General features: G+C 32.9%; 24 protein-coding genes, 3 long non-coding RNA genes, 1 other non-coding gene and 5 pseudogenes across 40 annotated transcripts; 15 read left to right on the forward strand and 18 right to left on the reverse strand.

Annotated features, from left to right (window-relative positions):
• Window positions 1–6,255: 6,255 nt before the first annotated feature.
• On the forward strand, window positions 6,256–7,882 carry LOC146945204 (ferritin-like catalase Nec2). The gene is made up of 3 exons (XM_085743549.1): window positions 6,256–6,610; window positions 6,758–6,983; window positions 7,310–7,882. Exons 1-3 carry the CDS (start codon window positions 6,285–6,287, stop codon window positions 7,649–7,651), a joined length of 894 nt encoding a protein of 297 aa, XP_085599675.1. The 5' UTR covers window positions 6,256–6,284; the 3' UTR covers window positions 7,652–7,882.
• Window positions 7,883–15,930: 8,048 nt separating this feature from the next.
• Window positions 15,931–17,755, forward strand: LOC146945205 (ferritin-like catalase Nec2). Its single transcript, XM_085743557.1, has 3 exons — window positions 15,931–16,296; window positions 16,487–16,712; window positions 17,249–17,755. The coding sequence occupies exons 1-3, from the start codon at window positions 15,974–15,976 to the stop codon at window positions 17,606–17,608; spliced, it is 909 nt and encodes a 302-aa protein (XP_085599683.1). The 5' UTR covers window positions 15,931–15,973; the 3' UTR covers window positions 17,609–17,755.
• Window positions 17,756–18,459: 704 nt separating this feature from the next.
• Window positions 18,460–25,628, forward strand: LOC146945206 (uncharacterized). The gene is made up of 5 exons (XM_085743558.1): window positions 18,460–18,566; window positions 20,850–20,991; window positions 21,827–22,022; window positions 24,950–24,969; window positions 25,312–25,628. The coding sequence occupies exons 2-5, from the start codon at window positions 20,876–20,878 to the stop codon at window positions 25,340–25,342; spliced, it is 363 nt and encodes a 120-aa protein (XP_085599684.1). The 5' UTR covers window positions 18,460–18,566; window positions 20,850–20,875; the 3' UTR covers window positions 25,343–25,628.
• Window positions 25,629–29,537: 3,909 nt separating this feature from the next.
• TRNAW-CCA (transfer RNA tryptophan (anticodon CCA)) lies at window positions 29,538–29,609 on the forward strand. The gene has a single exon. It is a non-coding gene; the product is annotated as a tRNA-Trp (tRNA).
• A 425-nt stretch (window positions 29,610–30,034) lies between these two features.
• Window positions 30,035–32,553, reverse strand: LOC146945208 (uncharacterized). The gene is made up of 2 exons (XR_015026270.1): window positions 30,917–32,553; window positions 30,035–30,693 (listed from the first exon to the last, which is right to left on the reverse strand). It is a non-coding gene; the product is annotated as an uncharacterized LOC146945208 (long non-coding RNA).
• Window positions 32,554–41,117: 8,564 nt separating this feature from the next.
• Window positions 41,118–41,915, forward strand: LOC146945209 (cell wall / vacuolar inhibitor of fructosidase 1-like). Its single transcript, XM_085743550.1, has one exon. It carries the CDS (start codon window positions 41,210–41,212, stop codon window positions 41,744–41,746), a length of 537 nt encoding a protein of 178 aa, XP_085599676.1. The 5' UTR covers window positions 41,118–41,209; the 3' UTR covers window positions 41,747–41,915.
• A 5,178-nt stretch (window positions 41,916–47,093) lies between these two features.
• On the reverse strand, window positions 47,094–50,519 carry LOC146945210 (uncharacterized). The gene is made up of 4 exons (XM_085743551.1): window positions 50,167–50,519; window positions 48,500–49,185; window positions 47,726–47,870; window positions 47,094–47,527 (listed from the first exon to the last, which is right to left on the reverse strand). Exons 2-4 carry the CDS (start codon window positions 48,972–48,974, stop codon window positions 47,473–47,475), a joined length of 675 nt encoding a protein of 224 aa, XP_085599677.1. The 5' UTR covers window positions 48,975–49,185; window positions 50,167–50,519; the 3' UTR covers window positions 47,094–47,472.
• A 15,117-nt stretch (window positions 50,520–65,636) lies between these two features.
• LOC146945211 (uncharacterized) lies at window positions 65,637–67,808 on the reverse strand (annotated as a pseudogene). The gene is made up of 3 exons (XR_015028040.1): window positions 67,028–67,808; window positions 66,702–66,890; window positions 65,637–66,347 (listed from the first exon to the last, which is right to left on the reverse strand). The product of XR_015028040.1 is annotated as an uncharacterized LOC146945211 (transcript).
• A 523-nt stretch (window positions 67,809–68,331) lies between these two features.
• On the reverse strand, window positions 68,332–68,945 carry LOC146945212 (cell wall / vacuolar inhibitor of fructosidase 1-like). The gene has a single exon (XM_085748042.1). It carries the CDS (start codon window positions 68,920–68,922, stop codon window positions 68,332–68,334), a length of 591 nt encoding a protein of 196 aa, XP_085604168.1. The 5' UTR covers window positions 68,923–68,945.
• Window positions 68,946–73,645: 4,700 nt separating this feature from the next.
• On the reverse strand, window positions 73,646–75,023 carry LOC146945213 (uncharacterized). Its single transcript, XM_085743559.1, has one exon. The coding sequence runs from the start codon at window positions 74,970–74,972 to the stop codon at window positions 74,382–74,384; it is 591 nt and encodes a 196-aa protein (XP_085599685.1). The 5' UTR covers window positions 74,973–75,023; the 3' UTR covers window positions 73,646–74,381.
• A 9,456-nt stretch (window positions 75,024–84,479) lies between these two features.
• On the reverse strand, window positions 84,480–84,983 carry LOC146945214 (protein SRC2-like). Its single transcript, XM_085748043.1, has one exon. It carries the CDS (start codon window positions 84,981–84,983, stop codon window positions 84,480–84,482), a length of 504 nt encoding a protein of 167 aa, XP_085604169.1.
• A 3,918-nt stretch (window positions 84,984–88,901) lies between these two features.
• LOC146945215 (uncharacterized) lies at window positions 88,902–92,624 on the forward strand. 3 transcript variants are annotated; one of them, XM_085743554.1, is made up of 9 exons: window positions 88,902–89,107; window positions 89,224–89,294; window positions 89,469–89,523; window positions 89,618–89,846; window positions 89,921–90,076; window positions 90,179–90,319; window positions 90,758–90,849; window positions 91,611–91,767; window positions 92,146–92,326. In XM_085743554.1, the coding sequence occupies exons 6-9, from the start codon at window positions 90,286–90,288 to the stop codon at window positions 92,202–92,204; spliced, it is 342 nt and encodes a 113-aa protein (XP_085599680.1). In that variant the 5' UTR covers window positions 88,902–89,107; window positions 89,224–89,294; window positions 89,469–89,523; window positions 89,618–89,846; window positions 89,921–90,076; window positions 90,179–90,285; the 3' UTR covers window positions 92,205–92,326. The 3 variants fall into 3 exon arrangements, with proteins under 3 accessions (XP_085599680.1, XP_085599678.1, XP_085599679.1); XM_085743552.1 differs by having other exon boundaries at window positions 91,611–92,624; XM_085743553.1 differs by lacking the exons at window positions 88,902–89,107; window positions 89,224–89,294; window positions 89,469–89,523; window positions 89,618–89,846; window positions 92,146–92,326 and having other exon boundaries at window positions 89,941–90,076; window positions 90,184–90,319; window positions 91,611–91,960.
• A 4,457-nt stretch (window positions 92,625–97,081) lies between these two features.
• Window positions 97,082–97,765, reverse strand: LOC146945216 (cell wall / vacuolar inhibitor of fructosidase 1-like). Its single transcript, XM_085743560.1, has one exon. The coding sequence runs from the start codon at window positions 97,699–97,701 to the stop codon at window positions 97,111–97,113; it is 591 nt and encodes a 196-aa protein (XP_085599686.1). The 5' UTR covers window positions 97,702–97,765; the 3' UTR covers window positions 97,082–97,110.
• A 2,834-nt stretch (window positions 97,766–100,599) lies between these two features.
• LOC146945217 (uncharacterized) lies at window positions 100,600–105,259 on the forward strand. The gene is made up of 10 exons (XM_085743561.1): window positions 100,600–101,032; window positions 101,214–101,286; window positions 101,932–101,979; window positions 102,362–102,435; window positions 102,538–102,665; window positions 103,062–103,151; window positions 103,239–103,345; window positions 104,025–104,084; window positions 104,202–104,258; window positions 104,824–105,259. The coding sequence occupies exons 1-8, from the start codon at window positions 100,909–100,911 to the stop codon at window positions 104,032–104,034; spliced, it is 654 nt and encodes a 217-aa protein (XP_085599687.1). The 5' UTR covers window positions 100,600–100,908; the 3' UTR covers window positions 104,035–104,084; window positions 104,202–104,258; window positions 104,824–105,259.
• Window positions 105,260–111,045: 5,786 nt separating this feature from the next.
• LOC146945218 (cell wall / vacuolar inhibitor of fructosidase 1-like) lies at window positions 111,046–112,083 on the reverse strand. Its single transcript, XM_085743562.1, has one exon. It carries the CDS (start codon window positions 112,026–112,028, stop codon window positions 111,441–111,443), a length of 588 nt encoding a protein of 195 aa, XP_085599688.1. The 5' UTR covers window positions 112,029–112,083; the 3' UTR covers window positions 111,046–111,440.
• Window positions 112,084–115,903: 3,820 nt separating this feature from the next.
• On the reverse strand, window positions 115,904–116,964 carry LOC146945219 (uncharacterized). The gene has a single exon (XM_085748828.1). The coding sequence runs from the start codon at window positions 116,861–116,863 to the stop codon at window positions 116,183–116,185; it is 681 nt and encodes a 226-aa protein (XP_085604954.1). The 5' UTR covers window positions 116,864–116,964; the 3' UTR covers window positions 115,904–116,182.
• Window positions 116,965–120,467: 3,503 nt separating this feature from the next.
• LOC146945220 (uncharacterized) lies at window positions 120,468–121,477 on the forward strand. Its single transcript, XM_085743563.1, has one exon. It carries the CDS (start codon window positions 120,608–120,610, stop codon window positions 121,265–121,267), a length of 660 nt encoding a protein of 219 aa, XP_085599689.1. The 5' UTR covers window positions 120,468–120,607; the 3' UTR covers window positions 121,268–121,477.
• A 3,930-nt stretch (window positions 121,478–125,407) lies between these two features.
• LOC146945221 (uncharacterized) lies at window positions 125,408–126,406 on the reverse strand. The gene has a single exon (XM_085743564.1). It carries the CDS (start codon window positions 126,269–126,271, stop codon window positions 125,624–125,626), a length of 648 nt encoding a protein of 215 aa, XP_085599690.1. The 5' UTR covers window positions 126,272–126,406; the 3' UTR covers window positions 125,408–125,623.
• Window positions 126,407–132,280: 5,874 nt separating this feature from the next.
• On the reverse strand, window positions 132,281–136,529 carry LOC146945222 (uncharacterized). Its single transcript, XM_085743567.1, has 2 exons — window positions 135,583–136,529; window positions 132,281–132,326 (listed from the first exon to the last, which is right to left on the reverse strand). Exon 1 carries the CDS (start codon window positions 136,376–136,378, stop codon window positions 135,734–135,736), a length of 645 nt encoding a protein of 214 aa, XP_085599693.1. The 5' UTR covers window positions 136,379–136,529; the 3' UTR covers window positions 132,281–132,326; window positions 135,583–135,733.
• Window positions 132,635–133,951, reverse strand: LOC146945223 (uncharacterized). The gene is made up of 2 exons (XM_085743565.1): window positions 133,884–133,951; window positions 132,635–133,801 (listed from the first exon to the last, which is right to left on the reverse strand). The coding sequence occupies exons 1-2, from the start codon at window positions 133,896–133,898 to the stop codon at window positions 132,719–132,721; spliced, it is 1,098 nt and encodes a 365-aa protein (XP_085599691.1). The 5' UTR covers window positions 133,899–133,951; the 3' UTR covers window positions 132,635–132,718.
• LOC146945224 (uncharacterized) lies at window positions 133,960–135,335 on the forward strand. The gene is made up of 2 exons (XM_085743566.1): window positions 133,960–134,301; window positions 134,443–135,335. The coding sequence occupies exons 1-2, from the start codon at window positions 134,253–134,255 to the stop codon at window positions 135,258–135,260; spliced, it is 867 nt and encodes a 288-aa protein (XP_085599692.1). The 5' UTR covers window positions 133,960–134,252; the 3' UTR covers window positions 135,261–135,335.
• A 1,746-nt stretch (window positions 136,530–138,275) lies between the features above and the next one.
• On the reverse strand, window positions 138,276–140,935 carry LOC146945225 (uncharacterized; annotated as a pseudogene).
• LOC146945226 (uncharacterized) lies at window positions 140,023–141,125 on the forward strand. The gene is made up of 2 exons (XR_015026273.1): window positions 140,023–140,154; window positions 140,931–141,125. It is a non-coding gene; the product is annotated as an uncharacterized LOC146945226 (long non-coding RNA).
• Window positions 141,126–142,591: 1,466 nt separating this feature from the next.
• On the reverse strand, window positions 142,592–146,277 carry LOC146945227 (uncharacterized). 4 transcript variants are annotated; one of them, XM_085743570.1, is made up of 3 exons: window positions 145,153–146,277; window positions 144,209–145,044; window positions 142,592–143,793 (listed from the first exon to the last, which is right to left on the reverse strand). In XM_085743570.1, the coding sequence occupies exons 1-3, from the start codon at window positions 146,069–146,071 to the stop codon at window positions 143,791–143,793; spliced, it is 1,758 nt and encodes a 585-aa protein (XP_085599696.1). In that variant the 5' UTR covers window positions 146,072–146,277; the 3' UTR covers window positions 142,592–143,790. The 4 variants fall into 4 exon arrangements, 3 of the variants coding, with proteins under 3 accessions (XP_085599696.1, XP_085599695.1, XP_085599694.1); XR_015026271.1 differs by having other exon boundaries at window positions 142,597–143,793; window positions 143,923–145,044; window positions 145,153–146,276; XM_085743569.1 differs by lacking the exon at window positions 142,592–143,793 and having other exon boundaries at window positions 143,856–145,041; window positions 145,153–146,276.
• A 1,455-nt stretch (window positions 146,278–147,732) lies between these two features.
• Window positions 147,733–149,500, reverse strand: LOC146945228 (putative pectinesterase 67; annotated as a pseudogene). Its single transcript, XR_015026272.1, has 4 exons — window positions 148,921–149,500; window positions 148,605–148,767; window positions 148,072–148,278; window positions 147,733–147,984 (listed from the first exon to the last, which is right to left on the reverse strand). The product of XR_015026272.1 is annotated as a putative pectinesterase 67 (transcript).
• Window positions 149,501–151,916: 2,416 nt separating this feature from the next.
• On the reverse strand, window positions 151,917–154,787 carry LOC146945229 (serine hydroxymethyltransferase 3, chloroplastic-like; annotated as a pseudogene). Its single transcript, XR_015028041.1, has 8 exons — window positions 154,593–154,787; window positions 154,394–154,490; window positions 154,184–154,293; window positions 153,962–154,070; window positions 153,758–153,865; window positions 153,554–153,637; window positions 153,338–153,464; window positions 151,917–152,200 (listed from the first exon to the last, which is right to left on the reverse strand). The product of XR_015028041.1 is annotated as a serine hydroxymethyltransferase 3, chloroplastic-like (transcript).
• Window positions 154,788–157,541: 2,754 nt separating this feature from the next.
• LOC146945230 (uncharacterized) lies at window positions 157,542–158,487 on the forward strand. Its single transcript, XM_085748829.1, has one exon. It carries the CDS (start codon window positions 157,613–157,615, stop codon window positions 158,270–158,272), a length of 660 nt encoding a protein of 219 aa, XP_085604955.1. The 5' UTR covers window positions 157,542–157,612; the 3' UTR covers window positions 158,273–158,487.
• Window positions 158,488–161,704: 3,217 nt separating this feature from the next.
• LOC146945231 (uncharacterized) lies at window positions 161,705–162,534 on the forward strand. Its single transcript, XM_085748830.1, has one exon. It carries the CDS (start codon window positions 161,768–161,770, stop codon window positions 162,371–162,373), a length of 606 nt encoding a protein of 201 aa, XP_085604956.1. The 5' UTR covers window positions 161,705–161,767; the 3' UTR covers window positions 162,374–162,534.
• A 6,306-nt stretch (window positions 162,535–168,840) lies between these two features.
• LOC146945232 (uncharacterized) lies at window positions 168,841–170,977 on the forward strand. The gene is made up of 4 exons (XR_015026275.1): window positions 168,841–169,060; window positions 169,221–169,262; window positions 169,411–169,472; window positions 170,862–170,977. It is a non-coding gene; the product is annotated as an uncharacterized LOC146945232 (long non-coding RNA).
• Window positions 170,978–177,116: 6,139 nt separating this feature from the next.
• On the forward strand, window positions 177,117–180,165 carry LOC146945233 (uncharacterized; annotated as a pseudogene). Its single transcript, XR_015026274.1, has 5 exons — window positions 177,117–177,689; window positions 177,776–177,911; window positions 178,682–178,946; window positions 179,032–179,138; window positions 179,604–180,165. The product of XR_015026274.1 is annotated as an uncharacterized LOC146945233 (transcript).
• A 1,233-nt stretch (window positions 180,166–181,398) lies between these two features.
• LOC146945234 (serine/arginine-rich splicing factor SC35-like) lies at window positions 181,399–183,753 on the forward strand. 4 transcript variants are annotated; one of them, XR_015026276.1, is made up of 6 exons: window positions 181,399–181,895; window positions 181,997–182,033; window positions 182,165–182,244; window positions 182,585–182,696; window positions 183,172–183,215; window positions 183,295–183,427. XR_015026276.1 is itself a non-coding variant. In XM_085743572.1 (6 exons), exons 1-5 carry the CDS (start codon window positions 181,820–181,822, stop codon window positions 183,211–183,213), a joined length of 342 nt encoding a protein of 113 aa, XP_085599698.1. In that variant the 5' UTR covers window positions 181,399–181,819; the 3' UTR covers window positions 183,214–183,215; window positions 183,295–183,753. The 4 variants fall into 4 exon arrangements, 2 of the variants coding, with proteins under 2 accessions (XP_085599698.1, XP_085599697.1); XM_085743572.1 differs by having other exon boundaries at window positions 182,590–182,696; window positions 183,295–183,753; XM_085743571.1 differs by having other exon boundaries at window positions 182,590–182,696; window positions 183,016–183,215; window positions 183,295–183,482.
• A 3,477-nt stretch (window positions 183,754–187,230) lies between these two features.
• Window positions 187,231–189,547, reverse strand: LOC146945235 (uncharacterized). The gene is made up of 3 exons (XM_085743573.1): window positions 188,811–189,547; window positions 188,215–188,358; window positions 187,231–188,032 (listed from the first exon to the last, which is right to left on the reverse strand). The coding sequence occupies exons 1-3, from the start codon at window positions 189,320–189,322 to the stop codon at window positions 187,558–187,560; spliced, it is 1,131 nt and encodes a 376-aa protein (XP_085599699.1). The 5' UTR covers window positions 189,323–189,547; the 3' UTR covers window positions 187,231–187,557.
• Window positions 189,548–218,026: 28,479 nt separating this feature from the next.
• PFD3 (prefoldin 3) lies at window positions 218,027–223,751 on the reverse strand. Its single transcript, XM_085743575.1, has 6 exons — window positions 223,594–223,751; window positions 222,614–222,671; window positions 221,627–221,698; window positions 218,990–219,109; window positions 218,799–218,900; window positions 218,027–218,444 (listed from the first exon to the last, which is right to left on the reverse strand). The coding sequence occupies exons 1-6, from the start codon at window positions 223,731–223,733 to the stop codon at window positions 218,358–218,360; spliced, it is 579 nt and encodes a 192-aa protein (XP_085599701.1). The 5' UTR covers window positions 223,734–223,751; the 3' UTR covers window positions 218,027–218,357.
• Between the last annotated feature and the right edge of the window lie 14,658 nt (window positions 223,752–238,409).

A 238,409-nucleotide genomic window follows, 5' to 3' on the forward strand; every position in this document is an offset into this window, starting at 1 on the left:
GTGTCCGGTCAGGCAATTAATTTCCAAAAGTCAGAAATCATTTTCAGCGGTAATACATCTGATGCGGATAGGCAAGGAGTGAAAAACATTTTTTAAGTCACAGAGAGTATGGGAAATGGAAAGTATCTTGGCATGCCGTCTATGGTTGGGCGAAATAAGAAGGCAATCTTTGGATATTTGAGAGATAGGGTATGGAGGAGAATTCAACAATGGTCTGGAAAGCATTTATATAAAGCGGGACGTGAAGTGTTGATTAAATCAGTGGCACAATCCATCCCTACATATTGTATGAGTACCTTTTTATTGCCAACTACTTTAGGGGAAGAGATCCAAAGAATGATAAATTCATTTTGGTGGGGCTCGAATAGAAGTCAAGGAAAAGGTATCAATTGGCTCAGCTGGGACAAGTTGACTATGAGGAAGGAATATGGAGGTATGGGTTTTCGACACTTTTTTGGCTTTAATTTGGCTATGCTAGGGAAGCAAGGGTGGAAACTTTTAACAAACCCAGATACTATTGTTACACGCATTTACAAAGCTAGATATTTTCCAAGGACTAATTTTTTGGGGGCCCGTCTAGGCCATAACCCAAGTTTTATTTGGCCTAGTATCTTTGCTTCACAGGTATTAGTTAGAGGTGGCCAAAGGTGGAGGATTGGAAACGGGGATAGTATCGCAGTTTGGGACGATCCTTGGTTGCGGAGTCATGAGAATTCGTTTATTTCTAGTGAGAGGGCTGCTGGAATGGACCACTTAAAGGTGGCAGATCTGCTGGAGCCGAATTCATATGGCTGGAAGTGGGAATTTATAAATGCTCTTTTCAATGAAAGGGATAAAGTGGAGATTGGTAAGCTTTCTATAATTGAACCGGAAGAGGAAGATAGCCTCATTTGGAAATTTAACAACAAAGGGAATTACACTGTAAAGTCGGCTTATAGATATGTCATGGAAACCTTAATTGACAACGAAGAATATCGAATTCCAGGAGAGTGGACGAGTTTGTGGAAGCTTAAGGTGCCGCAACGAGTTAAAGTATTCCTATGGAGAGCGTTAAGGCGTGTCTTACCAACACGGATGAGACTCCAAGATAGAGGAGTGCAATGTACAGATAGTTGTCCTCACTGCGAGAATAATTATGAGAATGATTGGCACGTATTTATTGGGTGTGAGGCGACAAAACAGATTTGGCGAACAGCTGGTCTGTGGAATACAATTAGTGATGTTGCTGCCTCTGTCACAAACTTTGCAGAGTGTATTTTCTTTTTACTGTGCAGGTCACCAGAAAATATATGTCAAGACATTGCCATGATGCTTTGGTGTTTATGGCGTCGTCGGAATGATAAGGTGTTGGACGGAGAAATGAAAGATGAGAGACTTGCGGTGCAGCTAGCACGTGAATTGCTATCCCAATGGTGTACAGCTCGAGACAAAAATGAACAGCAGCAGCAACCTGTAGCAGGCATACAGCAGGGGTGGCAGCCGCCGGAACCGGATTATGTCAAATGCAATGTTGATGCAGCACTGTTTCGTGAAGAGAGAGCTTTTGGTATTGGTATGTGCCTTCGTAATTCTCAAGGACATTTTATTAAAGCTTTAACCAAGTGGTATGACGGTATTCCTCCGGCGCAAGAAGCTGAAGCAACAGGATTAAGGGATGCCATTTTGTGGCTTGGTTATTTAGGTCTATCAAAAGTGCATATTGAACTAGATTGTAAACTAGTTGTCGACGACATTGTTGATAGCTCTAATAACCAATCTGAATTTGGTAATATCATGGCTAATTGTAGAGCTTTGTTACAACATTTTCCAAACTTTAAGATAAGTTTTGTAAGGAGACAAGCAAATTATGTCGCCCATAGTTTAGCACGGGAGTCAAAATTTCATGCTCGTCACCAAGTCTTCGATTTGATTGCATCTTGTATTACTACTATTTTGATGAATGAAATAAGATAAGCTTTTGTGGATCGAAAAAAAAAATATTCGTATCTGGATGCAGCTGTACTGATGACAATAAAATCACTTGCTAATAATAGTCATATCATATCTGATCTGGTGATGTGGCTATGGCATCACAATCAATTGAAGGAAGGGGGAAAAGCCAAGCTATGATAATGCCATTGAGTATCAATGGTTTGACTTTGACACCTAATTCCAATCCTTTAATTTTAATTTAACACAATAGTTTGTATGGAACTCTTTTATTCACGCTTCATTATTTTGCAATATACAATGCTGTATCTTAATGAATTTTAATGTTAATAAATTGATTTCTTAGCTGCATAGAGTAAATACGAAGCACGTGTGGGTAAAAACAAAAATGAAATATTCAACTTAAAAATAATGAAATAAAAACTTTCACATCCCGAAGATTTTCATTGAAATATGATGACACCACAATTTGAATGGAGATTGCGTACATGCACAGACCAATTCATGTACGGGAACATATGTATAAATCAAGGTTAGGTGATAGGTCATTGTTTCAATTCCCTTCTAAATAAACTAGGGATTATATAATGATTGTAACAATTTAGAATGCAACAATTTGAGCACAGACCAATTCATGTACGGGAACATATATATAAATCAAGGTTAGGTGATAGGTCATTGTTTCAATTCCCTTCTAAATATGGCTGGAAATGAGCCGAGTCGAACCGAACTCGTCTGAGCTCGACTCGATTCGATAAGATTTGGTTCAGCCCAAAATTCGACTCGAGTTCGATACGAACTTTATATCTAACTCGAGTTCGGCTCGGTTAAAGCTCACGAACAACTCAGTTCGACTCGTTAGGTTCAGTTCGCCAGCTCAAATCACACAATTAAAATGTCAATTTCTTCTAAAAGAAAAACATTTTTTTTAGGTATTTTAACCTTTAAACTTTTCATAGGGCGGCGCACACGTTAAATTAAAAGCTATTACCAAGAATTCCTAACCATTGATTCACACAAATTCTTGGAAACTTGGGCTCTAAATGAATACTAACTACTCTCTCCGTCCCGGAATAACTGACCCATTTTCTAAAAAAAAGTGTCCCAAAATAACTGACCCATTTCAATTTTCAATACAACTTTCATCATTCCCAATACAATATAACACTAAATAATACAACTTTTATCATTCCCAATACAATATATTCAATTTTCCCCTTTATTTATACATTTTTCTTAATATGTGTGAAAAACAAAATTGTGTCAATTAAATTGGGACGGAGGTAGTAGACTATTGACCCATGCGACGCACGGTCTTCTCGACTATAATAGAGACCAATAAATATTCTTTAATCCGTAAGATCATGGGTCGATCAATAAACGCAAATTAGATTATTAGAGATACAATATTACAATAATCAAATGATAATAAAAAAAATTATAAAGAAAAAAGATAAAAAGAATACAAAATTATATTGTTGCACGGGTCAATTTTATTTATTACTTTTATAGTTAAACATCAAAAATTAATGCAGTTCATGGTTCTTAACAAATTATTTAGGGTAGCCGAATTTGCATGAAAATTAAGGTATTCTGTTTGTAGACGTATTAAATAAGTGTACAACAACTTGTCAAATAAAAAAAAAAAGTCTACAGAAACAATAGGTTAAGTTGCTGCATACCTAATAAAATTAATAAATAATATGGATAAGGATTAAAATATCTATTAAATTTTTGCTTTAAAAAATATTCGCGGTTATTAGAGAGAGAAATGAAAAACATATATGATGCAAATTTAGAGCCAAAATTTTAGGATAGAGTTGTTGCAAACCTAATAAGAGATTAGTAGAGGGAAAAAATTAGTTTAAGTTGCTGCAGACTTAACAAAATTAATAAATAATGATAATTTGACCCAACGCTTTAAATTAAAGTAGCGCACTAATTAGGAATCGTTGGATCCCCAATACACTTAAAGTCCTAATACATACTTCCTTTTTATATAAGTTAATCTCCTCTCTATTGTTTTAAACCCACCGATGTGGGACAATTTCGTTTTCTCTAAAAGCTTAGACTTGAGAAAACTCTATATATTGTTAACTTTTTAGTGTGGAATTTTTTCCAACATTTATTTTTGTAAATGAGACTACTCTTATTTTATTTTTTTGATTTACTACTCTTATATTATCGAGTTAACTCATGAACCAACCGAGTCGAACTACATATAGCTCAAGTTCAGCTCATTTATTTAACGGACGGTTCATGAACCAAGTTCAACGAGCAAATTGTCGAGTCGAGTTCCGAACTATATTCGAGTTGATTCGGTTCATTGCCAGCCCTACTTCTAAATAAACTAGGGATTATATAATGATTGTAACAATTTAGAATGCAACAATTTGAAAAATTAGGGAAGCTCGAAATGGGTTATTTTTTCTTCCCAAACTTAGGAGATGGAGGAGATTGTAGAAGCAATCAATCTTAAAGATGATTTATTGTTAGGAAATTAGAGGATCTTTGTTTATATTTCAAATGGTTCTCGAACCTTCTACTTTGTCTTAGTTCTTAATGTAAAGTGTTTAAGTACTATGAGTACTCTCATTATTTAATAAATTTTGATGCTAAAGAAAATGTTTGAAATGCATGGTCAGTTAATTATTGACCATCGGATTGGATATATATGCCACAGGTTGTAAAGTACTGTTACGTACTCCACCCATTGTAAATACTACTTTTAATCATAGATAATATATATTTCTTATACAAATACATAAGCTAAACTTTCATAAAATAAATATATAATGATTTAAAAAAATGTAATAATAAATATCATGGTTTTGTTTAGTTTTCGAGTGATTGCTTTGAGTGACTTAAAAACCAATATATAAAGTAATAGATGTCCAATTTAATTGGTTTATACCAGAACTTAAAAAAAAAAAAATACGGACTATTTAACTAATTTTATATTGATGTTTCAAGTTTATCTAGGGGTGGCAAAAAAATCCGTGCCCGCGGGTATCCGCGGATAAAATCCGTCATGGTCACGGGGCGGGTAGCTAAATGGGTACCCGCGGGTATAATAAACAGGTATTTAATTACCCGTTACTTTATGGACACGGACACGGATTTGATGATACCCGTACCCGCGGGTATCCGTACCTGTTAATAAATTAAGTAAATTACTAATATATCCATGTGTATATATAAAATAGCTTGGAATGCATATGAATTTTCGGATGTTTATTTTAATTTTAGTCTTTTCTAGCTTTTATTTGGAGGTTTTTATCCTTTATGGATGTTGGATGTTTTTATCGTTTTATTTTACTTCAAGAATTTGTATGGATTATATAAGAATCATATGCATTATGGTATGATGAATTTGCTTGGGATTATGTAATAATCATGATTTTTGTTAGATTATGATATGAATTATGAAATTTGAATGGAATATGTTAGGTATGGATCGTTAAAAGTTGAAGTTTGTCTATTAAAAAAAAAGTTGAAGTTTGTAGGAAATTAAAAAAGTATTTTTCTTTGTACAAAAAAAAAAAATCAAATATCCATGGGTACCCGCGAATATTCGTGGGGATCTAAATACCCGTGGATTACCCGTATAGATATACCCGCACGGGTACGGGGATGGGCACGGGTACCATAATTATCCAACGGGGCGGGGACGGATATCATACTACCCGTATCCATGGATACCCATTGACATCCCTAAGTTTATCGGATCATTGTTTTACAACCCGACCAAATATCGTGAAACACTCTTTAAATGAAGAAACAATCACCTTTACATTTCCAAGAAGTCCCCCACCAAATAAGGTTAAACAAAAACACATTTTTTATTACAACAAATCTATTTCATGACCTTTCAACGTGGCATATTTTTTTTTCCTGCGATTTATTATACTGAAATAGGAAGGGTGTGTCTATTTATATTTGGATTTTTAAATTATAATTCAGTTAATTAATACTTTAAGGTTTTTTTTTTCCATAGTGAAGGACTGTCCCTAAATAATAAATGTGATCTCTACAATTTTCATTTTGAGTCGAGACAATGTTTTAAGTTTATTTTTTTGAAGGGACAATGTTTTAAGATATGCAATATAATAACCTTTATCATAATAATTTCTGAATTAGCTAAAAATATTAATAGTACTACTTAGAAAGTATTTAAAAAATAAAAATAAAATGTATCTTAATTTAGAAAGAGACTTAAATTTAGGAGAAAAATTATCCGAAGAGGGTTTATATATTTTAATGTAAGGAAGGTAGGTATGAACCAGTTTTTTCATATATATAACTGCATTCATCAATATAGTTTGCAACCATATCATAAGCAAGAGCCTAAAAACATGGCACCGAATTACGTCAAGAGAGTCAAAACTTCCATTGTTGTTTTGCTTGCCTTTCTCACCTTGATCCCAAAATCATGTTCTTATTCATGCTGCACTCCACCAGAAACATTTTCAGATGATGATCTTCTTGAATTTCCTCTTAATTTAGAATATTTGGAAGCTGAATTCTTTTTATTTGGATCATTAGGTCATGGATTGGATGTAGTTGCTTCGGATTTAGCAGAGGGTGGACCCCCACCTATTGGTGCCAAAATAGCCAAACTGGGTAAATTTATTAAGGATATTATCTTGCAATTTGGTTTGCAAGAAGTTGGACATTTGAGGTACTCTCTAGTACTTTTTTTTTTTTAATCATCTCTTTAGTACTTTTTGAATCTTATAATTTGACATATATAGTGTTTTATTATGTCAATATATCTTGAGAGTCAAGTTTCTTGTTTAAAGTGAAGTTGTATGAATCTTTATTTTAGGGCTATAAAGAGCACAGTGAAGGGGTTCCCTAGGCCATGTATGGATCTAAGCTCATCATCATTTGCCAAGGTGATGGATAGTGCCTTTGGAAAACCTCTACACCCACCTTTTGATCCATATGCAAATGATGTCAACTTTCTGCTTGCATCTTATGTGATTCCTTATGTCGGTCTTACCGGCTATGTTGGCACCAATCCACTCCTACAAAATGCTACTTCGAGGAAGGTATATCATCATACTCATCATATTAAAACTTTTCAAAACTATAGAAAAATCGATCAAGCATGTACTTGTTAGTAATAAAAGAATGGCACAATTCTATTTAAAAAATACCCGATTGACGCGTGTTATTCACTTGCGATTTTATTTAGGAAAATTTCAAGTTTTACTCGAAAATAAATAAGGCTGAAAATAGTTTATTAATAGATCGCCTTTTAAGTTAGTTTTGTAAACATTAGTTAGACTCGATATAAAAAACTTCGTAATTTTTTTTTACCATGATTTCATCGCGACCTACTAAAATAATTTTAATGTTGTGTGAATTTTAACAGCTAGTTGCAGGCCTTCTAGGAGTGGAATCAGGCCAAGATGCAGTTATACGATCATTGTTATACGAACGACGTGCATGGAAGGTGTATCCTTATGGAGTAACTGTGGCAGAGTTCACTAATCGCATCTCAGCGCTTAGGAATGAATTAGGAAACGATGGTATAAAAGATGAACCCATCTCAGGAAATATCCTTGCTGGTGATGAAAATTCACTATCATATTCAAGAACTCCAATTGAAATATTGAGAATTGTATATGGAAGTGGTGATGAACATGTCCCAGGTGGCTTCTACCCTAGAGGAGGAGATGGTGTTATAGCAAAATCTTACTTAGTACTTAATTAGAGTTATTGAGAGTTAATGTACTTAATTAAAAGAGGAGCTATTGTCTCTACAATATAGACCAAGATCCTGGAGAGTCAATATATATAATAAGCATTCTATATGGTTCAATTAGTATATGTTTGAAAGCTCTTTTTAAGGTTTATTGCGACTTAGGCATGTGGATACGATATGAATGGACTTAAATCACTTGTATTCACGCAATCAATGAATTACTTTGAATAATTAGATCAATATTGAACGACTCGTGTTTCATAATTATAATTTAGACTCGATTTACAAAGTTTGAAATATGGATCGTCGGATCTTTAGAATATGTGATTACATCAACCGAACGTAATTTGTTGATTGTAGAAAATATAGTTTTAGCCAGTAATCTTAATTACTAATCAAGGAAATATGTTACATCAACCGGGTAATTCCTTGAAGCTTAAAGGCCAAACCCTTACCACAGTGTTTAATTTGTTAAACATAATTCAGTGAAAAATATGTTACAAAAACAATTAGCCTCTCCTCTATTTCAAGAATAAGTTCAATGGGTGTATCTAAGGAAAAAAAATAGAAGATAAATATGAAAAATAAATTGAGTGTTGAGTGTTGCTTAGGGAAAAAAAAAATAGAAGATAAATATGAAAAATAAATTGAGTTTTGGGTGTTGCCTCCTTAAATGTCAAGAGTAATAATACATGGTACAAATCAGAATACTATAGTATAAATTCAAACTAGCCTTTAGCAAGTTTTGCCTTGTCATCAAAGTTAGATCAGTTCAAGCCATTGATAAGTCAAAATAATTCCCCATGGGTTTTGTGAAAGTGTTTTGCAGCTTCAGCTAAGTATATATGTTTTAAATATTATTCATGACCCCTATCATACATTACAAGTGTCATACACAAAAAAATTAGTTCAAGCCTCATGTAATAACTTTCAAGACTTGACATTTTTTTTTTGTGATGAAATTGTGATGTATGCGTCAATGACACATAAACTTCTACAAGCATCGATTGCCATAATATTCAAGACATAATATTCTAGTAACAAATCAAACAATTACAAGGATGGTCAAAGCAACACATGTTGCTTAAGCTAACTCTTAAAGAATTGAACTTAAGCAATATTAATGGTTGATATACACCTTATGTGTACTTCTTGACTTAGATAAGATTCTACACAATCTGAATTACTAAAGTAGATGATATTGTCAATACTCATTTCGAATGAAGGGAAGAAAATAGTGGATGGTTGATGTAATAATCTTCAAAGAATTGATCTATAAGAAAAAAAATGTTATGGACAAATAAAACATTCGACAATATCAACCTTTGAATTTATGTCCGAGAAATGATATTTGTATAATTATTGTGACAATTTTTGAACAACTTTCTCTCTCATATTCACATGATGTTGTTATCTCCACAATGAAATTGATAAATTTTTAGATTAACGATTGAAAAAAGGTAACAAACATTGAAATAATTTCAAAAAACAATCTAATGGTTAGCCTATTGTATTGCTCAATTACTAAGAGCAGAGAAAACAAATTAAGGAATGAAAGAGAAAATCTCATATGCAAGTCGAGATCAGCTTGAACAATATAATCATATTTCTGGTTTTCCAAAAGATATTAACCCTTTCATTTTCTGATAAGTATGTGATGATTGATTTGAAAATAAGCATAAAATAATAAAATTAATTTTTCCCGTGTTTATGGCTGCCAATTTGCGTCCATAGCAATTTTGCGCCCAGGCGCATAACTTTGGGTTTGCTGCTGCCAATTTGCGCCCAGACACAGCGGGACAACAATATATATAAAAATCTGATTGTTCTGTTTTCAGCAAGGGAAAAAACAAGGGTTTTTGCTACCGAAACTAAAAATAGGGTTAAGAGAGATTTCTTAGGCTTTTCTCTTGGTAAGAGCCCTAGGGTTGGGAGAATCATCATTGGATTCACCTTCAAGATACTAAATCATCGAGTTTCAAGCAGAGATTCGAGAAAATGGTAGAATTAAGTTTGAAGACCAGTTCTTGTAATTCTTTTTGGATTCCCTCTAGAAAGTTACTCTCTTGATTAGTAGAATGGGGTGAGTTGCTATCTCCCCCATAATAGGTCATTATTAGACCCATTTGGTAAACAAATATTGTGTATCTTTCTTCTTCTCCTTCCTCCTTCATATTGTTGTTTACTTTAGTTCAAGATTATTATTGCATAGAATTCACAACAAAGTATATTTTCGAAGTCATGTTTTTTTTTTTTTTTGAAATGGCACTGTAGCATAGTGGACTTTTAACAAACTACTATTTTATGTGACATGTAATTGACAACATTGTTACTCTCTAATATTTATGCTCACTTCCTCGCAGTTTAGTATGACATCTACTGCTACCCTACCATTCTTCACATGATGTTAGAGAATTTTAGAATTTGAAGTTTAAATACGATTCAGTTATCACCCCACCTCATTTTTATTTGAACAATGTAAAAGAATGAAGGAGATTTGAGGTGACCAATTAATATAGTATTTATGTTCTAGGTCGTCAACTCAACATAGTCTTTCTTGCTTTGTAGATTATCCATGATCCCCATATTTTCTTTGTACTTACGAAGCAACTACAATACGATCGACATCTGGTTGTTGATTTTTCTTTGTAATCAATTCATACCTCATAAATGAATTTGTAATTGCGTTAGTAGTGTTGTGACCTATCATTTATTCAACAAATATTACCACATAATCTTGTATTTCTCTTATCTCTATCAAGCATATGGTGTAAAAGGGGTGTTAGTGACATTTTTTTTCAACACTCACTCTGATATATGGTCTTTTATTGAGTGAAATCTACCAGGATCTTACGCTTTAGGAATAGGTCTCATATAACCTAAATAGATTTTATTCAATAAAAGAGTAGATGTTGAAGTAAATATTGAAAGCAGAGTGTAATTGGCACTTTTCAACGGTATAACCTACTTAGTTCACTTTCAGGGGCGTAGCCCTTCATGTGGGAGGGGTAGCCTTGGCTACCCCAAAAAAAATATTATTCTTGAATTAGTCGGTGTGTATTTATATCCGGCTATCCCAAATAATAAACATTGAGCTACCCCAAATAAGTTTAGTTGCAAAAATTAGCATAAATAATAAAGTAAAAAAAATTACTACAAGATTGATAGATTTATTTGTATTAGTTTGATACTTTCGGTCTCAATAACAACAATAGAGAAACAAAAAATTATCAAGACAATAGTCATAGACAAATTAAATGGACAATGAGTTTCTTGTAAATAACCTATGTATTTACATTAGAAAAGACATTATAAATCCATTATTGAAAAGACAATTATTGATTTTTTTGACAAGAAAAAGAATTATTGATGAAATTGAGTTCTTCAAATGCATTTTGCCCAACATTTTAAAATAGCGATTTTTATGTTAAGTTGTAAGATTTGTTAATTTTAGTCCTTAATTTTTTGTTAGAGATTAAATTCAAGACTAAAAACACTTTTTTTTTTTTGTAAAATTTTAAAAAACTGAGACAAAAATTGAATTTTTTTTTAAGGATTAAATCTCATAAATGATAATTTATGAGACTAAAAATATATTTTATCCTTAAATTTAATATGTTTGTTTTCAAAAAAAAATTCTTCTTTATAGTTGGCCCCTGCATAAATTTTATGCGAGCTTCGCCGCTGTTCACTTTTGTTATTACTAGCTTATAAGAGATTTTATGACATTGCTATAGAGAATGCAGTGCTTCTTTTCCTTGTGATAATCTGTTCATACTTCGTGAGTCGGGTATTGTCCATCGTAAACCCTTTAGCATTTATCATACTATTAGTTTTTCCCACTTTTATCATATTATTGGCATCCCTTAAAATATACCGACTTATATTTCTAGTTTGAGTGTTATGTACGGTGGTTGGTGGAAATATTTTTCCCATTCTATCTCCCTTAGTAATATGTTTATTAATTGTTCAGATAAAGGTTAATGAGGGCTTTATGTCATTGAAATTTAAATGTAAGCTTGTAGAGTTTTTAAAATTGAAAAATGTTAATGATTGTTCCAAGGGCAAAAGTTAAAAAAAAATATAATCAATATGTAGTCATATAAATTGTATTCATTCTTCTACAAATTCTACAATGGAACCGGGAAGAGGGGAAATCTTGGAAAGGTTTATGGGGAAGTTATCCTCTTTAAATGTTTGAAGAATCTCCTTGTGTTTGGTGTGCGCGCTAGAGAGTCGGAAACACATTTGTTTGTTGAATGTCAAATTGCAAGGGCCATTTGGTATGAGATCTTCAAGTGGGTTAATGGGTGTTGTTTTGGTATTACCTAGAAACTTTTTTGTGTTGTTTGAAAGTTTTTGCTTCTATACTAGAAAAGGGAAAGATATGCCCAAATGGTTGTTGATTTGGCACATGGTACTATGGGAAATATGAAAGAAAAGGAATTATTATATTTTCCGCTCTAGAGAGTCTCAAAAGTAGAAGTAATGATTTTAAGGATTAAACATCTATCTTGGGTTTTTGGAGAAAAACTTTCGTTTTCTGAATGGTTTGTAAATCCCCTAGAATGAATTGGTAAGTAATCTATGTAATGATTTTGGTGTTTCGAGTATTAGTTGTATTTCATCTAGAAAGGTGGATTTTGTAACACTTATACTTATATTCAAATCTAAAAAAAAAAATCTAAAAACAGCTTCAAATGAGAAGCTGTTAAGAGCAGCTTCTCAAAAAATAGATTTTTTTTAGAGGAGAGAGAAAATATAATTTAAAAGATTGAACTAACTTTGTAACAAAAAATACCTTTTATATAGTTGAACCCAAACTAACTAAAAATCTCTAAATTAAAATCTCTAAATAATTTTATGTCAAAATCATTTTTATTTTAATCCGTAGCAAACGGGCTTATATATTTTCCGCTCTAAAGTCTCAAAAGTAGAAGTAAGTGATTTTAAGGATTAAACATCTATCTTGGAAGTGGTTTTTGGAGAAAAACTTTCGTTATCCATATTCGTTTTGTGAATGATTTGTAAATCCTCTAGAATGAATTGGTAAGTAATCTATATAATGGTTTTGGTGTTTCAAGTACTGGTTGTATTTTATCTAGAAGGATGGATTTAGTACCACTTATACCAATGACACATGCTAAGGAATTTAAAATAGAAATAATTGTCTATGAAAAACTTTTAATTTTGGATTCCTTAACTTGTGCCCTAAAGACACAAGATAGCAAGACCTATATTTTATTTTAAAAGTGGCTATTCAATTTTTTAAAAGTTTAAATATTGTTATTTTCAATTAAAAAAAACTTGTAGTGTTTAAAATTATTTTTTAGGGCATTGGTTATCATTGCCTTTAAAATAAGAGGTATATGTAATTGTCTTGCTGATCTTATCTGATCCGTTCATCCTTACACAAATTTAGATCATAGAAATATCTATGTTAGGGTTTTGTATCATCTCCCTATATATTTCACTCTTGAATGTGCATGTTGTTAGGAGTCTCACATCGAATAGATTAAATTGCTTGATGTGAAATTTTAATTGTTCTAGGCCAGTCCTGTAGTGTAAATTAATTAAGATTGAACACCTAAATATAATTAAGGCAAGATTACATTAGGGGTCCTTTATCTTATTTATTTGTAATACTTTGGTCCTTTATCTTTATTTTTTTCCCGTTTAGGTCATTTATCTCTGTTAAAAGCAAATATACAACTTTTTCTCTTTTTTTTTTATTAAAAAATACATAATTTCATTTTTAGAAATATATTTTTATTAAAAATTAAAGAAATCCAGAAATATGATGAAGATGTTCATCATCTTCATCTTCTTCCTTTGAATCTTCATCATCTTTAAATCAAAAAAAATTCTACATCAAAAAAAATTCTACTAAAATATATCTCCAAATATCGTGAAGGCTTAATAGCAGTTTTCGCCCCCTAACTTTCACGAAGTTGCGATTTTGGCCCCCCAAGAAAAAAAACTACAAAAACGCCCCATAAGTTTTGCAACTGTAGCAGTTTTGGTCCCCCAAGGCAAAAAAAAAATAAAAAAAATAACATGTGTCACCTCACTTAGGGTGTCACGTCAGCGTAGACCGAGTCAAAATTGGCCTTGGGGGCTAAAACTGCCACAGGAGATGTGGGTTGGACTCCCTATTGGACTAGTCTTTTGGGTTGGACTCTCCTTATGGGCATAAGTCGTAAGAGATGTGTTCAACAATCAACATTATACTATCTATTTAAAGTACACACGTTGAAAAAGTATGAAGAAAATAGTAATCAATTACTAAATGATTGAGTGCTTCATTTATTTACGCTTAATTTTTTTTTGAGAAATAACAAAATGGTGTCTCTTAGTCAATCTTAAATTGTTAGGAAATTGATTTCTTAGCAGCATAGCGTAAATGTGATAATCATAAAAATTTAATATTCAACACAAACATTGAGATAAGAATTTCTTTTCCGTAAAATTGAAATATGATGACCATACAACTTGAATGGAAATTACGTGCACAAATCATGCATGGAACATATATATATATAAATCAAAGTTAGGTGATAGGTCATTCTTTTTTCTAAATTGGGTATTGTTGTTGAGGTAATTAAAAGGCAGGTAGAATATGGCCAATGAATTATAACCACCAAATTAGATATGCCGCTGGTTATATATGACTTTTTTTTGGGTAGAAACAGACAGGTCATAAAGTACTGTTTTCCTATTGTTTGTATTTGTTGCATACACAAAACACTGTATTTTTTAAATAAATCAGTTTTTTTTTAACAATTCGCATACTTGCAAATGTTATTATAACATAAAAAAGTGATAACAATATACTTTTTTTTTTTTGGTTAAAATTTATACGTTCCCATCAAACTTATGTGGGATCCATAAAATTTAGTAGGTTTTTAAAAAACATCAACATGGAATATATTAAACTTGCAAGGTGTAAAAACCAGCATAAGACGTGCTTGAAAACGACACTAAAGTACCAAAGTAAAACAATATGATAGTAAAAGAGAAAACAAAAAATAAAAACAATTCACGACTATGTAACCAAAACCCATACAAGGAATTAGGCTGTACCGCTATGCCACAATAGTTGAAGATCAAAAGACAAAATTGGGATTTTCGCTTTCAACTATGAAAAGGTTAATAGCTTTACTTTATCGACAAGCTGCTGTGTTGAAACCTATTTAAGTTGGAAAATTTGAAAGTTTTTCTCCTTCAAAATAATTCACATTGTAACTGGCCAGATTAGATATAAAGTAGACTGAAATTTCTTCAAAAACCTTGTTAAGTTACCAAATTGAATAACATGCTCGATAATAATATAAGGACAAACATAATGGATCCCTAACCATTGAAGTACCAAATGCCAAAGACCGGACAACTAAGAAATAGATGATTAACGGTTTCTTCCACGCCACACCCATCCGAACAAAGACCATTATTTTGCGCTAACAATCGTTGCTACATTAAGTTATCTCTAGTAAGAATCTTGTTTTGTAATATCCACCAACCAAACAACGTCATCTTTAAAAGAGTTGCCTTTTATCATAAAATGTTTGTGAATTTAGACCGAGAAGACTCATCAACATTTGTCAACATATCATCCACTCCCTCCTAAAAAAAAATATTATACCACAACATATTCACAACACTCACGATCACCCCCTCCTCCAACAAATAGATCAAAAAGACAACCAATTTTAATCACACAACAAACCTATTTCCATTAAGATCTTCACCACACATAACAAACCGTGTAAAAGTCAATGTTGCATGATCTTGCTTGCTACATGGCATCTAGTTTTCATCTTTCAGTATTGGTATTATTACCTTCGTCCCTTTCTTCTTCTCTTTACCTCTTAAAAAGAGTATCGATTCTTTTTTGTCGGTATAGGATTGGGGTTCGAACCCCGATCACGGCGTCCGACCTCACAATTTTGCTATTTTTGTCTATTCAACTAGGACTTGTAGACAATAATGTCTATTTTATTCTCTCAAAAATAAAAATAAAATGTGTCTATTTAATCTGCAATTTTTTTAATTGTACTTTAATTAAGGTTTTAAGCTATACAATAGTAATATTAATTTTGTAAAAAATAGTAGTTATAATAAATTCTGGAAATGAAAAAGAAAAAAAATAGTGCTAATTAGAGATCAATTTTAAAATATAATAATAAAATATATCTTAATTTAAAAAGTAACATATATTTTAAAAAAGTTATCCAAAGTTTGTTTTTTAGGTAGGTAAAATGAACCAATTTGTTTATATATATATAGTTGCATATCATAATAACATAGTCCTCATAAGAAAGGGACTAAAACATGGCACCTAATTATGTTAATAGAGTCACAGCTTCCATTGTTGTTTTGCATGCCTTACTCATCTTGACCCCAATATCTTGTTCTTTTGTGCTCACTCCCTCACAAAATTTTTCAGATGTTGATCTTCTTGAATTTCCTCTTAATTTAGAGTACTTGGAGGCTGAATTCTTTTTATTTGGATCATTAGGTCATGGATTGGATGTAGTTGCTCCAGAGTTAGCAGAGGGTGGCCCCCCTCCTATTGGGGCCAAAGTGGCCAGACTTGGTGACCTTGTTAGGGATGTTATATTACAGTTTGGTACGCAAGAAATTGGACACATAAGGTTCTCCCTATAACACTTTTTAAATCTAATAACTTATCATATATATGATTTTATTATATGTATATCTTGAGTTGAGTTTCTTGTTAATTTTGTTATTGTGTTGAATAATTCAATTTTAAAAAAATACATTCCCTTTGAGTTGAATCATTGTATGTGTGTGTAAATAAAGTTGTATGAATCTTTATTGTAGGGCCATAAAGAGCACAGTGAGAGGATTTCCTAGACCTTTATTAGATCTAAGCAAATCATCATTTGCCAAGGTGATGGATAGTGCCTTTGGACATCCTCTTCACCCACCTTTTGATCCATATGCAAATGATATCAACTTTCTGATTGCATCATATGTGATTCCTTATGTTGGTCTTACCGGCTATGTTGGAGCCAATCCACTCTTGCGAAATGCTACTTCCAAGAAGGTGTAACCTCAAACTCAACATATTAAAACTTTTCAAACTATCGAAGAAAACAAAAAACTATCATGCATCTACTTACTAATAATAAAAGAATAAGAAGAACCAATTGACTCATGCTTATGATTTGTTTAAGAAAAGTTCAAGTACCACATTGAAAAAATAAATTAATTCGACATAGAAATAATTTATAGAGTGAGACTAACTCAATTTTAAAGTAAATTTTGTAAAGCTTAGTTATGCTTGATAATAGAGGGGTAACATTTGCGCAACTAGTACAGTTGTTGTCATGTGACTGAAAGGTCACAAGTTCAAGTCCTGGAAAAAACCTCTTGTGTAAAAAACAGGGTAAGGATGCGTACAATACACCAAATGGTGGGACCCCTTCCTGAACCCTGCGTATGCGGAAGCTTTAGTGCACCGGGTTGCTCTTTTTTAGTTATGCTTGATAATAAAAAATAAAAAAAAAACTTAATAATTTTTCATGTTTTTACTATGATTTCACCACTAGATGTATAATAATGTTGCATGTGTTTTAACAGCTAGTTGCAGGCCTTTTAGGAGTAGAAGCAGGCCAAGATGCAGTTATAAGAACATTGTTATATGAACGTCGTGCATGGAAGGTGTATCCTTATGGAGTAACTGTGGCAGAGTTCACTAATCGTATCTCAACGCTTAGGAATAAATTAGGAAATGAGGGTGTGAAAGATGAGGGTCTTGGGTTCATCTTGCCTTTCTCAGGAAACATCCTTTCTGCTGATAATAATTCACTATCATATCCAAGGACTCCACAAGAAATATTGAGGATTATATATGGAAGTGGTAATGAGAGTGTCCCCGGTGGCTTCTACCCTAAGGGAGCAGATGGTCGTATAGCAAGATATTACTTACACAGTGCTTAATTAGAGGTATTTAGAACTAATTCTATAGGTATTATCTCTACTTTGTAGATTAAGACCATGGAAAGTAAATATAAGAAAAATTATGCAAGGACATTCATACACATTGTGTACATCTTGAGAGAAATAAATAAAAATAATGATGATATATATGTTGGTGATGTAATAGAAAAGAAAAGAAAATGAGTGTTGAATGAGTGTAGAAAATAAAACGTGTCTGAATATCTTTGTTGAGAATTATGTATTGTATAATTAGTGATGTTTGAAAACATTTTTTCCTATAGTGATATTATACAACAAACCAAAAGCAACATCATATAGCTTCAACTCGAAAAAAGATTGGCAAACACATCATCCACCCAACCCACATATCTTCTTTCTCTTGGGTTGATAATAGGCTGATAATTTACACCCACCTAAAAATCATTAAGGGGTAAGTTAACAATCTACATCTACTTAATTATTTATACTCTTTTTTTTTTTTTTTGACGTTTACTTAATTATTTATACTCACTTTATAAGTTTTAACAAATTATTTACACTCACCTTACTAATTTACACTCACTTTCATTTTAAGTTTTATCAAAACATGTCCGTACCCATTGAAAATTATCTTCCAATTAGATCGGTACCTATATTTTGATTGCACCGATAGTTTGTTTAACACAAGGGCATTTTGGCAATTTGTGGGGGCTGTAAGCAATTCAAGGGATCCAAAGAGCAATTTTCCATTTTTGGTTATTATAGTAGTGATTTTATGGCCCATATGCCCAGAGCTTACTAATCGAAAAGGTCAAAAAAAAGATTATAAAACTTATAATTAAATTAAATTAAATTAAACTTCAGAAATCTCCGTCTCGCCTCAGTCTCCTTCGTACTGTGAGATTCATCGCAGCAACAACATCACCATCGTTACTTTCATCGCGATCGATCATTGTTCCAGATTCACCTCAATTGTTAGGTATTTAATCCACTTAATTATTTATGATAGTTGTGGTGACAGTGATTAATTTGATTTCGTGTGATTTCCAAATTGAGCATCAAGTGTTTGATTATTTGTCTAACCCAAAGTTTCCTCAAATAAGTTTTGTTGTTTTGTTTGATTGATCGAGATTTGAAACCCCTTTTTTAGAATTTCAACTCTAAGTCCTAGTTAGTTTGTTTTAGCTTAAGTGGTGGGTTTGTTAGGGAATAGTGTTAAGACAATGTTTAATTAAGTGCTTATAGCATTAGGGCTTATCATGTAAGTGTTTTTGTATAAACTGTTTCTATAACAAAAGATTAAGGGCCCGTTTGGATTGGCTTATTTTTGAGCTCGTGCAAAATGGCTTATGCAAATAAATAAGCTTTTATGTATTATTCATAAGCTTGTCAAGGTAGTTTGTGAAAAAAACAACTTATGAAGATACAATTTTCGTTATTGAGAACTTATGAATTAACACAAAGGCTTATTTATTTTCATAAGCTATTTTTCATAAGATAAAAAATAAGCCAATCTAAACGGGTCCTAAATAAAGTCAAAATACTTTCTTATAAACTGAAGTGGTTATGCCATGAGCTTCTTCCATGAGTTCTCTCAACCAAACTCACAAGTGCTTATGCCAGTAGATTAGATCAAATAAGTCAATCCAAATAGGCCCTTGGTTTGTTTTCCTATAAATATTGCTCATTTATACTTCATTTACATCTTTTAACCAATCCAAACAGGCCCGTAGCTTGTTTTCCTATAAATACTGCTCTTGTATCCGTGATTTACATCTTTTAATCAAAATTTTACCCTTTCATACTTATGCTCACTTCCTTGCAATTAAGTATGACATCTACCCATCACACCCTAAAATACTTCACGTGTTGTCAGAGCATTTTTTAGAATTTGAACTTAAGCATGACTCATTTATCACATTAGAACAAATTAACAAATTGAAGATTCAGGGTGACCCCAGTAGTATATATGTTCTAGGTCATCCCCTCAACAAGTATTTCCTGCTATGTAGACGATCCCCATATTTTCTTAGCACTTTTGAAGTAGCTAAGAGCGTCTGCGTGTTGAGTCTGATCAGGAGTGATTGCAACAGTATATTGATTTTTCTTTAATAGCATACCTAATGTACTTCCAGTTTCTGTTGAAAGCAACATAATTTCTCATAAATGGGTTTGTAATTGCGTTATTATATAGTATTAGTAGTGTTGTGATGTAGTGTGTTTTGATGAAATAAAGAGACTTGTATTAGTTATATCTACTGTAGAATATGAAAGAAAATGTGTCTGGAATTATTTCCTATAACGATTGTGAATACTCTCTCATGAATACATTGGACTAAAACTTGATCTCATCTTCCTAAAATACAATATATCTACTACACCAGAAAGATCAGAAGAGTTTAGGATATATTTGAGGTCATCTAGTTTTAAAGTTTTAAGTGTGTTGGAAATATGGATCATGTTACACCATGTGTATCGGTGATTTCGAATAAAGTTACCTCAACGTACACAGTATATTGGCATTAATCCCCAAGACAGTTTTTTTTTTTTTTTCAAGAAATGGTTGTAAACTTTAGGGACAAGATGTGGACACAAATGTGAAAACAATCAGCCTTATGGGAACTAGCCCACCAATCATGAGAGGACTTTGCAAACAATAGGAATAGCCAAATAGCAGCAATTTATCTTATATCTCCCACATAGTTTCTTCAATTTATTTGGGGGATAGTATTCAACTAGCATATATCGGTAGAGTTAGTGCTTAACATGAATATATCAAACATCAAAATGTCTAATTTGAAGTCTTTTAGTTGGGTATACCGTATACATATTGAATATATAGTAGAAAAATTGTGTATGTGTTGAAGTGTTGTGGACATTATATTATATGGTCTGCTTATTTAAAAGGCAATTTCAAAACATACAACATGATTATTGAAACTGAAATTTAGATAAGTACTGATAACATAGATCTAATGAAACAGAAAAGTGAATTAAATTTAAACAAAGAATATAATAAAAGTATAAAACACAAACATATATATACAACAAAGCGTAAGCAGACAGACACATTAGTGTTTTTCTTTACGCTGGGAGTTATATGCAGGAGGTCCAGGGTTCAATCCCTGCTACTAACATTTTCCCCCTCCCCCTAACAAAATAACTACTACATTTGCCTATAAGAAAAATTAAGAATTCAACACTGATATTTATTATTTATTTTCTTTCAGCAAAAGTCATTCAATTATCTTTCTGTTTACAGGAACATATCAAATTCGACAGAATATTATGGCTGGACATTCTGGGTCAGGTTCATCAGAGAAGAAATCAAGCAACGGAGTGAATGAGTTGCTGACTTTCAACGCTGAGAATATGCAAAGCAACATGAAAACTATCTATTACAGGTTTGGTTTGACTGCACATTCTTAATACTATGTTGACATGAACACACACACACAGACAGAAGGAAAAAAAAGGGGGGATTCTAACTTCAGAGATCAATTTGAATTCGAACAAACCTACTTATGATGCTAAAAATTAGTATTACAAAAAACCACACACACACACACACACACACACAGCTGGAAATGTTATATGTGTGTGGGGTGAACCATACAGCGGAAATAGAAGTTTTGTTCTTTACAAGATTATCAAACATTGTATTCTTCACAAGATTATCGAACATTGTTGGAGGCAAAGTTGTTTGGGGTGGTAGTTTTAGTATTATGGAATTGTATGATTCTATTTCCTTGTATATGAAACAGTCACACAAATACTTGAATTGTGAATATATAACACTCTTACAGAAAGGGGAAACAGGGATGTGTATGTTAGTGGGTTGGGGAGATGAAAAGTTGGGTTGGGAGGATTAAAAGAAAATCTGTTCAATCTTGTTGATAAAGATATAGAAATTCATAGTATCAATTATCCCAATTAAGAAGGGATGGATCTCCTAAGAAAGGGAGAAAGACTTAGAATTTGTTATTGCATGATGCTTGAACATTCTTTCACGGTTTACAACCTTAAATATAATAGACCAATAACTACCTTCTAATAACTTATGATGTGTGAAGACAGTTTCTCAACACCCTTGTTAACATAAAAAAACTACTAACTTCCTAAAAATACATATATAATAATTTATTTGATAAATTAGTAACAACCTATTATATATTTACTAATTGATAGAATATCAGTTGTCTAAGGTTTACAATTAGATTTCCTTTGTTTATTTTGCAGCCGGACATTTTTATCTATAATTGGCGGAGTTGTTGCCGGTATTTTGGGATTTACAGGCTTGAAAGGATTTGTCTTTTACTTACTTCTCATGTCATTTACTTCAGTTGGGCTCATAGCCAAAGCAAAATTTTCAATCCACACATACTTTGATTCCTGGAACCGTGTGCTAATTGATGGCTTTCTCGGTGGTCTAATGGTAGGTTGTTTATGTTCACTTCATCTTTCTTTAGTCATGATTTGGTATTAGAAACTTTACTTTTCATGAATGAAGAAATCAGTTTGGATAAGATAGGTAGGCACACATACAACTCTTTGCTTATTAACTACCGGAATCCCCTGAACAACACAAATGAGGTAACTGTATATTCTTTATGCCATAAAAGATGCAGTGGCAAAGATTTGTCTATAAAACTTTTGTCAAGAAAGTTGACACACTAAATCCCGATAATGATTACTTATCTGTATGTAGATAAGAGCCTAAGATGATTAAAGGATTCCCATGCTTAGTCGCTTGGCAAAACTATACTTGTTGACACATTTATTCAGCAATTACGTATGACTTTCATGCAATTGCGCGACCTCTTTCAGAACATGTATTTCTGTGCTCTCTATCTTAGCAAGTGTACAGTGTGATCACTTTTGCTATTATTGGCCAAAATGAGATTTTCTAATGTTCACTGTAATGCTTTGTTTCATTGCGATGATTTGTGTATTTTTCATGAGTCGGGTATTGTACATTCAACATTATCAAATACATAGTTTTTTCCAGTTTAGGAAATAAAAAGAATCAACTTGTTATTCATATTTGTTAGAGTCCCACATTGGACGAGAGATGGCCTGAATAAGTGTTTATAAGTAGGGGCAGTCCTCACCTCACTAGCCGGTTTTGTGGGGTTGTGTTAGGCCAACCACGAATTCTAAGAATATAATTGGCATCTCTTAAAATATATGGACTTCTGATATTTCTAGTTTAAGTGTTATGTGTTTGGTGAAGATATTTTCCCCATTCTCTCCTATCTTATTCTTAAATATCTTATAAACAAAAAACCTCTCTCTAAAACTTTTTCTGACCTCTCTCTAAATTTAACCGCTGTTGCTTCCTCCCTTCTTCCAAATCGGCCGCCCAGATGTAGACACAGGCGGCGGTGGTGCGACCAGATAGAGTCTGCGCGCCACCTCTTCTGCCCTTGGGGTTGCTCTCGGTCCGCTTTTGTTCTCAGAGTTTCCGGCACAGTTACGTTTTTGCTGAGTTCCTGTTCTTTTTCGGATCTGTCTTCAACGTTTGGATGGGGTACCGATCTGCTTCGACCGCCGTTTTGACCCTTCAGCTTGTTCACTTTCCTCCTTCTCCTGGTTTCCGATCTGCCGCTTTTCTGGTGGCCAACTGTGTGTTTGTTAGTGGTGCTGAGATGGTGGTGTTAAGGGGTGGTGTTTTGGTGGTTGTGAGGAGGTTTTTGTGGTGGTGATGGGGTTTTGTGAGGCTTGGTGTGGTGGTGGATCTGTCACGAGATCTATTTGGAGGTTTGTTGCGAGGTGGAGGTGGTTTATGTGGTGGAGGGTCAATGGTGGTCTTGCAGTGGCGGTGGTTGGTGGTGTAGGCAGCTGTTAGGTGTCGGTGCCTGTGTGGTGGCGACAAGGGTGGGAGGTCGTTTTTGGTGGTGGTGTGATGAGGTGCAGCCCTCCGTATCACCTCATTGCTAGCTCTCCGACAGCCGTTCTGCTGGTGACCTTTTGGAGGTTGAAGCATTTGTTCAAGGTGGTGTCTCTCGGTGGTTCTCTGTTGTGGTCTTATAGGTGACCTGTCCTTTTAGCGGTGGCTTTGGCTTTCTACCACCGTGGATGTAGTTTCTGACTGTTACTTTGCTCATGGTGTCGCTTCTTTCCGGTGGTCGTCGACACACTTTCTCCTTGTCAACGGTGGCAACATTGTTACTATATGGGTCGTGTTCCCGCTTCAAACCGGCGTCGCTGCCCGTGTTTTTGTTGTTGGTTTCGTCTTCTCTAGATTTGTGTTTGTGTTGCTGTTGTTTTCTTGATGAGGTGGGTTGGCGGTGTAGTTTTTGTCCCTATCGCTAGTTTGCGGGTATGTGGTTGGTGTTTTAAGGGAGGAGGTGGGCGCTTGTTGGGGTGATTTCCTTTAGAAGCAATCTCTGTTCCACGTGTCCTTGTTCGTCGTTACTAGCTCTTGTATGTAATTTTTCGGTGGTTTAGGTGTTTTCAGAGTTTGGAGGGTGTGTGTCATGTTGAGTTGAGGCTTTTCCTTTTGTTTTGTTTGTTGTCTAAACTTCGTATGCCATGTCTTTCATCTTACTTTTTGTGCGCTGGTTTTCGGTGGGCCGGTTCATTTGGCTTCGAGATCGGGAGTCGGGGTCTAGCTGCACTCTTTGTTTGACTCGATTTGGTTTTCTCTGGTGCACCGGGGGACGAGGGGTGCCCTGCTAATTTGTTTCTATAGTCTGGTGGGCCGATCACTTTTGATTCGAGATCGGGAGTCATGACTCAAGTTGGTTTTCGGGCTTTGTGTTGTGCTCTTTCGGTGGATCGGAGGTCGCGAGGTTTGTGATAGCTGCTTGATTCTTCGGTTAGGTGCTCTTCGATATGTGACTCAGCTTGTGTACTGGGGTTTGAGAGTTTTATTTTAAGGGTGTTCTTTGTGGGTGAGTAGTGACGATGGACGGTGGTGGATACAGTGTTTTCAGTGCTTGTTTTTTGGAGGTTGTTTTTAGGTGATGACGTGTTTTGGTGGGTTTATCTTCAGGGGTGTTTTTAGGTGGTTATGGTGTACCGTCTATATGCGGCACCATTTGTATCTTGTTTCGTCCATACCTTGCATCTTGCGAGGATGACGTTTATTAATATTTGCCGATTCAAAAAAAAAAGGAAAGGGAGGTTTATCCAATGCAAAATTTATTTTAGTATATCTGATAAGGCCTTTATATCATATTGAAATTTTAAATGTAAAGTCTGTAAAAAAAGATGTATTGTAATTGTCTTGCTGATCTTATCTGACCAGTTCAACACTATATTTAGATCCATATACACAACTCTTGCTCCCTATATATTTCACTCTTGAATGTGCATGCGATCAACATAATAACTTTTCCTTTTTTTGATCTCATGCAGTCGTTCGTGCTGTTCTGGACGTATCCTTCTCTTTGTTAACAATACTTGGAGTATGATTGCATATTCAATTTTAATGAACATTATCAAATATTTTAGAAATGGAGTTAGTTTTTTCATAATTGCTCCATAACTGAATTCATGGGTAAGATAAATTCATGTTTTAGTAATAACTTTGAAAATGCCATGAATACACTAGTGGAAGTTCCAGATGTTCTTGAGCAGCCATTGCCATGCTCATTCAACTTAGCAATAGTTACTCCAGAGCATCCTACTAAACAAAACCTAAAACAACTAATATTCCTGCATATATATCTTCTACTTAAATTCTTGCTACTATGTTGTGCTTCCTTGACAAAATACAGATTTGCTTATGACATTGCTCATATATTTTGACCGCTGGAATGTGCAAATGTTTCTAGAGAAGGGAGTTATTTCTCCATCGTTGCGGCTATTTAGAATAAAGTTACAACTTACACCCTTCACTTATTAGATAGCTTCCATGATGTTCCCGTTTTTAAACTATGTAAACTTTACTTCAATTATCTTATATGTTCATGTATAATTTAATATAGAACTACAAGTGGGAAGGACTCAATGTCAAAGGATGTGGTGGCTATTGAATTGTTCTCTAGGATATTTTTCTTGAAATTTACTGTGATATAGAATGCAATTTGGCTAATTTTATTCCATTATTCTGATTAGCTTTACTTTAGTATGAAGCAATATCAATGACTAACCATCTTTCTAGTTCTAGGATTAGAGTTTTGGTTGACATTGTCATGTTTAAGCTTGAAATAAATTGAACTTGTTTACTATTATAATTCTTATGGTCCTCTCCTGCGTTGTGCAAGAAGGGAAAGATGCCATTGATAGTTTGGAAGTGTTCCTATTTAAATACACAGGAACATATTTAGCCAGAACATAAGAACCAAGTATTTTAATTGTAGCCCATAAATTAATCTAGATGATTTAGGTACATCTCTAATTAAAAATCCCCTATGATCTTTATATTCTCCTCCCTCACCTACACCTGCCCCGTTTGTATGGAAAGTTGCAATTGAAGTTGTTTGTGATATTCATGTTTTATTTAGATGAATTTTCACAATACATTGCTTAAACGACATTGTTTATCTTGTTTGAGATTGTTACTTACATGCAATTAAAACGAAAATATTAGGCACTTCAAGCACTTGTGTGTAGGTACTCAAATTCCATTAGAGCTCTCCATATATGCACTAATGTCAAATTTAAGTTCTTGCCCATATATTCCTTCAAAAAAAAAAAAAAAGTTCTTGCCCATATAGATACTAATAATACTCCCTCCATTCCTTTTCTTTTGATGTTTTAGCTCTTGACACAAGTTTTAAGGAGTAATTAAAGTATATAAATATTTGTGTGTTTTTTACTTAAATGTCTTTATTTATCATTAAATTCACATGTGATAAATCAAAGGTCATAACTATTTTAATAGTTTATTGTGTTTTCCAACAAGGGTAAACTTGAAAAAACAATAATAAATTCACTAAAACATCAAAAGTTTTGGAATATAGTTGAAGTTCTAAAACATCAAAAGAAAAGGAATGGATGGAGTAATAGACAAATTTCTGGTGATCAAGTAATATCGATACTTCCTTTCAAAAAAAGAAAAGTAATATAGATACTTCCAATTCTATACTGAGCATCAAACGGAAAGAGAATCGAGATGATGCATAATTTTAGGGGTATAAAGTCCAACAAGAAATAAAATTAATTCTACATACATATATCAAAACTAAGCATATTATCTCTCTTTATATATAATCAATGCATGTTATTTTCAAATATTAAGTTCATCTATTTTGATATAACAGGTGAGTTCATTTTTGGGCGAACATGTGTTGTTTCAATTTATTTTGATATACCCCACTTCATTCCATCCACTTGTCTCATTTATCATTCGGAGACTATACTACTACTCTTTATTATTTATTTATAAAAAAAAATATACTCTCAAAAATTTATTTCTATTTATCCTTTGTAATTTTTTTTGTTTAAATATCAGTCTTTAATTTAATTTTTTTTTTAGGAGTCAGTGTTTAATTTAATATTATTAAAATTACCTTTTAGTAATTTATAATTTTTTTTATATTTTCAGTAAAAAGAGTGGTTTAATAGTGTTAAAAGAGAAATAGAAATATCTTTTGGTGTGTCAAACAAGAAAAAGAAAAAAAAAAGATTTAAAAATAATATAAATAGGATCGGAATATTAGCTAGATACTATTACCCACTTCAATAATTAAAAAGGAAATTCCATTCCATTCGAAAATTCAAAGAGTTTGAAGAAAGAACGGCACATCATGGGCACTAGATGGTTAAGGGGCATGTCAATCTTCCGGTGGCCGGAGTTAGATCTGTCGTTTCCGTGGTCAGTATTCCGGTGGCCGGCGTTGAACCTTTCGTATTGGAACGGTGGGCGGAGCTTTCAAGAGACTCTGTTGCGGTGGAACTTTTGGTTGATTGATGACGTGTTGTGGGAACTGGTCAGGTGTATCGAGTCTTTAGCTTTGTTATCTTTGCTCTGTTATTATCTCCTCTGTTTTGGTTGTACTCTCTGATTCCTTTTTTTAATATATTTCATGATATTTAATTTGTCTGTATAGTTTGTTTTTTTAGAGTTTGTGTGTATAATTAAAACCTAGAAAATATTAAAGTTGTGACAGAATTGTATATACTATTTGTGATGTGCGCTGTGTATCTGTGTTATCTTGAAATCGGAGATTAGCTTTGAGAATCAAGTTACTCTCAATCTCAAATTTGTGGAGTTCAGTTAGTTACACAAACAAACTATTAAGTACTCCCTCCGTTTCAAAATACATGTCGAAGTCAGCCACTTCACATATGCCAATGCACAATTTTGACCGTTAATATCTTTAATTATCTAAAGTAAAAAATTATAAAAATTTAATATTTTGAAAATATTTGTCGAGACAAATCAAACAACATCTTACATGCTAATATTTGTATTTATACATTAGTAAAAAAGTATGGTCAAAGTAAGTCAAGTGAATAGTGCACATTACAAAAATTGGACATGTATTTTGAAACGGATGGAGTATTAATTTAACATAAATGTTAACAAATACTTTAAAAAGAAGTCCAATGAGGATTTTGTTTTTACGTTCTTCAAGTCTAAAGAGAATTGGAAATAGTGTATTCAATAAAAAAAAACTGTCCCGTAAGTGTAGCTCAGTTGGTAGCTACCAAGGATAATGTTTGCAGAGGTTGGGGTTCGAACCCGGATTCCTCACTTCTCCACACTTTAAAACTGTGTGCTCTAGCCACTAGGCTATTGAACCAAAAAATAAAAAAATGGTAAAAAACAATTTTTTATCCATAAAAGTTATCGATCATTTTTGTTAGCATAAAGTTTATTAATCATTTGAGCTTAATTACCTGAAGTTTATTAATCATTTGAGTTTAATTACCTGATTAACATATAAAACGTGGTTGAACTTAGATGTTTGGATCAAAAGTGCAATTCAAGTTCTTTTTCAAAATAAAAAATGCAATTCGAATTCAATCAGACTCAAAACGTATCACGCAAAAAAGAGTATTTAGCACAACAATTTTGTTTATACTAAACCCAAGAAAAAAATGCGTGTAACACTTTCATGTGCTTGAACTAACAATTAAGTAGGTGGTTAGTTACACTTTCATGTTTTGGGAGGCTTTACAATAAAGTTAAGACAGTTTATGTTTTCATTCAATTCTGTATATGTGGGTGATGGGTTCATCAGTTGTAATCACAATAGGTCAGATTTTCAATTCTCAAAGTTTTGTGAAGCTTACTAATATGGTCTCATGGTGTTGATACTACTGTAAAGGATTTCTAGAGCAATGTAATGAAGAATTGAAGATCATATTCTCTTTTATCTACAAATGAGGGAGAGTTGATGAAGATTATTAACAATGACCACAGAAGGTTGGGAAGATGGAGTTGTTCATCCTCTTGGCCAGTTGGCATCATGTACAATTTCCCGTAAAAAAAATTGACATCAAAAGTTAGACATAATTTAGAATCAAGTAGACGGGTGATTATTAGCTCGAACTTGAAAGAAGTCACTAGATAATGATCAACATCAGAGTCGATCATTATTACCAGAAACAATTGTGTCGATCATTATCTTCAACTTGAACCATATTTGATTTCAAGGTTCCGATGGCTCAAACTTCAGTCTGTAATGATGAAATGTGGTTTGATCATAAAAATTACTTTAACTAAATTTAAATTTTACAAAATCAATCATGCTGAAATCAGTTTTTGTTATGCAAAATGAAACACGTGAACTATGACACGTCCAAATAAAATTCCTCAAAATTCTATTTTGACAGGCATATGAAATACATTCTTGTATGATTAACAGATTGAGTGAAAACCATCACGAATTTTTTACACAATATACTGTGTTTGAGCCAATAGTAGTTTGAAAATGCAATCAACAATACCATCGTATTGAGAACTGTCCACGTATTTGGATTGAATGAATAACCATAGTCATGATATACTGTATGTATATATAATATAACAAAGCAAATGAATATCATCGGTGGATCTGTGGCGCAATGGTAGCGCGTCTGACTCCAGATCAGAAGGTTGCGTGTTCGATTCACGTCAGGTTCACTCTCCATCTTTTTGTTTGTTCTTTTTTTGACAGAAAAATGCTATTACAAAACAGGGGCCATCCTCCTTTGATGACATTTTCTTTCTCTATTTTCATTATTTTCCTTCCTACGATCCCTTTTTTTATATTCTCCACCCATTTTTGTTATAATTATGAAAATATATATTTATTTTTGCATCTTAGAGAGATTATGGTCTGTAACTCTATCATTCTCCTATAACTTAATGTGTCACTTGCACAAGCTTCTAATGCTATTAACCAAAACCGTTTTGGCTGGCTTTACTAGTTATTGCACTTTCTAATGCTGTTAAGGAAGTTAATTCCTGTAACAGGAAAGCATATTATTGTAGAACTCTTGGTCATATGGTGTGAATGTGGATTAGCAGTATGGGAATTTCAAAAACAATTATAAAGGTGCTGGAGTGATATGCCATTCACTTATTTCAGTCCTGGCCAGTTTTTTTATTAATCAGCAAATATTATTAGAGTCGAGCCCTTCTAAGAAACACGAAAAACTCGCGGCACAGAAAAACAACCCATACAAAGAGTCCGTATGTATGTGGAACCTTTCACACCATATAAAGTCTATCTATGTCACCTAAACACGCACATTGAGGAAAAACCTCACAGCAAAAACACCAAGCCTGCAGCCAAAAAAGGACCGACGATAAAATGAAAAACAACACCACAGAATCCAGCAGCCTACTGAATAACACAACAGCTCTGAAACAAAATCACCCATCCGAACCTTATCTCATAAGACACTTATTTGGATTCCAACACCACTCATAATACAAGCAAGCTACTACATTCAAATAATTCAAGCTCCATCGCCACGACAAGACTTTAACATCATCCTCTATGTCCTCCACTCCACCCCTTTTATAGAATCGTTAAAAATTCTATCATTCCTAGCTTTCCAAATTGACCAAATCACTGCATGCCAAATTAGCCCAAAACCTTTTCACATCTTATTTCTCGTCTCCCCACTCCAACACTCCCAATGAATCCTCAAACTCGGTAGCATTATAAAATTGAAGCCAAGCCACTCCAATAGTCCTGGCCAGTTTAACTACCACTGTGCTGATAACATGTACTTACCACATCAAATTCCGAAAGAATGTGTTGATAACAGGCACTTACTACATCAAACACTCTAACACTATGCTTATTTATAACTAGTGGTTACCACATCCATAGTCGAAAGACTGTTGAAGACAAGTGGTTACCACATCAAATTGAACTACTGATGACAGATAATTACCAAATCAAACGTTGAGAGACTATGTTGATAACAAGTGCTTACCAAATCAAACGTCGGAACCAACTATTCCTTCTGTAGCCCAAGCTCAATGTCCACAGCCAAATACTGTACCAGTGAAATTTGTGATGTTAAGTTTCCTCACAAGAATTTTTAAGAAAATAATAATGAAAGGAGACATCGAACATTGTTAGAACTTCATGAGCAATTAATGAAATGTAAAAATTCAAATGGACAAGAGTGTAGATACAACAAATTCCCTAATGTCCATTAGTTCAAAACAGTAGTGCAAAGGATCGTGGTTTCAAGGCTTGAGCTACAAATAACATGAATTAACGCCATAACATGAAATCATCAAAACTTGAGGTCAATGCTTTGTGAAGTTCATAAAATCTATAATCCAAATACATGAACTAACGCCACCATCAAGGCGTGTGGATTCTCCTATAAAGACAACAATCCATGTAGAAGAATCTAGTTTTGAGCTGCAATTTCAACATGTTTCAGCCTCATTGACTCAACAGACCAAAGGCAAAAAACATCATGAGTTTCAAAATACTACCATGGAAATAAATTATCAGACACAATCAACCCCGGTACACAATATATGATAAGGTGATTTTGCAGCAATAGCAATACCACAAAGTCCCATGACTTTAGCAGTGGGATCAAGTTTTGAATCCGAACAACATCATGAGCTCGATAATCACTTGAACTCACACCACCACATGTAGTGAGGTCAAGTTTGAATCCCCAACTGAACATGTTTTTCACATTGATATAGAAGTATAGAACGCCAAATATTGGAAGCTATAGAGTATCATGAAAGTCAACATGTTTCATATTAAGTGCCTGTTTGGATAAATAGCTTATTTGCAGCTTATAGCATAAGTGCTTATCATGATAAACACTTTTTCATAAGCTATTTTGATAGAAAAGGATTAAGTAAATTTTAATTGTTTTTGTATATGCTATAAGCTGTTTTTTAAGCTATATTGGAGAGCTTATGCAAATAAGCCTAAAAAAGCTTATGAAAGTTGTTTTCATACGTTCTCCCAAACAGTCTCCCAAAACTTACATCCGTAGATAAACTTAAATAAGTCGATCCAAATAGACCCCAAGACTGACGGTAGCGGCTGGATATCTATTTCCTTAGTAGTATTGTTTGCCCAACATCCTACCAAAGAGATAAGAAATCCAACTGCTACCATGAGTCAGAAGTACTGTAACCCAGATTGCAGATGGAATTGGAAGCTCTCAAGCTGAACTGGAGATGAATGATCATAGCACAAAGAACATAAAACAACAATTAGGATAGCATGTTTTTCAATAACTCAATAACCAATACTCACTTCAGTTCAGCTTATTAAAAATCTAAAATTTAATCAATATGTAAAGATCTAAAATTTCATCAACATCTATAGAGATTTTAGATATTACACAATAGGCTTAAATGCACTTTTGGCCCCCTATGTTTCAAATAGTTGCGATTTTGACCCCCTAAGAAAAAAAATGGATATTTTGGCCCCCTATGTTTTGTTTCTCTTTTGATTTGCTGAAAAGTCAATAAAAAAATCGAAAAAATCAATTTTTAAATAAAATAAATGAAAAAAATAATAAAAAAGTATTAAAAAATTCTGGAAAAATGAAAAATAATAAAAAAATATTAAAAAATTCTGGAAAAATGAAAAATAATAAAAAAATAAAAAAAAATATAATTTTCCAGATTTTAAATTTAATAAATGAAAAAAATCCAAAAAATCAATTTTTAAATTAAATAAATGAAAAAAAGAATAATAAAAAAATACAAAATAATGAAAAAATTCGAAAAAAATAATGTCAAATTTTTCAGATTTTTTAAAAAATTCAAAAAAAATACGGAATTTTTTTTAAAAAATCTGGAAAATTTGACATTATTTTTTTCGAATTTTTTCAGAATTTTTTTCGAAAATTTTTTTTCAAATTTTTTCCAGAATTTTCTAATGTTGAAAATTTGACATTCTAAAGGCGCAAGGAAACGAAAAAAGTATACACAAAAACACCAACGAGAATACAACTTGGCCACAAATTTGGTACATATTTCTTCTTTAGGGAAATGAATGTTGTCCATGAATTTTTGTCAAAAATTTTTCGTTTTTTTAATCATTTTTATTAATATTTTTATTTTTCAAGAATTTATTTCATTTTTTTGTAATATTTTTTCGTTTTTTAAATTTTTTTTATTTTTTCATTTTTCCAGAATTTATTTCATTTTTTAAAAAATCTGGAAAATTTGACATTATTTTTTTCGAATTTTTTCATTATTTTTAAATTTTTTATTATTCTTTTTTTCATTTATTTAATTTAAAAATTGATTTTCTGGATTTTTTTTCATTTATTTAATTTAAAATCTGGAAAATTTTTATTTTTTTATTATTTTTCATTTTTCCAGAATTTTTTAATATTTTTTTATTATTTTTCATTTTTCCAGAATTTTTTAATATTTTTTTATTATTTTTTTCATTTATTTTATTTAAAAATTGATTTTTTTGATTTTTTTATTGACTTTTCAGCAAATTAAAAGAGAAACAAAACATAGGGGGCCAAAATATCCATTTTTTTTCTTAGGGGGCCAAAATCGCAACTATTTGAAACATAGGGGGCCAAAAGTGCATTTAAGCCTACACAATAATAACAAGAGAAACAAACCAAAATATCTAAACCAAACAAGAAAGCTTTACCACTTAAAACCCCTTAATTTCAAACTCCTTAATCATTCATGCATTATTTACAGAAATAATTCATTCATATCTAACCATCCCTTTTTTTTAAAAAAAAAAAAAAAAAAAAACTTCTTTTTAACAAAATTCACTCCAAATATGAGTAGAAAAAATCAAAATCAAAATCAAAATAGAAGAAAACACGACAATAATGTGGTGGTGGCGGCAGCTATGTATGTTTGCAAATTTAAGAAGACAATAAGTAAAGTGAACTAGACTCTAACCCGTACGATGTACGGGTTTTGTAGAGTTTCTTATATAAACATCAAAGTGACTATATTATTAATTTTAGAGTTACATTCAAAGTAATAGAAACAATGAAACTAAGTGATGTTTGAGAGTGATCGACATGCAAAATCTCAAAAAAGAAAATTATAACATTAGTTTGCATCAACAAAAATGAACATGGAATAAAAGTCATAAATTAAATTATGTGAAATTAATCAAACATGAAAATAAACACAATAAAAATGAGTGTTAGTGGCTTAAAAAAAAGGCCTTTAAGATTACATATCCATTTTAGAAGCAACTATATTTCAATAAAAATGTTAGTGGTCTAGTGGTAAAAGCTCTAAGGTGTTGTTATGGGTAGTTGGTTAAATTCCTTGCAAAACAATTTTTTTAAAAAAATATATTTAGACCAGCCAAAAAGGGCGGTATTAGGGTTAATTAAGGTTGATTGGAGAATATCTAACTTATATATATATATATATATATATATATATATATATATATATATATATATATATATAAAGATATTCGTTCCTTTATAAAAATGAAAAAGATTCGTTAGGATTTTTATAGAATTTTTCAAGCATGTGATAGTTTTTTTTTTTTTTTTTAAGGAATGTGATAGTTTTTTGTTTCTTTTATTTTTAGGGAGGGATGTGATAGTTTTATTTTCACGGGATATACCACGTAATAATTTGATTTATTTTTAATTTAGAAAAATATTGATTTACATTATGTCAATGTGTGGAAAGACGGGCATTCACATAGTCGTCTTTTCGTTTTTTTTATTACGCTAACACATATATAGATTATGAACGATATTTTATTTAAAAAAGTTTATATAGATTAAAATTATAAGCATAAATATTTATGAATTTCAAATGTAACAAACAAAATTGTTTAAGGTATAGTTTGAATAACAAAAGTCAGCCTAAAATCCTCTATTGTTTATAAATATAGTACAAATATATCACTAATAATTGTAACAAAAAAAAAATATCATTAATAAGTGTACAACAACTTGTCAAAAAAAATTCTACAGAAACAATAGATATATACAAACGATGACACAACATGATATGAACAAAAAGCTTATCAGCGAGGAGAAATATTAGGGATTGCTGCATTTTAGAAGGAATTTGTTAGTTTAAATTGGTGCGCTGCATTTTAGATGGAATTTGTTAGGTTAAATTGCTGCTAATCTAATGCAGAATTTTAGAGGGAAGTTATTAGGTTAAGTTGCTGCAAACCTAATAAAATTAATAAATAAGGATAAATAAGGATAAAAAAGGCATGAAATTGGTGCGATGCATTTTTTTAGATGAAATTTATTATGTTAAATAATTGCAAACCTAAAAGTGTAGAAAATATTTGATTCAAAAAAAAAGGAGGATAGGAATGAAATTTGTTAGGTTAAAAAATAAGGATTCGGCTGACCAAAATTATAGCAAACTTGATAAAAAAATTCGGCTGGCATTAAGTAAGATGATCAATGACTAAAATTGAATGGCGCCTAAATGTGCAAGATCCAATGGCTCAGAAAAGTGGAGGGAAAAATGGGGGGAAAATATTAGGGCAACAATAGCTTGAGGGGTTTAGCTTTAGTAAGTTAGGGTAGAAAATATTTGCTTCATAAAAAAAAAGGCAAGAGGATAGGAATAAAATTGGTGCGATGCATTTTTTTAGATGGAATTTGTTATTTTAAATAATTGCAAACCTAAAAGTGTAGAAAATATTTGATTAAAAAAAAAGGAGGATAGGAATGAAATTTGTTAGGTTAAAAAATAAGGATTCGGCTGACCAAAATTATAGCAAACTTGATAACAAAATTCGGCTGGCATTAAGTAAGATGATCAATGGCTAAAATTGAATGGCGCCTAAATGTGCAAGATCCAATGGCTCAGAAAAGTGGAGGGAAAAATGTGGGGAAAATATTAGGGCAACAATAGCTTGAGGGGTTAAGCTTTAGTAAGTTAGGGTAGAAAATATTTGCTTCATAAAAAAAAAGGCAAGAGGATAGGAATAAAATTGGTGTGATGCATTTTTTTAGATGGAATTTGTTATGTTAAATAATTGCAAACCTAAAAGTGTAGAAAATATTTGATTCAAAAAAAAAAAGGAGGATATGAATGAAATTTGTTAGGTTAAAAAATAAGGATTCGGCTGGCCAAAATTATAGCAAACTTGATAACAAAATTCGGCTGGCATTAAGTACGATGATCAATGGCTAAAATTGAATGGCGCCTAAATGTGCAAGATCCAATGGCTCAGAAAAGTGGAGGGAAAAATGGGGGGAAAATATTAGGGCAACAATAGCTTGAAGGGTTAAGCTTTAGTAAATAAGATGTTTCCTCAATAAGCTGTACGACTAACATGGTTGTCCCGGTTTGACTTTAAGTTTAGCATTTGTATTGGATTAATTCTTTTAGTTTTAAATTGGTGATTTATGTTAGTAAAATTAAGGCCAAATACCTTCCGGAGTTTTAAGTTTCATGTTTGTACTGGATTAGTTTTAAGTTTTTAAAGTTTCAGATTGATTTTAAGTTATTAAAAGCTTACGCCGTGACTCTTTCAATCAACCTCCGTTACAAAAAACGTTGAGATGTTTGTTAAGTGACTGATGTGGCATAAGACACCGCATTTTGGCTATTCCATCGTGTTTCAATTCGAAGAATTTGGACGATTTGAAACCATGTTTTTCTTCAAAAAGTTTCAAATTGGTTGTTAATGAGGTTAGGGTTTTCAATTCGGGGAAGAATGGGTGAAGATTGAGGAGGAATGATGAGGAATATGATGGGGCAGAATTGGAACACGCTGGAGAGGCCAGAACACGCGTTTTATTCCACATCACGTACTTAACGTGAAGGTGAGAAAAACACAAGAAGGGGGGTTGAATTGTGTTTTGAAAAATTCTTCGTTTCTCCTAAAAACTGAACACACTGATCAGAAGCTAGGTGAGACAGCTTCTGAAGTGATAATCAGAATCTAAATGCAGCGGAATAAAACAGAGAGAGAGAAGAAGAACGACACAAAGCAATTATACTGGTTCCTTCCACAATCCGGAAGTAGTCCAGTCCCCCTTGCACTTCCAAGGAGATTTCACTATGAGTAATATCTGATTACAAATGCTCAAGCACACAAGCAAGAGACTTCCTTTGCTCAAGCACACAAGCTAGAGACTTCCTTTGCTCAAGAACACAATCAAGAGACTTCCTGCTTAAGCACAACTGCAAGAGACTTCCTAACTAAACAAAATTACACAGAAAATTGTTTAAGGTTGAACACTTGATATACAATCAGAGGTGCTCACAATACAAATCAGATACAGACTCAATGAACTTAAGAATTTCTAAGATATGACTTTGAGACACAGAAATTCTAAGTGAATGCAGAACAATTTCAGCAGAGGTTTGGTACTTGTGAAAATCTTGTGAGTCTTTCGTTTAGCGTTCTTGCATTGCCAAAACTCTAGGTCTTCACTCCTTTATATAGAGGTGTGAAAGAGACGTTGTGAAATTGCCAGCACACCAAAGAGTCGTTATTGAAGCTTGATCTTTCACCAATGATCTTTTGCCTGATTTGGTTGTTGTCCTATGAAGAACCAATTTGAAATCCATTCCTTATCCAAAGGAACATATATGCAGGCGAGACCGTATTCTGGAGCTGTTTTCTTGTCTTGAAGCGTGGACACAAAACAGAGTAGTGGAGAACGTGGTTGTACAATTCGTACAAAGTACAATGTCAACGCTTTCGTCCAAAATGCAAGCACAAGCCTTCAAACACCTTTGAAATGACCGTTGCAAAATTCCACTAATCCTTTGTTTGTGTTTTCGAATCCAATGGACAGCTTTTGCATTGATAATTCTTCAATTCTTGAATCTTTTGCAAATCCAGTTGAGATTCAGCTTCTGGTGAAATAGCTTCTGATGAGGCAGCTTCTGATGATGCAGCTTCTGATGATATGACTTCTGCAGCTTCTGATGACGCAGCTTCTGATGATGTGGCTTCTGGACCTCTTGTCTTCAGAAGCACTATTCTTCAGGAGTGGCTTACTTCAGGAGCGCTATTTCTTCAGGAGCAGCTTGACTTCAGGAGCACTTTGCCTTCAGAATCATCTAAGCTTCATTTTCTTTTGCTCTTTATTTGCTCATTCAGAACCAATGATGATGTGACTTTATAATTATGGTCATGTACACTTGAACAAATATTAGTTAGTCCAATTTACAATTTTTAATACCTTGTTATCATCAAAACTCTTTAAGGTTCATTGTTAAACACATTTTGTTCCAACATAACGGACAACTCAGCTTTATTGTAACGGGGGTTGACTGAAAGGGTAACGACATAAGCTTTTAATAACTTAAAAGGACAAATTTAAAACTTTAAAAACTTAAAGGACTGATCCGGTACAAACGTGAAACTTAAAGGACCCCATGATGTATTTTACCTAAAATTAATCAAGTTATTTCTTTAATTACTTTTTTTTAATAAATTGAACCTTTTTTATACAACTTTGTTAAAAAATCCTTTCATGACCATTTAACATTGAGGTAGAAAGTTAAAAAGTGATCATGGATAATTCTCTCCAAAAAAAAAATCATAGATAATAATTAGGGTTAAATATGTTTTTGCTCCCAATAAATATACTAACTTTTCGTTTTAGTCCCTCTAAAATTTTCCTTCAACTTTTAGTCCCTATAAAATTTTCAATCACTACTTTTGTCCCTATTTTTAATTTAATTTTTGCATTTTTTTTAATGAAATTATGTTGAAATGTGTAAAACATTCTAAAAAAATTATTTATCAAAACACAAATTAAATATGAATTTTTAACCTTAAAACATATAAAAATTAATATTAAAATCATGTTTTGTTAAAGAGTTCTAACTCTTTTTGGGAGAGATTCTTATTATGTTATGAATTTTTCTGCAAAAGTTTATTCAAAAATATGAATTCTACATATGAGTTTACTTTAAAGGAATGACTAAAAGTGAAGATGAAAAAAAATTTAAGTACTAAAAGTTGAAGAAATTTTTTAGAGGACTAAAACAAAAAATTGACATATTTATAGGAACAAAAAACATATTTAACCCTAATAAATATCATCTACATTTGAACACAATTTAAATTATTGATGGATATCCGGCATAGCAATTGTGGAATTCCTACCTTAAATCCAAAGCAAGTGGAAAATCTAATCATATTTCATATATGTCAAGTGGAATTGGTCTAAACCAACACCACAATATTGAACTCATACATTTTAAGTGTAAAAAATAAGGAACCATGAGTTCAAATTAAACCACAATCTCTTAAGTATTATTGTCCTTAAAATTACTAATTAAGTTTACTTAGAAGACCCAACACCATAGTAAATTGGAAACTACAGGGTGAGGCACGTTTTCCACCAATATCTGTATGAGAGGTATTCTTCCATGGTCACAAAACTAAATCAATAGTGTTTGGACACACACACATAAAAATATGGTCCTTAAAATATTAAATCATTTTTTTTTATCAATTTCCTCTTTACTATTAAAAAAATATTTCTTTATGTATGTGTGACCAAACACTTTTTATTTGGTCATGTAACCATCTTATAATTTCTCCCTGTAATATAGGTTTCTAGTAACAACTACTAATCTGCTGGACAGCTGGAGTATTCTTAATTCTTATATTTGTCAACTAACTGTGATCGATCTTGAAAATGTATTCATACACTGAAGAATAAATAATGTGCTTGTTCAAAAAAATAAAAATAATGTGGTCAATGTTAGCTAATGTGGTCAATGTTAGCAAGGTCCAAAATCCTTATATACAATTAATTTACAACACCTAATTGTTAGCTAGCATCTGTTTTTAGTGCAGTTGTTGATGATTCTACCTTGATCCTTGACAAATAAAATATCATGTATTGCATGTAATCAATCAAGGGGGGTTTTGTTTTGTTTCAATGAACGAAATCTTAGTAGCAAATCTGTGGTCCTGTCTTTCTTAATTCTATGAGATTAGTTTTTGATTAATGAAGAGAGCAAATGTCTAGAAAGTTCTCAAATTTGGCATCTTACATGGAAGAAGGGAACGAACAATAAAGTATGTGTGGTTTTGGCAGAACATGTCAAGTGAGTAAAGACACCCGTGACTCATGACACGAGGCCAAACCAAACCTTAAACAATGTGTTGATGTAAGTGTGGTTTATTGATAATGATAATAATTTTGTAAAAAGGGTCTTGTTAACCAGTGCCCCCGGGGCACTGGTTAAGGAAACTAAAAGAGGAAATTTCAAAGTAAAAATAACACTTTTTAAGCTTTTGATGAGTTGACAACACAAGTTTCAATGCTAGATTTTCTACATTTGATTCCTTAACCAGTGCCCCGGGGGCACTGGTTAACATTTCCCTTGTAAAAATAATTTAGTTAATTAAGTTTGGTTTGAACTTTGAAGTGATTCATTTATATTTGAATGCCAATAATGTTCCATGCTTCCCTCAAAAAATAATGTACTATGCTAAAATCAAATTTAATATTAATTCTCAACCTAACGCAAAAGCTACCTTTTGATACATATAAAAATAGATTAAGAAAAACATACCCACTTCAAGGTTTGTAGGAAAAATTAATTTTATTTGACAATAGGTAAAATATTTGTTTTCACTAAACTATGGTTAATAAGAGAAACAATCAAACTCTAATACAATCGGAGTGAAATCAAACCCACTAAAATTAATAGCCCATTGTTAAGTTAAAAAACAAACAAGAAACCTATGTAATTACTTTTTTTCTATTCGCAATGTAAATTTTTTAACATCAGAAGACCACAGAATAGACACACATAGAATTTCAAGAAAAAAAACACCGACAATGATGTTTAGAGATCCAACTATTTCCCTTTTTAAAAATGGATAACAAACATATTTATACTTTTTTTTTAAATTGAATATTCTCGCACACAATCATAAAGATTAATCTTATAAATCGAACAGTATCTCTCGGTACAAAACAAAGATCGATTTCCCAACTTTTAACACCCCTACATTTTGAAAGTTGAACTCGAACAAAAAATTCAATTTTTTTTTAAATTGTAGAGCGTAATGCCTACATTTTAATGGTGAAATTATCCACTTAACACTCAAAGATTTTTCACATCAAGAAGATTTAAATCTTATTATATTAAAATGAAAGAAAACAAAACTATGTCCAACAATTTGTTAACTCACTCAACCACTAAAACTAACCTTAAATAGAAGCAAAAGAAATCACCTTCTCATTCTCATTCTCATTTCCCATTTCTCACTTCTCATTTCTCAAATTCCTCTCCATACCCTTCACTTCCACTCCCCAAAAAAAATGAGAAAAACCATAACCATTGTTTCATCATTTACAATTCACATTATTCTCCTTGCTTCCATACCTTTCACATCAACTCAATCCAACGATTTAATAGATCAAATATGCAAAAAAACACCCTTCTACGACCTATGTAGCTCCATCCTAAACTCAAACCCACTTGCTCCAAAAACCGATCTCAAAGGTGTAACCCTAGTAATGGTAAACAACATTCTCTCAAATGCAACTGACACATTGAACTACATTGAAAGCTTGATCAAGAAAACTACAGATCGTGAAATGGAAAAAGCATTGGCATTTTGTGCTGAATCATATGTACCAATTGTGAAGTACACTCTTCCACAAGCTGCTGATGCTATAAATCAAAACCGGTTTGGATTTGCTAGTTATTGTATTTCTGATGCTGTTAAAGAAGTTAATTCTTGTAATAAGAAATTTTCTGGGGTTGTTATGTCACCTTTAGGGGATAGAAATGGTATTGTTCAGAAGCTTGTTGATGTTGCTTCTGCTATTATTAAACAACTATTGAAGGGTTGATTTGTTATTTATTAAACTTTACTCCTTTTTCTTTAGTGTAGTAGTGGACGTAATAAATAATAGTTAAATAGGATACTTGTACTCTCTTTATTTAATAATAATTTTTGAGGCTAATGTACTCTTATTTATTATTACTGGATAATAAAATAATAATTACTTTTCTGGTTTATTTGTGTATTCATATATTTATTAAACTCAAACAAAACATAAAAGTGTGCTTATAGAAAAACAAAGAAATTGTAAAAAATTGTTTGACCAGATGTGTGTTCTCACACGCCACAGACGCACAGTGATTACTGATTAGTACTCCCTCCGTCCCAATTTATCTGACCTCTTGGCTCATTTCACACAGATTAAGAAAAATGTATAAATAAAGGGGAAAGTGGAATATATTGTATTGGGAATGATAAAAGTAGTATTATTTAGTGTTATATTGTATTGGGAATGATGAAAGTTGTATTGAAAATTGAAATAGGTCAGTTATTTTGGGACACTTTTTTTTAGAAAATGGGTCAGTTATTCCGGGACGGAGGGAGTACTATTTATTTTTTTAGCAATAGTTGTTAGTACTTGAAATACAAATATTATGTTTTTTTTAAAGAAAAATGATATTTGTATAACCACTTTTTTTCCAATTTTTTGTGACAACTTATATTTATATTATGTTTTTATTTTCTTTTTTATTATTTTGATTTTTATACCAATACCTCTTTTTCAATCAAATAGTTGTGGTTTTTGTTCAAAAGTTGTCAATCAAATAGTTGTTCAAATAACACAATTCTTTTTTTTAAAGAATACAAATATTATAACAGTTAAAACATTGGTAATGGCATAGGCTCATCGTCCTGTGAGCATAGCTCAATTGGTATGACAATGCATTATTATATGCAGGGGTCGGGGTTCGAACCTTGGACACCCTACTTATTCACCTTATAAGGTGAATTCGAGCCACTAGGCTACCTGGAGAAAAAAAATGGCATAGGCTCATCTAAAACATTAAGGTGTAAGTTGACAAATTTACTTTCACCTCTTTTTGATAAAAAAAAATCAATATACATTAAGGAGACATGATATAATACACTTATTTTATCATGTCCTTCAAATGGACACTAAAATGCTTACAACAACACATCATTTTATCCACCTACAAAATTTTCATATCAATAGCAAGATTAAAACTCGCATACTTGTGAGATATATGTATTGAATCATTAAGAACTAGACTAATTAATTTTGTTTGCAGATTATTATAACCAGACCAATCTATGTTGGAAAAGTCTTTTTGTGTGAAGTCAACATGAAAGGTAGGGAGGGAGTTTTCCGTATTCACCAATTAAGAAGTATTCGATCTTACATTCTTGTAAGATATGATTTAAATCTTAATGAAAGAGATATTTTGATAGGCATATGCTTAAAAAAAATTAAACATGGTTTGTTAAAAAAAAAAATTGTTTGCATATAAAAAACAAACATTCAAAACAATGTTTTAATATAATAATATTCATTATATATTATTTATATATGAAGTGATACAAAAGGTATATAACCTTCATGTAAATAATATTTCCGTTGTGGTTTATATTTTTTCATTGATTTGGGTGGTGTTTTGCTACGACAACGCTATATTGGATTGCAACCTCTTGAATCTGGAGGAGAAGGAGGCTTTATGCAACCATTGGGAAATCATGGGCTACATGGAACCAGAAGGTTCGGTTTCAATGATGGATAGCCGATTACACATTGGTATCAACATCTTGAGAAAGAGTTGACCATATCAACAGAACACTAAGGAACACACTAACGACTGCTTTTGACAATGTCATCAATGTTTTATACTTTAAAGTTTAATCAATAACTACTCTAATACGAAATTAAGGTCACTTGAGGTACAGTATATATAGATTTTAGAATCTATTGATCAAAAAAATTTCCTCTAAAAATAATAAAAATTATTTGAAAGGAATGTCTAGATCTAGTGGCAAAATTCCTGAATTGTTAAATGGTACTCATTTAAGTGATGAGTTTGTGGAGGTGATTACAACCCAGCTAAGTTGCACCAGATTCAGATGTGGGTTAAGACGCTATACGGTCTTAGGATAGTCAATCCTAGAGTGGTTCCACACGCATGTGGAACCACTCTAGGACCGCTTGGTTCTAAATGCGTGTGGAAATTGTGAGAATTATTCATTTAAATGACTATCATGATAGTCAATCCTAGAATAGGACAATTATTCATTTAGTCCTCCCGTGAAGCTCCTAGCGCTTGCTTTCCTCTTGAACCGCTTGGTTCTAAATGAATAATTGTGAATGAGAGAAGTTGTATTTATAGGCGGAATTCCAAGTGGGTTTGGGCTGAAAAATTGTGTTTTTTCCACCAACTCGAATGAAAAAATAGCAAAAAGTTGTTATTTTCCCGGCCTCGCACGCACGTGGATTGGCACCCGGGGGTGTGCCAATGCAATTTTTCACACCTGTGGTGCGTCTCCTCAGCTTAGCAGTGCGTTTTTGCATTTTCGTCGTCTTTTTGAGTTTTTTTTTTTTCTTCATGACACTTGTATTGGGGCTGAAATAAAATTTCTCCTCTTTGTAATGGCATTAGAGGCCTTTTAAATTTTCATTCATTGTCTTCCCAAATTCTCTTAAGATGCTTTGCTTTGCCGATTTGCATGATTTTGTTTTGAATTACATCATAAACATCTAAGAAACGTTTGGTTTCGAGAAAACTAGAATTACATGACTTGAAATGAAAATATACCAAATGTTCCAAAAACTATACACAATTATTCTAAAACTCATCTATCTTAAATGGCACCCAAAACCTAAATAAAAGTACCGAAAAATAGAGTATGGAAGATGACCTATGATCAACATGTATGTGGTGCTGAAAGGTTGGTGACATTTTCATATCTAGGTCAAAGATCTCAATGACACATGTTGATGAGCATGCACCGCTGAGTTTACATCTGACAACATCAAGAGCCACATCTGTCATGCGCCTTTTTGTTATTGCCTTATTGGTACTTTTTTCTGGAAAAAAAAAAAAACTATTGAATTCAATTTTGTTCTTAGCCGAAAAAAATTGTGAGAATTGTAGAATCTTTTTGTAACTGAATAAATTGAAACTTTTAGGTCTATTCATTAGTCTGACTCATTTTTACAAATAAAATTTTATATAATTGATAGAGTCTACTAAAAAAACCAATTGGATTTGTTTGACAATGTAGGTTTGAAACCTTGAAGTGTGGTTAGTCAATGTCTCAAGTTCAATGCTTCTGGTCATATTTTTTGGACTTTTTTGGTTTCATAAAAAAAAGTCGTCCACTATTGAGTTACTGATTATGCTCTAGATATTCAATCATAGATGTGAAAGGTGTCATATGAGAATTCTACATTGAATGGAATATGGTTTTTTTTTTTTTTGACAAGTAATGGAATATGGTTTGAAGGTGTCAAATGTGTTTATAAGTACGAGACATTTATCACTTTTACAAGTTAATTTTGTAACTAAACTAAAAATTTAATCGAAATACAAAGTCATAAGTTCAATTATTTTTAACTTCAATTTCAAAGAATTCTTCCTAAACAAGTTGTCATGGCTCTTCAATGCTGAAAGCCTCAAAATAAAAAACAAAAACAATGCAATTGGTTGAAGATTTGATAAGAGTAAAGGTCAGTTTGGCAGAATCACGGTGTATGCCAGGGCTACCGTGATTCAATAAAAAATTACATTAAAGTTTCAATAAAAGCACATTGCCATTGTGATTTCATCAAACTTACTATCTATCCAAACATGCACAAAAACAAACAAGATTGCATAGAGTATTTTAATCCAATCTTGAATGCAACAAAACTTCATAACAAAAATAAAAGGTTCATATTCATTTATTCTTATTAATATCATGAGAAGTTGAGAATTTCTAGCTAAACCATAGAAGGCAAGAACACCATCTTGAGAATGTATTCTTAAAACATAGATAAAAAGAAACTAAACTACAGGGAACAATCTTGTATACATTCGACCATTCGCCACAATCTTAAAAATACCAAGGAAAAAAGGGTAACAATTAACAATTTGACAAACCATGATGAAAACTTATGATTTCTCGTGTAGTCACCATTCACCAACATAACAATTTAGTATTAGTATCAAAGTTTGAAATGGCCTAACTGAGGAAATGGAATTAGATTGGCATAGGTAGAAATGAAAATGTAGGATTCAAAGGTCACAAAACAAGGTAAGCAAAGGTTCTAACTTGAGCGTTACCAAGATTCTTGTCATCATATTTTTTTCTATAGCTCAAATTCAAAGCTAAATACCTGGATGTTGTAGTGCAAAACATAGGTTATCGCAATGAAGAAGATAAAGTGAAAACTATGGCCAAAATGCTACTGCTATTGGACGATGACGATGATTTAGCAGTTTTCATTTTCTTCAACGCTTTCATACGCTCTATCCTCACACGCTTTAGCATCTCAAGTTCAGATATGATCCGCTGCACGTAATGACGAAACTTGTGGAGGTCTTCAAGGTTTGGTAGCCTACTTATTCGACGCCTTTTTACATTTCTCCTTTGTCAGAGTCTTGTTTATCACTTTCATCACATCCGCAAAAACTTCGCTTGAATTTGATTCATTAATGTACGAACTTTGCACATCTTCACCACCAACAAGTCTTTGGCTAATACGCTTTTCCTTGTTTTGCAGTGCTTGGATAGAGATCCTCCTTGAATCATCTTTAATTAGTGGAAATCCATTTCTATGACTGTAGTTTTTAAATTCTCCCACCTTCTTAATACTTCACCACAAATCCAATCCAAATTGTAGTTTTTAAATCAAGTAAAAAACCAATTCAATTCTATTTTATCCAAAGCGTGTTTTGTTTTCAAATTTAACTTTTACTACAACGGCCCCTTGGATTTTTACATTTCATTTTTACAAAATAAATCTGAATTATTTAATTATATAGTTCATTTAAAATTCTGCGATGACTTCGGCCACCCACCATCAGGTCACCTAGGTTACGCTCCAAATATCCATTTTTAAACGTGATTGGTAAACTGAGTTTCAGACTAAATGAAATATGGTTTGAAAACATCAAATGTGTTTATAAGTGTTAGACATCTCTCCCCTTATAAGCTAGTATTATAGGCTTGAGCTAAACACAACTCAAAATATGAAGTCCTAAATATATTTCCTTTTAACTTAGGTTTAACATGATTTTTGAACTCTTCCTAAACAAATTGCCAAGACACTTCGATGCTAGGAACTAGGGTGTCTCAAAACAAAAAGCAATGCAATTTGAATCAAGATTTAAATCTTCAATAAAAGTAACACAACACTCAAACACTATAAAATAATTGTCTTAATTTAAGCAAATATAATCAGAACCATTGTTTTTTAGCTTCAAAAGAAAAGTATCCATCTCAATGTCAACGACCATGAGCAACAAAAAGTTGCTGAGAAGGTAAAAAGTAACAGGGCCTATCTGGCAAGCCAGTGAGAAAAACAAGAGTGGTAATTCTGCTATGGTAATTTAACTCACCCCCCAATATTGGTTAATATACATAAAAAGGGATAAATTACCAATCACATTAAGAAACATTAAAGAAATATTGCAAGACAAAAAGAAAAGTTTGTATGAGAACAACAATAAAACTAAGCCATCTCATATTTTAATACACAAGTGATGGATGACATTCTTTTTGTCATTAAAGATTGCAGTAACCTCAACCTGTCCTCAGTTTTTCTTGCGAATCTGAACCTGACACCCGCTGTACAAAACTGCAACCATCAAGCGGAAAATTTCACATTAGAACGTGTCACATTTAACATTAGAAAATTGATCCTCTTTATCCCCTCGCGAAATTTCAACCATTAGATTAATTAAATGGCGAAGTGTTATCTCGTAGTGGGATTCAAAGGATCAATATCACAACACTAAGGGAGAAGTTTAATGAGAAGCTTGTGTTTTCAACTTACTTGATGGACTCCGACCCTGGCGCATTTGAATCACTTGATGGATTGAGTTGGTACTGAACCGAAATCAAACCCTCTTCTGTTCCTCCTGCTGATACAGGAGATCCTTGGAAACTTGACACTGAGCTTTTTCCAGTTGACGACATGCCTGCAAAAGGAACTTCTAATTAAGAAAAGAAAATGCTGAAGTGTTATCTTGCCAACCAAATTTTTTGTATGTTTGGAATGGCGGTGAGTTTGGCAGAATCACTATGCATGCCATCGTGATTCCATCATAAGCTACACTTTGGAGTTTGAACAAAAGCACAGTGCCACCGTGATATCTCTAAAATCTCCGTCAATCCAAACATTGCACAAAAACAAACAATACCGCAGGGAGTAGTTTAATCCAATCATGAATGCAACAAAACTTCACACCAGAAAGAAATGCCAAAGAAACAATTGGACAAACCATGATGAAATTTGATAGTAATTCTCACTGATTTATAAATACTAACATCTAGAATTCTATTCAAAGTGTATGTATGTCTTACCAAACCAAACCCATGATTTCTCGTGTACTCACTATTCACAAACATAGTAATTATTAATTAAGTATAAATATGAAAATTTTATATGGCCTAATAGAGGAAACAGATTAGATATGCAATGGTCACAAAACAAGGTAAAACAATGATATCTAAAACTCTTGTCGTCATTCTTTTATGTGAAGAAGATTATAAATAAATGTCATGTACATCAGTACATGATAACATTTAATTGTACCACAAATTTTACCTTGGCAGATTATCACAATGAAGAAGATAACAGTGAAAATCATAGCCACAATGCTGCTGCTATTAGATGACGGCGATGACGATTTCGCAGTTCTCATTTTCTTCAATGCTTTCATACGCTCTATCCTTGCACGCTTCAACATCGCAAGTTCAGACATCTCCTTTATTAGTTTATGATCTGCTGCGTCCAAGGACGGGCCTTGTGGAGGTCGCGGAGGTTTGGCAGCCTTTTTACCCGACGCCTTTTTCCGTTTTTCTTTTGCTGGAGCCTTATTCACCACTTTCATCATATTCACAGAAACTTCACTTAAATTTGATTCATTCAAATAAGAACTTGGCCTGGCTTCGCCATTAACAGAACCTCCAAGAAATCCACCAGAAATCATAGAGATTCTCCTTGAGTTATCTTCGATAAGTGGCAATCCACTTTCAATATCAACTTCAATATCTTTCTCCCTTCCATTTCTTTGATCCATCCCAAACACCAGAAATCCAATCCAAATTCTCCCACCTTGTTAGTACTCTACAAAAACACAATTCTTCTAAACTTCTACGACACTCAATCTTTGAATTCAACCCATCATATAAAAAAACCTCCTCAATTAATACGATGTACTAACTCCTTAATCGATCATAAACCATCAAATGACTGCTTGCAACACAACAACTCAATCCCGATTCAGATACCTTCAATCATAAACCATCCACGTTAGACAGATACAGACAGTAATAAAGTAAATTATTAACCTCCAAAACTACTTCTCTTCCTCTCTAAAACTCTATTTACTACTACCTCCATTAGTTCTCTAAAAACAAATTACTAAAAAAAAATGGATAATCCTTTGAAAGGACTAAACCTGCATCACAAAAAGTGACGAACGTAATTATCAATCTTATGATAATTTTCCCTTTAATGGGTTTTATCTTTGGAGGTTGCAGAATGAACAAGTAATCCAAATGACATAACTTTAAGCTTACCCAAAAGCCCCAATTTTCAAATAGTGACAAAAAAACAAAAACAAAAAGTCCTTGAGAAGAAAGGAACAAAGACAGAAAAAGCTTTATAGAGAATAATCAAAGCAATGCAGACATAAATGGCAACATCAAAGAAAAGAAAAAATTATTCTTAATTAATAAATCTTAACAAACACACATAAAAAAATAAACCCAGAAAAAACAAATAATAAAAATGTAAACCCTAAAGTCAATACCCCCAAATTTTGATAATGGGCACCCATGAAAATGAAAAAAGACAACATTTTTAAACAGATTAAACTCATTTCAACAACGATATTTTAATCATTTAACAAAGAAAAAATGATACTTAAATCTAAAATCATAAGAAACACACATAGAAATTCAACCACAGAGAGAAAAAAAATTAATAAAAATTTAAAACCTATAACCCTCAAAGTCAATACCCCAAATGAAGATAATGGGCACCCATGAAAATGGAAAAAGGCAACATTTTTATACTAATTAAAGTCATTTCAACAACAATTTTTAGTATCTTCTTTGTTTCAAATAATTCATGAAAAAATAATTATTCAACCCCAGAAGAAGGAAAAAAATTAATAAAAATGCAAAACCTCTAACCCTCAAATGATGATAATGGGCAACCATGAAAATGAAAAAAGACAAAAACTTTAAACTAATTGAAGTAATTACCTTTTTAGAGAAGGGAAAGGAACCCTAAAGATTGATCCAATGAGGGTTGAAGAATATGCAGAGAGAGAGAGAGGTAAAGGGAAAAGAAGAAGGGTACGAGATTATACTAAAGATAGAAAAAATGAGTTTAAGATTTGTTCAAAAGGAAGATCCTTATGAATATTTCAAGATTCGAAATTATGGAATGCGTTGTTGTCTTGATTAACGGCAGATTTGATTGAGAAAAGATAGGAAAGAGGTGTGACGGTGATGTGTATCTATGACATTACAGTTGGCAATTACATGGTCCCATAACCGTGTGTTCAAATTCAATTCAATTCAACTTATACGTTTCTGTTGTTTTTCTTCATTTCAACATTTTCATTTTTATGTTTTTCTTTTATTTGAATTATTATCTTTTGCGTCCAATTACATGGATTAATTATTAGGTAATAATCACTTTGATCCCTGAATGTGTAACGAGTAATTACAATAGTTACTTACTTATTATCATTTCAGTCTCTATATGAAAAGAGTTATTGTGAGGATTTAAATATTATTTTAGCATCATAGACTATGCTGACTATCAGAGTGCACAATCAGAAACTATTCTATAATTTTGATACATTGTATGACTATTGTGACTAATCATTATATACTCTTGAACCAAAGTGACTATTACCTCCAACATTGTTTGAGCAAAGTAGAATTGTACATGGTCATAAAACTCTACTTCTAATCACACCAATCATTATAAGTATTTACTCTTATATTAGTCTTATATGAAAAGAATTAATGTTAACGTTGAGTGACTATTTTAACGTCAGATATTAATTTGACAAAGAAACTGCATAATAGTATTTTAAAATTTCAATATATTGAAAGACTATTGTTGCGGATTCGTTGTGAAAACCACACCAATAATAAAACTGATGCGTGGAGCAAATTAATACCAAGCAATCAAATGAAGCGGATGACAAAATAATTCAAACAAAAATAAACAGCAAGAGATAAAGGAAGAAGGAGAAGAACACAAGAATCTGTTTACCCAGTTCGGTCTAATGATGACCTACTCTGGGGGAGAGAGCAGCTCTCCGTTCCACTATAATGATATGAGTTTCTTTACAAAGAGATATTGAAGGTTACAAGAATTAGTCTTCAAACCTAACTCTACCCTCAGTTCCAGCCTCTTCCCGTGACCAAGAGACTCAATCCTAATAGTGCTTTGTTCAAGGTGAATCAAAACAATCCCAACCCTAGTGTTGTTGCCAAGAGAAATTCTCTATAAACCCTAGTTTGTTTGTTGGCTTCTAAACCCTGTTTTTCTACACCACATAATCATCTGATACAAGGTTTATATTTATAGTGGAAAGCATCCCTCAAAAATTGGAACAAAACAGGCCCACAAGCTGTTTTATTTTTCTCCTCCTGCGCGAAATCGGCCACCGAGCTCTCAAAATCGGCCACCGATTTTTCCCGAAACAAAAGTCTCCAAAAACAGGTCAAAATCGGCCACCGTGTGGTACAAATCGGCCACCGATTTTGACAGACAGAATGCACATTTTTGAGTCACTTTTCAACAATTCTCCACCTTGACTCTAAAATGGTGATGATGCCAATTTAACCATCAATCACCTTGCTGCTCTCTCCAACCTTCATCTATTCTTCAATGAAGTTAATCAAGTCCAAGCAATGCTTGAACCTTGATCTCGGTAATGATTTGGTGAACATGTCTGCTGGATTTTCTTCCGATGCCACTTTCTCAACCATGATCTCCTTTGTCTCAATCATGTCTCTAACAAAGTGCAAACGAATGTCAATGTGCTTTGTTCTTTCATGATACACCTGATGATTTGCCAAATGAATGGCACTTTGGCTATCACAATATATCTTCACACACCCTTGACTAATCCCCATTTCTCCAATCATACCTTTCAACCATATGGCTTCCTTGACCCCTTCAACAAGGGCTATGTACTCTGCTTGAGTTGTTGAAAGAGCTACAACAGATTGTTGATTTGCCTTCCAAGTTACCGCTGTACCGAACAATGTAAACACAAATCCAGACAAAGATTTTCTAGTGTCTACATTACCTGCATAGTCCGCATCCACATATCCTTCCAAAGCATCCCTTCCTGGTTGTGACCTCGTATACTTCAGACCACCTGTCAAAGTCCCATTCAAATATCTCAGAACCCACTTCAAAGCTTGCCAGTGCACTTGACCCGGATTTGCCATAAACCGACTTATCACACTTATTGCATAGGATAAGTCCGGTCTACTACAAACCATACCATACATGATGCTTCCAACTCCACTTGCATAGGGAGTACCCTCCATCTTGCTTTTCTCTTCATCGGATTGAGGACACTGCTTTATTGACAACTTTGTGTGATGACCAAGAGGAGTGCCAACGACCTTAGAATCTTTCATTCTGAACCGCTCCACCACTTTCCTCAAGTAACCTTGCTGAGATAAGAACAACTCACCTTTGTTTCGGTCCCTTATGATATCCATACCAAGTATCCTCTTTGCATTACCAAGATCCTTCATCTCAAATTCATCATTCAATCTTTCCTTGAGCTTCTGAATCTCTTGCATGTCAGAACTTGCCATAAGAATATCATCTACATAAAGGAGAAGGTAGAGAATGACTTTCTCATTCCTTCTCATCATGTACACACAACTATCATAGTTGCTTCTCACAAAACCAGCCTTTATAAGAAACTCATCAAACCGACGATACCACTGCCTTGGACTTTGCTTCAACCCATACAAAGATTTCTTCAACAAACACACTTTTGTATTATCTTCCACGAAACCTTCTGGTTGTTGCATATAGATAGTTTCTTCCAACTCTCCATGTAGAAATGCGGTCTTCACATCCATTTGTTCTAACTCAAGATCATACATGTTAACAATCGCCATAAGTACCCTTATAGAACAATGTTTTACCACCGGTGAAAAGATTTCATTGTAATCAATCCCTTCCACCTGAGTAAAACCCTTTGCTACAAGTCTTGCCTTATACCTTGGTGCTTCGACCCCTGGTATACCTTCTTTCTTCTTGAACACCCACTTGCTTCCCACTACCCTTTGATTCTTAGGTAATGAAACAAGTTTCCAAGTCTGGTTCTTTTCCAATGAAAGTATTTCCTCATTCATTGCCTTCAGCCAGTCCTTGCTTTCATTGCTTTCTAATGCTTCCCTGAAGTTCTTTGGTTCCGAGTCTTGCAATTCTTCAGCTGCATTCAAAGCATAACATATGAGGTCAGCATAACCGTATCTATTAGGTGGATTAATTTTTCTCCTTTGCCTATCTCTTGCTAGCTGATAGTCAGGATCAATTGTTTCTTGGCCTTCACTCTCATCAGGTACTGGAGTCTGATCCTCCCCTTCCCTTTCATCAGTGGTAGGCTCCACCTCAAACTGAATTTTCTCTATCCCCGTTTCTGAGCTTGTATCCAGGTCTTTGCACTTCATCCCCATGCGGGTCTCATCAAAAGTAACATCCCTGCTTATAATAAATTTTGATCCTCCAGGTTCCATCTTCCACAGTTTGTAACCTTTCACACCTTCAGGATAACCCATGAAAATACACTTCACAGCTCTAGCATCAAGTTTGTCCTGTCTGACATGAGCAAATGCTAAAGCTCCAAAAACTTTCAAATTAGAGTAGTCTGCCGGTCTCCCACTCCAAACCTCCATAGGTGTCTTGAGATCTATCCCTGTTGATGGACATCTGTTAATCAAGTATGCTGCAGTACTAACAGCTTCTCCCCAGAAACTCTTGGACAATCCAGCTCCCAACAACATACACCTCACACGCTCCAACAAGGTCCTGTTCATTCTTTCAGCAAGACCATTCTGTTGAGGTGTGTATGCCACGGTTCTATGCCTCTTTATACCTCGTTTCCTGCAAAACTCATTAAACTGCTCTGAAACAAACTCCAGGCCATTGTCAGTTCTCAACACTTTCAGTTTAGTTCCAATCTGATTTTCTACAAGTGTATGCCATTCTTTAAATTTTTCAAAAGCGTCACTTTTATTCTTCAGAATGTAAACCCATACCCTTCTAGAATAATCATCGATAATAGACATGAAATATGAACCTCCCCCATGAGTTTTAACTGATGCTGGACCCCAAAGATCCGAATGAACATACTCAAAAGGCCTACTAGATTTATGCACACCCACCCCAAACTTCACCTTGTGTTGTTTGCCTAATGTGCAATTATCACAGAAATCTAGTTTGTTCAATTTTTCATTCCCTAGCAAACCTTGTTTAGCTAGCTCAACTAAACCCCTCTCACTGACATGACCTAACCTCAAATGCCACAATTTAGTTATGTCCAGAGTGTCTACACTAGCAACCGATGCATGACCTATAACAGTGGAACCATCTAAAATATATAAACCATGTATTTTAGACCCTTTAGCTATAACTAATGCACCATGAGAAATTCTCATCATACCACGTTCAATTCTAGTACAATAACCTAGACCATCAAACATGCTTATAGATATTAAATTTCTCTTAAGTTCAGGAATATACCTCACATCCTTCAAAAGGAAATCACGGTCATCAAACATTTTGAGACGGATAGTACCCATACCTTGAATTTTGCAAGCCTTATTATTACCAAGGCGAACAACTCCACCTTCTTTCAGCTCCAAAGTTTCAAAGTACTCCTTTCTCGGACAGATGTGATAAGAGCATCCAGAGTCCAAGACCCAGCCCTTTTCAGGTTCCCAACTTGTCACAGTTAGTGCTCCAGCACTCTCATAACCTTCCTCTTCACTTGCAATCTGAACGGATGGATTACCACTTCCATTGCCCTTTCTCTCCGGACAATCCTTCTTGAAGTGACCATAGTTGTGACAAAGAAAACATTTGTACTTTGTTTTATTGTCACCACCCTTTGACCTAGACTTTGACCTGGAATTCTTGCCTTTCCCCTTTCCTCTGTTTTCACTTCTTCCCCTTGAGACATTCAAGCCTTCTCCACTATCATCAACCTTCAACTCTTTGAACTTGGTTAACTCTTTGGTTCTCAAAGCTGCTTGAACTTCCTCCAAAGTGATAGTGCCCTCTTTGCCATAAAGCATAGTATCCTTGAAATTCTCAAAAGACTTAGGTAAAGCACACAGTAGGTGTAAGGCTTTATCCTCATCATCCAGGTTTACATCTATGTTCGCCAAATCATCAATAATCTTATTGAACTCCGTCAGTTGCTCCATTATAGGTTTTGACTCCACCATTCGGTAAAAGTAGAGTTGTTGTTTCAGACATTGTCTATGTGCCAAGGACTTGGTCATGTACAATGAATCAAGTTTATTCCACATAGACACAGCAGTAGTCTCCCTTAATACCTCTCTCAACACCTTATCCCCAAGACACAGAATGATAGCACTGACCGCTTTATCATTCATCTCCGCCTTCTCAACAGGTGTCAGATGCGCAGGCATCTGTGCTTCTCCCTTCAATGCTTCAACACACTTTTGTTGAATTAGAATTGCCCTCATCTTTACCTTCCACAACCCGAAGTCGTTACTACCGGTAAACTTTTCAATGTCCCACTTCGAACCCATGATACCTGGTTATTGATTTGACCTTTGCCCCACGGTGGGCGCCAATTGTTGCGGATTCGTTGTGAAAACCACACCAATAATAAAACTGATGCGTGGAGCAAATTAATACCAAGCAATCAAATGAAGCGGATGACAAAATAATTCAAACAAAAATAAACAGCAAGAGATAAAGGAAGAAGGAGAAGAACACAAGAATCTGTTTACCCAGTTCGGTCTAATGATGACCTACTCTGGGGGAGAGAGCAGCTCTCCGTTCCACTATAATGATATGAGTTTCTTTACAAAGAGATATTGAAGGTTACAAGAATTAGTCTTCAAACCTAACTCTACCCTCAGTTCCAGCCTCTTCCCGTGACCAAGAGACTCAATCCTAATAGTGCTTTGTTCAAGGTGAATCAAAACAATCCCAACCCTAGTGTTGTTGCCAAGAGAAATTCTCTATAAACCCTAGTTTGTTTGTTGGCTTCTAAACCCTGTTTTTCTACACCACATAATCATCTGATACAAGGTTTATATTTATAGTGGAAAGCATCCCTCAAAAATTGGAACAAAACAGGCCCACAAGCTGTTTTATTTTTCTCCTCCTGCGCGAAATCGGCCACCGAGCTCTCAAAATCGGCCACCGATTTTTCCCGAAACAAAAGTCTCCAAAAACAGGTCAAAATCGGCCACCGTGTGGTACAAATCGGCCACCGATTTTGACAGACAGAATGCACATTTTTTAGTCACTTTTCAACAACTATAGTGTTGGATTAATTATTTAATTAATCAATTATGAATCGACAATAATCAATTATTATAAGTTAATATTATATTATAAATTACATGGTCTATTGTGTTAAACACTAATTAGTTGATGAATATGTGTGATTGAGCTATTCTTTCTAAATGGACCGTGATGGGTTGGACCATTTAGTTAAGCCTAATGAGAGGTCTCTGCCCTCAGCCGTTTAGCTATTTAAACGTCATCCCATCAGACAGTTAAACATTCTGACCAACATGGTATAAACCTAAACGGAATGAGGGTAGTCATCCCTCCCATGCTTACTGGCGGTTGTTCTTCGTAAAACCCTGAATCTAAGGTACACAATTCTTATTCCTTCTTTTGTTATTGATGATATGTTATAATTTGTATCTAGTGATTTATGGCTAAACACTAAAACTTCTATCATATAGTAGTTATAATTTACACATTCAAAGACCAAAATAACTATTTTTTCTTTGCATTATTTATGGCATGCTCTTGTGTTGTGTTTTTTTATTCCATTTTGGTTTTATATCCATGTTTCTAAATTCTATTACACCAAAATTTTGCCTAGTGTGTCACCATGTATGACTTGTATCTGTATGTCATGAGAAATGTTTGATTATAAAATTAAACAAATTTTTAACCGTGTATGTGTATGTCATGAGAAATGGTTGTTTGGTAGAAATGTTGTTATCAAATAATGTTTTTTATATAAAAAAATAATATAAGTGATTTGTGTCAATGTGATCAACTGATATCCTAACTATGTTTTTTTAAAAGGAAAATAATATATTTTAACTATATTTTTTTTTTGAGGAAATATATTTTAACTATATTGTCAGTCCAATGTACCACCAACAATATTTGTAAACATATTTATTATTCATAATGAAAAATAAAATAAGAGTGGAGGCATAAACGAAATACACAGTCAAGAGTTGGGCCTCTCAAAAAACTAATCGCTTGAAGTGTTTTTAAAAAAAATTATTATACATACCAAGGTTGCAATCTTATGTTTTTTTGGTTTTCTATATATTATCTTAACTAAAGATTATCAAATCTTATTTGAGGCGTATTAGATTCTGAATGTCGATATCTCTTTTACTAAGTAAAATGAGTATTAAAACGAGTTAGTTATAAATGGATTAAGTATTTAAACAAAAACGAAAACTTTTTTTTGGTTAAATAGAATCGTGGTTCGCAATTCATCCCATAAGTGAATGGGTGAGAAATTCAGAGGTAAAACCTCAATTCCTGCATATCTTATGCAATGTCTCTACCAACCAAGTTATATTCACGAAAAGGAAAAAAGAGTTAGTCAAAAGTAATATAATGATCTACTCAAAATAATTTAATTAATTCCATTTATTGAAAATTTCAAATTACAACCTTGTTACCAGCATATCATCAAGAAGATTGCTTTTCCCTCTTTTAAAATTACTTATTCTTTAACTCAGCGGAAGTTAACTCCTGCTCGACATTTTAAAGCGTGAGCTTACTCACACTGTCACTTTTAAGATCAGTTGAATTGATTTAAAAAATGATTGAACCGATTTTAAAAGTAACCGTGTAAGTTAACTCACGTTGAAAAATGATTTCGCTAAGTTAAGAAAATGAATAATTTTAAAAGAGATAAGAGAAATTTTCTATCATCAATTCATGACCAAAGAAAAACTAGTCCCCTCAAAACAAAAACAAAAAAAGTAAGCAAGACACTATCATTGACTATTTTCTTTTGTTGGATTGATATCCACTCATTATTAGGTAATAAATAAGGTATTTTGCACGATCATGTGCTGTTTTCTTTTTTCCCGTCAAAGCCACATGTCCAACTACTAAGTCACATGCTAACAAAGCACGTGGATTCTAAAATCAATAAATCCGCAAGGCCCAGGCAATCAAACACTTTATCTGTTTGTTTTGTCCACATTAGTGCATAGAAATTTAATATTTCTTGCAAAATAAATACTGTAGTGGTACTAAATTAATTTTCTAAAAGTTGGATGTTAACATTAGTAAAATATACTTATCTGTTTGTTTGGATAAGGGAAAGAGGGGTGGCACTTTGGTGACATTAATGTCACCATGCCATTGCATCTGGACCACACAACACATCTAATGTCACCCAATGTGTGGCCCAGATTTAATGTCACCGTGACATTAATGTCACACAAGTATTTTCCGAGAAAGAGGGTATGGTATGGGAGTTAAGAGGAATATGAAATTTAACACGGCTGTATTGAGAAAATGATGTTGGAGGATGCATGTGGAGTAGATGAGCATTTGGTTTAAAGTTTTAGTAGCTTGTTTTAGGGAGGAATGTGGTCGTGTGAAGAAGGGAGGAGCACATGTTCTTAGATGGTGGAAAGAAGAGTGGGTATTTTGTAATGCAACAATTTTAGAGGCAAGGGACGATCTAGGATTTTTTTTTTTTTTGATATGCCTAAAACAATAGTGTAAAAACAATTTGCTCAATGAAATTAAAAATTGTATTATTTTATGTAAAATAACAATTTTAGTAGTTTTATTTAGGCTAGTTTTATTCGTCCAAGTCTATTTATAATTATAACACTAACAATTGCTAGTAGGACAAAATAAGTAGTCAACTTCCTTTAACATTCATTCTTACAGACAACCTTCATATGTAAAAAAAATGTAAAAATTGGTGTGGCTATAGCCACTCGAAACCATATGTTGCATCCACCCATGTTTAGGGGTGGAGCGTTGGTTCGACAACGATTTTGTGCAGTGGTGGGTGATGAGGAGAAAATGTTATTTTTTGCTAGATTAGTGGTTGGAGGGTGGTCTCTAACGAGATAGGTTTAGATGTTTGTTTAATATATCAGAGAATTGTCTGGTGTGAGTGGTTGAAATGTGTTCCTTAGGATGGGGTGTTGGGAAGAAGGTTGGACGTGGCAGAGAATGTTATTCGCTTGAGAGAAAGAGCAAATGGGGGCTTTGTTCTATAAATATTGCCAAAATCTGCAAACAAAATCACAACGTCCAAGTTAATAACATAAAATAACAAAATGTTTATAGAAATGTGACAAAATCAAAGTGACATGAATAATCATGCCTCCAAGGCTCCAACATTAACGCCTTGTCAAATCAAATATATAATTGATCGAAATATATTCAACAATCTGAGGCAAACAAGCACTTGAATAAGATGAGAAAAATAAAACAATGTCACACTAAAACGACGAACGAAACAACTCACGATTCAGACAACAAAATTACAGAAAATACAAATGAAAGAGTAAATCTACATGGAAACTACTTATTTAGATAAAAGAATACATATGGGTGATTCAAAGAAAAAATGGCCCCAAACCACCTCAAGTGATGAGGATGAATGAACAAAAATTTCAAGAGAGAGACGGTGAAAATCCAACAATTAGATGGGGAAAAGAAGCCTAGTTAGCACTTTTTTTTTTTTTTACTAGTTACAAACCCGTGCTTCGCACGGGTTGAATTGCCTTTTTTCGAAAATTATTAGCTAAGCATATTCTACCAAAATATGTAGTATTGTATTTGAAACTAATGTCAATATAATCTCTTACCAGAAATTCTGAGTTGAAGTATATAACTTGATGTGAATTACCAGCTATACTCTTATGTTTATACACATCAACTTAGTTGTAAATAGAATACTACTAATACAGTAGTAACATTATAATAACATACCAAATTTAATATGTGTCCACCATGATGGTTAATTTAGAGTACAAAATATGGTTGGAAACTAAACCAAAATATTCAGATTTTGTGATCAAAACACAAGCTCTACAACACAGATTTTAAAGTACTCATGCATTACGGATTACGAAATTACATTTCCAAAACTACCTGATCATATTCAATTCCAAAAGTAACCACTCCCTCCTGTTGTTTACTGGATGCGGACATGCTTGACATACATTTTGGTCGGTGGATCCTCCAAATCAAAGATCAATAAGTCATTCTCCTGTAAGTCGCGCTCTATGACGAAGTCAAACCATTCACCACCCAAATTTTTCTCAACATTCCTTCTGTCAGCAGTCTTAACCTTGCAATTATATGTCTTATGTGTCTCCACATCTTCCAAAGTCATCCTTAGATATTTTCTCTTCAAGACCCTTTTGGATATTTAATTAGGAAAATGCTACATAAAATCATAAATCAAACTGTTAACTTAGATAGAATGCTTCAGCACAATTTTTTGGAGGAAATATTTATCTTTGTGTTATTTGTTACTCTTAACAGATGGAAATATTTATTTGATAATTGAAGATGATATTAGATTTATAAAAAGTAGATTTTTGCATACCAAAGCTTGGGGCCTTTCAACGGAAGCCAAAGCTATTGTGACATTCTTCTCAAAGTGATGATGATCCACGCCGCCAGCTTCTTCCACGTTGTTGACAACACCTGCATTCGCTTTAATTTCATTTCCAGCTCCTACTTCATCCTCATTGTTTATTTGTTCAATCTCAGTTTCATCGTCCGAGATAATCTCAATAGGTTCCTACTTAACTTGCATGGGGAAAACACTTGGAATGTGAATTGCTCCTAGTTGTGTCAACTTATATATATTCTTCACGCCCTCGTAGTCGAGCCTAATCTTTGTTGGAACTAAAAACCCAAACTCCTTAGCAATTCTGATTCCACTACCCATATAGATCCCCATTTCATCCCTGCCAAAATGTGTGACATAATCTATCCCTTCATCAGAAAGAAGCAATCCAGGAGCATTGATCTTGATCTCTCTGCGATGTTCGTTGTAGTATTGGTTTCGAATACGGACCCTACCCTACATTGACATAAAAAATATATTGTTCAGCATAATTTAAATAATTTATGCAATCTTGTACTTTTATTACTTCAATGTGGATGTTACCTGGTTTGGCCAAACAATAGTTTCAGGAATTTCTCCTCTTACAGCTTGTTTAGAGAACCATCTATATTGTAACAAAAAATTATAAATAATTTGGTTGATTCTTACAACAAAAAAAAAATTGTCATAAACATATAGGAATGTAATTTATAACATTGGTATTCTAAAAGTTGTACTAAAAAAGATAGAATATATTTAGTAATCTAATTTATTTCAAGCTAACTTTATATAAATTATCACGGGTTCAATAACGTATTCGATAAAAAAATTCTTCGAAAGAAAAGATGTTAAAACGACGGAACATTGTGATTCATCATAAAATATGTATGGGCTGATTAAGAGATCATATAATCAGTTTATGAGATCTTATCACCTACCTCTAACATATGTTCTCGGCAAAAGTTAAACCATTGACCGCCTAAGTATTTTTCTTAACTTGCTCTCTTTGTCGTTATCAAGCGACACTTATACCTCTTTTGAGTTTGTTTGTCGATGAGTGTGATTTTTTTTCCCTGCTCCTTTTAGAAATGTCATTGATATCTCATTTGGGAAGTGCTAGGTACAAAACAAATTGCAGTGTTAATTAGATGTTATATATATAAGTACATTTCTAAAACATTTACCAAAGCATTATAAAGATTTGCTGTAGGAAAAGAACATGTTCTATTTTGTTCAAGAGATTAGGAAAACAACAGTATAATTAACATGATACTAACTGGAACCAATGAAGGAACAAACAATGTGCAGATTAACGTTACATAATAGTTAGGTTTATAAAAAAGACTGCAAGTGTCATAGACTAAACAAAAAGGGATTTTTGCCAATATTTAAATCAGACAAAATGAAAAGAACAAATGACATCCCAAAGTCAAGATAGTTTACGATTACAGTCCAAAGTAGAAGTTCAAATAGTTCAGCAGCAAAGATCTACTTTGGAACAACTCGAACATGCAAGTTCTTCGGTGACTTTTCGAGATCAAAGATGAGCTTACCACCTTCTTCCATCACACGTTCTCTGCATAAATTGAACCACTGCCCACCCAAGTATTTTTCATAGCTTTCTCTTTCGACGGTAATGAGGCGGCACTTATATTTTCTCTGTGTCTGGTCATCAATGAGAGTGATTGTTTTGCGCTTTCCTTTTAGAATTTTTCTTGACACCTCGTTTGGAAAATGCTAAACAGGGAAATAACAACAATATTAGTCTAATGCATATTAACATGGATAAGACGTATGCGAATATAGTTACATATAATTTATAAAATAAAGGTAGCATAACTGATTTTAAGCTAAAGAAAATGTATCATGACTTCTAATTTATCTTCCTATTATCTTCCTAAAAAGGCTAGATAAATGCATTCATGAGCATTATATGAACCCCGTTGACCAATTAACATTGTTGAAACAAATGGAAATTAAGCATTACTACCGCATGTGCATCTATAGCTAACACCATTTGACATTGATGTCTTCGAACATTTGGTGCAACTTTCATAATATCATCCAAACTGGTTAGGATTGAATTGAGTTGCTTTCCAAATAGTGATGCAATATGTTTCCTAAAACAAATTATGCACATGAAATAAAGAATTGTGCAATATGTATTTTTAATTTGTGCGTAAAAAAATTCAAAGCATGTTTGTGCATAAAAAAGCAGACCTTGAATAAGTTTATAAATTCAACAATTGGCCTAACCTGATACAGATTGGAAAAATCGTTGTACGAAGTACATTGAGAAGAAGCCGAACTCTGACTTAAGTTCTGACTGATGCTTTGACTCTGAGCTTGAGAAGTGTTAAGGTCACGACAACAATTCAAGAAGCATGGTCAAAAAACAATCAAATCAGATTGTGAAATAATAAGTTACTCTAACACTGTATTGTGAAATCATAATGCAAACTTACTAAGTCTTAAACTTCTCATCAACCAGATAATGTAGGTTGATGAGCAGCCTCGAACCTGACCAATTGTTACATATATTTGGGTTGCCATTGACTACAAAATGGAAGCAAAGAACTCAAGGTAAATAGATGGTAAATGATAAAGCTACGGAATATTTTTCCGATAGTGTTACATCAACTATATTCTCACTGCATAAGGAAAGACATTTTTCAGGTCATTATCAAACTTATACAAAATCATATCATCTGATGCTGACAAATTAGAAAATAATACCTTTTATCTTTCAACACAATGTTCGTACACAATTTCTTTCTAGTCCCAATTGGCATTGTCTTGACAATCTCATGAAGAAGCCCGATGGTTTCTTAAAAAAAATTACTATTATAAATGTTGGAATTTAATTAATGCCATATTTTTGTATAAGAATACCATATTTTTGGTGTCTTTCAAAAAGATAAGGATTTATATTATATGATATTATATTTGTTACATTGTTGGTGTCATGGAAACATATATGTTTAGTTTTTTTGAATAAGAAAAAGATATGCATAGTTTGTTACATTATAAAGGTGCAATACATTTCAAATGAGAGGAGTGGTTATTATGAGAGATGAGAGGACTTAATAATAACCATTGGATCTAAACTAATCATGTTACTTCATCAATAGTTATGCAGTCAATTAAAACAAAAAACAAGCTCTTCGTCTTTCCTCTGCACACGCTTCTCAATGCAACTTGTATAGAACCTGTTAGCTGGCGATGGCGATGCGATGCTTACTGCTTTTGTTAGAAGATTTCTATGGCCACCTAAATCATACATACCCCAATTGAATGTTTTTTTTTCTTTCTCTTTTCCATTTTTGTGACCCGTTTTTTCTATAGCACTCAACCAAGCAACACTAAAAAAATTATATGCATTAACGTAACAAAAACACAGACAGACGGACATAAAATATTACTCTAAACGTTAATGTGTGTATATATTCGCGAGGTTGAAGAAAGGAGATAAAAATATTTGGGATCATTAAATGACATAGTGAATAAAAATATTTGTGAGATTGTGATGATTAAACGATATTGAAATTAAATATATAAGTGATAAAAAGATAATAAAATTTCTTTGAAAAAAGATAAAATTGAATGGAATCTCCTTAAAAAATTAAATGGAACGGTTAAAAAAATAAAGTTAAATGGAAGAAAAAAAACATATTGAAATATAATATTAAAAAATAAAGAAAAGGTTCCCAGCGTGAGTTGAAAAGAGGTGCTTGTGAAATAAATTGTCGAGAAGAAGTTTTTTAAAGTAACATTCAACAGCTTCTGGTCAAAGCTCATTCCATTCAATTTTATGCGTTCAAAAAAAGTACTTTTTTTAGTAAGTACTTAATTGATATTGTGTTTGGCCTAACTTTTCCTTAAAAATTTAGAGAAGTTTGAAAAAAGTCGGGTCAAACGATACCTTAATCTCCCACAACGGCAATGTAGAAACAACTGAATTTGGGAGAAAAAATTGAAAAATAGTTAAAAATATAAAAATTGGAAAATAATTAAAAGTTATTAAAAATATAAAAATTAGAAAATAATTAAAAAAAATTGGTTAGGGGTAAAAATGGAAATTCACAGGCCTAACTTCTCCTTAAAAATGTATAGAAGTTTGAAAAAAGTTGGGTCAAACGATACCTTAATCTTCCACAACGACAATGTAGAAGCAACTGAATTTAGGAGAAAAAATTGAAAAATAGTTAAAAATATAAAAATTGGAAAATAATTAAAAGTTATTAAAAATTAGAAAATAATTAAAAAAAATTGGTTAGGGGCAAAAATGGAAATTCATAGGCCAACCATAAAAAAAACCCTCCAAATATTAGTTTACCAAAATGCCCCTCCTAAGGGCAAAAAGGTAAATTCATTGGACATTTCTTTTCTTATATAGTAAAGTATAGTAGATAGACAAGAGGTAGCTGCCACTTCAAATAATACTATGATAATAACTGACTTTATAAATTGCATTTACAATTGCCTAGCTAAAAAAACTATTCATTACAACAAGCTCACAGCTTTTCACTAGCCATTTGTTTATAATTAATGGGCTTTTTTTTCATGTCTGCCCTATTTGTGAAACTTAAATACCAATATGCCCTACTTGAAAAAAAAAACACCAAAATGCCCTGGATGTGAGGATGCAGTTTGAGTACGCCATTTCATTTGGCAGACTTGTGGCCATGAGTATGCCATATCAAATGGCAGACTCGTGAAGGATTTTTAATTCTTTTTTTTTTACGTTTTTTTTTTTTTTGTTGTTTTATATTATTTATTTATTTTATCAATTTTAATTAACATAAAAACTTATATTTAAAATATGGAAAAAAAATCTAATAAAATGCTTAGTAAAATATTACAATAATATTTATTACATTAAAAGATAGTACAATATAATATCAATTACACAAAAATAACTAGTTTTGTCTAGTAAGAGGACAATTTTTTCGTGAGTGTCCGGCCTCACGACACATTCCACATTCTCTTGGATTTCTTTCCACCGCGTCCATTTCAGTCATAATGCGAGTACTATTTGGACGACCTTTTTTCACTCTTCGCATTGTCTCATTGTGGCAGAGAGTTTCCCTTCGTATGGGATCCAATATGAAGGGTGTTGAATTACTTCGAACCTGGTATTGTACACGTTGAATACATGATCACTGCTATAAACTGGATGGATATATCTTCGGTAGTCATGATTAAAACTAGAATAAGCAGCTATGACATGTGAACAAGGCATATGGAAAGCCTGAAATTTCCCACAATCACACCACTCTGCATGCAAGTCGACCTTGAAAGTTCCCTTTGGCCTTCCCTCCTTGTGGTCGACAGTTTCGCGAACAGAAAAAGTATGCATTTCTCGATCAAATTGATTGACTTCGTGAGTGTGGGACTTAATCACTTCGGCTTTAAGTGTGTTCATGCAATGCTCGGTGTAAGCTTGATTAGTCTTTAACCTGATATTCGCGTTCTCTCCTCGCTCTGCAAAAAGTGATGCAAGCCTATAATAGGTTGACTTGACCAAAGCAGTTTTAGGGAGGTTGCTGTAACAGCCCGGTGGGCCCCTCGCAAGGCACTGCACCCACCGCACTGCACTGTTACTCACAAGCTTAATCACTAGCCCCCTCACCATACTAGTGTTTTTGCCTCCCGTGGGAATCGAACCTAGTACCTGGGGATAAGTACTACTTCAATGCATTCCCACTACCAATTGAGCTAGTAGCTCAATTGGTAGTGGGAATGCATTGAAGTAGTACTTATCCCCAGGTACTAGGTTCGATTCCCACGGGAGGCAAAAACACTAGTATGGTGAGGGGGCTAGTGATTAAGCTTGTGAGTAACAGTGCAGTGCGGTGGGTGCAGTGCCTTGCGAGGGGCCCACCGGGCTGTTACAGTTGCGAATACCCTTGAACACATTGTTCATCGACTCTGCAAGGTTAGAGGTCATGTGACCCCAGCGTACACCTTTGTCATATGCCTGTGTCCATTTTTCCTTGGGTATTTTGTCTAGCCATTTCACAGCTTCTTCGTTTTCCCCTCGGATTTTGTTGCGGTAATATTTGAATGTAGGCTCGTTCAATGCATAACCTACATTGCAAAATTATTATAAAAAAAATAATAATAATAATAATAATAATAATAATAATAATAATAATAATAATAATAATAATTAGATAAGTTATAAAAAAATGTAGAATTCATGATAATAAGAGTGTGATTATTACCCATATTGACAACTTGCTTTCGAAGCTCTCCATCTCTGATCGCCCGCATAAAATTCTGTGCAATGTGCCGGATACAGTACACACGGGTTGTTGGAGTATCGTGCCAACCATTTTGCGGATCATTGTATGCGCTTTCTATTGATTCATGCCTATCTGAAATCAAGCAAATATCTCTTTGTGGTGTGACGTGCCTTCTCAAATTTTTCAGAAAGAAACTCCAGGCATCCTCTGTCTCACCTTCCACAAGTGCAAAGGCGATGGGAAAGATATGGTTTTCACCATCTTGTGCAACATCCAACAACAAAGTACCTTTGTACTTACCATATAACCATGTACCGTCAACTTGGACAATTGGTTTGCAAAAATTAAAACCGACTATGCATTGATGAAAAGCCCAGAAGAGACGATGGAAAATCTTGTGCGTTTCCAACACTTGACCATTGAATTTGTAAGGTTTAGGTTCCAAAACAATGACAGTTTCTGGAAGATATTGTTTCATGGCTGACAACCATTGTGGAAGTTCATTATATGACTTCTCCCAATTCCCATACACATCTTCTATTGCCTTGTTTTTTGCTAACCATGCCTTCCTATAAGTCGTGGTGTAATTGAACTTTTCTGTGATGTGTGCAATTATAGTCTTCACTTTGATCGACAGGTCTTTGCTAACTAGGGACTTAGTGCTCTGAGATATGAAACTAGAGTCTAGTTGGCGACGATCTTGTAACAAGGCGGTGGATGTGCAAATGTGTGGAACATCGATAGTTGAAATCTTCCACATGTCATTCCTTTTCCAAAACGAGGCCCTCAATTTGAAGGGACACTGTGAATTTACACATTTAATGACAAACCTTGTGGTGTCAGATTTCAAAACAATATAATCCCACGCGTGTTTGATATTGTTGTAATATTTTACTAAGCATTTTATTAGATTTTTTTTCCATATTTTAAATATATGTTTTTATGTTAATTAAAATTGATAAAATAAATAAATAATATAAAACAACCAAAAAAAAAGAAAAAACGTAAAAAAAAAAGAATTAAAAATCCTTCACGAGTCCGCCATTTGATATGGCATACTCATGACCACAAGTCTGCCAAATGAAATGGCGTACTCAAACTGCATCCTCACATCTAGGGCATTTTGGTGTTTTTTTTTTTCAAGTAGGGCATATTGGTATTTAAGTTTCACAAATAGGACAGACAGGAAAAAAAGCCTAATTAATGTGCAAATTATGAAAGCCATACAAGGCATAGATATCAATACAATATATACACCAAATAAGACAAACCCAAAATTATTACTAAACAGTCTTTGTCAAAGTTTGGTGAATTGATTTAGGCAATTTGGTAACAATGGAGACTGTAATTGCACACATATTTTTCACATATTTATTACTATCTCCAAGTGGCGAAATAGCTGAACTAGTTGTGCCATTGCATTTCTTCTCACAAGAATCGGCCAAATTTCCAGCAGTGTATGCACTTTGTTTGACACCATTATAATCACCTTTGTCTACACATTTCTGAGCTTGTGGCACAAGTTCTTTTGATATCTTGGTGTATGAAGCAATGCAACTATCCAAAGCAGCTTTCAATTGTGTGTGCTCGGTTTGCGCATAAACATTGCGAAGTTGCTCTAATATAACCGGTGCTCTTGCCGCGACAACCTCTAGGGTTATACGAACAAATCCAGAAATGTCAGTATTTGATGTAAGATGTTGTGAATATGGATTTGATTTTAATGTTAGAAGGCAAAGATGATAATGTGGTGTTTTTCGACATATTTGTTCAACTAAGTCTAGCTTTGGTTGATGGCATTGGATCGGTGGTATTAAAAAAATGGATGAAATAATGGTCAAGAAAATGATAGTTGAAAAACTTGAAACCTTCATTTTGTTTTACTCCCTCCGATCACTATTATAAGCAAAAATCAATTTTTTTAGGTTCATTCAATAAATGATGTATTTGGTCTATATTATTGACCAAATACATCATTTATTGAATGAACCTAAAAAGTTGATTTTTGCTTATAATAGTGACCGGAGGGAGTAACTTTTAACGACAAAAGAGGTTATACTTGTTTTTATGGGTTGAAGAACACAAATGATAAGAGGATAATTGGGTTAACATTATCTAAAGGTTTTGTTGGGGCTGTGAAATAAATTAATGGTGTGAGTTTGTACCATTTTAAGATATATATTTTGACGTTTTGCTTTTTGGTCGCTGGTCCCCTCAACAGTCGTGGTTACAAGTCAATACCATACTGGAAACTTCTACGGTACACCTCACAAATTGAGGTGTACCGGTACTCCTACTTCATAAACTTATACATTAAGGTTCATTTTATGAGTACACCTCACAAATTGAGGTGTACCGGTACTCCTACTTCATAAACTTATACATTAAGGTTCATTTTATGAAATAAATAGTTATTTGTTAATATTTATATTTTAGAAAACACCAATTCTTAAGAAAAAACCTCATTCCATTGTTTATAAGAATCATATTAAATTTTTAACATTTTTTCATAAAAAATAATCAATATTATTTGTTTATAAGTAATAAAAATTCAAAAAAAGTAAATTTTATGTCGTCGATGCTTTTGATAAATAAGATTTAATTATTATAATTGTTAATGATAGAAAATAATTATTTTTCTTAAAAAAAACCTAGTTTAGTTATTAATTTAATGGTTTGGTGTACCCATACACTCAAAATTATGGGTGTACCATAGAATTTGCCATACTATTTATGTTTTTATTAGGCAATTTCTAATTTTTAACTCTCCCTCTTTCACAATTATAATTTGTAAGAGTGTTATTAGAGTTTTTTTTTTCCTCATCTAGATTCAAGAATATAATTTTTTTAAGGGGTCAAGAATATAAATATCGGTGAAGTAATTAAATGAAAAAGTACATGGGTCATTAGAAGAAAAGATACACATGACATACTTGATAAAAATGATTCTTCAAAAAAATAAAAATATGATGCACAATGGAGTATACTTAAACCTTAAAAGAAGCTATATTTATTATTTTTTGCAGAGTACTATCGTTTTGTTTTGACGCCTAAATCATTGATTGAATAGTCGATATTTCAATAAAAATCAAATAAAAATTGTATTAAGATGAGAAACCAAACAAAGTCGCACAAGACGCCTAACAAAACAACACTGCACTCAGACAACGAAATTGCAAAGAAAAAAACCTGGATATATATGAAAATCACTTATTTAAATTGAAATGGAGAGAAAAATATGAACATAGGTGATTTTTGGTCAATAATTGATCATGACTTAAAACTACTCACTCAATGAAGAAAATGAATGTGAGAACGAAAAGAGATAAAACTAAGGTATGCTTGTTGAAAGGGAGGAGCTAAGTCCTTAACAATAAATAGTTGATAAATTGTTTAAAATCTAATTCATTAGTTCCTACAGTTAAGATGCAAAAAATTATTAAGGTTGTTAATAAAAGTTGATGGTTCAGTTTATAAGGATTTGACTGAGTTATACAGTAGTGGGTTCAACTTCTACAACCACTGTGAGAAACTTTTACCTAAAATTTTTGTTATAAAAAAACTTATTAACGAGATTGATTTTCTTATACCTTTAGTTTTTGTGATATACCACAGAAAATAGGTATATGTAGGTGACTAGGATAACTCTGATAATTATTTTTTCTATAATTTTTTTTTGGATTCTTATGAAATTTCTTTGTTTTTACGTCGGTCAAAATTAACTTCTAAAGTAGATAAAATTAGGCAACTTAATAAGTATGAGTTTTTTAGGGAAGTATTGAGTTATTAAGTTAGTCTTTTAGCAGAATTAAAAAAAATAACTTCTAAAGTCGGGTAAAATATTAGGCTGATTTAAAATGTATCATTCTAATTTAATAAAATCACAATTTAGCCACGGTCGAATCCTCACAAAACAATACTCGCAAATGTATCATTCTAATACGGATATTTAATTCGTTTTAAATAGAGTTTGGTTGTTGCATCCACTCGTCCTAGCTTGTAATCATTTGTATGTAACTAAAAAAATACACCATAATTTTATTTTAAGTGCTTACATAGAAGGACCACAGACAACCCTTAACATTGAGATAATAGAGGACAAATTCAGCAGTGGTAGTGACACTAAGATGCAAGATTGTGAGACATTTATACAAAAGAATGGAGTAAACACCTCTAGTGATCATATCTAATCCAATTCTTATAGAAAAGTCATGTAAAAAAACAGTAAAATACACAAGTCAATATGAATTGCTTCCGTATATATGCGGTACCATTGTTGTATTCCTTCTTCTCTCCGCGGTTATTGCTTCTTGCAGTTTCCGACGTGAATAATATTTGCCTTTTCAAAAAAAAAAAAACAACAACGTCAACAAGAAAAGAAAACAAACGAGGAACTTAAGCGGTAGATTAGATGATTGGGCACTAACATTCATGATGATAAATAAACGAAGGAAGCCACTGAGATTTTAGCGTTTTCAGCACATTTTTCAGTGTAGGCGATGGCTTTTTTGAAAACACTATATGCCTTTTGAACTTGAATAAGTCGATATTGGTGGATTGATTAAGGGATGCAAGCGGAGAAAGAAAACGATAATAATGATACGAAAGAAGAAGAAGTAGAAAGGTCTTGTAATTACCTGGAGATAAAGGTCTCACAATATCATGCGAGTACACACGATTTTTTATTTTATTTAAAAACTTGCTTAATTCAAATACCTGTCTTAAAAAAGTTTTATTGAGTTTGTTAAGTCAACTCAACAACTTAAACGATTAATTCAAATTGAATATTTATCAATGTTAAGTTTGTTTTACGTACTACAAGAATGAAATGGATTTACATGTGTCAGATTTCCACACCTAGACACAAAAGCGCACACAAAGGCATATTTGCCTTCGACATATGTCCCAAGAAAATATCGCCCTCACAAATGTTTGCCGCATGGACTTAGGCCCTCGCAAAGCCCAAGGAGATATACACTACAAGAATTCCCGAAATTACTAACCAATTCAAAATTGCATTATTGGCATAATAAACCTTTAGTAACATGGAAAAAACCCTCAATAATTCAGACACTTACATTACAGACGAATAAATCCGCCAAGAATATTAATGACGTACGACGAACCTGCCTTTATTTACTGGTGAAATTTTCCGTCAGTGATGATAATGCAGGACAATTGCACATGTCTTTGCATTACTTACGAATATAAATCCGTCAGTAATGTTATGACAGATTAAATAATCCACCAGTAACTGTCACTATCTACCAGTAATAATACGAATTAAATATTCGTCAGTAATTCAACATATCCGCCAGTAATTAAAACGAAAAAACCGTCAATGGACATATATTTCCGTTAGTAATGATAAACGGTAATATTGCTTTTAATTTCAACCTAACATGCATTGCAACTTTCCTCAAATTCTCAGTTCTCTTTATTTCATGAATCCTTTGACCGTCAATTATTTGATATTGCTACTCACATGACTAAAACCTACGGCCTACGGGTAATCTCTGGACTCCTTTCATTGAACCTAAAATCGATTTCAAACAAGATATGAGTTATACTAGTTATAACCAATTTATTTAGTACAATAACTCCTCGTCAGAATTATAACCCATTCATTCTGAACAATAATTCCTCGTCACAAATAGTCTCAGATGCGGAACATGTTGCTTTTCTTCTGTTATTATTTAAAGTATTCATTTCCTCTCATGTCTATATTTATATATTCTCTCTTTTGCTTTTGAGAAAAATACTCATACGTTTTGACAACACGAAACTGCTACGCATAGTAAAAAGGATTTTAATTTTTTGTTTGTTTATAATGAAAGTGACAAACATCATTTAAAATACGCATAAAACTATGAGGTCTTGAATTCAAACCTGAATAAAGGTGTTCAGTTTCACAATATCGACAGTACTACTCGAGTTAAGCCTTATGGACTTACGTTGAACTCTTTTATTTCAAATCAAATAAAGGTTTTTAATATTTTTTATATAATAATATTCAATCATCGATACACGTAGCTCCTAATTTTATCTTATATATTTTGACTAAAAAAGATATTGATTCATTCAAACTTGTAAAATACATTAAAAACAGTGCAAATTTAATATCACTAAAACTGGAAATGATTAATTTGCAAACAAAATTATAACGTCCAAGTTAATAGTATAAAAAGACAAAATTCTTACAAATATTACAAAATAAACGTGACAAGTATATTATGCCTCCAAATCTTTAATGTTGACGATATATCAATCTAAATAAACAAATACCGCAATAAGATGAGAAAATCAATATGGCAGCACTAAAATGACGAACAAAACAACTCCACATTTAGATGAAAAAAAAATCATGTAAAATATAAACAAAAGATTATATATACGTGGAAATATTATTGAAATAAAAAAAATAATACTTTCTTCAATATATATAATATGGGTGATTCAAAGAAGAAGAAAAAAGGTCCTGAACCACCCCCTCTAAAGTAACGAGGACGAATAAACCAAAGGTTACAACAATTGTCAATTAGATGGAAGACGAAAAAAAACCCTAGTTACCAGTTTTTTACGAGAGGTAGCTTCCACTTCACATAACATGATAATATATAATACACTATATATATTGCATTTACAATTGCCTAACTTCAAAACCTATTCAATACAACAAGCTCGTAGCTTTTTACTGCCCATTTGTTTATAATGTACAAATTATGGACAATGATGAACATCACAATAACAACCAATCTTTATCCCACTAAAAGGTATATATATCAATACTATATATACACAATGAGACAAATCTAAAATCCATTCAACAAAAAAAAGACAAACCCAAAACTATATATACTAAATAGGTCAAATACCTCCCTGGGTCCTTTAAGTTTCACGTTTGTAACAGATAGGTCCTTTAAGTTTCAAAGGTTACAGATAGGTCCTTTAAGTTTCTAAGGTTTCAGATAGGTCCTTAACGGAGGTTGATAGAAAGGACCTATCTGAAACAAACTCGAAACTTAAAGGACCTATCTGAAACCTTAGAAACTTAAAGGACCTATATGTAACCTTTGAAACTTAAAGGACCTATCTGTTACAAACGTGAAACTTAAAGGACCCAGAGAGGTATTTGGCCTACTAAATATTTTAGGAAATGTTAACATGTGCCCTTATGACATATGTTAGTATATCAAAGATAAAACTTATGTATTGGAAATGTGCCAATTTATTTCTCAAAAATTTTGAAAATTATTTTTTCTCAATAAATACTTAATATTTGTGGAATCCTAAACATGTGCCCATGCACATGTTAGCATGACCCCTAAAAAAGTTATGTTAAAGTTTGACGATTTGATTGAGAAAATTGGGTAGCAATGGAGACCGTAATTGCACACATATTTTTCACATATTGATTACTATCCCCAAGTTGCGAAAGAACAGCTGAACTAGTGGTGCCATTGCATTTCTTCCCACAAGAATCAGCCAAATTTCCAGCAGTGGTTGCATTTTGTTTGACACCATTGTAATCACCTTTGTCTACACATTTCTGAGCTTGTGGCACAAGTTCTTTTGATATCTTGGTGTATGAAGCTATGCAATTATCCAAAGCAGCTTTCAGTTGTATGTCCTTGGTTTGCGCTTGAACAGTTTGAAGTTGCTTTAATATGACCTGTGCTCTTGTCGCGACAACCTTGAGTGTTACGCGAACAAATCCAGAGATGTCAGTATTTGATGCAATATACTTCACTGCATATAAATTTGATTTTAATGTTATAACGCAAAGATAGTAATGAGGTGTTTTTCGACATATATTTTTAATTAAGTCTAGCTTTGGTGGTTGATGGCATTGAATAGGTGGTATGAAAAAAATGGATGAAATGGTCAAGAGAGTGATAATTGAAAAACTTGAAACCTTCATCATTTTGTTTTAATTTTAACAATAAGAGTGATTATGCTTCTCTTAATTGATTGAAGAACACAAATGATAAGAGGATAATAGGGCTGGATTATATAAAGACTTTGTTGGGGCAATGAAATAAATTAATGGTGTGAATTTCTACCATTTTAGGATATTTATTTTGACGCTTTGCATTTTGGTCGCTCGCCCCCTCAAGAGCTGTGGTCTAAGATGAGTCAATGCTACTATTTTTAGGCAATTCTAATTTTCAACTCCCTCTTGGGACAATTATTATAATTTATAAGAGTACTATTAGAGTTTTTCTTTGTCACAATATAAATATATGTGAAGTAATTAAATGAAAAAATAGTTGGTAGGGACATTGCATAATATGTGGAGGGGTCGGAGTTTGAACATCAGACACCCCACTTATTCACAGTTAAAAGGCGAATTTCTAACCACTAGACTACTTGACAAACAAAAAAAATATCTGAACCTTAGAAAAAAAAACCTATTATACACACACACACACACATATATACATATATATATATTTAAAAGAAGTATTATCATTGTTTCTCTAACTTATGAAAAATCTTTGATGGGCTTGTCCTTTCACGTTTGGATGGTGGATGAAGGTACTTGACCCAAAGTTATAGGTCAGTTTGCAGGTATGGGTCTGATGGTGTTTTGTGTTGGTATTGTATGGTGTGCTTTCACTACTAGAAAAAGTAAAATTAGAGAGGAAAATTAGTGACGGAAAAAATAAAATCTCTCACAAATTTGTTGGTCGCAAAATTTAGTGACCGAATTAGAGAGGGATTTCACGTTTTCCCTCTCTAAATTTCCCTCACTAATTTTTATTTTTTTTAGTAGTGTTTGTGTTGCGGCTGCTTGGCGGTGTTGTTTTGGGTATGTTGTGTGTGACTTTTTGTATGGTTGTGTTGTGTATTGGTTGATGTGTACTTTAGGTGGGGCTTAGTGCATGGCTTTCAACGGCCTCACCGATGTTCGTTTCCCAACGTCGTCGTTTGTGGTTTGTGTTGTATGTTCAGATCCGTGTGAGTTTGGTCCATGCTCGGTTAACGTCAGGCTAGGCGTGTGTTCTCAGATGTCAAATTTTAGTTTTGCATCTTCGTGGTTGCCTCTTTGGCTGAGGTGATGGTTCTCTGCACTACTAAAAAAATAAAAATTAGCAAAGGAAATTTAGCGGGAAAACGTGAAATCCCACCACACCACACACCCACACCCACTTTCTTGCGCTTAGATAATTCTACTTCATGATTATGACCATCCTGGCACCTTTCCACACTCTTCTTCTTTTTCTTTGATAAAGAGATAACACCCGCATCACCGTGATGTTGATCAGATAACCATTTTAAACTCCATGGACCAGACACCATCGACCGACCTGCCTCTGGACGTCAAGAACTCATACATTTACGGCGTGGCATATTAATCGCCTTGATCACCTTTTCTTTCAAAGCCTCCACCCGTTCAACATCAGCCTCACACCTATTCTCTACAACAAATGGCAACGAGTCATTCATATGAGTAACATGGCCCTCCACAACTGAACTTCCTTCGGTGGAGAACATGTCTTTTGCGCTAATAACAAAGTGTCATCTACCTTTACTGTCGATTGCACCCCACTAGCTGGCCTAGCCAGTGATGCCGCAATTTCGAAAACATGAATAGCTTGGTCCTTGGCTCCCTCAATGAGCGAACCTTTAGGCTCCTCCACCGCTAACTCATCGACTAATTTCTCGACTGAAGTATCAACATTGTTACAAGCTTCCGGGTCCCAACTATATACTCATGACCAGACTGAGACAATTTGGACCCATTATCTTCCTCGAAAAGGCATGCATCCTCCCCAATATTGAATTTAATTGATATTTGTTTTATATAATTTTTAATGGATTATGTGATTGTTTTGAGCTATCGTTTTATATAATTTTTAATGGATTATGTGATTGTTTTGAGCTATCAATTGACATCCGAATCCATCAGTTTTCCACCCTAATTTAGACACACAAATTTCATATATAAAGTGATTGTTTTGAGCTATCAATTGACATCCGAATCCATCAGTTTTCCACCCTAATTTAGACACACAAATTTCATATATGAATTATTGGATTGATTTTATCTATCAATTGTCATCTACATCCAAATCCGTATCCATCTCTTTTTCCAATTCATCTTTTTCAAGGTGAATAAATGGGGTGTCTGGGGTTCGAACTGAGGCCCCTGCATATAATATGCATGTCCAACTGAGCTATGCTCACGAGACGTGCACATTATCAATTTATTCGCAACTGTACCTTTTATCCTATGGTTTATACCCACAGACATAGATATATATGCACACACATGCAAGTGGTGGATTGTCACCTTGTTTATGCAAAAATGGCTGGCCTAACAAACGACAAATGAAAATGGTTTTTTTTTAATTGGGTTAAATAAATTATTAGTCCTTCTAAATGTTACATATTTTATTTTTAATCCTTTCAAAAAAATTCTTCAAATTGAACTTCCATAATCATCAGTTTCTAATTGTACTAGTACATGCCCTATCTATCCATACTATTGCTTTTCATGCACCTTGATGATAATTTGAGGTTCGAATAAAAAAATCAATACCCAAACGTAAAGGCATATATAACCTTTGCCTCTTCAGTATATAAAAGTTAAATTAGCTCACTTAAATTAGCACCGGGAGAATCAAATATTGGCACCCTCTCAAATTTCAAGTCAATACCATCGGAAAAACCAAAGAGAGTTTTCGCAAATGCAATTAAACCATCATACTAGCAATAAAAATATAATTGAGGATGCCATAATCGATATATTACAAAAGAAAAGAGTGTATAATTAATCATAATCAGAATTCAGAACCACTACCATAATATAAGTAAGTACCCCAATAACATGCCAACATAATATTGATAAATCACAAAACCCAATTATAAAAGATAAAAGAGAAAAACAAAAGAGAAAATGTTGGAACACTAGTTAAAGTCTAGTGAGAAAATTGGAAAGAAAGAAAAACACTATGAGAAACTAGTGTGTGGGTATGTGACTTAAAAATGTCCCACATTGGAGAGTCACCCCAACTAGTAAGTGTTTATATAAGGGTGGGGTGACCTCCAAGGGTGTGCCCTTGGGGTACCCATTTTTGTGAACGGGTGAACGCTTACAAAATATATATATCACGCGTCGCCGCCGACCGGCCGGGCCGGGCTTGGGTCGTGGGTCAGAAAATTGATATATTTTTTTGTCACTTGAAAATGTTAAATTAATTAATTAATTTTTCATTATACGAAAGCGTTACACGTAACAAATTGATGTGTTACATTCCGACCCGATCCAAGAAACTTCCGGATATTTCCAATTAAGAAAACGCGTTTGCTTTGCTTAAGGATTAAGCAAACTTAATCCCCAAGTCACGCGTAAAACGCGTTTGCTTAAGGATTAAGCAAACTTAATCCCCAAGTAATTCTCACGAACTCTGCCTATAAAAGGAGAGCTCGCCCCACTCATTCTTCACACCAAAATCTCACAGTTGATGCTTCCTGTGCGATTTTCTCTCTTCTCCCTTCGATTTTAAATCGTTCTTCTTCTTCTACTCCTTTCTGTCCCATCGGTTTCGAATAGAGCGGTTACGTACCGTATCGAGTGGCTTCGATCAAACGATTGAACCATACTTTGAGGTGTAATTCTCGAGCGACTATATACTGTGCAGTATATACTCGTAACAGTGATCTGGGCTGTTTTATCCTGGAGACGGCGTGGTTGTTAGTCTACCTTGCACAAACTAGGGTAGTGCCGCGAAACGTCTTAAAGAAAGCGACCTGGTCATGACTCACCCAGTAATTTTGTTCGGTATAATTTTTAAAACGAAAAACAACAATTTTAAGACGTTTCGGAAACCATGAATACCAACAACGAAATTACTGTATCTGGAACAGCTGTCGATTTCAACAAACCGTTTAAGTTTCACGGTAGTAACTTCAAGCGTTGGCAAACAAAGATGATGTTTTTTCTAACTACGAAAAAGGTTGCCCACGTCTTGAAGGATAACATACCTGTGATACCATCGATGTCGGTTCCTATGGAAACGACTAGTAACGGTAAGACAGCAGTGGCTACAGATGCTTCTATATCTGCAGCAAATGCTGAGTTGGAAAGGCTTACTGCCGAACATGCTGAAAAGGCGAAACAGGCTGAAAAGGATAGACTCCTCTGGCAGGAAGAGGATTACCTGTGCAAGAATTACATATTGAACTGTCTTGCGGATCATCTATATGATCTGCATCTGATTCATAAGACAGCTAAGGATGTTTGGGATGCTCTTCAGAATAAATATAACACTGAAGATGCTGGCTCAAAGAAATTTGCTGTGAGCCGGTACCTAAACTATAAGATGAACGACGGGAAATCTGTCGAAGAACAATCTCAGGAGCTTCAGAATATAGCTCATGAGATTTTTGTTGAAGGAATTCAATTACCTGAGCAGTTTCAGATTGCTGTGATAATTGATAAACTGCCCCCTGCTTGGAAGGACTTCAAGAATGCCCTTAGGCATAAGACTAAGGAGTTTTCTCTTGAAAGTCTGATTACTCGACTTCGTATTGAAGAAGAGGCAAGAAAACAAGAACTGAATGAAGAGGTGTTTGCTGTCTCGAACAGCAACACTAAAAAGAAATCTGTGGGTGCTGTTCTGAAGCCTGCTGGCAAACAATTTAAGAATCAGAACCGTCCTGCAAATAAGAATTCCAATCGGAATAAGAATGGGAACCCACAAAAGGTCCCAAGAGCTCAACCATCAAAGAATGACCCTGCTCAACCGTTTAATTGCTACAATTGCGGACAACCAGGTCATATGGCACGAAAGTGTAGAAACCCATCCACTCGACTGGCTCAAGCTCAGGCTCACTTGACAATAAATGAGGAGCAGCCATATACTGCAATGATAACTGAAATCAACATGGTGGACTGGTGCATCTCGCCATGTCTGTTATGAACGTGCTATGTTTAAGACATACACTGCTGCTGAAGATCAGAAGGTGCTGTTGGGAGATTCTCACACCACTGAAGTTGCTGGAACCGGAGATGTGGAGCTGAAATTCACCTCCGGGAAGACTCTCATATTGAAGGATGTGCTGCACACTCCTAGAATTAGGAAGAATTTAGTTTCTGGCTTTTTACTGAATAAGGCTGGTTTTGAACAAATCATAGCATGTGATATGTACTCTATTACTAAGGATATGGTTTTTGTTGGGAAAGGGTATGCTACTGATGGTATGTTTAAGTTGAATCTTATGAATAAAATTTCTCCTTCTGCTTATATGTTGTGTGATTTTAATATTTGGCATGCACGACTCTGTCACGTTAATAAACGAATCATTTCTAATATGAGCAATCTCGGTTTAATTCCTAAGTTATCTTTGAATGAATTTGAAAAATGTCAGTTTTGTAGTCAAGCAAAAATAACAAAAGGATCTCATAAATCTGTAATAAGAGAAACCGAACCATTTGAATTAGTACATTCTGATATATGCGAACTTGATGGTAACTTGACTAGAAACGGGCAAAGATACTTTATAACTTTTATCGATGATTGCTCTGATTACACTTATGTGTATTTAATGAAAAACAAAAGTGATGCGCTTGATATGTTTAAAAATTTTGTCAAAGAAATTGAAACTCAATTCAATAAAAGAATCAAGCGCTATCGTAGTGACAGAGGCACTGAATATTTATCACACACATCCAATGAGTATTATAAAGAGCACGGAATCATTCATGAAACAACTGCACCTTACTCTCCTGAGATGAACGGTAAAGCGGAAAGAAAAAATAGAACCTTTACCGAATTAGTAGTTGCCATCATGCTTAATTCTGGTGCAGCGCCTCATTGGTGGGGGGAAATTTTATTAACTGTTAGCTACGTGCTAAATAGAGTACCTAAAACTAAGAACAAAATTTCTCCTTATGAAATTTTGAAGAAAAGACAACCTAATTTGTCTTACATTCGAACATGGGGCTGTTTAGCCTATGTAAGGATTCCTAATCCCAAGAGAGTCAAACTTGCAAGTAGAGCCTATGAATGTGTATTCATTGGGTATGCCTTGAACAGTAAAGCATATAGGTTTTATGACCTAAAGGCTAAGGTGATCATAGAATCAAATGACGCCGATTTCTATGAAACGAAATTTCCCTTTCTATCAAGAGATAGTGGGGGTAATAGTGGGGGCGCAAACATGAACACTACACCTGATCACAATCCAGTAATCAGAAATAGTGATGAAAACATCATAACTGATGTTACAGAACTTCGAAGAAGTAAGAGAGCAAGAACTGCTAAAGAGTATGGACCTGAATATGTGGTCAATACATTAGAAGAGGATCCATCAAATCTCAAAGAAGCTTTGTCTTCCTTGGATGCAGACTTATGGCAAGAAGCCATAAATGATGAAATGGATTCTCTACAGTCTAACGATACTTGGCACTTGACTGAACTGCCTCCAGGCTGCATACCAATAGGTTGTAAATGGATTTTGAAAAAGAAACTGAAACCTGATGGAACTGTTGACAAATACAAGGCACGCCTTGTAGCCAAAGGTTTCAGACAAAGAGAAAATATAGATTTTTTCGATACCTACTCACCAGTTACTTGAATCACATCCATAAGGGTACTAATTTCCTTGGCTGCTGTTTATAACTTGATAGTACACCAAATGGATGTGAAAACTGCTTTTTTGAATGGTGAGTTGGAAGAAGAAATCTATATGGAACAACCTGAAGGTTTTGTAGTCCATGGACAGGAAAGCAAAGTATGTAAGTTAGACAAATCTATGTATGGTCTAAAACAAGCCCCTAAGCAATGGCATGAAAAGTTTGACAACTTAATGATTTCGAATGAGTTCAAAGTGAATGAAAGTGACAAATGTATCTACTACAAGTATGATAAAAACATTTGCACTATCATATGTCTATATGTAGACGACCTACTCATATTTGGGTCAAACAGTCCTGCCATAAATTCTGTGAAATCACTGTTGAGTAACAACTTTGATATGAAGGACCTAGGAGAAGCTGATGTAATTCTTGGCATCAAGATTACTAGATCAGATAAAGGAATTTCCTTGGATCAGTCTCATTATGTTGAGAAGATATTAAGGAAATACAACTACATTGATTGTAAACCTGCAAGCACACCCTATGACCCAAGTGTAAAACTTTTTAAGAACACTGGAGATGGTGTTAGACAAACTGAATATGCGAGCATCATTGGCAGTCTCAGATATGCCACTGATTGTACTAGACCCGACATTGCCTATGTCGTGGGACTCTTATGCAGATTTACAAGTAGGCCAAGCAAGGAGCATTGGCATGCTATTGAGAGAGTCATGAGATACCTGAAAGGGACTATGACATTAGGACTGCATTATCAAAAATATCCTGCTGTACTTGAAGAGTACAGTGATGCAGATTGGAACACCTTGTCGGATGATTCCAAAGCGACCAGCGGCTATATATTTAGCATAGCTGGAGGAGCTGTTTCTTGGAAGTCTAAGAAGCAGACCATTCTGGCTCAGTCCACAATGGAATCTGAGATGATAGCACTAGCTACTGCTAGTGAAGAAGCAAGTTGGCTAAGATCCTTGCTAGCTGAAATCCCTTTATGGGAGAAATCGTTACCAGCTGTGTTAATTCATTGTGATAGTACCGCGGCTATTGCAAAGATTAAGAATCGTTATTACAATGGTAAGAGACGACAGATAAGACGAAAACACAGCACGATTAGAGAGTGTATCTCTAATGGAGCGGTTAGAGTTAATTTTGTACGTACGAATGAAAACTTAGCTGATCCTTTGACGAAAGGACTTAATAGAGAGAAAGTCCGAGAAACATCCAGTAGGATGGGACTAATGTCTATAGCCCACTAAATGATGGTAACCCAACCTATATGACTGGAGATCCCAAGATTTAGGTTCAATGGGTAAAAACAAGTCATGAAGTGGTAGAACATGCTATGAGAGAAAGAATATAGAAAGCATGATCCTGCAGCGAAAGAAGGATGAGGTAATAGTAACTCTTAATGAGATCTATACTCTATGTTGAGTGGGGTACACAGCTACAGGAGTACCCTTGATAGACTCACCTATACGAATGTGGAACTTAGGCCGGTCCTATGGAATTTTGAGGCAGAATTCCTAGAGCATTCGTTAAAACCGGGATACACGTGCAGGGCCTTAAAACGCACGGGCTTTTAGAATACACCTATGAAAAGGTTTGTGTGTGGATTCTATGTCTGAGATAGAGTTCAATGCTGTAAGCAACTCTTGTTAAATCAGAATACCTTCCACTATGCAAAGGTTCAAGTTGTTGGCGACACCTTTGTATATTAGCAAATCTTATGGAAACGTTTTACGTTATTTCTCGAAACCATTTTGAAGTCAAGTGGGGGATTGTTGGAACACTAGTTAAAGTCTAGTGAGAAAATTGGAAAGAAAGAAAAACACTATGAGAAACTAGTGTGTGGGTATGTGACTTAAAAATGTCCCACATTGGAGAGTCACCCCAACTAGTAAGTGTTTATATAAGGGTGGGGTGACCTCCAAGGGTGTGCCCTTGGGGTACCCATTTTTGTGAACGGGTGAACGCTTACAAAATATATATATCACGCGCGACGACGACGCCGCCGTCCGTCCGACCGGCCGGGCCATGCTTGGGCTTGGGTCGTGGGTCAGAAAATTGATATATTTTTTTGTCACTTGAAAATGTTAAATTAATTAATTAATTTTTCATTATACGAAAGCGTTACACGTAACAAATTGATGTGTTACATTCCGACCCGATCCAAGAAACTTCCGGATATTTCCAATTAAGAAAACGCGTTTTCTTTGCTTAAGGATTAAGCAAACTTAATCCCCAAGTCACGCGTAAAACGCGTTTGCTTAAGGATTAAGCAAACTTAATCCCCAAGCAAACTTAATCCCCAAGTAATTCTCACGAACTCTGCCTATAAAAGGAGAGCTCGCCCCACTCATTCTTCACACCAAAATCTCACAGTTGATGCTTCCTGTGCGATTTTCTCTCTTCTCCCTTCGATTTTAAATCGTTCTTCTTCTTCTACTCCTTTCTGTCCCATCGGTTTCGAATAGAGCGGTTACGTACCGTATCGAGTGGCTTCGATCAAACGATTGAACCATACTTTGAGGTGTAATTCTCGAGCGACTATATACTGTGCAGTATATACTCGTAACAGTGATCTGGGCTGTTTTATCCTGGAGACGGCGTGGTTGTTAGTCTACCTTGCACAAACTAGGGTAGTGCCGCGAAACGTCTTAAAGAAAGCGACCTGGTCGTGACTCACCCAGTAATTTCGTTCGGTATTATTTTTAAAACGAAAAACAACAGAAAATTAGATAACACAAGCAAGAAAGTTATACTATTGGCAAAGAGTATGCATAATCAAAATTCAATTCAATCCACGTGAAACATTAAAACCAAAAAACATCATAAAAACAACATCATAAGAGGCACATCTAAAAGATCTTCACCGGGCGCCTTCATTGGTTTCGGTTGTGGCGGAGCTTCCACGCGATCACCTAATTTGTAGGAGAGGTTCAAGGTCCCTCTGGATTCCTCTGAGTTTATTTTCCTAACCTGGTAACTGAGTCGGTGGCCGGCAGGGTTATCAAAAAGTTCCTTGAGAGGGATATCGACGGTGCTGATAATCTTAAGGCAAGTTGCTGCGACTAGTTGGATTTTGAGAGAGAGACGATTCTGGTTAGCGAGAGATTCCTTGAAGGTGAATTTAAGGGAGTTGTTCCATGTGGGGTTTCTTTTTCTTTGACGGTCCTCGTTGGTCTCTTTAGTTTGTGGGTTGAGTGGGTCGCCGGAGATTGAAACGACAGCGAATACCCTTAACTTGACGAAAAAAGGAGTAACATCTTTGACATCTTTTGCGGATATCATCTTGATTTCCAAGGTTCTGTATTCCATCATCAATTGATCCATCGTGAGAGAGAGACAGGGGTTACGGTTTTCTTTTTTGAGAGAGTTCTAGGGTTTTAGGGTTTTGATGACTGTGTTTTGTGGATTGTTATACACACGTTTGTTGGAAGGATTAAATAAGGACAGACACATGCAAAACCGCCTCAATAAAACTGTATATTTTATTTTTTAAATATATTACTTTTTTAAGGGAAAATATATTTCTTTTTTTAAAATATATTGCTTTTTATTTTTGATCAAACATTTTAATGACATGTAACGAAAAAAAAAACATTTTAATGACATACATGTACTCAAATATGCGAGTGTAAGTTGTGAACAAAAAAATCTGCGAGTGTAGGTTTTTTTTTTCTTTTGACAAGAAAGAAGTTTCATTCATTGAAATACTAAAATACTAAGAGTACAATCAAAAGGATCATAGCTTGGGACATTTATCATCCATATTTTTACGATCAGGAGGAATGATTGAGATAGCTAGCAACATGTTAAGGATACATATTGAAAGGCATTAACAACACCAAATAAAAGTCCTAACAAGCAAACTAAAATCTTCCACATACGACCAAAGGTCAATGATAAATCCAGATCCATAGTCTTTGAATTCACCCAACTTTAGAAAAAGATATTTGCAGAGGTTCGTCCAAATTGACTATAGGTGGTCTCTAAGCTGACTAATTTAGTCACATATTGACAAGACATTTGCAAAGTCGAGAGGATACTAGATTTAGTGATATATAGTCCTCATAAGCCTCTTACGAGTTCAAATTTTTTGTCCTTTAAAATGACTTAACAGTATATATGTAAATGCAATATATTTGAAAGAGGGATCTCGTTAGCGCCAAACCGGATCTTGTTTATTTTTGTCAAAAAAAAAAATATTAACCCCAATGCCCCACATTGGGTAGAACTACTATTGTGTGAATTGAAAAAAGTATAAGTATCATATCGCGTGAATCACACACATTAATAGTGTTTATATAGTGTGTGTATACCTCTAATGGGGTACATAACAATGTGAAGAAAGTAAGCACCGACAAAAAAAATATATTTATATATTTTATTATTTGGAAATGTTAAATTAAAAATTTAATTTAATTGATTATTAGAAAGTGCTTTCATAGTCCCCAAGTCTTACATATTTTGATACTTGATCTAAAATATATTTTGGTACTGAATCTAATATATTTTTGTACTCAATATGATGTATTTTGATACTTAACTTAAAATATTGTATTAGATTTAATATGTGAATTACTTATTCCTAAAGTTTCTCAGATATTAGTCGTGAACTTTCTCTATAATTTTTTTTGGACAGAGAACTCATAAATAGAGAACTCATATTAGTTATAATATTCGAGCAATGCGAGCAATCCTTTTTTTATTTGAAGCTTTGTCGGGATTGAAAGTGAATTTTTCAAAAAGCCTTCTAGTTGGTGTGAATGTCTCCTCTTCTTGGTTATCTGAGGCGGCAATGGTGCTGAATTGTAAGGTTGGATCTATTCCTTTTGTTTATTTGGGGCTGCCTATTGGTGGTAATGCTCGTCGATTGTCCTTTTGGGAACCAATTATTAACTGTATTAAATCTAGACTGACGGGTTGGAATTCGAAACATCTTTCTATGGGAGGTCGTTTGGTTTTGCTGAAGTCAGTCCTGTCGTCTCTGCCTGTCTATGCTCTTTCCTTTTTCAAGGCTCCTTCAAGTATTGTCTCCTCTATTGAATCTCTTTTTAATTGTTTTTTTTTGGGGGGGAGTGTTGACCACAGGAAAATATCTTGGGTGGACTGGAAAACTGTTTGCAGGAGTAAGGAGGTTGGTGGTTTGGGGGTCAGGAGTATTAGGGAGTTTAATATTGCATTGTTAGGGAAGTGGTGTTGGCGGATGTTGGAGGAGAAGGATACTTTATGGTATTGAGTGTTGACGGCGCGGTATGGGGTTGATGGGGGGCGGTTGGTGGGGGGTGGCCATAGGTCATCATTATGGTGGAGTGATATTCATGCTTTGGGGAACGAGGGGTGGTTTAGAGATCATGTTAGTCGTTCGATAGGGAAAGGGAATCACACACTCTTCTGGACGAATGTTTGGGTTGGTGGGGTGTCTTTTAGGGACAGGTTCAGCAGGTTATATGACCTGACGGTGTTTAAGGGGGAGTCGGTATTTGATATGAGTCAGTTAGGTTGGGGTGAGGAGGGTGGGGCGTGGAGATGGAGGCGTAGGTTGTTTGCGTGGGAGGAGGAGTTGGTGGGGGAACTCATTTTACTACTTCATAATGTTACCTTGCAGGTTAATATGGAGGATAGATGGCTTTGGACTTTGGACTCTTCCAAAACCTTTTCCGTCCGTAGTGCCTATAAATTCTTAACTGATCAGGTTCCTATTGCTACTTCGGAGCCCATCTCATCACTATGGCATAAGGATGTACCTTTAAAAGTGGTGTTGTTTGCTTGGCTGTTGTTTAGGAATAGATTACCTACAAAGGATAATCTGTTTCGTCGCGGTGTGATTGATCAGAACTCCTTGGAGTGTGTCACAGGTTGCGGTTCAGTTGAATCATTCGATCATTTTTTTTTACATTGTAATTGGTTCGGGTTTGTCTGGTATTTAATTTATGGGTGGCTGGGTATTTATGCGGCTGCCCCTCAGTCTTTGTCAGATCATTTTACGCAATTTAGTTTCTTTGGTGGTGCATCAAAGGTTCGCCAATCAATTTTACAGGTTATTTGGTATGCTACTATGTGGGAAATCTGGAAAGAACGTAATAACAGGTTGTTTACAGACAATACTTGCTCGGTGATACAAGTGGTGGATAAGATTATGTCCCTCACATTTATGTGGTTGAAGGCGAAATTTACTAATCTTCCCTTTAACTTTCATGGCTGGTGGCTTAGTCCGTTCACGATGTTGGGAATAGGCTAATTGTTATTTCGGTTATAGTTTTATTTTTGTACAGTTTTCTTGTAAATACTTTTGGACTTGGCTGTTTCTTTCTAGTACACCTTGTGCTAGGAAAGATTCATTGTTTTGAGTAAGATATTCCATTTTAGCTTCTCCAAAAAACAATTAAAATAAACTTTGTTATCAATTAAGCGGATAGATGAAATTGCTTGATCGTCCTTCCCTGTGTTCCATTTTTTTTTCAAAATTCTCCCTCGTAATAGTTTGTCAAGTAATTTTTCATTCAATGGTCAACTGCAATTATTAAGTAATACTAACTTGTTTTCTTTCAAAAAAAAAAAACTCATCGTTTGAAGATATGTATTTCAAGGTGATATAAAAAACAGTATCTGATAATAATTAGTTATTCTTTAAATCTTATTTACTAAAGCTTAACCCCTAAAGCTATCCCTAACCCGAATATTTTCCCCCCATTTTTCTCTCCACTTTTCTGAGCCATTGGATCTTGCACATTTAGGCGCTATTCAATTTTAGCCATTGATCATCTTACTTAATGCCAGCCAAATTTTGTTATCAAGTTTGCTATAATTTTGGCCAACCGAATTTTGTTATGAAGTTTGCTATAATTTTGGCCATATCCGAAATTTGTTATCAAGTTTGCTATAATTTTGGCCATATCCGAAATCTTATTTACTAAAGCTTAACCCCTAAAGCTATCCCTAACCCTAATATTTTCCCCCCCATTTTTCCCTCCACTTTTCTGAGCCATTGGATCTTGCACATTTAGGCGCCATTCAATTTTAGCCATTGATCATCTTACTTAATGCCAGCTGAATTTTATTATCAAGTTTGCTATAATTTTGGCCAACTGAATTTTGTTATGAAGTTTGTTATAATTTTGGCCATATCCGAAATTTGTTATCAAGTTTGCTATAATTTTGGCCATATCCGAAATCCTTATTTCGTTTTTTGATTTTGTTTGTGGGTTTTTAAGGGATTTGATTTTGTTTTTGGGTTTTTAAAGGAATAATTATGATCTTTTGATAATTTAGGAAAACTTTGATTTTTAGTTTGATTTTATATACCCACTGATCTTTTACTCATTTATTCTCTTCTGCTCATATCTGCAATCACTCTTTTTTCTATTTCTATTGCCCACATCTTCAGTTTAGTCAAGTTACAAACTTAATTCATGTTAGCAGTATATAAAACAAGAGGAAATTCGATGATGCAGGTACTCCCATCACATTCTCCATGGTTCTTTTATTTATGCTTTTGTCCCATTTCATTTTATTTTGTATTTTTTGAACAATGGAATTAAACTTTAATCTTATTTTATTGTCTATGCAGAAATTTGTGCTTAAAGCGAACATGTGATGGATGCAAACATAAAGTCAAGAAAATCTTGCAGACAGTTGATGGTATACACATGCTAATATGATTTATTTACATTCTTTATATTAAAAATATATATTATGATTTCAATTGTTATTATCCAAAGTTAAACAAAACCAAACCTTAATTTTATATGAAACTAAAATTGGATGCGGATTGTCTTGATTAATGAGTGTCACATGTATTTACGACTGAGACAGATGCAGAACAGAGAAAGGCGACATTTTCAGGGAATATGGATCAATTTCTTATATGGTAGGCTTTGTGAATCAGTTTTTCCACTTACTTCTGCTTACGAACTTTCACCTATAATTTGGCTTATACTGTGATTTCTGTGTTTTGGCTGCAGTGAGTGCTCAAATTTCGAGTTCTTATAATAGGTGAGAGAAAGAGAAAATCCAGCTGCAAAGTGCACCGCAATCACCAATTCGAAAGAGATAGAGGAAGAAGAAGCAATCTGACGATGTCGACGGATCCAATTTTGAGCCTATGCAACGTATTTGAATTATTCTTCACCCATCTTCAATCCTCTTCCAACTCTCTCACACAACCCATCCATTGCAGACCTATTCCTCTCAGTAAGCATTTGTTTCTCTCTATAATTTCTCTTTGTTTATGATAAAATCTATAAATTCTTTCGTTATTGCAACAGATTCTGCAGCTTCACCTTCATACAATGCCTTAATCGCAGCGCACAACCGCAAGCTCTGATCTCGAAATACTCGATTCAATGTCATTCGTCACGTTTCTCTTGAAGATCTTTTACTCAAACTCAAAGATTGTCTTAAAAGTTACGACTACATTCAAGGTATTTATATAAGTTCAGATTTTGTTAAGTTTGTTTTTCTTTTCTGCTTCGTAGTTTATTGTTCGTGTTTTGACTGAAATTTGTTTTATTTCTTGGATTTAGTTTAGGATATTGACGAGGAAGATGAATATTTTAAGAAATAATAGATACAACCTTATTCCACAAGGTGTTCATCTCACACACATGGAACTAGATACAAGTTTACTGAAATGATGATTCTTACTCATCACTATGAAACTTCATGTATGTGCTCCTTTTGTTTCTTTGGTCTGTCAAATACCATTAGTTCTTTGTTTTGTTGATTTAATTCATGAAATTCTGCAGCACATATTATTTTATAAAAGCATGTGAACATTGTGGAAAAGAAAGCACTTGCAGGTTGCAGCCATTGAAAAAACTGAGACATCTTTGTTATGCTTTGCATTGCATGTACACACATGAGATTATATAAGTAATGGAACTTTGTTGAACCGAAACACATACACACATCAACGAATATACTAAATTCTAAAGTTATAATCAACTATTATGGTGTTCAAACATGAAGAGATACTGCAACTACTTTGCTTAAGTTAAAAAGGTTTTTCTCTTTTGCTGAATAGCATCATGTTTTAGTCCATATTAGATTATATCTCTGATCTTTAAATCTGACTTTTTTCATTTTCCTACTCACATAAACAGTTCCAACTAATGGTAATGACGAGTACGACATGTCTATGCGTACAAACCTGGTGAAAATGCCAACATATCATATGGAATTTGATACTGCAAGCGTACGTGTTTTATTTTTTCCCAATTATTTTTTAAATGTCTTTTTAAGGTTTATGATTTTAATCCACTTCACAGGTTCTTAAAACACAATAAAATTAAGTTCGGTTGAGTAAACTTCTATATTTTACTGTGGCACCCAATGGCTTACGAACATGTTCTATGAATTTCATGCTTCAACTCAAGTTTGTATATATGTGATGGGTTTTAGGTGGACAACATAACTATGGACCAAGGAGGTTATGTTTTGTAAGTTAAGTCTGACGAAACCATTTCGTTCACAATTCATTTCACCATGAAATTTATTTAGCTGACAATTTTTTTACATAATTCGGCTTTGTGTCTTATATTTATTGCCATGTTATGTTCTGGAAGAGATTATTTGTTTATAATGTTGTATATTTGAAATAATTTTTCATGGTCATTAATAAGGCTCTACATATGGAATCATTCCTTAATTCATAAAGTTAAATTTTCTAGAAGTTGCCTTATTCAATTTGGACCGATCAAGCAAGCTATATAGACATAAAATATGATTAAGTCAAGAACAAAAATGAACTTATATAGGTGAACTACTTTATAGAAATTAACTCCTTTATTTTTTAAGTTTTACGATGTTGCATCAAGTTGAGTTCCAAAGTTTATAGGTAATAAAAATGTCATTTCACTAACAGGAATCAACTCTCTATTTCCTTTATGCTCTTTTTATTTGGCAGCATGTTTTGCATTTTGTATAACTTAGATTGTTGTTTGAATCAATGGATAGTTGATGCTCAGGGGTTATCAGTGGATGAATGAGGCTGACAAGTTCAAATCAGCTGAATCGAATGATTCAGTTGATGATGACAACGATTTTGGAAGTGACACGGTTATGGATCACCTATTTTGGTATGAGGTAGCTACAATTTTTGTGTTCCGTAAAGGTGGGGTGAATGTAGTTTTACACATTCAATTGAGCTTATGCACTCTGAGATATTTCACAGTTGTGTTGGCTTTTACTATTTGGTGATTGTTATTTTAGAATTGCAAATCACATGATGCATACAACTCAATAAAGCTCTCTGTTATAAGTATTTAAATTTTTAGTAGCTTTTATATGACGGGTCAAGTTATGCATTTGTGATGTTGATAATTGGAATACAATTAATTATAAGAGTAAAATATTTGAATTGTTGAGATCATGTTTTTATGAGCAATGCTTGAAATGAACCCCTCTCTCATTTATATGTTGGAAAATCCAGTGGTCCTTTATATGCTGGAAATAAAACTTCAAGAATTTTGATTATTTATATTGTTTGTAGGGATTGGGGTTGCTTCTGCATTTTCGGAGTTGCTTCTGTTTTATGTTGCAACGGATTGATGCTTATGTTGTTGGAGTGGAAATGGAGATGCAAATAGGTGCTTGGGAGTGGGAGGATTTGTTATGATGTGTTTCTATATACTATAAGCCCAATTGGAATTTCAAGGGTTGTAACAATTTTTCACGTCATATTTGGAACTAACAGCTGGGTTGCTTGGTTTTTGGCACATAAATTTTGTACGCAAGATCATGCTATGTAGTAAATCACAGGGAGTAGTAAGCAGTTATTCCATAGATGTGAATTTCTACACGGATAGATTTGTATGCTAAGTTTGAAAGTTTTGGTACCATTTCTATGTAGGTTTTTCAAAACACGATACCATATATGATTTATTTTTTTCTCACCTATGTAATCATTGGAAACGTAATGTAGATATCATAAAAAATAAAATATCAATGGTTAAAAAATATTTTCATATTCATCTCTAAAAGACCCGTGCGGCCCACGGGTCAGCGATCTAGTACGAATATATGTGATTGCGATAAAAGCATGTGTATTGTATCCCTCCAAAAATAAATGTGTATTGTAGTGTGTCATTTATAAACGGTGGTATGGGGTGTTCGCGGATTGGATTGGTTCGGTTTTGGGAGGAAAAACCATCTGATCCAATCTTTTCGGTTTTGTTATTTGTTCATCCAATTGGTTTAATTTGGTTTTAAAATCAAATCTAATCCGATCCGTTCCAAAAAAATTTGGTTTGGATTAGATTGGTTTTCGGGTTTTATTGATGTATATTTTTTCATTTTTTTTAAGAAAATATATTATTTTATGACATTTCATAAAATGGTAAGGTTGCGAAAAAAATGAATAAGTAGAAAATAAAAGTAACATAAAGCAAATAAAATAGTAGGTTAAAGAAAATAGTTAGAGAATCGTAAGTTAATAATATTTTTTAGAAAACCGAAAAAAAAAAATTTAACATTATTAAAGAACAAGTCTAGGAAATAGTTACATAATTGTAAATTAAGGAAACATTTATAAAAAAATTCATATAATAATATATATACAAGTATAAATATTTCGGTTTGGATTGGATTGGATCGGTTTATACTAAGGGAACCGAAAACCAATCCAATCCTTTAAAAATTGCGGTTTTTGTTCGGTTTTCGATTTTTTGGTTTGGTTACTGCGGTTTGCTTTGGGTTGGATTGGACATGAACACCCATAATTTAAGATATCTCTGACTCTGGGTGCTTGCTTGTCTTTCAATTCATTCATTCATATTGGTTGTGGAAATAATATTATTTGAACTCTTGTGCTCAGTGGTGGAGCCAGAAATTTTATAGAGTATATGGGCAAAATTTTGACCACAAACTCACATGTGACATAATATATAAATAATCATAAATCGAAATAAAATATGCTGGTCATAAATCATAAATTGAAATAAGAGAGATGAAACATAATCTGCCAATAGTGTGCTAAATAAAATTAGGAGGTAAATGCCCTTTCCGAGACCTCTTTGCGGTGAATGTTCGAATAATATCAAGATCATCAAGTGAATATGTAGAAAATTTTAATTTCGCTTGTCCAGGCCTCTTTGTCTAATGTGAATAGTGATTCAATTGTTACCATAAGTTAAATGAGCAATGAAATATTTTTATTTCTCTGAGTATTGACTACTGTTTTTGATGAATGGTATAATAATTCATAGTTAGGGAGAATTATTTTAGTTAACACACTTCAATAATTTATTCTAAAAATTGAATAATCAATTTTAAATTTCAATGATGATGATTATAATATTTTATTATATTGATCAAACTAATTTTAGAGGTAATTCTCTGAATTATTCATTTTTAGAATTTACAGCATAATAGAAAATGTAAAAATAAAATAAAACAATGATAAGTTTTAGTGACAGCCGCAATTGTAAGTAGATATCCATAATGTTTTTAAAATGGTCTCCTTATAATTACCTACGGTTTTGTCCGTAGCTAAAGGTAGAAAACATGTAGTGACAACCATTTGACAATGACAGAGGGATTTAGCTACGAAAATTTTCTCTATAGTGACGGATTTTGGCCGTCACTAAAAGTCAAATTTCTTGTAGTGATACAAAGAAAGTATGGGCTGAGCCCGGGCTAGTGCCCAGGCTAGCTGGGGGGTGTCTCCGCCCTGCTTGTGTTAATGACAAAACATCTCTAACTCGAATCCTGAATTTTATTGAAATGGTATTGTATTGTGGTCAGTCAAATATAAACTGTTGAATTGAATTTTGCACAGGGAACCGAAAACCAATCCAATCCATTTAAAATTGCGGTTTTTGTTCGGTTTTCGATTTTTTGGTTCGGTTACTGCAGTTTGCTTTGGATTGGATTGGACATAAACACCCCTAATTTAATATATCTTGACCCTGGGTGTTTGCTTGTCTTTGAATTCATTCATATTCAAACTCTTGTGCTAATGACAAAACATCTCTGACTCGAATACTGAATTTTAATGAAATGATATTGTATTGTGGTCAGTCAAATATAAACCGTTGAATTGAATTTTGCATATAACAATGTTGGAAAAAATCAAGATGTCTTGGAAATAGTTTTTCTTGACTCAAATTAAAAGTGAGTCATCGCTGTTCTATAAATGATGTGCTTAGCAGCAGATTTTTTATCTTCTTTTGTGTAGAAAACTAACATATGGGAAAAGTTTTTGAATAGGATATTACTTGTATTGTAGTGTCTTATATTTATATATTCTCTCTTTTGCTTGTGAGAAAAATACCGATACGTCCCCTAAAAAATACCCATATGTTTTGACAACACGAAATTGCTATGCATATTAAAAAGAATGTTTAATTTTTGTTTGTTTGTAGATAAAATGACAAACATCATCTAAAATTTACATAAAACTATGAAATCTTGCTTTTGAATTTGAACGAAGGTGTTCAATCTAACACTATCGACATTGTTAGTGGAGTTAGGCCTTAAATACTAATGTTTCTTTTGTTTTAAATCAATTCAAGGTTTTTATTATTGTTTTATATACTAATTTTCAATCATCGGTACACGAGCTCCCAATTTTATCTTATATATTTTGACTAAAAAAGTTAATCATTCATTCAAACTTGTAGAATATACATTAATAATAGAGTAAATTACACCTCCCTCTCCTCAAAGATACTTGCATTACACTCCCCTCTTATGTTAAAATATATACTCTCCTCCCTTGAAAAGTAATATATATACCCCCCTCCCTTATAAGATGCTTGAATTACAATCCCATCCCTTAATAATTAAACATGCACTACACTTTAATCTATTTTAACATAAATAAATATTTTTATGATATATATTAATTTTGAACCACCATTTAAGAAAAATTAATTCATTTCTTTATAATTTAAATGTCATTGATAATTAAATTTAAATATTTTGCTATTGATTTTATAATTTAGAGTATAAAATTAACTTTTAAATAACCATGCTTTATTGTCTTTAGTAATTTTTCACATATTTTAATTTTATTTTTGGTTGGTTTATATTTTATAATAGGGTTTAAAACTACATGTTAATGAAATTGTGAATAAAAAATAGCAAAAAATATGTATTCAATTTTTTATTATATTAAAATAGACTTGCAATACTATTTTTTTCAAAGTGTGTTAGATTATTATTTTTTTGCTAGATTATTAGAAATATAAAAAAAATATTGAGGGAGTAAAATGTAGATTTTAACATAAGAGGGGAGGAGAATGTAATTCAAGCTTATCTTAGGGGAGGGGAGTGAAAAGTTTTCTAATCTGTTTTGAATAAGAGGGGAGGGGAGTGTATATTTTAACACAAGAGGGGAGGGAAGTGTAATTCAAGCATCTTTGAGGGGAGGGGAGTGTAATTTACTCTTAATAATATTACAAATTAATTTGGCTAAAACTGGAAATGATTAGTTTGCAAAGAAAATTATAACATCACAGCTCTAAGCTTAGGTGCAGAGGTTTTAGAGAGGAAGTTTACATTGTCGGATTAAGTTGGGGTGAGTTCCTATAGATTAGAAACCACCTTTGGGTTAATAGCATAAAAAGACAAAATTCTTACAAATGGGACAAAATAAAAGTGGCAAGTATAATCAAACTACAAGAAATCTACAGATTTTTCAGGGGCGAAATCCCTAACAAACGCGCTAAAAGGGAGGGGTTTAACCCCTAGGAAATTTGCAAATGGCGAAACCATGTCTAAAGCACTGGTATTACCCTAGCCCAACCCATGTCATAGTCACTGCCACTTGTTCTGACTGACTGCATTTGTCATGAACTTTTGCGAGGAACATGCCTCTGTCAAATCATTTTCATTTTTATAAAATAAAAAAATTCAAAAAATTCAAATAAAAGTTGATTATTAAAAAATTATTGTTAATAAACATTGATCTATCAATTTAAATAAAACACACACCACAATAAGACGGGAAAATTAAAAAATTCCGCACTAAAACGACAAATAAAACAACTATACCTTTATAGACGACAAAATCACGTTTAATACAAACAAAATATTAGATCTACGTTGAAACTACTTATTTCAATAAAAAAAATACATTCTTAAAAAAAAAAAAAATGCCCTCTAAAATGATGAGGATGAATAAACTAGGGTTACAGGAAACAGACGGAAGGATATTCAACAATTAGATGGAAAAATAAACCTCGTTACCACTTCACAAAATATAATATGATGATGATGAAATTTATTAATTGCATTTACAATTGCCTAGGCATATTAAAGCATAACTAATGTACAAATTATGGACAATGATCAACATAAGAAGAAAAAAAATATGACGGCCATAAAAGGCATATATCATTACTATATATATACACAAAATAAGACGAATCCAAAATTTTGGGTTCGTCTTTTTTTTGTTGTTATTTTTTTAACACAAAAAAATAAGACAATACCAAAATTAGTACTAAAAAATTTATGTTAAAATTTGGTGAGTTGATTGAGAAAATTGGGTAGCAATGGAGACTGTAATTGCACACATATTTTTCACATATTGATTACTATCCCCAAGTTGCGAAAGAACAGCTGAACTAGTGGTGCCATTGCATTTCTTCCCACAAGAATCAGCCAAATTTCCAGCAGTGGTTGCATTTTGTTTGACACCATTATAATCACCTTTGTCTACACATTTCTGAGCTTGTGGCACAAGTTCTTTTGATATCTTGGTGTATGAAGCTATGCAATTATCCAAAGCAGCTTTCAGTTGTGTGTCCTTGGTTTGCGCTTGAACAGTTTGAATTTGCTTTATTATGACCGGTGCTCTTGTCGCGACAACCTTGAGTGTTACGCGAACAAATCCAGAGATGTCAGTATTTGATGCAATATACTTTACTGCATATAAATTTGATTTTAATGTTATAACGCAAAGATGGTAATGAGGTGTTTTTCGACATATAGCTTTAATTAAGTCTAGCTTTGGTGGTTGATGGCATTGGATTGGTGGTATGAAGAAAATGGATGAAATGGTTAAGAGAATGATAATTGAAATACTTGAAACCTTCATCATTTTGTTTTTAATTTTGACAATAAGAGTGATTATGCTTCTCTTAATTGATTGAAGAACACAAATGATAAGAGGATAATAGGGCTGGATTATATAAAGACTTTGTTGGGGCAATGAAATAAATTAATGGTGTGAATTTCTACCATTTTAGGATATTTATTTTGACGCTTTGCATTTTGGTCGCTCGCCCCCTCAAGAGCTGTGGTCTAAGATGAGTCAATGCTACTATTTTTAGGCAATTCTAATTTTCAACTCCCTCTTGAGACAATTATAATTTATAAGAGTACTATTAGACTTTTTCGTTGTCACAATATAAATATATGTGAAGTAATTAAATGAAAAAATACATGTGTCTTTAGCAGGGTCGATCCAAGGATAAAACCACTAAAGTCCTCGTTTTAAGCCTACGAACAAAATAACTTTTCTTTAAATTTTAAAAAGGCCTCATATGTAGACAAAAAGGGTCTCATTTTGCTCAAAATGAAAAAGCGGGCTCATATATCAAAATTTCTTTTAGGCGTCACTTACTTTGGAATATTATTGGACCGGCCTTAGTTTTTAGCAGAAAAAATGTGCATGAGATGCTTAATAAAAATTAGGAAATTTTACCCTATACCCCGACACATGAACTTTCACCCCTACAAATCTTTAAAATTTCCAATTTTACCCTCTCTGCTGTTTAACCTTTTTCCACATAATTTTTCACCCTCAATTTCAACATTTCCCATTCAAGTTCACCCCTACCTACTATTTTTCCGGGTATGTATTTCCAATTTATTCATCCTATAATACATTTCCAAAATTTTCCCGGAACATTCATCTTTAGTTTTTCGAAAGTAATACATTTCCAAAATTTTCCCGGAACATTCATCTTTAGTTTTTCGAAAGCTATGCCAAAAAACTCGACACATTCTTTCCGATAAATATATAATAATGTTCCTGCTTGTGAAATCATCAAGTCATGTGTGCTGAAGCACTTACACGAGCACTCCCAATATTGTGATTAAAAAAAGTGATAGAGCATTCCATGATGCTAGGTTGTTTCTGTTCTCTCACACGTCGGCTATAGGAGACAAAATAATTACCAAAACTTCTTTTATTTATGAAAACAATTCTCAAACCTACGATTATGAAATTGATAGTACACCGTATAATCAAAGAACGATTTTGATTCCGGTAACCCAAAACACGACGTGAATCCAACAGAACCATGGAGCGGAACAATTCCGGTAATCTAGAAAACCTCAATCAAAGATTTCGGTAAACGATTGAGAGAACAAACACAACCTGTAAAATAAAAATCAAATCGAACATCATCGAACGTTTCAAGCGAAAAAGGGTTCATGAAATGCTTACGAACGTTTTCCATAAGAAGGTGGGGGGGTGAACGTTTGTTGTGAGATTTCCAGAAAAAGGGTGGGGTGAACAAGTGAAAGAGTGATTGAGTTTAATTTTATATAAAGGGTAAAATTGGAACTTTGTGTTAAATATTGGGGTGAAGGTATAAATGTAGGGGTGTGGGGTATAACTTCCTAAAAATTATGATGCACAATAAAGTTTATTTATACATGTTTTAGTGAACATAGTTGGTAGGGACATTGCATAATATATGAAGGGGTCGGAGTTCGAACATCAGACACCCCACTTATTCACAGTTAAAAGGTGAATTTCTAGTCACTAGGTTACTTGACAAACAAAAAAAATATTTGAACCTTAGAAAAAAAACCTATTATATTTTTTTTAAAAAAAAGAAGTATTATCATTGTTTCTCTAACTTATCAAAAATCTTTCATGGGCTTGTCCTCTCACGTTCGGATGGTGGATGAAGGTACTTGACCCCAAAGGTATAGGTCAGTTTGCAGGTCTGGGTTCGATGGTGTTTTGTGTTGGTATTGTATGGTGCTTTGTGTTGTGGCTGCTTGGCGGTGCTGTTTTGGGTATGTTGTGTGTGACTTTTTGTATGGTTGTGTTGTGTATTGGTTGATGTGTACTTCGGGTGGGGCTTAGTGCATGGCTTTCAACCGCCTCATCGGTGTTCGTTTCCCAACGTCGTCGTTTGTGGTTTGTGCTGTATGTTCAAATTCGTGTGGGTTTGGTTCATGCTCGGTTAACGTCAGGTTGGGTATGTGTTCTCAGATGTCAAATTTTAGTTTTGCATCTTCGTGGTTGCCTTGATCACAAGAACTCATACATTTACGGCGTGGCATATTAATCGCCTTGATCACCTTTTCTTTCAAAGCCTCCACCCGTCCAACATCAGCCTCACACTTACTCTCTACAACAACTGGCGGCGAGTCATTCATATGAGTAGCATGGCCCTCCACCAACTGAACTTCCTTCGGTGGTGAACATGTCTTTTGTGCTAATAACACAGTGCCATCTACCTTTACTATCGACTGCACCCCACTAGCAGGCCTAGCCAGTGATGCCGCAATTTCGAAAACATGAATAGCTTGGTCCTTGGCTCCCTCAATGAGCGAACCTTTAGGCTCCTCCACCGCTAACTCATCGACTAATTTCTCGACCAAAGTATCAACATTGTTACAAGCTTCCAGGTCCCCAGGTATATCCTCATGACCAGACTGTGACAATTTGGACCCATTATCTTCCTCGAAAAGGCATGCATCCTCCCCAATATTGAATTTAATTGATATTTGTTTTATATAAATTTTAATGGATTATGTGATTGTTTTGAGCAATCAATTGTCATCCGAATCCATCAATTTTCCACCCTAATTTAGACACACAAATTCACTACAAGAAAAAAAGCATTTTGCGACACTTACTTTGCGACCCCTATGCTTGAACAGTCGCAAAATAGACATTTGCGACTGTTAGTGCAACTGTTAGGCCCAACAGTCGCAAGTTTTATGCCTTTTTTTTAGGCGCTCACTTAAAACTTTTTGCCCAAATATTTTCACTCCCACTTTCAATTTCAGTCTCCCTCTCACTTCAAAACCCAATTTTTCCCATTCTCACTTTTCCCCTAATTTGAAACCCAATCTTACTTTCACCGATCTTCAACCCAATCTCACGAACCCTCTTCAACCCAATCTTGCTCAATCGAAGCTTTGTCCTCTTCAACAGAAGCTCTGCACTGTTCACGCACTGTTCACGCAAACCCTCTTCAACCCTCTTCACGCACTGTACTCAATCGGTTTGCTCAGCTTTGTCCTCTTCAATCTAAACCCTCAAACCCTCAATTTTTTCATGCAAACCCTCTTCAACCTCAAAACCCACACCTCAAACCCTCTTCAACCTCAATCGGTTATTATAATGCACTCATCAAAGCTTTCTCCAGCTCAAAGATTTGTTCGGTTCCTCATCATACCAGGTTATTATGGTGTACCCAGTTCACCACTTCTTCCTTTTCAGTTAATTTTTTTTGTTTATATAAGAATTTTATTTTTAATTTTTTCTGCTTTTTCTATTGATTTGAGTGTTTTTTGTTAATTTCTATATTTTTTTTAATCATGTGTGATTCCTTGATTTGAGTTTTGGTTGCGTTATTTCAGCTAGTGCATTTTGGTTTCGCGGTTGGGTGTCACCGCTGTCCACGCATCAGCTCTGTTACTGCATCTTCTTAAGGTATACTGTTCACATCCTCATTGGTCATAGTTATCTGCCACATTGAGCATTTGCCAAGAATCTTAATGTTTCTCAATGATGAAAAGGATATTAACTTTGGTTTGTCTGTTCTCATTGTTTCTATCACCGTACAATACATTCAAAGGATGTTGAAACAACACTTCCTTAAGTTTACATTACATATGTTATTATAGTGTTTTGAGGTACTATATAGTGAGAAGACCATTTTGGTGTTTTGAGGTCAGAATTGGTTTGTTATCTCAGCTGGGTCAGAATTTTCCAATCAAGCTTTTATGGCTAATAAATGTTTTGCTAGTTAGAAGGACCACACAATAGCTGGTTTCATTGGATTCTAACCATATCCATTCTTCCCCATCCCATCCAAAATTTCCATTTTTCAACCACTTAAACAAAAGTTAAAAAATATCCTATGCTAGAGTTGAATGTATGCATATATAGTAATTTCTTAGTTACTCCTCTCTTGTTTGACCAAATTAAGTTTCAATCTTTATTGAATTCTGCACCCTGCAATGCCAGGAACAATCCTGGTTTCAGGTACTGAATTTTATTTAGCATATACAATTCAAGCATATCAACCACATGTTGATTTTCTTTTTGACTTCTCTATATTGATTTTTATTATAGTGCTGGAATTCATGGACCTTCCATTTTCTTCATCAACATCCATAAGGGGTATGCTATTGTTCTTGCTTTTAAATTTTTCCTTATTCCACCTATTGTCAACTTCAAAAGTGGCTATTGTGATAAATGAATGCAGCTTCCATGGGAAAAATGGAGTATGAAATCAATGACAAAGGAAACTTTTCCTTGTATGTCTCTAATTTAAATTTTTTGAGATATTTGTATCATATAACCTATGTAGCATTGACACCGGACCTGACACTGACACGTAAATGTTAGTAATAATTTAAGAAAATTGTAGTTATTAAATGTAACAAAAGAGCCAATGTTGGATAGATGTAAGACATGTCTTCTATCAGAAGTGTCAGTGCCAGATAAGTCATACCAAATTCTATGTTGTAACCTGTTTATTCTGTTTGTTGTCTTGTTTCAGCCCCAATACTAGCCTTTGTGACGATTTGATTTTTAAAATTCAGGATTCTGAAGGGAATGAAATATCGCATGCAGGTTATCTTTGATAACACCCTATTTGACAAAATGGTTTAATTAACTTTTCAAAGTTGATCAAAGATTGAATGTGTCTAACATGATTCAGTAAATAACTGGCAGGAGTACATTTAAGGTTGATATTACAGAAAGGTGTTTGGGAAGACATGTTTCCACTAGGGGAAGGACATTTGCATTTGAAGCTGCAAGTCATACTTATCGATGAAGAGCGTGACAGAATTCGTATGATGGTACTCACTTCATTTCTTTATATCAAGATCAATTTATTGTTTACTTTGTTCTAGTTTATGCTGTTATTTGGATGTTCCGAGAACATTGTCATCTAGCTAAAGTGGTATTTTGTTGTGGATAGCTTGGTTTAGTCTTACCTTCATTCTTTTTATGGAGTGAATGCTATTAAGGCGCGAGAGTCTATCTTGTATATTGAGCTATAATTTATTCATCAAATTTTGGCTCCATTCCTGCTCATCATTGCAGCGTTATATTGTTGAGTGGATCAATGTTCAATCACCAAAATATTGGATTTGCATTGATATAATCCTACAAATTCATTTGAATCGATTGATCACCAAAATATATGAATTTTGTTTTTACTTGCTATAAGCTGTGTGCTTTGCTCTTTTCAGAAATACATGACTTGGAAGAAAACCGGAGAAGAGATGAATTTTACATATGTTGAGTGCTTGTTGTACACATTTCATCACCTAGCTCACAAGGTAAACCTTTTTTAGATCAGTAAAAAAATATCAAGCTGTTGCGAGCCACTTATATGCAGCACATAATCGAACTTGGTTCTTTTGTAGGTTCCTAATGCCACCAATAGTTTATGTGGTTACAAAATTGTTACTGGCCAGCCATCTGATAGGCTTGGAGAAGATTTATCAGAGCAATATGATGATTTTACCGAGAGGTATGGACTTTTTTTTTGTTATGTTATATAAATAAAGAATTTACCTACTCGTTGGTTTGTATATTGTAGATAATTTTTTTCAGTACGCACATGTCATTTAGGATAAAAAATGTTGAGGGGAGGTTAGGTCATGCAGAAGCCTTTGTGAAGGTTTACGGTTGTTCTAATTCAGACCATATTAATGAAGGACCACCGCCAAGATTCCAAGACCTTTGAGTTTAGGGTAAAATATTGTTAATTTATGAATCCAGCAAGTTGAACATAGTATATTGTTCGCTTTGACTTGTATAGTTTCTGGAACCCTCTCCCTCTCTGTTTGTCTTAAGAATCTATAAATTCAAGTTATTTGTACTCATCAACTTCTCTTCGCTTTTCATTACTTCATGAATATGTTAATGTTAATTCTTCATGCCAAGACAAATAGGGATTATCTCATGTGAATGTTACTTCTAATCATGATGTATTCTTTTTCTGCAAACTACGGCAATTCCAATGCCTCATTAGGACTTTACAAGTACGATTTTCTGTGAAATAGTCAGTTAACTAATAGTATTTTGAAAATATTGTGCGATGATATGAACAGCTCCTAAATTATGTCCATACAATATCATTATTCTTTATTTCTAAATTTACTTACATATATAATATCCTTATTCTTTATTTCTAAATATTTTTGTAGCATCACTTGATAATATTCTTGAGGGTGTTGTTTCTTGAGGGTGGATTTCCCTGCACAGTGGTAGGCTTGGATACTTTGGTTAATTAGTTTTGAAGCAGTTTGTTATTTGTAATAGTTCTTACAATGTGGCCTACCTGTTATAAACTGATTTATTTCATCTCTCTTTTCTCTTAAAAGGATGCGTGCTTATTGGAGTCATTAGAGGATGGACTCAATGCTCTCCTATGTACTGAAGTAAGTTTGTTTCACACGGTTGCTTGCTTTTCTTGGTTTATCCGTTACTGCTTTTTGGATGCTCTGTATAAAATTGCAACTTTTCAGATAACTTCATATGCATGGCGTTACACAATTGTAGTAATTGTTATAGGTTAGTTTGTGGTGAAACTCTACATGCTTATTAGAAGTGTCAAATTAAATTCAACTTTGAAGATAGTTTTATCTGAAAATAGTTTAGTATTATCGCATTTTTCACCATTTGGAGACAATGTAATCAATGTATTACTTAAGGCATATGCATGGATTAGTTCAAAACTAGTTTCACCATTATGTTTGTTCCTAATTGGGATCAGGTTTCACTATTAACAAACCTAAAGAAGCTATGATACAAAATCAAGATGTGTATGTGCTGAAAAGTGCAATGGTATTTCCTTAAATCATTGAACGGAGTGTTGGTGGTTCTGAGAGTTCATACTCGTGTTTTCCGATGTTTTATTCAGTGCAAGACTTGTATATTCTTTCCATCTTTTACCTACAATGTTATTCTGTTTGTTAATTTCTGTAACTGTCGTAAATTTTGTAGTGCTCCACCACCTCCTCTCCAAGAAGCAACATTCTCACGCGGCGTGGTGACCATGCGCTGTGATATATCCACGTCTAGTTCTGCTCATATATCACTTTTGGTGTCCGGTAGTGCAGACGCTTGTTTCAATGATCAGGCATGGGTGAATTGAATTGTCAATGTTCGACTTTTCACATGATTGCTCTCTTAACTTTTTACTGAGTACTTTTTTCTCTTATGTGTTTCCTCAACTTTTGGAGAATCATATTAAGAAAGAGCTCACCGAGAATAGTCAACTTGTCCAGTCACTAGTGTTTCGGTTTTTTGAATGTTTAAACTTGGTACTATATATTTTTTGTTTTAGTTAAGTTGATGTATGGATCAAACTTCTTACTCTTGAATTATGTATATTTTGCATTTTAAGTCTTTAGTAATATATTTTGAGATTGTCTTCAAATTGTAGGGAAAAAAAATTCTAAATCAGGGCATATCAATTTCAAAAATAAATAAATTTGTGATTTAAAAAAAAAAAAAAAACATTTGCGGCTGTTCAAACAGTCGCATTTGTGATTTTAAAAAAAATATATATATACATTTGCGGCTGTTCAAACAGTCGCAGCCATAATAAAATAAATTTTTTATTAGACATTTGCGACTGTTAGCAAATGTCGCAAGTCCCTTAAATTCCATATAAATCTCCTCATTTGCGACTGTTAGCAACTGTCGCAGCACCTTTGCGGCTGTTGGAGCGGCTGTTCCACGAAGGGTCGCAAATGACAGTTGCGACCCCAACAAATGTGACTGTTGGGGAACAGTCGCAAATGTACATTTGCGACCCTTCTAACAGTCGCAATCAGCGTTTTTAAAAGTCGCAAAATGCAGTTTTTCTTGTAGTGATTTCATATATGAATTATTGGATTGTTTTTATCTATCAATTGTCATCTAGATCCAAATCCGTCCATTTTTCCACCCTAGTTTATATTCGAACATTGTATTCCACATCATATAACATACAACTCAAATGTTATTGTGCCAAAACCGATGAGAGAGAAACAACGATATAAATATCGAAAATAGTATATACATAGGACCCTGATGTTGGATTTTTTTTATTTTTATCTTGAAGCTATTTTTTCCAAATTGTATAATATTTTTTCTTAATTGTATAAGATTTTGACAATTCTTAGAGCAAGTTGTTAGTTGTGGGAATCTCATCAGATGGCTATGGAGATCCAAGCGAAAAGATGCAAATAGTACTAGTATTGATAGTGGGGTGTCCGAGGTTCGAACCCCGACCCCTGCATATAATAATACATGTCTCTACCAACTGAGCTATGGTCAAGGGGACGTGCATATTATCAATTTATTCGCAACTGTACCTTTTATCCTATGGTTTATACCCACAAACATAGATATATATGCACACACATGCAAGTGGTGGATTGTCACCTCTCTGAAGCTTGTTTATGCAAAAATGGCTGGCCTAACAAACGACAAATGAAAATGGTACTTTTAATTGGGTTAAAAGTACTAGTACATGCCCTATCTATCCATACCATTGCTTTTCATGCACAACTTGATCGATAATTAATTTGAGGTTCAAATAAAAAAAACAATACCCAAGCATAAAGGCATATATAACCTTTGCCTCTTCTCTATATAGTTTTTGTCATTCCAAAGGATTAGGATTAGAATTAGGATTAGGATTCTAAAGGATTTTAAAAGACTTTTTAATTATGAAAAAATCTTGTGGTATTCAATCAAAATTTTTTGCAATTTAAAAAAAGCCTTTGTGGTATTCAATCAAGATTCTTTGTCATTTTAAAAAAATCTTGAGGTATTCAATCAAGACTTTTCATCACTTAAGAAAAGTCTCATGGTATTCAAAATCATTCAAATTTTAAAGGATTGTTTAATAAATTAGATTTTGATGGATTTTGTGGGATTTTCTAGTGAAATTTTAATAGGAAAAAGTCTTTGATGAAGACAAAAAATTTCTTGGGATTGTTTTTCTTTAAAAGTTTACTATCTCTTTCTTATCCCTTTTTCCTTCTCTCTTCTTCCTTCTCTCTCTCCTCTCTTTTCTCCCTCGTCTCTCTCTCTCTCTCTCTCTCTCTCCTCTCTCTTCGTCTCTCTCTCCTCTCTTTTCTCCCTTCTCTCTCTCTTCTCCCTCTCTCTCTCCTCTCTTTTCTCTCTCCTCTCTTTTCTCCCTCCTCTCTTCCCCCCCTCTCTATCTCTCATAAAATAAAATAAAAAATAAGAGTATGTATTGAAAATATTACGATAGAGAGTGTGTTGTAATTATTTCTTTTCAATGAGTCCTTAAAATTCATAAAATCTTTTGAAATCTTATAAATCCATAAAATCCTTTAAAATCCTTTAAAATCTTATGATGTAAATCTATTGAAATCCAAATTGAAAATCCTGATAGTCTTTTAAAATCATGAAAGTCATTAAAATCCTACAAAATCTTTTAAAATCTTTGAGACTTTTTTAAGCAAAAATCATCCTTTAAAATCCTAATCCAATACACCTCCCTAAGAAGCTAAATTAGTCCACTTAAATTAGCATCGAGAGAATCAAACATTGGCACTATCTCAAATCTCAAGTCAATACCATGGGAACAATCAAAGTGAGTTTTCGCAAATGCAATTAAACCATCATACTGGCAATAAAAATATAATTGAGGATGCATCGACTACAATAGCATAATAATAATCGATAAATTAGAAAAGAAAAGAGTGTATGATTAATCATAATCAGAACCACCACCATAATATAAGTACCCCAATAACATGCCAACATAATATTGATAAATCACAAAACCCAATTATAAAAGATAAAAGAGAAAAAACACAAGAGAAAATTAGATAACACAAACAATAAAGTTATACTATTGGCAAAGAGTATGCATAATCAAAATTCAATTCAATCCACGGGAAACATTAAAACCAAAACACATCATAAAAAAACCATCTATAAAATCTTCACCGGGCGCCTTCATTGGTTTCGGTGGTGGCGGAGCTTTCACGGGATCACCGAATTTGTAGGAGAGGTTCAAAGTCCCTCTGGATTCCTCTGAGTTTATTTAATTTCCTAACCTGGTAACTGAGTCGGTGGCCGGCAGGGTTATCAAAAAGTTCCTTGAGAGGGATATTGACGGTGCCGATGAGCTTATTGGGGGTAGGAAAGCATTGCGCCTAGATGGATTTTGAGAAAGAGACAATCCTGGTTAGCGAGAGATTATTTGAAGGTGAATTTGAGGGAGCTGTTCCATTTGGGGTTTCTTTTGTTTTTACCGTCCTCGGTGTTTTCAGTTTGTGGGTTGAGTGGGTCGCCGGTGATTGAAACGACAGCGAATACCATCAGCTTTTTGAAAAAAGGAGTAACATCTTTGACATCTTTTGCGGATATCATCTTGATTTCCAAGGTTCTGTATTCCATCATCGATCCATGTGGTTGTGTGTTGTTTGTTGTTCTAGGGGACTAGGGTTTTCTTTTTTGAGAGAGTTCTAGGGCTTTGATGGCACGGCTTTGATGGCTGTGTTTTGTGCATTGTTGTTATACACACGTTTGTTGGAAGGATTAAATAAGGACAGACACATGCAAAACCGCCTCAATAAAACTGTATATTTTATTTTTTAAATATATTGCTTTTTTAAGGGAAAACATATTTCTTTTTTAAAATATATTGCTTTTTGTTTTTGATCAAACATTTTAATGACTATGAACTCAAATATGCGAGTGTAAGTTGTGAACAAAATAATCTACGAGTGTAGGTTTTTTTTTTCTTTTGACAAGAAAGAAGTTTCATTCATTGAGATACTAAAATACTAAGAGTAAAAGGATCATAGCTTGGGACATTTATCATCCATATTTTTACGATCAGGACGAATGATTAAGATAGCTAGCAACATGTTAAGGATACATACATATTGAACTTTCAGAAGACATTAAAGCATTGACAACACCAATTCGAAGTCCTAACAAGCAAACTAAAATTTTCCACATATGACCAAAGGTCAATGATAAATCCAGATCCATAGTCTTTGAATTCACCAAACTTTAGAAAATGATATTTGCAGAGGTTCGTCCAAATTGACTGTAGGTGGTCTCTAAGCTGACCAATTTTGCCACATATTGACAAGACATTTGCAAAGTCGAGGAGATACTAGATTTAGTGATAGTTCTCATACCCCTCTTACGAGTTCAAATTTTTTGTCCTTTAAAATGACTTAGCAGTATATATATGTAAATGCAATATATTTGAAAGAGGGATCTCGTTAGTGCCAAACCGGATCTCGTTTATTTTTGTCAAAAAAAATAAAACCAAACACAATGCCCCATATTGGGTAGAACTACTGTTATGTGAATTGAAAAAAGTATAAGTATCATATCATGTGAATCACACACATTAATAGTGTTTATATAGTGGGTGTATACCTCTAATGGGGTACATAACAATGTGAAGAAAGTAAGCACCGGCAACAAAATATATTTATATATTTTATTATTTGGAAATGTTAAAAAAAATTGACAAAATTTGGAAATGTTAAATTAAAAATTTAATTTAATTGATTATTAGAAAATGCTTTTACAGTCCCCAAGTCTTACATATTTTGGTACTTGATCTAAAATATATTTTGGTATTGAATATAATATATTTTTGTACTCAATATGATATATTTTGATACTCAACTTAAGATATTTTTGTATTAGATCTAATATGTGAATTACTTGTTTTCAAATTAAAAGTGAGTCATATCGTTGTTCTATAAATTATGTGCTTAGCAGCAGATTTTTTATTTTCTTTTGTGTAGAAACTAACATTTGGGAAAAGTTTTTTGAATAGGATATTACTTGTATTGTAGTGTCTTTATATTTATATATTCTCTCTTTTGCTTGTGAGAAAAATACCGATACGTCCCCTAAAAAAATACCCATATGTTTTGACAACACGAAATTGCTATGCATATTAAAAAGAATGTTTAATTTTTGTTTGTTTGTAGATAAAATGACAAACATCATCTAAAATTTACATAAAACTATGAAGCCTTGCTTTTGAACTTGGACGAAGGTGTTCAATCTAACACTATCGACATTGTTAGTGGAGTTAGGCCTTAAAGACTAATGTTTAATTCATTTGTTTTAAATCAAATCAAGGTTTTTATTATTGTTTTATGAGTAACACCCCAACTTCGTCCTTGAATTTTCAAAAATCAGTCAAATTCGTTCCTAAATTTTGCGAATTGGGAGCTCATGTAATAATTTTCAATCATCGGTACACGAGCTCCCAATTTTATCTTATATATTTTGACTAAAAAAGTTAATCATTCATTCAAACTTGTATAATATGTCCTCGTGAGCTTAACTCAGTTGGTATGGACAATGCATATAATATGCAAGGTCTGGGGTTCAAACCCCGGCCACCACCAAAAAAAAACTTGTAGAATATACGTTAATAATATTACAAATTAATTTGGCTAAAACTGGAAATGATTAGTTTACAAAGTTGTCGGATTAAGTTGGGGTGAATTCCTATAGATTAGAACCCACCTTTTAAGTTAATAGTATAAAAAGACAAAATTCTTACAAATGGGACAAAATCAAAGTGGGAAGTATAATCAAACTACAAGAAATATATAAATTTTTCAGGGGCGAAATCCCTAACAAATGCGCTTAAAGGGAGGGGTTTAACCCCTAGGAAATTTGCAAATGGCGGAACCATGTCTAAAGCACTGGCATTACCCCTAGCCCAACGGCGGAACCATGTCTAAAGCACTGGCATTACCCCTAGCCCAACCCATGTCATAGTCCCTGCCACTTGTTCTGACTGACTGCATTTGTCATGAACTTTTGCGAGGAACATGCATTTGTCATGAACTTTTGCGAGGAACATGCCTCTGTCAAATCGTTTTCATTTTTATAAAAAAAATTAAAAAATTCAATTAAAAGTTTATTATTAAATAATTATTTTTGATAAACATTGATCTATCAATTTAAATAAAACACACACCACAATAAGACGGGAAAATTAAAAAAATCCGCACTAAAACGACGAATAAAACAACTATACCTTTATAGACGACAAAATCACGTTTAATATTAGATCTACGTTGAAACTACTTATTTCAATAAAAAAAAAATACATTCTTTAAAAAAAACAAAAAAAAAAAGGCCCTCTAAAATGATGAGGATGAATAAAGTAGGGTTACAAGAAACAGACGGAAGGATATTCAACAATTAGATGGAAAAAGAAACCTCGTTACCACTTCATATAATATAATATGATGATAATCAACTTTATTAATTGCATTCGCAATTTATAAAAAAAATTGCATTTACAAATTGCCTGGCTAAAAAAAAAACTATTCAATACAAGAAGCTCGCAGCTTTTGACTGGCCATATTAAAGCATAACTAATGTTACAAATTATGGACAATGATCAACATAGGAAAAAAAAAAATATGACGGCCATAAAAGGCATATATCAATACTATATATACACAAAATAAGACGAATCCAAAATTTTGGGTTTGTCTTTTTTTTTGGAAAGGATTTTGGATTTGTCTTATTTTTTTGTTGTATTTTTTTAACACAAAAAAAATAAGACAATACCAAAATTAGTACTAAAATATTTATGTTAAAATTTGGTGAGTTGATTGAGAAAATTGGGTAGCAATGGAGACTGTAATTGCACACATATTTTTCACATATTGATTACTATCCCCAAGTTGCGAAAGAACAGCTGAACTAGTGGTGCCATTGCATTTCTTCCCACAAGAATCAGCCAAATTTCCAGCAGTGGTTGCATTTTGTTTGACACCATTATAATCACCTTTGTCTACACATTTCTGAGCTTGTGGCACAAGTTCTTTTGATATCTTGGTGTATGAAGCAATGCAATTATCCAAAGCAGCTTTCAGTTGTGTGTCCTTGGTTTGCGTTTGAATAGTTTGAAGTTGCTTTAATATGACCGGTGCTCTTGTCGCGACAACCTTGAGTGTTACGCGAACAAATCCAGAGATGTCAGTATTTGATTTAATATACTTTACTGCATATAAATTTGATTTTAAGGTTATAACGCAAAGATGGTAATGAGGTGTTGCTCGACATATAGTTTTAATTAAGTCTAGCTTTGGTAGTTGATGGCATTGGATAGGTGGTATGAAAAAAATGGATGAAATGGTTAAGAGAATGATAATTGAAAAACTTGAAACCTTCATTTTGTTTTAATTTTGACAATAAGAGTGATTATGCTTCTCTTAATTGATTGAAGAACACAAATATGATAAGAGGATAATAGGGATGGATTAAATAAAGACTTTGTTGGGGCAATGAAATAAATTAATGGTTTGAATTTGTACCATTTTAGGATATGTATTTTGAAGCTTTGCATGTTGGTCGCTCGTCCCCTCAAGAGCTGTGGTCTAAGATGAGTCAACGCTACTTTTTTAGGCAATTCTAATTTTCAACTCCCTCTTGTGACAATTATAATTTATAAGAGTACTATTAGAGTTTTTCTCTGTCACAATATAAATATATGTGAAGTAATTATATGAAAAAGTACACGTGTCTTTAGTAGGGTTGGTCTAAGGATAAAGCCACTAAAACCCTCGTTTTAAGCCTACCAACAAAAAAATAAATTTTCTTTAAATTTATAAGAAAAAAGGCCTCATATATATATATATATATATATATATATGTAGATAAAAAGGGTCTCATTTTGCTCTAAAAGAAAAAAGGGGGCTCATATATTAAAATTTGTTTTGCGTCTCTCATGTTTCGATGGTGGTTGAAGGTGATTGACCGAAAGTTATAGGTTAATTTGCAGGTTTGGGTCCGATGGAGTTTTGTGTTGCGGCTGTGCACCGATGTTGTTTTGGGTACGTTGTATGTAGCTTTTTATGTGGTTGCGTTGTGTATAGGTTGATGTGTAGTTCGGGTGGGGCTTGGTGCATGGCTTTCAACCGCCTCACCGGTGTTCATTTCCTAACGTTGTCGTTTGTGGTTTGCGTTGGATGTTCAGATCCGTGTGGGTTTGGTTCGTGCCTGGTTCGCGTTAGGCTGGGCGTGTGTTCTCACATGTCAAATTTTGGTTTTACATCTTCGTGGTTGCTTCTTTGGCTGAGGTGTTGGTTCTCTGCACTACAAAACAAAACAAAAATAGCGAGGGAAATTTAGAGGGAAAACGCGAAATGCGTCTCTAATTCCATTACTAAATTTTATGACGAGAAAATTAGTGAGGGATTTCACTTTTTCTGCCACTACTTTCTCTCTCTAATTTTGCTTTTGCTAGTAGTGGTGTTTGCCGATGGCTGAGCTTGATGGGTGTTTTGCTTCTGGTGTGTTTCGTGGGTCTTCGTACAATATATTAGTTGTGGAGGTGGTTGTTATCTGGTAAGGTATCAAAAGGGTAAATATTGAGGTTGAGGGTGTGGTTTTATTAGTTAATGAGTAGTCGAAGAAGGTTGAAAGGTTCCAGAAGGACACTTCAAGAGTTCTAAGGATTTGCATGTGCCAACTGCTCATGCAAACTCACAAAAAGCCCATGCAAAGGCAAATTTGCGGTGGACATTTTACCCACGCAAATTTGGGCCTCGTAAACGTTTGCGGCATAATTTAGGCCACCGCAAATCCCAAGGAGCCATAGCGGCAGACTTTAAATTGACGCAATGTCCATTTTTTTCATTTTTCCTCTGCAGCAGAATCAAGGCCGACGCAAATGCCATGTAGTATTAGTGGCAAAATATGGCTGACGCAAACTCCAACTATATTTTAAAACGTTTTATGAATTTATGGGTAAATATTACGATACAGTTTTGTTTCAATTTAAGTAAGTTTTCATAGGGCTTACCATGAGATGATGGAGGAGACCGTACTTATTGGCAAATTTGGGATCAAAGATTAAGGAGTTGTAGGAGGTGAAACTTAATGTTTCATTGACATTTGTGGAAGTCACAAACTTTAGAATCTTACTTCTTCAGTTCAAAGTTTGAAAGGATGTTCTTTAGTCAAGGTGTACTTGTGATCTAAACTTGGACTATAAATGGTATATGAGCAACCTACCATTAGAGTTAGAATAAGTATATCCATTGCGGTTATTTCTTACAACACTTCTCTTTATTTCTTTTAAAGAATTTACAGGATTCAATTTTGCTCAAGATTCTTTTCTTATTTGTCTCTTGTAATTTCACTAGCAGCAGAGGCATTCAAGAAGTTCTCCGTGGAGATCGATTACGATTTGATGGCACTACATGATGTGAACAAATAAAGAGATTAGTGTGCAACCTCTGTTTGAATAGATCAATATTTATATTCTACAACTCTTTTAGCAAATAGAGTGATGATATTTTTAAATTTTTGTTTTATGGATTTTCTTTTGAAATGTCTTTCTTTCCCCTTAGCATCTTGGACAAATTTTGTTTTAACAATGGAGCACGAATAATTCTTGGGTGGACACAAAGATTTGGACCCTCTATTTGGTCACACACACAAAAAAGTGAACATGTTAAAATCATTTGAAAATTAATGATTATTTAATTGTTATTTTTTCTACTTTTTCCTTTTTATGTGTGTGTGACCAAATAAAGGGTCCAAATCTTTGTGTCCACCCAAGAGTTTCTCATGGAGCACTGTTGTCGCAGTCATTTCCATTAATTGAACCAGGTTTGGACTATAGATGAGTGTCTTGATAGGGAATTCATTGTATGCTCTGTTGATTTTAATTAAAGTATAAGGGATATGCATATTCATTTATCTTCAATGGTAATGATAATTATGCTTATGAATAAAAGTTAAATATGTAAATAATTCATGCACATTATCGGTGATAGACGGGCACGGGCTTATGACCTCTTTATGATTTAAATAGTCTATTGTTTGAGTTTTTTTTTTTAAGGGAGTTTATTGTTTGAATTATTTCTTGATTTTTATATTTAATATAAATAAAAAAAATATAAGTTTTAATAGATATGCATAAACAATCATCCTGTCATGCTTTGTAATTTTTTTTTAATAGTATATGCCTAACTTACTTAATAGGTTTTTTTTTTTTTAAATGTTTAAGGTTGATTTTTTAATAAACAAGTCAGACCGAAACAGATCAGATTGTAGGTCCTTGTAGGCCGTTTTGAGCTATTCTCATCCCTAGTCGTAGGGAAGCTTCTTATGGAAGTTTAAGAGTTTTTACCTTTTATTTAGTTATTTTTTTAATAATAAGAGAGTTTTACGTTTCTATCATGTTTTTAGAAATAATATGTTGAGTAAAAAAAATACAGATGTATAAAAATGCATTCGATTTTTTTGAAAGAAAAAATGCATTTGATTTTATTTGGAGTTTATAAGTCAGTATTAATAAGCAAAAGGTAATCATTTAATTTCCGCTAGTTTTTTCACAATGTATGTGTGACTTTTAGAGAGAGGGTTCAGTCAAGACTCTCACAAGTGAAATCCAAAAAATAAACACCACTATTAGATATAATTTTTGGTTCAGTCAAGACTCGTGAATTCTAATAGTAGATTCTAATAATCAACTAAAGTGTAAAATTAGCTTTGGTAGTTGACCAGAAAATATTGGGACTTAATTTTTCTGTGATGAGCTCATAATTCATAAAGCTCCATCTTTAAATAATTTGTTTGCTCTGAATTCATCTTATAGAATGGGGAAGGCTTCTAAGTACTGTATTAACAAACTTTATTTTTTGACAGTATCATTTAAAGAAAACCAACCTGAAAATATTTTTCTTAAAGATGAAATGTACCTAAACATTAAGCAAATTTATCTGATCTCAAGTTTTTATTTCATGTAAATGATTCAAATAGACATATTGAATATTTCGCTCTTTTAATTAAATATCGAACAAACAACTATTTTATTTCATAAAAATAGACGATTTTATCATTATAGCTTTTAAATGTATCAAAATCGCAAACACATTCATACTAGTTCTTTTGTTAGGTGATTCTATAAACCAAATTGATAAACGAAAAACACATTTCAAGACTAAACCGAATATCTTGTTCGATGACAAAAACTAGACATAAGCATTTACAATTTCGATTTCGATACATTCATATACTACAACGGCAACAACACAGTCGAGCATGCTTGATTTCACTTGTTTACATCTTCTTTCAAAACAAAAACAGAGTAGTTGACTCTGTTATCAACAATACATTCATTCAGTTCAGCATTTCAAACAAAATAAGTGCAATACTCAACAACACTAAAATCAAACACAATATGATTCTAACAGTAGAATTAACAGTATAATCTCTAAAATGAGTTACGAACATAAGAATGATTAATCGATCTTAACAGTAGAAATTAACACTATAATCTTGAATCTTGATTGAAATTTACAACGTAAAATCAATCTTAACGGTACCTCCAAGCTTGAACGCGAATTCCGATACGAAAAGCACAATAAGCATCAATGGACGCATAAGCAACTTGATCTTCATAAAGATTCTCTGCGTTCCAATTGCTCCTTCCAACTTGAACACTCTGATCCACTTCGAAACCAAGCCATTTCCACACAATTTCATTCATCGATTCACGTGAAAGATCTTCACCATTGAACCTGTAACGCCTCAGATCCTGAGGATCTCTCGACATTTGCAAGCGATTATCAAATCTCTCCAGCTTCCTACGATCTGCAGCGTTCCAGAATCCAACGAAGGTGTTCTTAGGATGGCGGAGAAAGTTGCAGAGACTGACCGGAATCATATCGGCGCGAGAGAGTTGGAAGATGAGACAGCTGCCATGGATGCATAACTGTAGCGTGTCGGCGGGAGGATCAAGGTTGCCGGGAGTCCATTGAACGCCGAGGCCGACGACGAGATTACGGTTACGGTTGCGGTGATTACGGTTACGGAGATTACGGTTGCGGAGGTATTGAAGATGATGATTGAGCATAGTTTGGAGCCAGTTTGTTACGACGGAAGCTGTGGCGGTAACGGTGACCTCAATGTCGATTTGGCTTTCGTGAATGTAGACACTGTAAGTGCGAAGGTTTTCGTGTTGGCCACGGTTGATGGCGGTGACGGTGCAAGCCATGAGAATGACGACGGTGTAAAGATTTCTTTTCTTTGGCGCGTTCGTTCTTTTCTATCACTGTAATATTCAGAATGAAAGAAACGGTTAGCGCAATTTGGAATTTCCCGCGCAAGGATTTATTTATAAAACGGTTACAACAACCAATTTCTTCGTTTGAGAGTTTCCACAGTTTTTTTATTTAATTTTTATTGAAATGTAAAATAAAGTTGCATTTACTTTTAATATTGGGGTTTAATTATCTATGTTTTTTTTTTTTGGCAATTAGCTATGTTTCTATCACTATGTTGAGCATACTACGGTTAGGACAGGGCTATAGGTCTTTGGTTCTTATGAGTTTAAGGAAGCTACGTTTTCTATACACCCAGATAAATGCTTTGGTTCATATGGCTTTAACTCAGACTTTTTTCAACACTTTTGATCGGTGTGTAGCTTTGATATTTTTCTGAAATGTTGTTCGTGGCTTAATAATAATCAGTTTCCACTGTTGCTTAATTCCAGGAATATTGCTTTAATACCCAAACGAAATGAGTAGAAAACAATGAAGAATTGGAGACCTATAACCATGTGCAATGTGTTATATAAATTGCTAGCAAAGGTACTCGTTAATAGACTCAAAAATATTATGCATAAATGCATTTCTGAAAATCAACCAGCTTTTGTTCCACGACGTTCCATTCTAGATAATGTCATGATCGCTATTGAAGTGGTACATCATATGAAAGTAAGAAAGAGAGTTAGAGATAAGAATGTTGATCAGAAACTAGGTATTGGCAAGGCTTGTGATATAATTGATTGTCTTTATCTTAATGAAGTGATGTTACAAATGGAGTTTGCTAGTCAATGGGTTCGCAGGATCATGATGTGCGTGGAAACCGTTGATTATTCTATTATTGTTAATAATTAATAATGAAATGGTGGGACCGATTATACCAGGTTGAGGTTTGAGGTAGAGAGATTTGTTGTCACCTTATTTATTTATCCTTTGTGCTGAAGGACTTTCTGCACTCATACGGAGAGCTGAACAACGAGGATGGAATCTCTAATATGAAGAAGCATTAGACTTTGAATAGTATAATTTGTTTTCTTCTGACCGCATGCAGAAACAAGCAAGAAAATTTAAGGAGAAAGAGAATACAGCAGATCATTTTATTAGAAGTAAAGGATTTTCAATTGACTATTTAACGACATTATCCATAAGAGGCGATGTTTCAACGACTTCGATCAAACTTCTCAAGGACGAAGTTGATGAGTTTGCAATCTTCAACAACGGTTATATTATTTTCATCTATATAAAGACCTGAGTAGCTGAAGAAAAACTACAAGACTTTTATCATTTTAAAGTATCATTATTCCTTCAAATTCTCTAGGGCACAAACACTTAGAAAAATTCTTACAAGCTTTCAATTCTAGAATTTTTTAAGTGTTCAAAGGTCACTTGGAGTTTAAGTTATTTACACATCTGATTATGTATCAAGTGTAAACATATTCTTTTTATCTAATGATCTCTGATTGTAGCAGTTATCTTGTGTGTGGCAAAGAAGTCTCTTACTATGTGTTTAAGCAAATTGTAATCTTGTGTGATTAAAGTAAAACATCTCTTGAAAATGCAAGGGGACTTGACTAATCTCAGATTGGGAAGGAAGCCAGTATAATTTACTCTCTCTCTCTCTCTCTCTCTCTCTCTCTCTCTCTCTCTCTCTCTCTCTCTCTCTCTCTCTCTCTCTCTCTCTCTCTCTCTCTCTCTCTCTCTCTCTCTCTCTCTCTCTCTCTCTCTCTCTCTCTCTCTCTCTCTCTCTCTCTCTCTCTCTCTCTCTCTCTCTCTCTCTCTCTCTCTCTCTCTCTCTCTCTCTCTCTCTCTCTCTCTCTCTCTCTCTCTCTCTCTCTCTCTCTCTCTCTCTCTCTCTCTCTCTCTCTCTCTCTCTCTCTCTCTCCTCTCTCTCTCTCTCTCTCTCTCTGTGTGTGTGTGTGTGTGTCTTGATTTCACTGCATACTCTGTTATAAGTTCAAACTCTCTTTTGATCAGAATTTGTTCTTATTTTGATAAACACAAAAAAAGTTTTAGAAAAAGATAACACAATTCAACCTCCTTGCTTGTGTTTTCTAACCTTGATAGTTTATATTAATAAATATAAAAATATATTATTATTACTATTTTATTTGGTCAAGTAGCCTAGTGGCTATAATTCACCTTTTAAGTAATTATTATTATTATTATTATTATTATAATAATAATAATAATAATAATAATAATAATAATAATAATAATAATAATAATAATAATAATAATTCCATGAGTATAGCTCAGTTGGCAGGGACATGCATTGTTATATGCATAGATCGGAGTTCTTATGTAGTAGAACTATGCTCATGAACACTTTTTAAAGGTGACTAAGTAAGATTTAAATTTCAACTTTTGCATATAAAATACAATTTTTCTACCAACTGAACTAAACTCACAGAAACAACGATTAATTATTATTTTTTGGGTACAACAACGACTAATTTTAATCAAGACAAAATGGCATATAAACTAATTTTTTGGGACGAGTTACATAGTTATGTTTTATTGAATCATTAACGGCAACGGGACTCCAGTTTTACAGTAGCAATGTAAAATAATAGCAATGAAGTTCATAAATTTAGTTATGAATTTAATTCATATAAATTTTTCTTTAAAAAAAATCATATAAATTATTAGGTCAATTGTTTTAAAGTAGCAATACCAATAGATATAACCATTAGTAGGGTTAGCAATAAGTCAATTGGTCTATAGGGGTCTACGATTTAGGTTACGATGGGTCAGACCACATAACATAAAAAGTTTTTTTCTTGAATAGAGAAGACTTACACTTTTTAAAAAGTTTATTTAACTAAAATGGTCTGACCACATACCATAAAAAAAACCTCCTAGCCTATCAGACATTCAGACCAGCCTACTTAAGTAGATATGATTGATATTGTTTATTATTAATAATATTATTATACTATATTTTGCACTTTGAATTAAATTATTAATTTATTAACCTTTTCAACATTTTAAGCTTATTAGTATACATTGATTTTCACATATTTAAATGTATTATTATGAACTAAAATTGAAATATGATACATAATATATAATATCAAATTCTCTTAAAAAATAATGTTAAATATAACAAATGAGTATAATCTCATTACGCTATTAGCTTGCTAGTTAGTTGAAACATAGATCATATTACTTATTTAAAGTTTTTTTATATGAAATAAGTTTTTAAACATGTTATTAGGTCGTATCATGTATCATGCTTTCACCAGACCCAAAAAATAAGCCTATAACTGACTGTATATCAAACTTAACCCTCAAAATAATTGATAAACTTCCTTCAAAAAATAAATAAATAATTGATAAACCAGATTTAAGTCTTGAAAGTCTAGCTCGTCCTAGCTTATTCCCACTCTTAATCATTAGATGATTTTTTTTTTTTGTTTTTGAAATAACTTAATCATTAGATGACAGAAACGTTTCATTTAATAATTTTATAAATACATTTTATTTTATTTCATGAACACTGTCGAAAAAAATGTATTTATGAATAATTTTCCATAATTTTTTAATAGAAACTGAAAACTTGCACAAGAAGTTGTTAGTACAAAATCATAATCCACTCTCATACAGTACATAACCGTTTCCTTGGTGCAGCCACCAAAATCACTCACGAGAGATTTTCGCTTCCATTTCTTTTCAGAGTCACACACAAATCCAAAATGGCACACATTGTTGACTTCGATGACTTTCACACCCACCGCCTTTACACCGTTAACATTCACGGAAACGAGATCGAAGTAACTGTCACTGCCGTTGCCTCCGTCGTCAGAAAGTGGATTTCCACCACGCTTTTCCTCTTCCGCCGCCGCATCTACCTCCAATCGAACCATCTTGTCGCCGGCCTCGGCGTTCAGTGGACTCCCGGCGGCCGACATCCTCCTGCTGACACTCTACAGCTCTGCGTCGGTCGCCGTTGCTTGATCTTTCAACTTGCTCACGCCAACCGCATTCCAAGCAAACTTCGTGAGTTTCTTTACAACTCTGATCACACTTTTGTAGGTTTCTGGAACCATTCCGATCGCCGGAAGTTGGAGGAGTCGGAGCATCAGTTTGATTTGTACAGAGATCCGTTAGATCTCAGGCATTACGCGGAAGCTTTGGATGAAGTTGATGATGAAGGTCTTGCACGTGCTTCCGTGCCTGAAATCGTTGAGAAATGCTTAGGTTTCGATGTGAAAGATGAACTGAGTGGTGAAATTGGAAGAAGTGATTGGAATGATGAAGATCTGAGCCGTGAACAAGTTGTTTATGCGAGTGTTGATGCTTATTGTGCTTTCCTCATTGGGAAGAATATCAAAGCTTGGAGGTTTACTGAGTGATGAAAAATGCATATTCAGAATCTTTTGCAGTTCATCCATTACATCACAACTAGTATGAGTTAAAATGATTTTGGTTGTAAATTTCTTAGGTGATGAAACTGTTTATGCTTCATAGCTTGTTTCTGTTTTTCGTTCTTGCTAAAATGATGGTGATTTGATAGTACTGTAGCCATTTCCATATTATGCAGTATGTACTAATCAAATTATCTATCCGCACTGTGTTCTTGATTGTGATTGATTGGTTATACGTTCACTGTTTACATAATTATCCATCAATCAATCATTTAGGGGTAGATGAATATGTGTGTGAGTAAGTAGAAATGAAATGCAAATAAGATTAGTGTATGTTTGGTTTCACTCGTAAGGTGAACATAATTGATTTTAGAGGTGTAGAATTGCTTAGATATGTTTGATTGTTGTCGAGTAGAATTGATTCTGTCTTCAGAATCGATTCTATTTGAAGTTGAAATTTGTATCTTTTGATTTTAGAATTGGTTGTCGCATACATATTTAAAGTTCAACTCACTTTTTCATGAATATATACACACAAAAACCATTTTTAGTCGAAATTGTTTTTAACCAAAATCAATTTTCCTCACCACACAATCAATTACACGCTAAGAAAACGAGCTTCTTCTAATAGCGCAACTAAGCTTGCTTCCAATGCAAGCAATGACTTTGTTATGAAATTAGGGATTGAGAGAATAAGGAAGATATTATTGTTGTAATATACTGTATTTCATTAGTTGTGAAGAATAGTTACAACATGCCTTATATAAAAGGCTTATTCACATTGCTTGCTTAGTAAGCTATCGAAACAAACATAATAAACTAAGCTAGTTTTTCTAACTGACTTATAACAAACTTCTAATCATATATGTTAACCTAAACAAACTTAGATTAACACTAATTAAAACTAACCAAAAATTTAGAAAATGTATTCGCAATTTAACATGTTTTTTCTTCTCATTATTTATTATTTTTGTACTCGTTTAGCATAATTTTCATCTTTTATTGGTCTAATTAATTGTTTTCGTTGACAGGTTATATATAGTTTCTTTTACCACGCAGATATCATATTACCGATAATAATGTTAAAAGGAAATGTTAACATGTACTCTTGTTGCATAAGTTAAGAAACCAAATGTAGAAGGTTTTTCTTAAAACTTGTGTATTCAATGTATCCTTGAAATATTATACTTTCAATATAATATTTAGTTTTAATTTTCATTTTAAACTCCTTAACTTGTGTCCATGACCCTAATGTTAATTAACCCACACACATATATCCGATTCAAATTTAGGACACATATATCAAACAATTGAATTATTATGATTTATGCATACACACCGTGTAGTTTTATGTTTTAATCCCAGAGAGTTTTCTTTTGTGATACATAAAAGAGTTAAAACTTAAAAATGTATCCTTGAAAAAAAAAATGTAAATACTGGAAAGTTACCTTTTCTATACAAATATTAGATTAATTAATTAAGAGTCATGTTAACCAGTACCCCCAGAGCACTAGTTAAGGAAACTAAAAAAAGGAAATTTTAAAATAAAAATAACATTTTTTATGCTTTTGAAGAGTTGACAGCACAAGTTCCAATGTAATATTTACTAGATTTGATTCTTTAACCATTCCAGGGCACCGATTAACATTTCCCATTAATTAATGCACATTGTATACTTTAAATCCTATAACCGCAAAAACAAAGTATAAATCCTATATTATGTTAGGTTAAATTAATGGGCAGGTCTCTATTATCTTTATCTAATTTCTATTTTTTTTTTCTAATTTCTAATTTTTTTTTAAGAAAAAAAAAGAGGATATATTAAGCAAGGGAGCTCCACCCAAGAAGTACTAGGATAGGACTAAAAATAAATAAATTATAGAGTTATGATCGATTAACAAGGGATCAAAACCGCTACTAGCTTAAAACAAAAGACTTAGCTAGGATTCATGGTAAAACACTAAATGAGCTTGATCCACCAATAATGAAAATCAAATGTTGTAATGATAGGTTGTACAGTTAAAACTCTATAAATTAATAATGTCAGGACCGGAGAAATTTATTAATTTAGAGAGTTATTAATTTATCGATAAATTAATAATTATTAATTTAAAGAGTTTTTAAGTAATTATACTGTACATACCAAACAAAAAGGTAAATTAGTCTATGCCTCTTGGAATTACGTTGCAGCGAACCTTGGGACACTCAACGTAAATTAGTAACTATTGTGTTCATATGCATTGGAAATCAATAATGACTTTTGAAGTACAGTAAATGTAAACAAGAGGAACAAATGTGTTCAATGTATTCTTAATATATTTTTTTCAGTTTCTATGAATTATTAATTTATGATTTTCTCGGGACCGAAAATTATAAAGGGATCTCCCGAAAAATTATTATCTTATTATTTTATCGAGTTTTTCAATTTTTTACATTGGCTCAAGTCGGGACCGGACAAATTTATTATTTTAGAGAGTTTATTAATTTACCGAGTATTAAATTAAAGAGTTTCTACTGTATGCTGAAAAATACGGCTATCCTTATCCTTCCAAGTTGTCCAAACAATCGATAACCAAATCACAGGAGCAGAACATAAAGGGATGGTAATTTCTAATGTGTTTTTTTTTTTTTAAAATAAATTTCTAATGGTATCTATGTAGTTTTTAATCATTTAAGACAATCCTTATCATTTTGATATTTTTAATTATCGTTTACATTAAGTTAACAATAAGAACACTTTTGAAATGACCCCTGAAAAATACTTTTAAAATATGAAATTTTTCTCCTATTCCCATTTGATTCGTTTTAACCTTTTAATTAATCAATTGAGCAATCTCTCTTTGGGAAATAGAAGAATCCCATGTGGTTGATAGTGAATTGGCTTTTCTGCGAGGCTCGCCAACAAATCATTTCCAGCAATGGATGTAGTATTGCATTTGCATTGTAATACGTGGTGCAACGAAGGCTCATTCAGTTCGTACGCAATGTTGCTCATGTTCGTACGTACGAAATTTGTAGAGGAAAAGAAAACTCCTTCATTCTCTTATGCTACACACATAATTAACCATTTGGACACATTGTAAAAAAACAATAAAACTATGGTAAACAACATTTTGTGAGGAAAAAACAAAGAAACGATAGCATAAAAGTGGTTGAATAAGTTTTTCGTCTCTAAATAAATAGCGAATTTTGATTTTAATTCTTAAAAAATAAAACAACATATGCTTTCATTTTACCAAAAGAAATTGTTTCATTATTGGTCCCTAATATCTGATTCACGTTCATATTAATCTTTGAACAAACACTGAATTTAATCTTTGAACAACATGCTTTCATTTTACCAAAAGAAATTATTTCAGTGTTTGTGCAATATGCGTCTATGTTATTTTCATATATATGTTAAACATTTGTATGTCCATAATATATGTTAAAAAAATGTCAAGAATATGTCAAAGTAATATCCATTAGGGACTAAAATCAATCCAGAAAAACATAAAGAACTTAATGAAAAAAAAATCATTTTCCCCATGTTAATAACTTCGATTAAGAATAAATTTAAAATTGTTGAAACAAAAAAGAATGAATCTGCAAAAACAATCAAATCATCCATGTTATTAGCGTACAAGAACACTAAAATATCTAGAAATGTGATAAAACCTACAAATATAAGAAAACTAAAGTGTATGACATACTTATGCTTTCATATTTGTAACATTGTAGACGTTAAAGTTATTGTTTAATATGTACTTGATCGAAGCTAGTATACCAAACTTAATCTTTGAACAAACACTGAATTTAATCTTTGAATTTCATGGCTGTCCCAAAGTTAATAAAAAATCGCCACAGAAACTCTAATGTCAAGTACGACTATTGATGATCCTACGGAGGATTTAACAATAATGAAGATCTATTGTTGTTTGGAGATTACTCTTCTCACTTATAAAATTGTTTATTCACTATACTCAGTGACAGGTAACTACCGCTCAATATTTTTTAATAACATTTAACTATCATTGACACTTTTAAGATTTGAACCGACTTAAAAACACACACAAATGTTTTAATTACTCCTTAAAACTTGTGTCAAAAGCTAAAACATCAAAAGAAAAGGAAGGGAAGGAGTAGCTACTAGCTAGATATAGACAATTACCATTATGTACATCACATGGAAATAGCTACAGTACTATCAAATTACCATTCTAGAATTATAAAAAAAAAAAAAACAAAGAAAATCAACAACAGCAAGAGCAAACTAATGAAAGAAACTATTAAACTATTGAAGCATTAACAGCTTCATCATCATGAGAATTTTTTGAAGCAAAATCATTCCAAGATATGAAAGATTCAACATGTACACTTCCAAGCTTTGGCGTTCTTCCCAATCCGGTAAGCACAGTAAGCATCAACAACCGCATAAACAACTTGTTCATCACTCAAATCTTCATCATCCCAATCACTTCTTCCAATTTCACTTCTCAGTTCATCTTCCACATCATAGCCTAAGCATTTCTCAACTATTTCAGCCACCGAATCATGATCAAGGTCTTCCTTATCACCATCTTCATGCACAACTTGCACGTGATGACTCAGATCCAACGGTTTTTTATACATCCCTAACTGATGCACAGACGACTCCAGCTTCCGACGATCGGAATGGTTCCAGAAACCTACAAAAGTGTGATCAGGGTTGCGAAGAAACTCACGAAGTTTGCTTGGAATACGGTTAGCGTAAGCTAGTTGCAAGATTAAGCAACGTCGACCGACGCAGAGCTGTAAGGTGTCAGCAGGAGGATGTCGGCCGCCGGGAGTCCATTGAACGCCGAGGCCGACGACGAGACGGTTCCAGTAGACGAGGTTGCGACGGAGGTGAAAGGTGGTGTGAATCCACTGTCTGACGACGGAGGCGAGGTGTGTAACTGTAACGTCGATTTCGGTTCCGTGTAAGTTAACGGTGAAGCGGTGGTTACAGTGACGGTCGACGGTTATGACCATTTTGGAATTTTGTGTGATTGAAAATAAAGAAATGGAAGAGAAAAAAGGTCTTGGTGAGTGGATGTGTGCAGTGTGATTTTGATAGCAAACCAAAGCAACCTGTTATGCACTATATGTGGGAGAGAGACAGAGTTTGTATGAAGCTTCTAGTGCAAGTTTGAGTTTATTTTTTATATTATTTTTGTAATAACTTTGTTTTATTTTTCTATAATTATATTAGAAGTTTATTCCTAAATTCTTGTAAAAATAACTTTTTTTTCTAAATAAAATAAAATTGCATTGAAATAAGTTTATTTCTATATTTTTGGGGAATTAGCCACTTTAATCCCTAAATAGGTAAAGAGTAGTCACTTTAGTCCCTGAATGCAGAGAAATTGCAAATCAGTCCATGAATGTAGAATCTGTTGGTCAATTTCAAGGACTAAAGTGAGTAATAAAGTCTACATTCAGGGACAAAATTGACTAACGGAGTCTGCATTCAGAGACTAAATTGACTAACAGAATCTACATTCAGGGACTATTTTGCAATTTATCTGCATTCAGGGACTAAAGCGACGATTTTTTTCCTATTCAGGGACTAAAGTGACTAGTCTCCCCTATATTTTTACTTGCAAATATATTTTCTTATCAAAATTCTTTCTTTCTCAACCTTTACATTTGACTACATTTATGGTAAAAAACAACTAAAATAAACAAATTAAAAATGGTAAACATGTTTCAAAAGTCAAAGTGAGAAAAACAAGGTAATGTTATAATCTGGTGTAGCGATTTTTGCAAATAAAAAGTCAGAATAAATAACTTCAAATAATATAATATAGGAGAAACAAAGAGGCAGATAAAATTACACTAAAAAGTGAAGTTTCTAGTGATAAAATTATCATTTAAATCAGTTAAATTATCAACAATTTTAAAGATAGATCCAACTTTAATATCGTAACTCATAGTAAGTGTGCACCTAGAAACCGATCATAACCGCAAGGGTTGCTAAATTTATAAAAATAGAAAGAAAAAGAATCTGATAATTAGTAACCGAAAGAAAATAAAATGAAAAGGAATTTTATGTGCTAACCAAAAGAAAACAACAACAACTATCCTTAAATAAAAAAAAACATAATAATAATAATAATAATAAAAATGAAAATGAACTACCATAAAAAAATGAACTGATAATAATGAAAAGGAACTGCTATTAGAAAAGGATTTAGGATCGTAGCAAAAACAAGAGTGGCCTAGTAGTGAAAGTTGAAAAATATTGTCATATCCTATTGGGTTCAATTCTCTATAATATAAAACGAGGTTATCTTCACTAATGCTCAAGCGAGTTATCAACTGTTTGCAAGCATGAATAATACAGCCAAATTATGTATAATCATCGCTACCCGTATGAAAATACTCAACAATCATTTTGAAATCTAGAACAAAATTTGCATTATCAAATCAAATTAAAGGTTTGTCGTCCACTTAACAAATCTTTTTGCTTTGAAATTTAGTTTGGGAGTTTCTTTCTTACAAATTGTTTTTGTTTGAATTCTCTTGCAATAATTGAGTTGCAATAATTGAGGGACTATGCAATAAAAGAGATATATAAAGGCCTGGCCAATCCTTTCTTACAGCTTGAGCATTGTTAGTAGCTACCACTGATACTGTATTTGTCGTTATATTTAATTCATTACATGTTAAAAAATTCTAATTTGTTATAAAAAAGATTATCATAATTTTCTTAACATGTCTGTTAAAAATCATTTGAAAATATAAAAGTTTAAGTATAACTAAACAAATTTTAATTTTCTTTTTTTTTTTTGGTACAAAAACAAACAAATTTTAATTTAACAGAGACCAACACATACTTTTAGTCCTTGTAAAATTACCAATTAAGACACAAATTGCAAGAAACTAACTTAGGGTTGTTCTTGTAACGTTGCATATGTGATGATACTTCTGAGACTATTATGCATGCATTGCGAGATCTCCCCTTCTCTATGCGTATTTGGAGATTACTTGATGGATGATCTATAAGTCTTGAAATGAGGAGTTTTTTTTTCTTTCTCATAATAGGTGGACAAATTGACAAATTGAGCCTGTTTGAAACACTTCCTAAAAACTCTTTTTTAATTTTTAAAAACTTGAAAATTAAAAACTTGTTTGCTAAACTATTTTTAAAATTACAGTTTAAGAAACTGTTTTGAATTTTTTAGTCTTAGAGACTAAAAAACTAAAACATGTAAAAGGATAACCATTGTGAGAAGAGGACTTGTATATTTCAAAATCTGAAAACAAAAACTATTTTAAACAGACCATTTATTCGGCAAAAACTTGCCATTTGTTATAAGCTTCTTCAATGAACATAAACTTGCTTATATGTCCCTGAAATAAAACCAAGAGCTAGCTGAAGGCGAAATATACAATGACTTATAAGAATAATCATCAGAGTCATCCATTTTAGTGTTGGCTAATGGGTGCAAGATAATAGACAAGGTGTTAATGTTAAAAAAAAAAAAAAAAAACACAACAAAGCGAGAGAAAGGAGCAAGAAACGTTAGAGCAAAATAAAGAGAACGCACGCGCACACACACGACATTAAACATATAGGAACCGTAGGATAAACAAAAAAAAATTATGTTTAAATAAAGTAAATCTATATTTTAGTCAAATACTAATCTCTAATCACTTGCTAAAAAAGATAAAATCTCCATTATACAGAAAGTATAGCCATATAATTTGTCTAAAAAAAAAATATACCCACAGAAAGTCTATAAAAAAAAAAAAAGTTGTTGAGTGATTCAATCCTATACATATGCTACTTCTTTATTCAAAAAATACATACGTGCTACCTTGTCTTGATTGTGGGCATAACTGGATTGGTAGGAAAATCCACGACTAATTGTCCTCTTTAGATATTCTCATAAAGCTAAAATATGATATTGGTCCCTGCAAAATAGGTCAGTTTTAGTTTTGGTCCCTGCAAAAAAAAATTATAGTTTTTGGTCTTTAGATATTCTCAGAAGGCTAAAATATGGTATTGGTCCCTGCAAAATAGGTCAGTTTTGGTTGTGGTCCTTGCAAAAAAAAAAATTATAGTTTTTGGTCCCTGCAAAATAGGCCAGTTTTGGTTTTAGTCCCTGCAAAAAAAATTATAGTTTTTGTGATGATTTGTCACTTTTGTGCATATTGGGGCCAGGGACTATTTCCAAAAATAAAAAAATTTGCAGGGACCAAAAACTATAATTTTTTTTTTGCAGGGACTAAAACCAAAACTGACCTATTTTGCAGGGACCAAAAACTATAATTTTGTTTGCAGGGACCAAAACCAAAACTGCCCTATTTTGCAGGGACCAATACCATATTTTAGCCTTTTCAAAAACTATGATATGCAAATAAAATGATATTTTCAGAAATGTTAGATATATTCAGAAACTATGATATGCAAAATCCACGACTAATTGTCCTCTTTAGAAACAAGAAAAGAATCTTGTTGGATCAACCAAATAAAAACACTTTTGGTAGAATAATCAGCTGAAACAACATGTTCCCCAGCCAATAAATTATCAAGATTAAGATTAAGAACAAACTTTGAATTTCATACAGGAGTAAGTCGAATAGCAAACATATTAAAGTGGGTCAACCAACGAGGGCTCAAAATCGCTACTAACTTAATACAAAAGACTTAGCTAGGATTCATGGTAAAACACCGAAGGAGATTGATCCACCAGTAAAGTAATGAAAATCAAATGGTGTAATAATAGGTTGTATGTCGAAAAATACGGCTAACCTTGTCTTTCTAAATAGTCCAAACAATCAATCGATAACCAAATCACATGAAGAGCAGCACATAAAGTGACGGTAATTTCTAATGTTTTTTAAAAATAAATTTCTAATGTTATCCGTGTAGTTTATAATCTTTTAAGACAATCCTTGTCATTTTGATATTTTTAATTATCGTTTACATTAAGTTAACAATAAGAACACTTTTGAAATGACTCCTAAAAAAATACTTTAATTTTAAAATATGACATTTTTCTCCTATTCCCATTTGATTTGTTTTAACCTTTTAATTAATCAATTGAACAATAATCTCTCTTTGGGAAATAGAAGGAACCCATGTGGACGTGGTTGATAGTGAATTGGCTTTACTGCGAGGCTCGCCAACAAATCATTTCCAGCAATGGATGTAGTATTGCATTGAGAAATGATATTTTGACAACCATTTTTTGACAACTTTTGGACAATTTTCTCTCTCATACTCACATGATGTTGTTATCCTCTCTCTTCCTTTTTCTCTCTCCATTGTTTTTGACCAATAAGAAGTGAGAAAAACAAGGTTGTCAACAAAGTTGTCATCAAATGGATGTCAAAATATCATTACTCTATTGGAGAAGCATTTGCATTGTGGTACGTGGTGCAACGAAGGCTCATGTTCGTACGAAATTTGTAGAGGAAAAGAAAACTCCTTCATTCTCTCATGCTACACACATAATTAAGCATTTGGACACATTGTAAAAAAACCAAAAAACTATGGTAAACAACATTTTGTGAAGAAAAAAAAAAAGAAATGATAGGATAAAAGTGGTTGAATAAGTTTTTCGTCTCTAAATAGATAGCGAATTTTGATTTTAATTCTTAAAATATAAAACAACATGCTTTCATTTTACCAAAAGAAATTGTTTCATTATTGGTCCCTAATAGCTAATTCACGTTCATATTTATATCAAGAATTTTGATTCTTTTATGTTCTATGCGTCCATGTTATTTTCATATATATGTTCAACTTTTGTATGTCCATAATATAATATATGTTAAAAAAATGTCAAGAATATGTCAAAGTCATATTCATTAGGGACCAAAATCAATCCAGAAAAACATAAAGAATTTAATGAAAAAAATCATTTTCCCCCATGTTAATAACTTCGATTAAGAACAAATTTAAAATTGTTAAAACAAAAAAGAATGAATCCGCAAACAAAATCAAATCATTCAAGATAATAACATACACCACTAAAAATATCTAGAAATGTGATCAAACCTACAAATATAAGGAAACTAAAGTGTATGACATACTTATGCTTTCATATTTGTAACGTTGTAGACGTCAAAGTTATTGTTTAATATGTACTTGATCGAATCAAATATACCAAACTTAATCTTTGAGCAAACATTGAATTTAATCTTTGAATTTCATGGCTGTCCCAAAGTTAATAAAAATTCGCCGCAGAAACCCTAATGTCAAGTACGACTATCGATGATCCTATGGAGGATTTAACAAATACCCTTGTTAATAAAAATTAGCCGCAAAAACCCTAATGTCAAGTACGACTATTGATGATCCTATGGAGGATTCAACAATAATGAAGGTCTATTGTAGTTTGGAAATTACTCTTTTCACCTATAAAAATTGTTCATTCGTTACACTCAATAGCAGTTAACTGTCGTTCATTATTTGTTAGTCGCAGTTAACTACCGCTGACACTTTTAAGATAGATTAAACCGACTTAAAAAATGTTCGAACCAATTAAAAGTGACAGCGACAGCTAACTGTCGTTGAAAAATGTCAGGCGGCAGTTAACTACCCTTAAGTGCGGTGAATGAATAACTTCATTAGTGAGAAGAGTAATTGTCCATCCAATGCATGATTAAACTTTGAAAAATGTTAACTTGTGTCCTCAAGGCACAAGTTAGTGAGTCAAATGTAGAATCTTTTTAGTGGAATTCGTGTATTACATTTAATTTGTTGACTTTTAATTAATTGAATGCATAAATATTAATGAAATATTTCTATTTTAAGATTGCTTAATATGTGTCCTTAGAGCACAAATTAACATGACTCTTAGACTTTTGATTTGAGGTCGTGTTATTTAATTGTCCATCCAATGCATGATTAAACTTTTGATTTGAGGTCGTGTCATGTAATTATATCTCCTCTTTTCGTTCTCAGTATGTGGTGGTGGACATATTCATTTACTTGCAATGGAAAATAGTGAAACGTCTGATCAATCACAGTTTCAAACACAGTGGTTTGGAATTAGCTACTAGTTAGATATAGACAATTACCATTATGTGGCTTTTTTTCCTGTATGCCCTAGTTGTGAAATTTATATACCAATATGCCCTACTTGAAAAAAAAAACACCAAAGTGCCCTAGTTAAGTTGAACTGGTACGAGTACGCCATTTCATTTGGCGGACTTGTGGACATGAGTATGCCATTTCAAATGGCGGACTCGTGAAGCTTTTTTAACTTCTTTTTTTTTCGTTTTTTCTTTTTTTTTTGGTTGTTTTATATTATTTATTTATTTTATCAATTTTAATTAACATAAAAACATAAATTAAAAATATGGAAAAAAAAGTCTAATAAAATGCTTAGTAAAATATTACAAAAATAATATTATATTAATTAACATTAAAACATAACATAAAATGCATAAAAATTAAAAATTATTATGACAAATAAAAAACTACAAATGTCCGTCAGTGCCACATCCTCTACGTCTAATGTCACGAACAGGATATCGTGGTTCTTCCGGTTGTATGTTGTCCATAGATGATTGCACTGAAGAACTGCCTCCTTGAAGCATTCCATTAAATGACTGAAAAAATCCTCTTTCAACTTCAGTACCGTCTTGACGCCATACTTCGCGTAGAAAATCGTGATCGGCTGTGCCCCATGTAGCGTTTGATGATGGACTGGAAAAATTAAAATTATATGTCGGTGTAAAGTTATTATGTGGTTGGGTTTGTTGTGTAAAATGATGGTCGAAAGGTGTTCGGTTTGCATAGAAGGTTTGCGGGGTTTGGTTTGGGTAGAAGCTTTGGGGTGTTTGGTTTGTGATGAATTGGTTTTGTGGAGTTTGGTATGTGTAGAAATTTTGAGGGGTTTGATTTGCATTGAATTGACTTTGGGAGGTTTGACCTGTGTAGATGTTTTGGGGAGTATGGTTTGGATAGAATTGATGATGTGAGTTTTGGGGGTTTTGGTGTGGGTAGAAGTTTTGGCTGGTTTGGTTTGTGCATGTGCCATAGTTTTGTTGGGTATATGGAGGGTTATCAGAAAATGTTACTATGTCCATATTTGAAAGTTGTTGTGTTGTGGCGGACATATTTGGGACTTCAAAATTTTCTGGTGTATCATCTGGTGATTCAGGTTGTTGTGAACGTGGGTCCCTTAAATGTTTGTTGCTGGAAAGATATTTTGTATACGATTTAAACCAAAGCCTATACTCCCTCGTTGGTTTAACTTCATCTGCATAACGCTCGCCATGCAACACATAGTCATGACGATTTTCCCACATTTGGATTTCTTCAGGATATTTATGTTTCCAAGAAATCGTGTATTGCTGCCTCAGGTCAATTTCATGGTACTTCTTCATGCATGTTGGTTCATCTGGTGGTATATTTTGCGCGAGTCCAAATTGGAGTCGCACTCTATCTGATTGGTGCATTTCTACCAAGTGATAACAAAAAATATAAGTTTTGGAAGTCCATAGTTGACTGTCCTCTTCGCCCTCGTATGGAAGACTTAAGTAAGGCCTCCAAATAAACTGAAAAATAAAAATTGATTTAATATATAAGTTTAATTTAAATATTTTGCAATCATAATTAAGTAAAGATATGTTTTCTCACGTCTTTCTTAGTCATTTTATCGATCAATGCACGATATGAAGCCACTGAATGTCCAGGTGTTTTTGAGTGATCCAAGTTGACGGTACATGGTTATATGGTAAGTACAAAGGTACTTTGTTGTTGGCTGTTGCACAAGATGGTGAAAACCATATCTTTCCCATCGCCTTTGCACTTGTGGAAGGTGAGACAAAGGATGCCTGGAGTTTCTTTCTGAAACATTTGAGAAGGCACGTCACACCACAAAGAGATATTTGCTTGATTTCAGATAGGCATGAATCAATAAAAAGCGCATACAATGATCCGCAAAATGGTTGGCACGATACTCCAACAACCCATGTGTACTGTATCCGGCACATTGCACAGAATTTTATGCGGGCGATCAGAGATGGAGAACTTCGAAAGCAAGTTGTCAATATGGGTAATAATCACACTCTTATTATCATGAATTCTACATTTTTTTTATAACTTATCTAATTATTATTATTATTATTATTATTATTATTATTATTATTATTATTATTATTATTATTATTATTTTTATAATAATTTTGCAATGTAGGTTATGCATTGAACGAGCCTACATTCAAATATTACCGCAACAAAATCCGAGGGGAAAACGAAGAAGCTGTGAAATGGCTAGACAAAATACCCAAGGAAAAATGGACACAGGCATATGACAAAGGTGTACGCTGGGGTCACATGACCTCTAACCTTGCAGAGTCGATGAACAATGTGTTCAAGGGTATTCGCAACCTCCCTAAAACTGCTTTGGTCAAGTCAACCTATTATAGGCTTGCATCACTTTTTGCAGAGCGAGGAGAGAACGCGAATATCAGGTTAAAGACTAATCAAGCTTACACCGAGCATTGCATGAACACACTTAAAGCCGAAGTGATTAAGTCCCACACTCACGAAGTCAATCAGTTTGATCGAGAAATGCATACTTTTTCTGTCCGCGAAACTGTCGACCACAAGGAGGGAAGGCCAAAGGGAACTTTCAAGGTCGACTTGCATGCAGAGTGGTGTGATTGTGGGAAATTTCAGGCTTTCCATATGCCTTGTTCACATGTCATAGCTGCTTGTTCTAGTTTTAATCATGACTATCGAAGATATATCCATCCAATTTATAGCAGTGATCATGTATTCAACGTGTACAATACCAGGTTCGAAGTAATTCAACACCCTTCATATTGGATCCCATACGAAGGGGAAACTCTCTGCCACGATGAGACAATGCGAAGAGTGAAAAAAGGTCGTCCAAATAGTACTCGCATTATGACTGAAATGGACGCGGTGGAAAGAAATCCAAGAAAATGTGGAATGTGTCGTGAGACCGGACACTCACGAAAAAATTGTCCTCTTACTAGACAAAACTAGTTATTTTTGTGTAATTGATATTATATTGTACTATCTTTTAATGTAATAAATATTATTGTAATATTTTACTAAGCATTTTATTAGATTTTTTTTTCCATATTTTAAATATATGTTTTTATGTTAATTAAAATTGATAAAATAAATAAATAATATAAAACAACCAAAAAAAAAAGAAAAAACGAAAAAAAAAGAAGTTAAAAAAGCTTCACGAGTCCGCCATTTGAAATGGCATACTCATTTGGTGTTTTTTTTTTCAAGTAGGGCATATTGGTATATAAATTTCACAACTAGGGCAGACAGGAAAAAAAGCCCCATTATGTACATCACATGGAAATAGCTACAGTACTATCAAATCACCATTCTAGAATTAACAAAAAAAAAAAAAAAAGAAAGAAAATCAACGACAACAAAAGTAAACTATTGAAGCATAAACAGTTACATCAGCAAAATCATTGCAAGCTTTGAAAGATTCACTATGTACGTGTCCAAGCTTTGATGTCCTTCCCAATGCGATAAGCATAGTAAGCATCAACAACTGCATAAACAACTTGTTCATCACTCAAATCTTCATCATCCCGATCACTTCTTCCAATTTCACTTCTCAGTTCATCTTCCACATCATACCCCAAGCATTTCTCGACAATTTCAGCCACCGAATCATGATCAAGGTCTTCTTTATAACCATATGCATCCACAACTCCCACCCAATGCCTCAGATCTAACGGTTTTCTATACATCCTTAACTGATGAACAGACGACTCCAGCTTCCGACGATCGGAATGGTTCCAGAAACCTACAAACGTGTGATCAGGGTTGCGAAGAAACTCACGAAGTTTGCTTGGAATACGGTTAGCGTAAGCTAGTTGGAAGATTAAGCAACGGCGACCGACGCAGAGCTGTAAGGTGTCAGCAGGAGGATGTCGGCCGCCGGGAGTCCATTGAACGCCGAGGCCGACGACGAGACGGTTCCAGTAGACGAGGTTGCGACGGAGGTGAAAGGTGGTGTGAATCCACTCTCTGACGACGGAGGCAAGGTCGGTAACGGTAACGTCGATTTCGGTTCCGTGTAAGTTAACGGTGAAGCGGTGGTTACAGTGACGGTCGACGGTTATGACCATCTTGGAATTTTGTGTGATTGAAAAGAAAGAAATGGAAGAGAAAAAAGCTCTTGGTGAGTGGATATGTGCAGTGCGATTTTGATAGCAAACCAAAGCAACTGCACTATAATGTGGGAGAGAGAGTGTGTTTGTACGAAGCTTCTAGTGCAAGTTTGAGTTTATTTTTTATATCATTTTTGTAATAACTTTGTTTTATTTTTCTATAATTATATTAGAAGTTTATTCCAAAATTCTTGTAAAAATAACTTTTTTTCTAAATAAAATAAAATTGCATTGAAATAAGTTTATTTCTATATTTTTGGGGACTTACAGACTTTGGTCCCTTAACTTATTTTTGCGTTTCATTTTGGTCCCTTAACTTTAAACTGTCTCAATTTGGTCCCATAAGTATCTCTCCGTTTACCAAAGTGGTCCCTTCCGTTAGTTTCTTTCAAAAAACGTTAACTTTGGCAAGGTAAGCTTCCAGGTGGCACATTTGGAAGATATTAGCGTCGGCCTAGCCGAGGCTACACATCCTGCAATTCTGCACTTCATCACAAAACTTAAAAAAAAAAAAACCAATATATTATCTTCATCATCATCCAAAATTAACTCAAATAACACAAAATTGAATTAACTGCAGAAACCTTCAAGTCTCTTAAAAAAAATTGCAGAAACCTTCAAAAGATATGAAGGTGATGATGAACACAATTTAGCCAATCAAAGTTGCCGATGCATAATATTTATTCTCTTCAATTCTAAACTCAAATTCAAATTCACAAGGATACCAATAGCTTCACAACCAACAACATGTGAAGTAAAAGGACCTAACAAAGAACAAACCAAACCAACCCCACCATTTTTCAACACTGTTTTCCAGCACAAACTTGAGCAACAACAAGTTTTCTAAGATCTTTAAGAGCTTTGACTCTACTTCGACCCTTTACCTTTTTGAGTGTCTCCAATGATTCTAAAACTTAGATCCTGATCCAAGTGTGTGTGGTGGTGGTTGGATGGCGTGGTGGTTGTGACAGAGGCGATGATAGGAGTGGAGGAGGGAGGAGACGAAGTGTTCGTTGGATCTGAGACGACGTGGTGGTGGCGAGATGAGACAACGTGGTGGTGACGAAGTGTTGGAACGGAGGACAGAAGATCGTCATCACCATTGTGAAAGAGAGAATACGGCGGTGGTGAACGGGGCGGCGGTAATTGTCTAACGACGATGATGGTGGTTGTGACAGAATACAACAGCGATGACGGTGAAGAGGTGAAAGAGAGTGGATGCGATTGCGTTGGTGAGTGAAAGAGAAAGGAGCTGCAGTGAGAGGTTGGGATTGTTGTGGTGAGAAGAGAGACGAGGGAGAAGATAAGTGAGGAATGTTGGAAAGAGTGTTGCTCTTGTTGTTGTAATGATTTTTATTTTTATTTTTTGAGTTTTTTTTTGAGTTTTTTCATGAAATTTATTAATTTTGCTGGGTTTAGTTATGATGATGATGAATTTTCTGGGTTTGGGATTGTGTAGCCTCGGCTAAGCCGACGCTAATATCTTCCAATGTGCCACCTGGAAGCTTACCTTGCCAAAGTTCACGTTTTTTGAAAAAAAACTAACGGAAGGGATCACTTTGGTAAACGGAGAGATACTTATGGGACCAAATTGAGACAGTTTAAAGTTAAGGGACCAAAATGAAACGCAAAAATAAGTTAAGGGACCAAAGTCTGTATTTACCCTTAAAATTAAGTAAGGACTAAATTTACAAGATCGCTATTTTACAGGGACTAGAAACATAATTAACCCATTATATAATAAGGAAACAAATAAGTAGTTTCTTTACTACAGAGATATAATATTGTGTGTATTGTTAATCCCACATACTATTGTTGGTTCTGCATTTCTTAGACTTTGCTATGCCATCGTTACTGAAATCAAAGAACAAATATTAGTTCCTATTATATGATAAGTGATAAATTCCATCATATGCAGAATAGCTATAAAAGAGTAATAAAACAGTGCCTTTGTGTAGCAAATCTTAAGCAAAATTCTGAGGCAGAAGTGCTATCACTAATCCTAAAAATAAACAAAAGAAGCTAAAACTAAGGCAGTGATCTCAACATTCTGAGGCGACTTCATCATCTCTGTTCATCATTTAGGTCAACTTCAAAATCTGAACCCTCGGAAGAACCATCCGCTTGACTATCATTGCCCTCGCTCTCCTCTTCCTCGTCATTAACTACAATTTCACCGTCCCTTACCCTACCCCAAAGGCGCATGGCATCTAATTTTCCTTCATCAACCGAGCACAAGAAGGCAGCTTGAGACTTGGCACAATTGAAACCTTCGGAATACTGAAGGGCTTTGTCAGACAAGACCTGCTCAAGTTTCTTTTTCTCCTCAGTCAGATTGACCTGAGTGGATTTGTGCAGATCGCGCTCTTCCTTCAAAGCAGATTCTAAGTTGATTTTCTCCATGCACAATTTCTCTTGTTTGGTCTTCAAGTCAAACACTTCTTTTTTGAGCTTGTCTTGAGCTTTGTAAGCAACCTCCAGTTTTCGTTTTAAATCTTTAATCAGCTTATCCTCTTCATTCTCCTTAATCACCTTATCCACGCCATCTGAGATCAGATCTTGTTCCACCTCCTTCATAAGAGTTAAAGCACGTTCTTGTAGAACACGAGCTGCCGCAACCTTATCTTCGTTCCTTAGTTTAGCAAGATGCGTTCCACCAATTTCTGATGAAGACCAAATCCCAGCATCTATCAGACCCGGACTGAAAGGAACATCCACCATGGTTTGTGCCGGATCAACCGAAGGAACTTTGGAGGAAGGAACATTCCCTGCAGTGGCAGTTGCTACGGACCTCTGAATTCGACCAGCCGAGTCTAGCGGGACAGACGACTTGGTGACACGAGCTTGTTTATGAGGCAGGGGCTCGGCTGGGACCTTGGCTAGTCTTTTTCGCGTCATTTCCTTAAGCTGACTACCTGAAGGTGCGACCATGGTACTGTTGGGAGCAGAGGTATCAGCAATCGAACCCATAGAAGGTAGGAATTTCTCCAAGTCCTTTTTCTTAAGATCTTTTGTCATGTTGACTGCAACAACAGAAAACAAATATCATACGTCAAAAGAAACGAAGATAACAAGCATAACATAACATAAGAAACAAGACCCTCAAATGCACAACTTACAAAAATGGTGCATCAAAGCATCACGGTTTACATTTAGTCTTATCAACTTAGAACAATCAAATGTTGGTAAAAAGCTCAACCGTTGGACTTCATCCCGCTCAACCTCGTCCAATTGGTCAATCTCAAAGGTAGTATGGGGAACAGGATCGGTTGTCCAATGAAGGGGAAATCGAGGATTTCTCCCTTCATCGAGAAAAAATGGAGAACGAACTCTAAAGAACATGTTCTTCCATTTATTGAAGGAAGAACAAACCTTAAGCAACCGTCTCCCGGACCGGCCACTTGCAGAAATCCATCCCATCTTTCGAAAAACCTTAACTTGGAAGAAATAGAGAAACTTATTCGCACTAGGCTCAATACCAACACACGAACAAAGGATTTCGAAAGCTCTGATATAACCCCATGTATTAGGATGAAGTTGCGTAGGAGCAACATTTAGGGTAACCAAAACATCACATTGAAACTTTGAAAAAGGAAGTAAAATTGACAATTTCTCAAAGAGTGCCTTATACATATAAATGAACTTTGGTTCATTTTCATCTTTGTATTTCCAACAGACACGTTCTTCTTTGGAGCATGGATAACATACAATTTTTTTTTTCTGTGAAATCACGGGTCAGCTTAATTTTTTTCCGCAAATCGACTATAGCTTTGTTTGAGGTAAAGACTGAGTGGTGCTTCAAAACATGGGGACTGACCCATGATTCATAGTTTAGGATGTTAAAAGATGGAACATTTTTGAGAAGTCCTGCTTGTGAAAAAGAACTAGGTTTTGGTTGTGGTTTGGGATTTTGAGAGGGAAAAGGCTCTTCTACAGTGTTACTCATGACTATGTTTGGTTGAAATTTTTGCAACGAAAAAATGGGAAAGAAAGGTAATATTGAAAGAAAATAGAATGAAAGATAGAGAAATGTACCTGATGATTTAGGAAGCTAAGACAAGAAATAAGTCAAATGAAACCCCAAAAGTTATAATTAGTTGTGAGGAATAGTTACAACATGCCTTTTATAAAGGGCTTATTAACATTGCTTGCTTAGGAAGCTATCTAAACAAACATAACAAACTAAGCTAGTTTATCTAACTAACTTGTAACAAACTTCTAATCATGTGTTAACCCAAACAAACTTGGATTAAACACTAATCAAAACTGACTAAACTTAAATTAGAAACTAACAGTTCCCTTGTCTAATGTTCCTGTTTGCTTGTTTTTATAGATGAATAATGCCCCTTTCCTGCTTTGTTTAATTATTGTTGATGTTTTGTTCAATGTTAGTATTAGTAATTTTTGGTACAGAGAACGTGCAGTACTTGCTTTAAAATTCCCTTTTACATGTAATATGTGTTGCTTTTCATCTTTCTTTACTAATGTGTTTGTTATTTTTCTATTTTAGGTTATAGTTTGGCTTGTGCTTCGATGGATGGAGCCGTTGGAAGCTCTAGTATTGCCAACAAAAATGATACATGAAGGAAGATATTAAAGAGAAATCTGACTTTTATACTAATAATTTTCACACTTTTATTGTGTTTTGCATTCTTTTCTTAGTATTTTTATGTTCTCTGTAGTTATCATTTTATTCTTAGTATCTTTATTTTTTTTGGTGCTATTAAATAAATATTACTAGCAAATGAAGGAGCATTTCAAAAATGAGTTTAGTTTCTTGAACAATCATTCCACACGCCTAGAGACTAGACTCATCTCAGTCTTACCTTTTGTCGTATCCTTTTTTTAAACCAAAATATTATCCATTTATAGATGGAGCCTCGACCGCAGCTAGGTCTAGAGGGAAGTTATGAGCATTACGTTCATGCATAACTTCCATACCAAGGTTAGCACGGTTAATAATATCAGCCCAGGTGTTAATTACACGACCTTGACTATCATTATTTGTGGCCAGTGGCATCGGTTAGGCGTGGCAATGTGTAAGGTACCTTGTACCATGGTTAGGTATTGAAATATTTGACTAATTTTTACACAAAAATGTTTTAAAGGATACCAGAAGTGAAGTTCATGCCAAATTGGTGCAAAACAATGGAAGCACCTTTTTAAGCAAAATAAAATTACAGCCGTTAGAAAATATATAGGACCACGTCCTGGGATAAAAACTATTAAATTTTAATCATATATATAAAAAAAATTACATATATACTCTGTAATTATGCTTTACGCGATTTCAAATCCTAAAATCATTGAACAATCAACTCATTATCAATGTTCTTGAACACATCTTTCTAAATATGAACCACCGAACAATCGTTCATCCATTCATCTTCAATATTCTGAAGTAGAGCTTATCAACCATTTCATTAGTGATTAGACTAAACATTAGAGGTAAAAGCAGTCATACATTTTTTATTTAATGGATAGGAATGGGTAAATGGCACTGAGTTTTTCAATTTTTTGTTGGAATAGATTTAGCTAACAACGCAATCCAAGTCAGAAAAGAACTAAAAATTTGCATTGAGATTGAAGATAAAAAAGTTAACTTTGATATAGTTGTTAAAACAAAGTTTCTGTTACCTGACAGTTTCAATTCAACTAAGCATGAGCACCATCAATGTAGGTAGTATTAGTTGTGAGCAGCAAAGTGAATCATAAAATGAGCATGGAGAAGTTCCAAGAGATTCAACAAATCTCACTGAGGGTCCCAAATATGTTCAAATCTTTCAAGTAGTTACTACTGATACTGTATTTGTCTTTAAATACAATATCATATTTTTGTTCTAATCTCTGAACTATTTTAGTTTAAAAATAAAAAGGGCAACCCGGTGCACTGAAGCTCCCGCATACGCAGGGTCCGGGAAGGGGTCCCACCATTTTAGTTTAAAAATAGAACAAATTTAATCCTTGGAAAATACTATTTAACATAGAATGTGTCTATATGAAAAAGTGACATATAGTAGACTTGATTTTATTATAAATGAGAACCTGTATAAACTAATTGAAAAAATAATCACAGAGATTACTCGTAATCTTCCACTAAAAGAAAAATCGTAATGTGACTGAATTTTACATAAATCACAAATAGAATCTTTATATAGCAAAAAATACAAGTTCAAATTATAGGTTCTTCATATAGCACAAGCAGAATAAATTTAGGTTTTTGATATAGCACAAACAATTTACAAGTTCTAAAAGAAAGGATCCATAAAAACAAAGCGAAGCAATTTTAGATTTCTATATACTTCAAAATTTTCCAAATCATTGAGGATACTGAACTTTTCTATCAATTTATCAACACTTTGTAAAAATATGATCAGCAAAAACAAAAATATGCAATGCACAAAGCAATTATTAGAGACAAAGCTCAACAGGCACCAAACAAAAAAATATGAAACAAATACAAAAATAGACTCTGTTCAAGGTGCAAAATATAAAGGTAGATGTGTATTTCTTAAAAGTTCAAGGCGTGCAGAGATCTATATTCTAACAGCAGCACTATTATTTTACTTTTCAAATTTAATATTAATCCATCAATACTTAGATTCTATACAACAATAACAATAACCAAGTTTTATGTTGACTACATGGATCAAATGACGCCATAATATTTTATCATATATCATACCCCTATCCAAAAGTCAAACAAATTGAATTTTAAGTTGAAAGTACTTACAGCACCCAATGAGCTATCACAAAAGTCCCACCAGCAAGAAGTTCCACATCTGCTGCATGGATTGGACTAAAATCAATAAGAACTGCAGAGCCTGATGTTCCCATGACAGAGATTCAGTGTTATCAAGTATTGGCCATGGTGCGAATCGGTGGTGGTTTTTGGATTCAGTGTTATCAAGTATTGGCCATGGTGCAGAGCCTAATATTGTTTATATTGTTTTTTTTTTTTTTTTTTTTTTGAATCGGCAAAATTTATTCACGTCGAGTTATACTAAAACCGTACCACTCGCGGAAAAAACGAAAAGGGACATACATAATCCGGTGCCGTACATAGGCGGAACACCGTAAACAATCAAAAACCCCTGGAACCGCAAAATTCCAAACCAAAACAAAATCCCAACTAGTCCTGAAGCTAAAATATACTAGGTGTTAAAACTATAGCAGCCACCGAAAAAGGTTTGGCAGTACACTACAGCCCAACCAAGCATAGCATTGCTTCAAACAGGAGGTCCGTAACTAAAACCATGCGCTTACATATCAGCTAGCAGAACACCAGAGAATTAAACAAAGCCAAAAATAATTGTTAATCCCACATACTATTGTTTCTTCTGCATTGCTTAGATTTTGCTATGCCGTTGTTACTGCAATCAGAGAACAAACATTAGTTCCTAATATGACAAGTGATAAATACTATCATGCAGAATAGCTATAAAGAGTAATAAAATAATGCCTTTGTGGAGAAAATCTTAAGTAAAGTTCAGGAGAGTTACTTTCATTGTAGAGAGTTACTATTTCCACAATAAAGGAAGTTCAACCACGAGTTAGTAGAAGTGCTATCACTAAAAATAAACAAAAGAAGCTAAAATTAAGGGTTGTTATTTTCAGGGAAGTGATCTCAACATTCTGTGGCGACTTCATCATCTCTGTTCATCATTTAGGTCAACTACAAAATCTGAATCCTTGGAAGAACACTCCACTCGACTATCACTCCACTCAACTATCATTGCCCTCGCTCTCCTCTTCCTCGTCATCAACTACGATTTCACCGTCCCTTACCTTACCCCAAAGGCGCATGGCATCTAATTTTCCTTCATCAACCGAGCACAAGAAGGCGGCTTGAGACTTGGCACAGTTGAAGCCTTCGAAATACTGAAGGGCTTTGTCAGACAAGACCTGCTCAAGTTTCTTTTTCTCCTCAGTCAGATTGACCTGGGTGGATTTGCGCAGATCACGCTCTTCCTTCAAAGCAGATTCTAAGTTGATTTTCTCCATGCACAATTTCTCTTGTTTGGTCTTCAAGTCAAACACTTCTTTTTTGAGCTTGTCTTGAGCTTTGCGAGCAACCTCCAGTTTTTGTTTCAAATCTTTAATCAGCTTATCCTCTTCATTCTCTTTAATCACCTTATCCACGCCATCTGAGATCAGATCTTGTTTCACCTCCTTCATAAGAGTTAAAGCGCGTAGCTGGTGCGCTAGGGCTGCCTCAACCATATCTTCTTTCCTCGGTTTACCAACATGTGTTCTGTCAATCTCTAAGGAAGACCAAACCCCATCATCTATCATACCCGGACTGAAATGAACATCCACCATGGTTGGTGCCGGATCAACCAAAGGGACCTCGGAGGAAGGAGCATTCCCTGCAGTGGCAGTTGCTACTGACCTCTGAATTCCACCAGCTGAGTCAAGGGGGGCAGATGACCTGGCGACACGAGCTTGTTTATGAGGCAGGGGCTCAGCTGGGACCTTGGCTAGTCTTTTTCGCATCTTTTCCTTAAGTTGACTGCCTGAAGGTGCGGCCATGGTACCGTTGGGAGCTGAGGTATCAGCAATCGAATCTGTAGAAGGTAGGTATTTCTCCAAGTCCTTTTTCTTAAGCTTTTTTGTCATGTCTACTGCAACAACAGAAAACAAATATCAAAAGTCATATACATACGATAATTGAAATGAAGATAACGAGCATAACATAACCAACAAGCAAAACCCTTGAATGTGCAACTTACAGAAAAAAAGCATCAAAGCATCACGGTTTACATTAAGTCTTATCAAGTCAGCACAATGAAACACTGGTAAACAGCTCAACCGTTGGACTTCATCTCGCTCAACCTCATCCAATTGATCAATCTCAAAGGTATTATAGGGAACAGGGTCAGTTGTCCAATGTAGGGGAAATCGAGGATTTCTCCCTTCATCGAAAAAAAATGACGAATAAACTCTAAAGAACGTGTTCTTCCAATCCTTGTAGGAAGATTCAAAAGCAGTAAACAACCGTCTCCCTCGCCGGCCACTTGCAGAAATCCATCCCATCTTTCCAAAAACCGTCACTTTGAAGAAATAGAGAAACTTTTTCGCACTAGGCTCAATGCCAACACAAGAACAAAGGATTTCAAACGCGCTTATAAAACCCCATGTATTAGGATGAAGTTGCGTAGGAGCAACATTTATGGCACCCAAAACATCACATTGAAACTTGGAAAATGGAAGTGAAATTGACAATTTCTCAAAGAGAAACTTATACATATAAATAAACTCTTGTTCATTTTCATCTTTGTGTTTGTGTTGCCAACACACACGTTCTTCTTTGGAGCATGGAAAACATACAATTTTATCTTCTGTGGAATCATGGGTCAGCTTAATTTTTTTCCGCAAATCAACGATATCTTTGTTTGAGGTAAAGACTGAGTGGTGCTTCAAAATATTGGGACTGACCCATGATTCATAGTTTAGAATGTTAAAAGATGAACCTTCTTCATCATTATTACCCTTGTTAGGGTTTCTTTTAGGAGGAACTACATTTTTTAGTTGTTCTGTTTGAGAAGAACAAGGTGACCAAGTTTCAAATGAAGAAGAACTAGATTCCGACAGAAAAATACTAGGTTTTGGGTTCGGAGAAGGAAAGAGCTCTTGTACACTGTTACTCATGACTAAGTTTGGTTGAAATGTTTGCAAAGAATGGTAATAGTGAAAGAAACTAAATAAAAATAAAAAGATGGAAAAATATACCTGATTGATCTATGAAGCTTAAAAGGGACTACGAAAAAAGAAGGTGGAAGAAGACAGCCAAGCAAGCAAGGAACTCAAATGAAACCCAGTAGGAAATCTATCCATGGCGTGACTACAAATGAACTTTTTTTTAAACGAGTATCACTATAATTAATTATTTTCAAGATTGTTTGCATCTATATCTCTCTAAATGGAAAAGATGGAGAAACGATTAAATTGAGAGGATCTTAACTCAAGATAAGATGAGTTTTTTAAACGTGAATATGTTAGTCAAAATAATCTTTATTGATAAAATATTATGTTAGTACTGTAATATTAGTCTCTCGATATATAATGTCATATCAATTTTTATAAGTAATTACGATGGAGTGATATCCGATGAATAAAAAAGGACTTACATTTAGTTTCCATTGATTTGGAAAATAGATTTTGTGGAAACCCCTAGAGAAGAAAGGGGAATTATGATTGCTTATATTAGAGACTTAGAGTTATCAAGGATATCTATAAAGGAGCTTCAACTAGTGTGAAGACTTAAGATGAGGCTACAAATAATTTTCTCGTACCAATAGGATTGCATCAAGGGTCAACTATAAGCCTTTATCTTTTTACTTTATTTTGGATGTACTTGTGGAATACATCCAAGAGTTAGCACCAAGATATGTGTTTTTTGCATAAGATGTTGCTTGTAGAGTCGAGAGAGGAACTGAATGGGAGGTTAGAGACTTGAAGACAAGCATTGGAAGTGTATGGTTTCCGCCTGAGTAGAAGCAATACAGGGTATATGTAATGTAACTTCAACAAAAGACGAAGTAGTTCTACCTAAGATCTAGGTGAAAGTTGGAGATCATATCATACCCCAAGTTACAAGGTTTAACTATCTTGGGTCCATAGTACAAAATGATGGAGAAATAGAAGTAGATGTAAATAATCGTATTTAAATTGGATGGGTGAAATAGAGAAGAGCCTCAAGTGGTTTATTTGAAATGAAAGTACTATTTAAGTTGAAAGAAAAATTATACCGGACAGATGTCAGACCAGCGATGTTGTATGGTACAGAGTGTAAAGCAAGTGTAGCGGAGACAAGTATCTTGTGTAAAATGTGTGGTCAGACAAGACCAAACAGGATTAAGAATGACATCGTTAGAGAGAATTGGGGTAACACTTACAATCGAAAAAGATAATAGAAAATAGGCTCATGTGGCTTGAGCATGCATAAAAAAGGCCAGTAGATGTTGTAGTAAGAATAGTAGATCATATGGAGGAAAATCATATCAAAAGAGGTAGAGAAAGACCTAAAATAACTTTCAGAGAAATTATATTATAAAAGATTTAGAGATTAATGAGTTGGATTCAAATATGATTTATGATAGAACAATGTGGCATAATTTGATCAATATAGTCAATTATAGAGATTAAGATTGGTTGTTCTTGTATAAGTTATCTTAGTTTTTTTTAGTAGAGATAGGTTAACCAAAATTAATTATTATTTTTCACCAATGTATACATTAATCTAATGGTTTTTCATGAAAACACTAGAAAAATTTAATTAACAAATGAATTGGTGATAAATGATAATGTTCTTACTCAGTGCTACCATCATAACTCCAATTTGTCCATCCTTCCGGGACAATGGTTTTGGAGAGGTATGTCTTAGCAAAAATGACCCTAGAATAAGGACCTTTAGCCCTTCCTAAGTACACACCACCAATGCCATAAACTTTGCCTTTGATAAATATAAATCCACTCATCTCACTTTCATTTTCTCTATTTGCAGCTGTAATTGACCCACGAATTGTTATCCTTTTGTCATCAACCACAAATATCTCACAATTCTGCATAAAAAAAATAATCATAATCATTAATAAATATTTATGAAAATTAAGTCACGATATAGAAAAGAGATGTGACGATGAACTCACTTGGAAGATGGTTCTGCCACGACCAAATATGAAATCAATGGAGCCTTGAATGTAACAAGACTCATAGTAATGTCTACCTTTGTTTTCAAAGAGTGTGTTGTGTGTACTGTAAAATGCACAATGATAAAATGCTGCTTTTTCCGCTGCCAAAAATGTTGCAACGGATTGATTTTGTGAAGTATAGGCTATCCCTGTAGGTGCATCATTCTGTAATACAACAACATCGAAAAAATTGATAAGTGTTACTTCTTTTCATAATTAGAATATTCATATTAATAATGATGACGACGACAACGGTAAGAATAGTAATATAAACTACTAGAAAAATTTAAAATACCCGCAAAAATTAGATATTATTAATTAAAACATATCTTTGATTCGGTCGCAAAGCGTTAAAGACGCTAAAATTAGATAATAATTTAATTTCTTCCATATCTAATTATTTTTGTTGGTAATTCAAAAATTTCTGGTATACAATATTAATAGAAACCTAAGATTCAAAAAACTTATATAATTAGAAAGTATGAAGTTACCTTGAAGCTAATTCCAAAGGCAATGAAATCGGAGGCTTCAACTTTGAAGGTGGCAGAAGCTATGTTATCAGAGGAGCTTTCAGACCAAACAATGGCAGTTTTTCCTCTTCCATTTCCTCTCATAAATATATAACGCTTATTCTTTGGTATGTGCACTTTTTCTCTTCACATTATCAAAATTAAAATGTAATCAATAAAATAACTATTTAACTTGATAGGTAGCATATATTTTAATTGATAAATACAGGTATGATCAATGGTAAAATTATGATAATAGTTAATGAATATATGTTACCTAATGATAGTTAAATTTTACCTATATACTCCTTTTCTAATATGAACGATGACCCAATTAGAATTTTCTTCAGGAATTGAATCTATGGCAGCTTGGACTGATATAAAGTCTCCATTTCCATTGATATCAACTATAATAGTGCGATTAGTTCCTACCTTTTGTGTTAACATAGGTGAGTCTATGACTGTTTTTACATCAAAGGCAAGAGCACACTATGGTATAAAAAGCAAGATAAAAATGAGAATTTTAATTGTGATTGTTGAAAAAGAAATAGACAAATAAGATGAAGAAGAAAAAGTCATGTTTTGAGGCTTATTGAGAATTTGTGGTTAATTAGATATTGAGGTTTCTTGTGGTTTAATATTATGTGATCAGACACGAGAAATGAGAAGGTTTATAAAAGTGCAAGGAGATTGATTTATTTTTGGAGTTAAGATATTAGGAAGGTAAAATTGAGCGTTAATGAATTAAAGATTATTTGGGTTGGTTTTACAGTTCTCTCTATATTGGAGGACGTTCAGAAGTTCGAAATTTTGGTTGCATGAGGAAAAGTTGTTAGTATATTTTGAGGTGTGTAGCAACTTTATTTTTGTAGCTTATAGCTTTGTGAGTTTTTGGAACATATTATTCAATAAATGAAAAACACATTTTTTTTTTTTTTAAAAAAAGTATAGAGGACAACTTACTTATCAAAATATAAAATTAATTCAGAAAAATATATAATACTAATAACTAATGAAATGTGTTTTTTATAATGAAATTATCTTTCCACAAAAACAAAATTTAACAAATACACCTAACTCCTTAATTTATAAACATAATTGTTAATTTATTGATTTGGAAAACATATGCATCAAAACCTTTTAATTGATGAAAACACATTTTAGGTTGGTTGGCTATATGGAGAGAAGCATACAACCTTGCCAAGTTGGTTGATAGTGTGTTGGACGGGTTTGGATAAGACGGTATGGGTTATGAAGAAGATTACTTTGAGGAGTATGGGTTTGGATAAGACGGTATGGGCTATGAAGAAGTTGACTGACACTGTTTTCAAGTGCATTACATTGTTTCCAAAGGTAGATTGTGTGCTAAAGATGGTTTGTGGCACCAAAACCTCTTAGAACTGTTGTGTGGAGAAGGTTCTGTTGTGGCAAAAGATCTTATATCATGTGTATCATTTTGGTGGCCAACCTCTGGCTATAGGAGGAAGATCCCCCAATGAGTTTACAAGTCTAGCGTCTTCACCCTTGACACTGTTATTTAAGCCTAATGGTGGGTGCATCCTATTGAAGTTGCTACCATTTGAATGTGTATGGTATCAAAGGTTGCTATGAAAGGAGTCGATAAAGATGTGTGTCCATAAGTCATAATTCAACAAGGTTTTATACTTTGACTGGAATTGACTTGAATAACAAGGTTTTGTTTATTCGAATTACATGCCCACCTGATAAACCTGAGTGTACTTTGTCATTTACACTTGTTGTTGTGTTCCACTATCTTGATGAAGACGATTGTAAATTTTATCAATTTAATACTTATATCCTACATACTTGAATACACAATTACCAGAAACATTGTTCCTTTCATGTGCTACCATGAAAACATCAACTGTGATATTGTTTCTAAACCAACTTTATTCTTACAATCTCCTTTTTTATGACAAAAAACAAGCAATTTTTTGAGCAATTTTCTTTACTTAACATGGATGGATATTCTCCCCGAGTATGATCCCATCTGGAGCCTTGACATTGAGTGTGCGCATCTACTATGTCTTTGATACTTTAACTAGAGTCAAATTGAATCGACTGTCTAGCACACAGTTATTTAAGTACATACTCTGGTAGTTCTAAGACAAGAGGTGAAGTGTCTAAAGACGAGGAGTGAAGCATCTAAGGACATGTAGTGAATCGATACGTCTAAAGAATTGAAGCGAAGCGTCTGGTAGTGGGTCGATCCTCTAGTTAAAGCAACAAGAGTCATCTTCCTCCGCTGATAGGATACTTTAAGGGCATCAAATATGTTATTGGACATATCATCATTTGAAGGTCAAACAACCTATGATCAAAGATGTTAACCTTTAAATAACCGTTTTCATCAAAGATTCTCCGGGACGTCATTTTTGGAAATCATCATGGTATAATCAAGCCAAATACTTTGTGTGTAGAAGCAAAAGCTGAAGAATGAAAGACAAGAAGGATTTTTACCTATCGCCGCACAACAATTTGTATGTCGGTTTTACCCAAAAATAATTATAAAATTCACATGAACTTGTGTGATACCAAAGTCGTTCAACAGATGATACTATTTTGAGTGTGGAGAGGTGAATTCTTTGAACATGTATTGATCTTTCCAAGTAAATAATGAAACAATAACAGAGAGATCATATTGCGAGGATTAAACTTCGTTAACTAATTGTCTACTCTCATTTTTTTAATTGATTATATACTTCTCGTATTTCAAATTTGTGGCCTTGTCTATTTAACTAAATATGCTTTTAAAAAAGTTTTAGTCTTCGCTATTTAAGAAAAAAATTGGTTGAAGCAGGCTAGGTCATTGGTCTAAATTGTGTTGGAACGCGTTCTTGAGTTGGGAATCTTGGTGAATCTTTAGGGATATAATCAATCACACTTTAATTCTGATAGAGTATTGGAAACAAGTTTTAGAGGTATAATAGAAATTTAATTCTGACGGAATGCTGGAAACAAGTTTTAGAGGTATAATAGAAATAGGATCATATGCATTTGATCGAGTTCGGTTGCATGCAACTAGTTAATCCTTGGTTCACTCTGTTGTTTTCTTACGTTAATGCATCACATAAAGCTGAGTTGCAACATTATCTCTCAATTAACTCATCAAAATGTACCAATAAAGCCTTAAAAAGCTTTGCTTATAACACAAGAACTAAAAAGTATTTATAGGATGTAACTTGAACATCAAACATGTAATCAGTGTCATGAAAATTTTCAACGGTGTCCTAAACGTTGGCACTCATTAAGCAAGAAAACATGCAATCAGTGTCATGAGTCATGAACTCCAGGAATAGGATACTGAGTAGAAAGAGCTTGAACTTTCCTACGCAAATCTGAAACCTTGTCTCCCAAAGAAAATTCAGGCGATGACACAAAATTCAGAAAATCTTGAACCGTAGTTCCTGAGATCAGACTTTTTGCTTCAAGACTTATCAGCACACTCTCATGAATTAAGTCTGCAATTAGTTCAAATTCTTTCTCACCAAGTCCTCTTGTTGTCAATGCTTGGGTCCGAATGCGAATGACGTCAGAAACTTGGGCATTCTTGTCACCTTTTGTAATTAGCACAAGTTAGTAATAATGATAGAGAATAAGCAAAATGCAAATTAAGGGTTGTTTGATAGTGAGATTTTCTTATCTCTCTTAATTTGGGACAAATAAAATCAACTAAAAGATCTTTAAAATATATTCTCATTCATCAAGTTGGTCTCTACTGAGAGACTAAATTGATGGATGAAAGTAAAGTTTAAGGTTTTTATAGTTTAGGGTCTAAATTGGTGAGAGAGAATATGACAGTTTAGGGATTAAATCAATTCTTATTTTTGTCATATAACACAGTGACTTGAAATTCACTCTTTAAAATGAATAAGTAAGGTATTTGGAATTTGAACCTAATGTTACTGCAACATGGCCCATCCATACATAGTGCAACTTTCTTGCCAACCAAGACATTAACAATATTCCTATAAATAGGTTTCAATTTCAAGTTATATTTCTAGGAAAAATATTGTTCAAATGACGGCAATCCTTTTTTTTTTTTTCCAACGTATTATGTGGACAGTTTGGGATATTAAATTGCTGATTGGTATGAATGTTTTATAACAAAATAAAATCCCTATAAATATGTTTCTAGTTTTATCTCTTATTAAAACATTGCAGGAACGAAAAATGGCTCCACATACCAAACACACCCTAAATGATATGCAAGCAAGTCACTCACCAGGCACTAAATTCTTGTTGACGGCTATAAAATCCATGTCGAGAATTTTCTCCACCAGAGCACCATCAATACCCTAAAGGATGTGATGTTGATTAATATTGAATACAGTCATGGTACTAAAAAAGGATAAAATCAAGCGTTAATTAAGTAAATGGTGATAAATACCCAGAATTTCGTTTTTGGTTCGCACAAAAAAAAAAATTGCACTTGTTTAGCCTTGTAAAAGTGCTAAAGGAAAATGTACAGGAATAAAAATTGCAATTTTATTATAGGGACTAAAAATAAAACCATTTACTTTATTTACCCTAAAATCAATAAGCGATAGCTCGCATGTTTTTACAAACTTGTAAGTAATTTACAGAACACTATGGATTTATGAGAAAATTTCACATTATTGCACCATTTCTACAACGGATTAGGAAGGGGAAGACGAGAGAATTATATAATTTTATTGACACGAAAAAAAAACAGTAGAGCAAGAAGCTTAGAAATGAACTAAGATCAACAAGAACCATGTGATTTTCACTACCACCAGAAACCAGTTTATATCCATGTTCAGTTAATCGGTTAGCAAGAGCTATACGATTCGGAACCACCTGCACGATGGTATGATTAGGAATGTTATTGTTCTGAAGTAGTTTGCACCCATCTCTAACCAATGTTGAAAAATGACATTGATATATACCTGCTTTTGATAATTTTTAATGTTTGAAGACCGTGAATCCTTCAGTCCTCCAATTGTGTAGTTACCCCTAAGGATAGTTCTACCCTGCACTAGGAAGAAGGTAAAGAAGAAGATAAATGCATCTTATTCTATAGGTGCATATTCACACAGTTTCTTAGTCAAAAAAGTTAGAAAGGAACTGATCAGAGGATATTCCAAATTTACCTTTAGATAGGGAGCTAAACAGTTGTAAATGGCAGACTCCAGATCAACCCCATGCACAGAACCTTTCTTGAAGAATATCATACCACCTCTAGGACCTCTAGGGAAGTACTGCAGAAAAATTAGTCATTTCACAGCATGAGGTAAATAGAATTATATTTTTACACAATGCAAATAGCTTAATGTCAACATAATCTCAAAGCAAACCTTGTGGGTTGTGAAGGTCACAATATCACAAAACTCAAATGGAGCAGCAAAAATAGAGTCGGAAACAGGTCATATCCATCATAAAAAAAGCACCTACTTCATCTGCAATCTTTCCTTGCATATAATATGCAATTAGTTTTTCGCGAAGAATAAAATCACATGGTATATAGAAGCAGATAATGAAGATTAAAATTCCATAAAATGGTCAAGTACTAAACATACTTTTCTCACGCGAGGACAATCAATGTCTGGATACGCACTAGCACAAGCAACAATGATCTTTGGTCGGAACTCGGTAGTAGTTTTCTCCAGCATATCGTAATCAATTAGATCTGTTGTAATTCCAAAGCAAGTGGGAAAAAAAATCCCATGTTATTGCACAAATTAAATAAGGCAATATATCTGAAACAATTCTAATGAAAATATAAACACCTGTTGATTCATCAAGTCGGTACGGCATAATCATAATTTCAAAATATTTTGAGGTGTTTCGATGAGATAATTGTCCCTCGTGAGTCAAATTCAAATACTGGTAAACATATAAATACTGGCATTAGAACAACAATGCAATGGATTTCCACTTTGGAATTGGAAAAATTAAACAAACTTAAGCGAAAGAAAGATAGTTTACCATTATTCGATCACCATACTTTAGAATTGAAACGCACGCTGCAAAATTTGCATCGGAAGACGGTTCAAGAGTTACACCCCGCTTATTACAATCTAGATGGAATGCGGCAAGTGCCCTTTTTAGAAAAAGATCTTCACTCTCATAAACAACAAAACCAACTTCCACTAAAGCCATAATCTGAAGAACTCCTTCCATCACCTAATATTTGAAAATAGCACATGATTCCGTGAACAAAAAGATGAATAGATAGGCATATACATTAAGGGCTAGAAGATATTTTCACTCATTGCTATTTAGGCAAATTTTTGTTTAATTCCTCTAAAAAAACAAAAAATTACAACCAAAATTAGCCTAAATGAGGGGGGGCGAAAATACCTTTAACCCTATATTAAAACATCGGTGCAGAATTCAATTGTATATTGATATAATGGTATCAAAACTTTTAACTTTATAATGATAATATGAACACCAAGCCAGAGGAAAAAAATACATAAGCGCATATTCCAAAGTTGTTTTAAAATATATTAATGTTGACATTACAACATTAGATCCAATTATTCTTTCAAAAAATAAAAACATTAGATCCAATTAGATTGACTTATTTGAACTTATCTACCATAGAGCTATTGGTTAGGAAGCTTCATAGTTTATAGGCATATATTTATGTAACATGATCTATTTCACTCCTAATGATTGTATTTAAGCTTGCATTTGTGGCTCATATGAAATCAATCGAACATTTTAACAATTATTCTTGTTCTCTCTAAAACCCTAAAACTCACTCTCAAATGTTCAAAAAACAATTTTTTCTTTGTATTGGATTCTATTCTAAATCATTAGAATTCCTATACTTGAGACTTGGGTTATAGGTTCATCCCTAAAATCAATTTTTACCGTCTCAATTGGTATAGCAGCGCTGCGACGTGACGCTGGTTGTTTAGGGGTGGATTTGTTACCGAGGACTTCATGATCCCGGTGTGAGGATTTATATAGGACAATCCTCCATTTTGAACCATGGTTTTGAAGTGGAGTTAGGTTCAATTCGTACCATAATATCTTAAAAGGAAATATAATATGATATTATTGGAAGAAATGGTAAAATTGTGTTACTAGGAACAGAAAAAGACAGAAATGATGGATTCCACCTGGAGTTACCTCCTTCAACATGAGATACTTTCCGAAGCTTGAAACTATTATTGAAATTAAACTTAGGTTGAGGAAAAAAGCCATGACTAGTATACCCAGAGAAAGTTTGCAACTTGGTTCAAACAGGTTGGTGAAAATAGCCAATTATTGCAACTCCCTTGCACGCCATCATCCTAAAAAAGTTGCAGCAATTTTTATCCTAGTTTTGAAATATATTGCCAAAGAAGAATCGTGGAGAGAGGTGACAGTGACACAAGGAGTTAAAGAAGAAACGGTGAAATATAACATCATATGGAACTATATATCCTCCTTTCGGGCGAAGATAGGCCTTTTATGTGGAACTATATGAGAGTGAAATTTCTACTAATGGAGTAGTTTAATTATATGAATTAAATTCATAAATAAATTTAAGATATTTTTTAATACTTTTATTTCTTATGAAATTAGCAAAAATGTTGGATTTTAATTGGTGTAAAGTACTTTTCTTTCAACAAAAAAAATTCTTGTAAAGTACTTTCTTTCTTTTATTTATGCCCCTTCAAAATTTGCAAGCATGGTTTATGATTTCTATAAAACACATCAATTAATATAAATTTTATTTTTCAATGACTTTAAGGAAAAAAGTTAGCATTTCATTATATTTCAGAGCAATGATACATGACAAAACATCAACAAAAGTATGTGCACTAGTTAAGAATAGGTGACCTCTTTAACTAATGTATGAGTTACCTCATTCGCTTGTCTCCGCGACTAAACTCGACATGAGAATTTTTTAAAAATAAATTACAACTACCTTTGTATTCATCTAATATAGTGCCAAATTTTGTGATTGTCGTTGTTAAAATAGTCTACAACTAGCTTCACATCTAATTGAAAATCATTATTGCTAAGATGTAGAACATGCACCAAGTTGATGTCATGAAGTGATTCCAAAGCTTCTCCAATTTATGTGGAACATATTGGTTGTGACAAAAATGTCATATCAAGCAAGAATATCCCTTCATCATCCCTTAAACACATTTCAAATCCTGTACAATTCAACGTGGTGGAGAAAGACGCATCAATGCTGCACATATAAGACCTCGTTATGTTGATGGTTGCTAAAGCAGAAATTGATGTTACATGTGGTTGTTTCAAAGTTGTTACAGTTGTTGGAGCTGATCGGTGATGTTGTCGCTATGTCTGCCGAGCATGCTTTGTTAAATTTGTGTGCAACCAATCTTCCTAACAATGTTTTGCACTCTCCAATATTTTTATTACACGCCTCGGAAATTTGCTGCCACATTTTCATGTTCCGACTCTTCCACAGATTCCAAGTAATAGTCACGAACCTCTCGCGTTGCATTGAAATCAATACCTGCAAAAATGAGAAGGTAACGGTTGGTCCTCACTCATTATAGAAGCTCCACCTTGAAGCCATGTAGCATAAAATAATGGGGATACCCACACCTGAACCTATCTTCCACCTTGCATGCACATGATTAAGTCTTGTGAATTAACACTTTTGAGAATGCTTTTAATTTTTTATATGATCAAGAAGATTATTTTTATTTACCTTCCCTAAAAAAAATTATTTAACTAATTTTCTAATAAATATAAAATTATTTACTTTTATTAATAGAAACATAGCCAATTGCCAAAAAAAAATATTCATAGATAATTAAACCCCATCACTAAAAGTAAATGCAATTTTATTTTACATTTCAATAAATTAAATAAAAAAACTGTGGAAAATTGGTTGTTGTAACCGTTTTATAAATAAATCCTGGCGCGGGAAATTCCAAATTGCGTTAACCGTTCATTCATTCTGATTACAGTGATAGAAAAGAACGAACGCGCCAAAGAAAAGAAATCTTTACACCGTCGTCATTCTCATGGCTTACACCGTCACCGATCTAGGTCGTAGCAAATATGAAAACCTTCGCACTTACAATGTCTACATTCACGAAACCCAAATCAACTTCCAAGTCACCGTTACCGCCACTGCTTCCGTTGTAACAAACTGGCTCCATACTATGCTCGATCATCACCTTCAATACCTCCGCAGCTATAATCTCCGCAACTGTAATCTTGTTGTCGGCCTCGGTGTTCAATGGACTCCCGGCAACCTTGATCCTCCCGCCGACACGCTACAGTTATGCATCGGTGGCAACTGTCTTATCTTCCAACTCTCTCGCGCCGATATGATTCCGGTCAGTCTCTGCAATTTTCTCCGTCATCCTAAGAACACCTTCGTTGGATTCTGGAACGCTGCTGATCGTAGGAAGCTGGAGAGATTTGATCATCGCTTGCAAATGTTGAAAAATCCTCAGGATCTGAGGAATTACGAGTTCAATGGTGAAGATCTTTCACGTTTATCGATGGATGAAATTGTGAGGAAATGTCTTGGTTTCGAAGTGGATCAGAGTATTGAAGTTGGTAGGAGTAATTGGAATCAAGAGAATCTTTATGCACATCAAGTTGCTTATGCGTCCATTGATGCTTATTGTGCTTTTCTTATCGGAATTTGTTTCCAAGCTTGGAGGTACCCTTAAGATCGATTTTCCTTTCTAAATTTCTTCTATCAAGATTCAAGATTACAGTGTTAATGTGTCCTGTTAAGATCGATTAATCATTCTTATGTTCGTAACTCATTTTAGAGATTATACTGTTAATTCTACTGTTAGAATCATATTGTGTTTGATTTTAGTGTTGTTGAGTATTGCACTTATTTTGTTTGAAATGCTGAACTGAATGAATGTATTGTTGATAACAGAGTCAACTACTCTGTTTTTGTTTTGAAAGAAGATGTAAACAAGTGAGCATGCTCAAATGTGTGGGTTGTTGCCATTGTAGTATAATATGAATGTATCGAAATCGAAATTGTAAATGCATTTATAAGTATCTCTTTTATGTGTCGTTTTTGTCATCAAATATGATAGTCAATTTAGTCTTGAAATGTGTTTTTCGTTGATCAATTTGGTTTATAGAATCACCTAAAAAAAGGACTAGTATGAAAGCTTTTGCGATTTTGATACATTAATTAAGAGCTATAATAATAAAATCGTCTACATTCATGAACTAAAATAGTTGTTTGTTCGATATTTAATTAAAGGAGTGAAATATTCAATATGTCTATTTGATTCATTTACTTGAAATCGGATAATTTTATTTGCTTAATGTTTTGGTATATTTTAGCTTTAAGAAAAATATTTTCAGGTTGGTTTTCTTTAAATGATACTGTCAAAATATAAAGTTTGTTAATACAGTACTTAGAAGCCTTCTCCATTCTATAAGATGAATTCAGAGCAAACAAATTATTTAAAGATGGAGCTTTATGAGCTCATCACAGAAAAATGAAGTCCCAATATTTTCTGGTCAACTACCAAAACTAATTTTACACTTTAGTTGATTGTTAGAATCTACTGTTGGAATTCATGAGTAATTGACCCATATATACTTTATGTTGAATAATACAGTACTTAGTTTTAGTTTGACTAAGTCAAAGTTAATTAGATACAGTCTTTTATTCAAGTCGGTTAGTTACTTTGAAGATTACTGATGGTTTTTTTTTGACCGAAAGAAGATTACTGATAGTTAGTTATTTTGAATGGGTTTATTTCCTTGTGATATACATAAACCCCTTTGTACTTGATTGATTATTCAATAATATTTCTAAAATATTTCTAAAATATTCAGTACATTCATGAACTGAATGTATTGTTGAAAGAAGATGTAAACAAGTGAAATCAAGCATGCTTGAATGTGTGAGATGTTGCCATAGTACTAGTATATGAACGATTTGAAATTGTAAATAGTATCTCTTTTCCGCAATGATAAGTCAATTTAGTGTGTGTTTTTCATTGATCAATTTAGTTGATACAATCACCTAACAAAAGAACTAGTATGAATGTGTATGCGATTTTGATATATTCAAGTTGGTTTTCTTTAGATGATACTCTTAAGTTTGTAATAGAATACTTAGAAGGCTTCTCCATTCCATTTTATAAGATGAATTCAGAATAAACAAATACATTATTTAAAGATGGAGCTTTATGTGCTCAACACAAAAAAATATTAAGCCCCAAACTATTGGAACTCATGAATAATTGATCCATACGTTATGTTGAAAGTACTTGGTTTTAGTTTAACTAAGTCAAAGTTATTTAGATGAGTAGTCTTTGTTTCAAGTCGGTTAGTTAGTTAGAAAATTACTGATTTTTTTTGAAGGATAAAAAATTACTGATAGTTAGTTATTTTGAATGGGTTTATTTCCTTGTGATAGAAATGAACCCCCCCTTTATACTTGAATACATTATTCAATAGTTTTTATAAAATATTCCGTATATTCATCAACGTAGAAATATTGTTTTTCTTTTTATCCACAAACATGTGAACATGGTTAGAGAGTTTAAGTTTAACAAATTATAAGCCATATTAGCTAGATTGAATCAAAACAAAGGTGATAAATATAATAAACTAAAAGTTGATATTTAGACAATAATTTGACTTGGAGGGACAGATTGCACCTAATTGTATCACTATTTGGATAAAAGTTGGAACACGACGAGGAAGACAACAAGGGATACGACGGGGGGGGGGGGGGGGGGGGGGGGTGAGAGGGGTTTGACATCATGGACTGCGGAGATGGGGTGGAGGTAGGTGGCAGACTGTTGGAGAAGAGGAGAAGTCGTAATCTGCTACAGGAAGATAGAGGAGGAGATGAAAGAGAAAGTGTAGTTGTGAGATGAATTTACCAAAATGTCCCTAGTGTATGGGGTGTACCATGGGGTGTGTGATTAAAAAGTATTCATGTAACATTTTCCTTTTTAATATTGTTTTAAAGTTTAACTTAATAGCTATAAGTTTTTTTTCTTTGATGACTTAAAAAGAGAAACTAGTGGATAACAGAAAATCAAAACGACACAGTCTTAATGTACTTCAATTTTACGACAACATGCTTTTCAAATAGAAATTAGTTTTAAAAAAGCTACAAGTCAAGTTCCAGTGGGACACAAATCTTTAAGAATTTTTACTCAACTCAAGAAAAAAGGGTAAAAATTATATAACTAACACACACGCGCACGTGCGAATCAAAGTTATAAGTCCTATAGATGTTAATGAAGGAAAATTTGATTATCATATAAAATAATGCTGTGAAATTTTAAAGTTTATTTCCCTTTGTTACGTTGGATCATTATGAATGTTTATGAATCAATTATATAAATTTTACCTCTTGAATCACATAACCTTTATAGTCGAATTGATTATGATCATGAGTAAAACAAGTGTTGTGATGCCTCTGTTTGTCCACACAAATAAAAATTTATCTGACGACCGATGCTAGCCAAATTAAATAGAGCTTCAAAGAGAGTGTGATTTAGAGAGCGGCTAGGGTTTCTGAGTTTTGTGGTACATCTATTTTAGTGCCATAGTGAGTTCTATATATAGACTCATTCATGCACACCATGTCTTATAGTGTGTTACGTTTCACTTAAACACGTCATTTTTTATGGTGCAATGCGTTTCTTTGATTTTGTAATTTAAATGATATGTTCTCCAGCTCTTTCCAACGTCACAAACACACCTTAGACCATCTGCCCCTATCCCCCGTTATAACTCACCCTGAATGGCCCTCTTCCCCCACCCATATGGATTCACCACCTGCGTCAATGATGACTGGTGCGGTTGCCCTAGGCAAAACCTTGGGTTGTAGCCTCTCACTCTCTCTATCTCTCTCTAGTGTTTTTTTCCTGATGAAATAATATTTTCTAAAATATAAAAGTCTTCAAATAACTCTTTATTTCATAAAAATGATCGTTAATTTATTGATTTTAAAAACAAGTGTATCAATACACTTGAATATATGATTAAATATGCGAGTGTCCTATAGAAGTTTTCAAATAAAAATTATAAGTTAATATATATATTTAACATAAGCCCAGTGAGCCAGCACAAAGTTGGCACTTTTGACCTACGAATATACAACAGCTAAGCCCTAAACCTTAACCATAAAAATCCCCGCATTGTTCTTTTCTATCACATAGAACATGGCAACCATCGTCAACCTTAACCGCTATCCCGATCAGAGCATTTACACAATTAACATTAACGAAGCCAATATCACCGTCACGGTTACCGCATCGGCCTCTGTCGTCGAAAAGTGGATCGAGACCGCGCTCTTTGTCCAGCACAATTACGTCCGCCTTGGACGATTCATCGTCGGCTTCGCCATCGATCGTGAGGTAAACACGTTGCAGTTCTGCCTATATCATAGTTGCCTCGTTTTCCAGATCGCTCACGCAGATGCGGTACCACAAATCCTGCATGATTTCATGAAACATCGTTTCGTCGGATTCCCTGGAATCAGGAACCAATGGTATCGGAGCACACTGAAGTCGAAATTCGAGTTTGAGTTGAAGCTTGATCCTGCCGATCTTGCGCTGTGGTATGGAGCAACTCGTCGGAAAGATCATTCGGTGAATGAGATGGTTATGAATTTGTTTGGGATGAAAGTGAATCAGAGAGAAGAGATTAGAACGAGCAACTGGGGTGAAAAGAATCTGAGTGATGATCAAGTTATTTTTGCTTGCGTTGAAACTTATTTCTCTTACCGCATAGGGATGAAATTCAGGGCGTGGACATGGGGCATGTAGCATCTAGGTTTTGAATATTTTGTGTACTTGGTTGTTTCATATATAAGATTTGAGACTTTGAGTTGTTTAAGTTTTGTCATTGGTTTGTTTTATGCTTAAGATTTGAGATTTTGAGTCGTTTATGTTTAAGATATGAGACTTAACTTCTATTTTGGTTACAATCTTCGATGTTAAAATCTTGCTATCCTTTTTCATTTTTATAAAATAACCTTCAATTTTGGTTGCAATTTTAGGTTTTATGATCTTGTTATCCTCTTTCGGTTTGAAGTAAAATCTCAATTTTAACAACTTCTTTGGATGTGAGTGTCGTTTAAAGAAGAGACATTAGAGGACAATGCAAATTTATCTTCGAGCCACCATTGCTGGTATTTCAATATTTTCGTACTTAATTTCATTTCGGCTAGGTAGTTTATCCTAGGGAATTGATAATACTACGTTGATTACTTCAGAGCACATCCATGTGACAATATTGGAAATGAAAACTATGAGTTCCACTTATCAACTTTAAGGTGGAGTTTAGTTTATGTAAATGAAAAATAAATCCTTTCTAGGACTACTTTTAAGGTTGCTCCTGATGTGGGTTGCTGCATTGAAGTAAACTTTCAAGAGCTTGGAAATGAATAGGTTCTGCTTGTGGAAACCGTAACAAATTTCAAGTCTGGTATTTGTACGATAAATGAGGTGCTCCAATGGTATGTGATAAGAAGATGCAGATCGATCTGAATTATCCAGTCCATTGTATGAACCAAGTTTTAAATAAGGTCCCATGGTGAGGAAGCTGGTTTACATCCAAATAAACCTACACCATCAGCTTGTTGAGGGTCCCAAAAGGTTTTGTCAAACATAAAATACAATTGCAAAGAGATGGAAGGCCTTAATCAAATGGGAGATTCTACGAAAACTAAAGGAGATGGAAGGCCTTGAGGTGATTCTAATTGCACCGTCTGCACAATGATCGGAGAACCTATGAGTCATATCTTTCTACATTGTGCCCGTAGCTGGAAAATATGAACAAATTTTCGATTATGATGAAATGTTAAAATGTCAATAACCTCTACTCCAGCATAATGGTTTGAGTGCTGGATGGAACCATAGAAGAAAAATTCCTAAAGAAAAACAGTTGTATTTGAAAGAAAAAAAAATGGTGTGTAAGATAAATCTTAGGCTAGAGATGTTGAACTTCAATGATTAAAGATAAAGAAATTTTGACCCATGATGTATCAAGTAGAAAAGCACATGGTTGAAGAGTGAATCACGTAGCCAAGTGATCCTCTCAATGTTGTTATCTAACTTGTGCTCTTAAGAGTATTATGTTGAGACAGGTTTTAATCCTTATCATCATTAAGAATCATAAGATTTTTCACAGTGTAAGTCAAATGAAGGGAAAGAAACAAGTTTCTTCAAACTGTTCAAGACATTCATCTTCATCCTTAAGTGACAAGTAAGTTGATCATCATAATCCAAGTCAAGAATATAACAATGATAGAAAAATCTTCGTCAAAAAAAAAAACAATGATAGAAAAATACTTGCATTTAATGTATCTAAGCATTCTTGAAACAACAAACACACTTCAAAACTTCATTATATTCGTTGATCAATACTTATTTAATTTGTTTTTATCAATTGATCTCTTACATTGTGAGTTGTAATCGAATATCAACAAAACCAACCAAACTTGTAACCTTACTCAACCCTCCACCCTCCTTAACGTTGTAACTTGTAAGCATGTTGAGGCTAAAAGAATAGAGTTGTAAGTTTGGCAAGGATAAGAGGATAAAGGTTGTAATAGTCATTAGTGAGTAGAAGTTTGAAGGTGTAGGGGTTGAGAATGTTCTGAAGCACCATTGTGAAAATCTCACTGGTGTAAGAATTATCCTAACCCATATTAATATGACAATGATACCAAGTTAACTGAGCTTTTATCTCACTCATAAAAACTAACTCAAATGATGAGGATGCTCAAACTCATATATATCATGCACAATCTAAGATCGTTGACAATACGAGACTCTAGTACAACTTCAATTCTCACTCGTACGCTTAGCAAGCATGGTCCGGCCAAATCTCAAATACCCTACAAAATCCATCTCTAGCATTATATTAATTGGGTTTGAATTGAGGGCCTTAAAAATACACACACAAGCTTCTTGAAATATTGACTATATGAAACTTCATACAACTTCAATATACACGCGCACCCTAACAAGGGTTCTAGGTCTCCTAGTTCTCATATTATAATCTTACATCCAAAATTCATATGGTTCGAGATGATTATCTCATATTTATGGTGTTTTTTTTTTATCAACCGGCTATCCTCTGCACGCGCAAGTGCAAAGACTGATTCCTTTAGCCGTGTGAGACTCAAACGGGCGACAAACTCTTCCTAAGAATTTTAACGATGTTGCATGTCATCAGGACCTTAGTTAAGTCAGAAGAGATCTATGTCATCTCATCTAAACGCTCAGTTTTATGGTATGTTTTGTTGAGTCATGGGCATATTCCACCCTTAATTTGTTTTGTATTTGTGAATTTAGTTTGTTTTTTTCAAACGCACATTTAATTACTTTTCTTTCTATTTGACTGAGATTTAAGTAAGAGTCTAGTTATTGCGGATTATAAAGAATAATAATTTATAAAGAAAAAATTAGAAATTTGTTTTGTATGTATTTACTAAAATAAAAATCACATTCTTAATAATCAGTTATAGAAAATGATTTAAGAGAAGATACTCAAAACAATTTTCTACTTAAATTAGTTTTTAGGTTATTTTCACATTCTCATTGTTTTAAGAATCTGTAACAAATTGATTAAAACTTCCAAACGAGATTATTTGTAAAATATATACTTTTTTTATTACAAAATAAGCTGGAATATACTGATTCTAGAACAGTCACACGCAAATAGTTTTCTATTCAATTTAACTTACAAAATAAGACCTAATATCATATCCTTCTAGTATTTTCTTTTTTGTGTTAACCCTGGACTTAAGTAATTTAGAATCTGATCAATAATTATTTTCAAATCAAGTTCAGATTCTCCCAAACAATTCGTTTTAAAAGAAGTTCATTAAACCCGAGTTCAATCACTTGGTTATATTCATTGCATAAACTTCTTTGAGCATCAAACTAATTGTCACTTCAACAATTGCATATATTACATAAAGATGCGAATTTACTATCTCTGCCCGTTCGGAAAGAACATATATCTTAATGGCTGTAAAGTTTTGGAATACTGGAACAGTCACACGCTATTTGTCTTTTATTCATACATGGAAAAAAAATATCTGCATGATTTCAAACAGAGAATATTCACTTGCAAATTGCAATTGCAGCATGCTGGAAAAATTGCGTGCAAGCTTCATTGAAATATATTCACTTGCTTCTATATATGAACTCTCTTTATCTTTTTAATTTACTTTTTTTCTTTATTTTTTAAGTTATCTAAATTTCGTCACATATATCTACTCTTCTTTATTATGATACTCCTTTAAGTTTCAAAATAATTGTTGTTTTAACAACATGTAAAAAAATATTTTAAAATAAATTTTGTTTTACTTTTTTAATTTTATTTATTATATTTTTATAACAACGATTAGAAACTAATAATAATTATAGTTTTATTTAATCTTTGAGACAAAACCTAAGTGGAAGTATTTACTTGAATTTAGATATGTCACAGTTTTGTTTTCCATAAATTTACCTTTTTAGCAAGTACTATACGTGATCATGCTTTAAGGTTTTGCTAAATAAATCAACTGTCTTATCAAAAGAACTTTCTACTATGAATTGGCTATATTTAGAAAAGTGTACATAGAAAGAGGATTTGATCACATAACTTTCTACAAAACCTTATCGTTAAGGCACTAATTTCAAACCCACCTTCCGCTCCAGCTTGTCTTAAGATGTATACACATAACTTTTTGTCAATATTCTTTTTCTCCATAATACTCTTGACAAATTTGAGGCTATATATGAATGTTGCATTTGAAATTTAAATCATATCTCTCTTGAATAATTGAACCTTTGTGTTAAAGTCCTAATAATGCAATTATATAGGCTAAATTATCTATTTGTAGGTAACGGTAGTTTACATCTGTTTGTGCTTATTAGCTGTGATTTCTTCTAAATCAAAATTCTCCTTAATAGATCATTATAAATTTCATTGTACACTTTCACTAAATTAGTTAGTGGTTCTTCCCTAGCTATCTTTATAGGAAGTGTGCCAATTATAAATTTATAGCTGTAAAATATTATCTACTTGTAGATCCTTGAATTAGTTCAGACGATGTACATATTGAAAATTTATATTTGAACTAAACTTTAATCACAAAAGTAGTTAGTAAAACTTTTTCTACAAATACAAATAATAGATTGGTCCAAGTGGTTTTTTGGTGTATCTTTTTTCGTTTTTCTCTTTGTGCTCTTTTGATGAGTTCCGGAGTAGGGATCACTACTAGAAAAATTGGATTTTGCGACGGAAATTTGTGAGGTTATGTATTCCGTCGCTAATTGTGACGGATTTTGTGAGGGATATTGTTAAGATGTCAGTAGCGACGGGGTTTGCAAGGGTTTCAGTCGTCGCTACATATCCGTCATAAATTCCGTCAGAAATTTGAGATTCCCATGTTTTGTGAGGGATTTAGCGACGGTTTTGTTCCTTCTATAACTGTTCCGTCACTTATTCCCTCGCAGATTCCCCAAATGGTTTGCGACGTCCTTGAATGCCGTCACAAAGAGAATTTCGCGTTTTTTATTAAATGATGAAAAATGCGAATTAATTAAAACTTATGGGTGAGATGGGACTTGAACCCGCGACCTTAGATTTGCAATCAAAGCTACTTACCACCACACCATGGTGACTCATTTGTTATTTCTTTTAATTGTTTTTTATTAGTACTAAGTTATTTTATGTTTTTTTAATTGGTTTTTATTAGTACTTAGTTATTTTAGGTTTTTTTTTTTTAAATCTTTCCTTTTCTTCCACTAACAAACACATGACCCCACTAATTTGCATTTTTTTTCTTCATTTTTACTTATTTTTTATTCAAATCTAAATTTGGCTTAAATGTATTTTTGGTCCTCTTATTTACATATTTTTGAAGTTTTAATACCCTTATTTCAAAAACCAACATTTTGATCCTCTATTAAGAAAGTTAACGGATATTTTTGGTCCCCCAACAACTTCATTGATGTGACGCTGACTTGGCACAATGATTTGAAAAATATATTTTTATTTTACTTATATATTACAATATTAATATTCATTATAAAAATTTCTTCAACAAATCTTCATCTTCAACAACCAACAACCACATACATATTTGGGGGTTGAGTTTTAAGAGTGCTGATCATGGATTGTGATTAATCTTGTACTAGTGTTGAATGTTGATGGTAAAGATGGAGGCAGTTATTTTAATTAATTTATAATATAAAAATAAAATAATAATGACATGGAAAATATTTTTTATACCTCATTAATACACGGTCAGCACCATGTCATTAACGAGGATGTGACTTCATCAAAATTTGTGGGGGATCAAAAAAAAAATTGTTGACTTCCTTAATATAACGATCAAAAAGTTGGTTTTTAAAATAGGGGATTAAAACTTCAAAAATGTTCGACCAAAAAAAAAAACTTCAAAAATGTGTATATAAAAAACCCTTAAAATAAAATTATATCCGTTACACCACTATTATAAAAAAAATTAAAATAAAAGAAAAAACAAATAGGAATAGTTGGACAACTTGCACCATTTTCTACCCACCCAACCTTTCTTTAATTATTATTATTTTTTAACAAGCAATGTAAAATTTGTAATGTTAATTTTTCCATTTTCAAATTATTATCAAATGTGGTAGAAATTTAAGTTCATACGAATAAATAAATATTTTATAATTTTTTTTAAGGATTGTAATTAAATATTATGAGGTAATTTATAATTTAATTAATCAATTATTTTTGTTTAATGATGCAAAGTTAGTGGGTCATATTTAAGTACTTTTCATTTGAGTCCTTATTAGTGTATTGTCATTGGAGTCATTGAGTCCTTAATAGGTACTTTTATTAATATATTATAAATAAGTGACGTATAACGTGGGGTCCATTTAAGGAATCCCTATTAAGGAACTACTATTATGGATGCTCTAAAGGACTGAATGTGAAAAATGTGAATGTGAATTTACTCGTGAATTTATGTTTCAATATCACTTTATTATTATTGTACAAGTATCATGCTTTGTACTTTTTTTTTATCTGAATTAGATTGTGATGGTGAATGTGAAAAATGCAAAAATGAGAGAGTTATTGAAACGCACCGTTCAACTTGTAAAATAAAAAATTAATAATAATTAAAAAAAATTAAATTTATGAATCTATTAATAGATTATCCAGCGGTAATATCTACCACAAAAAAAAAAAAAAACCATTTTCCCTTGTTATTTCTTTCTTTCCTCTCGTTCTTTGTTCTGTTCCTCCATAACTTCACTTTTTCTTCTTTTTTTCTTCCTTTTCCTTCAAATCATCAATCTACTTCCACAAATCAATTACTCATAAGAAATATTATGGATCTAAGCAAGCTATTTCATAGTACAAGTGATTTTGGGTAAAATTTTGGAGTTGGAGTTGGTGCTCTAAGAGAAGGTGAAGAATACCCATCTATTGGAAATGGTTCATTGAGACTCTTTGAGGTAATATTTATGAAATTTAGTGATGATATCTAGTATGGATGACTAGAGAAACTAGTATAGATGGTATAATCTTAGATTTCTTTGAGTCAATTCCAAACCAAGTCTAACAAATTGGGGGTTTAATCCTATTCTTTTATCTTGGTAATGTGATCTTAAATAGGTTTTAACAAGAGCTGGAATCAACGTATGATGTTCAGATTCGGTGAGAATTGCTTCGGTTGTTGTGAATTAATGGAAATTAAACTATGAAAAGGATATTATTTTGTTTTATTATCTGAGAAAAGAAATACTAGGAAGAACAAAATGGAGAGCATTTAACTCGAAAAATGTTCTTATTGTTGTTGTTTTAGGATGTTCATTGACTGTTGCAAGTGGTCAAGGATAATGAAAAGTTCTGATGCAATTGGATTGGGTGAGGCTCACATATATATGATAATCTGTCTCAAATATCTTTTAAAGTATCATTTGTAATACCCCTAAAAGTTTTACTAAATTTAGAGAATTTAAAATAGTTAGCATATGTAGTAGTGAAAGCTTACAAGAATTTTACATAGACTCTTAGTATAAAAAAATAAAATAAAATAAAATAAAAAATAAAATACTAGTAACTAATATTAGAGGCAAGTTATACTATATATATATGTATGTATGCTCTAATTTGATTATATAATATAAGAGTTTATATAGTCATTATCACTTTTATATAGAGAGGAAGTGAATTGTCTTGGGGACAGCGAAGCTTTCAAAAGAAGCTCAAGAACCCAATTAGTTGCTAATAAGCCATTAAGAAAGAAAAAAAGAGAATAGAAGGAGAGAGCAGAAAAAAAATTAGAATGGGAAAGGAAGGGAGAGAGTGAGTCATCAAATCAATGTCTTAATTGAATGTATTAGCTAGAGATTTCATGAAATTAGAGGTGTAGATCAAGTTTATTGTTGGGTAGTGTAACATGCAATAAGGAATGGATGGCTGAATTGGGTTACTTTCAGAAACTAAGGATAGAAGAGGAAGAACAAGGATTTGTGCTGATACGGTGAATCTGATCGACCAGCATCAGTTCTCAATCCATTTTTCAACAACTTAGAAAACTTGTGAGTTAATAATGGGGACTATAACAAGTCCTAGGTTATCACTTTAAGCTTCTTTCTATCTATCAATTTACACTGTCTCATTCATTGATTCTTTAGAAGGACATGGTAATATGACTTTGAATTTGGGGTTTAATAAAGTTAAATGCATGAATTTTGTTGGATACTTTTGGGAGTTTAAATTGTGGAATAATGTTGGGTTTGGACTGTTTTTGAGAAATGTTATCAGAACATTGTTGTTGTATTATATGTAGATAATAGCATTGGTATACTATAACTTACTTAAAGCTGAAAGCTTATTATTAGTATTAATTATTATTATTGTCATTATTATTAATAGAAATTTTACCGGCGGGGAGCCACTTTGGCGGGGAGCCTATCATTACTATTTACAGGCGGGGAGCCTAACTAAGGCGGGGAGCCTGATTAAGGCGGGGAGCCTACTGTTATTATTATTAATTAAAGGCGGGGAGCCGACTATTGAAACTTAGAGACATATAGCTTATATCGTTGTTATTAATATTATATAAATAGTCTATACAGTTTATTCAGCGATCTTTTATGTTATTGTTGATATTTTCATTGATACTACTATGTCCTGTTTGTTATATTACCCGCTATCTACTCACTGGTGACTCACATCGTCTCTCTCTACAATGTTTAGTTTTTTTCTTTTGTTTATAACAATTCTCACTTTCTATCTGTCTTGCTGCAGTATTGTCATCTGTTGGTGGTTTAAAAGTTGGGATAGATTCAATCAAGCAAGGTATTACATTAACCTATAAATCAACTATTATCTGTAACCTGGGCCGGTCCAAGGCAGTAGTGAAATGAGGGAAAAAAGGAGAAGCTTAAAAAAAGTATAGTTTCAGTTAGTCTTTCTTATTCCTTAGACAGACAGTGAAACTGCCTCGTTGACACTAATGTTTAATCATTTTTCTGTTCATTTTTGTTTCATTCCTTTCAGTGATTACTTTTAATTATCGTGTTAAATAATGATTACCAAAAATGTGTACTAATCTAATCTAGTGCATGAGTTAAATGATAATATTCAAGATCATGTTTGTAACGTTTTCAGCGATTCGTGTGATTCAGGTGTTTAGTCCATTACTTCGCAACGATTTCAAGGTTTCCGCTGAAGAAATTGAGATCGGAATTATTAAACCAAGTGCTTCTATTGCTAACCTTCACATTCAACTTTTGTAGGTATCTTTTCGCTCGTTTTCAATACTTGTGTTTTGTTTCGTTAAGCTATTGACTGATTTGATTGAAATTCAAATACTGGCCTTATGTGGATTGCGTTTTAAGATGAGGTTCACTCTAACAAGGGATAATATGTTCCAATATTCATCTTTTTGATCGCTTTCTTTGTTGATGCATGATTTTTGCTTGTTATACTAAATTTTGTTATCTTGTTTTTGGTAAAGTGCGGGCAAGGAAGCACCGATGATGAACTGAGTCCGACCTGCGTATCTTCCCTATTTGGCATTCAAATAGAGGGAGTTGCTGCAGGTTTTTGGCATACTGTCTGTACATCTGCTGATGGTGATGTATATGCATTTGGTGGGAACCAGTTTGAGCAGTTGGGAACTGGTTCTGACCAAGCTGAGGTACGCCCTAACCATATCCCACAGATGACCCACACCCACATTTTTATTGTCACTAAAATTTGAAACAACATAATGGTATGATTATGAGCCCATTTGTTTGGGAATTTTACTTAAAAAATCACTTGTATAAAAACTCAGTTTGTAAAAAATCGTAGAAGGTTTGGCTTAAGCGTTTCTGAAGAATCAGAATCTCTAACAAAAAAAAAAACTTTTGCACAATCTTAAATTATTGTCCAATGTACCATGACTGTATCTTCATTGCTGTCACCTTGAGCTAAATACTCAGTTTTATTGAGGTATTATGTGATATCAATTTTTAATTGTTAACTTGAATTACGAGGCAGACTCTACTAAGACTACTGGATTGCTCGATTTGTAACAAAAGGGTCACTTGTAAACTACTACATGGTTAGTTAGTTAGTTTAAATAGCTTGAAAAAGAGATAGATTATGACAATGATGTCCAATAGATGAATATGGTTAGAAATTACTGTCGATTCAAAATTGCTTCTGCCATCCACGCAAAAGCAAAACCATCTTATCATGTTAATTAGAAAGTCTCATCATGGTTTTGGCCGCTTGAAGAGCATGTTGCTGCGTGAAGCTTCTTCATCGAACTCAGTCTGTGCACACGGTATTTTATGATAACATTTATTTCTCTCTGAACTTGAGAGAAACAAGTCGGGAGCCATGGAGAGTGCATTCACTCTTACTGTAACATATATCATGTAAATTGCAGGCTCTATAACAACAAATTTATCTCACTTACTATTCATGTTTCAACCATATATATGTCTACACAAAATAATATAAACAATTTAGTATGGTAGCTTTTCGTTAAAATCACGGTGCCAACATAGTTTTCAACTACTGGTTACCCGAGTTTGGTTTCTACATCACCAAACACAATTATTTTGGTTTTCTTCATTATTATTATTAGGTTGCTGGTAGATAGGAAAAAGCTGAACTATATATTTGAGGTGTTGGCATTTGATTTGTTTTTATTTTAGTTGAAGAAATGCAATTTGAAACTTAAAAATGATATTAATATGTTTAAAATTAAAACGAATTCAAAGTCTGTGGGCTATTTCTAGAAAGATGTTGCAGCTTGATATAACAAGAGGCATGTTTATAATTTAAGCTGCAGATTATTATTTATTCATTGTTAGAAATAAGAAGTATTTTCTATAAGAAATTTCCTTATTTAAGCTTGTAGAAATTATGTTTGTCGTGCTCTAAGTTTAACATTTTTGTCAGATAGGTCCTTTAATTTTTTCTCAAATTGATGGTTTATGTTACATTCTGATTGCACTGGCAGCCCTGTCTCCCATCCTCAATAACGACCAGAGCTACCGAAAGCATGAAAGCGTCTGGTCATTAGGGTCTCTTCTCACCCCTGCGCGAATTTCTCATCAATTGGAGAGTTTACATGGTCGTGAGTTGCTTTATCAGGGAAAATCAATTTGATGAATGGGGCATCATCTATTGTCTTTCACGAATGGAATGTGAAAAGGTCGCTGAAAAGTTACAGGTTTGTATTTTCTTGTGATGAACTGTCTGTGATTTTCTTGTGTTCAAGCTCTTCTTTCTTTATCTTCCCCTTTTTATCATTCTATGTTTTTTGTGTTTCATTGTCTCTACCTGATATGAGATCTGATAAACCATGACTGCACTCTTGTGACCTCCTGCACTCTTAGTCTTATGTAAATGCGAATGTGGCATCTAATTGTGTGGCTTGTGATTTTATCAGAAGCATGTTTGGTAGTAGCATTCATTTTAAGCACTTCAATTGCAGCATACATAATTATATGCTATGCTAATGCTGTCTGGCATGTGCGAATGGAGTTAATAATCATTGTTTGATTTATGTGTTTGTTCATCCTTAATTTGCAGGATCATTGTAGCTTTTCTCACAGTACTAGAAAAGTTTTCTAATGTAGTTATTGGGTGGTGAGTCCTTCAGTTTTTAGACATTTGTACATTGTTCAATTTTGATCAATAAGATTTGTACAAAAAATTAACGCCGGAACTTTATGAAGGGTTCCCATGTATGGAGAATTGAAGCTTGCCCTATTCATATTCATGTGGTATCCCAAAACTAAGGTAAGAACATAACATGTTTGAGGGAATGTCTATTTGGATACTTTGTTTCACCCTGGATGGAGTACATATTTATTTGTGAATGGTGAAAATTGATGTTCATATCTAAACTACTAGATCAAAATAGGAAGCAAATGTCAGATATTTTTTTTCCTCTAATGGTTCAAATTCCGTTGAAATCTTCAATCACTTATTTACTTTTTTGTTTGGGTATTCCAGGCCTAGAGGTGGTCGAGGTGGAGGTCTTGCCTTGCTGAATCGTGGCGCCGGGTAAGTTTCTGAGATCAGTAGTGATGAGTAGTTTGTTTATTTTTTTTAGTGAAATCTGTAAATTTAACTTGTTACCTATTAACTGAACTCCTCGTTTGTTATCCATCTTCGAAGAAAAAAAATCTCTTTTTAAAGCAAAATAATCACTTTTATATCAGTTTCTTATAAAAAAAAATTACCTTTTTTAAAACAAAGAGAGAATCTAAAAGAAAAACCTAACAAATGCTTAAAATCATAAGCATTTTTTCAGTAGCTTATTAGAAAACTACGTAGACAAGAAATTAGCCAAAGAGGCTCCTTTACACAATAAACCAAATCTAAATCAAAGAGGTGGTAAATACGTAAAACAGATTTAAGGCTATATGAGGAAAAGTAAATTTCACCAACTATAAAAAAGCAAAGTTATGGCTAAGCAATATGTAATTCTCAAAAAGAAGATAAACTAATGCAAGACTAAACATAAAATGTTTTTATGTTGTACTAGACTAGACGGTGTCATTGATTCAAAGTTGGAAACTTTGATTCAAAGTTACTCTTTATTTCAAATCTAAAAATCAAAATAAAATGGGTTTCAAAAAATTTAGGAAGAAGTTTTCTTAACATCTTCCTAATCACAGGTTGAAACTCGTGCTGGGAAGATTCTTCTTTTGGAAATTTGTTCAAATCAAATTCGCAATATGCTTCATCGTTTAAATCAAAATCCCATAACACTCTTGGTAAATTCTTTTCTTCTTCGTTGCCATTTTTTTCTTGTATCTTCTTAAACACAGCTTCAACCATATCTTGAAATTTTTTTAACTCAAATTGATACTCTTCCTCGGTTAAATCATGATCCATTAGAACTTTTGATGAAACTTCTCCTTCTTCGTTGCAAATTTTTTCTTGTATCTTGTCAAATGAATCTTCAACTATTTCTCCTTCTCCTTCACTATTTTCAAACGAATCTTCCACTCTTTCTTCTTTTTGAATATTCATAGAGTCCTTTATTTTTGCCATCATATTTGTTATTCTAATTTGCACTTAAATTTTTAACAACATTACAGTCTTATTTATATAATTTCTACTCTCACTATTATATGTAACAAAAGTTTGTTATAAAAAAAAAAACTTGAATTTTTCAGATACGGATGTTTCATTATTATAAGTAACAAATTACGTTAATCTTTTAACAATAATATAACAAATATAAAATTTATTCAAAAAACAATAATAACAAATATAATAAAAATTCTTTATTCAAAAATATATAATAATTTATTTGATCTTATCAATAACACAAACAATAGAACATTCCTGCTCACAATTATATACTGTGATAGATTATTATTATTATTATTATTATTATTATTATTATTATTATTATTATTATTATTATTATTATTATTATTATTATTATTATTATTTTGAAGGAATTATTATTATTATTATTATTATTATATAAATAACAAAACACCACTTTCTCCCTCAAATCATTCATTATTATTATAACAAACAGATACACAACAAAACTCGAAGTTTTTCCTCATTCACCCATCAATCAGCAATCGCTCATACCAAAATCCATTCATCCTTCATCAATCTAACTCCAAAACAGGTCCCCCAATCGGTTCCTAATCTAATTTCCCCTCTCTAATTTCCAAATTCATTTGCCCTAAATCTTCACTTCATCAATCTAATTCCCAAAACCTTCACTCATCAGTTCCCTTCGATCAGCTTATCGCTAATCTTACTTTGCTGCCGCAAACAGGTTCCTAAATCCTTCACTTCGCTCGGCCCGTTGCTCGCTTAGCTCATCTCACTTGGCTGCTGCAAACAGGTTCCAGACTCTTTTTCTCCTTCTTCTGTTTTTATGTATGCACAATTTGAATGCCTATCTGTTAAGGTTTTGATTTTTCGTTTTGGGATTTTGTCAATTTGTTTGTGATTTGGGTTGTTTTATAGATTTATATGTTTTAGTTGGTGAAGATTTTTTTGCTGTCTTTTACAGTTGAATCCCCTTCTTTGTGTTGTTTGCTTCAAACTAGTGTATGGAATTTGGATGGTTAATTGTTTTCTTTAATTAGTAATTAGGTAGAACAGATTTTGGATAGATAATTTTGTTTTTTTTTTGTTTATTTGCTTCAAACTAGTGTATGGAATTTGGATGCTTAATTTTATTTTTTTTAATTATTAATTAGGGAGAACAAATTTTGGATATATAATTTTGTTTTTGTTTTGAGTTTAATTAGAATACTGACAGTGTAAAAAAAACATTCACCGTCAACCAATTAAAATCATTATTAAGACACATTAGCTTAAGTGCTATAAAAAGGAAAAATCAAATAAAATCTAGACTAATAAATGTCAAATCCCATGTTTCTTCATTTACATGTTTGATTAAATCTCTTTTCAACTTTTAGAACACTACTGCCCTCCTCAAATCTCAAATTGATATATTCATCCTTTGCAAGACAACGTTTTATTAATTCCTAAAATTGACATTCATTCTCGCATCTGAAATTGAAAAAGTTAAATTATATTTCCAACTCAGAATTGTATGTGCATAAAGTTTAAATCTAAATTGCAGACAAAATTCTTTAGTTTAAATCTAAATTGCAGACAAAATTGCAGACAAAATTATATTTCCAACTCAGATGATGAATATACATATTCAAACTAGTCTTTTTTCTATTGTTATGTTAAATTTTTTTAACAAATCCTTATGTGTGATTCTTATGCATATTAATGGAAAATGCTAATTGTGCTTATGTTTTAATTTTGTGTGCCTTTTAACCTATTTGTGGTCATGTCTAATTTTGTGTGTCTTTTAACTTTTTTATGTACAGTAGTTAATTACCTAGTTTTATATGTGTATAGATAGATGGAAGACAATGATATTACAATGGACAGTGGAAGAGGTGTTGGTATAAGCATCAACAAAGTTAGGGGAAATGGGGGAGGGAAGCATAAAACTACTTAGTCACGTTCTTCCAGATTTCAAGCACCTAGGCCCGCAGACACCCAACCACCTCAATATACAAGGAAACCTACAAATACCCAACAACCCCAATCTACAAGGCAACCTACACATGATCCCATATTTCAAACACATACAAATTTCCCACATTTCCTCTCTACTTCAAGTCCTCAAATGTCTACTGTCCATGCTCCCACTTGTCAAATACCTACAAATACCCAACAACCCCACTCTACAAGGAAACCTACACATCATCTTACATCTAAAATACTTTCAAATATCCAACCTCCCAAACCTACAAGGCAACAGACACATCATCCCATATCTCAAACACGTACAAATTTCACACCTTTCCTTTCTACTCCAAGTCCACAAATGTCTACAATTCATGCTCCCACTTCTCAAATACCTACAAATATCCAATCTCCCCACTCTACTCTAAGTTCACATCTTTCTAATACACATAGCCCGCCACATTTACCATCCGATGTTGTATCTGGTGGTGATCCACATGCATCATCATCATCATGTGATGATTCGTATCCGATAGCTGGGAGTACTGATCCTACTGATAGGCGTATATAGATCCGTCCGGGACCACAGGTAACGTAAGATTTTTTATAATATTTTCCGTTTAATTCTATAATAACTTGTATCCTTGTATTTTACTACTTGTTTAATTTTGTTTTTATAGGTTTGAGCCTGCTGTTCAGCCCCCACGTGCCATTACAAAGATTATGAAACGTCTGTTTCAAGGGACTTGGGCAACTTATATAGAGTTAAGGAAAAATCACAAGGATCTTGCGGACTTGTGGTATAACGAGTTTCAGGTACTGTCCTTCTCTTCCTCCAACTTATGTTTAACATCCGCGTTGTTAGATTTGCCGCTCAGTCCATTTTTTATTTGGAATTGTCGGTTGAAGTTATCTCTAGTCCATTTTTTATTTGGAATTGCTGGTATATATTATATTCCACCGCACTGCCTACCATCATTTTTGGCTCCCTCCCAACTTTGGAGGGTATGGAATGGAATTTGTTACTAGTCTCTTATGAAAACTATAAAATGATAAGTTACACCAATTAACATATATACAGAGCCCTTAGGTGATGTTGTTTTCGGATTGGTACTAACTATAGCTTCTCCAGTGGAGCATCACCCTTTTCCTAATCTCTTTTTACATGAAATCAAGGAAATTATATGCACTTAACTACCATCCTTAATAAGTGTGAAAAAAAGTACTTCTGCTTATACTTGAGTATGAAGTGAGTCCATGATTCCCTTATTATAGAATTCTAATGCATCAATTCTGTGACAAACTCCCTGTAGAATCGTAACTACTAACTTCTATTAAACTTTGAAATAGTAACCATATCTTATTGAATCCTGTTGGGTTTGAAGGTTCGCAGACATCTAGTCGTAATTTATGATTTTTTTATTTACTTTTTTTAGACTTTTTATACTAGTACAGATCAAAATACTGCAAATTTAGATACACAATAACATTTTAAGATGTCTAAAATAATTGATGCTTACTTTTCAAATGCTATATTATAGCCATGTCCGGTTTATCCTATATTATTTACATTGCTTGTATTGCAGAGGATATATAAGTGGCTTCCTGAGCATGGGCAAGACATAGAGAAGACTTATCATCATAAGGCATCTGAAGGGTACCAAAATACAATGTATCGGGTACGAAAAGGAATAGACAAAGGCGAATGGATCCCTGTTCAATTGCGTGAAAAATTGGGAAGATAGTAAATGGAAGGACAAGGCAGAAGTTAATAAGAAAAATAGAAGATCGTCTGATGGTCCATTGCACACTTGTGGGTCAATTCCAACAATCGAGCATTCTAAAAGATTAGTAAGTAAACAAATTTTATTTGCAGTAAAGGATAGTGATATAAATTAACCATAATACTAATCTATTTATTTATTTTGTACTATAGAAACATGACTCAAACATGACTCCAAGCTGCTGGGAGGTGTATATAAAGACACACAAAATGAAAGGCGATCCATCAAAGTGGTATCCTCCAAATCTCAAATGGTTGCAGTAAGTTACAATTCGATGAGATCAGCCTTTTGTCAAATAAACATAAAACAATTGAAAATTTTCTAGAATTAGTTATATCCGCTGGTGGACTTTGTAAGCTGGTGGAAAGTCAAGGTAATTGGAAAAACTTTGAAATTAGTATTTATAACTGTCCTCATGTGTATTGATGCATGCTGCTACACTATAACTTTGCCATCATGTGCTATAATTGTTTTTGATTATCTAATCATGTTTATTGTTGTATGTTACCTGCCTTTGTGCCATAGTTTTTAACGTTATTCATGCTTATTATCGTTCATCAGGTTCTGAGTTGGAAAGAAGTCATGATAACTTAGTTATTAATTAAAAGCTAGTTTTAATTTGTTTAAGTTGTTATTGGTTGGTTTATATATGAATTTAATTGTAGCAATTAATTTAATTTTATATTTTTGTACGTAAGAATTAAGACGAACTCTAATTTTGTAGGATGAATATGAAAGACGGATTTTTGAAAGGAACTCACAGCAAACAGAGGGGGATGATGTGTCTAATGACCATCAGTTAGATAACTTCATCTTCTTGGACGTAGTTGGAGGAGTCGACAAGAAAGGACGCATATATGGTTTGGGGACAGAGGCAGGAAAATACAAGCCTTCTTCATCCAGATCATCTGACGGCATCTCACCATCTGAATATGAGCATATGAGGACTGCAATATCTAAAATGTCAGCTGAAAACATGGAACTCAATGAGCGGTTGAAGACTAATGAGGAATTAATTCGTGCATCACAGGAGGAGTCACGTTTAGCTCGAGAACAGTCACAGGAGGATTCGCGATTGCTCCGAGAGCAGTTCCAGAAGTTCATGGAGTCTTTTCAACAAGGTCATTCACATCTATCTCCTTATCGACCTCATCGTTCGAGTTAGGATCAACATCTATGTCCACTTGATTATTTATCATATTATTGAGAATTTTAGTATAACTTTTAATTTAAAGTAAATGTTCTAATACTATTTAGTAATTATTTCAATATATTTTCATGCAAAAGATAAGTAGTGTGATTTTTGTGAACGTAACCAAAAAGGTTTTTTTTTTTTTTTTTTTATCAAATATTAATGTGATTTTTGTCATATCTTATCATATTAATGTATTTTATATTGTAATTTTTCATCACCTTTTTTATATTTCAAAAGTGTTTTGAGAAGAAATTGAGAAATTTCCTAATCTAATTTTTAGAGGGAAAAAAAAAAAGCTTCGTATTTGTGACGGAATTTTAAAGAGCCACAAAATTTTTGTCTTCACAGTAGCGTCCGCCATTGTTGTGACACTAGTGAAATTCCCAGAAGTTTTACGACGGAAGTATTCCCTCAGAAATTTGCAACGGTTTTATCCCTCAGAAATTTGTGACGGATAAATAAAACGTCGGTATTTTGTGACGGAAAACTGGGTGACACACATCCATTGTATGAGAGGATTTGCGACGGATTTTTGGAGTTTGCGACCAGTTGTCTTCCGCCGCAATGAGTGACGGAATTGATTTTCCCTCGCTACTATTTTCCGACCCCCATTATTACGACGGATTTCTGCTGCGTCGCGAAATCCGTCAGAAAATCGTTTTGCTACGGATTTTTGCCCATTTGCGACGGAAAATTACCGTCGCTAAATCCGAGTTTTCTAGCTGTGGATTGACCTTTTGAGTTTTACCTGAACTTATCTTTTTGTGTTATAAATTTTCTTGGCCATTCAATCAAAAAGATCGACCTAAGTGGTTATAGGAACTTAAATCCCTTAAGTAAGTGACGAGGGATTCGATCTCAAACTCTTACATATGAAAAGAATTTGGGTAGAATGGAAAAACTCATTGTATACCTCACATATTCACCGACGAGATTATCCACTATTGAACGACAATGAAAATTATGTACCTAGCTAGGTAATGAAAAAAAAAAAACCTTTCGTATAGATGAAATTCATTTAGTTCAAAGAATCTATTAATAATTTGAGAAATGATATTTTGACAACCATTTTTTGACAACTTTTGGACAACTTTATCTCTCATACTCACATGATATTGTTATCCTCTCTCTTCCTTTTTCTCTCTCCATTGTTTTTGACCAATAAGAAGTGAGAAAAACAAGGTTGTCAACAAAGTTGTCACTAAATGAATGTCAAAATATCATTACTCTAATAATTTATGTGTCTCATCAACTACTTAGATTAGGGGTCTACTCTATTGGGTAAGCCCATTATGAATAAGTCTAATATATTTTTACAATTTTGACACTACAAGAAATGTTGCATTTTGCCAGAGAACTATGCCAGGAGCAAGAACTCCTGGCAAATTTACCAGGAGTAAAGCCAGGGATGCCCCTGGCAAATGACTTTAGAAGAGGTGGGACCCGATTATCATAAAAAAGGGGGTTATAATATTATTTTTTTACCTCTTTTTACTCAATTCACCCAAAATATTACCACTTTACCAAAAAAATCTCTGAATCTTATCCTCTTCACCCACTTTCCTAAGCCAAACCCTTTTCTCTCTTCTCTCTCTGTTTTCAATTCAATTTTTTTCTCTTATCTTCAACCTAAAAAATTTGTTTATCATCATCCCTAGATAATATATCTATCGATTTCTCATTACTTTCATCCACACTCACTCTTACTTTCTCTGTATATCAAATCCAATTCTGAGAAATCAACCATGTCTCACTTCGGTAGGTCGGATCCTCCAGACATCTCCGATACCTACTCTCGCCTCGTTCTCAACATCACTTTCCGTAAGCGAAACCCTTTTCTCTCTTCTCTCTGTTTTCAATTCAATTTTTTTTCTTCTTATCTTTAACCTAATTAACCTAACACCGTATTTTGCTTCCTCTAGGTACCACCGCCGATGACCTATTTCCGTTGTTTGATAGGTATGGCAAGGTTATTGACATCTTCATCCCCAAAGATCGACGGTGTTAAAAAAGTTTTTTTTTTAAATTTCCCCCAGTTTTTCATTTATCAAATTTATTTATTTGTTGAATTTTTCTTGTATTTTTGAAAGGACTGGTGAATCGAGAGGTTTCGCTTTTCTACGTTACAAATATGCTGATGAAGCTTCCAAGGCTGTTGATAGGCTCGATGGTATATGCTTCTTGTTAGTTTATTTCATTTATTTGGAAGAAAAAAAGGTTTTTTTTAATGTGAATTTATAAAAAATAAAAAAAAGATTAATTTTTAATGACAATACTGTATGTTATGCTAGATTAGTAGCATGCAATAGCTTCTTCGGAATTTTAAGATATATTAAATTATTGATTGACATGCATCTGCTTGATTTATGGTGGGGGTTTAGTGAACATGTTAATGTTATACTCTAGTATGATGAGTCAGAGCCCTATAGACATGTTAATGTTATACTTTAGTGAACATTCTACTGACGTCGTGATTCTTTTTCTTTGCATATTTTCTTAACTCCATTAAGGGCAGAGTTGAGTTTACTTAAGCAGCACATTGAAGCCCAGGCCAAAGAACTCGACCACAGAATGCACCAGGTGGAGGAACTTGAAGAGAAGGAGAGAGTGGAAAATGAAAATGTAAGCTTAACCACATTTGCTAAAAGTTTAATATGATCCCTTAATTGTGATTTGTGAAGGTTTTGTAGACTTTTTTATTTTGTAGAATGTATGTTTTGTTGTGTGGTTATGGGCTGTGGGTAATTTGCGAGAGGCATTTGGTGTCAATACTTTTTTTATCTCTTACAAGTTTGCTATGTATGGAGGATGTAACTGAATAAATTTCTAAGTTGCAGCTGATTGCATTATTCTATTCTCTATTTTTATTTTTCGTTATGCTCATATATATTTAAATGCACAATTTTATTTATTGGCAATTTGGCATGTTTTCTCGCTTTAGTTTTGCAATGGTGCACTGAGGGCTGCAAAATTTGCCGTTAGTTTAGAATATATGTTGGTTGCTTGTGATTCCATGTTTATGTCTATTCAAGATACTGTGAGCAAACTGATATCCATTCTCCCCATGTTACTGTCTATGAATCTTTGCTCTATTCAGCATGGCTCCGATCGTCCCTTGACATCAATGCTGAAACCATAAAGGTTAGTATTTTAATCACTTGAGATTTTACCATTCATTGGAATTATTATGTTTAAGTTTGAAAATGACTTATGCTTGTAGATGTTCATTGAGGAAGTCATGGAACTTGTGGAACTGAAACCACTGCAAAACGCATTAGTAGGACTACCTGGTGTTAGCGGTCTCTCAGCGGAGCAGCGCAAAAGGCTGACTATTGCAGTTGAGTTGGTTGCTAATCCTTCAATAATATTCATGGATGAGCCAACTTCTGGGCTAGATGCAAGGGCTGCAGCTATTGTAATGAGAAGAGTTATGGAAACAACATTGGCCTTACTGGCGCAATCCTGTATACACTAAGTTTGATTCCCTTTTTCTCCTTTAATTTTGTTTAATTTGGCAAAGTCCATATATGCATGCCTTGTTTGATTGGTTGGTTGAACAAATAAGTAAATCACTTGTTGTTGGCAAAAGACGTACAGAAATATCAGTTAGTGTTCAAGATATATATGGATTTGAATCATGTATGTGGATATTAAACTTTATCTTGTTCTTTCTTTATAATTGTCTGACTATTATTTTCCCGTTTAAATTTTAAAGTATTTTAGCACTTTCATGCTACATATATCTGCAGAGGAATAGTCTTGAGCAGTTCTGCATACTTATGTATATTTTATGAATGTTTCAATATTGTGATTAATTTTTATGCAACTTTGATCATATTTTAATGAATGTTTCAATATGGTGATTAATTTTTTTTTTATAACAATTTGCGGTGTTTTCAACCTCTGCAACAAACCCCCCGCAATTTTATACCATAATAAGTATAAACTATTTCTTGTTAAAACGTTTTTTAAAATTATTTTAATTATTAAATTTTAATATATTGATTTTTTAAACAATTTAAAAACGTTTTTTTAAAAAAAAAAAATTGTAAGCATTTTGCCAGGGGTTAACCCCTGGCAATGTTCCTGGCATGATTTGAAAATGACTGATGTGATGCTGACACAGTCTGCAAAAGCCTGCAAATTTGCCAGGAGCTAAAGCCCTGGCAAAGTCATTTGCGATGAGCAGATTTGCTGGTGATTCTGCTCCTGGCAAAACTCCTGGCAAACGTCCATTTGCCAAGGCTTTCTGCATTTTGCCAGGGCTTCCACCCCTGGCAAAATGCAACATTTCTTGTAGTGTGATGACTCTAATTTAGATCTTATTGGGTTATTTGAACTAGTTTTCCTTATTTTATTGATTTAGTAACTAATACATACTCAAACAAACACATGCAAAGAGAAAAATGTGTGGAGATTTGAAATTCCACGTAAAATATTTTCGCACTCAATCTACTAGGGTTGTAATGACGGGATAACTAGCTGTTTGAAACCGTAATGTTAAAAAAAATATTAACTCCATTTCATAAATAGGGATTATATATGTCACTTGATCAACCATATTCTTCACCTAAAATATGAAAAATAGCAATAACTAACTTTCACATCCCTAGAGGAGGCTTTGGCAGCACGTAAAATTTAGCCCTAAAATTTAGTGTGCCTACTAAAAGCGCACGAAAGATATGAAGACATATAGTATAGTGATAAGTTGAATGGCTACAGTTACAGTTACAACTAGCTACCTAGCTAGCTACAAAGCATAGGAAGCCATATGTATAGTAATAGTATATCTATGGAAATGGAATTTTTTTTTTTTTTAGCTATGGAAATGGAAATTATACACCAATATAGACCCTCTTGTGCTTTGCTGCCTATTTAAGACAGTCATGTTCACCTTGTTCACTGGCTCGCGGACCTTCCATTATCCATCTTTGGCCATCATCAAGATATGAAGTATGAACCATATTGTAGCTATTTCCTTGCTTGGTAATATACGTCATCATTGAATGGCTCAAGCCCATCTTTGTATGAACCTTATTAAGGAAGAGTGATGATGATAAAAAGCTAGTAGTACTATTGTACAAAAAGCTATTGCTCTTTTGCTCAAGTAATAATGTTTAACTTTTTCCACTCCTCGTGCATTGTTTATAAGTCATGGGACAATCCTAACACTTTTTCATTCTACCTTCAGTTTTAAATAATGAAATTTTTGGTAATTTATTTATTCTATTTATAAGAAAAAATTTAAAATTTAAAATTTATTAAGTGTTAAGAAAATTATACCTTTTTTTAGGGAAATAACCCTTTTATTTTAATTGAAAAATATGTATCAAATTGAAAGAAACAGGTTGATACAAAGCAGGGGCGAATCCTTTCGATGGGATGGGGCAGCTTTGGCTACCCCAAAATTTTTATTTTTATTGAGTCATTAGGTATATTTATATGGTTAGCTACCCCAATAATATAATTTTAGCTACCTCAAACAAATTCATTTGCACAAAAGTAGCATAAATTAAAAGGTTAACAAATTATTACTTGATGAATAAACTTATTTTTTTTATTTCGACATTTTGATCTCTATAACAACTATAGAGAAAGCATTTTTAGCAATATAATAGTGAAACATAATAGACGATAATTTAATACAAATAGCTTATTTGTCTACGCTGAAAAAAAATTGTTAATCTATTTAGCAAATATTCAATTATAAATATATTTGACTTCTTCCCTCAAAAAAAAAATATATTTGACTTCTCGAAACCTAATTTTATAGAGATTAAACATATCCAACCTTTAAATTTAATATATAATATTTTAAAATATATAATTTTCCTTGATTAAAAAAATTATTTGTATTTGGCCCCCTCGTAAAAAAATTCCTAACTTCGCCGCTGATACAAAGAGTACAAGATACTTAAAAACCAAACAATAAACTGAACAAGAAAAACAAACATACCAAAGGAAAACTAGCATGGGCAAGAAAAGGGGAACAAACACCATGTTCACATAACTGACCGTACAAGGCTCCAAAAACCAACCACAACTCGGACCAGAAGCACTCACTAGAGGGGAGGAACAGAACTCAGCCAAGCCCCAATACACACAAAGACCTAGCTCAAACCCACTATCGGCCCCAACACAGAACAAGTTCGGCTCACTCGTAGTAGGAACAAAAATGCCTAGAGGTCTTACCAAAAAAACATTTCCAAGAGGAGAAAATAATCGTATCAACCAATTTGACCACACAACCGAATGTCAAATCCAAATCAAACACTTCCTAACCCTAGCCCCGCCTCGAGTGCTTGAAAAGAAGAGAACACACTAACCAAATGTGGGGGCATGTACTAAAATTCAACATAACCACCTAAAAATCTTAGATCAAACGTGAATAACAAAATCACGGGTGACGGATATATGGCAAGAAAACTCCACATCAGAACCACAAAAACACACCCGATACCACTAGGGTCGACTATCACCCTCTGCTTCAATAGATTGAGGCTTATAGGAACCCTATTATGAAAATTACCTTAGAAGGGGTCTAATTCTTCCGAACCATACCCTCATTAGTTATCTATTTTACATATAATAATAATAAAAAAATATTTATTATCAAAATTAATTTGGAACAACCTTTCAAAATTATAATGTCTTCTTCAAAAAAAAAAAAATTATAATGTCTTGACGATTTATTTTTTTTTCTTATGTACACCGTCCGGTCACAAATATAAGCAAAAATTCATGTTTTAGATTCATTCAATAAATGATGCATGTGATCTAAAACATGGATTTTTGCTTATATTTGTGACCGGAGGGTGTATATAAGATGAAAGAGTAATAATATACCTAGCTTTTTTCACTATTTCTATATATTAATTTTCTCTCATCTGTAGTCAGCTCCCAACCGTCCAACCCCATCACTAATTGCAATAACTAGATATGAACAAATTCCAAGTTTACTTAACATACCTTCCTCAATTAAACCTCTATCTACGTAACAAACCTTCCTCAAGTAAGATTCATGTGGCTATAGATCATGTTGCCACACTTAGAATAGTCCAAAATAAAGTAAAACCCTAATATCACTTTGTATAGGTGAACAAATCCTGTCAAACAAACAGAAGTAAACAAAGATCAAAGAAACTGCACACACATTAGAAAAGAAGAATGTTCACCAATAAAAAAAGGGATGAAATAATTCATCATGGAATAAAATCTCTATAGTTACAATTACAAAGAAGAGCTCATATAAAAGGAAATAAAAAAATTATAATAATAATGAAATAAACAAAATCAAAATCACAAGGCCTTTTATAAGCTACAATGTCAATTTAAAACCAAATCAATTAACCACCAAAAGGTTTTTTTTTGAGAGAACCACCAAAAGGTTAACTTCATATAAACTCAAACCTATAGCTGCAAAAGATATATAGACATTAATTCATAGTAATAAATAATATATCACCAATACCATCTATAATCATTAATGTTGTTCTTTTCTTGAATCTTTTTCTTGTTTTTTCATCTGAATAATATCTTGAAGCAACCCATTATCTCTTAACAAAGCCTCATTAACAAACCCTGAAGATCCAAAACCTCGATGATTAATCCCTTGGTCATTCACAAAACCACCAAACCTCGACGTGTTAACATAACTACCACTAGAACCACCAACATAACTAGAAGAAGGGGGTGTAGTAGTAGTAGTAATATTATTACTAATGGAGTTGTTATTATTGTACAACAATGTTGGTAGAAGAAAGTGTGAGTGTGAACCCGAAGCAGCAGCACCGAAGCTAGTAGGTTGGTGAACCAAGCTGAGGTTAGGACGTGACGTGGCAGGAGAAGGATGTGTATGTTGACCCTCGTAAGTAGTGACGACAATTGAAGAATCATCGGAAGAACGCTCCACGCGCTTTTTCACGCCGCAACTTGCCGTTGTACAACGATAGTAGCTCCTGTTTTTGTTTCAACGCCGTTACATTTACGTGTCCCACAAGTCAAAAATTATATTATTAATTAACTAATTAATGACCCAAATTAAATTAATTAGTGAACTACTACACTGTTTATTGTAGGACACAAGAGAAAGAAAATTGAGAAATGAAATGGAAGAAAGTTTAAGATTATGTGTATGTACCTGGGAAAAGGACTGTTTTTCACAGCTTTTTGGCCATATTTACGCCACCTATAGCCATCATCTAAGTGATCAACTTCACTCTTTGTCATGAAAGCAAATCTGGGTTCTCTTTCCTTTTTTTGGTTCTTTTTCTTTGGTTTCAATCTGTCATAAGATTTATATACAATCACCATTAATTAGTATAATTATGCTTCTATCTTTTTAATAACGACACATAAAAAAATTGAATTATTATACATGTAATAAATAATGTGATTTTTTTCTAAAAAAATATAATTTCTTTACTTTTTACAAGATTTCTTGTTAGTTAAAACCCTTATTTCTATTTTATTTAGTAATTTTTTTCTAAAATAACAAGACTAATAAAAATGATAAAGTGATTAAAAGAAAGAAAAAAAAAACAGAGACAAATGATGAGAATAGCAACGACAAGAACAGAAGGATATTTTAAGTTCAATGAATAGAAACAGAAACTGTTTCATGTTTCATTAAAATATCTCCACTCATCACGCGTTTTCTTAATTGTCACAAAAAAATAAAAAAGAGAGAAAATTAAATAGAAGTTTTTAAAATTATTAATTCATGGTAATACTCACTGTTTCTTAGTCTTGTCTTGATCTTGGTCATCTCCTTCTAACTCTGCTTCATTTTTTGAAAGTTTACCTCTATGCTGTTCTAAGGTGTTGTTAACCGTTGCTTCATTAGACGAGGAAGAAATCGAACAAGAATTCGGTGACACCGGAGTGTTCAATACCTCGGATGAATCCGGGATGTTAGAACTCACCGGTGACGAAAGAGTGTGATGGGTTGTTGTTGTTGTCGTCGTGACGGTGGGAACCCAATCCGATAATAAAAAAGTGTTGTTGTTGTTGATGTAATCATGGGAACCCAACAAGTCCATGAAACCATAAGAAGAAGATTTTTGGTCACAAGAGGAAGATGGCATGGTGTCAAAAAAAGTTGAGATTGAAGGTTGAAAAGGGAATAAAGATGTGTTATTGTTGTTGATGGTGGTGGTTGTTGGAATCTCATCGGAGAATGCCATGGTGGTGGTGGTGGATGATGAGTTGGTGGGGTTTGTGTGCTCCTCTCTCTTCTCCTCCTCCATTGATTTTTATGCTGTTATGTATCAATACAAAGCATGGCACATATTCCTTTTTTAATTTTTATTTTATTTTTGCTTTTTATTTTTGGTGAGAGATCTTCCTTTTTTTGATCAAAACTTGAAAAGGGAAATGTGCCAATTAATATTTCAACTATTATTTCGAAAGATATAGAAAGAGGAGAGAGAAAAAGAATGAAAGGGATGGTTTGTGGATTGGAGATGTGCTATGCTATCAATAGATTCAAATTTTGAGATTTATTAACAAGTGTTATTAGACTTGTCACAATATATTTTTAGTTTATATAAATTAATGGTATCCCTAGTTTATTTTTATTTTTAGTTTAGACTTGTCACAATATATCACGTAAAATATTGGTATATTAACTATTATTATAAATGTAAAGTGAGAAATATGTTTTAGATGGTGATGCAAATTTGGCATTAGTTAGGGGTATTAGTACTACATATTGAAAATAGAAAGTGATATATCTAATTGATTGAAATAAATAGATAAAAAGCAACAATTGTTTTGAGAAACTAATGTTACATTGAAAACATAAAGTCATACTTCTTTTAAAAATTTGTTACTAATTGACACTCAATACAAGACAAATTAAGAGAATAATTACTTTTTCCCATTTTGATGTTAGATCATGTCCACATTTCAAAGAGATTTTAAAAATTCAAAGGGAGAATTTTTTATTTATTTATACTAATAATAAATTGTTCTTTAAAAAAAACTAATAATAAATTGTGATTATTTTAGCCTATAAGAATATGTTTTTAAAATCTTAGCAAATTGTTGAAAAAATAAAAATATCTTTTTTTTGGTCAAAAATGTCTACTGTGTTTTCTCTCCCATTCTCATTGTTTCGACACTATTATTTTGAATGAAATGTTGAGCTTACTTTGCCTAAAAAAAATTGAAGTTGTTTTCTATTTTAACAAGAAAACATTGAAGCTTATTCTAAAATTGAAAGCTCTCTTTAGTCACAAATAAGAAGAAAAACCAAAAGATATCAAAACCATTGAACTTATTTATTATTGAAGTTTTTAAATTTGTTAAAATGCATTCTCAGGATAAAAATTTACTATTGAAACCTTAAATACATATAATAATATTAAAAAATAAATTTCAATTAGGATAAAAAATAATTTAAACAATAAATACATATTAAAAGTTTTAGCATTTTCTTATAAATTGTAAAAAAAAAAAAAAAATAATAATAATAATAATAATAATATCAATTCTCCTACCTCCGTCTCATATAAGAAACGTGATTTTACTAAAATGTCTTTATAGGTGACGCACATAGTATTAAGGGATAATTATATTGACCTCCCCTGAGGTTAATGTAAATACAACAAACACCCCCTCTATTTTCCGAAAAATCATTCACCTCCCTTACTGTAAGAACCATCCAACTTCCGTTAGAGAGAAATGGTTAAACATATTGTTCTGGAAATGGTATTCCTCACTCTTCGAATGGAAAACCCAAAGGAAGTGAATCAATAAACACTCGAGTATATGGAACCAGGTCATCAAAAGCAATCTTTCATCCTTTTTCTCAAAAAACCAATCTTTAATCCTCTCAAATCAATCAACTGAAACAACCGAATCCACACTACCATTCACATCAATTGCTAAATTGAGTTGGAGCATAACATCTCAGGTCACTGCAATTCAAAAAATTAATAGACAAACCAGTAATTCTTGCAAGATTCGCAGCCCTGTTAAGCTGATATTGGTAGATTTGAATAAAAGGATATTCAAATAATACTTGATTGAAATATGTAGATGATTTATATAAGATCTTAAACCTAAGGGCAGTCACTGTTAAGCAAATTAATTACTCAACAATTGAAAGAACACAACAATCTGTTCAATTCAAGTCGAATAACAATTCAAATTTTCCTTTTGTTAGTTTTCTAAGGAACCAACGGAAATAAGAATGCAGAAAAGGAACAACAACACAACCGTTCTTAGGAGCCAAGATCATACCTCTTTACATTGAGAAAAAGTATAATGGCAGTCAATTAACGGTGTTAGGCAAAGGGGGTCTCTCACATGATTTATCAAATAATAAGGGAGGTTTGTGCATAGTGAAAAAATAGAGGGGGTGTTTCTTACATTTGCATAAACTTTAGGGGAGGTTGATGTAATTTTCCCTAGTATTAATTAGATGATACAGTAAAAAAATTAAAGTTGCATTAAAAATTAAAAGTGATACTTTTTTTGGACAATTTTATTTTCTAACTATGATATTTATGATTATTTGGATCATACAAACAATATATTGATATCCAAGTGATAAAGAATTTAGACTCCTTCAACAAGTGATCAAAGTCTGAATCTGACGTTTTGCGTGCTACAATGAAGATTAATCACCGCTAAACGACAATCGAAATTCATAGCATGCTAATCTAAAAAAAAAGGTCTTGCTGACAAATGTCCTAAGAAATTTTTTGAGGATTCTACAAAAAGAAATTGTCTTAAAAACACAAGTCAAATACATGTAAAAGTTGCAACCACACACAACTTTCAATAAAAAAATTATTATTTTTAAATCATTAAACAATACTCTAAAAGCATTTGTTAACATTTTCTAAAAAAAATATGAGTAATTCAGAACTAAGATAGTAAAATTTATTATATTAATTGAGAAATATTTAAAAAATAATGGAAGTAAATTAAAAAACAAATATTTAATAATTTGTTTATCTTGGGGGGGAAGCATCTAATCTAAATTTATTGATTAGAGTACTAATAAAGGAGTAGATTGTGCAATAAGAAAGGTGTGATTGGGCTGGGAAATTGGACAACAGATGGGAATGAGAGGTAATCCAATTTGCAACTGGGGACGACCGACACCTGCCGTTAGAAGAGCGTACGAAGAATGGTAACACGATGTTGATAGCATTTAATGCAAAACAGGACCGCAAATGGGACCTACCACTGTTTCACGCGGATATTTGACTGGTAACCGGTTTAGCTTGTGTAGGAAGCATTCTCGGGGGTTTACACGTGGGTACAATGTGGGTTTATGGTTCTAGATGCTCTCTCTTTGCTTATTTGGACAACTAGTATGTGGACCCGCGCCAAGCACGGGCTAGAATTTCTCCGTACTTGAGGCGAGAATATGTTGTGATTTATCAAGTGTCAGTTACGGTCTAACATTGAATAGAGCAGTGGAAGTTGAACAAACTCTTACACTTGCATGGTTGCTCTTTATCCAATGAGTCGACCCATACCAATGTTGATTCCCTTAGAAGGTCCGACGATGATATCATAACCCGATTCAACTTTGTGGGGAAGTAGCATTGGTTCATGATGGTAGACCGCAGATGCAGAGAGTCTCGTACTTAAGGAATAAATGTTAATGTGTTAAGTGTGAGTTAAGTTTCGCATTGGCTGCAAGAGTAACCGTTGAATTCATATACCTAATGCCTTAAGGTTTAGTGTGGAGATGTGATGTCAATCTCACTTTTGTGGTATCTGTTCGTCTAATGTGATGATCAAATTCAATGTAGAATCAACCAGAAGTCACAACATTATGATGAATTGTTTTTTTAGTTTTTGGATTTATTATTTCAAATTCCTTTATTTTTTGTCTTTAGTGCATGTGACAATGGAAAATTGCATGAATGTTATGTTGAGTTGACAAAATACATGTTTATTAGACATTTACAATTATGTAATGTTTTTTTTAAATGAGTATAATAAAGAAGATTTCTGATCATTTCTTTCTTCTTAAAATTCTTTTTTCATCTTCATTCTATTTATAATTTGTTTTCTCTCCTTTCTTGTAAGAAAGAAACATAAACCTTCATCCATGAAACCACCATCAACCCGCATGTTTTACCATGTAGTGATCCAATATGATATTACTTGTCTATGTCAACAAATCACAAATGCGAAGAGTCCCACACTTGAGAGAGATATGCTAATGTGTCATATGTGAGTTTATATTCTATATTGGATTCAAGATTAGATGGTGAGAAAAATATAAGTGAGAAGACTCATATACATAATGCCTTAAGATTTTTTGGTGAATTAGAGTGGTGTCAATTTATGTCTTAAATTTTATTTCTTGGATGTGCTATTTTTTTATTCAACCTCTATTATTTCAAAACATTTCAATTTTGATCTTTGGCGGGATCTGGAAATAGAAAACTGTAGATGTTTTATGCTGAGTTGAACAATAAATGCTTATTTGACATTTTAAGTTAAGATATGATGTCAATCTCACTTGCGTGATTGCCTTTAACCTAATATGATGATACAACTCAGTGTATGCTACATATGTAGTCTCCCTTTGTAGTCTAAGTCTTAGCATTATGATGAACTATTTTAGTCATGTTCGGATGCCATTTGTTTGGTTTTTTTATCTAAAAATTTAGTTTTTGGATGTCTTTCTCTTTAATGCTATTTTTAATTCAATTTTGGTCTTTGGTGGCATGTGACAATGAAAAAATGTTTATGTTGTTATACTAAGTTGACAAAATACATATTTAGTAAATATTTTAAAATGATGTGACATTTTTTTAATTAAGTATAATTTTTTGGTAAAATAGTTACCAAGAAATCTCTTACTCCTTTAACAATCTCATAGAAAAAGTACACACTACATTTTTTCTTTATCATTTCTCTCATGTTCAAATTTCTTTTTCGTATTCATTATGTGAACCGTCAATACTTTCCTAAAGACTTGGTGCCCTCCAGAAGGGGCAGTCCCATATTTTCATCACTTCGCCTTGTCCCAAGATTCGTGCTTGGGGGGCTGTGAACCGTCAATACTTTCCTAAAGACTTGGTGCCCTCCAGAAGGGTCAGTCCCATATTTTCATCACTTCGCCTTGTCCCAAGACTTGTGCTTGGGGGACTGTGAACCGTCATAATATTCCTATGTTTTATCTTGGTTTTCGGGTGTCAAACATTGATTACGTTTGAACCTTTTAAACCGGTGATATCTTATTTTTTCTTGGGAAGGGAAAAAGTAAGCAAAACCCTTGAGAATCGAGGTCCGGGAGTTGTTTTCGCTACGGGAAGGTGTTAGGCACCCATAACGACTATAGTATCCTATAGGAACCGTCTTTAATTTCTACGCGCGCGCTCTATTTTTAAATGCTATTTTGAAAGTATTTATTGAACCTAAAGGAATTCTAAGTGAAGAATTGGAGGGAGAAGAATGTTTTTGGATTTTTATTTTAGTTGAATTGAAGGAATTTTGTTCCTTGCCTACGTACCCGTTTTAAGGGATCAAATCCACCGTAGTTCTCTTCCAAAAAATGTTTTTGTTTTTGTTGGTTGATTTTAAGTTTGAAAATGGGATTTTGAAGAATGGAGATTGAGAGGCCTTAAAGGCATGAGAATTTATGAAATTGTGAGGTTGGATTAGTCATTTGCAAAATATGGTCTAAGTATGATTATTTTTCATTGAAATTTGATTAAGAAAATAAAAGGGAAAATTACAATGGGATTTTGATCCCAAGGTTTATTTAGAAAATGGTTTGAATGATGTTTGTTCACATTTTTTTTTTTGGAAATTGATTTTTCTAGGTTTAAAGCCTAAACATACACCTAAACATACAATCCTAAACATACATCTAAACATGCATATTCTAGCTATATACCTAAAGTGGTGTGTGTGCATGTGTCGGTGCTTGTGTCGGTGTACATCATTAGAGTCCATTGTCCTTTACATCATACCCTAGATACATTCTATGGCCTCTTTGCCAAGAAATTAAAAAGTGCATAAAGGAAAATATTACAAAACTCCTAAGTGTTTACATTCTAACTTTGGTACAAATTAAATTGCAAGAAAAAATAGAGATGAATATGGGATGAAATGGAGATGCTTATGAAATGATGAAACATGAAATGAAAGGAGTTAGTAGCACATGACAATATTAAAGGAAATAAAGCAAGAGAAACAATAGAACATAAAGGATGGAAAATGAGTGCAAACATGGCTAAAATTTGTTCATAGAATGCAAGAACCATATGACCTATAATTCTCACATTCCAATACATTTTTAAAGGTTTAGAATCAAGTCTTGGAATGGGAATTAAGGCAACATGATTTACTTGGCATTTTAAAACAAACTTTAAGCATATTTGCATCATTTAACTACACAACTAACTTGTAAGCTAAGTAACCTACCAAGATTCACAATTATGCAGCAATATCAAACACAAACAGTAGCTAAAACTTCATAAAATCAAGTGGCATAGGTCACAAATGTTCATCAAGAAATTGGAATAGGAATCAAGCAAATTTTCATCAATTTTTAACACAAAACATCACAAAATAGCAAGAAATTTAACACCTCATTTTTTAATCAATTTTTAATATGTAAAAAATCATCACAAAATGCTACAAAACTATCAAGAAGCCTATATGAATTTTTAGGAATTTTTAAAGGTTTTTTGGACTAACAAGTACAAGAAAATTACTAGTTTTATCAAGACTGGTAAAAAATGCAACACATATTTTTTTATCAAATTCTGTTATGCAAAAATATTTATAAAACATCAAGAAAATTATTAAGAACCCATGGAAGATTATTTGGAATTTTTGCACAAAATTTTGACATGCGGGAGGTGTGAAAAACATGCAACGTGGTGCAAATAGCAAGAAAAAGGAGGAAAAAACGAAATTCAGTAGAAAAACTAGGTCCAGGCCCATACATCACATGAAATGGATCATCAGAACACCTAAGGATCGTTGGATTGATCCACATGGATCAGATCCAAGATCCAAAGGCCACAACGTGCGATGGTGCATGGGAGATAGGTACGCGCGCGCGTAGAAGACTGAACAGGGAGTATATAAGCAAATTTCAAGGGAAAACCCTCATTTCCTATCTCCTTTCTCTCTCTAACCGGTCTGCAACACTCTCCCTCTCTTTCTAAACACGTCGATCGGAGAAGATGAAGCCAGGCGGTCCGGTGCGGTGGTCGGCCGGCCAAAGTAGCGGCGCCGCCGCACCGGAAACTTAAACCTCCATTTTTCTGAAAAATTTTTAGACTAAAAGATTCATCTTCATCTTCTCTATTCGAATCCGTGCTTAGAATCTCAAAAACGAACCAAACGAAGCCTAGATCTAAACATTTAGCAAAAGTTCTTTTTACAAACAAACAAGATAAACATGATATTGAACAGATCGGAGCATGTGTGAAAGCAAATACCTCTGTTAGATCGGAGACGAACGAAATACGACGGAGTTCTTCGTTGGATTCGTTCTGTTCGAACTCACCTCCTTCTTCTTGCTTCTTCTTTGCTCGATCTGACTTCGGTTGTTGTTGTTGCTTGATTCACGAACCGTTTGCCTTCTTTTGTTCCGTTTTTTGATCTGTTGATGATGATATTTGGATTCGTCGTTGTTGATGACGAACGATGCTGAATTTGAGCTTGTTTTGATGATTTTCGGTTTTGAATTTGACAGTGTTGTGATGATTTTTGGAGCGAAACTTTGCGTGATTGATGATTCTGTGTTGATGATTCTGCGTTGATGACTATGTGTTGATGCAGAATTGATTTCTGGAAAAGTTTGTTAGGATTTGTTCTTGGTGTTCTTGATGAACATTCATCAAGTTCATCAAGAATTTGGTGCTTTGATCTGAAAATGTGGAGAGAGAGAAAAAGAATCTGTTTGTGATGACTGTGCAGAAAGTGATTGGTGAAAAATGACTTTGACTGTTGAATCAGCTTTTATAGCTGATGTGTAACTGCCTGGACCTGTTAGATGATGACATGTGGCATAACAAACTTCCTATGGACAAATAAAAGGCTGACACGTGGCATTGGACTATGACTTGGACAAAAATGGACTAAAATGCAAATTTTAGAAATTTAGGACTTAAAAATAAAATAAAATGAATTAAAATTGGTAACCGGCAAATAACGTAGAGTGAAACGATTAAAATTGACAAAACGGACTAAAACGAACCAATGGCCTAAATGAGGTACTTTAAAGTAACCTCTCTCTGCCGAAATTTCGTGTGAAATGACCAAAATGCCCCTGGGGCTAAAATGACTGAAAATGACTCAGATACAAATTTTTAAAATGGATTTTTTTATAAGAAATTGAAGCAAAGACTCATACAAGCAAAATTAAAAGACTCAGAGACAATTTTTAGGATTTAAACAGTGTTTTAACACATGAAAAGACTAAAATGCCCCTTGGGGCAAAACTGACTCAAAATGACTTCAAATGCAATTCTTGAAATGGATTTTGACATAGAATTGAAATGAAGCCTTATTCTAACCAAATGAAAAGACTCAAACAAAATTTTGAAGGACTGAGAGAAATTTGACATAGGAAATGACTAAAATACCCTTGCATGTGAATTTTGCAAACAATATTGAAATAAAATGCAGAGAGAGATGCAATTGATCAGAGATATATCAAATGGCTTGAAATGCAAGAAAAGAAGAATTGATTAGTATTTTTAGGTCCAAAATTAGGGTATAACATCCTAAAGACTTAAAAACCCTCCAGAAAGGCTCTAAGCCCTCTAGAATGGCTTAGGCGCCCTCCAGAAGGGCTCCTGAGGCTTAAGCGCGCTCACCTTAGGGCGCCACTCTTCTTAGCTTCTAGAAACCTCTAGAAAATGCGTAAAATACACAAATACCACTGTTGCTTGGGAACCAAGCAACCGAAACCGAAGTCGAAGCCCATAGTAGGCTATAAATACCACCTTGAGAGCATTCTCCAAGCATCCAATAATTAGTCTAAACCCTAGAATACGATACTTAACCCTAGTATCCCTTGTGTTTTTTGCAAGTACTTTATGTTTCTTCTAATTTCCGGTCTCTATTCTCATGAAATAAAGGTACATAAACCTCCTCTATGAAATCAACATCAACTCACCTTTTTGAACACGTTGTGTCTCTGTTTGACTTTATATGATTATGTCACATAATAAGAGGATGCATATAGTCACATACTTAATTAAATGATTTTAATGTGTGAAGTATAAGTTAACGTTCTACATAGTTGATGCAAGAGTATACTTCGGATAACATATTAGTGTGATATCTCATATACCCAGTGCCTTCAGGCTTTGGATGAATATTTGGTGTCAATCTCACTTGTGTGGTTGCTGTTGGTCTAATATGACTATCCAACCTCATTTAGGCTTCTATGGAAGTCCCAAAAATATGATAAACTGTTTTGTTAAATTTTGGATGTAATTTGTTTGATTTTTTATCTTGAATTTTCGTCATTGGAAGTCATTCGCTTCCATACCATTTGTAATGTTCATATTGTTCATTTTCATACCAATTTTTCTTTGTTCGTTTTCATCATCCATATATCTAATGCCTTAATTTTAGGGTGAAAATGTGGTGTCAAAATGATTTGTGTTGATTCTCTTAGTCTAATATGATGATCAAACTTGACGTAGGATCTCTCGAAAGTCACAAACTTATGATGAACTATTTTTTCTTTAATTTTTAGATGTCATTTGTTTAATTTGTTTGCTTAAAATATAGTTTTTGGATATCATTCTCTTCCACGTGAATCTTTTCATTCAACCACTCTTATTTCAAATTCATTTACTTTCGGTCTTTGGTGGCAAGTGATAATGGAAAACTGATTTTTTTAATCTGATGGAAATCTGAGTTGACAAAATATATGTTCATTAGACATTTAAAATTATGTGGATTTTTTTTAATTGAATCTATTTTTTTTTGTAAAATAATTACCTAGAAATATCCAACTTCTTCAACAAACTTATAATATTACCAACAACTCCCATTATTCCATATACTCCTGCGAATAAAACACATTTGTTTCCTCATCTTCTCTCATGTTTGAATTCCTTTTTCATATATGTTTCTTCCTTTTACATTTCTTTCTTGCTTCTTAAGAAATAAACGAACATAAATCGCCTTATATAAAACCACCACCAACCAACCTGTTAGAACATAATGTGTCTATGTTTGACCTTATTTTTTTAACATGCATTTAAGCATTGTTTTTTAGTTTCACATATGTTTTCTCAACTGGAGGTTACCATATTTGAGGTGTATACCAACAATAAATGTGAAAGTCTAATTGATAGTAGTTTATAGCCTTATGTAATTCAAAAGCAATGAATACGAATGAAAGTGAAAGTCATTTGGATTTGAGGAAATCATTCTAATTAGAAGATATAAGGATTTTTTTTGCCCTAATTTTTAATTTTATTTTTTCATAAGTGAATATGCGCACATAATTAAAAATATACTAACATTGAATTGTAAATATTTTTAGGTCCTCCAAAAGTTAACTACGCCGGAAGAAATTATATTCAAAGCACTAAATGTGAATACTTCTTATATAAAGAATTCAAATATTAGTTCAACACCAAATTAGAGTATACACTATATGAAAGGAAACATTATCGGTAACTAAAATTAAGTTTCACTTCCTTCAAAAAAAATTAAGTTTCGCTAGAGGTTTATGAGTAGTTTGTCCAATTGGTTTTGAAATATGTTCCAAAATTTGCCAGGATAGATATTACAGTCAAAGTCTAAATTACGAATGGTGGAGTGCACATTAATATTTTGGTATTTTTTGTTAAAAATATATCGGTATTTGGTATATGTATTTTGATGCAAAAAAAAAAAAACAAAGATATTTTATTTATAGCTTCCCAAATATCACAAATATTCTTGTTATTGTCGTTGACAAACAATTTACATGAGAATGGAAATGGATCCAATACCTTTTGCCTTATATGTTTTGATAATAAGACCCGTAATTATTTACTTTCCTTATGAAAAATGGCACAATGAATATCATTGTAGACAATTAAAAAAATTATGTCCGTGTAATCGTTTGTGGATCATGCCTAATTTATAAATAGATTGACATGTATATTCATTTTAAGAGCTATTCATTTGAATATTTCTCAAGTAAACAGGTGTGTCATGATTGACATCATGAACGAATTACGAACAATTTGAACGAATATGCTCTATGATTCCTTCAATGGATTGATCTCAGAGATGTTATCAGATCTTGATGTCATTACAACACTCTATGAAAGAGAAATATGCAAATGAAATGATTGAAGAAACATGAGGTACATATGGTTAATAGTATAAGTAAAATATTATTTGAAGCAAATTGAAATAAAATGATGTAATAAAACCAAAATGAGGCACTATGATTGGCTCAACAACATAAAAATGACACATGTTAATTTGTCACAGTTTAATGATTGCCTAATCAAAATTAAAACAAATTGATGCAAATCAAAACATTGCCTAATTAAAATAAAAGCAAAATTTGTCAAATATTTTTTTTTTGTCCGATAAGATCCAAGATTTGCAGCAACACCAAAGTTACTCAGAATAGACTTTTTCCTTCTTTAACTCCTTAAATATGTAGATTCAGAGTTCTTTGAACACCCAAAAAAAATTAATGCCAAAGGCATTCAATATTTTGTTGTCTGATTAGATATATACAACTCTACAACGTATGCATTCATTATAATATACAACTTTGTATGTATACATATACATATACAAATATTTCTGAGATGTTATACAACTTAAATTAGTTTCGTAAAACATACAACTCTAAAATATTTGCGGTGCCTTTAAAAAGAATATTATTTATAGTGTTGAACTTCAATCCTTATAGTCATGTGCTTCTATTTTTGAATGAATCTACATAACTGAAAAAAAAATAGAACAAATCAATAAAATTTAGTCAAAACTAAAAAATAATTGGTCGAAGAACAACCAACATATTTCACTCCTTGCTAAAAAAGAAGAAAATTAAACAAAAAAGAGACATAGTCTGAAAAAATAGAGAGATGATTGAATATAAAATGATGGTTTTTAATATAATGGAAACTCAGAGGAATTAAGAACCAAAAAAAAATGCAATATTTAAAGAATTCAGTTGTAGCATTATTTATAGGCACCATGAGGAAAAATAGGGTGGAACCAATTAACTTTGATTGGGTTGATATAAGAGATGTTATCAGATCTTGGTACCATGATAATTTTTTTAGAGTTTGACAACGCTATAAAGAAGAGAAATAGGAAGATGAAATGATTGAAGAAACATAAAGTATATGTAGATAAACGGTATAAGTAAAGTGCAATTTGATTAAATAAAAAATATGATGCAAATAAACAAAACAACGTAATCTGATTGAATTATTAGATAAAAGAGAAACATGCTACATTGTAATTGGTTTAAGTGTTAAAATGTGACGATGTTATAAAATTTGATTGGTTTACTTATTGAGTAAAGTACACTCCCCTCCCCTCAAAGATGCTTGAATTACACTCCCCTCCCCTCTTATGTTAAAATATACACTTCCCTCCCCTCTTATTCAAAACATATTATAAAATATTTCACTCCCCTCCCTTGAGAGAAGCTTGAATTACAGTCCCCTCCCCTTTTATGTTAAAATCTACGCTTTAGTCCCTTGATATTTTATTTTTTATTTTTAATAGTCTAACAAAAAAATAATCTAACACACTTAAAAGAAAAATAGCATTGCGGGTTCATTTCAATATAATCATAATAAATGATTATTTAAAAGTGAATTTTATACTCTAAATTATAAAATTAACAATAAAATATTTAAATTTAATTGTTATTGACATTTAGATAAACAAATTATATTTAATTGTTATTTAAATTAACCCATATATTTTTTGGTGGAGCAAAGTTTGTGGATCAATTAAAAAAATTAATCATGCATTTTTGAGTCAAAGTAAAAATTATGGACCACGTTTTCAGACCCTACATTTAATTTCCTTTTTTGAAGGAACGATATATTTCAACAACCGAAACTATTGTTTCCCTCAATTTACAAAACGTTTTGCATGGTATAAAAGAAGTAAACTTTATTCCCTAAAAAAAATAAAAGGAATATTTTAATAACCCTATATTAATAAAAAAAATTAAAAAATCATTTATTATGATTTAACAAATTGGTGAAATCTGTTTAACGGAATTTGCGACTTTAGAGGAATGGCCTTGAAATATTATTTTTTTTATCGCAATTCCGATTTTTTTTTTTTTTTTGATTCAAGGCTTACTTTATTTTTTTTATGGAAGGTTCAACATTTATTTTAGCAAGAACATTAAATAGAATCAACTGAAATTATATTTTCGATATTATTTAATGATACATTTTTAATTCTAATTACATACCTCCAATCCCAATTTTTTTATGTCCTAATTAGAATGACTAATTTATAGACATATTTGATAGGTTAGTTTAGTATAGGTGCTTTTCTTTCTTTCTATACACATTGGGCAATTCTCAATCGAAATTAAATTAGAGGATTTTCACATTCATTACCAATTTAAAGTCATGTTTAATGCAATGATCTCACACATAAATGTGTGTAACATTACTGATCATCTTTAAAAACAAAAAAAATTAATAAAGCAATACGTTTTTTCTACCACAGAATATATTAATGCATATGTCCTGATTTAAACTCATATTTTCCTTTCTAAAGCAATACGTTTTTTTTAATAAGAATTCCTGAACGCATATTTCCTTTTTAATAAGAATTCTGAACGCATATTTCCTGAACGCATATTTCCTTTTTTTTTCCTGAACGCATATTCCTGATTTTTTTCTAAAAAAATCATTTATGATTTAAAAAATTATGTTTGCAACATCATTAAAAAGAATTCTGAATTAAAGCAAAGCACGAAAAATAAATCTATTTTCAATTATCTATTTTCAATTATGAACGCATATGTTCGTTTTTTTCTATATTTTTACGAAACATAATTTTTATTTCCTTTCTATGTTACTATACAATATATATTTTGAAAATAGAAACAAAAGAATATAAACTTAAATCATACAATATATATTTTGAAAATAGAATCAAAAGAATATAAACTTAAATTATATTAAAAATTAATGGTTACTACCAAATCTAATTAAATTATTTTAAAAAGTTACACTTTTATCAAATCATTTTTTTTTTTGACAAATCAAATCATATTTTTATTATTTGACATATATCAATTATTTGATCTCTTTGATATTTAAATAATTATTCCATTAATCGTATTTTAATTAGATATTACTTGTTTTATTTTAATATCTGAATTCAAATATTTTAATTTAAATTATTTGATTATTCAAAAAAGCATATTTTATTAAAGTTTGTATTTTTTGAATACGAAATGTTTGATTTCTAATTTAATTTCAAATATTAGAATTTGAAATTGTAAAACTTCCTTTTATACATAAACATTAAATACAAATTTGTGAGGATGAATGTGGTGAGAGTATTTTGTGAGGATGAATGTGGTGAGAGTATTTGTAAAGAGAATAAGATGAGAGTGCCACGTGTCATAAGAATAGGAGGAGAAAAAACATTTCCATAAAGGGCTATGGAATCGGCCGTAAATTTATATTATATAGATTAATTGAGTAGATTGTGCCATTTCTTGCACATGCAAATTTTCTTCCACGAACAACAATACTTTGCATTAGATAAAGGGTTATGTCAACCGGTGTCCCCGGGGCACTGATTAAGGAAATCTAAAAAAGAAAGTTTTAAATTAAAAGAAATACTTTTTAGATTTTTAACGAGTTGACTGCACAAATTTCAATGTAATGTTACTGTATTTGCTTCCTTAACCAGTGTTTCCGGAGCACTGGTTAACATTACCCTTGGATAAATTGTGTTTTTATACCAAAAAAAAATAAAAAATTGTGTTGAATTATGGGGTGTTCAAGGGGTTACAATTGGCTTGATTGAGCTATAGAGGAGCTTTGTATCAACTTCAAAGTAATACTTTGTCTCTTTTGAGATTAATTAATCTTCTATTCGATAAATAAAATCCTTTCAATTAATTACAAACCTTATTTTTAATTGCGATTTTGAGAATAGTACTCCTAACAACATTATAAAATTATTACATATAAATGATGCACAAAAGAATGGTATTTTAGTTTGTGAAATTCAAAGATACAAACATTAATGTGCAAACTCTTCATCATTGCTAATTGAGATTAGGGTTCTGATGGGGAAAGTACATCGCGCATAAAAAATTAGGTTTTAAACAAGTATGGAATTTGTGTTTAACTAGACTTTTGACCCGTGCGTCGCACGGGTCCTATCGACTGTAATAGACACCAATGAATTGTATTATATAATTCTATTAATGTTAAATAAGTCATTGAAAAATTTGTATTGCTATTAAAGCTAGTACGATAGACATTCATCTTTTTGGAGAATGAATTGTAGACAACATTATTTATCATAAATTATAAAATACTTCTCTATAAACCGCATTTGAAGTTACAGTAATAACTTCACCATTTTCATCGGTTATGAATATATTTATGTTTCAAAAATATACATTACAAAATACTTTAATATGGGATAAATAGTTACGGTAATATTAATTGTAAATCAATTGCTTATAAAGAAAATGGTGAGTCAATTGAAAAACTTTACGTTGATATATTGTTTCCTACATATCATATGACAATGGGAATGGAAGGAAGTTGTAGTAGCAGAAAAAGTGTCACTCATCATCCCAAACGTCATGCCTAATTGATTCAAAACATCACAATTTGATAGCATTTGTTTCCATGATCTTTGTCAAGTTAGCACCATTAAAACATGAACAGTTTCACGTGACAACAAATATGTGGTATATGCTTTCCATGAAGCACATCTGAATTACGGCCCATACAATGGATAAAAGACAACCATTGATGTCATTGATGTTCTCAATTGAGCACATTTTCTATCCCATTCCTACCAAAAAAAAAAAAGTCAATCATATTAATCTGTAATTGCTAGAAGTAAAGAATATGCCACACTTATACACAATAATTAATAATAGAAACATATGCTAAAGTAAAAGCTAATTAGTGATATTTACATCATATCAACGGTATGCCAGAACCTTCTCCACATACATAAGCTGCTATAAAACAACTATAACCAGTTATAAACCATCTACATGATTAGATTGAAAATAAACTCAACGCCAGTTTCTTATGGTAGTCATAAATACTTGTCATTAAGGTCACTCTCATGGAAGATAAAGTTAAGGTGAAACTTGTATTGGATGTTAAGGTGCAAGCTTAAAAAAGACAGACTCAGACCATATGCGCGAATACATTTCTTATGGGAAAAAATAATTTGTCAAAATATTAATAGTTTTTCTTCCATAAGTTGAATACTAATAGTTTAAAAAAACAAAATTAATCATTTAACCTAAGGTGTAATTTCTGCAGCATGCCTAATTGCATGGTCATTGTATATATCACTACCCTAAAAAAATGACAGATATAAATTAGAAAAATTAGAGATAATTACAACTTAATTGAGACCAGAATAAGTAATTCAAGACCAGAATAAGTAATTATACAGTGTTCAACAAAATGTATAGTTAGAGAAATGGAGTCCTTCAATCTCCATTGCTTCCATAACAGTGAATCCCAAATTATGAGCATAGTGCAGGACATCGAAACCAAAATAAGATAAATCTTACATCTAAGTTGAATCCAATTAAAAAAAAGTATAGAATTTGATAAAGATGATACACCAGAAACTAATTAAATACCTAGATGTTAAACCAAGCCCTTCAAATACCTTCCATGCTTTCTGAATGGTTGACTAAAAGAGAGAAGCAAGTGGAGTTTCATGGCCAAAGGAAACTCGTTTTATGAGGAGAAGAAAAAGGAAGAATATGAAGATTAAAAGGTAGAGAGGCTGTAAGATTGGAATCACCGCTTGACCATTTTTTTCATTTCCAAAATTTAATTAGTAGTATGTTACCTTTATGGAAAATAGCATAAATAAATGCAATACAAAGTATCTCAAGTACTATTACATTTTCGATGCAGTTAATAAAATGAGGACGGTACACCATTTTTTTAATTTGAATTCAAATTGGCAAAGATTTTGAAGGGAAATATTTTAGGGTTAACAATTTTAGTAATTAATGCAACACATTTAGAGGGAAAATTTTAGGTTTAGGTGTTGCATGACCTAATAAGCTTTAAGAATAAGTGATGTTATTGTTTTGTAGTAGTCAAAAATTAAATAAACCATCATATTAGGGCATGCTTCCACATAAATCCTTGATAAAAGGAACATTTTGACCGACGTTAAATAATTCAATGGAGTAATTTGATATTTCGGATATTTGAAAAAAAAATTCAGACACTAATAATTTCAATTTTCAAAATGATAGTTACTTTATGTATTTTGATGTTTAAACAACATGTTATCTCGACACTCCTATTTCTCAACATCTCTTTTTTCTCTCTATCCTTCTTTGTTTGACATATCAACAACATATAACATTTATAATATCATTCTCTCTATTCTATTTCTCTATATAACACCTTTCAACACCTTTTTTTGACGTCATTTTGTATAATATTCTACTTAATATTTCCTTATCATAAGTTTTTAGGCGCAAGTTAACTAATTATTTTCTTAGATACTCCATCTGTCGTAAATTATTTGTCATTCTAATATTCTTTCGTCTCATTTTAATTGTCACTTTAATATTTTTTTATATCACAAAATATTTATCACTTTAAAATATCAATGCAACACTTATTTTTTCCACTAATATTCCTTTATTAATTGAATTTCACTCCATTTAATTACTACATTAACTACAATTAATAATGGTGGTGTAGTAAATTATACTAATTTTACCATTAAAATCAACTCAACTATATTACCAAAAAAAAAAATCAATAATTTCCTCAAGAATCGCGCATCAACTCCTTTTATAAAAAGAAAAATAAAAATAAAAACATCAAAACCAAGACAATCATTAATTGTTGTAACTTTTTAAATGTTTTTACATGTATACCCTATTGAAAATTTGTAAAGTATTAAATATACCCACTAATATTAAAAAGATAAGCATTAAATGATGGTTAAAAAAAGGGAAATGTTAAATAGTGCCCTTGGGCATTGGATAAGAGAATAACAATAGAAATTTTGTGTTGGAAAATGATAAACAGTGGTCAAGTCAACTTGTAAAAAGTTTACAAATTGTTGTTTCCAATGTAAAACTACTAATTTTGGTTACCTTAACTAGTGCCCTAAAGGCACTTGTTAGCAAGAACCTAAAAAAAAATTTATGCAATAACTACACCTTAAAAGTTGTGACTTTTTTTTATAAATAGAACCAAAAAAAAAATTGAAAATTTTCTAATATTAGTGATTTTTTTTTACAAATTATATTGAGGATGAAAGGAGTATTATATTAAGGATGGAAGGAGTATATTTGTTTACAATATCAATAAAGTATTAGTAAATTACACTTCCCTCTCTTCAGAGAAACTTAAATTACACTCTCCTCCCTCTTATGTTAAATATATGAGAAATGATATTTTGACAACCATTTTTTGACAACTTTTGGACAACTTTCTCTCTCATACTCACATGATATTGTTATCCTCTCTCTTCCTTTTTCTCTCTCCATTGTTTTTGATCAATGATCAATAAAAAGCGAGAAAAACAAGGTTGTCAACAAAGTTGTCATCAAATGGATGTCAAAATATCATTACTCTAAATATATACCTCCCTCCCTTGAAAAGTAAATATGCACTACGTTTTAATCTATTTTGACATAAATACCTATTTTTATGATATACAATAATTGTGAACCACCTTTTAAGAAAGATAAATTAATTTCTTTATGATTTAAATGTCAATGAAATTTAAACTTATTATTTTGTTATTAATTTTATAATTTAGAGTATAAAATTCACTTTTAATTTAACCATACTTTATCGATTTTAGTAATTTTCACTTATTTTAATTTTATTTTGTGTTGTTTCATATTTTATAATAAGGTTTAAAACTATATGTTAATGAAACTGTGTATAAGAAATAGCGAAAAATATGCATTCAAACTTTGATTTTATAAAATGGACCTACTATACTATTTTTCTTTGATGCGTGTTTAATTATTATATTTTTGCTTGATTATTAGAAATAATAAAAAATTATTAAGGGAGTAAAGTGTAAATTTTAACATAAGAGGGGAGAGGAATGTAATTCAAGTTTCTCTTTGGAGAGGGGAGTGAAATATTTTCTAATATATTTTGAATAAGAGGGGAAAGTATATTTTAACATAAGAGGGGAGATAAGTGTAATTCAAAAATCTTTTAGGGAAGGGAGAGTGTAATATACTAACAAAGTATTAATATTTCTGTCCTCGTGAGCTTAGCTCAGTTGGTATGGACAATGCATAAAATATGCAAGGTCCGATGTTTGATCCCCGGCCACCACAAAAAAGTATTAATGTTTCGTTCGATCCCCGGCCACCACAAAAAAGTATTAATGTTTCTTTTCCTATTATATCATTATTACTCTCTCTTTTTTCAATTCTTTTAATTTATTTTTATGAGACCTTCAATTCTTTTAATTTATTTTTATGAGACCATTAATGAATAATATTTTTGTAAAATGATTTATATATTCTTTTTTTATACAATATTAATTACATTTCTTAATTTGTGTAAAATTATCATAAATGTATATAAATTGAGACAGACTGTAATTTACTACTAATAATGTGAATTTTATTCTAAGACTCCAAAACAGTTGTTGATGCTTTCAATGGTGGCAGTAATACCGAATTTGGAAGCATTATTCACACTTGTAAACAATTGTTTAACACTTTTTTCAAAATTCTATAGTTAAATTTAATCGAAGACAAATAAATAGGGTTGTTCACGCGGTAACACAAGAGGCCCCATTGTTCGCTATCTAATGAAATATAATGAGTTTATTCCTTTAAATATCGAAATAAAATTGATTTGTGTTAGAAAACACAGATAACAATGAATTGAAGAAATGTTCCAACGTGTTGTCTTAAGAAAAACAAACAAAGCACAAGCGTTGATTGCGGCATTCTGGAAACTTGAGTAATTTTTTTTTTACGGGCACCTGAGTAATTTCAATTCGACCTAGGAAATCTTTCTCTAATTCTGTGCAATAAGTACTATATTTCAGAAGGAAAAAAACAAATTACAAACTTGACAAAAAATCAAAATGTATTGAGAAAAAATATATAAAAAAGTATTTATTATCTCATTTCATCTATATTAATCTCTTTTTTGTGTAAAAATGTTTAGATATGTTATATTCCAACGACTTACTAAGGTCAGAGTAACCTCAAGATTTAGCAAACACTATTATAAAGATACATAGTTATCACTCACTAAATAGGTTCTAACTTCTAACCTTTGCAACGGAATTTAAATTTATATCTTTATGAAATATGAGTCAATTTTTTAACAACTGAATTAATTTTTATTGATGTTTCGAGGAGGAAGAAAACACAGAGTATCTCTTTAGCAATCCTTTGTCAAATGAATTTTAATCCACGAACCTTACTTGTGTTACTATAGTCAACATCGTATAGATGAAAGGTATGGTGCATGAAAGACAAGTTGCACAATTACTTATTATTATTTGAAGGACATGATACCTATTATATGATATATGATCAAAGGGCCAAGAAAATATAATAAAAATTCATGTTGAGAAGGGTGAGAAGAGAAAGTGTGTTATTAACTGTATTGACCATGACATACATGTGGTCAACTACTTGCTAATCAAGAAGGTTTAGGACCATACTTTCGGGAATTAAATGGCCAAGGGTCCCATTTAATAAGGTCAACCTTAATGGTGCCTTTGAAAAGTTCTTCTAAAGATATGTTTGAGTTTGTCCTTGAGCCTTGTGTGATATCGTAAGGCATGATAAACCTACCAACTATTAGATGACTTAAGAATAGGTCAAACCGATCAATAAAGGTTTATAATCTAGATTATACCAGACTGATATTATTATAAAAGAGAAGCTAAAGCTTTTTATTTTAAATCTATTTAACTGAAAATATCACGCTACAACTACATGACATAAAAAAAAGTCTTTTAGGTTTATCGTCAGTCAATAAATAGAAATAATATTTTTTTTATGGGAAATGCTAACGAGTGTACTAAAGGCATTCTTTAAGGACTTTAAATAGAAAAAATTTATGGAAAATTGCATATTCAATGCATCAGAAATTGAAGTGTTAAACTTTTTCAAAGAATAATTTCTTAATTGAAAAACCTTAAAGAATGCCTAGCAAGACTTTTTTTTTATTCATTATTATTAATATATTAAATTTTATACTTGTCATTACATTATAAATTTGCTAACAATTTCAGTGATTTAAGTTCATTAGTTCATATTAACTTTTTGTGTATTTAAATGTAGATAAATGCTAAAAATATTCTTTTTCCAACAATCTCTCTGGTAACACCCATTCTTATATTGGATGAATTAATGTAAATCGCACGTTGAAACGGGGATCTCGCATAAAATTGTAGAACACACATGTATTTCACCCAATAAAAAAAGTGTATATTAGATAGAGTGTTGTTAACACTTCTTTTAAATGTAGTATTATTAACTAAAATTGAAATATGATATTGTATCATATTAAATCATGGCAAAATGGAATCGAATTCATTGTATATTAATTTGTTAGTCTTTTTAATCATAAATTTGATTATTTACAGAAATATGTTCATATAAAATCTACATTTAAGTAGACCAATAGATCGAACCATATTTTCAAAAAGTTCAACTTCATACAAATCATACCTAAGCCTTCAATTCTTTACCAAAGTTTGAGCTTTGGAAAGTACAATTCAATCTACTCTATTCCCACCCCACTACTAACGGAAGGAAACATTAGATTGTTATTATTTAAAAAAAAAAAAACATTTTACCAAAGTTTGAGCTTTGGAAAGTACAATTCAATCTACTCTATTCCCACCCCACTACTAACGAAAGGAAACATTAGATTGTTATTATTTAAAAAAAAACATTTTTTTGTATAGAAAATAAATGAAATGATATTATTTAAAAAAGAAGAAAAACATTGGTATTGCTTCATGAGTCATATTTTTAGCCCCATTGACCCTTTTGTTTTTGTGGTTTATCAACTCAAAGACCCTTTCAACTCTGTTTCGGTAAAGACCGAAAAAGTCAAATAAAGATAGATAGATTTCATGGACCGGCACCATTTTTTATTTTTATTTCTGTAAATGGACACCAACAAAAAAAAAAGTTTGAAATTGAATGAAAATTGCTTTTCTGACATTGATAAGTTCACGTTGACATAAGTAAAATACGTAAATGCTCCCAGCGACAGTTAACGACCGTTGGTCTAACCGCCGGCAGTTAACTACCGCTATATCCAGCGGTTGTTAACTACCGCTATATCCAGCGGTTGTTAACAACCGCTACGTGTCTGGATCATATTCCAATGCATCATTTTCCAGTGTCTTTTCCTAACCAAATCCTTTGGTACCTAAACAAATTCATCTAAGATTTTCATCCAATAACCAATTGAAAATTCATCTAAAATTTTCATCTAATAACCAATTGATACCTAAACATATTCATCTAATATTTATCTGGAAAATGGTAAAATTAAAACGCAAGAAATAATATAAAACGTACGTACGTAAATGTCATAGAAATACGAAAATGTACAGAACATGTCATAATAATACATCATCATCATCATAGTCAAAAAATACATAAAAAAAGCCTAATAATAATCAGCCATGCTGCCTACCCTGCCTCTGCCCCCTGCGCCGCCTGGCAATCTGATAAGTAAGGGCAGGGCGACTAGTACTAGCTATCCTCACCACCTCATGCACAATCTCCTCTTTAGTCATCTCGGATTCCCTGGCCACAATATCATCAGCTATATGCACCACATCCCGGATGATCGTCAGTGTGTCAGGCATCTCCCTGACATGCTCCTCCTATATGATCTGCTCCACGTTCGCCGACCTGGGAGGAGATCCTTCATCAGGTGGGAGAATACGAGGGTGAGAGACTTTGGCATACCAAACCATGTAGCTAGGCGCATGATGCCATGGTCTCTCACACCCATCTCCCCAAGCAGTGAATAACCACGCCTGAGCGTCCATCAACACAGTGGTCAGCAACTGCATAGGCACCGGAAGGACATCTGACGGATGTCTGGGAACGTCCTGTACAAAGGATAACTGCCTCTTCACCCGCTCAGGTAAATGACGGTACACCCTGTCCTTCCCGCACATGAGCCATCCCGAGTAAGTGCACAGGAGCTGAAATGGGTGCACGTCTCTGTGATCACCATAAGTAGAAAACCTGACGTCATCAACCTCCAAGCGATCCAGGCGTAAGCGGTAATGGTGCACATCTTTGTACCCTCTGCTAGTAAGCCATCTCCCAGCACATGGTCTCTGCGGCTCCCACCCCGGGTTAGGCTTCCTTGGGTAAGGACGTGGCAAATGCTCCAAAATCCATCCCTGCAACAGAATAAATAATACACAAAATTAATTATTCGAGTTAAATATTCAATAAATCTAAAACATTATAAATTAATCTAACATGATAATAAAATTTATAAAATATATTCATAAAGAAATTAAGATAAATATTAAATTATTACCATAAAAAGAGTCGTACAACCAGTCATCGTTCTGTTATTCAAGATAACAGAATCATCCAGATAATCGTACAGGTAGGCTAAGGGCATCCCTCCCCATGACCACTTCCCAATCGCCTACAAGTCCGCCATGCAATCAAGATATATCAAGTCGATGTGTCTGTTCGTTTTGTTAGTGAACAGTGCACAACCGACGAGATATAAAAGGAAACTCCTCACACACCACGCCCTCCTCCTGGTTCTCTCCTGCAGCTCCTCCCTCGTCTGTGGCTCCTCAAGCCGTCTAGCCTCTGCCAGGTGCTCCTCATAAACCCGCTTCAGTGTGGGATAACTGATATGACCAGCAGATTCATTCCTAACCTCAGTCCTAGCATCAGCATCTGACATGCCCAACAACTTGGTCATCAAATCAATCGAACGGTCCCGATCCATCGCCTCGTCGTGGTCCAGCATGCGGCCGTGAATAGGAATGTGTAGGAGATTATGCACATCGTCCAAACTGATCATCATCTCCCCCACAGGTAAATGAAAACTACTGGTCTCCGTGTGCCACCTCTCGCACAAAGCACGTATCATGGCATGGGTCACAGTTGAATAGCCGTTGTATATCAAATCATGTAGGCCAGATCCCTCCACAGGCTCCCAAAACCACCTCAAACCCGCCTCCGGCTTATCAAGCTCTTTCATCCTTTTCCCTGCATTTATACTCTTGTAACCCACTTCATCATACCACATCTGAAATTCAAATTAATTAAGACATTGTCACTATTTTAAATAATTCAAACACTTACGCTACATAATATTAAATAATTAAAACGTTTACGCTACATAATATTAAATAATTAAATCACTTACGCTACATTATTTTAAATAATTAAATCACTTACGCTACATAATATTAAATAATTAAAACACTTACGCTACATTATTTTAAATAATTAAATCACTTACGCTACGTAATATTTAATAATTAAAACACTTACGCTACATTATTTTAAATAACTAAATCACTTACGCTACATATTATTTAATAATTAAAACATTTACGTTACATTATTTTAAATAACTAAATCACCTACGCTACATATTATTTAATAATTAAAACACTTACGCTACATTATTTTAAATAACTAAATCACTTACGCTACATATTATTTAATAATTAAAACACTTACGCTACATTATTTTAAATAACCACTTTAAAGCATTTAAAGAATTTTAAACAATTTAAACACTTACATTATTATGGTTCACCCAAAGAGGGTTCGCCACGTGCCTCGCGTAGTTGGACAATAGTGTCGTGGTCTCAGGTCCTTCAAGAAAGGGAGGCTCTCCAGCAGGATACGGCAGTATCAACGGAACACGACGACGTCGTGGCTGAGTCGCCGCCTCAGGCTCACCCTCAGGAACTACATTATCTGCCTCAAGATAATCCTAAGCATTTCCTTAAGGCATTGAACATAGGCATTCATACAAATTAGGCGTTCATACAATGTATTTAAAACTTTTAAGGCATTGAACATGGCAAGTAACATGTAACATATCAAAAATGAAACTTAGGCATTCATACAAATCCACACTTAGAATCATTCAACAACTTAGGCATTTATATAACATACCACATTATGTCATTCTTCAAACTTGCCAAAAAATTTAAAAATTCAAGCTTATAATAATTATAACATATATACTTTATAAAATTGAACATATTTGAAAACAAATTACACAAAAAAAGCAATATTTCCTCACTTATGCATTTTATCAAACACCTTATGTGCATTCTAAATTAGGAGCACAATTAGTGTTATTTGAACATCTAAACAACTACTTTGTACCTAAACCTACTCTAAACAACAATGTCAGCATAAACAATCCATTACAACATCAAATTTTATACTAATTTGCAATTTCTAAACCTAACCTAAACACTAACATTTTGCTAAAATTATGAAAATACAACCCTAGACAACTTACATTGCATGTAAATAGGATTAAGATGATTTACTTGTGATTTGCTTGAAGAAATTAGGATGATTTTCGTGCAAAAGAGGTTTGGGTGATTTTGGATTGAATTTTGAATGAGGTTTGCATGTATTTTGTTAACCAGAAACTGCAGTTTCTGCGTTTTTAAGATACAGAATGCAGCGGTAGTTAACTACCGTTGGGACTAACGGTAGTTAACTACCGGCGGATCTTTTAGCGATAATTAACCATTTTACGCTACATTATTTTAAATAACTAAATCACCTACGCTACATATTATTTAATAATTAAAACACTTACGCTACACTATTTTAAATAACTAAATCACTTACGCTACATATTATTTAATAATTAAAACACTTACGCTACATTATTTTAAATAACCACTTTAAAGCATTTAAAGAATTTTAAACAATTTAAACACTTACATTATTATGGTTCACCCAAAGAGGGTTCGCCACGTGCCTCGCGTAGTTGGACAACAGTGTCGTGGTCTCAGGTCCTTCAAGAAAGGGAGGCTCTCCAGCAGGATACGGCAGTATCAACGGAACACGACGACGTCGTGGCTGAGTCGCCGCCTCAGGCTCACCCTCAGGAACTACATTATCTGCCTCAAGATAATCCTAAGCATTTCCTTAAGGCATTGAACATAGGCATTCATACAAATTAGGCGTTCATACAATGTATTTAAAACTTTTAAGGCATTGAACATGGCAAGTAACATGTAACATATCAAAAATGAAACTTAGGCATTCATACAAATCCACACTTAGAATCATTCAACAACTTAGGCATTTATATAACATACCACATTATGTCATTCTTCAAACTTGCCAAAAAATTTAAAAATTCAAGCTTATAATAATTATAACATATATACTTTATAAAATTGAACATATTTGAAAACAAATTACACAAAAAGAGCAATATTTCCTCACTTATGCATTTTATCAAACACCTTATGTGCATTCTAAATTAGGAGCACAATTAGTGTTATTTGAACATCTAAACAACTACTTTGTACCTAAACCTACTCTAAACAACAATGCCAGCATAAACAATCCATTACAACATCAAATTTTATACTAATTTGCAATTTCTAAACCTAACCTAAACACTAACATTTTGCTAAAATTATGAAAATACAACCCTAAACAACTTACATTGCATGTAAATAGGATTAAGATGATTTACTTGTGATTTGCTTGAAGAAATTAGGATGATTTTCGTGCAAAAGAGGTTTGGGTGATTTTGGATTGAATTTTGAATGAGGTTTGCATGTATTTTGTTAACCAGAAACTGCAGTTTCTGCGTTTTTAAGATACAGAATGCAGCGGTAGTTAACTACCGTTGGGACTAACGGTAGTTAACTACCGGCGGATCTTTTAGCGGTAATTAACTACCGCCAGGAGCATTAACGTCATTTACTTGTGTCAATTGAAAGTATTCTTTGTCAAAAAAGCAATTTTCAAATTGAATTACCAGCTTGCGACGCAACTGGATTATGTTCAAAAATTATACGACTATGGTTTTTTTTTTGAGAGAATACGACTATGGTTTTTTTTGCCAATGAAGTACTATAGTTTTAAAAAATATAAAGTGCTTTAGCAAAAATTAATTTAAGTCGACAAAATAAACTTTGCTTCCTAGATGTATATACATGTTGATTTAGGATCCTAACCTACACATGTTATCCAAATGTTCAATCGTATTTAATTATCTTATCACACTCACAAAATATCGACCATAGTGGAATATGACACAGCAGTATAATAAATTATGTTTAGATGTCAACATTTTATACTATGTTTAGATGTCAACAGTTTTTGTTGTCTTTTTTTAGGCAAATGTTTGATTGTGTCGTTACACTTACAAAAACATTCATCACAGGGAAATATGACTTAGCAATATAATAAAAAGATGTTTTATTATATTGAAATTGCTAGGATGATAGTTCAACTAAAAAAAATATTGAAATTGTTAGGTTGGGGTTAGAACTCCAACACATCTATTTATGTGGTTGAGTTTTTAATGACTATTATCATTTCGTTTATCTACTTTAAAAAAAATGTAAATATGTTAGCATAAAACTTTTTTAGGCTATTGTTCTATGACATAGAAAGCTTACCTTACTGCATCTTTGTTATGTCTGGATTTCTAACTGTAAGTTGGAAAACATAAAAATTTAAAAAAGTTAAAAAATATAAATAAAAACTTATTAAATTGTGTTTTTATAAAAATTTATTGTACATTATTGTGAACCAAGTTGATTTGATTAATTTTAATTTTGATTACAAAAACAGGTAACAACTTTTTGATATTTCCAAATTTTAAAAAGTTGATGTGAACTTACGTATAACTTTTCAAGCTAGCAAGAAAGTACATTCCCCTCAAAAAAGAAAGTTATCTTTATCACTTTCAATGAAATATGGATTTAAAGATTAAATTAGTTTTGTTTCAAAATAACCAAACATTTTTTAGGTTTATCCGATATTAAATGTAACTACAAAATTTAACCATGTTCGGATATCATTTTTAAATTTCGGATTGGATCTTACTTATTCTTACAAAATCACCTTGTAAGATGAAAATTAATCACCATTTATAAATAAATATTCAATTAATATATAATCGAATGTCGGACTCGTAACACATTTTGTTTTTTTGCTTCATACATTTAACAGTTCAAATATGCTTTTGAATTCAGACACCAACAAACAATCGTCCATGTGAAAGAGTCTGTGCCAAAAAAATAATTAATCTGCTAACCGTAATAGTAGTTCAACTTCAACCTCATGTCAACGTTGCCACTCAACCAAACTTCCATTCATTAAAAACAAACAGATCTTTCAGACATTTTTTTTTTTTTGAAGAGATCTTTCATGCTATTTATTATGGTTTCCTAGTTTTATATTATTGCGTTACTATTCACAAATTGTAACAGTAAACAAGTTGACTAGATCATGCATTAACAAACAAGGCTAGGCATCATTTCATCCTTGACTAACATGGCAATATTGTATTCATTATAAAAACATCCAAATCCACGACCCTTTTGAGGAAAGATAAGATGAAGCAGACAATGTTAGAGGGTAAATGAATAAGATGTCTTGTCCTTTTGTTTATTTAATTTGAATGGTGTACATAGTTTTCATTAACAAATTGAAACTTTTCTAGGGGCCATATTTATTATCCGTCTAATCTAGTACTATTTGAATTTAAAACAGACAAGTAACATTAGCATCAGCAATATAAAATTAAACAAGTAAAACCAAATTGCAGAGTAGAATACACCCGTATGATCATACAAGACAAAACTTTCCCATCAATTATACAAAAATGTTTCAGAGACGAAGAAATCATAATCATAATCAATAATCAACATACATATATATAAAAAAGAAATGGTTCCTATCCTAGAAACTACTTTGGGCAAACCAGAACTACAGACAGGAAGGAACCACAATTCATCAAAATTAAAAACTGGCAAGAGACTAGACGCATAATCTAAGCTGAACGGTGTAAGTAGACAACTTTAGATCTAAGTGTGAACAATTTCTCTTCAATGCTACTCTTGAGCAATTGTAGTAGCTGCAGCAGCTTGTTGAGTTCTCCGTTGATGGACATCCCAATTATAAACACGAGCAATTGTAACCTGATAACATATACAATCAATAACTAAAGTCAAAAGATAGTTATTGTCAATGCAAAAAATAAAATAAAAGGCTATTCAAATATCCCAGATGCATCTATAAGGGTGTCCATGGTAGGCATGAAGCTGGAGGAGAGAAGATGAGAACGTTCGAAGTAATGAGTTGAAAACATTACATTGCATGCTTGCCTAATAAGAATGCAAAGGAATGAAGGAAAATGTGCTGCTGCAGTTTATGGTTTGCAGTAAATAAATATTCTTACACCCCTCTCCCTCTGATGTTAACATAAATTTACATTTTATTGTAATGTGTGAAAAGCAAAAAAAAATGAGGCACTTGATAGTTAGCAATCAGACCTGAGTAATTGTCGTTTGGTCCCTTAAAAACAGTAGATCAGCAACAAGAACTTCTAAACTGGCTCTAGCATTATCCAGGTTTTTCTGTAGAAGAGCAGTAGCCTGCAACAGAAAATCATATTGTTCTTATGTAAGTTAAAATTTAACCGAGGAAAAAACAACTATAATACCCAAAACTAAAATACACGTACCTCTTCTAATGAATATTCCAACATAACATTTGCTCCCAGCCATAAACACACAGAATCAGTTTCTTCGATGGAAGCTCGTGAATATATGCCTTCTGACACCTCAAAATCGGCAATAAGTTCCTGTATCCAAGGTCAAACATAAATCTTCTAATTTCTAAAACAACTAACATTTTTGCTTGTAGTAAATAAATTTAAAATGGTTTTAAATAGTTGCATCATAAGGCTTCAAAATGGATCAAAATTAAATCTTTACACTACACAAAATGATGAGGAATTGATAATCGTTACTTAGGGCTCCAGAGTCCATAGCATACTAGCAGTAACTATTGTATAAAAAGGATTTTGACCACTCACAAACCTTAGTTTTCAATGTAACTGATATAAAAGTACTACGTGTAAGGCATTGCATACTAGCAGTAGCAGTAATATCGTTACCATTGACAAAATATAATGTTATTTGCAATAGTGTTGATAATTTTCTTGCAGGGTAGGGGTTGTATGTTAGTCCTGGAAAGGGTGCGGCTTGAACATATGACACCAAGCACACCCATTCACATTCTACATTACGGATGTAACATCATTTGGAATTACCTAAACAAGATGCAAATTTGAGATAGACCATAACATTCAAACATTTGAAATCAACTTAATTCCCCATTTGAAAAAAAAGAAGTATATAAAGGTATAATTTAGGGAGTTGTTCAAACTCTGTGAAGGAGTACTGTATGTTTAATGCTAGGTAAAATCGTCCAGAGGGGGGATGATGCAATAATATATTAAGATTGATTGTATACAATACATTCAATCTATAAATTTCAAGATAATCAAGGGAAATGCTAACAAGTGACCTAAGGGCGCTTGTTTAGAAATCTAAAGAGGACGTTTTATCTTGGAAACGGTGTATTCAACACATTGAAATTTTAAAAAGTAACTTTTTCTACATAATACTTATCAATTATTTCCATTTTTGAATCCTTAACAAGCGTGCACTTGTTAGCATGACCCTTATATTAATAGGATATTGATTGATATATTCCTTAATTTTAGAGATTTATCTTTGATAAGATATCTAGTTCAACAAAATTTATATTTTACTAAGATTATACTGTTTAATTAGGGTAGGACTGATCTATTACTTTAATTTGTTTAGGATTTTATTATCTTAAGGATACAATATCCTTAAGATGCCTTATTTAATGGAGGACTTTGATTATTATTTGATATATAGTTTTCTTAAAACATTGTCCAAGTTAGAATTGGATAATACTCCACACTTAAGGGAGTATTTCGGGTTTCTTTAATGGGAGTTAATTCTACATTGGAATATTAAATGAATGTGTGCTACACAAAACACAGTGTTGTCAAATATCGGTGGTGGGTTTTTGGCTTTCCGCCGTAGCCAATTTTGTGAAGGATGGAGGCGGCTGGTATGACAGTATTTGGCTCTCTGTCATGGACAACACTGGCAAAACATGATTAGAGTGACATCTACAGGAATGATATGGCAGTCTTGTCATAAATGAGTTGGACATGGGTTGAGACGGCTCGTAAAAGAATTAGTTAAGGAGGACCGGAAGAACAGACCAATGATTCAAGGTATAGTGAAACCATTAAGAAGCATTAGAATTTAAATAGTTTGTCATCCGACACGATACATGATAGGACATCGGGTTATTGTCTGATCTTTGTAGCCAACACCAACTAGTGACAAAAGGCTTTGGTTACAGTAGTATTAAGTTCCATGTCACACTTATTCTGACATTTTGTTCTTGTGCACTAATGTGCAGATGGCCAAAGAGTTCTAACTAGAAGAGTTTAGGACACAATCTAACAAGTGCAAGTTTAAACCTAGCTAATAAATAATGAACAAAAGCCTGTTGTTCTGTTCATGAGTACTTGTGTCAATATGAAAGCACTGTAGTGCATTCAGCATAAACAAAAAATCCTTTTCTAGGACTTCACGATGCAGTGCATTCAGCACAAACATGAATTCTCATAACTATGTGTTTAGAACTACATCTTTATGTTGGGAAAATTAATCATTTATCAATGTTATAAGACAGAAAATAAATTCTAGTAGCTGAGATGATGAATCAACTATTAGGGGTTGACAATCAATAGCCAAATTCCAGCAGGCAAAAAAACGTTTTCACGTATAAACTTGACATACCCAGAAAAGAAAATTGAAGGCATGGAAGTAAATGTCACAAAACTAGAAAAATGAAACAAGCAGCAGCATTGAAATTCAACAATTAAACATGGGGGCTCAAGCCATTAACTTCTTCATGGACGACACAAACAGGAAAATGAAATGATCTATATGTAGCCATCATGTGACAACAAGAACAAATAAATATACCTCTAGACAAAAGGCATGGTCAGCCATGTAATTAGTGCTTGTATATTATTGAGAAATCAGAACCTCTTAAGGATGTAGTAAATAGTAATATTAAAATTATTGCATACATTGTAACTTGTAAGTGCAGCACAACCAAATAAAATGCACAAAATTTCAGATTTAAGCAGTAGTCTGTTAACAGCCAATCTGAACATTTGAAAGATATATGTCCAAAAACGTTTTATCTAAAATTTATCTACTACTATAGTTTGTTATAGAAAATCAGTCCTCAAACGAACCTCACCGGTGCCCTTCTTTGCTTGCAAAGTCGCAACAACATCTAAGCACTTTTCAATATCCGGTATCTTAGCCTGCAAACCACCACAAATAGTGTCACTACTATGTACTGAAAGAAAATGAACACACACACACACACACAGAGACAGACACAGAATAGCATTTGGATGAATTGTTTCATGTTGAAAACTAATGACCAAAATAGAACAAACAAACAACATTATTTTCTTGCTTTACTTGAAACTTTAAAACAACAACAACAACCAAACCTTATCCCACTAAGTGGGGTCGGCTACATGGATTAAATTACACCATAATGTTCTATCACAAACCATATTTGGATCCAACTCATTAATGTCTAAATCTTTCCTAATAGTTTCTCTTAATAGTTTTTTTATAGGTCTTCCTCTACCTTTTTTGATCCGACTCTCCTCCATATGATTTACTCTTTCGCACTACATCATCTACATCTACATGTCTCCTCTCTACATGCCCAAACAACCTAAGCCTGTTTTTTAACATCTTTTCTACTATAGGTACTACCCCAAATCAATTAGAAAGGTAATTATGATTGAATTAAAGCATTCAGAAACGACATTTTTTTAATCAAAGTGCAGAAAATGCAACAACTTTGGATTGGAGTTTAATCATTGCAAATACACTGCAACTCAGTTTACTTTAGACCAAACTGTCTAGTCTTGTTTAAGCCCATGCATGTTTTCAAAACGAAAAGTTATATTATTGAATCCCGTAACACGAGCCCAAACCATAGAGTTTACTGCTTGTTTCAGCCAGCAGCCTATGCTGGCATAAAAATGCGAAATTTGTATGTGTCCTTTCCAGAAGTTGAAATCTTAAAATGCCATTGGTTCTTTCTAGTTTCAAATATAGTAAGATATTTTTCCTTTTTATCTTCAATCAAACTATTAACAAACTACAAGGTAACAAAACCTAAAGATAAAGTATAATATGCTTCATTTCAACAATACCTGAAGTTCCCTTTGCTGCGCGAGGAGCTTCATTTCAACAACCTTGTATTGCTGAAGCCTGCAAGAAATATATCCTCAGACATCATTCACACAAAAACTTATAAATAAAAGTTAAATCCCCTTTAAAGCATAAAATAAATTCACTCTCAAGTGTTAAGCCAATGCAATATTAACTTGCAAAACATGTTTTCTCAGTAAAATCAACTATTAATAACAAAGCAAGGTGTTTCATTTCATATGGATAAATTCCATTCATAAAAAATATAGATAAAAAACGAACTTTACAAACTGTATGCAGTTAATGAATCCAGAGAATGAAAATCTAAGTACAATACTTTTCAAAGTTACCTCATTCACATTGCAAGCTACCTCATTCACTAATCTAACTATAACTTTCATACCAGTGATACAGAAGCAGTTAACAAAATTATCATTTATCCAAAATTACTTCATTATGAAATTCAGATTTCAATCACTATTGCTTTGCAGCCAATCCAAAATCACGAATTTTCTCACCACTCCGAAATTCAAACCAAAATTTTCGAAGACTGTAATCGTACATTCTTCTAAACAACCTATATTAATCCAATTTACCTCATAATCACATTCAGTTTAAGTTATTATCCATCCCTTTTCATCTTAATACTTTACCTAAAACCTACTGTTAGTAATTATCTACGAAGTACTGACATAGACACCGGACACGATACTAACTTGTCGATGCCGCTAAACATACTCTTTCACACCATAAAGTACTAAAATGTCATACAAATCCAACTCCCCATAACACTTCAGAAGAAACTTGCTATAAATTAATTAATTCAAAATGCAACTATACAACAAAATGAACTTGCATCCAAACTAAACTATACAAATGAAAATAAAAACTAATATTCAATATGATCTAGCAGTAAAAACAAAGAAGATCCATGAAAAATGAGATTTTGAGAAAGTAAATCAGAAAAGAAAAGAAAAATTACCTTTCTTGAAGAAAAGCGAGAGCAGAATTAACATCGAGACCTAATTGAGTGAGATAGGTTTGAACATCTTCAACAAACTGTGCACCTGGTATTCCTCTTCGTTCTGTCACCGCTGATGATGAAGACGAAGAAGACGCCATTGTTGAAGCACTGCAATCGAATCGAACGCAGTAACACGACGCTTTATTTGTTGTCGTTTTGTTTTGGGCTATTGTTAAGCCCAAATTTGATTTAGATTAGAAATTTACTCTTCTCCCTTTCATTTTTGCTCATTCCCACCCTAATTTTTCCTAAATAACCTCAGCGTGAGTTAACTTCCATTTGGTATCCGTGTGAGTTAACATGTGTTGGTATCCAACGTGAGTTGACATGCGTGGGTTTTAGGCAAGTTAACAGAACAACATTTATTGTTTTGGATCCAACATCATGACGATACAATACCCTTGGGGAGAAGGTAATGTAATGTAACACAATGCTTCGTTTATTTCCCGATTTGAATGGAGATGGAATTAAAGCTAAATAAATTTGTCGTATTTTATTGTTTTGGAATTGATTTTGCATACTTGTGTATTTTTAGTTAAGATTTATTTTGGAAATGAATGAATTGATCTTTCTAAAACATGCTTACCATTGAGCAAATAAAAGTTTTTTAAAAAATGTACTGAATAATTGATAATTAATAAAGTAAATATAAGGTATTGTGCATGAACGAATGTGGTAAATGATGTAGTGATAGCCAATGATGAATATTGTGAAAAATGCACATTTAGGGGCTTAAAATAACCGAGCGTGAAATGTTGTGGTTAATTAGGGAAAATTGGGATGGGAATGAGCAAAAACCAAAGGTAGAAAAACAATTTTCATTAGATTATGGAAAATCATGGGCTTGGTTTTGGATGGTTAATTAGCCCTTGAAAAAAAATTCACATTTTTGAAAAGAATACTCTTTAGGCATCTTGGAATGCTCTAAGACACCCCCAAAATTGCTCATTTACCTTAAACAACAATTAACCATTGTTGGGAGTGAATGATTACTTTTAGGGTGCCTAAGAACATTCAAAACTTCCTAAAGAGAAATTTTCTATTATTTATTAAATCATTTCGTGTCGTACATTTCATTCACTCATAAAATAAAACTCAAATGTTCTTGTGAGCTTAGCTCAGTTAGTATGGACAATGCATAATATATGCAAGGTCTGAGGTTCGAACCCCGACCACCATAAAAAAAAAAAAACTCAAATCATTGAAAATAAATTCATTCATTAATACGAAAAATAAATCGTTTAGGGTATGACAACCAACGTTTGTCGCTTACATCCAATACAACTATATTGTTTTATCATTCAATATTCTTAGCATTGTCTGATAATCAAATATGTAGTGGCTCACAACAATCAGTCTTAATCATCGGTAGTCTTCGCATGACGAAACACCTCACCTACCATGTTATCGCAACTCCTAATAATCATCAATGAATCAGATCTTTATCATCTATCAAAAACACGAATCACATGCTGTCACTTTCATAGTAGTATTGTTACACTATCTAGAATGTTATGTTCCTAATTAATTTTCTGCATAATATTCATCCAGAAAAATATAGTTCTTAATTGTCTAACGTTTACCAAGAATTTTCTTGAGTATATGATCTTGTATGTTTAGGGACTAAAATTTTAAAAGGTAACAATTAAAACCACTCTTTTTTACTACTTTAAAATTAAATACCACAATCAATCAAATGCAGAGCGTAGTCACAAAAATATTTGAAATCAAAGTTTAGTTTTTTATTTATCTTTGATACTCAATGATATTATATGCTTTTAATATTAAATACTGTTTTTTTTTTTTAACAAAGGTGAGACCAAACAAGAATGACTTTAGATTTGTATGATAAACTCAAATGGCTTTTTAAATATGTTATGTCAATATAGATCTATAAAAACTAAGCAAAATTGGTATCACATTTATATATTATTAAGATTAAGACGAAATATAAAATCTATTGTATTGCTATACCCACAATTTCAGTAATAAATACTCACAATTTCAATTTTCAAACTCAAAATTCGATTAAAGTTTACCAATTAAATTTTTTTTTAAGATATTCATTGTTACATTCCAAACTTTCACAATTTTTTCTTAGGTGAAGTTATTTTGTAATATTATATAAATTCATATTTTTTTTGACAAATATAAATTCATATTATAAATTTGAAAATCCTATTTTTTAGGAATTATAAATTTGAAAATATTGAATAAAATATTATCTATAACAATATATAAAGAGGATACATCCTTGGCTAAAAAATTTCTTTCATTTTTACCCTTCCTTAAACTATTTTATCATTTTTATTATATTATTTTAATTATCAATTAAGTAATTAGATAAACCTCATTATCCTTAAATAAAAGTTAAATCTCATTAAAATAGGAACAATAATGGACACTAAAAAAAATTATTTTGCATTTATACGAAAAATATTGTGTTTTTTTTTTCTACCAGTTTTTCTCTTCAGTTAATTATTTTTTTAACCTTTTAGCGCTCCTTGTCAATAATAGTTGAATGTAAAATTAATAGACTCGTAAAACAAAATTAATCCATAAAATATAAATGGTAATAGTTTCAATGCTAGTTTAATATAGGAATAATAAAAAATTTATAAAATAAGGGGTGGAGATATCTATTTTCCATGTTTTTTTAGATGATTTATTTCAGAGTTTCATGAAGGGAGGCCAATGTTGAGTTTTTTATTTATCTTTGATACTCCATGAAACTCAACCCTCTGCAAACTCAACCCTTGCCTCCCTCCATGAAACTCTGAAATAGTCTCTTAAAGAAACAATAAGAAATTGACATATATAAATCAAGAGAAAGAGTAAATACAGCCTCTCTAAGAATTGAATGTGCTAGTTTAGTTTCTTAAAAAGAAATTAAGAGAAAGGAATTTGAGTAAAAAACAAAGTGAGCAATAACTAAAGCATGAGTATTCAATCAAAAAGAAACTAAAGCATGAGTACTCAATCAAAAAGAAACTAAAGCATGAGTAATTGAGTATCATCTAAAATTAGAGTTGTGCAAAATTTCACCCACACCAAATCTGTTAATTGGACAGAAGTAGCATGTACTCCTGACTCATGTGGTCTTGTATTGAAAATCCAACAATAGATGTGTGACAAAATCCTCACAATCTCAATGAGCGGGATACAAATCTACAATGACAATTGCTCTTTGGGCACCTTAAAATTGCTCGCTTTGCTAAAAATAATCGATCGAGTTATGAGCCGATCACATTTTAACATTAAAAATAGTCTATCGGGAGTGACAACCTAATCGGAAGCGAAATTGAAGTGTTTAAAGAGCAATTGTCATCTATAATGAATGTGATAAATGAGTTTATTACCAAATATGGGCTTAAACGATGTTTGATACTTGCCTCGGTTTCGTGAAAATGAATACAAAAAGCTAATTAAGAGTTGTAACGTTCTATAATTCTTTTAAGGATAAATGATTTTTCTCTTAAATTAACACATGTCTTTTCAACGCGTTTTATTCTTATTTTCACACATGATACATACTAAGAAACTTTTTAGGAGGCCACGGACTTGGGGTATTTTGGGACATGTATTTACTTCATCAATTTTCCGCAATAGTGAATCTTAGTCTACCACATTCAATCTACGATTCAACACCTGTCTCCTGAGAGGTCACTTGGTTGCAAGGTTTGCCCTACAACCTAGAGGTACTCGGTTCGAGACCCGACACCAATCTACGATTCAACCGCTCTAAATAAACAGTATGGATCGCAGTAGTTTCTCACAGTGTGAGATCTCGACCGTTCACTTTCAATCAAACATTAGTAACTGCATCCATGCGGTAACTGTGTAAGTGTTAAATCAATATTTGGATTCCTGATATGCCACCGTTTGAATATATTCAGTGAAGCCTTTTTGGTCCTCCCATGCGTGTAATGTAGGACAATTAGTTTGGTAAAAGAAGTGACACAGATAGGAGTCTCTGATCCCTAGAGGTTGGTCCCCATGATTTCATATATAGTGTTTCAAACTTGAAAGTGCCACATACTTTTGTCATTTTCTTGTCTACAAATGAATAATTGATCAAGTCCACTTATAGTTAATATTTAATACTAAATGATTATTTGCTTTGAGATTAATTGGCTGCTAGCTGGAATATATTTCCACGAATTGTTTCTTGATTAGGAAGATTATTAGTATTATATCATGTCGACATATTAATACACTGTTAGATCTTTGTTTGAATGGCAGTTCATAACTTTTAAACACATAAATGCAGCTGGAGTCAATGATCATATACATATATAGCATAGTATAATACATGGTCCTTCTTTTTTATAAATAAAAATTTGGACCCAACCCAAAGAACTTTCTGATAAAGACATAATAAAGAACTTTGATATATATTAATCAGTTAGTGGAAACAAAGAGTTTGGTATTTATATGAAATTATTTCTTGTTTAAAGCTCTAGGGGTCTAGGCTCTATTGTGTCTCAATTATCACATGCCAATACATAAAGTCCATTTTTTATAGGGCTTTATCAGATTTTTCTTTTGGTTTTAAAGAGTTTAGCATTGTAACTCAAATACACAGTAAGTGAAAAAAAGTAAAATATTGCCCATTCAAATCCTTACTCCAATAATCAAACATTCCCATATTCTTTTATCATTTGAATTATATTTATGAAACAAACTCATTTAAATTTAATTAGTAGTAGAGATATTACTGATATCTTTAATCATTAGAGTTAAATTCGCTGTCTTTAGCATTTCCGATTTAATAATCTTTAGAGGGTTTCTGAATTCTGAGTCGGGTGAAGAAAAATAAGATAAGATCATTGATTCATGAGGAGAAATTGAACTTTATGACTATTCAAGAAATAAAAATAACTAAAAGAGATTAATTAATAATTGTATTTGTCACTTACTATATAGAGTGACTCAATGTGTTGCATTTGTGCCATGAAGTGGAAGGATTGTGTCTATTTGAGACAAATCAATTGTCATGCTTTTATCTTTTCTTTTTCTTTCTTTCTTTAAGGCATGTGGTTTTCTTGTAGTGTATTTGGAAGGAGGTATAGTTGAAGGGGTGTATATAGTATGGTTACTGTGATGTGGATTAACAATATGAATGAAAATCATTAACGATTATTGACTCTTACGTGCGTTGAAGATTTGTGAATGGAGTTAAATAGTGACCCTAATAATGGCTCCAATTTTTACCCAAGTCAATAATGCCCGTTCTGCCAAAATTCCTATAGATCGAAAATGAAATGTACATGTTCATTATATATAATTGGAGTAATTATTGGGGTCATTTTTGTTTCAACTTCAATCGCAAATCTCATTTCAGGTGTGCCTTTAGAGGAAACTAAGTACAAAGGATAATTAGTTAATTAATTAGGTGAACCGGCAAAGTGACACATCAAAGCCTAAAATCGATCACAGCTATCTTTCAACATGCACAATATATATATATTCGGTGTGAAAAATTTGATTTAGAAAATGCCACCAGACACATTATTGGCATTGTGAAGAACATAATTGTCTACGTTTGGTAATGGGACAAGGCGGAACAAGTTTTACCTTCCTCGTCTACATCTTTATATACTTGTTATCATATCCCATATGTTTAGATATCCCGCTTCATTTTCATCCCAGCACTGAATAAAAAAAGTTTCTTCCAATTCCGAGGACAATGTTGTAATATATTATCTAGCAATATGTTCACTTTAACATCTCCTTTGATCGAATGATTTGTACGCTCCTTTAAATATCAATGACAGTTTATATAACATGACGATTATCAAAGCAAATAACATTGCAAATCAACATATAGCCAAAATGTCAATGTTCTAAATTAACTGATAATCAAAATTATCAAACCAAATTATGAAAGCAACATATCCAAATACAAACTACATTACAGACTAAATTAACTGATAATCCAAATTATCAAACCAAACTACATATGATTTCATTATAAAATAGATAGAAAAATAAGGTCAATGAAAGTTTCTAATTTGGTATAAACCAAAACAAAATAAAACATAACCCAAAACAAAATCAAACATAAAAAAAAACACCTCAAGATGATGGTAAGCGAGAGAGTGAAGATGATGGCAAGACTGAGAGCGATTTGCGTTGTAAATATAGGAGTGTGAGACCGATTGAGAATAGACGAGGATGATCGAAGATTATGGTTATGGAGAAGAGAGAGACTAAGGGTGTGAGGTGTGGAATGAGAAGAGAGAACTCACAAAAATGAGTGTCGTAGTGACCGATTTTTGTGCAGCACCATTGATTCATATTAAACCAATAATATGGCAGAAATAGCTCAGGCCGGTCAACATTGATTTATGGGACAATCTATGTTAACCCAAGCCAAGTATAAGATAAATATTTTTTTAAAAAACCTATCCAGCTAAAAATATCAAAATACAATAATAGTAATAATACCATAATAATATTAATGTCAAGCTCATGCATAAAATCGAATCTACGAGAGTTTATAGGTCACACTTAAGCCTTGAAATTAAAGAAAAACTTAAAGTATTACTGTTTTGACATTCATTGTTTCTTAAAAACACATGAAAATGACCAAAAACACCCTAGCCGTAACTACGGCTGACTTTAAAGCAGAAAACCTAAGGTAGTTAACTATCGCTGAATTTTTTTATATCATTTTCATGTGTTTCTAAGAAACAATAGATGTCAAAACAGCAATTTCCAAAAACTTAAGACTTGGAATCAATCTGACAGGCCTATTATGCAAAATTTAGCTGGCCCGGAGCCCAATCTATTGTTACACGTATTGATAATGTTACCAATTTAAATGTTAAATTTGTATTTGACTAGATCAATGAAAAGGATCAAGTGTTCTTATTCTCTTTTATAAATGGTGATACAAACTATTGGAGTGCATGCATACATAGAAAGTTATGTACTAGTTCTTTGTCCTATGTTATGGGTTATCCCATGCTGCTAGTTTAGTGTTGTGATTACCATGGGTTGGAGTATCTTTTACTTTGATTTTAATGTTATAACTTACATCTTGTTGTTTAAAAAAACAGGAAAAAATACTTGTTTTTTCTTATATAAAAAAAGGTGGATTATATTATAATTATAATTGTAACTAAGTCTTTATTAATCATAATTTACTTTTTTCCCCTTATCTTATGGTACCTTCAAGACACAATTGAGAGATTAATTTCTTTGAAGATTTGAAACATATTTAAAGATTGCCTCTTTCAAATAGTAAATTTGTATATATGAACCAGCGACCAAACTTCTTAAGATATATTCAAGGAACTCAAATCACTTTTTTTGAGGAAAGGAACTCAAATCACTTATCACTTAAATTAGAACAATTTAATTTTCGGCAGCAACTATCAGCACAAAATTGTGTTGTTATGTAATTATTGATATAATTAGCTTTTCGTATAAAACATATTATACTCATTTTTTGTGGTGTTTGTGGTTCGAACTCCAAACCTTGTAATATATTATGCATTGTTCCTACCAATTTTTTTAGTATTATGTTAATCATTATTTTTCATCATATTCTCAAATTATTTCAACTTGCATCAATTTCAGATCAATTATCTTCCGCTTTACATTTATAGTAATAGTAAATAATTGATACTTGTAGACCAAAAAAAATAAAATAATTGATACTTCATAAAAATAATTTAATAAAAGTAATATTCATAATTTTTTATTTATACATTTTACTACGAAGTCTGAAAAGCACTAAGAGACGGTGACACTACATTTTTTTTTCCCAAAAAATCAAGAGGAATTAGCTATATAAGTATTTTTTCTTCTTCTTATATATCTAACATTTCATTCATTTCTAATCAATGCGAGACTTAACCGCTCACATTTGAAACCCACCAATCTCCCCGTCAAGTGTGAATTCCCCACATCAGTAGTTTAAACCACACCAAGATCTTGGTATTGCTCCTCCACCAAACCTAACCAGAGTTTTGACACCATTTGTTCAGGAAGCATCGAGAGTGACTGTGAACTAAGAGACTTCTAAGACCATTAAGGGACTTCAACACAACTTCTTTATTAAAAATCTTAAGACATTACGTATATAAATCTCTTCTTTTATATATCTATCGTTTACTCCATTTTTAATTGATGCGAAGAGAGTAATTAGTTATTGGCTACTTTAGGCATATAAAAAACCCACAGTATTTCTTCCAAAATCTATTGAATTTGTCGGCAAGGAAGAAGACGATCCAAATGTGCAATATTAAGGGACTGTGGTTGAAAACTTACAACTTCCAATTCTCCCATATGCAAATAGTGGAGACCATATGGGCAACCATCCAAACTATCTTTTTTTCTTTTTCTCTTTTGCCACTTTATTAATTAATTTTTCTTGGAGTTTGATAGACATGCCATGACCCCTCCATGTGGTTTAGAGAAAGCTTTTAAATAAACTACATATATTTATTTTCAAATGCTTGTCCTTTTCTTTACCTTAACTTTTGTTGTACTCACATGGCGCAGACTACATCAAAAGCAAATTTAGTATTATAAAAATAATGAGAGAAGAATAAGTAGGAGGGTTGGTTTGCCTACATGGCAAAGAAAAGTGGTAATTAGTAGTAAAGATGGTTATGATGTTGGAGTGTGCCTTGACATAACACATGTGACTATGATTTTTTCAACGCCTATGTACCACCCTATACTCATAATTCATAACCAAAATATAGGTTCTCCTTCATTTTCGGTTAAGATATTACCAGCTGAAGGAGGCTTCAAGGAAACAAAAGGGAACAAAAAAAAGGCTAGGGGGAGAGAACAGATGATGACCTTTGTATTAATTAGTAATTACATTGAAAGTGTATGGTGCCATTAACATGGTGTTGTTTTGGGTACACTCATTGGTTTTTCTGTGTCAACCATAGAAAAACAAATCAATAATTGAGTAATTAGATGATTGAAAGTAAAAGATAAAATATGCTCTAGTTAAAGATAAATTATTTAGGATGATTCAAGTTTGAATATGATTTCTGACTAAAACAATCTTTTGAATATACTTTATTCATTTCTCGGTCAAACTTCAAAAGATTATCAAGGATCTTTTTCACTGAGAATTCAGAGAGTTAAATACTCAATAAAAGAGTACTTGAGTAAAACATCATATTTACACCCATGTATAAAAGGAATGGTTATTAACAAAAAAAGAGAATACATAATTTCATTAATGTAGCACTTTCTCTTTCAATTAAACATTTCATTTGAGGTTTTATATTTTATCCTTTTATAATATTATTAAAAAATTTAATTAAAAAAATCAGTTAAATTCTATCGCAATATCTTGTTGAAATAAAAACACCATTAGGCGCTAAAAAGGGTACCTACTCGATTTTATTTGCCAAAATTATTTGATTTTACTATGTATATATTATATATTATAATTAGTGCAACAACACATATATAATTAAGCATAGTAGAAAAGTGAAAACACATTTTGTTAGTATTTATAAAAGGAGTCAGTTTTGCATAGACCATCACAATCTTTGTCTTCGGCCACTAAAAAGACATATATTTAACCGAATCTATAAGTTGAGACCGAGTTTTTCCTTAAAATTAAAATCTCTATTATTTCTTTCTTGCTAACTAACCCAAACACAAATAAACTAAATTAAGTACATAAAGAAACGTCTTGCTTTCAACCCACATGCAAGAATAGGCATAATGAAATAAATGTTTATTATTGTTACCAAGACCACCAAACGAGTTACGAATGTTTATTCATTTAACTACTTTTTGATGAAAGGATTACGAATGTTTCTGGTAGAACTTCCAATGGCAATGAAGTCATAATAGAAATGATCAAGAGAAGCAATATCGAAGCAATCAAAAACCTTAATGTTTCAGTTACATGGGACAAAGATTTCTCATCCTCTTCACCACGTACGTTACCCACCCTAAATTTAAAACATGATAAAATAAATAAACCAAAACGGTTACGCAATCTATTCTTTAATTAATCTTTGTTCTTAAAGCTATTATAACTCACCTTTTGTATTATACTAGTTGTGTAGTCATAAAGCACAAACCGATAGCAATTGATTTTAAGTAAGGCAATCACTTTGAGCCACGGTTGTGTGTCACAAGCTTAACACTAATAATAATATGCTTAGTGGAGGTGGTATATTCTTATTTAATTATCATTATGTTTTGAAAGAGTTAGTGCTACAAGTATGGTTCCACACTTTAGTCTTGAAAGATCTAAATCAATTTCTAATTACGGTATAATTAATAGTAGGACATGGCTGTCATGAACAAAAATTGCTTGAATTAACAATAACATTATCCTTCATTTGCTTTCATTTAACTAATGAAGAAAAGAGAGGAACAATCTAGCTAGGCAGCTCTACCAAAAAAAATCTAGGCATCCATTAATTATTTAATCAATTTCGTCCTTTAAACGTCACATTAAATAGCTTTATTCTTTGTTTTACGAAAAATAATAGTTATTCTTTTACGATATATATATATATATATATATATATATATATATATATATATATATATATATATATTAGATATATATGTTTTGCAATCATGGTGATGATGAATGATCTTCAAGTGGAGTTCCATTGTCAACAAGGGAATACTAGCTGAATTAAGTCCATCGATTAGTATTTATAGGAAAGGTTTAGGGTTTTGATCCTAAATAATACTATAAAAATATTATTTTGGTGCAGTACTTTTCTTCTAATTACACTCCTCATTTAAACTATTGCTTTTACAAATTTATCTTTTTATAGTATTATTTAAAATATTAATTGAATGATATTAAAATATGTAGAACCAATTTCACTAAAATAAGAACAATATAAGACACAAAATGAAAATTATTATGATCTTGCTTGCCAAAAATAATTGATCGTGGTATGTTTTTTTTACAAGTTTCCTTACAAAAAATGGTGAATTCTAATGTGAGGAAATATTAAGTCCCTCAGTGATAGACCATTATTATAAGTCGTTTAGATTAAACAAACTCACACATCTTATACTTATTACACTCTTTACACTAGATCACAAATCTCCTCTCCAAGCCTTGAACCATGGGTTAAATCTTCAATCGAAAAATACTTGCCGGAAAAATAGTTAACGTCCGATGACCGGCAAAGGTTCCTCCCGCAGCCAATAGTAGAAAGTTTCATGTTGTTCGACAGAGAACATGAGAAAATGGGTAGTGAAGATTTTAGATACGCTAAGGAACGTACACTTTGGTTACTTTAAAAAAAACAATTAAAATTAATATTAGTTTACTTCTTAGTACTATTACATTTGTTTTGCACACTCCGTTTATAAAATTTGCTTAGGAAGTGGATTGTTTTGTAATGTATATCGTTTTCTAGGTTTAATCTAGCTTAACTATTGACTATTCAATTTTGATCTACAAAAGAAAACGAAGAAATGTCAGATATTGAATAGAATGTGTGTGAAGTGTGAGGGTCTTCAATTTGATCGCGGTTGTAGTTGATGGGTACATTAACAACAAAAAGATTGTTGTTCGTGAAAGGAAGAAGAGAATTGTGATCTAGTGTAAAGAGTGTATAATAAGATGTGTGAGTTTGATTAATCTAATTATTCTTAACGGTAATCAATCAGTGAGAAACTTAAAAGGACCCTCACCTTAGAATAAAAAAAAATTACCAGTACTTTTAATGTATACATTTTTTTAATCGTGATATATGTTAAATTAAGCGCGATATAAAAACTAGGCATGACAACAAAACTCATACCCGCGGTTACCCGCCCGAACCAAACCCAATTTGACGGGTTTTCCCCGTTTTGACTGGGTTTGGGTATGGGTATGGGTTTTCCCCGATTTTAAAACACGGGTATGGGATGGGTAACGGGTATATAGGTACCCACCCCGAACCCATACCCAAACCCATCCCAAATGTAAAAAATTACTTTATGATGATATGTCATGTTATTTTGTTTGATAATTGTCATTTTAATAAAAACTACCATTGATATTTAAAGGATCAACTAAATCAATCCGTCTAATAAATGTTAAAGTGAGTGTATTGTTGGATAATGTATTACAACGTTGCTCTTGGGGATGAAAAAAAACTTTTATTTTTTATTAAAAAAAATTATTCAATGCGGGGACGGGGATGGGGCGGGGATACCCGAACCCGTTGGGGACGGGGATGAGATTCAATTTCTCATCCCCGTTGGGTATGGGTAGGGTAACGGGTAAGTATATTCAAATCGGGTATGGGGACGGGGAAGGTTAAACCCGTCCCCACCCCGCCCCATTGCCATGCCTAATAAAAACCAATAGACGCCTTAGTTTGTCGAGTTAAGATTCTTTCTATTTATGTTCCTCTTCATTTATTTCATTTTGAGAGATAAAAACACAAAAAAGTTTGAAAAAAAATATAAAATAATTAATGAGGGTGAGACCCACTTAGTGGTAGGATCCACTATCTATTTTTGTGTCTATCTCTCTCCAAATTCTATTCTCCATTTATTTTGTCAAATAGAGAGGATTCTAACCCTAGTTTGTCAGTCTTTTTGGTAGTATATATTAATTTGAAATCATGTTCCATGCAAGTAAGCACACCTCTCTTATATTCTCTATTTGGAATTTTTCTTTCCATTGCTCGCCTTTGGACCGTACTTTCGAGAGTTTATTAAGATACCAATGATTTCGGAGCTAGCTAGAAAGTATGCCATTGAAAAGGTTACTGGAATTTAGTTTCATTGGAAAAGTTGGATATATGACTATAAAAAGCAAACAACAATAATATGGTTGATTATGAGTTATATTATGTAATTAACCTTGCATAACTCATAATTTTAGAAAGAATGAATATTAATTATTAGAACAAACAATTAACAAAAAGTAATTAGTATTACATTAAAAATTAGAAAAATAACATTCATTTAAAGATCATTTTGTTTTATTACAAATGTAACACTTTTTACGAACGAAGTAGTAGAAAACTCTTGGAATGCATGTGGCTTCCTGAAAGAGATTTTGGTTTTGGTAGGGAATCTGGTAATTAGTCATGCATAAGATGGATTACCTAACATCAGATAGGATTAGTTGAGCACCACATGACATTGAATTCACGACATCACCATTTAATTACACACCTTATAACAGAAAATGTGAACATCAATCACCATTTAATCCATCTCATCACGCATACAACATTATCACAAAAATTGATTAATAAATAAAACTGCCACAGAGGCAGGTGTGTGTGAAAAAAACGGGTGTATCATTTCACAATATTTGTCCATAAAATAAAGTAATAAAATAATATTATTCTAAAAAATAAACAATAAATAAACATACAGATATTTTCCCCTAAAAAAACCATACAGATATTTATATAATGATATGAGACTAGCACAAAAAACATGATATGTAATTGTACGTAAAAAAACATTTACACCGACAATTTATATAAATTAAATTCATTATTTAAAATAATATGACTTGACCAAAAAAAATTATGAAATTGAAATAAAGTTTTAATTATTTGAATTTCTTGAATAAGTTTGTAATTAAGCCTATGCATATTTCAATAATTTTTAATTAAGTTTTTTAACTAATTTTTTTATTCAAATTCCAAAAAATTATAAATAATATATGATTAGATCATTTCTAAAATTTAAAATAAATTTTAATTATTTCCAAAGGTAGATATATAATTAAAAATTATTTTCTTTCAAAAAAAATTATTTAAAATTTCAGTACTCGATTAAAACATTTTTGTTCAATTATTGACAAGTTTGGCGAAAGAAAAAATTGCTGAAATTTTATATGAATAATATATATTGCTTAATGAGGTTCCTTTCGTCTCAAACAAATATTTTTGGTGGCCTGCGACAAATGGGAATCTAATTTGCTTTTCATAAGTTCCATTACTTAGAGCATCTCCAATGGGGGGTCCTTACTTAACAAAGACCACTCCCCGCTAAGGACCCTCCATTGGAGGAAGAAAAAATGGGTCCCCCGTTAAGGAACAGACAACTATATAAGGACCATCTCTCTCCTGGGTAACTAACGGGTCCCACGTTTAAAAAGTAATAAAATGTGTACTACTTGGTCCCACTTGTAAAAATGAGTAATAAATAAATTATTTTTGTTTAATAAGTAAAGATAATGGGACATATTTAAGTACTTTTCATTGGAATCCTTATTAGTATATTACCATTGGAGTCATTGAGTCCTTAATAGGTACTTTTATTAAAAAATTATAAATAAGTGATGTGTCACGTGGGGTCCATTTAAGGAGTTCTTGTTAGGGAACTACTATTGTGGATGCTCTTATAACTTGACAAAGTCCCTTGTCCTTTTCCTTACAGCTTTATCACATAGAACCTCTTTGATCTCAATAGCTTAAAAAGGATAATATATACCCATAGAATTCCTAGTTAGAGAATTTTAAGAAACTAACTATTGGTCCATTTCATGGGTAAATATATTACCCTAGAATATATCTTTGTCAGAATAAACTTTTCTGGAATTAGAAGCAAACACATGGCATATAAATTAACGAAAGAGAGGATGACAAACACAAAGGGAATAAAATTGTTAATTTTTTTTTTATTATTCCATTTTCATCAACTTGTTTCTTCTGTAAATCATGCACATGAAAGAAATTAATTCCACCAACTTGTTTCTTCTTATGTTAGGAGTTTTCATTACGCAAAAATCATATTGACAAATTAATGACCACTGTCACCTTAGTTTTTTCATGCATGTGGTATTGGACGTG

The sequence above is a fragment of the Medicago sativa genome, chromosome 2 (assembly GCF_051527215.1).
Source record: "Medicago sativa cultivar Bolivia chromosome 2, Bolivia_mono, whole genome shotgun sequence".
NCBI classification, from domain to species: domain Eukaryota; kingdom Viridiplantae; phylum Streptophyta; class Magnoliopsida; order Fabales; family Fabaceae; genus Medicago; species Medicago sativa.

Bases quoted from the DNA above. Each gene is read 5' to 3' on its own strand.
- LOC146945212 (XM_085748042.1), bottom strand. From the start codon at position 68,922: ATGAAGGTTTCAAGTTTTTCAACTATCATTTTCTTGACCATTATTTCA.
- LOC146945215 (XM_085743552.1), top strand. From the start codon at position 90,286: ATGATGATTCTTACTCATCACTATGAAACTTCAT. The intron at 90,320-90,757 runs GTATGTGCTCCT...TCACATAAACAG, and splicing joins TCATCACTATGAAACTTCAT to TTCCAACTAATGGTAATGAC. The intron at 90,850-91,610 runs GTACGTGTTTTA...ATCAATGGATAG, and splicing joins TGGAATTTGATACTGCAAGC to TTGATGCTCAGGGGTTATCA.
- LOC146945204 (XM_085743549.1), top strand. From the start codon at position 6,285: ATGGCACCGAATTACGTCAAGAGAGTCAAAACTTCCATTGTTGTTTTG. The intron at 6,611-6,757 runs GTACTCTCTAGT...TCTTTATTTTAG, and splicing joins CAAGAAGTTGGACATTTGAG to GGCTATAAAGAGCACAGTGA. The intron at 6,984-7,309 runs GTATATCATCAT...GAATTTTAACAG, and splicing joins AAAATGCTACTTCGAGGAAG to CTAGTTGCAGGCCTTCTAGG.
- LOC146945214 (XM_085748043.1), bottom strand. From the start codon at position 84,983: ATGGATCAATTGATGATGGAATACAGAACCTTGGAAATCAAGATGATA.
- LOC146945205 (XM_085743557.1), top strand. From the start codon at position 15,974: ATGGCACCTAATTATGTTAATAGAGTCACAGCTTCCATTGTTGTTTTG. The intron at 16,297-16,486 runs GTTCTCCCTATA...TCTTTATTGTAG, and splicing joins CAAGAAATTGGACACATAAG to GGCCATAAAGAGCACAGTGA. The intron at 16,713-17,248 runs GTGTAACCTCAA...GTGTTTTAACAG, and splicing joins GAAATGCTACTTCCAAGAAG to CTAGTTGCAGGCCTTTTAGG.
- LOC146945219 (XM_085748828.1), bottom strand. From the start codon at position 116,863: ATGGCTTGCACCGTCACCGCCATCAACCGTGGCCAACACGAAAACCTT.
- LOC146945222 (XM_085743567.1), bottom strand. From the start codon at position 136,378: ATGGTCATAACCGTCGACCGTCACTGTAACCACCGCTTCACCGTTAAC.
- LOC146945231 (XM_085748830.1), top strand. From the start codon at position 161,768: ATGGCAACCATCGTCAACCTTAACCGCTATCCCGATCAGAGCATTTAC.
- PFD3 (XM_085743575.1), bottom strand. From the start codon at position 223,733: ATGGCGTCTTCTTCGTCTTCATCATCAGCGGTGACAGAACGAAGAGGA. The intron at 218,901-218,989 runs GTACGTGTATTT...TTTCTGTTGCAG, and splicing joins TGGAATATTCATTAGAAGAG to GCTACTGCTCTTCTACAGAA. The intron at 218,445-218,798 runs GTCTGATTGCTA...ATATGTTATCAG, and splicing joins ACCAAACGACAATTACTCAG to GTTACAATTGCTCGTGTTTA.
- LOC146945217 (XM_085743561.1), top strand. From the start codon at position 100,909: ATGCAAACCCTCTTCAACCTCAAAACCCACACCTCAAACCCTCTTCAA. The intron at 101,980-102,361 runs GTATGCTATTGT...GTCTTGTTTCAG, and splicing joins TTCATCAACATCCATAAGGG to CCCCAATACTAGCCTTTGTG. The intron at 102,436-102,537 runs GTTATCTTTGAT...AATAACTGGCAG, and splicing joins GAATGAAATATCGCATGCAG to GAGTACATTTAAGGTTGATA.
- LOC146945221 (XM_085743564.1), bottom strand. From the start codon at position 126,271: ATGGTCATAACCGTCGACCGTCACTGTAACCACCGCTTCACCGTTAAC.
- LOC146945224 (XM_085743566.1), top strand. From the start codon at position 134,253: ATGCGGGCGATCAGAGATGGAGAACTTCGAAAGCAAGTTGTCAATATG. The intron at 134,302-134,442 runs GTAATAATCACA...TTTGCAATGTAG, and splicing joins AAAGCAAGTTGTCAATATGG to GTTATGCATTGAACGAGCCT.
- LOC146945209 (XM_085743550.1), top strand. From the start codon at position 41,210: ATGAGAAAAACCATAACCATTGTTTCATCATTTACAATTCACATTATT.
- LOC146945234 (XM_085743571.1), top strand. From the start codon at position 181,820: ATGTCTCACTTCGGTAGGTCGGATCCTCCAGACATCTCCGATACCTAC. The intron at 181,896-181,996 runs GTAAGCGAAACC...TGCTTCCTCTAG, and splicing joins CGTTCTCAACATCACTTTCC to GTACCACCGCCGATGACCTA. The intron at 182,034-182,164 runs GTATGGCAAGGT...TATTTTTGAAAG, and splicing joins CTATTTCCGTTGTTTGATAG to GACTGGTGAATCGAGAGGTT.
- LOC146945218 (XM_085743562.1), bottom strand. From the start codon at position 112,028: ATGAAGGTTTCAAGTTTTTCAATTATCATTCTCTTAACCATTTCATCC.
- LOC146945216 (XM_085743560.1), bottom strand. From the start codon at position 97,701: ATGATGAAGGTTTCAAGTATTTCAATTATCATTCTCTTAACCATTTCA.
- LOC146945235 (XM_085743573.1), bottom strand. From the start codon at position 189,322: ATGGAGGAGGAGAAGAGAGAGGAGCACACAAACCCCACCAACTCATCA. The intron at 188,359-188,810 runs GTGAGTATTACC...ATCTTATGACAG, and splicing joins CAAGACAAGACTAAGAAACA to ATTGAAACCAAAGAAAAAGA. The intron at 188,033-188,214 runs GTACATACACAT...AAACAAAAACAG, and splicing joins AAAAACAGTCCTTTTCCCAG to GAGCTACTATCGTTGTACAA.
- LOC146945220 (XM_085743563.1), top strand. From the start codon at position 120,608: ATGGCACACATTGTTGACTTCGATGACTTTCACACCCACCGCCTTTAC.
- LOC146945213 (XM_085743559.1), bottom strand. From the start codon at position 74,972: ATGATGAAGGTTTCAAGTTTTTCAATTATCACTCTCTTGACCATTTCA.
- LOC146945230 (XM_085748829.1), top strand. From the start codon at position 157,613: ATGGCTTACACCGTCACCGATCTAGGTCGTAGCAAATATGAAAACCTT.
- LOC146945227 (XM_085743568.1), bottom strand. From the start codon at position 146,071: ATGAGTAACAGTGTACAAGAGCTCTTTCCTTCTCCGAACCCAAAACCT. The intron at 145,045-145,152 runs GTAAGTTGCACA...CTGTTGTTGCAG, and splicing joins TGCTTTGATGCTTTTTTTCT to TAGACATGACAAAAAAGCTT.
- LOC146945210 (XM_085743551.1), bottom strand. From the start codon at position 48,974: ATGGATCAAAGAAATGGAAGGGAGAAAGATATTGAAGTTGATATTGAA. The intron at 47,871-48,499 runs GTAAAATTTGTG...TTCCTTTTGCAG, and splicing joins CATTGTGATAATCTGCCAAG to GCATGTCGTCAACTGGAAAA. The intron at 47,528-47,725 runs GTAAGTTGAAAA...TGATGGTTGCAG, and splicing joins CCAGGGTCGGAGTCCATCAA to TTTTGTACAGCGGGTGTCAG.
- LOC146945206 (XM_085743558.1), top strand. From the start codon at position 20,876: ATGGCTGGACATTCTGGGTCAGGTTCATCAGAGAAGAAATCAAGCAAC. The intron at 22,023-24,949 runs GTAGGTTGTTTA...GATCTCATGCAG, and splicing joins GCTTTCTCGGTGGTCTAATG to TCGTTCGTGCTGTTCTGGAC. The intron at 24,970-25,311 runs GTATCCTTCTCT...GACAAAATACAG, and splicing joins TCGTTCGTGCTGTTCTGGAC to ATTTGCTTATGACATTGCTC.